At 41.4% G+C, this 288,358-nt stretch overlaps 2 protein-coding genes, 1 long non-coding RNA gene and 2 other non-coding genes across 23 annotated transcripts; 2 read left to right on the top strand and 3 right to left on the bottom strand.

Annotated features, from left to right (window-relative positions):
* Positions 1-14,773: 14,773 nt before the first annotated feature.
* Positions 14,774-52,582, top strand: zdhhc21 (zinc finger DHHC-type palmitoyltransferase 21). Of its 10 annotated transcripts, none has more exons than XM_060934466.1 (9): positions 14,774-14,854; positions 16,344-16,404; positions 17,600-17,841; positions 24,287-24,385; positions 31,849-31,960; positions 38,188-38,326; positions 47,778-47,894; positions 51,064-51,107; positions 51,283-52,582. In XM_060934466.1, the coding sequence occupies exons 3-9, from the start codon at positions 17,688-17,690 to the stop codon at positions 51,410-51,412; spliced, it is 795 nt and encodes a 264-aa protein (XP_060790449.1). In that variant the 5' UTR covers positions 14,774-14,854; positions 16,344-16,404; positions 17,600-17,687; the 3' UTR covers positions 51,413-52,582. The 10 variants fall into 10 exon arrangements, with proteins under 10 accessions (XP_060790449.1, XP_060790469.1, XP_060790459.1 ...); XM_060934486.1 differs by having other exon boundaries at positions 14,809-14,842; XM_060934476.1 differs by lacking the exon at positions 14,774-14,854 and adding an exon at positions 14,983-15,335.
* A 30,153-nt stretch (positions 52,583-82,735) lies between these two features.
* trnah-gug (transfer RNA histidin (anticodon GUG)) lies at positions 82,736-82,807 on the bottom strand. The gene has a single exon. It is a non-coding gene; the product is annotated as a tRNA-His (tRNA).
* A 3,500-nt stretch (positions 82,808-86,307) lies between these two features.
* On the bottom strand, positions 86,308-86,379 carry trnah-gug (transfer RNA histidin (anticodon GUG)). The gene has a single exon. It is a non-coding gene; the product is annotated as a tRNA-His (tRNA).
* Positions 86,380-91,599: 5,220 nt separating this feature from the next.
* Positions 91,600-226,354, top strand: LOC132894551 (nuclear factor 1 B-type-like). 10 transcript variants are annotated; one of them, XM_060934545.1, is made up of 13 exons: positions 91,600-92,022; positions 98,116-98,647; positions 150,065-150,118; positions 152,771-152,839; positions 157,337-157,454; positions 157,602-157,714; positions 167,086-167,223; positions 171,151-171,335; positions 174,482-174,620; positions 174,756-174,838; positions 184,526-184,605; positions 187,439-187,493; positions 225,874-226,354. In XM_060934545.1, the coding sequence occupies exons 1-13, from the start codon at positions 92,005-92,007 to the stop codon at positions 226,000-226,002; spliced, it is 1,713 nt and encodes a 570-aa protein (XP_060790528.1). In that variant the 5' UTR covers positions 91,600-92,004; the 3' UTR covers positions 226,003-226,354. The 10 variants fall into 10 exon arrangements, with proteins under 10 accessions (XP_060790528.1, XP_060790602.1, XP_060790591.1 ...); XM_060934535.1 differs by lacking the exon at positions 91,600-92,022 and adding an exon at positions 93,635-94,694; XM_060934553.1 differs by lacking the exons at positions 91,600-92,022; positions 225,874-226,354 and adding exons at positions 93,639-94,694; positions 193,500-200,333.
* LOC132894589 (uncharacterized) lies at positions 144,097-153,066 on the bottom strand. The gene is made up of 3 exons (XR_009655660.1): positions 152,939-153,066; positions 150,761-151,162; positions 144,097-144,454 (listed from the first exon to the last, which is right to left on the bottom strand). It is a non-coding gene; the product is annotated as an uncharacterized LOC132894589 (long non-coding RNA).
* Positions 226,355-288,358: the final 62,004 nt, after the last annotated feature.

Below are 288,358 nucleotides of genomic sequence, written 5' to 3' on the forward strand. Positions count from 1 at the left end.
CTGAGGCTGAATCTGTGTATGTTGAGGGCACCTCATTAGTTTTGAAACCAGTTATTAGCACCAGTATCATGTAGGCTAACCGAATATTTTACCTCACGTATTAGCCCAGTAGGCTAGTTTACTGCACAAATTTAGCTAGTTCCGTGCAGACCTTCTACATTACATTCATCTGATCTTCCATGGCAATAAACATGAAGTATTTAAATAAAATGACACTGCACTGGGGCGGCACGGTGGTGTAGTGGTTAGCGCTGTCGCCTCACAGCAAGAAGGTCCTGGGTTCAAGCCCCGGGGCCAGCAAGGGCCTTTCTGTGTGGAGTTTGCATGTTCTCCCCGTGTCCGCGTGGGTTTCCTCCGGGTGCTCCGGTTTCCCCCACAGTCCAAAGACATGCAGGTTAGGTTAACTGGTGACTCTAAATTGACCGTAGGTGTGAGTGTGAATGGTTGTCTGTGTCTATGTCTCAGCCCTGTGATGACCTGGTGACTTGTCCAGGGTGTACCCCGCCTTTTGCCCGTAGTCAGCTGGGATAGGCTCCAGCTTGCCTGCGACCCTGTAGAAGGATAAAGCAGCTAGAGATAATGAGATGAGACACTGCACTGCTTATTGAGAAGTGTTGTTTTGATATTCCAACTCGGTTAAAATGAAATCTGCTAGTCTATCATTAGCTAGCATGCTGTAATGGCATTGAGTGTCAGTGAATAATAGGCTAGCTTTCTCTGGGAAAAACTGAGTCACCAATTGTCGACCCTTTTTCTCCCTTTCAGCTTTCTGCTGCTTCTCCTTCCGTTTTTGATATCCGGACTTCATAATTTATCTCACCACCATCACACCTGCTCCTCCTTAGCAACTTCTAGAATGTTCACCTCTGCTGCGTGCGGAGAGAAACTGCCAGCTGCTGTGAGCTGCGCTAATAGAGGCGCTGTGCGCACACGGAGCTACACAGTTCACTGTCCCTGCCCACAATCACACTGTACCATTACTAAAAAGGGAGGAGGGGTGAAATGACAATATCATAAATAATTCAAGGAAATGTGATAGCAAATCATAACCATGTATAATTTGCATATTTTAACAGATGAAATGAAATATTTTATTTCAAAAACTTACACAAGGCAATACTATTAAAATAATATTAATATCCCTCACAGGCCCCCCTGTCAGTGCCAGGCCCTTAGAATCGTCCTAACTCCCCCCCCCCCCCCCCCCCCCCCCCCAGCGGCGCCCCTGGCTAGCTGTAAACAGGGGGTAGAAACATAGATATACATAGAAGACTAGATGCCTCGTCCCCGTTGCCCGTCAACGAAGTCGAACGTCCGCACATGGCGGCCATCTTACCTCAGACAGCTGGCGTACCCATTACATTGTGTTGGTAGCGATATGTACTTTTCAGATGACCGTAACTTCCTCAAATTTCAATCGATATTCAAACGGTTTGGTTTGTTATATAAAAAAACAAAACAAATGGAAGTATGTATTTATGATATTAATGATGAATAATGGGCGGCACGGTGGTGTAGTGGTTAGTGCTGTCGCCTCACAGCAAGAAGGTCCGGGTTCGAGCCCCGTGGCCGGCGAGGGCCTTTCTGTGTGGAGTTTGCATGTTCTCCCCGTGTCCGCGTGGGTTTCCTCCGGGTGCTCCGGTTTCCCCCACAGTCCAAAGACATGCAGGTTAGGTTAACTGGTGACTCTAAATTGACCGTAGGTGTGAATGTGAGTGTGAATGGTTGTCTGTGTCTATGTGTCAGCCCTGTGATGACCTGGCGACTTGTCCAGGGTGTACCCCGCCTTTCGCCCGTAGTCAGCTGGGATAGGCTCCAGCTTGCCTGCGACCCTGTAGAACAGGATAAAGCGGCTAGAGATAATGAGATGAGATGATGAATAATCATTTTATGTTTTAAAAAAAATACATGCTGAAATTCCTATGCTGTGAGAAGCCTAACACTGCATACTTATGGATAACTGCGGCCTTAGGACAAATAACCATACAATTTATTTCCAATTTTTAGTGAAAATATTTTTACATGTGATAGGGCCGTAGGGGAAGCTAAAGTTAAATAAACAGCTTACTCACTTCTGAAACTTCAGAAATAATTCATCCACCTCAAAAACCTAATGCACTCACAGCATAGCATAATAACAAATGTAAACTCACATCATAGCATAATAACAAATGCACTGCCCGAGTAAGCAATAGTATAAAACAGTGACAGCGACTCACGGTAGTTTGTGACAAAAAAAGCCCGGCTGCTCATATCAGGAACTGTATTGGACATTATTTCACTAAGTAAACCGGGGCGTGGCCACGGGGGGGCTGGGGTGGGCACTGCCCCCCCAGGGACAAGTCCTGCCCCCCTGAGAAATGCCCTGTCCATCCAAAGAAAACTGGCCAGAAAAAAGGCCACGATTTATGATCTCTGTCTTGTATTGGTAGAATAAATGCTGGTGTTGATTTAAAAACAGCATATATCTGCAAAGTTTATAGCTTTAATTATTTTTTTTTTATCTTGTTTCCCCCCCGTAACCTTAAGGGGCAGAACAATCGTCAAAACTGTTTTCCAGTTGGTTCGTTTGAATAGGGGGCGTGTCAGTCCTCCTCCATTCAACTAGCAAGCACAACGCTGTGTGGGAGTTTACTTTGCGCCCATACAGTTCCTATTTCGTTCTTCTCTGTCATCTTTTCACAAAGTAATGGTAGTAGTTTTTGTTGAGTTGAGCTTGTTCGTTTCATTTACTTGTTGATTTGTGTAGATAAGTCAGCTAGTTACAGCAGTCTGCCTGTGCTAGCCTGCTATTATTAAGACTAGGAGACTGTGCTAGCTAGTTGAATTGCCAGCCTAGGCAGGCAGCCAGCCACTAAGCATAACCCACACAGACGTTATTAAAACATTTTATTAACTAGTACGTAACACCAAAAGACATGCATAGGTGGCTCATTAAAAAGCAGACCTCGTCTGCCTCTGTCGCTGCGCAAGCTTCTGACTCCGCTGTTGAGCCCAGCACCGCTGCTGCCAACGCAGAGCAAAGCCCTTCACAGGATCTGAATAGGTCTGCGCCATCCTGCAGTTCTGTGGCCGCTTCAGGAACTCAAAACCCCTGCATTTCACAAAGTACGCAGTCCTCCCAAACCTCTGATGTGCACGTCCCTTCCGACTTAAATATGGATAGCCCGTCCCAGCCTATTTTAACTAATTACCCCAAGCGCCCATTTGGACAAACCCTTCGGTGCTTTAGTGCAAGCTGGTATCATTCTCGACCGTGGCTCGAGTATTCCGTTATCCGCGATGCCAGCTTTTGCTTTGCCTGCCGCAAATTTAACATTTCACATTCGGACCGCGAGGATATATTTACCAAACGTGGCTTCACAAATTGGAAAAAAAGCCCTTGAAAAAGACGCCGGCTTCCAAAAACATGCGTCGAGTCTCCCGCACGTCAGATCAATGTCTGCGTGGCAGGAACACCAGCGTCGGGCAGAGATGGGTGAAAGCATAGCTCACCTGCTGGGTCAAATGCAGATAGAAAAAAACAGGTACTATGTGAAGAGCATTGGGGAGGCCGTTCAGTTCCTGGCTGTCAATGAACTGGCTCTGCGTGGTCACAATCATGAGGGTGGGGAGGAGGGACTTTTCCTGAAGTTTTTTGAATATACAGTCAAAAAGGGGGCAGCACGGTGGTGTAGTGGTTAGCGCTGTCGCCTCACAGCAAGAAGGTCCTGGGTTCGAGCCCCGGGGCCGGCGAGGACCTTTCTGTGTGGAGTTTGCATGTTCTCCCCGTGTCCGCGTGGGTTTCCTCCGGGTACTCCGGTTTCCCCCACAGTCCAAAGACATGCAGGTTAGGTTAACTGGTGACTCTAAATTGACCGTAGGTGTGAATGTGAGTGTGAATGGTTGTCTATGTGTCAGCCCTGTGATGACCTGGCGACTTGTCCAGGGTGTACCCCGCCTTTCGCCCGTAGTCAGCTGGGATAGGCTCCAGCTTGCCTGCGACCCTGTAGAAAGATAAAGCGGCTAGAGATGATGAGATGAGATGAGATGAGTCAAAAAAGATGAGAAATTGGCAGAAATTGTAAAACATATCCCAGACAATGCAAAATACACATCAAACGTAATACAAAATGAAATAATTGAAACCCTCACCAAAATGGTGCTAAACAATATCCAAGCCAGATACGAGAAAGCAGACTCTCCTGGACTTTGCATTAAAAGTGATGGTACCAGAGATCGCTGTAACATAGAGAATTTGTCTGTAGTAATTAGATTTGTCCAAAACTCTGTCCCCAAGGAACACCTAATTGGATTAATTGGACTACATCAGCTTGATGCTGAGTACATTTCCGACCACATTCTTTCACATTTGACTGACCTGGGTTACAGACCAGACAATTTAGTGTGTCAGTGCTATGATGGTGCGTCTGTCATGTCTGGGGGAAGGGGTGGTGTCCAAGCTTTGTTGCAAAACAAAGTGGGGAAGTACATTCCATACGTGCACTGCTACAACCACCAGCTCCATTTGGCAGTGGTTCACGCAATGGAAGCAGAACCCCTGGCAAAGAAGTTCTTTGACTGGTCAAATTCTTTAAACACATTTTGTCACAGACATTATGTTGCACACACATACAACACACCTACACTGAAACGACTACTGGAAATACGGTGGACCAGTCATTATGAGGTCACGAAGTCCATTGTCACCAATGAGGACACAATCAGAGGGCTTCTCTCAGATCTAGCAGAGGATGACACTGCTCCTTTTGACATCAGCACAGAGGCATTGGGTCTTTCGACCCAATTAAAACGACAGTGTTTCTTTAACACAGGAAAGTTCCTCCTTCAGGTCCTTGGTGCACTGAAACCAGCTAATGCCATTCTGCAGGCCCAAGCAGTGGATATGTGCACTGCTGGGGAGGTGGTGACAGCTTCACTGGCTACTCTGAAGGAGATGAGGAGTGACTCATTCTGGCAGGAGCATTTCTCTCGGGGTGGAAGTAGGCCTACCAATTCGCCCCCACCTAAAAGAAAACGCAAAGTTAATTCACAGCTTGGTGATAGCGTTGTCTTGTCAACACTTGGGCATTCTGATGACCAAATAGCTCCTAATCAAACTTTTAAAAGGGCCATGTTAAACATTCTTGACAGAGCTATTGTAGAGATGGAGACAAGATTCTCTCAGAGAAATGTTGAACTGATGAGGTCCACATCATTTCTCCTGCCAAAATCAAAGTCCTTTCTTGAGCCCTCTCTCCTGAAACCACTTCAGGTGCTTGCAGGCACAGAGCTTAACAGCATAAGCTTGCAAAATGAAATTTCTGTGGCAAAAGCAATGTTGCTCAATAAATTGTCAACTGATGCTAACCTCTCTGAAGCATGCAAATGCATTCAGCAGTACAAAGAGGCCTTCCCCATATTGCATTCAATATATGTCACAGCACTTGTCATTGGCGTATCTTCAGCTGCATGCAAAAGCTCTTTCTCCACCTTGAACCGCATCCTCACTCCACTATGCAGAACAATGCTGCATTCAAGGAAGAAAAATTTAGTCATTCTGGCACATGAGAAGGAAATCACAGAAAATCTAGACATGAATGAATTTGTTTCAGAATTTGCTAAGTGTAACCGCAGACTTGTACTGTAGATAATGGTCCAGGTCAAAGGTCAGCTATTCATGAAGACCAGTAGATGGTGCATCCCAATATTTTCAATGTCAACATTTAAATTTCCATTCAGCATAGCCAGGCTTTTCAAAAAAAAGTTAGTTTAGTTTTTTTTTCTTTACAAAAAAAACCAAACAAAAAAACAAACAAACAAAAAAAAACTTCATAAAAAAAATTCCACACTGTTAACAAAATTGACGGTCATGATTTATGCTAGTGTGACCATATTTTGATTACCGAATTGAATTATTACTATTATTATTATTATTGGACTATTAGGCCTAGTAATTGTAGTAGTGGTTTTCCACTGATTTTTCAGGTATTGTTTTCTGCCCCCCCAGATGAGCTAACTGCCCACCCACACATGCCATTCTGGTCACACCTCTGGTGTGTTACCTCCCCTGTTCTCTGTGTGGGACCCATTCCCAAAGTCCGCCCGTCAGTCTGCTTTGCTGTACTCCTCACGGGGCCTCTGGCTGCTACTGTGGAGACAATTTCGAGCAATGTGTCCCTTCTGATTGCAGTTGTAGCAGGTTGCGCCTTTTATCCAGGACGAGTCACTCCAGGTCGTCCTGTCTCGGCCTTGACCTCTTCCTCTAGGTCCAGGCTGAGCAGTCTGGAGGAGAGTGAGAGTGGCGGCGTGTAGGTCTTGGTCTCTTTGTGTTGACTTTGTCTTCTCCTTTCCTTTCATCAGACTTTCTGCATGCACAGCGTACTGCTCGATCTTGGTGAGGCTCAGGAGTGCCCTCCACTGTAGCCAGGGTCACGGGCCTGGTCAGGCCACTGTGTTTTTTTCTCATGTGCAGCAGTGAGACGGACGAGAAACACTGACACACCTTCTCCATCTTCTTGCTTACACATACTGATCTTAGTAATGTCTATGTTCAAGGGAAAAGCACTGTCCAGACGAGCACAGAGAACAGTGATGGTATCTCTATACTCACCATTGCCAGCCGCACTCCAGTCTGGTGTAGTTGCTCGCTGGTCAGCTTCCGGCCACTCTTTGGAAACTTTGTTCCAATCTATACCCATCTTGGTCATGATTAGGCGGTGAAGTTCATGGGTGGTCGGTCGGAATTCTCTGCAAAACATCAACAGTTCATTACCAAATCTCTTTCCTCCTACCTCTCTCACGTTGGGAAGAGAAGCTATGCTTTCCTTGATATCAGCTGTCATCCAGGGTCTGTGGACTAAAAGCACGCCGTCAGCTCCAGCCACTTCCACCATTGGAAGATGAAGGACTTCAGACTGTAGATTATGGCCTTGTGGACCCACTGGTGAGCACATGGTCAGGTCCAGGAGAGTGTCTTTTCCATCGCCATATGTAAGACCGGATCTCATGTATGACGGAGAAACGCTGAGAGGCGCTGATGCTGGAGGCGGCTGGGAGAGATTCCAGAGGCTTAATTTTTTTTTTCTTTGTCTCGACTTCTCCCCTTCTCTGTGAGTGAGGGGCTTGTGGGAATGATGTTCCGCCTTGCTGAGGAGGCAGTGTGTGTCGGGGTGGTGGGGCAGACTCCAGGTCAGGGTCCATCTGAAATTTCAAACACTGAGAAGAGGGTGAGAGCCCTGCCTGTCGTTTTTCTCTTTTGTACTCTCTCTTAAGTGTTTCTTCTTTCCATGCAGAAAACGCCCTCCAGTCCCCTAAGAACTTAACATTATCTGCAGCCTCTTCTTTTTCCTTCTGTTTCAACTTTTCTTCTAACTGTCCTATCTGCCTGAGACTAAAACTGCCCTTCTCAGGAAATCCTGAGTCCTTTACCCATATATCAAACTGTGCTAAGCAATCCTCACCTTACGAGGTTTTCATAAACTGGATGTTTGAGCTGTCATAGGAACACCCACTTCTTCTTATAGCACATGTAGCTTCACACGTACTTGCTTTTTCTTTTCTTTCCCTAACTTACTGTTTCTGTTCCTCATTGTACACTGTTATATCAATAGGTTATGACAACAATGGCTGAGCTTTTTTCAGGATCACAAGAAGAGCAAGTTAGACTATGTCCAAAAATGCGACACAATAATCCTTTAGGTGTGTTCTTATTAGTAAACAATTTATCTGACATTTACCTTAAACTAAAGTAGGTATCATTTAGCACAACAACCTCAAAGACAACTCGCGCATGTGTACAAAATCTGTTTCTCTGTTTCAGAATTTGGAGGAGGACAGTACTCTGTTAATTCATCAATATTTTGCGTGCACACCGGTGTGTCTTTGCGACTTCGTGATCAAACCTCTTTATCCCATTCCTCCGACGGGCCAGTTGTTCACACAGAACAAAGGGAGCAAGATTCAATTCTTTCCAGTTACGAATCGCTGAACGTGAGTCCGTCGAGACACGCACCCGTACTTCCTTCGCTCAAGTAGGTGAGCTGTTACCCAGTCGTCACTTGGGCGGACAATTCTCTTACACAACCCAATAAACTACTCGCAGTTTATTGTCTCAAAATTGTGTTTTATCCGTTTTCTGCAAACATATTGATAGTACCACAGCTTAGCAGTCCTCCTGGGCTCGGACAAACTTCTGTCCGTCTCTTATATCAGTCTTCCTTGACTGGGACAATCTCTGTCCATCTCTTATATCAGTCTTCATTGACTAGGACAATCTCTGTCCATCTCTTATACCAGTCTTCACTGACTAGGACAATCTCTGTCCATTTCTTGTATCATTCTTTAAATACTGTTTCCACTAATTTCTTTACACAAGAATGCAAAGTTATCACTTACTGGTTCGGTGAGCCCTGATGGCCTGGTCTCTTGTCCGAGTTCTCAGCTCCTCACCGTAGCCTTGAGAGTGTTCCGTTGTCCGAGGATCAGACGCATAGGGCCCACCCAGGAGACGCCAAATTGTAATGGAAATTTCTAATAAACACTTCAGAACGCTTAACAGTCGTCTTTTCAGTTATTTATTATAGTAAATCATACAAAGGTATATAAGAAAGGAAAGAAAGAAATTAAAGCAGAACATCACCTCTAGTGATGTGAGAGTACGCGCGCGCTCTCTGAGTTGTGTTTTTTGGCTGCTATCTATTATACTCTAAAGGCATTCGCTTACTGCTTGCATCTTCACGTGATTGGCTCAAGATTTTCTATGAAGCTTTGTTAAAGCGTGCACCTGGCGTGCTCTGGTATGTGCAGGTGGATGCGTAGTTATGAGAACTCAGGCACCCTGCTTATCACCACCGAGGTCAGGAAAGGTGGTTACATCATGAGAAGATGCAAGCTAGGACGAACTCAAGCACCCTGCTCATTACCACCAAGGCCACAGAAAAGCGATTACAACATTGGAAAAAAAAACATCTTTCTCAGTATATTAGGTCACTTGAGCTCAACACACAGAAACACAGAGAATAGGAATGTTCATCCACTAAATTCCCTCACACTAGGTCATTTAAACTTGGTGGAGCCCATCCCTCTCCAAACTTGATCAATGGACAATTTAGATTAGCTAATTAACCTAATTGCATGACTTTGGACTGGGGGGGAAAACGGAGCACCCGGAGGAAACCCACGGACACACGGGGAGAACATGCAAACTCCACACAGAAAGGCCCTCGTCAGCTGCTGGGCTCAAACCCAGAACCATCTTGTTGCGAGGTGACAGTGCTGCCCCCCCCCCACACACACACACACACATTAAATAAATAAATAAACAACACACATTATTTATCTATTTATTTATTTATTAGTGGTGCTTGAAAGTTTGTGAGGCCTTTAGAATTTTCTGTATTTCTGCATAAATATGACCTAAAACATCATCAGATTTTCACACAAGTCCTAAAAGTAGATAAAGAGAACCCAGTTAAACAAATGAGACAAAAATATTATACTTGGTCATTTATTCATTGAGGAAAATGATCCAATATTACATATCTGTGAGTGGCAAAAGTATGTGAACCTCTAGGGTTAGCAGTTAATTTGAAGGTGAATTTAGAGTCAGGTGTTTTCAACCAATGGGACGACAATCAGGTGTGAGTGGGCACCCTGTTTTATTTAAAGAACAGGGATCTATCAAAGTCTGATCTTCACAACACATGTTTGTGGAAGTGTATCATGGCACGAACAAAGGAGATTTCTGAGGACCTTAGAAAAAGCGTTGTTGATGCTCATCAGGCTGGAAAAGGTTACAAAACCATCTCTAAAGAGTTTGGACTCCACCGATCGACAGTCAGACAGACTGTGTACAAATGGAGGAAATTCAAGACCATTGTTACCCTCCTCAGGAGTGGTTGACCAACAAAGATCACTCCAAGAGCAAGGCGTGTAATAGTCGGCGAGGTCACAAAGGACCCCAGGGTAACTTCTAAGCAACTGAAGGCCTCGCTCACATTGGCTAATGTTAATGTTCATGAGTCCATCATCAGGAGAACACTGAACAACAATGGTGTGCATGGCAGGGTTGCAAGGAGAAAGCCACTGCTCTCCAAAAAGAACATTGCTGCTCGTCTGCAGTTTGCTAAAGATCACATGGACAAGCCAGAAGGCTATTGGAAAAATGTTTTGTGAACGGATGAGACCAAAATAGAACTTTTTGGTTTAAATGAGAAGCGTTATGTTTGGAGAAAGGAAAACACTGCATTCCAGCATAAGAACCTTATCCCATCTGTGAAACATGGTGGTGGTAGTATCATGGTTTGGGCCTGTTTTGCTGCATCTGGGCCAGGATGGCTTGCCATCATTGATGGAACAATGAATTCTGAATTTTACCAACGAATTCTAAAGGAAAATGTCAGGATATCTGCCCATGAACTGAATCTCAAGAGAAGGTGGGTCATGCAGCAAGACAACGCCCCTAAGCACACAAGTCGTTCTACCAAAGAATGGTTAAAGAAGAATAAAGTTAATGTTTTGGAATGGACAAGTCAAAGTCCTGACCTTAATCCAATTGAAATGTTGTGGAAGGACCTGAAGTTCATGTGCAGTTCATGTGAGGAAACCCACCAACATCCCAGAGTTGAAGCTGTTCTGTACAGAGGAATGGGCTAAAATTCCTCCAAGCCGGTGTGCAGGACTGATCAACAGTTACCGGAAACATTTAGCTGCAGTTATTGCTGTACAAAGGGTTCACACCAGATACTGAAAGCAAAGGTTCGCATACTTTTGCCACTCACAGATATGTAATCTCATCTCATCTCATTATCTGTAGCCGCTTTATCCTTCTACAGGGTCGCAGGCAAGCTGGAGCCTATCCCAGCTGACTACGGGCGAAAGGCGGGGTACACCCTGGACAAGTCGTCAGGTCATCACAGGGCTGACACATAGACACAGACAACCATTCACACTCACATTCACACCTACGGTCAATTTAGAGTCACCAGTTAACCTAACCTGCATGTCTTTGGACTGTGGGGGAAACTGGAGCACCCGGAGGAAACCCACGCGGACAACATGCAAACTCCACACAGAAAGGCCCTCGCCGGCCACGGGGCTCTAACCCGGACCTTCTTGCTGTGAGGCGACAGCGCTAACCACTACACCACCGTGCCGCCCCCTGGTAAGATCTCATTAAAATTATTTAACAGAAAGACCAAGAAATGAAAAATGAATTCCTTGATTCAATTTAATTATTCTCATCAGAATAATTCCATCCATCCATCTATTATCTGTAACCGCTTATCCTGTTCTGCAGGATCGTGGGCGAGCTGGAGCCTATCCCAGCTGACTATGGGTGAGAGGCGGGGTACACCCTGGACAAGTTGCCAGGTCATTGCAGGGCTGACACACAGAATAATACCATTTCCTGATATGTTTTCAATGTGGACATGAACGTGATTCTTCATTTATAAATCAGTGATTACATATACCAACCAGGGACATTCATTTAATAAAACATGTATGAATGTGTTAGCATACAGGCCTGTAGAGAACTCTGCATTTTGTTATATATTTGGAAAGCAGAGAATGTTTATTGTCGAGATAATTAGCCATTCAAGGTGTTTAAAATCCTTTGTAAATAATTTATGGTGGGACAGTGAGCTTTGAAATTGGCATATGATGTGTGATTCTCATCTCATCTCATCTCATTATCTCTAGCCGCTTTATCCTTCTACAGGGTCGCAGGCAAGCTGGAGCCTATCCCGGCTGACTACGGGCGAAAGGCGGGGTACACCCTGGACAAGTCGCCAGGTCATCACAGGGCTGACACATAGACACAGACAACCATTCACACTCACATTCACACCTACGGTCAATTTAGAGTCACCCGTTAACCTAACCTGCATGTCTTTGGACTGTGGGGGAAACCGGAGCACCCGGAGGAAACCCACGCGGACACGGGGAGAACATGCAAACTCCACACAGAAAGGCCCTCGCCGGCCCCGGGGCTCGAACCCAGGACCTTCTTGCTGTGAGGCGACAGCGCTAACCACTACACCACCGTGCCGCCCATGTGTGATTATACTTTTTTTTAAAAAATATATATGTTACATTTTGGGTTGCACGGTGGTACAGTGGTTAACACTGTCGCCTCACAGCAAGAAGGTTCTGAGTTCAAACCTCCCAGTCAACCGGGAGCCTTTCTGTGTGGAGTTTGCATGTTCTCCTCATTCCTGTGTGGGTTTCCTCTGGGTGCTCTGGTTTTCTCCCACAGTACAAAGAGATGCAGATTTGGTCTACTGGCTACTCTAAAATTGCCCGTGAGTGTGAATGGCTGTCTGTTTCTCTGTGTTAGCCCCGTGATAGACTTGTGACCTATTGTATCCATGATGAACCCTGTCTCTCGCTGAATGTTATCTGGGATGTTCCAGCTCACCTGCAATCCACAATGGAATGGATGTTATATTTTCACTCAATAGAGCAATGCTTTTATGCAAAGCAATTGCGGATACAACTGTGCAGTTGAAGGATTAAGTTGTAACAATTGCAGCTTGGTGATTGTGGGATTTGAACTCATGATTTTTTTTTTTAACCACTGAGCCACCATTGTCCCCATCTGTTCACAGGGAAGAAAAAGAAAATAAGCTTCTCATTTTCCTGTGTTGCACAATTGTTGAATGCTCACAGAACCAATTGCAAATGAGAACTCTGTGTATTCTTACAATGACACCAGAACCAGTCAGAGCAAAGGGCTGTTCCTGTTCATGCACTGTCAGAAATAGGGGTACAGTAGGAGTCCATTTCTGTTCCCTAAGGTATGATCTACACTAATGTATCCCCTAGAACAGCCTTTCTCAACCGGGGTGCCGTCTGGCTTTGTTAGGGGTGCTGTCATTATCTGTAGCCGTTTATCCTGTCCTACAGGGTCGCAGGCAAGCTGGAGCCTTTCCCAGCTGACTATGGGCGAGAGGCGGGGTACACCCTGGACAAGTCGCCAGGTCATCACAGGGCTGACACATAGACACAGACAACCATTCACACTCACATTCACACCTACAGTCAATTTAGAGTCACCAGTTAACCTAACCTGCATGTCTTTGGACTGTGGGGGAAACCGGAGCACCCGGAGGAAACCCACACAGACACGGGGAAAACATGCAAACTCCACACAGAAAGGCCCTCGCCAGCCATGGGTCTCGAACCCAGGACCTTCTTGCTGTGAGGTGACAGTGCTAACCACTACACCACCGTGCTGCCCCATAAAGGGACAATAATGCACTTTATTTTCTGAGAGTGTGGAAACGCCCTCAAAACTGGAACATCCCTGACTGCAGCCTTGCAGACTCACATAGTGGGAACTGTCTAATCTTTTTGCATATCAAAACAGTTGTAAATGTGTAATGAACAAGTGCTGCAAAGGGAAATGCAAATTCACTAAGCCCTAAAGAAAACACATAACCACCGAACATGGACAAGTGTTGCCTTATTCAGTGTTGTTCTAAACTTTCTGTTAGATCAAATCAGACAAGATTGTATCCAACACCAAACATCTCAGATTGCATGAAATGGGGAAAGTCCTCAAAAATCATGCATCCCTTCATAAACTGATGCTAGAACAATTTTTCAAAAATCAATTGATACATATATATTTGTAAACTTTATTAAATATTAACATGTGCATCAATGAGAATTGGGATGAGAGTGTAGTGAAGATGCAAGGAGTAGATGTAAAGAAAGTTGGTGAATTCAAGTACCTGGGGTCAACTGTGCAGGAAAATGGGGGCTGCGATAGTGAGGTAAGAAAGAGAGTGCAGGCAGGGTGGAGCAGTTGGAGAAGGATTTCGGGAGTCATTTGTGATAGGAAAGTCCCAGCAAAAGTGAAAGGTAAGATGTATAAGACAGTAGTGAGACCAGCTGTGATGTCTGGATTGGAGACCGGACCCTTAACGAAGAGACAGGAGGCAAAGTTGGAGGTGGCGGAGTTGAGGATGTTAAGGTTTGCGATGGAAGGTTGGACAGGATAAGGAACGAGCAGATCAGAGGGACAGCACATGTGGAGAGCTTGGGAATTAAGCTAAGAGAGATGAGACTGAGATGGTGCGGGCACATCCTGAGAAGAGATGCAGAGCATGTGGGAAGGAGAATGTTGACGATGGAGCTGCCAGGCACATGAAAACGAGGAAGGCCAAAGAGGAGATCCATGGATGTGGTGAGAGAGGACATGAAAGTGGTAGAGAAGGATACGGAAGACAGGGAGCAATGGAGATGAAAGATCTGCTGTGGCGACCCCTAATCGGGAGCAGCCAGAAGAAGAAGAAGATTAAGCTCATATAAAAGGCTGTATGGTTTGAGCATGTTAGACACTTGTTATAATTTGGGATTACATGAATGTGTGTGTGAATGGTTGTCTGTGTCTATGTGTCAGCCCTGTGATGACCTGGCGACTTGTCCAGGGTGTACCCCGCCTTTCGCCCGTAGTCAGCTGGGATAGGCTCCAGCTTGCCTGCGACCCTGTAGAAGGATAAAGCGGCTAGAGATAATGAGATGAGATGAGATGAGATGAGATGAGATAATGAGATGAGATGAGATTATGCAATTACACTAATTCAAAAATGATTAATGCTTTGCTTAAAGGGAAGTGAATAGGGGAAAATATTTATTTATTATAATAGACTACTACAAAAACCCCAAACCCATTCAGTTCCTTTACAATCATTTTTCCTTTTCTATTCATAATGCAGAGGACCTGGAATTACTGATAATTTGCGGGATTGTTTTCCTGCTTCGCCTTTTCGGGCTTCGCGGCCACCGTAGAATCACAATCTGTCGGAAACGGTCTGAGCACTGCGGTTGCTTTCTGTCAGGTATTTTAGCAAGAGTATGTCAACCGGTAACTACTTCATCATCTTCTTCCCTGTTTTTAATGCGCTGCTGTGACTATAAGCGCTTGACTGCTTGCCGGATGTGATGGGTTTAATGCAGAATGAGAGATATATGATATGATATGATATGATATGATATGATATGATATGATATGATATGATATGGATGTGTTAGCTGATCTAATCCGCACGCGCAGCTAGCGCAGAGCCCGAGTGGACCTGCGGCCGGAAGTGGGGTTAAGGGGTAGAGGCGAGAGATCATTGCCATCTTTTCACTGTAAATGTGTGCTGTGAGATGTTGCCATGTTAGGCGCGGGGAGGAAGTGACCGCTTTACAAAACCGACATTTATCGCACAATAACTGACCAACTTTCCGTGAGGCGCGAGCTGTTCCCTGCGGGAGGGACTCTGTGTTGGGATCGCAGAGAGATTATTTGTTTGATGTGTATTAGTTCACTTACTTATCCGGGACTAAACTCGTTCCTGGTGGTGAGTCTTAGATACTTTAGTAATGTGTTGGAGAAGGAAGTCTTTTTACGGGTTCACTAAAAATTATATATTCTCTGTGCCTGTCTGTCTGTCTGTCTGTCACTCTGTGTCTCTCTGTCTCTCTCTCTGTGTCACTGTGTCTGTCTGTCACTCTGTGTCTGTCTGTCACTCTGTCACTCTGTGTCTGTCTGTCTCTCTGTCACTCTGTCTCTCTGTCTGTCTCTCTGTGTCACTGTGTCTGTCTGTCTGTCACTCTGTCTGTCACTCTGTGTCTGTCTGTCTGTCTGTCTCTCTGTGTCACTCTCTTTCTGTTTGTCTGTCACTCTGTCTCTCTGTGTCTCTCTGTCTCTGTCTCTCTGTCTGTCTCTCTCTCTCTGTGTCACTCTCTGTCTTTCTCTGTGTCACTCTGTCTCTCTATCACTCTCTGTGTCTCTCTCTGTGTCACTGTCTCTGTCTGTCACTCTGTCTCTCAGTCGCTATCTCTCTGTCTGTCACTCTGTCTCTCAGTCGCTATCTCTCTGTCTGTCACTCTGTCTCTCAGTCGCTATCTCTCTGTCTGTCACTCTGTCTCTCAGTCGCTATCTCTCTGTCTGTCACTCTGTCTCTCAGTCGCTATCTCTCTGTCTGTCACTCTGTCTCTCAGTCGCTATCTCTCTGTCTGTCACTCTGTCTCTCAGTCGCTATCTCTCTGTCTGTCACTCTGTCTCTCAGTCGCTATCTCTCTGTCTGTCACTCTGTCTCTCAGTCTATCTCTCTCTCTGTCACTCTGTCTCTCAGTCTTTATCTCTCTCTGTCACTCTGTCTCTCAGTCTCTCTGTCTTTCAGTCTTTCTCTGTCACTCACTCTCTGTCTCACTGTCTGTCTCTCTTTGTCACTCACTCTCTGTCTCACTGTCACTCTCTCTCTGTCACTTTCTGTCACTCTGTCTCAGTCTCGGTCACTCTCTGTGTCTCTGTCTCTCTCTCTAGAAGTGATCTATTTTACATGTTTATTATGCTTCCCTTTTAGTTCCCTATGGCTGGGACCAGTGAACTGCTGCTTCTCTCTTCACAATAGCGCACAGGAAAAGGTATTTAAGAGGCTAATAATTAAAATAGACCGACAGTTTATTGTGTCCTACTGAAGCTGACACGCTGTGGCCCAGCCTTAACTGTAAATGCTTCCTTATATATGATTGTTTGGAAGGATACATAGTTCTAAGTCTTTGATATGTATTTAATCAGCTCTGCTAGTTTGCATCATGGAATCTGTGTTGTTTCTTTTCCTCAATTAATACAGATAAAACCTATATTTCATACAATTTAGATCAGCATTTCTCAACCTTTTTTCAGTCACAGCACCCTTCAGAAGTATGCAAATTCTCAAGGCACTCCCATATAAAATACACGCAGTCACGCTGACCATACGCTGACCCCGGCAGTGACGTTGTGACATGGGAAAGGGGCCGTGAGACAAATTTTGATGATGCATGAGGCGGTGATGATCTGCATTAGTGTAACTATCTTTTTTTTTTTTTAATTTTAATTCATTTTATTTATTTCAATGTTAGAATAGGGCAGCACGGTGGTGTAGTGGTTAGCGCTGTCGCCTCACAGCAAGAAGGTTCTGGGTTCGAGCCCAGCGGCTGACGAGGGCCTCTCTGTGTGGAGTTTGCATGTTCTCCCCGTGTCCGTGTGGGTTTCCTCCAGGTGCTCCGGTTTCCCCCACAGTTCAAAGACATGCAGGTTAGGTTAACTGGTGACTCTAAATTGACCGTAGGTGTGAATGGGAGTGTGAATGGTTGTCTGTGTCTATGTGTCAGCCCTGTGATGACCTGGCGACTTGTCCAGGGTGTACCCCGCCTTTCGCCCGTAGTCAGCTGGGACAGGCTCCAGCTTGCCTGCGACCCTGTAGAACAGGATAAAGCGGCTAGAGATAATGAGATGAGATGAGAATGTTAGAATATATAATTTTTTGACGGCACCTCTAACAAAGCCAGATGGCACCCCGGTTGAGAAAGGCTGATTTTAGATAATAGCAACTCCAGCGTGCATTTCTGCAGAAGCAAATAGACTTGAACTTGAAATGACACTCAGCTGCGGTTTATTGCATCACTGTGCCTTATAGTGAAATGCCCTTTCTTTTTACTATTTGAGAATAAAAAGAAAGAGCATTATTAGGATTCCGATAAAGACTCTTCTCTTGTTACGTGATGCATTTTTTTTTTTTTAATATCCAGCTTCACCATGAATCACTATTTATGTTCCATTTAAATTGTACCCTAGTGTTCCCACCATTGATCTGAGTTCAAGCTGCTGTCAGGGAGCAGGAGTCTCTCATTGTGTCCTTGGGCCTGTTGTGTTATGAAGAAGGATGAAGCTGCGGGTGCACTGCGTGGTGGACCCCATGGGCTGGTTCTGTCTCAGCTCAGTGCTGTTCATCTGGTTGTACAACACCATCCTCATCCCCAAGCTTGTGCTACTGCCACACTATGCTGAAGGACATATACCTGGAGCACTAGTTGTCTGTGAGTTGCAGTGACTAATATGGCTTAAATGTCAAATCTGATAATAATACCTGTAATATGATACTGCTGTCAGAAATGGTGAATATGAATGACCAATTTGTGTGGTGGTTATTTGTGTGTTCCTCCATACACAGCTCTTTTTTTTTTCCATACATGCAGTTCATACATTCTGTTCACTCTACAGTTCCAAGTATTGGAATGGCAAGGCCAATTCTTTTGTTTTATGTGGAAGACATCTGGGCTTGAACTCAAAAGATGAACATGAGATGATTGATCAGAATTTCAGTTTTCTTTTCCTCATATTTATGTCTGTTGCTCTATAACAATGGCCCTGATTGATTTTCCTTCTTTTCTCAGCATCAGAACCGCAATTGCTTTTCTCCCGTAGACAGCTCTCTGGTCTTCATGTTGGTTTATTGTTTGTAACAATAAATGCATTCTTCACAGGTGAAACCCAGGGCTCAAACCAAGAGCAGAAACTCTGAGCTATTAATCATTTATACACTCAGCCTAACAGGGCAAACCTGGGCAACAGGAAACACCTGTCGGTTACTTGTTCCAATATTTTTGATCACTGGGGGGGATGGGTGAGGTCAAACAAAAGGTGCCATGTTCTAAGTTGTTTAACACATCTGGATGTAAATATCAGGAAATGAAAGCTGATATTCTGATCTATCGTCTCGTATTCATTTTTTGAACTTGGACCCAAATGTTTTCGGTGTATAACAAAAACAAAATCATTGGTTTTGTCATTCCAGTACTTTCTGAGGGGATTGTAAAGGTCATGCATAATATGATCTTGAACTTGAAGACTGGTTGGTATTTATCCTATTGGATATGATCAAATGCTGGGTCATGCTGTGGTCTGATCCGTATTTTTAGTTCCTGCTTGTTTCAGGGCCATTTTGCCTCCACTACCTGAGATTAGTACTCAGTGGGGTTAATTCTTTACCAGTTGTCAAAGTGGTTAGCGCTGTTGCCTCACAGCAAGAAGGTCCGGGTTCGAGCCCAGCGGCCGGCGAGGGCCTTTCTGTGTGGAGTTTGCATGTTCTCCCCGTGTCCGCGTGGGTTTCCTCCGGGTGCTCCGGTTTCCCCCACAGTCCAAAGACATGCAGGTTAGGTTAACTGGTGACTCTAAATTGACCGTAGGTGTGAATGTGAGTGTGAATGGTTGTCTGTGTCTATTGCCGCTTTTCCACTACAAACGCGGCTGAGTTGGGCTGAGCCGTGCCGTGCTGAGTTGGGCTGAGTGGGGCTGTTGGAGTTGCATTTCGACTACAACCGCGCTGAACCATGCTGGCTGGAAGTGGGTGGACACATTGGGTGGAGTTAGCGAAAGTGGGTGGAAGTCACGTGATGTCGTTAAGCGGCGCAAACAGTGACATCAGTGATCTTTTAAGCGGTAGTCTCACGACCCGGATAGTAAACAATAAACATGGAGGACATGGAGTCGTTAGTGTTGCTGGTCTTGGTTCTGTGGCTTGTTGTCACCGACAACGCCAACAGATACTGGCAAGAGCGTATAGATGAGGCGCATAAGGCTTCAGAAATTCTCGTAATTCGTAATTATTCTTCTTCCGGGTTTACGGTGTTTACAGATCCCAGCGTGCTCACGGGGCGTGTGTGGGCATGTGAGGACACTCCTCCTCACCAATCAGTGCACAGGGGAGTGTCTGCTCACGCCCCCAGCCTCACTCGGCTCGCTTTGGCTCGCTTCAGCCCCACTCCAAAACGGTGCGAGTTTTAGGGGCTAAGCAGGGCTGAAGCGAGCCGAGTCGTGCTGCTCTTTGGTAGTCAAAACGCGAGCCGTGTCGGGCTGAAGTGAGCTGAAGCGAGCTGAAGTGAGCTGAAAAAGGGTAGTGGAAAAGGGCCATTTGTGTCAGCCCTGTGATGACCTGGCGGCTTGTCTAGGGTGTACCCCGCCTTTTGCCCGTAGTCAGCTGGGATAGGCTCCAGCTTGCTTGCAGCCCTGTAGAACAGGATAAAGCGGCTAGAGATGATGAGATGAGATGAGAGGAGATGATGCTAAGCTGCTGCTTAGTAAACTTCAGAATTCATCCCCCGTCTGCTGCAGTCAGTAGTTACGTCATCAGTAAAGAGAAATGAGTCAGTTCCACTGGCAGCCATGCATACTCTTGTTGCCATGTTTCTTGGAAGAGGTGTTTTGCTTTGCACAACAAGCAATTCCTGTATTTCCATATCGTGTTGGTGCATCTTTGTTTCATCTCCACTTAGATTCACTTTAAGAAGTCAACTGCTTTTTGTACGTACTGATAGCTGGCCTTTTCTGTTCTTGAGGCTTGCCGTTGTTTTGCGTCCTGTAGTCAACAATCTGAGGTCATGCTGATGTATTCTTCTGCACATAGTCTATGGCTCATCTTTACGGTCATACAGTCGTCAACATTCGCAGTTTTATTTATAACTGATCCTGTTGTTTGGTCACTAAGCAATGTCCTGCTTTAATGGGATTTATACTTCTGTGGTCCTTGTGGCGAGAGACTGAAAGACGTACTGTACATCTAGAATCCAATCTAGATCTTCTTTTATTAGTTTTTGTCTGCACATGACTGTCTCAGAAATCCACCAGTTAGTCAAAAACAAAGGTACACTTAAAAATACTCCTGACAGCATTTAATGTTATTATTTGTTCTCTTTACATTCTAGCATGTGCATTTAAAATATACAGTATACGTTTGGCCTTGCCAGGTTCCGTAACAGGAAACGACTCAAATGATGTGGATCAAGAACATCTAACAACAAAAGAATGAAAACCTCCTTTCTCCCAATCTTGTGCTAACGTTCAGGAATTCTAGGCTGCGCAGCGTGTGTTTTTAGAGGTCTGAATTTGTAGGGTACACTAAAGTGCAGCTTTGTGTTTGTTTACATTTTGAATTTCAATACTTGTAGATGAAGCTAACGCCTACTAATATCTCTATCTTTAAACCTCGGTCACTGGTTGCGTTCGAAACAGAAGGTCGCTGCCTTGTTGCCTCACTGCTGGAATAGACGGGTGTCTCATAAGGCAGGACTTTTTGACTGAAGGCATCTTTTAAGGACAATAACCTTTTAGGATCACATTTACGATAACATGACATCAGCACGACGTGCAACTCAACCAAAGAGTTAGCTAGTTGGTGAACAGATGCCTCACAAATCGCATCAAACAAATGTATTCGGTTACAGTCACGGGGTTATAAGACAGTGCAATGTTTATTTCATGGTAACTTTTCAAAAATCTAAGCGATAAAAGCCCAAAACTTATATTTGTATGTGGAATCATTTTTCTGTGATGTTTGGTCAGCCATCTTTTTAAAAAAAATATTTTTACTGTTGCTTGAAGGAGCTGCTGCATGGATTTCTGAGTAATGGGCAACAGAAAAAGGAATAGAAAATGTAAAGTAAATACATGCATGGGTTGGTGGCTTGCAATATTGAGAGCCCGTAAGAAAAGTTTCAGGCATGTTTGACCATTTTTATAAGAAAGTTGTGAGTGTTTTTGTATCGCTACTCTAATGCCACCAGTACGCTGCCATGTTGCCTGTTGGAAGGGCGATGCGTGATGTCATTTGGGTGCAAGGCTGAGTGTAAGGCTGAGTGTCGCTCTTCAGTACTGAAGGGGCAAAGTGAAAGGTCTACAGTACTAAGGTGACAATGTCAAATTATTATTTATTGATTTATTTATTAAATTTTTTCCACTATACATCTGAAATAGTGTATTAATGAGCTGCAGCCCTGACTTATGGACAAACCTGAACTCTTTACCTGTAAAACGAGGCTGAAACTGTGTGTTATACTACTCGTTGGCATGCTCTCGACTCCTTCATGAAAAACTTCCTCACCAAGACGTCCCCAGGCTCGCCTACCGTAATTACCGTAGTATGCAGTCCAAACCCCATGGCAACGCAGAAAGAGGGCAAACAAGCACTGCTTTACTATACAGGATTCATGTGAATATTACAGGAGGATGCACTTGTACAGAAAAAGGCGGAAATATTGCCAGAAACACCGAAGCTGCTGGTATGATATGGATTTATTTGGTAAAATTCATACATGTACATCACATGCACACTTCAAGCACAGTGAAATTCATCCTCTGCATTTAACCCATCTGAAGCAGTGAACACACGCGTGTGCGCGCACACACCCAGAGCAGTGGGCAGCCACACCAGAGCGCCCGGGGAGCAGTCAGGGCTTCGGTACCTTGCTCAAGGGCACCTCAGCCCAAGGCCACCCCACGTCAACCTAACTGCATGTCTTTGGATTGTGGGGGAAACTGGAGCAAACCCACACAGACACGGGGAGAACATGCAAACTCCACACAGAAAGGCCCTTGCCGTCCACGGGGCTCGAACCCGGAAGCTTCTTGCTGTGAGGTGACCGTGCTAACCACTACACCACCGTGCCGCCCATGTAAAAAGAGTATAAATAGCACCGAGGACAACACAAAGTATAAAATACACTTATTTCCAATGTGGTCCTCTTGATGACAGCAGGAAACAATAAAATATAAGAGACAATAATAAATTGACAAAATTGTATAAACAATGGTGAAAGTCATAAATAAAAACTATATGCTAACTGTAATTATCACAGAGTACAGCTAGATTACAGAAATGGCACCAAAATGATTAGTTACTCTTTATTGCCCAAAGTATTTGCTCACCTGCCTTGACTCACATATGAGCTTAAGTGACATCCCATTCCTAATCCAGAGGGTTCAATATGACGTCGGTCCACCCTTTGCAGCTAGAACAGCTTCAACTCTTCTGGGAAGGCTGTCCACGAGGTTTAGGAGTGTGTTTATGGGAATTTTTGACCATTCTTCCAGAAGCGCATTTGTGAGGTCACACACTGATGTTGGACGAGAAGGCCTGGCTCTCAGTCTCCGCTCTAATTCATCCCAAAGGTGTTCTATCGGGTTGAGGTCAGGACTCTGTGCAGGCCGGTCAAGTTCATCCACACCAGACTCTGTCATCCATGTCTTTATGGACCTTGCTTTGTGCACTGGTGCACAGTCATGTTGGAAGAGGGGCCAGCTCCAAACTGTAAAAACAGTCTGCATGCCTAGGTGCTTGATTTTATACACCTGTGGCCATGGAAGTGATTGGAACACCTGATTCCGATAATTTGGATGGGTGAGCAAATACTTTTGGCAATATAGTGTATATACACATCATAAAACTGGGTTTGGAATTTACTCCATAAAAGCTGTTTCACCTGTTTCTTAAAATTATCACGTGTTTGGCTAGATTGCAGTGATTGAGGTCGGCTATTCCACAAACAAATTCCTGTATATACCTAAAAGAGCTCCGAATGGTTTCCGTAAACGTGACGTCACTTACAGTACAATACACGGCCGTATTCGACAAAATGGACCACAGCGCCAGTGATGTTTCTTCACTGATTTCCCCGAGTATTTCGGACAATAACACGAATAATGATGATCATGATAAACAATTATGACCATATCAATTGCAGGCTTTTGTCTAAACCAGGGAATTCACATGAATCGTTAGTTTATATCATAATGTATCTTCATAACTGAATTAAAAAATTTTTTTTCTTTTAAGGATATGTCGATGTTGCCGTCAACTGGTGACAGTTTGAAGGCATCTTAAAAATTGGAACTGAGAGTTCGATCAGTTTTGAATGGTCCTTGATGCCTCGCTGTCTTGTTAGACAGTTGTCCTCCTGAGGCAGCCTTTGCCCCAGTTCAAACACATCCTCGGTTTCATTTCAAATCCAGTTTGCTGTCACTTATATGTGAACTAAACTGTGTACCATGATGAATATCTTTAAGCATGCTAGCATGTGAGCATGGAATTAGCAAGATCTTTGTCATGTTACTGAACTACTTTGGACTACTTTCTGCTGATACAGAAGTGTTGGCTTTCTTCTGTTCTGCATTTCTATCGCCACTAATTTTTACGTTCAATATTTATAGATCTCAACTGCAGCGTTGTTCAAAAACACGTGTTCCTAATCGATACAATGAGAGACGTGACAAGGCTCAGTTTTTAAAGTGGTTCGTCCAGCCATACCAAGGAGACAGAATGAGAAATATGGTATCTTAGATGTTATCAGTCCTGGTTTTTCAGGCCTTTTTAAAATTTCAAAACTATGCAAATCCTTCACTCTGTAAAGTATTTAGAGCACACAATGTTCTGGAAGGTAGCAGAACTGCACAGATGTTTATCCTGATCTTCCACGCCCCAGTATATCTTATGAAAGGCTTGGTAATTAGCTGACTAGTTCAGATGTGTTAAAGGAAAACAGTAAACTGTGCATGAATGGAATTTCATAAAGAAGAATATTTTTGAGACTAGTATGCACACTGAAAGTTTTTTCCATATGTACAGTACTAATATTTTCTTTTAGTATATTACAAGTTAGATGCCAGAAGTAAACTTTCTGTCTGTCTGTCTGTCTGTCTGTCTGTTCCAAGGTTACTACCTAGCGTCACTCTTGTGTGTGTCTGCATTGTTAAGGGCTTCAACGGCAGATCCAGGACGACTTGCTCAAGACCCCAAAATCCCCTTAACAGGTGACTACCTAACTAATAATAACATCCCAAGTGCAACAACTGGAACAGTGTGTTTTGTTTGTCAAGCCCTGCCCTCCAGTTTTGGTGCTACTGCAGGGGACCGTGGAATTTTCTTGAAATATTCTTAGCCAAATTCATTAGTGCTGTCAAGCGATTAAAATATTTAATTGCGATTAATGTCACGACTGTCATAGTTAACTCGCGATTAATCGCAATTTAATCGCACATTTTTGTCACATAAAAAAAACATTGTAATTCTCTTATCAGCATAAAAAAGTGAATGGGCTTGCTTTGTACCAATGTTTTTTTTTTATTGCAAAGCATAACACGTCTTGACACAGCCACTGCAAAGTGAAACCTAAGCCGAGCACCGGCGCGGGGCTAGCAAGAGAACCATGAGTGAAATGATCTACTGTTTGAGTTAGTCTACAACTCCGAGAGATAGGTTACACAGTGACGGTAGGCTTGACATGCTTGATTATAATATAAAGTACACTATTATATTAAGTTTAAGTTGTTCGTTGATAAATATTGCATTGAATCTGATCTTTACTGTTTCAGCTCACTTAACACATTTTGTACTTTTACACTTTCTGTCTGTTGATGCATCGCGCTGTCCAATCAGAGGCGGCCAAATTTGCATATTAGAGGAAGGATTTCTGGGATAGCATTGAGTTTACAGTTCAGAGGGATCTGGCTTCTTTAGACGCTGTCTTTTTAAAACTGAATAAATATTTAAAAAGAGCCAAATGAGCCAGTCTTTTGAACGGCTCTTTTCAAAGAACGGATCACAAAGATGCGGATCCCATCAAAGAGCCATAAATCCCATCTCTACTAGCGCGCCCTCCCCGCGCTGGTTCTTGGGGGGGGCAGAGGACTCTGGCTGTGCGGGGCGTGGCATTACAGTCTAGCTGCTATCGGTTTTCTAACCAAAGTCTCTGTTCCAAGTTCCTGGCAGTTTCAAAAGCTTATGAAAAACCTACATCATGCCACAGAGCGTTAATCTCGCGATAAAAAAATTATCGCCGTTAAAATTGAGTCAAGTTAATGCGTTAATAACGTGACATTTTTCTCATCTCATCTCATTATCTCTAGCCGCTTTATCCTTCTACAGGGTCGCAGGCAAGCTGGAGCCTATCCCAGCTGACTACGGGCGAAAGGCGGGGTACACCCTGGACAAGTCGCCAGGTCATCACAGGGCTGACACATAGACACAGACAACCATTCACACTCACATTCACACCTACGGTCAATTTAGAGCCACCAGTTAACCTAACCTGCATGTCTTTGGACTGTGGGGGAAACCGGAGCACCCGGAGGAAACCCACGCGGACACGGGGAGAACATGCAAACTCCGCACAGAAAGGCCCTCGCCGGCCACGGGGCTCGAACCCGGACCTTCTTGCTGTGAGGCGACAGCGCTAACCACTACACCACCGTGCCGCCCCGTGACATTTTTGACAGCACTAAAATTCATATATCGCAATTTCTATATCATAGCATTTTTAACAATTCCACATACATGGTGTTTCTCTGAGTACATTAAAGCACTCTTTCTATACCGAGATGGTTTAAAAAGCTCCAGTCATTTTTACCCCTTTTCCACCCAATCAGTTCCAGGGCTGGTTCGGGGCCGGTGCTGGTTCACAACTCGTTCAACTTGCGAGCCAGCTGAGAACTAGTTTGCTTTTCCATAGCTCGCGGTGCTAAGGGAAGCCACGTCATTACGTCGCTGTATACGTCAGTTACGTCGCTACATTTGCATAAACCTTGGCGTGAATATCGAAGCAAAAACAACACGGAAGAAGCAGCAGCAGCAGCAACAACAATAATAATAATAATGGATGACTTCGCGTTTGTACAGCTGCTGCTTCTCGTCGCTTAAAAATGGCGATCTTTCGCGGTCTTGTTATTGTTGTTGGTCTTAACAACTCCGCCCCCCCCGCTGACGTAAGCGGTTCTTTCCTCTGGCCCAGCAGAGAGTTGGTGCTAGCCTGGAACCGGTTTTTCTGGCCCCAGAGCCAGTTCTTTGTCAGTGGAAACAGAAAACCCGGTTCCAAACTAAGCACTGACCCCGAACCAGCCCTGGAACTGATTTGGTGGAAGAGGGGCATTTGAGGTCTTTGTTGGGCTGTACCGTTGATGATGTACATTTTTTTTTTTTTTTAATTTGTTATTAAACTAAACTTGTCATACTTTTTAACTGTTTAATTACATTTAAAGTTATGTACGTCTGTAAGACAAGTTTTTTATCTTCCACTGGTCGAAAGGCCCGAAGGGGGATTATGTCATGTCGATGTCCGTCCATCCCGGGAAGGGTGCTCACCTTCTGAAATCAACTCCTCTCTCAATTTTTGGAGGAATTTCACGAAACTTGACAGGATTCTTTGGTTTATGTTGGTAATACGCATGTTGCAATTTCGTTCAATTCAGTGGCATTTTACCAGAGTTATGGCCCTTGATTACCGAACTTGTACTTTTGACAATTTCATGAAAGTGTGCTCGTCTTCTGAAATGAACTCCTCTCACAGTTCTTGGAGGAATTTCACAAAACTTTGCAAAAAGCTTTGCTATATGTCAGTAACGCGCATATTACAATTTCGTTCAATTCGGTCACATTTCACCAGAGTTATGGCCCTTCATTACCAAACTTGTACTTCGACAATTTCATGAGGGTGTATTAAGCACTTATAGCATGGATATAGTTGCCAGTGAGGGATATTGCGCTCTCAGAGCACTTTATCACTTATGTTATTGCTGGGTTTCACGTGACGTCACATCCGCCTCATTAGTTATTCAGAACTTTAGCTGGTGGTCTACCAAAGCTCAGTCGACAAAGCGTTTGTATGGAGAAGGTGCATTGCTCGCGTGAAAAACGCCTTACACTTGCGTTGTTTGAGGTTGTTCGAATCGATCAAACCGTGAAACTGATAAAAGTTTCTTCAAGGTTCCCCGTGAACTAATAAAAAAGGGTGAACGAGCACAGGATTTCACAAAAAGACGTCGAGAAAGGTGGCTTTCGAACCTCCTCAGTGAAATCGAAGGAAGCTGAGTCGAAGCATGCTTGAGTTTGCAGTGATCACTTGGTGAAAGGTTTGTATCCCTCTCGGCTATGTCCTTGGTGTTTTCCAAGTGCTTTTCTTGCTACGTGTTGTTATTTTACGGTACTTTTTTTTAGTCATGAAGTGCTAAAGTCCCCAGCTGTTTCTTTATTTACTCCTCACAAAGTCCATATGCATGAAGGTTGGAACAGAACTCTTCCCCAGCCATACAGTTACAATGCGCCGTGATCACTTCTCCGTCTTGTTTAACTAAGATCCAGGTCTTTAAAGGGGTTTCTGATGATCTTTGTGAATGATTTAGCTGAGAGATAGGAGCCGACACAAGTGAGAATCAAGCGAACTGTTGTTTGTTTACACTTCAACTTGCAGCGCTTCGTTGTAAAGACGCGAACAAAAAGCTTAAAAAAAACCCATACTTACACGGGCAAAAACAATACAGGATTCATTCGGCACAACTTGATACTGAGCTCCTTTACCCAGCCACATACAAAAAAGTTGTAAGCCTCCATACTCTTCCACGCTTTCATCTGTTTTGTGGTGTAGAAGGATGTCTGCAACACCAGATAGTTCGAGATGTCGGGGAACTCGACTGAAGGGTAGTTTTCGAGATCGTATGACAAATCCTTCTTTCCCAGACTGTAGGGGTCGATTCCGTTGCACATAGCAATCTTCTGAAGATACCTAAAGCGAGCAGCGGCTTCTAGATTATGAGCGTACTCTGATAAGTTATTGCTAGTTGTTTGCACTACGGCAGCCGTTTAGACCACCAGCTATTTCACTTCCGGTAAAACCGCTAAGAAAAGTCACGTGACTGAAACCCAGCAATAGCAGTTGTTACCTCAGCATTCTCTCGCTCTCTCTCGTTCTCAGACAAAACAATGCCACTTGTCACGCTACTGAGTAACTGAACTCTTTCCAGTGGTGGAAAACTTACTGAAAGTGTTGAGACTCATTTCAGAAATGTTCCGTACGGAAGACTCCACTATATCAATTATTTTTACGTTTTTACATTACATTAAAGGGCATATCTTGGACCAATTTCAGTTTTTTTTTATCTGAAAGTATGTCTGTTTACACACTCATCCAGAAGGGTAATTTTGCACAAGGCCATCTGTCTACAGCAGAAAAAAATAAAATAACAAAACACGTCTGGAAAAATCCCAAGGGAGTCTGGAGCCAGATTCGTGACGTCACCTGCGGAAGCGCCAGCAGGCTGCGAGAGTTTTGCACGGTTTCAGTGCACAGCCTGTGTAGACCAAGCGCTCCCATTTCTCTCTCATTGTCTGGGCTTTTGGGAAACGATGAGTACTAATCCCATCAAGATTGGTGTTGCTACACCCTCCTACCGGTACGATACATCTGTTAACCATTTTAATAATTACGCGATAACGTTGAAGAAATGTGCAGAAAACCACCAGGTCGTTTTCTCATAAACAAACCAGCGCTGACGTAGGATTCAGAAGGAGGCATCCCGCACGCGATGTCACGAAAATCAGTGTTTGCCGGGAAATCCAAACGCCAAGTTTTTTCAGAGGCGGACCAATTCTCCTCAAATGGCTCGATTTCAACTGAATTTTTCTGGTATTGCGCAAGGTAAAAAAAATTGCAGAGAATGCGGAATGTGACAGATATTTGACCAAAGTTTAATATAAAATAGGGGAATTACATTGATCTTGCTCCTGAATTTACCCGTGATATGCACTTTAAAGGCATTTAGCAGACACTGTTATCCAGAGTGGCGTACAACATACCCAGAGCAGCCTGGGGAGCAGTTGGGGATTAGGTGTCTTGCTCAAGGCACTTCAGCCATTCCTGTTGGTTCACTGAATCAAACCAGTGACCTTTTGGTCCAAACGCTGCTTCTCTAACCATTAGGCCATGGCTTTCCTCTTTTACTTTGTTAAATAACAAACTTTTAATCCATTTATTATTCACCTTTGCTGGCATCCGATTACAAAAATTCAGCTCAATTTTGGCACGATTTTGCCATCAAATTTCCAGTTGTTTCTGTTTCTAAAGTCAACGTTTTACCTTTTCTCTGACGCTGCACCCTGTTCAGTGCCTGTAGTCGATTATCGCACGGGGTCTGGTTTTTGATGTTTACAAAAGAAGTCATGCACAATTTGCGAATAAGTCGATTTCCAAAGTAATGCTTGAATATTTAGTTGATTTTGGCAGTATGAATGAGTGTCTGACAACATGGAAAGGATCCCTTGTGTAAACATCAGAAAACAGCCCCGGTGCAATAATCAGCTATAAGCACTGAATGGAGTGCTGCGTTGGAGACTGGAAGAAAGGAACAGGAGAACAATGAGCATTGAAACAGTTTCCTTTTTTTTTTAACAGTTATTAAACAGACACAAGAAAGAAAGAAAGCACAACTTTATTCATCACACACTTGTGAAATTTTCTCTCTGCATTTAACCCATCTGAAGCATTGAGCACACACGTGAGCAATGAGCACACACACATACCCAGAGCAGTGGGCAGTCATGCTAACAGCACCCGGGGAGCAGTCAGGAGTTCGGTGCCTCGCTCAAGGCCATCCCATATTAACCTAACCCCATGTCTTTGGACTGTGGGGGAAACCGGAGCACCCGGAGGAAACCCACGCAGACACGGGGAGAACATGCAAACTCCGCACAGAAAGGCCCTCGCCGGCCGCTGGGTTCGAACCCACTTACATCACCGTGCCGCCCGTATCTCTATAGGGATTCTTTCCATGTTGTCAGACACTTCTAATAACATTGAGTCTGTCATTGGCAAACTCAAACACTACTTTGACGCAGATGTTTGCTCCATGGAATTACGTTGGATAGCCGTTTTGCAGTTGCTGGTTATAGCGTTGTCACTCAATACTGGACAGATTTCAATTTTTTTTTCTTTTCTTTGTCTGTAATAAATATTTTGACCCAAAGAGATGGAGAAATGGGGCTCAGGTTAAAAAAAAAATCCCGGAGTTTTCCTTTAACTCAGTCCCGTCTTCATTTTTGGCGAAAACAAAATGCTTTACTTTGACGCGGATGTTCGCGCCATAGAATTACGTTCGATAGCCGTTTTGCATTTGCTAGTTATAGTGTCTGTTGACGGCGGCACGGTGGTGTAGTGGTTAGCGCTGTCGCCTCACAGCAAGAAGGTCCTGGGTTCGAGCCCTGGGGCCGGCGAGGGCCTTTCTGTGTGGAGTTTGCATGTTCTCCTCGTGTCCGCGTGGGTTTCCTCCGGGTGCTCCGGTTTCCCCCACAGTCCAAAGACATGCAGGTTAGGTTAACTGGTGACTCTAAATTGACCGTAGGTGTGAATGTGAGTGTGAATGGTTGTCTGTGTCTATGTGTCAGCCCTGTGATGACCTGGCGACTTGTCCAGGGTGTACCCCGCCTTTCGCCCGTAGTCAGCTGGGATAGGCTCCAGCTTGCCTGCGACCCTGTAGAAGGATAAAGCGGCTAGAGATAATGAGATGAGATGAAATACAAGGAGAGAGGGGTCTTGGCTTGACTTTTTATGAAGTTTCACATGCACACCAGCAGAGGACACTGCTGTTCCGGTTTTTACCTCATAAAGACTTGACTTGACCAGTCGGCATAACACATTGACCAGTGTAGTGACAAAAAGATCATCTTTACTTTTAAACCATTCTGTGCCTAGCATTTGTTCAAGATCTTACAATGCTTTGGGAAAACTTTGGCACTTGGAGACACAAGGGTTTACCATGCTAACTGGTCATATTAGGACAACAGGAATGTTTTCCATAGTTTCTGAAAAAAAAAAAGGTGTAAAGTTAAAAGGTATATAAAAACAGACACCCTACTGTTAATTCTCTGTGAGTTTCCAGGTCTGTTAAGGGAGAAGATTTGTGACGGCTCTAATAGAATCAGAGAGGAGATCACCTTATCTGCACAGTGCTAATTTAGTTAAGCCTCCGTCAGCCTTTCGGTGAATGTGTGTAAAAGTAGCACATGCCCGATGATTGTAATAGCATTAGCAATTATATTGACCAGATAAGGTCATATTAGGTCAAATGTGTCAGGGCAGTAAATAACATAGAGGTAATAACTCGATAATTTAAATATGGTAGTTGTGAGTGATGAGCATTAAAATGGCTCAGCACTGATCACCTCACATTGTGTCTGAGATAATATGGAAGAAAGTTAGTAGAAATTATTTGTTAGATGAACTATTAGATATCATGCATATGCATCTTGCTGGTGTATTCGGTTCATATTCGTATGCCGTAGTTATTAGGAATGATTAAATATTTACGCAGAACCAGAAAAAGAAGTGGTTAGTGATCTCTTCATGTTCGTTTTCTGTAAACGTAGAAACATTTTTGCTTCGACTAGATCATTTTTAATAAATATCTCGGTTTGTCATATTTGTGCGGTTTCTCTTTGTGATTCGTTATAGAACGTGAACACTGGGAGCTGTGCAATAAATGCAACCTTATGAGGCCAAAGAGGTCACACCACTGTAGCCGCTGTGGCCACTGTGTACGCCGCATGGACCACCATTGTCCCTGGTAAGAATGCGTCTCCATAAACGTCTTCATTGTTCGCTGGTTGTAAGCAATGTAAAATACACACAGTCTTGATTTTCCCAAGTGATGGTAAATTGTCTCGGGAAGAAATGTCAACCTCCGAGCCTTTCCTGGATGGTTCTGTTCTATAGAGCTTTGTTTGCCTTTTCTAACGCACCAAATTCTGACTATGAAGACCTTGGTAATCAGCTAATAAGTAGATCAGTTGTTAAATTATTATTATTTTTTTTAATCAATATTCTATTTCTCTCATTGTATAAAATGTAGGAATGCATTTCTGACAGCTGTTCTGTCACTGCTATAGCAGGTTATGAGTGTTTGAAATATGCTCTGTAATATATCAGTCCATATGTCAAAGCAATGGCCGTAAACGAGATTCGCTGAGACCTGTGTGAGACTTCGTAGGACGGAAATAAAATGTACAGCGAAAATCAAAATGACCAACAGCTGCCAACGTTGCCAAAAGACACGTGCGCCCTCCTTCGAATGCTGACGTAATCAAGCCGGAAGTTTCCCGTGTCCAAAATCGCTCCCAACTCACTATATAGTGGGGACGCCATTTTGTAGTGCTGTCCGAAACCTTAGTGAGGATTATTTACACCCTATATAGTGCACTCAAAGTATCCCACAATGCATCACGAAAAGTAGTGTACAACCGATGGTCACTAACCAAAGCAATATATCCCATCATGCATTGTGGTCGCGCTGAAAGAAATCAAATTAAAAGCCTAAAATTTGATTTAATAAAAGGCAGCGGCAAAGAAGAAAGTATTCAGCCTTGATTTAAAAGAACTGAAAGATGCAGGAACTTTGTATTGATTAATGTAGGAAATGCGCTCAGTATAATGTGGATTTATCACAAAAATACATGCATGCGTTTTATTATTTTGAAAACTCACCAGCCGACTGATCTGGCACGTTTTAATCATGCGACAGTAATGACGTAAATACCAGCATGATGGACTAGTGTCCGAAAGCGTTTTTTTTTTTTCATTTAACCAATGGTTCGAAGTCGTATGGAATAATCTCCATCACTGATGAAGCTGGCAAATCTCATCTCCTCTCATCTCATCTCATTATCTGTAGCCGCTTTATCCTGTTCTACAGGGTCGCAGGCGAGCTGGAGCCTATCCCAGCTGACTACGGGCGAAAGGCGGGGTACACCCTGGACAAGTCGCCAGGTCATCACAGGGCTGACACATAGACACAGACAACCATTCACACTCACATTCACACCTACGGTCAATTTAGAGCCACCAGTTAACCTAACCTGCATGTCTTTGGACTGTGGGGGAAACCGGAGCACCCGGAGGAAACCCACGCGGACACGGGGAGAACATGCAAACTCCACACAGAAAGGCCCTCGCCGGCCACGGGGCTCGAACCCAGAACCTTCTTGCTGTGAGGCGACAACGCTAACCACTACACCACCGTGCCGCCTGAAGCTGGCAAATCTCAAAATTAATCTAAATTGGAATGATGTGGCGATCTGGCTGCTGTGTAAACAGTTTTTGAAATGGCGGCGCTGACACTTCACGTTTGAAGTCTCGCACAAGTCTTGTGAAGATCGCGCGGATAAGCGACGCCTGCCGTGGACCATACGAACTACATTCAGCATGGCTAAAAACCGAAAAGGCCGATAAATGTAATATAATATGTCAATACGAGTCACGATATAAGGTTAATAAAACTGAAAACATAATGAATAACACGTTAATTAAGAAATAAAGCAAGTTTAAAAATGACTTCAGTTCCCCTTTAAGTAGAATGCTAAACTTTGCAGTATCACACACCTCATTTCCGAGATTTTGGACTGAGGAATAAGAACTTTGGGGAAATGTTTTGTGAAAATACAATTGAGTTTATGTTCTATTAGTGAAGCTGAAGTTGTAATAGAGCATCTGTTCATTGGCTTTTGATTTCCAGGCTTGTGAATTTGATAATATGGATTTAACATGTGCAAACAAAACTGACCACGATTCTTGGAGTACTTCAAAAATAAATTTGCACTTAATGTTCATTGCTAACAATTATTATTTAAACTATGAATGTAGAATTTTTTTTTTAATGACCCTAGTCTAACTATTTAGAGCTAGACGACCTTTCGATTTCATAAAATCGGTGACATTTAGTTCCCTCTGGAATTTGGTCATTGTGATGTATGATTATTTCTGTACTGTCTAAAAAAAAACAAAAAAAACAAAAACAGGCCATTCTGTGGCTGGGAAGTTATTTAATTTGAAGTGATTCCCTAACAAATAATGTGCATGAAATCGCTCGCTTTGCGCAGTCAAGCAGACAGAGGAAGTGTGTGTGTGTGTGTGTGTGTGTGTGTGCGCGCACATACACAGGTTTTACCTTCTACCTCTTTTGGGTTTTACGGCAGCTGGCATCCACAGTGTTGTATTACTGCCATCTGCAGGTTTACCTTGATCGTGCACTGACGGTTATTTTTTAGTTTGGTCCTGCATTTCCTTTCCGTCGCTGCATAACGTCTTTTCTTCTCGCTTTCCGTTGCTGTAGTCGATCTTTCACGTTTCATTCGCACACTCAAGTCCTCCGTTTTTCTCTCCTGTTTCAGATTTGTATCCCACAATGCCTTGTGTGAACGGGGAAAGCCCACCACGTAATGCATGACGTAGTATCTTGAATTGGGTCATGATGAAGCAGGAAAAAATAGCAGAGAATTTAGGGCCATGTGGCCCTGAATTCATTAATTGTTCTATTTAAAAAAAAAAAAAAAAACTAATAAAATTGGAAGTGGGGCAGCACGGTGGTGTAGTGGTTAGCGCTGTCGCCTCACAGCAAGAAGGTCCGGGTTCGAGCCCCGTGGCCGGCGAGGGCCTTTCTGTGTGGAGTTTGCATGTTCTCCCCGTGTCCGCGTGGGTTTCCTCCGGGTGCTCCGGTTTCCCCCACAGTCCAAAGACATGCAGGTTAGGTTAACTGGTGACTCTAAATTGACCGTAGGTGTGAATGTGAGTGTGAATGGTTGTCTGTGTCTATGTGTCAGCCCTGTGATGACCTGGCGACTTGTCCAGGGTGTACCCCGCCTTTCACCCGTAGTCAGCTGGGATAGGCTCCAGCTTGCCTGCGACCCTGTAGAACAGGATAAAGCGGCTACAGATAATGAGATGAGATGAGATTAAAATAAAAAAAAATCACTCCGAGCTATACAACCCCGATTCCAAAAAAGTTGGGACAAAGTACAAATTGTAAATAAAAACGGAATGCAATGATGTGGAAGTTTCAAAATTCCATATTTGATTCAGAATAGAACATAGATGACATATCAAATGTTTAAACTGAGAAAATGTATCATTTAAAGAGAAAAATTAGGTGATTTTAAATTTCATGACAACAACACATCTCAAAAAAGTTGGGACAAGGCTATGTTTACCACTGTGAGACATCCCCTTTTCTCTTTACAACAGTCTGTAAACGTCTGGGGACTGAGGAGACAAGTTGCTCAAGTTTAGGGATAGGAATGTTAACCCATTCTTGTCTAATGTAGGATTCTAGTTGCTCAACTGTCTTAGGTCTTTTTTGTCGTATCTTCCGTTTTATGATGCGCCAAATGTTTTCTATGGGTGAAAGATCTGGACTGCAGGCTGGCCAGTTCAGTACCCGGACCCTTCTTCTACGCAGCCATGATGCTGTAATTGATGCAGTATGTGGTTTGGCATTGTCATGTTGGAAAATGCAAGGTCTTCCCTGAAAGAGACGTCGTCTGGATGGGAGCATATGTTGCTCTAGAACCTGGATATACCTTTCAGCATTGATGGTGTCTTTCCAGATGTGTAAGCTGCCCATGCCACACGCACTAATGCAACCCCATACCATCAGAGATGCAGGCTTCTGAACTGAGCGCTGATAACAACTTGGGTCGTCCTTCTCCTCTTTAGTCCGAATGACACGGCGTCCCTGATTTCCATAAAGAACTTCAAATTTTGATTCGTCTGACCACAGAACAGTTTTCCACTTTGCCACAGTCCATTTTAAATGAGCCTTGGCCCAGAGAAGACGTCTGCGCTTCTGGATCATATTTAGATACGGCTTCTTCTTTGAACTATAGAGTTTTAGCTGGCAACGGCAGATGGCACGGTGAATTGTGTTCACAGATAATGTTCTCTGGAAATATTCCTGAGCCCATTTTGTGATTTCCAATACAGAAGCATGCCTGTATGTGATGCAGTGCCGTCTAAGGGCCCGAAGATCACAGGCACTCAGTATGGTTTTCTGGCCTTGACCCTTACGCACAGAGATTCTTCCAGATTCTCTGAATCTTTTGATGATATTATGCACTGTAGATGATGATATGTTCAAACTCTTTGCAATTTTACACTGTTGAACTCCTTTCGGATATTGCTCCACTATTTGTCGGTGCAGAATTAGGGGGATTGGTGATCCTCTTCCCATCTTTACTTCTGAGAACCGCTGCCACTCCAAGATGCTCTTTTTATACCCAGTCATGTTAATGACCTATTGCCAATTGACCTAATGAGTTGCAATTTGGTCCTCCAGCTGTTCCTTTTTTGTACCTTTAACTTTTCCAGCCTCTTATTGCCCCTGTCCCAACTTTTTTGAGATGTGTTGCTGTCATGAAATTTCAAATGAGCCAATATTTGGCATGAAATTTCAAAATGTCTCACTTTCAACATTTGATATGTTGTCTATGTTCTATTGTGAATACAATATCAGTTTTTGAGATTTGTAAATTATTGCATTCCGTTTTTATTTACAATTTGTACTTTGTCCCAACTTTTTTGGAATCGGGGTTGTACTTCACAGACCCTTGGGGTACTGGAACTCTATTTTGAGAATCGTGTGACTACAGATCAGTCTATATTTCAGTACTTGGCTTACTAACTATTGAACCTACCGACCTAAAATATAAATCGACGTTTTGACTTTGCCTTCAAGGCATGTCAGCTTAATCTGATTGCTCAGGAAGATTGACACTGGGACCATAAAACGATATTTCTTAATCCTGAACATCTTAACTTAAGACACGTTCTACCACTTGTCTTTCTGATAATGTCATGACCACCTTTTGTTTCTTATCTCATGACCTGACGTTTACTGTGACCATGAATCATTAACTTTAATGATCTGAGTACAGGGTGGCATGGTGGTGTAGTGGTTAGCACTGTTGCCTCACAGCAAGAAGGTCCGGGTTCGAGCCCCGTGGCCGGCGAGGGCCTTTCTGTGTGGAGTTTGCATGTTCTCCCCGTGCCCGCGTGGGTTTCCTCCGGGTGCTCCGGTTTCCCCCACAGTCCAAAGACATGCAGGTTAGGTTAACTGGTGACTCTAAATTGACCGTAGGTGTGAATGTGAGTGTGAATGGTTGTCTGTGTCTATGTGTCAGCCCTGTGATGACCTGGCGACTTGTCCAGGGTGTACCCCGCCTTTCACCTGGCTCCAGCCTGCCTGCGACCCTGTAGAACAGGATAAAGCGGCTAGAGATGAGATGAGATATGAGTACACATGGAAGACAGAATAAGCATGTAAAGCTTAACACAGTATAAAAATTAAAAAAAGGTGGTCTTATGAATTTGACCCTTTACCCCAGACTGAGTGTGTTACCTTAAAAGACCTCAGTTTTTATACAGGTGTGTGTGTGTGTGTGTGTGTGTGTGTGTGTGTGTGTAAAGTTAATAAGGCTCCTATAGAAAGGTAAAATGAAGGGAAGGAGATATCAGATGACCAGGGGAGCGTGTGACTGCTAGCCCAAAGCGGAGTGGTACAGTACGACTGAAGAAGGCCTCAGTCTGTCTGGACTCAGCAAATCGTGACTTGCTGTCATCGCCTTTAATGGCCCAGAGAGAGGAAGGGCAGAAAAAAGTGCCCATATCTTTTTACAACTATTTGAATTAAGCTTCGACTTGGCTTCTCTATCCAGAGCTGTCTCTTTCTTTCTTTCTTTCTTTCTTTCTTTCTTTCTTTCTTTCTTTCTTTCTTTCTTTCTTTCTTTCTTTCTTTCTTTCTTTCTTTCTTTCTTTCTTTCTTTCTTTCTTTCTTTCTTTCTTTCTTTCTTTCTTCAATTCCATTCTCTTTCATGCTTACTGTATCTCCCTCTTGTACAGAACAAAGTGTTTTGCTTCAGAATTTCCAATCAGTTTGTCTATAAGTGATTTTTCTTATGTGTGTTTTGTGTGTAAAGATGTAATATAATGCTTTGTGTCTGTCTGTCTGTCTGTCTGTCTTTGCAGGATTAATAACTGTGTTGGTGAAGATAACCACTGGCTCTTTCTTCAGCTGTGTTTCTACACTCAGGTCCTGAGTCTCTACACTCTTGTGTTGGACTTCTGCCAGTACTACTACTTTCAGCCTCTAGTCTCATTGGACAAGGTACAAGCAGGCTACACTTGTATGTTTTGTTTTAAAGATTGATTGATTGATTCCGAACAGTAAAGAAGAAAGATATTTAAAAATAAATAAATAAATAAATAAATAAATAAATAAAATTGTCATAAACAAACAGAATAGCGTAACCACAAGGCAGTAACATAATAATGTTCGGAAAGGATTAGGAAGAAGTAAATAACTTATCAAATCCTAACCCTCTATTCCACCGCTAATCAAACGTCACTTTCCGCCATAATGAACTCTCATCTCATCTCATTATCTGTAGCCGCTTTATCCTGTTCTACAGGGTCGCAGGCAAGCTGGAGCCTATCCCAGCTGACTACGGGCGAAAGGCGGGGTACACCCTGGACAAGTCGCCAGGTCATCACAGGGCGCCATAATAAACTATATACAGTGGTGCTTGAAAGTTTGTGAACCCTTTAGAATTTTCTATATTTCTGCATAAATATGACCTAAAACATCATCAGATTTTCACACAAGTCCTAAAAGTAGATAAAGAGAACCCAGTTAAACAAATGAGACAAAAATATTATACTTGGTCATTTATTTATTGAGGAAAATGATCCAATGTTACATATCTGTGAGTGGCAAAAGTATGTGAACCTCTAGGATTAGCAGTTCATTTGAAGGTGAAATTAGAGTCAGGTGTTTTCAATCAATGGGATGACAATCAGGTGTGAGTAGGCGCCCTGTTTTATTTAAAGAACAGGGATCTATCAAAGTCTGATCTTCACAACGCATGTTTGTGGAAGTGTATCATGGCACAAACAAAGGAGATTTCTGAGGACCTCAGAAAAAGCGTTGTTGATGCTCATCAGGCTTGAAAAGGTTACAAAACCATCTCTAAAGAGTTTGGACTCCACCAATCCACAGTCAGACAGATTGTGTACAAATGGAGGAAATTCAAGACCATTGTTACCCTCCCCAGGAGTGGTCGACCAACAAAGATCACTCCAAGAGCAAGGTGTGTAATAGTCAGCAAGATCACAAAGGACCCCAGGGGAACTTCTAAGCAACTGAAGGCCTCTCTCATATTGGCTAATGTTAATGATCATGAGTCCATCATCAGGAGAACACTGAACAACAATGGTGTGCATGGCAGGGTTGCAAGGGAAGCCACTGCTCTCCAAAAAGAACATTGCTGCTTGTCTGCAGTTTGCTAAAGATCACATGGACAAGCCAGAAGGCTATTGGAAAAATGTTTTGTGGACGGATGAGACCAAAATAAACCTTTTTGATTTAAATGAGAAGCGTTATGTTTGGAGAAAGGAAAACACTGCATTCCAGTACAAGAACCTTATCCCATTTGTAAAACATGGTGGTGGTAGTATCATGGTTTGGGCCCGTTTTGCTGCATCTGGGCCAGGACGGCTTGCCATCATTGATGGAACAATGAATTCTGAATTATACCAGCGAATTCTAAAGGAAAATGTCAGAACATCTGTCCATGAACTGAATCTCAAGATAAGGTGGATCATGCAGCAAGACAACGACCCTAAGCACACGTCGTTCTACCAAAGAATGGTTAAAGAAGAAGAAAGTTAATGTTTTGGAATGGCCAAGTCAAAGTCCTGACCTTAATCCAATCGAAATGTTGTGGAAGGACCTGAAGCGAGCAGTTCATGTGAGGAAACCCACCAACATCCCAGAGTTGAAGCTGTTCTGTACGGAGGAATGGGCTAAAATTCCTCCAAGCCGGTGTGCAGGACTGATCAACAGTTACCGGAAACGTTTAGTTGCAGTTATTGCTGCACAAGGGGGTCACACCAGATACTGAAAGCAAAGGTTCACATACTTTTGCCACTCCCAAATATGTAATATTAGATAATTTTCCTCAATAAATAAATGACCAAGTATAATATGTTTGTCTCATTTGTTTAACTGGGTTCTCTTTATCTACTTTTAGGACTTGTGTGAAAATCTGATGATGTTTTAGGTCATATTTATGCAGAAATATAGAAAATTCTAAAGGGTTCACAAACTTTCAAGCACCACTGTATACAAAAAAAAAAAACAAAGTAGGTGGCACGGTGGTGTAGTGGTTAGCCCTGTCACCTCACAGCAAGAAGGTCCGGATTCGAGCCCCGTGGCTGGCGAGGGCCTTTCTGTGTGGAATTTGCATGTTCTCCCCGTGTCCGCGTGGGTTTCCTCCGGGTGCTCCGGTTTCCCCCACAGTCCAAAGACATGCAGGTTAGGTTAACTGGTGACTCTAAATTGAGCGTAGGTGTGAATGTGAGTGTGAATGGTTGTCTGTGTCTATGTGTCAGCCCTGTGATGACCTGGCGACTTGTCCAGGGTGTACCCCGCCTTTCGCCCGTAGTCAGCTGGGATAGGCTCCAGCTTGCCTGCGACCCTGTAGAACAGGATAAAGCGGCTAGAGATAATGAGATGAGATGAGAATGAGATGAAAACCAAAGCAACAAACAAAAAGAAAACATACCAAGATGGTATAATATTGACCAAATCAAAACATATATACAGATACTTACAGTGGTCCTTGAAAGTTTGTGAACCCTTTAGAATTTTCTATATTTCTGCATAAATATGACCTAAAACATCATCAGATTTTCACACAAGTCCTAAAAGTAGATAAAGAGAACCCAGTTAAACAAATGAGACAAAAATGTTATACTTGGTCATTTATTTATTGAGGAAAAGGATCCAATATTACATATCTATGAGTGGCAAAAGTATGTGAACCTTTGCTTTCAGTATCTGGTGTGACCCCCTTGTGCAGCAATAACTGCAACTAAACGTTTGCGGTAACTGTTGATCAGTCCTGCACACCGGCTTGGAGGAATTTTAGCCCATTCCTACGTACAGAACAGCTTCAACTCTGAGATGTTGGTGGGTTTCCTCACATGAACTGCTCGCTTCAGGTCCTTCCACAACATTTCCATTGGATTAAGGTCAGGACTTTGACTTGGCCATTCCAAAACATTAACTTTATTCTTCTTTAACCATTCTTTGGTAGAACGACTTGTGTGCTTAGGGTCGTTGTCTTGCTGCATGACCCACCTTCTCTTGAGATTCAGTTCATGGACAGATGTCCTGACATTTTCCTTTAGAATTCGCTGGTGTAATTCAGAATTCATTGTTCCATCAATCATGGCAAGCCGTCCTGGCCCAGATGCAGCAAAACAGGCCCAAACCATGATACTACCACCACCATGTTTCACAGATGGGATAAGGTTCTTATGCTGGAATGCAGTGTTTTCCTTTCTCCAAACACAACGCTTCTCATTTAAACCAAAGAGTTCTATTTTGGTCTCATCCGTCCACAAAATTTTCCAATAGCCTTCTGGCTTGTCAACGTGATCTGTAGCAAACTGCAGATGAGCAGCAATGCTCTTTTTGGAGAGCAGTGGCTTTCTCCTTGCAACCCTGCCATGCACACCATTGTTGTTCAGTGTTCTCCTGATGGTGGACTTATGAACATTAACATCAGCCAATGTGAGAGAGGCCTTCAGTTGCTTAGAAGTTCCCCTGGGGTCCTTTGTGACCTCGCCGACTATGACACGCCTTGCTCTTGGAGTGATCTTTGTTGGTCGCCCACTCATGGGGAGGGTAACAATGGTCTGGAATTTCCTCCATTTGTACACAATCTGTCTGACTGTGGATTGGTGGAGTCCAAACTCTTTAGAGATGGTTTTGTAGCCTTTTCCAGCCTGATGAGCATCAACAATGCTTTTTCTGAGGTCCTCAGAAATCTCCTTTGTTCGTGCCATGATACACTTCCACAAACACGTGTTGTAAAGATCAGACTTTGATAGATCCCTGTTCTTTAAATAAAACAGGGTGCCCACTCACACCTGATTGTCATCCCATTGATTGAAAACACCTGACTCTAATTTCACCTTCAAATTAACTGCTAATCCTAGAGATTCACATACTTTTGCCACTCACAGATATGTAATATTGGATCATTTTCCTCAATAAATAAATGACCAAGTATAATGTTTTTGACTCATTTGTTTAACTGGGTTCTCTTTATCTACTTTTAGGACTTGTGTGAAAATCTGATGATGTTTTAGATCCTATTTATGCAGAAACATCGAAAATTCTAAAGGGTTCACAAACTTTCAAGCACCACTGTATGTTATACATATATACACACATATACAATACATATATACAGTACATACATATACACATACCTATAACTATACACATATCCATACATACACAGACACCCATAATATAATTATGCGTATATATTATATACAATTATGCATATGATCAAATTTAATTTAGTTTAAAAAGTGTTTACTTGGTTTCAGGTATCACTTCCTCAAGCCTTTAGCTCTGGTCAAATCTGCAAACTTTCAGAAAGGGATATTTGGGCAAAATCATCAGGCAGAATTTACATGCAACTTCTCTCCTGGATTTTTGACTTTCATTAAATATCTATAATAAAGAATTGTTTTCTCTGTAACTTCCATTGCATCGATCCTTTTTTTTTTTTTAAATATCATTTCTGGTCCAAGAGAAATTAAGTTTACATTTATGAAAAGTGAAAAAGATCACTTTAAAATTGTAATCTTTTTAAAAATTCCCTCAAAATGTGTTTCATGGTCAATCGTAATTAAATATTTCTACTGCATCACCAGGATGTAGGTTTAATCCACAATGATCCTCAAAGTTTGGGAATCTAAAGTATATGACATGTTTACAGAGGATGTCCTGTATATACAGTAAGGTATCATTTGGCTCTTTTCTTTTAGGACAGTCAGTTCAGTGTGAATGCTAGTGCAATTTACAAAATGATTCTTGATGCATCTTGATTCTCTACATGATGCTGGCTAGTTTTTCTTCTTTCTGACTGCTTTTTTACATTTAAAACACGGATTAAAAAGTCATACTTGCTTGAGGGTTCTCCGAAGCCAGTTTTCCTCCAGCTCCAGATGGAAATATGCGTTGTGGTTTTGCATTTCAATTTCTATAATCTACACGGACAGTCACTCCCCCCCCCCCCCCAATACACTGCAGCCCTGCTATGACAAGCTCCTTGGGGGCATCCAAATAGTTTGTAATACTGAAACGGACCCACTTGTCACATCAGACACTCACATTATATACAAAATTTTCGGCACATTCTCCTTGTCACGAATTTCTCCTTCCGAGTCAATAACACAGTTCATTAACCAAATTAAAGGCTCACAGAAGGTGGTGATGATTTCTTCATCTGTTATGGAAATGACAGAGGTTATCAGTGTCCACTCACTGACTCACTTTGTTTTCTAAATCTTCACCATTTAGTTCATTCATGTGTTTCAAATCCCTGATGATCCCATTTACGTTGTGCCGTGGGGCTGGCGGGGGGTATAAAAATGCCACCAGTAGGCTTTAACTAGGTATTAAGTTTGGCGGTATCAGCAGTCATTTCGTCCTTTTATCGATCCTTTTGATCACCGTTCTCAATAATTGTTAGTGATCGACACCCAAGCAAGGCTCGTTAAGCCTTTATTTTATGGTGTTAACATGTTAACTTGACTGCAGGCTTAATAACTTAAGCTGTGTTCACATGTATACCAGTACAATAGTGGTATAACTGTATCAATACAAAGTATACCGGTACAGTTTAGTGCATCTGTCCACACTAGCGAGAAATGTTTGCGGTTTTCTTTCACGGTAGTTGAAATGCGTGTGCGCGAAATGTTTTCGTGGTTACCGAGTAACTTCCTTCCGAGAATATGGTGGATGAAACAACGTGTGTGTGCTTTTTGTTGTCAATGTACAGTCTGTATTTCTGGTGGTCATTTATTCAGTCGAATCGTATAAAACGCGCGAGGCAGTTGAGAAAGAAACAAAGAAAACGAATCTCCGTTCTTCATTATTTTATTCAGCGAAGACATCAACAAACACATAACTTTGTCTTTGCTCCATGTAGCTCCACGGTCATTTTGAGCCATTTTGACGTTTTATTTACAGCTGGAAAGCACGTGCGTATTGTATTGTATGAATAACCCGGAAGAAGTAGGAATGGTTCATTGCGCATGCGCATTATATTTGTATCGATACAGAACCGCTTCATCTGTCCACACTACAGCGAAGCGCTACAGTACCGATACTGTACCGGTACGAAACCCATACATTTGTGGGTTTCGTACCGATACAGTTATAGCACTACAGTACCGGTATAGTTGCTAGTGTGGACAGGTGTTGCGGTACGAAAGTAGTATCGTATCGGTACAAAATCCTTAGTGTGGACAGGGTATATGTTTGTCTCTGGGGAGAAGAGGGGTGCATGGCTCAGTGTGTCATGTAAGCAGGTGAGTGATGAATATAATTGCAGGAAGAGTGTTTATTTACAAACAGGCAGGCAAACAGTTCAAAACCATAAGACAAAGGCGGGGGTCGTGAAACGAGCAATGGTCACGCAAGGAACAAACAGAAAGGCGGAGGCAAAGACGAAAGGCAGAGTCCAAATACACAAAACAAAAGCAATACACAGAGGTAAGGTTTGGTAATGTGAGACACCAAGTACTGTGCGCATACTTCAAGTCTGTGTTTAAAGAGTCCTTATAAATGCATGCTGTGATTGCGCTGTAATCTGAAACAGGTGCATGGTAATTGGTTCTAATGGTGCTGCATGCTCCGAGTGGCAACGCGCATGGAGATGAGTGAATATTTTTTTTGTTTGTTTGTTTTTGTTTTGTTTTATGGAAGACTCTGACTCATGACTAAAGGCAGGGAACACAAACTTAGTTTGTTATATGCAAAAGTTCGTAGTAAGAGTTCTGTGTATGTGAAGGTTCTCCGTCATCCAGGTCATAGTAAACCGTAAGTGCTAAAGAAGGCAACTGGACTTGCTTGAAATTCTGAATTCAAGAGAATTGAGAATTTCAAGCAAGTCCAGTTGCCTTCTTTTACTACCGTAGGTGCTAGAGTTTGTTATAGCAGGGTTGCAGTGTATAGTCTTGGTTAATTCCCACCCACCAGTTAGGTCTCCCCTATTATACGACAACTACCAAAACAGGAGGTGCTATCTGCCCCCTTAAGAATGCATGAGCTCCCAGACGCCTGTGATTGGCTAGTGTTCCTGTGGCTGATAGAATCATGTACTGTAAGGGAGAGAGAATGTTATCCCTCCCAATCAAAGAGCATGGCAAATTTTGCTCCTCGCCACAGATGGTTGTAGCATTGTCAGGATTCGAACCCATGATTTCTGGATGATGGGGTGCATACTTCTCTGTTGCACCACTCTGGACCGCACAGTCACTTTTAAGTCCACTTTTAAGGATACAGATCTTACTTAGTCCAGCTTCAAATCTGCTAGCTAGCTTCGTTAGCACACTTACTTGCTAGCCTACACCTTTACAGCCCTAACAAGTACATCTGGACTTGTGGGGAAGAGGAAAAAAAAAGGAATTTTTGTCATTTTGACTTGTTTCATATTGTCTTTGAACTGCTTTCTTTGTTTGAAAAGTAAATGTACAGAATTGTGTAACGAAAGAAAGACGTGTCCAAGGAGAAAAAACTTCTCACTCCTAGTGTCACTTTTAATGCATAAACGCACAGTGTTGGAGCAATGCTGAAATTTTAGATAGATCATACAAATATGCTACCGTTCAAAAGTTTGGGGTCACCCAGACAATTTTGTGTTTTCCATGAAAAGTCACACTTTTATTTCCCACCATAAGTCGTAAAATGAATAGAAAATATAGTCAAGACATTTTTCTGGCCATTCTGAGCATTTAATCGACCCCACAAATGTGATGCTCCAGAAACTCAATCTGCTCAAAGGAAGGTCAGTTTTATAGCTTCTCTAAAGAGCTCAACTGTTTTCAGCTGTGCTAACATGATTGTACAAGGGTTTTCTAATCCTCCATTAGCCTTCTGAGGCAATGACCAAACACATTGTACCATTAGAACACTGGAGTGAGAGTTGCTGGAAATGGGCCTCTATACACCTATGGAGATATTGCACCAAAAACCAGACATTTTGCAGCTAGAATAGTCATTTACCACATTAGCAATGTCTCATCTCATTATCTCTAGCCGCTTTATCCTTCTACAGGGTCGCAGGCAAGCTGGAGCCTATCCCAACTGACTACGGGCGAAAGGCGGGGTACACCCTGGACAAGTCACCAGGTCATCACAGGGCTGACACATAGACACAGACAACCATTCACACTCAAATTCACACCTACGGTCAATTTAGAGTCACCAGTTAACCTAACCTGCATGTCTTTGGACTGTGGGGGAAACCGGAGCACCCGGAGGAAACCCACACGGACACGGGGAGGACATGCAAACTCCACACAGAAAGGCCCTCGCCGGCCCCGGGGCTCGAACCCAGGACCTTCTTGCTGTGAGGCGACAGCGCTAACCACTACACCACCATGCCGCCCACATTAGCAATGTATAGAGTGGATTTCTGATTAGTTTAAAGTGATCTTCATTGAAAAGAACAGTGCTTTTCTTTCAAAAATAAGGACATTTCAAAGTGACCCCAAACTTTTGAACGGTAGTGTAGTTTGCACCTTGAGCATTTCTACTGGAAAAGGTATAAGGTTCTCATCATCTCTTATAAGCAAAAAGAGGTCAAGTTCAAGTCCAATGTAAATTCTATAGCATCTTAAACCTATACTGACGAGCAGCATTCTAGTGAAGTCGCCTTTTCCAGCTGCCTTGTGCATCGTTTCAAAAAAGGCAAAGAAGCTAATTTACCCTGCATCTCCAGGAAAAGATTGATTTTTGGATCAATAAATGCTCTTTTCGAACTAACAAGAAGCTGTACGCCCATGACATCTGGAAAAACTGTGAAAAACACACCGGACTGTCAAATGCAGAGCTGCGGAGGGAGATGCCGCATAAAGAAAGGTTCTTAGGCACCCAACCCGCTGCAGCAATGGAAGGGGAACGATGATTATGATGATGAATATGTAACAAAGTGTCTGTCCTCTGTGGTCACTCTGCATCAACACTTTAATTCAATTAACTTTCACTTCTTCTCATCCAGATTAATCAATGCATTCACAACGACAGCTGAACCAACTGAGCCATCTCCTTGGCAGCAGTCGCTGGCCTGTATCTCATTTCCTGTTTTTGTTTTGCCACATTGTGTGTAGGTAAACGAACCAAGCTGAGAAGTGTGAGGCGGGGTGTATACACACAGAAGTGCCTGTGCAGGAGAGATAGAGGCGTTATCTCTGGGAAGGCTCGACTTTTTTTGGTGGTGTGTGGAATATGCTGAACTGGGATGCATGTTTGGAGTGATACAGGCTCAGAGAGCCTCAAGCCAGACAAATGAACATTGAAGCGTCGAATCACTGTTAGGAACAACAACTGCTACTAATGAGCCCTGCGGAAATGGCATTTTTGTTTCGGTGTATGTGTGTGAATTGACGTATTGGAACAGAAAGTAGGGATGGTTGCATGCATGTGATATTTTGTTCATGCTGATACGTTCTCTTTCTTTGTTTCTCAGGAGTTCTTTACAGTGCGTCATGAGTTGGCGCTCTTGCGCGTGTCCTGCTTCATGGGATTGATTATGTTCGGAGGAATGAGCAGTCTCTTCTACTCACAGATCACAGGAATCCTTTCTGTGAGTCAGTCTTGATCTCCTCTCTCTCTCTCTCTCTCTCTCTCTCTCTCTCTCTCTCTCTCTCTTTTTTTCTTCCCATTTATACTCACAACTATTCACTGTACATCTGTCAGTGACTCAGTAATGATTGGCGTTTGAGTTCATTCGGTGAACACTTTATCCTGGGAAGGGTCATGGCGGATCCAAAGTTGGGAACACAGGAACGCTGAGCACGAGGCAGGATTACACCCTGAATGGGATGCCAGTCCATTGCAGCGCACCATGCGCGTGCGCACACACACACACACACACACAGCTACACTGCCTGTAGTTGCCAGACTTGCACACATCCTAATGACTCTGGTTGTTTGTGTGCAGATTCTCATCTATAAACTTACCAGGAGTTGGCTTGGACAGAACACTGAAGAAAACGCAGAAAAACCTGCTTTCTCACTTGATTGAACATGAATTGAGACCTGTGATTTGGCAGTATGCTAATCACGTTTGACCCGGATCCTTTGATTGACAACTTCATGTGAGAAAAGAGGATTAGGGTGTGGCCTGGCTAAATTCAGGAAAAAAAAGGCCTTTGCCAAAGAGCAGTTTTTATCTGGCCTTATCTAGTTTTGCCTGGTCATGTCCACTTCAATCTGGAGCTCCATCAATTGTGGTATTGTTTGTCTTTTCAGTTTACTCTGGTCCTTGATGAACCCTTGAACCCTTATACGTACATTGGGATGTCATTCTTGCATTTTATCCCCGCATATCCTTTACATACAACAATTAGGGGAAAAAAATGGTCAGTGATGCCTGTTTTGAGAAGAAGAGAAATATTCTGCCTTCAGAGAATGATATCAAACATGACGATGGTGGAACAGTCCCCCCCCCAAATATTTTCTTTTGATCGTACCAAGATCGATCAAATACTTACAGGCAAATACAGGACTGACTTGTATGTCAATACTCCATTCTGTGTTCTTTTCAGTGTAGATACTTATATAATTATAGTATCCAAGAAAGTAAATGAACTTGAAATTGATCAGTAGTAACTGCTCCGAATTTACCTTCTGAGTTCTTAAAAAAAACATCCCTGCCAAGATCCTGTTTAATGGAATTAAATGGCTTGAATTGTACCATGCAGCCTTTTCAAAATAGGCTTTTGCTGCTGTTTGTCCTTACAATGGCTTTACAGTTAAAAAGGATCTGGGCAGTTAAGTGGCGAAGAGGCTGTGCTTCAGGTGGGGTTTACATTAGACAGGATCATCAGATTAACGTTTTTAAAAACGATTAGCGTGCACACAGCAACGCCAATACACGATTCGCGTGTACACAGCAACGCCAATACACGGATACGCTAATCACATGACTAATTCGGCACGTAAGTTGAAATGTGTCAGTGCGGCTCATCACTTCCTCCTCAGCGGCTGCGCTCCAAATCACTCCGCCCTCAACAGCGAGTGCCCTCTGGAGGGTGCGCACTCCGGCCCTGCGCAGCTCACAGCGCGCACGAGTGTAGTGCACGAGCAGTGATTCGGGACTGAGCCGCTGTGCGCAAGTCACTTACCACTTGCAAGTGGAAGGATGGCAAGCCTAAAGACCATCATAACTACACAATGGGCAGTATTTGCATCAGTATTTGCAGTATTTTCATACTTTTATACTCTTTAATGAAAGGTGATACAAGGTGGAAGTCCGCGCCGTTTTTCAGCAGTCGCGTCACATGACCAACGCCAGCGAATCAGGAAGGTGGATGTCACAGTGACGTTGTCCAATGACGACGCCAGCTAGAGCTCAGCACAGCGTATCCGCGTATTCTCAATGTTTACCCAGCACCGGACCAGACACGATCTGGATTGAATACGTGGACTCTGGCAGATTCCTGTTTCCCGGCGTTTCCAGGCGTTTTAATGTAAACGGACAGTGCATCCGTGAAGAAAACGAGACAGATACGGTCTAATGTAAACTTGGCCTAAATCTTTGCTCGTTTCATGGAGCAGAACGTCCCAAAGACAGTCATATGAGGCTTTTCCCATTAGTGATATGTCATTTGTTTTTGTTTTAGAACAGTATAGGTATTGCTTTCCGGATGCCACACCTCTAACTATCCATATTACACCCCTCACAGAGCATTACATATTACATCTGTGGCCAGGATGGATTGAGAGATGAGGTATGATGAGGTACAAGCAGGGCCTCCAGGAGAAGTAGCTGTTTAACACCGTTATTATCACATTAACACGTCAAGTAGTTTCCTGCCTGCCTGGATATCCTTGAGTACACTTCTTGGCAACAGATGAGCTGTCTTCAGCCTGATTTGGATTTTCTAATATAATCAGTGTTTTCCTACAGAGGCGCGCTGTACCATAGAAGGCCTCATGAAGATAGGCACACGCCAACCACGAATACATTCCAACCTCTGACCACAACATTGTCTAATAAGGAGTATTATTAGACTTGGCTGGCCAGATGATATGCCACTTGCTTGTGTCAGTGATTTGACTTTTGACCACTGATCCCTGGTAAGATCCTCTCACATGTCCATACAGAGGTCCGCACTGGATAACATTTGTTAGCGTTAATGTCTTGACCCAGGCCTGTATGCACCGGTTTTTTAGATTGTTAAGAATCGATGTTTGTAGCAGTCTTAAAGGTTATGATTTATTAATGCACACGGATCAGTGTGAATTATCTTTTTCTTTCTTTCTTTCTTTTTTTGTGGATTAGCCATCAGTCACACTTCACCCCTCCGTAAATGGGTCCCTCAGTGGTAGAGCTAGGCTCACCTCATTTACATAATCGTCTGCACTGTCTCTTTTTTTGGTCCCTTATTCGGGTCGTCTCGCCCCCTCACCTGGTGTGCAGGGGGTGAGTTTAGTAGGCTGACGCATGCAGCGCATTGTCCACATGCAGATGCCCCTCTTGGCCCTGCCAACTTGGCAAGGTGAAGAGGGCACCAGGGGCTTCTCATTGCTGACAGCTTCACTGTCTCTCTTTTGTCTTTGTGCACGCTGTAGAGTCTTTCATTCCTAGCGTGGGAACGATGAGAGAAGGGTCTGCTACATAAACTTGCATCTAGTCATAGAAAGTTCTCCATGTCAGTGATTTGCAATATCTGCTGTCTTTCATATGTCTGAGGGATTAAATATGGTTGTGTGGTATTTATATCCATCCTCTTCCTTTTGTGTTTCAGGACACAACCACTATAGAGAAAATGTCTCACTCTTCAGAAGGGATGTAAGTGTTCCTGTTTTAACTTCTCAAGGTGATCTTTGGATAATGATAAGCAAATCATCCCAGGCCAGGATTTTCAATTGAAAAATCCTCTTCAGTTCTAAGATGATCTCTTAGAAGATATTCTAGTTTTAAGATATTCCTCTTTTAATGAAGTGCATTTATGCCTGGCTCGCAGCAGTGCTCATCGGTTGTGGCAGCAGTCGTTGGCCGAGGTGTTTGGCACGCGCTGGAAGCTCCTGTGGTTCCTGCCGTTCCGAAGCAGACGGCCACTGTACCCAAATTCCTCCTCCCACTTGCACGTGTAGCAAAGCAGAGGCTGGTGCTGAGGACGTGAACCTTCTACTTTACACTCCTTTCTCTTCTCCACTCTGTCGCTTCACTGTGGCCTAACACTTCTGAGGTACCAAAAGTGCAGTCTTCAGGTTTTACTCCGTTAATGAAGTTGAACACATTGGATATGATTCCTCGTACTCCACGGCCAAGCTCTTGTTCCTTGGTATTATTAGAGTCGACTTTTGAGCTTTGTAGAGTGGTGTTTTTTTTTTTTTTTTTTAATTTATACTGAAAGCTTTGTAAACACCATGCGAATGTGTGTATTTATGATGTTAGGGAACATCAGGGTACGACTGAATTAAAGGGTTTGTTGTTTCCAGGGTAACACTCCGTGACTCAGTGATTGGCAGGGTGCAGCTTAGTCTGAGAGGTTTTATCTCTGGCTTATTGGGGTGGGTGGCTGATGGCTCTAGAGGTGAGCCATGACCTCTGGCAAGAGCTAAAGACAAACTCAACACTAACTCTGCTCACAAATGCTTCGCCAAGCATCCTGTACCACAATACTGAATCCTCAACTTGAATACTGATCAAGTGGCAGCACAAATATGCATTCCGTTCAATCACAGTTTTGCCTCTTGCTTCTTTTACCACATGATTTGTGCCTTTTAGAATATGTCTGAGAGTTTGGGTAATTTTATATACATGTTTTGCCAAATTATTTAAAATCGTACGTTGATGATATGGTCAACCTTTATCCTAATATCCTTAGATTTATTTTTCTTTTGTTAAGAATCTTAAGCTTTTTTTTTTTTCATATTAAACCTATGACTCAAATTGACCAAAAATAGACCAAATGCACAATTTTTATTAATAATACTCGAAAATAAATTAACTATATTACAGATATATAAACACTCGACACCTAAGGTTTTAAGAAGTTAATATTTGTATTTGTTTGTTTTGTAGTTGTCGTATGTGAAGTGCCTCCTTAACTCTGTTTCATTCTGTTGCCATGATATTCCATTTTTATTTTTTATGAAAGCTTTCTTTGGGGAAAGCTGGTATGGAAAAAATGCCCACTTCGTAATATCGTCAAAACAGATGCAGTCAACTCCAGAGAAAATTATTGGCAACCTTCAAGATAACGGGCAAACAGTATTGTATAAAATAAAAATTATGCACAAAGATTATGGAATCAATTTTGTGCCAAAATGTTCATACAATACTTTTGAAATATCAAACAAAAACGATAAATCAACATTAAAAAAAAAAAATTAAAAAAGTCAATTTTTTTCAGACTGGCAAACGAATTATTCGTGTAATCGTGCAAAATATCAGTCTATTACTCTTCAGAAACCTTTTATTTTTGTTCCGCGTCTTTCTCAGTTTTGTTTGACGTAATTTATTTTGGTTGCGATTCCAGCTTTCTCGTTTGCGCTCCCTGACTTTTTGCTTGCAGTTTTGGCACAAACTTGACGTGTGGGTGGGCTGTCCAGGAATGCATTCCCATTGGCTAACTTGTGTTTGACTGACAGCTACACTCAGCCATTCCCCTGGAGGCTGTTGCGGCCATTTCCTACTCGGATTTTGGTGGACTGTTTGACGAGTGACCGATCCATTGACGGTAAACAAGGATCGAGTGGACTTGTGTACTACTGCAACACATACAACACATTTGTCCCGTACTTACACTTTGTTGAATTAATTCAGTATCATAGTCGCCACTGAAGTCCACTCGATCCTTGTTTACCGTCAATGGATCGGTCACTTGTCAAACGGTCCGCCAAAATCCGAGTAGGAAATGGCCGCAACAGCCTCCGGGGGAATGGCTGAGTGTAGCTGTCAGTCAAACACAAGTTAGCCAATGGGAATGCATTCCTGGACAGCCCACCCACACGTGAAGTTTGTGCCAAAACTGCAAGCAAAAAGTCAGGGAGCGCAAACGAGAAAGCTGGAATCGCAACCAAAATAAATTACGTCAAACAAAACTGAGAAAGACGCGGAACAAAAATAAAAGGTTTCTGAAGAGTAATAGACTGATATTTTGCACGATTACACGAATAATTTGTTTGCCAGTCTAAAAAAAATTGACATTTTTTAAATTTTATTATTTTTTTAATTTTGATTTATCGTTTTTGTTTGATATTTCAAAAGTATTGTATGAACATTTTGGCACAAAATTGATTCCATAAAAGATTGCACACAACTTTTCCATTTAAACTATTGAAGGAACTACTTGCCTTTCCTTTAAAGGCATTCTCATAAGAACACAACACTATGGATCAAAATGATTGACACATGTAAAGAATATTCAAAATGAACGCAAACTATTCGCCTTACTTAGGGAATTTCTTTCATAGATTTTCATGCTGAAAATCTACTTTTGAAAATCATCCATTTCCTGTTTTCCTGGAGGATTAAAATATTTGGGGAAGGCTAAGAACTTTTAACACGAAGGACAGATGGTTGTTGGACCTTTCACAAGTATTGTATATGAAATATAACAGTTAAGCATAATCAAGGCCAGTTTGAGTAAATGTACCCATACCCACTGAAAGTACAGTGATGGGTCATTTGATCTGTGTTTTGTGGCTGATGGTTTAGGGGCTCTTGTGAAACTTGATGGCATCATGGATTCCAGGCGGTTCAGAGTTGGCCATCAAAAGTGATGTCAAAAGTATGATTACAAATACACACCCGAATCGATACAGAAAAAAAACAAAACATGTGAACTGAATTGAATAGATCTGAAAAAGTTTGAAACATCCAGCATCCCTGTACGTGTGTCTCCAGCATTGTTCGACATTCTCTACAGGAGAGGTTTCACTAGGTATTAATTTTACGGGGGATATTAATCTACACAGGGTGCCAATAATTATGAAGTTGACTCTGTAGGCTTACCTCTTTGTTTTGTTTTTATTTTAATGAGGGTTTTTGTTTTATAGCCATCCATTATTTTATCTCAAAATAATCTTAGTGCCAGTTTCTATTGCCTTGATTTGGGAGTCACACTGGCCCATTAAAGTAGAACATTTTCGGTGTAAAATTTGATTCTGGGTTTTGCTGGTTTCTGATCAAAATCTCAGCTTTTAATGCTCTCTCAAAATTATACAATTCAAGTAAATACACATGGTGTGATTGGAAGCTCTCCATCACTGGATGATGTTCCCACTTTTGGATGCCTTATGATGAATAAATGTCTTAATTTGTTTCAATATTGCCTAAAAACGTAAAGCACAGTCTTGATGATAGTCACCACTGAAAGGAAACATCCATCTCTCCTCATGTTTCAAATAGATCAACAACATGGGTAACTCCAGAAAGCCTTACAGAAAAGTATAGCACTTAAAGTGGGTCTGGTTCAGAGTGACTCAAAATGGTGGAGCGGAGCAGGTCACAAATATATCAAATGCAATATTAAAATTGTTTATGGAACGTTAGAGCTTGTACGACAGTCTGCAAGATTAAGATAAGAATTGTACTTGTGTTGTGTTTATTGTGCATCTCTCAATGTCGTGTGGGGGCGTTTTGAATCCTGTTTTTCCATTTACTTACTGTGGCTACATGGCAAATGAACACTTTTTTTGTTTATGTACACAAGAAGGGATCTTATGGCTTTGTTTAAATCCGAACTATTTAGTAAGATTGATTTTGAGTATTGATTGTTTACCTCACATTTTTAGGATGAATATTTATTGATCAAGTTGCCTCCTTTAGGAATAATGAAAGTGCCAGTTTCACTAGTATGCTGTAAGATGTATGAAAAGGTGGCAAGTTGAACAAACCAGATCAAAAAGTCAGTTCCTGAAATGTCCTGACTGAGCACTGACTTATTATTATTATTATTATTATTATTATTAATTTTTTTGTTTTTTTGTTGTAATGTACTGCACTACTTTTATCAGGCATTTTTTGCTAAGTTTGCAGTAATATTTCATAATGTAATATTACAGGATATAGTAATAATATAACATGGAGTTTTTTTTCCGTGCTCACATCACATGATCGTTTAGAAGTAGTGGGTTTATCCGTTGTCAGCCGTTCATTTAAGCAATTATTTGAGTTTGATGCTACCTGAATTGGCCTATAAAATTCGTTCTCTTCAGACTACATTCAAATGCACAGCATAGTTTTTGTGCATTTTCAGTGTCATGACATCATTACAAATATGACACACAATAGAGTAAAACGGAGGTGTGCATCAGGACTGGGACCCAACAAAACGGTCCACGTTGCTCTGGTTTAAATTCCAAATTTGTTTATATTTTGTAAAACGGAGCCAACGAGGTCCTTGAGAAATTGTTAAAGCAGGGATAAACAAAAATAGTCCCGTGCACACCTCTAGCTTAAATCAAACCACACTGTGGTTTAGTCAGAGCTGTTTGCTAATTGTACACGGCACTGTTTTAACAACGCTATGGCATGTCTACAATATTTGTACATTTGCATCCATATTCTCATTATATTGTGTAAAATAAGTGAAGTATTTAGTCGATGGCAAACAGTAAACTCTGCTTAAATTTACTCAAAATACTCATATAAACTTATAGGTGTGTACCTGTACCCTAGAAAGCAATAAGACCTGCTCAAATCTTCACTGTGCTCTAGCATATATATATGAATATATAGATGCTACATACTATTACTACTACAACTACACACGTGCTGACATTCTTATCAAGAGTTAGCCATGTGCAGGTAGTACTGTCTGTGCTACTTGGCTTATGTCTACTGTTGCTATCAGTAGAAACTGCATACTGGAAATGTACACTCCTCTCTGCACTATCATGAGCTCCTAATTCAGGTCTAAGACTACGTAATCACACTTGGGCTCCTTTATTGACTCTCTTGTATTGATTCTTTTCATGTGGTGTGAATCAAATACAGTCCAAATTCCAAAAGGTTGGGACGCTGTGTAAAACATAAATAAAATCAGACCGTATTGATATGAAAATTGTAGAAACCTTATATTTCATTGAAAATAATACAGAGACAACATATCAAACGTAGAAACTGAGAAATCTTATTGATTTTGAACAATACATGCTCATTTTAAATTTGATGTCAGCAGCACATTTCAAAAAAGTTGGGATGGTGCAACAAAAGACTGGAAAAGTTGTGTAATTTTTTTATTATTTTTTTTAAAGGGAAAAAAACCCTAATTTGGTAAATTGGCAACAGGTCAGTAACATGATTGGGTATAAAAAGAGCATCCCAGAGAGGCAGAGTCTCTCAGAAGTAAAGATGGGGATGGGTTCAATGCTTTATGAAAGGCTGTGAGGGCAAACAGTGCAACAGTTTAAGAATAAAAAAAAAAAAAAAGTCAAAGTCCTTCCCACACCTTACAGTACCTGGTATTCCTAGGCAGTCTCCCACTCAAGTACTAACCAGGCCCAACCTGTATGGTGGCGCATCGGGCAGCGCCGATCTCCGTTTCCATAGCCCTTGGCCTCTCGTCTATTACATAGCTAGGGTTACAGTCGGGGGCTAGTCCTCTGGTAACCACGAGAGTTTAACTCCCCATGCACATCTGTATTGCAGCGTGCCTTGCCAGATGGTAGTAGGTACCATTTTTATGACGGTCTTTGGTATGACCCGACCGTGACTAGAACTCACGATCTCCCGATCGAGAGGCGGACACTCTACCACTAGGCCACTAGTCGGTCTACAGTTTAAGAATAACGTTCCTCAATGTAAAATTATGAAGAATTCGGGGATCATGTCATCTATGGTACATTATATCATTAAAAATTAAGAGAATCCAGAGAAAACTATGCAAGAGACAAGGCTGAAAACTGACATTGGATGCCTGTGATCTTCAGGCCCTTAGGTGACACTGCATTAAAAGCAGACACGTGTCTGTAGTGGAAATCACTGTACGGGCTCAGGAACACTTCAGAAAACAGTCGTCTATGAAAACAGTTCATTACTGCATCCACAAATGCAAGTTAAAACCAGATATAAACAATATCCAGAAACACCGCCACCTTCTCTGGGCCCGAGCTCTTTTACGATGGACTGAGGCGAAGTGGAAACTTGTCCTGTGATTTTTTTTTTTTTTTAATGATTCAAAATCTGAAATTCTTTTTCGAAATCATGGACACCACGTCTTCCAGGCTAAAGAGGAGAGGGACCATCCGGCTTGTTATCAGTGCAGAGTTCAAAAGCCAGCATCTGTGATGGTATGGGGTGCATTAGTGCACATGACATGGGTAGCTTGTACATCTGGGAAGGCTTCTGCAATGCTGAATTATATATATATATATATATATATATATATATATATATATATATATATATATATATATATATATACACACACACGTTTCAGAGCAATATGCTGCCATCCAGACAAAATCTTTTTTGGGGAAGGCCTTCTTTCTTTCAGCAAGACAATGCCAAACTGCTTTCTGCACATATTAAAACTGCATGGGTCTGTAGTAAGAGTCCAGGTGCTAAACTGGCCTGCCTGCAATCCAGACCTGTGTCCTATTTAAAACTTTTGGTGCATTATGAAGCGCAAAATACAACAAAGGAGACCCCAAACTGTTGAGCAACTGAAATTGTATATCAGGAAAGAATGGGACAATGTTTCTTTTTCAAAACTACAGCAATTGGTCTCCTCAGTTCCCAAATGTTTACAGAGTGTTGTTAAAAGTAGAGGTGATGCAACCCAGTGGTAAACACGCCCCTGTCCCAACTTTTCTGAAATGTGTTGCTGGCATCAAATTTCAAAATGAGCATATTTTTCGAAAAACAATAAAATTTCTTAGTTTCACCGTTTGCCATGTTGTCTTTGTACTATTTTCAATGAAATATCGGGTTTCCATGATTTTGCAAATCATCACATTCTGTTTTTATTTGTTTTACACAGCATCCCAACATTTTTGGAATTGGTGCTGTAGTTTATTTACCTTTATTTTGTGATTGAGACTATATGGTATATAATATGTGAACTGTTAATTATGTTTTTTTAAATAAATAGTCTTTTGAAATCTAGAATATTGACTCCTATTTCATTTTCGTGTGTTTACTGCATGTGCACAGCTTGCCTGTTAGTTTAAAACATGCTCTTAATGTTCATAATGTTCTTGTTATTAAGTGCTGTCATCTGCCTTGCGTTGTCCTCATGGATCAGAACAGAGGTACGAAGGTCCTCGCTCCATTTGTTTCTCTTTAATAGAGTTTCCCCATGACCTCAAAGCGGACCATCTGTGAGGGAATCTCGGCTGTCAATCAGTGCACGCAGGTTATTTTTCTAATCTTACACAAATAAAGCTTTGCTCTTTGCTTCAGGCTGAGGCTCCCTACATTCCCATCTGTGTTGCTCTGAGAACCTACGGTACAGGATCCTCACGGCTTGCTTTATATCTCTGTTCAATCTTACACTCATTCACTTATCCCATCTGCTATCTGGTCAGAAAGGATGTCCCACTCTGTTATGTTTTCCCCCAGTGCACCTGCAGCTAATTCACGATCAGCAGTCAATTAACTGCAGTAAGAGTGATTTTCTATTTTGTTTTCTGGAAGAAAAAAAAAAAGAGAAGCCAAATGTTTATGAATAAATAAACTGAGGCGTCTACATTCTCCACTTTGTCACATGACTTGTCAGTGTTCAGCTGAGTGTTAGTAAAACAAATCACCTTAACGACATTTAAACATGGCATGATAGTTAGGGCTAGATATCCTGGTTCTAGCATTTTCTAAATGGTCGGTATGTACAGTACTGTGCAAGAGTCTTAGGTACCCTATTTTTTTCATACAAACTTTGTTATAGAGTTTAGGGCGGCCGACTGGAGGGCCTTTCTGTGTGGAGTTTGCATGTTCTCCCTGTGTCTGCGTGGGTTTCCTCCGGGTGCTCCGGTTTCCCCCACAGTCCAAAGACATGCAGATAGGTTAACATGGGGCGGTCTTGGGATAGTGCTGTGCTGTATTCGGGATGACCCTGAATTGGGCAGGGTGTGCAGTCTGTTGCCACGTGCCTCTCCATGCTTGTAGGATGTTGAAAGGTGTGTCAAGGAGGGTGGCCTCATGGCAGGAAAATGGGTGGTGTGAGCATACCGTAGGTGCTGTCGACCTATGTGTCGCAATCCTTCTACTGTATTGTGTAGTAGACGTGTCTTATCCTTTTGGGCCTTATTGACCAGCTTGTTTGTGTGTTGTTTCCGACGGAGAGCTGGAGGTGCTATGCCTGAGAGGACTGGCAGAAACTCAGTTGGCGTGGGCCGGATGCATCCAGTGATGATTCTCATGGTATCATTTAGGGCTTTGTCCAGCTTTTTCGTGTGAGCACTCCTACCGTACTCCATGCTGGTGCTGCGTACTCTGCAGCCCTGTAGACCAGGGCAAGGGCACTGGTTCGTAGGGTAGATGTTCTTGCACCCCATAAGGAACCCACCAGGCGACGTAGGAGGTTGTTTCTTGAGGTGACCTTTGCATGCAGTGGCTCCAAGTGTTGTCTGTAAGTGAGCTGCCAGTCGAGTTTCACCCCTAGGTAGGTTGGAGTCAGGTTGTACGGGAGGAGTGAGGCATTAAGGTTGATCTGGAGCTGGCGGTTGACCTCCTTGGTGTTGAGATGGAAGGCAGTTGAAGTGGTTTTGGCAGCGCTCAGCTTCAGTCTCCATCTCTTGAGATATGTTGCAAGTTGGACCATATCTGTCGAGAGTGTCTCCTCTACCTTGGGCCAGTTGCTGTCAGCATAAAGTAAAGCTAGGTCATCTGCGTAGCCATATTGTTGAGAAGTTGTGCAGGGTACATGTGCGCTCATTGCTCACTTGTGTGTATGTGTGCATGCGTGTGTTCACTGCTTCAGATAGGTTAAATGCAGAGGACGAATTTCACTGTGCTTAAGTGTGCATGTGACAAATAAAGGCTGCTTCTTCTTCTTTATTTCTGCATTATCGAGTCGGGACCAAAACATTTTAGAGTCCAAACGTTCGTTTTCCAGCACAAAATTAAATGTTACAGAAAAAAAAAGTTTGTATCTGAGAAGCATATTACATAAGAGACTGCTTTTCAAATTAAAAAAAAAAAAAAAACATAATGAAGGCAAAATGAAGAAGCAAGTGTGACAAAGTGTCCAGAAGAACTGTGGCTGCTTCTGTAAGATGCTCAGTAAAACCTACAGCTCACTTCCTTATAAAACTGCATTCATTGTACCTGAGACTACTTTTTTTTTTTAAAGCAAAGGGTCGTCTCAGGGCGGCACGGTGGTGTAGTGGTTAGCGCTGTCGCCTCACAGCAAGAAGGTCCTGGGTTCGAGCCCCGGGGCCGGCGAGGGCCTTTCTGTGTGGAGTTTGCATGTTCTCCCCGTGTCCGCGTGGGTTTCCTCCGGGTGCTCCGGTTTCCCCCACAGTCCAAAGACATGCAGGTTAGGTTAACTGGTGACTCTAAATTGACCGTAGGTGTGAGTGTGAATGGTTGTCTGTGTGTCGGCCCTGTGATGACCTGGCGACTTGTCCAGGGTGTACCCCGCCTTTCGCCCGTAGTCAGCTGGGATAGGCTCTGGCTTGCCTGCGACCCTGTAGAAGGATAAAGCGGCTAGAGATAATGAGATGAATGGGTCATCTCATACCAAAATTGATTTTTGTTTCTTTTATTCTGGCTTACTGCTGTTTATAGTATTTTTTTTAAAGGGGTACCAAATATAATATATACAGTTGCTGATGTGACAAAGTAACGTATTCTTAAGTATTCTATCAAATTTATATACTAGAAAACAACGAAATATCTTGGTAATTGTAAATATAATAGTCGGTACGCTAAACGGCACAAGAGTCGCCATTTTTAAAAGACCGTGACGTCAGCCCTACCCACTGCACTAGGAGAGAAGCGTGTAATCATGGCGTCGGGCGCATCAAGTGAAAGCGACAGCTCTGTCGAATCATACGAAGAGATCCCGCAAGACACACTGCAAGCAGGCTATGGCTTAGAAGGGTACCAGTTTGAACCTAGGAGAGGTACTCTCGACTCCGGTGATGACGAAAGAAGAGAAGAAAGCTCGAACTCGCTTGGTGTTTTTCAGCGGAAACGAGTGAAAAGACGCGTCTGGAGGATCGTTATGCTTTCCATCGGTCCTGTTATTACACCCGAAAGCAACACACTGTGGCATTGTGTAGCCGATCACTTACAATTCATCCTACTTTCCGATTCACACGTGCTATTCCCAACCTCAATGAGCCAACACAACTGGGCACATACATACGTCATGAGTGTTACGCAGAGAAAATGAACGTGCATTCTGATTGGATAAAATTAATATCATGGCGGGCTGTTCAAACTGCGGAAATAGTTTGCTCGAGCTACTTTCAAAACACTATAACTTTCCAACCTTAGAACAAAAAACTTTTGTAAGTCTTGAATAAGGTTCGTTAATGTGTGTTTTATTGTTATATTTACTCTATATATTGCCCTCTGTTCCCCTTTAAATGTTGAAACATTTCATTTCATTATTTAAATCATTTTTGGTCCACAGCGTTTCTTTACATGTGCCTCAGACTTTTGCACAGTCCTGTACATCCGTTTCCAGTTTACTAGGAATGTTGGAAAGAGAAAAAGTATCTACCAGCGATCAGGCTTACACTCATATGGGCTGGAAAGTAGGAAGAGCTTTCCATGAGTGTCTAATTTCCAACAACTGGGCAAAGCATTACTACATGGTACAACATTGTTTCCTGTATTCTGTCCAAGGTGTATTCCTGCCTAGCACTCCGTGTTCCTGGGATAGGCTCCGGATCCCCTGACTGGGACAAAGTGATTACTGGGCATGATTTTTTTTTTCTTCTTCTTTTTTTTTCACAGGTTATCAAACACCTTGTAAAAACCAAGCTTGGACGAATTCATGTTTTCAGTGCCAAAGGAGGCATAGCACACTTTTAGATAGATTCGCCTAATAAATTGGCAGCTTGTTGTACATTTCTTAGAAACCAACTATTTGTAAGAAGAGCCTTTCTTTTTAAGTCTAGAGTTTAGCTTTTAGTTTTTACAGCTAAGCCCTTATCTATTAAGCTTATATACAGTACTTCAAAACACTCCTGTTCTCCTCTATCACGCTGCTATTTTACTTACTGCGGAACTGCAAGCCATGTTTTTAATAATGTTGATATTATTTTGATTCACTTGCATTAGCTCAGCAAGAAGGGCATAGTGGTGCAGGTTTTTTTTTTCCTGTGCCGTGATGGGTTTAAATTCATACACACTTATGTGTTTCCATGATAAAAGGCTCATGATTTATATGAAGCATGTATCTAGCTATCAGACTAATATGCCTTTCTGTATCTGTCTGTCTGTGTGTCTACTGCTGGCTTGATTCCAATCTAAGCATAAGTCACACATCTGTGATTTTCCAGTGTTTACATTAACTCAGTATGCACAGCCATGTATTGTTTCCTGCACTCCAGAAATGTTAAAGCACTCCCAATTGGATTTCCAATTGTTTGATTTTGATAATTTATGCCAGATGTAACCTTTTATTTGGACGTGTGAGGATTTGGCACGGAGTGTTTTTGTGGAGTGTTGTGTCTCTCTGTGGCTCTGGCCCGATGCCCCACGCCTGCTCTGTCTGGCTCTCTCAGGCTCATGCCCTGCTGTTTGCCACCGTCTCTCTGGTGATGGGCACTGTGCCACACATGGCTGATGTGACAGTTAAGTGCTGCTTTGAGTTGCCAGTTGGAGTCCCTGGCGTCTCCAATGCCCTGATGCCTTATATCTGTTTAATCAGTGCTCGGAAAGCACACAAGGCCTGTTGGTATGTCCCCAGGACCGTAAACACGTAGGCCATGACCATGGCTTGGCTTTTGGCACCTGTGCTTGTGAACTTGTGTGGAGTTTTGGTAGACACATGCAATCATCTTCCTTCAAGTCGGTGAAAATAAACTTCGGTAACAATGTAGTCAGTATATCATTAGCTCATATTATAGTCTTGTTATAGCACCGTGGAAGCACTTTGATATTAGAAAGTCATATCTTTTATTGATATCCTTTCCAGTATATCAGATTATACACATAACACACACCAAAAAATGTAAATCTCCTCATGAACCGGCAGTGTATATTATTATGTATTATGAGAGTCCTATCTAAGCACCTTTCCTCTTGTCCTTTTGTTTCTGAAGCAAGAAACATGGAACAGCTGTGGAGTCAGCTGCGGATAATAACCTATGAGGCGAGTTAAAATCTCTCCAGCTGAACAGTTGCTGTTCCTGTTTTCAACTCCAGAATAAACGAACACATTTCAAATGATCCAGTACAAGTTAGTTCTATTTACGAATTTGCTAAAAGTCTGCCAGATGCTCGTGAAGGTGTTTCAAACTGAAGCCGTATACTGCATAGCTTTCCTTACTCAGCTCATTGTTATAAAGGAAGTTCTGCTACCTGAGTCTTGAACTGGGTGACTTCTGGTCTAAACTGCTCTCTGAGGACCACCTGAGAGCCGGGTACTCAGAATCAAGTTGCCTGGCTTTAATCCTGCAAAGAATGTGCCTGTGATTCCCTCAGTAGTGGCGCTGAGTGAAACTCAGAAAGAAAAAAAAAAACCCTCCTTGAATAGATTTTATAGTTCTCTAACAGAGGAAAAGCATCTGCTCAGTCTTGTGAACATTTTAAAAACACTGATTATGTAGTCTAAATATGATTTTGAGGTAAAGGTGCACCAGGATCTTCATTAATCCTCTAAATTTTACTTAAGAGCAGTGAAGTATGACACGTTTTCACATTGCTGGATCTAAATGGCTTCAAGTGATGGACATTTTGATAAGTGAAAGTGCTCTACGACTGAAGCCATCCCTTTGTCGGCCGAGCAGAAAGGGGAGACTTTGGGGAGGATAAACTTTGCTTAGATGAGAGGAAAGGCAAGCCTTTTATCTTGGGCAGGCACTGTATTCTACACAATGTCTCTCCAGTATAGCCTAACAAAGAGCTCCTTATGTACTTCCTCTGGGCTGGCAGGCCTAATAGCACAGTGCCGGGGACGGTTGCGAGGAGACGTCTTTTAGATACTGAGCTTTGGATGGTGTGGTGGATAAAGAACAATTCATTGGTTCGGTAAAGTGTGTGCGTGTATGCTGGTGTATGTTCGTTGTGCCCTGTTGAAAGGTAGTGTCTAAACCCAAAAAGAGCTAGTTCTACTGTGAAACCTATCTCTGCCCCATGTCTACCTTATTTGAACTTCCTTGCTAGGCTTGCTCACTATTCACATCCTTTATCCTAAAAAGGGTCATTTGGAATGTAATGTAGCTTTTTATTGAATGAAAGCCACTAGCTAGCTGCCTACTTCGGCAATTCGATACGTAAATTGTAACCAATGCACACATTTCCAGTTGTCCTTAAAGCATAGTATGGAATTAGACCTTCTACTTCATTCCATACCGACCAAATCCTGAATTCATGAAAATCTATCTCTCTACATTGAAGAAGTCTGTCTTGTCATTAACTCTTTGCTGAACCTTCAAAAGCCCCAAAAACCACCCGCCCTCCATCGTCATGGTTGGATGCCTCCCGTCCTGATGCTGTCTGTCCTCAGCAGGGTCTCTGTTGATTGGCTCGGTGTGTGTCCTCCTCAGTGCCGTGGCGTGAATGACGGCCCCTGTCAGCGCTGACGGGCTTCCCCGCTGCTCCATATTCTTCCTCTGACTGACAGTTGTTCGTACCTCCTCTGAGCCACCCCAAAGGATTGCCTGTGTCATGGCAGGGCCACCTCGCCCTCTAAAGGAGAAAAAAGACTTGGCAAAAAGTCTTTAATGTTGCTCCCAGGACACTGAGAGTGTGAGTGCTGACCTCGAAACAAACACAAGGCTCTCTCACTCGCCTCAGACAGACTTTATTGAAAAGACTGGATTGCCATGGGTTACACCAGTGCAAGTGAACAGAGGTGGTTTCTTTTAATTATTTATGCCCACTACATTGTCTTCATGAGGCAATAATCAAACTTGATTTAATTTTAACATGACCCAAAGGACATTGCTCTTACTGAACACATAATTGTGGTTATAAGTAATGCTGACACTAATGAAACTTTTAGGAATAATTGGAAATAATTATCAAGCTTAATAGTAAATAATGAGCAGTGGGTATTGTATGGCCAGTGATTGCAGTCTGCCATGCATCATCACTGGCTTCAGAGACAATCTGTTCATATAAAGTTGGCTTCATCATTTGGTGGTTTGTTCCATCTTGTGTGTGATTTAGTCTGTGGAGAGTCATGTCTGGTTTGTGTGGTCTCTGACTGTGATTCTCTGATTGACATGTTCCTGGGACATAAAAACGCGTATGTTATGACTGGAGTCAATTAATTCCTATTGTCGCCCTCTTATTGTCCTAAAGCAGATGTCTTCTTTTTCTGTGGGGTGACAGGTGGTCATTTGCATTAGCCTATAGGAACCATATGTATAGTAGAAATACTTCTTTACTGCACTTATGTATATTCTGGAATATGGCTACTTTACTCCATTGTAAATGTTTGTGTCGAGTTTAAATTTTGACTTCACAACTTCTAAGTTTTCTTTACTTTTTACATTTTAAAAGCAAGGCTTAAAAACCTATTCCGACCAACTTCTCCCAACACTCTTCTAATAAATTGTGTGTAGAAATCAGTAAATGCATTTATTCATTTGCATAGGATTTTATCTAAAGTGACCTACTATTAAAAGAGGATACAAATGAGGGTTAAGGGCTTTACTCAAGGGCCCAATAGTGGATCTCAGGCTGTTCTGGGATTCGAGTTTACAACCTTCCTGTCACTAGCATGGAGCTTTATCCACTGATCTACTACTGCCCCAAAATACACAGAGCACATATCATGCTTAATTCTGTAAATCTAGTGGGCCGCGATTTTTTTTTTCCAAGTTGAAACTAAGTTTTAGTAGGGTACAATTGCTGGGGTGCATCTGATGTCACATCCACCTCATTAGATATGCAAGACATGAAGAAGTGGTCAGGTGAAATCGCTGTTCACAAAGCGTTACTATCGCTGGGGCACCTTGCTAATCATTAAAGTGCCCTACGCTTGCTTTGTTTTGGGCTGCTTGAATCGAACAAACCATGAAACTGATAAAAGTTTCTTCCGGGTGCCCCATGAAGTGATAAGAAATGAAGTAGCAAAGGATTTTACCAAAAGACGCCGAGAAAGGTGGGTCTTGAACCTTTCGCTGCGATGGAGGGGAGCCGAGTCAAAGAATGCTCGAGTTTGCAGTGATCACTTCGTGAAAGGTTTGTAAATTCCTCCGATTTATTTCGTTTGGATTCACAAATCACTCTTCTCACCATTTTCCATTATTTTGTGATGTTTTGAAGTTCAGAAGACACTCAAGTCCTCAGACGTGTTTTTGTTTACTGTTTGATCATGGTTGCCATATTGTAAACTAATGCGTATGTAATACACCATAATACCCAGGTCTTTGAATGGGTTTCTGTGGACCTTCGCAAATGATTTACCTGGAAGAAAAGAGCAGGGAGGATTGAAAATCAAGCAGTGGTGGTTTGTTTACACCTGCTACTAAAACTTGTTGTGTCCTAGCAAACATTGCGAAGACACGTACAAAAAGCCCAGAAATTCCTACTTACCCAGACATAAACAACACAGGATTTATCTTGTAGTGTCCTGATCCCGAGATCTTTAACCCTGCTACATATAAAAAGTTGTACTCCTCCATGCTCTTCCAGGTTTTCATCTGTGTGTCCATGTAGAACGATGTCTACAGCACCAGGTAGTTTGAGATGTCGGGGAACTCAACGGATGGATAATTTTCCAACTCGCAGGAAAAAAATCCTTCTTTGATAATGTGTAAGGATCTGTCTTATTGAGTGGTTTTGATAGTCACTTATTTTGAATGAACTTCTTGGGTTTAATAAATTGCTTGTTTTCTGTACACAAACATAAGTTCTTGTGTTAATGGACCAGACTCCACTTTTGGATCATTAATCCCTTTTGAGTGAGAATGCCCTGCATGCACGGCTTTATGTTGGCTTCTGGAACATCCATACAGTTTTAAATACAATACCTACAATTAAAACAGTTTGTATTTATCGCATTTATTTAATTCCTGGGCTCCCATCTGTGACAGGGAGTGATGTTGCATCCCATTAATACAGTTTACAATAGATTATTAGGTTCTAATAGAATAGATGAGCCAAAATAATTAGGGATCTTTTTTAATGGGCCCCGACTCGGTACAATTATGAATAGGTGGGCCTTAAAACAGAAAAGGTTGAGAACCCCTGCTGTAAATCATTCAGCTGTATGTGGGTGATGCGTTAAAAGAAAGAAAGAAAAGCCTGAATGACTCATTTATATTATGGGAGAAATTTTTGGGTCCACTTGTCCCCTTAAAGTGAAGAGTCACTGTAAATCAATGTAATGTTATACTGACTGATCACCTTTATCCTTAAGAAAACACTTCTATTCTGATGGGAGTGCTCTCTTCCAGGATGACAGTTTCCCCATCCACAGGGTATGAAATCTCAGTGTGTTTGATGATGATGAAAGCTATGTTAATGAGTGTGAGAGAGAGAGAGAGAGAGAGAGAGAGAGTATAACAGACATAACACATGATGTTACAGACACCAAATACTAACAAGACGCATTATTCTGTAAATGCTTTGACCTTCACAGTCAGCAGACCTCAACCCAACTGAACTCCTATGGGAGATTTTGGAATGATGCACTCTCCACAATATCAAAACACCAACTGAGGGAATATCTTTTGGAAGAAATGTGTTCATGACTCCAGTACAGTTCCAGAGACTTGTAGATTATGTGCTAAGAGCCATTGAATGTGTTCTGTTGGCTCTTGGTGGTCCAACACCATACTCCTACACTTTATGATGATTTTTTTCTTTAATTTGTCACCCGTCTGATCTGGCGACTTGTCCAGGGTGTACCCCGCCTCTCGCACATAGTCAGCTGGGATAGGCTCCAGCTTGCCTGCAACCCTGTAGAACAGGATAAAGCGGCTACAGATAATGGATGGATGGATTGTCACCCATCCTTAGCTGATAGCCATTTGCACCCACTTAATGTAGTTAGCCATCATCATGACATTGCATGGATAGAATCAGTATGCCTCGCAACATTTCAGCTGTTTGTCAAGTAATGTTGTAATTATTTTGTCTGGACTTGGGTGACTGTAATAGGTCTAGTAATTAATACATTTGAAAGTCTGTAAAAGAATGAACCATAGGATCCCTATTTGATACTAAGCTCGGGTATATCTGTGTATGGAGTTTTGCATGTTCTCCGAATGTCCATGTGAATTTACTCCAGATTTCCAATTTCCTTTCATGTCCACAAATCACTACATGCAGGTATGCTATGCTAAAGGAGTGTGTGAATGTGAGTGTATATGGTTCACTGCAATGGACTGGCATCCCATCAAGGGTGTTTTCCCACCTCACACCCTGTGTCCCTGGGAAAGGCTCTGGATCCTCCATCACCCTGAACAGGATACAGCAGTTCCTGAATATGAATGAATTAATGAATATAGAGATGCGTTGTTTGGCAGATTCACCTTTTCTCTTATCAACTTATAAGAAAGCAGTTTCACCATACATCAATCATCCATCACATTAAAGCCACTGGTGGGTGAAGTGAATAATATTGATTATCTCGTTACAATGGCACCTGTCAAGGGGTTGGATATACAGTATTAGGAAGCAATTGAACAGTTAGTTCTTGAAGTTGATGTGTTGAAAGCAGGAAAAATGGGCAAGCATGAGCGACTTTGGCAAAGATCAAATTGCGATGGCTAGACGACAGGGCCAGAGCATCATCAAAGCAACAGGTCTTGTGAAGTGTTCATGGTATGTAGTGGTTAGTACCCACTAAAAGTGGTCCAAGGAAGCAGCCCATGAACCACCATCAAGGTCAAAGGGTGTCCAAGGCTCACTGATGTTTGTGGGGCGCGAAGGCTAGCTTGTCTGGTCCGATCCCACAGAAGAGTTCTGTAGCACAAATTTCTGAAGAAGTTAATGCTGGCTATGATAAATGGTGTCAGAACACACAGTGCATCACAGCCTGCGGTGGTTAAAGGCCGGTCACAGTTCCCATGCTGACCCCTGTCTACAGCCAAAAGCACCAACAAGGGGGACCTACACAACATTTAGCTGGTGGTTTTAATGTTATGGCTGAACAGTGTATATAAACCATATAAAACAATGCTGAAATATCATTGGGTACTTTCTACCCAAACATTCTGCAGCTACGGTATAGAGACCCTTATACTGTTAAAAAAATTGTTTTAAAAACATAATCCGACTATTCAAACATTAAGCAAACTGACACTGGGGTTATAAGATTTTATGTCTTCTTTTGAAACATAACTGCATTTTATAAATGTGTTATTTATAAAATGAGAAGTTGAAAATTGATCAAATTTCCTTTGATTTTACTGAGAGTCAAAACTTGACTCAATATCGGTTTTGAAATTTGACCAATTATATTAATTCGCTGGAGCCGAAAGCTTATTATTTCTGAACCTACACAGAACCCAATCCAGTTATACTGTGTTAAAATGTAGAGTTGAGATATTTTTTGCTTCATTCTGTTATTAAATCTGTGAATTGATTTACATTTATTTTTAAATTAAAAAATATATATATATTTTTTAGGATACTGAGTTTTAGATAATAGACTGAACAACTATAAGATACCAGTACGATTGCATAATTTTAAAGCCATTTAATTAAAATGACTTGCAACCACAATATCACCTGCAGTATAACTGTAGTAGATAGTAGCTGATAATGATCTCTACCATCATGTTATAAAAAAAAAAAAGATTAAAAAATAATAAATTACTAACTCTTTGGCTATACTTCATGGAACCTGAGCCAACTATCCAAAGTTGAACCATTCAATAATTTGAATAGAATATGTAAACATACTGTCAGAATTTATTTACCTACATTAAACCTGATTGATGCTGGCGTAATTATCAAATTACCACCTGTTGTTGACATCTGCTTACACAAAGTAGTAGGATTATAGGAATAAAACACAAACCATCATTCTTTTCTTGTAATTGCCAAACAGACTGTTCCATACGGACCTAAATTTGGTTACAGGATTTAAGCCCAGATTGCAAACCCAGATGTCTATCAAAAGTCCATCGAAATGGATTCTGGTTTTTCTTTACAATCTTTGAACAGTGCCTTCTTTACAAAATGCACCAGAAAAAACAAAAAATCAGTAAGTAATTGCTATCCATAACTTGTGCTTCCCAATCCAGCAGCTGTATGATTATAGCACTGTGGATTACACTACATTCTTATTACGGTAAGTTTATAGTCTTTATTCAGTGAACCTAAGTTTTTTCATTTCATTTGTTTATTATACAGGAAAAGATTAAAAGTAACGTTTCAGTTACGGTTAAACGGCCCTGACTCAGTTAAAACTGGTTTACAGCAGGTTCCTGTTCTGCAGCACATAAAAGACAAATCACGTTGACAGTACAAACAAAACGAAATTAAGGACGTCAACAAAAATACAAACAATATGGACAGCTACATACCTAGACATTGAAAAGGGCGAGGATTGAAGCAATATATTTTTTTAAAAAGTTCTTTTGGAAGATAATATACTTTAAAATAAACACTATCAATTATTAATTCAGCATGTGTCCCAATCATTATCGTAGCAAAGGAATAATGTTGTTGTAACATATGACACTTAAACTATGGGTTTTGATGAACAGTCTCCTCGTTTGCACAGCTACAGAAATGTGGGAAAGGTTACGGAAATATAAAGAACACCACTGCACTGAGGGGGTAGTGAGGGGGTATTCTTCAAGGCTGTGCTGCTTTGTGAAATGCCTCCTCGACCTTCGGATGCCAGTCGCACTGCGCCCCTGACTTAAAGGCATGGTCTCATACAAACCAACAATTCACTCAGAGGGAAGCAGCCACTGGCGGGAACATTCTGCGAGGAGGCGGAGGCTGGGAATTCGCAGCCGAGGAAAAAAGGTCTGGATAGGTTACAAAGAGAGTCCCAAACATGGCACAAAGCTGGCATTCACTCCCCAAAGCCCACCACGCATGCTTGGGAGGCAGGTTGACGCTCACTCTAAATGTCAAAAGTGAGAATGTTGTTCATTTGCTAGCATGTCTGAGAATCAAATTCAATGCAGCAAGTGTGGGATGAAAAGCACATGTTCAGATTTAAATCGCCATGTCATGAGAGCAACTCTCAGAAGACAAGCTTTTGCGTGTTGGTATAACCTGACTGCAGCCATTTGAGGGAAACCTGGTGGTTAAATAAATATCGGAAAAAGTAGGAAAACTGCTACTTTGAATTACTGTAAGCAACAGCATGAAAGTTGCTATTAACAAAAGCCACCTGTAATAGTCTGAAGGTTTGGACACTCATGAGAAAGAGTAACATGACGTATATAAGATGACGTTATTAGATGTGTCCTGGAGTGGTTTGTTTGTGTGCGTTTGCGTGTGTTTTTTCCTGAGTTTGTCAGAGAATTTTGTATTAACACTCGCCAAGGAAAGATTAAGTAAACAGACTGTTGCAGTAAGGAATAAAACACAACCAGACATGCAGTTGTAGGAAAATAATCAATATATGTGTAATGCTGTTACCACCTCAAAGCCGATTATTTTTCGACAGCATATCTCAAAGTGTTTTATTCCCCTTATAGCACAGCAGTTTGCCAGTGAAGACAAATTTTAATAATGAACAATATGTCACAATTGGTTACAGTTTTTGGTTATTATATTTAATCTTGCAGAATGTCTGTGAGACAATTTATTTCACTTACGTTATAGCAGCTTTAAACTGTCATTCTATTTCCAGCCTCTCTCCCTCTCTCCTTTTTTCTTTTATTTTTGTATGTCACAATTAATAAGACAAAAAAAAAAACACTGGAGGCTCTTTCCATAAACATTACATAAACATCTCAGAAATCTTCAATATATCATCAATTATTTTATCCACATTCACTGGATATGAGCAACCGCATGCTACTCGACTACTAGGCTGTCAGCTCATATACCGTGAGTAGACAAAAACAAAATGGCAGAGCGTATTGCTTAACCAACCGAGGATGAAATAAAAACTCTACTCGAAAACAACCCCCCCAAAAAAATACAAAAAAGTATTTCATGATAAGAACATATCTTTTTTTTATTTTTCAAGAATTATTATTATCGCATTTTTCACAAATTGCTCCTGTCGTTTCACTGGTTTGTTTTCATTCTAAGCGGAAATGATTTTGTATGAAGTTTTTATTTATCGAATTTGCAAAAAATAAAAATAAAAATGCTCCGTTTCTTAAAATCCAGTGATGTGGATAGAATAAAACAGTTATTCCACTCAATCTTGTCGTACATGGATTCGGTGCTACGCGCCTCATCAGCTATCAGCTCATGCACGACTCGATTTCGTGGAATAACTGTTAATTATACATTTAAAAAAAATTGATGTTAAGTTACTGAAAGCTTGCTTACATGCAACTCAATTACTTAAAATTCCTTATTTGACTAAAATGCAAAACTATAAATAAATGAATCCATCAGTTGGCTTTAGTGGATGTTAATGTAATATTCTGAACTTCATCAAAGTTCTAACTAGAGATTAATATGTTAAAAAAAGCAACCTCTTGAGTCTGATGTGTCTGCAGTTAATATTTAATATTAATATTTTACAAATATTCCCTCTTACTCTCAGGAATCTCCCTTCATTTAGTGTGTAACATCCAGCTACTGTGATCATTTTTAAATATAGATTTCAAATACCTGAATTCACATGGTGTTATGTCCATTAGTGTAGTAATAGTGTTGTAGACAATATAAACAGACCTGTTAATGGCCTAAAACCCCACATTTTAATATGGATGCAAACAAATAAGATTTCTAATCACTTCATGAGTCTTTAATTATATGATTTTGTCATTTTTTAATTTTTATTTGATATTTTTAAAACAGCGCAGAAACTCAGTATATACGAATTCCCTTTACCTGCTTATTAAACACTGAAAATAAATGAAAAAAAATTACAAATCCAAACAAGATGTTACCACATACAATAGCTTTGAAAATTTCAGAAATGTGCAATGCACCTTTTTTCCATGTGTGACACTGATGCTGCCTCACAGGCCGATATTTGGTTTTGCGTAAAGCATTCAAGCCTTACGAATGTGAAATGTCCCTTGTGACTAAAATGCAGAAAAATAATGAAGTAAATAGAAAAAAATCCTGGTTGTAGAAGAAAAAGGCTGAGAATACTGCATCATGGTCTGCATCGGTCTTCTCAGTATCTCGCTTGTGCCCCATGTAAGCGGTGTGTGATATCTGAACCGTGCCTCGCTCTCATGTCTATGAAACTCCCTGCTTTTGTATGGGGAAATTAATTCCTATTTGGGCCTCCCCTCATTGACTGGAGGGGTGTCAGGGAAAGGGGGCTGAAGCGCGCGCGCGTGCGTGTGTGTGTGTGTGTGTGTGTGTGTGTGTGTAGAAGATATGGGGAGGGTTGTCCAAACTACAAGTCAAACAATATACAATAGACAAGAATGCAAATAAAGTTTAGACCGTATTTTCTCACAAAAGCCCCTGACTGACGTTCCACTTGCTGCACTCCTCAGGATGCTACAAAAAAGTTGTGCTCCTAATGTACACTGCTTAAAAAATTAAAGCCCTGCCTGAAGAGTGTGTGTGTGTGTGTGTGTGTGTGTGTGTGTGTGTGTGTGTGAGAGAGAGAGAGAGAGAGAGAGAGAGAGAGGATTCCAGATCCTGATCCTGTCATTATAGGCAGCTGCGGAGGCTGGAGTCATTGCTTATGCACAGGGCCGTGTGTGTGTGTGTGTGTGTGTGTGCCTGTGGTTTCCCATAATGCAGTGTGATAAGGATTGGCCTACATGAGGCTGAGTGTGTGGCATCTGATGAAGGCTTGATTAGGTGTGTTATCTGCTGCTGAGCTGCTCCTGATGAAAGCTCCTGAAAAGGCGATGGCTGGGAAAACAGCAGACGGCTCCATCAAATGGCAGTTATGCTATGACATGACAGCCAGGACCTGGTGGATGGTAAGTCTGGCTTTTTTTCCTCTACATACTTTCCCCATACCTAATGACTAAGACATATGACCAGGTAACTCCTCCTTCAGAGCTCATCGCTGCATTGTTGATGAGGTTAGCATTACAAATGTTTCTAAAAGCTCAGCGTTTTTTCGCCAACACTCAAAAACTACGGTATATTGTCTTTCAAGGAGCAGCAATGGTGTGTGTATGTATATATGTGTCATCCTACATTTAAAGTAGCACATGCATTTGTGAATATTGGGCAGAACTTATACTTGACATGAATTTACGCTCACCTCTCATTGCGAGCCCTCTTCAGATGTTGGTGTGTTGTGTGTTGTTGTTCAGCGAAGTGTGTGCAGGGGCCACGCGTGTCGTCAGGGTCAAGCAGGTTGAGCGGGTTGCGTAACCCTGCGCTTGGCTTGATGTCAGAGGGTTAAGGCTGTGTCAGGGAGTCCAATCTCTTCTCGTCAGGGGGAAAAGCAGTCTGTCACGCTGTGATAGGTTACAGATCATATCGTAATCAGCCGTGTGTTATTGTAGTCCATGTTTTGTGATGTGGTGAAAGCAGCAAGTGGTAACTCTGAGTAGTAGCTGTTGACTCATGAGATCTCCATTTAGGAACTGGAAAAGAAGTGAAATCCAAGTCTTCACCTTATTTCTGTGTCCAACAGAGCCTTCGTCCAACACCGATTTGCCACAGAAATGATTTTGCCGGATATTTCTCCTGCTGCCACTGAGTCTGCTTCAAAATTGGGTCTTGTTTCAGCCTTTTATGAATACGGCGGTATTTAAGATATGGTCGTGTCCTGCACTTGCTGACATTTTTCTCTCTGTTTGTCCATTTTGCGCTGCTGCTGAACAATGGGCTTTTGTCTGGCCCCTGCACTAAATGAAACTACTGCTGGATCTTAGTCTACTAGGAATATTAATTTCTTCTCCGTCTTCTCAGAGGCTAACTTTTCCACTATCAGTCAACTTAAGTCTTTAATGCTTCCATCTGTATATCGTTGCACAAGTGCATGTGCTGGGCTGGAACTGGAACTTAATTTTAACTACTTTTATTTTTGGTCGCTGACTGCATCTGATAATTATAATAGTCAAGTTTTGTTAATTTAAAGAACTATGGAAATAATTATTCCAAGTCTGGAAAAATCTTTCTTTCTTTCTTTCTTTCTTTCTTTCTTTCTTTCTTTCTTTCTTTCTTTCTTTCTTTCTAATAAAGAAGTGATTTCTCTTAAACTTTTTTGCTTTTGGAAGAAATTATGTTAAAGTCATTTGTTGCATGATGTGCAATGTGCAGGACATGCAAGATAAAATGAGTTTTAAGAAAGCAAAACTTTCCTAGACTCTCTAGAGAGCAGAATTTGATTACAAAAACAATAAAACGCCTTTCAGTTAAGGCATTAATATAGTTACTTTTATTTGATCTGAAAGCCATTTCATTTCAATATTATTATTATTTTTTTAGATATGCAAAATGGAAAACAAAAACCTGTGGTGTTTAATAGAATTTACAACAAAATGTTGTTTAGGCTTTACCTTTACCTCCTGAGTGTGGACCTTGAGAGACATTTGGGACTTAACAGCGTTGGTATGTTGTAAATATCAGGTTTTGCAATAATATGGTTGAAAATTCATTTTAATCCGACTATCAAACCATAGACTAGTTTTAAGTGTAACAAAGGAACGGTAGATGCCTTTATTTTTGTAGCTATGTTCAGTTAGTAGCTTGCTTAATGGAATTTGTTTTAGGTAAGGCTTCAGAATTATTTATTTCATTTGGGACATCCAAATTACTTTTATTATATGTGTTTACCTCAAGTATTTGAACAAAATGCAGAGATATAATTACTGCATGCTCTGTGTAAAGCTTGGTGAAACTCTGGGTTTGTGGTTTGGATGTGCACTGAAGGTACAAGAGAAAGATATCAGGTCACACGAGGACTCACCTGCTGAATACTGAACTCCATTTAAACTTACAAGTTCATTTACAGGTGACGAAGCCTATTTTACTTAGTCACTGGTTCATAAAGGGGGTCTAAGCATAGCCGGGGCTCCATTATTTCTTTACAGTCAATTACAGTGCAAGGAAATCACAACCTGCCATTATCCAAGTTATTATATTTATTATTGTGTTCTTATAATTATTATCCGGTTTGACTGGTCCCTTGAAGTGAATGGGTTCCATTCAAACCTTAGTGACACAAAAACAAATAAGGCTATAAATGATGGCAACTTAATGTGTTCTGCTGCTGGAAAGTTCAGGAACAGAAAGCTCTATGAATCAAATAAATGAACAAAGTATTCTTGTGCATTTAAATGTTTAAATAATGTTTGTGAAATAAATCTGCGCTGATGAGGGCTGTGGTATTTATGTTAAAGGTAACGGGGTCTCTGTATGAAAAGTTTGAGAACTGCTGGAAGGGATAGAAAGAATAACTAACACATACAGGAAGCTGAATTGAGCAGATGCTGGGGTGGCCTGTGTAGTGTGAAAACCTGCATTTATCACTAATCCTTGTTGCCAACAGTCGTTCATTAAGGTAAACGATTATGACACCCCCCCTTTCCATTTTCTTAGGCATTTTCTCACCATTATTTCTCAGGAAGCTCCTGGCTGGCTCGCTCTGTACAACTAGGAGACTGATGTTAGCTTGTGTGCAGCCTCCGAGCAATCTGGCCTTCAGACGATGCTCCTGCTTCCTCGGCCGAATGTGGGTCAGAGATTAGCATAATACCAACTAATCATGAATGGCATTAGCATTTACTAAGGCAGTAATTAAAAGGATTAGTGGAAGGGTAGAAATAAATGAGGAATCCCTCCAGTGGACGTGTTTATGATATGCTCTGAAGGCTACCGGGTTATCATGCTCAGGAACATGGAGCCTCAAGAACACAGGTGTCTTTATATACAGTACCAGTCAAAAGTTTGTACACCCCATACTCATTCATAGGTTTTTCTGTGTTTTGACTCTTTTCTACATTGTAGAAGACACCAAAAATATGAACTAACATATAGAACATATATGGAATTATGCGGTAAACAAAAAAAGCTTTCATATTTTAGATTCTTCAAAGTTGCCAGCGTTTACCTTGATGACGCTTTGCACACTATTGGCGTTATCTTAACCAGCTTCATGAGGTAGTCACCTGGAACGCTTTTCAATTAACAGATGTGCCTCGTCAAAAGTTAATTTGTGCAATTTCTTGCCTTCTGGATGCATTTGAGAGCAAACAGTAAATAGTGAATAATAACAATACAGTAAATAGCCCTATTCCACAACTGTAGTAATCCATATTATGTCAAGAAGCGCTCAACTAAGTAAAGAGAAACGACATCCATCATTACTTTAAGACATGAAGTGTATTTTAATTCATAAAAATAAAGAAAAACCATTGAATTAGAATGTGTGTCCAGATATTTGACTGGCACTATATGTTTTTTTTGTTGTTGTTATACTTATGTCTGACCAAATGACCACATGTAACTTGGGTTTAGGATTTTAAATGCAAGATGAAAAACTGGCAAATTTTAATGAAACGGTCAGCCAAAGGGGATTTTAATCTGATCCCCGAGTCAATTAAAATTTGGGAAGGCGTGCCAGGTGATTTCCTGCTCAGACTTGTTAACTGAATATCTCTTGCTTTAAGCGGTTCTTAACATGAAGGATGACTATTTTGAGGAAGTCAGTATTGAGAGCTGATTTTCAAATTTCCTGCACATTTCTTGAAACTTTATAACACAATTATACAACGTTTCCGTTTGTAGTAATGTGCTTTCATTTCTTTTTTTTTTTTTAAAAACATCAGCCTGCCCAGGGACAGCAGATGAAAATGAACCATTTGGTTAAATCTGACACAATTACATCATAAATGCTACCAGCAAACAAATAAATATAAACTAGTATGATTACTACAAAAAAAAAAAACTTACAAAAAACATGAAAAGTGTTACAGAATAATAGGCTTTATAATGAATAACTGAGTAATAGGCTGGTGTTTAAAAGGTTAAATATGAGTGCATATTGAGTTGATTGTATTTATTATTACTATAGTCTATTTTTATACAACTCTTTAATTTTACTCAGACTCACATTTTTTTACCCACTTTCTATTTTTAATCACTGTAAACAGGCACTATATCAGATAGATATGTGTCTGAATTCACACTCACTATCTCTTCACATTCCACTCATAACACCATCACAGGAAATGAGAACAGATGGCAAAAAGAAAAACAATAAATAGTCTGTTTTTGACCATAGTAGATAGTTAAGAGGTTGACGGAATCTCTTAGCATCCTGCAGCACGTTTTAGAATGCTGAAAGTGCCACATGCCATATGTAAAGCTGAAACCTATTTGTGTAATTAGTGCTAAAATGAGGACCTTTTCAAGTAGCATGTTAGGTCTATGTCCCTCGGTGGTACAGCCCTGTGCAGCAGCGCCTGACCAAAGATCTGCCCTGTGTAATTACAGAAAAATGGGTCTCTTTGTTGCCAAAAGGGTCAGTGGGAGAGGGAAGGAGATGCAAGATGAGGACAAATACAAGGGGACGAGAAAGGAGAAAAGAGGCCCTGGAACACAGCACCCAGTTTATATAAGGATGGAATGGCAGGTTTGAAATGCCTGCAGCACCAGGACACTCGAACACCAGACAAATCTTCCACCTAGTCCACTACTGGAAAGCTTGTTCTTTTTATTCTCAGTTAAGTCTTACATAGGTGCAAAAAGCATTAATAAAGTAAAATAAAATAAAACACAGTACCAATGTAGTGTAATAATATTGTCCAATCTTTTCTTCACAGAAACAGTCCTTCCCAGATCCTGCACTTATGAATTGCATTTCTGTAAAATTAGGGTTAGGGTTAGGGTTAGGATCAGACCTGGAGCATTTGTTTCGCACTTTTGTTTTGCATGTTTTATATATTCCGGTTGTTGAATTCCAGAGAGAACCCATGTGATCACAATATGAATATCATCCATAGAAAATACATTGTTTTTAGTTGGATCTGCCATGTCCTGTGCTTTTTTTTTTTAATTCAAGGCTAAAATTTCAAAGAAAGTGAAATAAAATAACAATAGTCATGTCTGCATTACTGCATACATCCTAACAGGAGAACTTTATGAAGTGACGTGTTTAATGAAGACATAATAAGAGAGGCCAGCAGAAATGCACATGTCATGCGACAGAGGTACATGCTTGTCATGTCAATCAAGACCTATTGAAGTAGGGAAAGCGACATATACACACACAGAAAAAGAAAAGAAGTACATAGTTTGTTTTGCAACACTCTGGAGGCCTGCTGTTCTTTTCTTTCTGCTGTGCGTGTGTGTGTGTGTGTGTGTGTGTGTGTGTGTACTGCTTTAAAATCAGTAAAGTCAAATGGAAGAAGAACAATGAAGTAATTATCTCTGTATACAGACATATAGAGTGAAGGCGTAAACAAGGAATACTGCTAGAGCCTATGTACCTGTGTGTGCATGCGCGCCCACACACACACACTTACTTACAGCTAACCCAAAACCCAACCTCAGTAACCAAAAGGAAATCTTTTGGTTCTTCTACTTTTGGGTTTTTGTTTAAAAAAAAAAAAGAATTTTCTTTACCTTCCCTCCCTTCACCTGAAGCAGATACCGAGTGTCATTGGCTATATCAGGAGCTCTTAGAAAGAATATCTGTAATACCAATGCATCATGGTATGCCAAAATTGTACACTAAGCATTGGTTACCTGTTACTGTAAAGGAATATATATTACCTTATTATCTAAGATGGTATAATAGGCTATAAGTGGTTTGGGACACAGCCTCTTAATCACCAGCTGTTGATGAAAATGAATTATTTTGGTATGGGTGATTCCACAGTCGGGGTGCCATTTGTTTCCCACTGATATTACATTTACAAATACATGTAAAGAAACGGTAAAAGACATTTTAAACATGAGTATAATGTCATTCATAACATCTTATGAGCATTTCTGACAGGTAACAAAGAATTACGAAAATGAATATGTAGCACTGAGAAAATAGCAAGTATTTTAATGAAATATAATCATTATTTTTGCAATAATATGTGAATTCATTTAACATTCTAACATCCCGTGCTTTAAACTTGTTTTTCCATGAACATTTTAAATGTAGTCTCCATCAATTCAGCCTTGTTATGAATATATTCACCTCAATGAAATATTTACAATATTCCACAAGTCACATGTTCAACAGGAAGCTGCATCATTTGAACTTCCTGAAGCTTTTTTTCCCCCTGAAATTTCAGTCAGTATTGTGATATTACCTGGTGAGGTCACTTTGAACATCCAACAAATTTTTACAGCAAATATTATTTTTAAATAGAAAATAAAGAGTAAATCCTAAGATGGTTCTTAATGTCCTCATGCCATTAGCTAGCTGATCACAATGTTTGCTAACTCTACAGTACCAGTCATAAGTTTGGACACATCTTCTAATTCAGTGGTTTTTCTTGATTTTTATTAATTAAAAGACACTTCATGTCTTACAGTAATGATGGATGTCGTTTCTCTTTACTTACTGTAGTTGAGTGCTTCTTGACATAATATGGATTACTACAGTTGTGGAATTTACTGTATTTTTATTGTTATTTACTGTTTGATCTCAAGCACATTAAAAAGGCAAGAAATTGCACTAATTAACTTTTGATGAGGCACCTGTTAATTAAAAAGCATTCCAGGTGACTACCTCATGAAGCTGTTTAAGATAACGCCAATAGTGTACAAAGCATCATCAAGGTAAACACGAGCTACTTTGAAGAATCTAAAATATCAAACATGTTTTTTGAACACTTTTTTTGTTTACCACATAATTCCATAGATGTTCCAGATGTTATTTCATAGTTTTGATGTGTTCAGTATTGTTCGACAATGTAGAAAAGAGTCAAAATACAGAAAAACCTATGAATGAATAGGGGTGTCCAAACTTTTGACTGGTACTGTATGCTAAACAGAAATTTCATATTATTTTCAGCCATTGCTTAAAAAAATGTAAAATAAATACATTTATGTGAAGACTGATAAGCAATCAAAAGTCAACTTTTTAGGAGTCACAAATGCCAAATGTTAGACATGGAATCATCTACAAAGGTTCCTTTATTATTGAACAGAATTTATTCATTCAGTTTGCTCATGTAAAGTTCTCTCATCAAACAAACAGAAGCATGTCAAAGTCTGAATTTATTTCTGAGCATGTTTATTATTTTCTTTCTCTCTCCAGTAATTGCAGTTGTCGTTGTCTGTGAGGTGTTCTGACGCCCTCTGGTGCTACATTTCTGAAATCCTCGAGAGTGCTTTAGTCATTGGTCATCAGGATGCTTCATTATATTCATACTCAAGATAAACCCTTATACTATATCATGTCTTTCTGACAAAGCCACCAGTCTGTAGTTTTTGTAAACTGTATATAAAGTCCAGGGGCGGCACGGCGGTCAGCACTGTCGCCTCACAGCAAGAAGGTTCTGGGTTTGAGCCCAGCGGCTGGTGAGGGCCTTCCTGTATGGAGTTTGCATGTTCTCCTCATGTCTGTGTGGGTTTCCTCCACAGTCCAAAGACAGGCAGGGCAGGTTAAGCTAATTGGTGGCTCTAAATTGACTGTGAGTGTGAATGGTTGTGTGTCTATGTGTCAGCCCTGCGATAACCTGGCGACTTGTCCAGGGTGTACCCCGCCTCTCACCCGTAGTCAGCTGGGATAGGCTCCAGCTTGCCTGCGACCCTGTAGAACAGAATAAGTGGCTATAGATGATGGATGGATGGATGGATGGATGGATATAAAGTCCAGATTCGAGTCAGGGATGCTGAGCTATAACATACATGATATACAATCACTGTGAGCTGGGAAAGTGGGGGTGTGCAGCTGCAAATATATGACATTTTTTAAAGCACAATTAGCACTGGACGATCTGCACAGTACAGGCTGCTGCAATGCCATTTTATGGAAACATATGAGGCGATGCGCCTTGCCAATCTTAAATGCCATCCTATTAAAAACACATTGGCGAACCCTTAATGTACCACGCATTATTTTCTTCACGTATTAATTATATTTGGTGGTTCGTGTGAACGATGCGATTCATCAAAACAACAATAGTGTTTTGCAGTGTGATTTGTTTTCACATTCCAGGACCATTATTGCAAAATTGACGAGTGACATATTGCTTGTTAGCTGTGCTGGTATCAATTAGCAAGCAGTATATTTTGCAGCCCTTTGTACGATTCTGAATTATGTATTTTAGGGGGTTTTACTTAGAAATAGTTTAGTTAACTTTGAATGAATAACAGAAAAATTATGCCTACTCTGGTAGATTTTTTTTTTTTTTTGCCGTGACCCGGATTCGAACCGGGGTTGCTGCGGCCACAACGCAGAGTACTAACCACTATACGATCACGGCGAACCACTCAGAGATGAGAAAGAAAATGACAGCCTGTGCATCAATCAATGCGAGTTCATTACTCAGATGTTTATTTTATGGTAGCAGAATGCCTGATAAAAGGAATATATATATTCCTTTTATCAGGCATTCTGCTACCATAAAATAAACATCTGGATTAAAATTAAAGCTATTTTTGGCAGTAGAATTTTTGATTAGAACTGTTAGAGCATGACTTGTGGATTCTCAGTCAGCACGTGGTATATGCACTATGAGGAGTGCGAATATACTACAGTGCAAAAGTCTTAGACACATGCAAAGAAATGCTGTAGAGCAAAGATGCCTTCAAACATAATGAAATTAAATGTTTCTATATTAAAAAAAAACATGCAGGGTGAGGGGAAAACACCCAAGGGATATGAGATGAAGTGTAAACCAAGTCTGGAGGAAAGAAAAAATAAACAAACATATGTACAAAACACACTCCAATGTGGGGTAAAATTAACTGCAAAATCACAAGGTTAGCAGTTTAGTAATTATTATTTAATTTATAATTATGGACTACTACAGCATTTAGATCAGTAGATTACTGGTAGCCAACTTTCCTAGCCACAGTGGTGCTTGAAAGTTTGTGAACCCTTTAGAATTTTCTACATTTCTGCACAAATATGACCTAAAACATCATCAGATTTTCACACAAGCCCTAAAAGTAGATAAAGAGAACCCAGTTAAACAAATGAGACAAAAATATTATACTTGGTCATTTATTTATTGAGAAAAATGAGCCAATATTACATATCTGTGAGTGGCAAAAGTATGTGAACCTCTAGGATTAGCCGTTCATTTGAAGGTGAAATTAGAGTCAGGTGTTTTCAATCAATGGGATGACAATCAGGTGTGAGTGGGCACCCTGTTTTATTTAAAGAACAGGGATCTATCAAAGTCTGATCTTCACAACACATGTTTGTGGAAGTGTATCATGGCATGGACAAAGGAGATTTCTGAGGACCTCAGAAAAAGCGTTGTTGATGCTCATCAGGCTGGAAAAGGTTACAAAACCATCTCTAAAGAGTTTGGACTCCACCAATCCACAGCCAGACAGATTGTGTACAAATGGAGGAAATTCAAGACCATTGTTACATTCCCTAAGAGTGGTCGACCAGCAAAGAACACTCCAAGAGCAAGGTGTGCAATAGTTGGCGAGGTCACAAAGGACCCCAGGGTAACTTCTAAACAACTGAAGGCCTCTCTCACATTGGCTAATGTTAATGTTCATGAGTCCACCATCAGGAGAACACTGAACAACAATGGTGTGCATAGCAGGGTTGCAAGGAGAAAGCCACTGCTCTCCAAAAAGAACATTGCTGCTCATCTGCAGTTTGCTAAAGAGCACGTGGACAAGCCAGAAGGCTATTGGAAAAATGTTTTGTGGATGGATGAGACCAACATAGAACTTTTTGGTTTAAATGAAAAGCATTATGTTTGGAGAAAGGAAAACACTGCGTTCCAGCATAAGAACCTTATCCCATCTGTGAAACATGGTGGTGGTAGTATCATGGTTTGGGCCTGTTTTGCTGCATCTGGGCCAGGACGGCTTGCCATCATTGATGAAACAATAAATTATGAATTATACCAGTGAATTCTAAAGGAAAATATCAGGACATCTGTCCATGAACTGAATCTCAAGAGACGGCAGGTCATGCAGCAAGACAACGACCCTAAGCACACAAGTCGTTCTACCAAAGAATGGTTAAAGAAGAATAAAGTCAATGTTTTGGAATGGCCAAGTCAAAGTCCTGACCTTAATCCAATCGAAATGTTGTGGAAGGACCTGAAGCGAGCCGTTCATGTGAGGAAACCCACCAACATCCCAGAGTTGAAGCTGTTCTGTACGGAGGAATGGGCTAAAATTCCTCCAAGCCGGTGTGCAGGACTGATCAACAGTTACCGGAAACGTTTAGTTGCAGTTATTGCTGCACAAGGGGGTCACACCAGATACTGAAAGCAAAGGTTCACATACTTTTGCCACTCACAGATATGTAATATTGGGTCATTTTCCTCAATAAATAAATGACCAAGTATAATATTTTTGTCTCATTTGTTTAACTGGGTTCTCTTTATCTACTTTTAGGACTTGTGTGAAAATCTGATGATGTTTTAGGTCATATTTAAGCAGAAATATCGAAAATTCTGAAGAGTTCACAAACTTTCAAGCACCACTGTAGCCTATAACAGCTAACTAGCAAACTAACTTTAGCTACCTGAGGCTAACTTGAGGTAATTTTTTACGTTAAGTTCAAATATTTGACTCAACCACCTAGTTAGTCTGCATTTAGTGAAAAACTATGTGTTTGATAGTCAGAACATGTTAACAACAGTAATTATGAAAGTAAAGAATGATGCCCCCCCCAGGGGTGTTTTACCCCACAGGCTACTGCTCCAAAAAAGTTACTGTATATCATTCTTAAGATATAATTATGTTTTCTGTTAATAACTCATTATGGGTATCTCACTATCCACTAGCCTAACTATTCACATATCATAGATAACTATGATGTCCTGCAAAAGAATAAAACTTTAAATGTTGTTTTTCTGACTGCTGAAAATACATGTATTACACTGTGCCCAACGTATTACACTGTTCCCAAAGTAGTCCATAGCAACAATAAAACCGTAAACTGACTCCATCTATTAGCTATTTTGGGGGAAAAAAGGTGGGGGCATTTTACCCCAGAGGGGCAATCCAACCCCCCCCCCCCCCACACACACACACACACACGCTACTATATTATAAAGAACAGTGAACAGTAATAAATGAAACAAAGTCAATGCTCAGTGTGAGACGACCCTTTGCTTAAGAAAAAAATAGTTGTCTCAGGTACAATAAGTGCAGTTTTATAAGGAAGTGAGCTGTAGGTTTTACTGAGCATCTTACAGAACCAGTCACAGTTCTTCTGGACACTTTGTCACACTTGCTTCTTAATTTTGTAGCAAACCCCAGCACCGTTCATTATGGTTTTTGCCTGAAAAGTGTCTCTTATGTAGGTGGTGTAGTGGTTAGCACTGTCGCCTCACAGCAAGAAGGTCCTGGGTTCGAGTCCAGTGGCTGGCGAGGGCCTTTCTGTGTGGAGTTTGCATTGTCTGCGTGGGTTTCCTCCGGGTGCTCTGGTTTCCCCCACAGTCCAAAGACATGCAGGTTAGGTTAACTGGTGACTCTAAATTGACCGTAGGTGTGAATGTGAGTGTGAATGGTTGTCTGTGTCTATGTGTCAGCCCTGTGATGACCTGGCGACTTGTCCAGGGTGTACCCCGCCTTTCACCCGTAGTCAGCTGGGATAAGCTCCAGCTCGCCTGCGATCCTGTCGGACAGGATAAGCAGCTAAAGATGATAGATGGATTTAATTTTATGTATAAATATTCTGTTGTGTGTAACATAACGACTTTAATTCAGCATTATTAAGTTTAATTTAATATAAATTTTTTTTTAGTAAAAAAAAAAAAAAACATTATTGCCACTTTCTTGCCGTGACCCGGATTCGAACCGGGGTTGCTGCGGCCACAACGCAGAGTACTAACCACTATACGATCACGGCGAGCTAACTGGCAGCTGAGCAATAAGCTCTCTTTCACTGCTTTTGTACATGCATGAGGTATCACGATCCTGTACTCCGGTATGGTGTTTCAAACTGTTAAAACCGTGTCGATATATCATCCGGAGGATATTAAAGCGGTCGATATTGATTCAAATCAACATTTTCGGTTACATTTGAACCCCACCTCATCACAAATGCTCGCCTTTCCACTAGAGCTCGGATTCTAATGTAGCCTGCTCACAGTTAAAGTCGAAAACCACATCTAAGTTTTCAGTAATTTTAACCACATTCACTTATGTGCTTTCTGAGACTTTGTGACACGTTGACATTTATGAAAATGGACAGGAAAAAAAGTGTTCTATCACACTGCACAAGTGCCAGTGGTGTAGCTGTAGCATATCCAAGGTCTTAACTCTGGAAAAGTTTTGAATGATAATATATTCAGTGGATTATTTGGGATATTCTTGTGTGGTCAAGGATGGCTATGGCATTAGCAGGATTCATAATCACAATTTCCTGCCAATTAGGCAAACATTATGACAGTGTACAGAATAACTAAGGACTCATTCTGTTATTTTATGAAGCTGTTTGTGGTGTTATTCTCAAAACCATTGTGTGATTCAGGAGTAAGCAGGAAAAAGCTTTACCTGTTAGCATCAGTGTAAAACTAAAGTAAACTTCAAACATCAACAGTGTCTTGGCTGTATTAAAGGGCAGGGGTAAATTGTACAAAATTCACTTTTTTTCTTGCCAAACCATGAAAAGATTTTCTCATCATCCATCTTTATTTCACCATTAAACTATATAGGCCATTATAGACTGTTTAATGTTATTTCAAAACATGTAGGCCAGCCCGGAGGCCATTGTAAAGTATGTACAAAACAACATACAAGCTATAATATATTTATAGCACCTCTTTGAAAGCCTAGACTTGAAACATGATAGCAGTAATGCTTTTATCTATTTATAGGACAAAAAAAAAAGCAAAATGTCCTCTAATGACTAACTCATGTTGTGCCAAATCAAGTCAGTACATGTTTGAAACAGGAATATGAATACGCAATGAGGGCTACATACAAATCAGCATAAAACGAGGCTGCTGCGTTACTAAATAGTCAACTATATTTGTGCCTTTGAAAGTAATCTAGGCCGCTGTTTGACATTTAGCATGACAGTATGAAGAAGTTTTATATATGGCCTGATTCTTAAAGAGGAAATCTTAACATGGTGCACAGAGGCCTGCACCCTTCTCATATGGTCAGCTGTGACCTACCTGAATGCAAAATAATCCTGTGGCCATCTCCACATTGTGTTTAAGAGCCAAGCATTGTGCCTCCTGTTACTGGAACTCCTGAATCCTGCATCAGTATTTCAGCATCAGCAACTGCTGATCTGATTTCTAACATTCTGAAACATTCATCCAACCAATATAATTGATTTCAGGCAGGAACGATAAGCTCTTAGTCAATCAAAAAAAAAAAAATCAGTGTGCACTTAATTAAAAGCTTAATAGATAAGAATCTGTACTCTAAATACCCAATTCATTTCTTAACCTTTTAATATGTTCATTTCCTTTTCTATTTAAACACTTTCACCCACCCTCCCATTTTAAAAAGCACACAAATACCAGACATGTATCACGTGTCAGATATCTATAGCAGATGGTATATATCAGACAGTTACTTAAAATGTGTCTCCTGAAATGAGGAAGAGACAAAAATGTCCAAAAATGTTATATTTACTCTTGTGCTTTTCACATCTTGTAACAAATCCACCTCAAAAGGAATCTATTTGATTTTAACATTTGTACTAAGACTAGTTAGATTAAACATTAAGAAACAATGACCCGATTATAGCCTGTGATGTTAAGATTCAAAAATGAATATTTTATCATGAAAATCTGTGAATGAAAACGTTGATACAGTTGTAGGACATTGCTTTAATACAACGATTATAAAGAATTCAGGCAAATGCAAACCTAAAAGCAAGAGAAGATGCAATATATGCAGAAATGATATATTTGTTTTTAGATCAGTAAAGAAAAGCAAAGTAGTTGATATATGATTTGTTCAATAAAAACAATATTATGAAACTCAACTTGTCAAAATGCCATGGTGTGAGCAGATGAACATGTTAATGTGCTGGTTAGTTTGTCATCAAGATACACTATATACAGTATATCATTACAAATATATTAAATATATATAAAGCCTGATTTATTCTGCCATGTTTAGCAATATTTATATATATCTTAAGTCATGTTTCACAGCATGTAAGTAAATAAATACTACTTACTGCTTTAAATTCCTTTTCTTTATTCGACTCAAAGTAAGTTACAGTGGGCTGTGGTGCACTTTGAAATTATTTCACACAACTATTATTATTATTATTATTATTATTATTATTATTATTAATCACCCAGTTATTACATGTAAGAGCAGGTTAAATATAATTTTGGAACAGTTTTCCAGAACGAATGCTCATAGAGCATAGATATAAATAAATAAAAAATAAATAACAATAAGGCATTAAAGTAAAAGGATTTTTTTTTTTAAATGAGCAAAAAGATGACCACCCTTTGACTACTATATAGAGTTATAGGCAATAACCAATATAGGCAAAGACAAAACAGAAGCAAAAACAAACGTTTCATACATAATAATAATAATAATAATAATAATAATAATAATAATAATAACTCAATTTTATGTTTATTTACCACCTTATTTTTGAACATTGCTTTATTTGCAAATTGAGCTACATATTCTTAATTCCTTCTGACAGCTATTCTACAAGCTTACCCCTTTGATAGATATATAGTACATTTATTTATCTTTTTTTTTTTTAAATATTGGTCCTTACCCTTGTTTTGTTTTAAAACATACTGTACCTATTCCAAAAGTTAATACTGGTTCTCTCTAATCCTACACAACATCTTCGTACAGTGACGAGTTAAAGTATTAATTTGCTTTGTGTGCACTATCAAGATCAATCAGATGGCAAAATTGTGTCAAGTGTGTAAGTGAGTAAGTAATTCGTGCACTGCGTATATATTTTCTACTGTACAAAACATGAAGGCTGCAGTAATTCGTTTCTCTTACATAACGGAGCTGAGGGCTTCCTGAGCTGCCACGTGTGGAGGATTTCCCCTGAGTTTGGGAGAAAACTACTGTGAAACACTCACTTGCGGTTTCCGAGTGCATGCATCAGTGGCGGGGTGAAACGTGCACGTGCACCGTGGCTCCGGATTGAATCTCGTGTGGCGGAAAAGATCACAGGTCTCTGGCTCAGACAGCTTTCAGGGTCGGAAACCCTCAGTCTGACACACTGGCACAGCGCGGCGCAGTGGGGAGAAGCAGGAACCGGAGCGCGCTCTCTCTCTCTCTCTCTGCGCTCGCGCTACGCACGCTCTGGGAAAAAGTCACGTGTTGAAAAACAAAACAAAACCAGGATTATAATTATGAGGAAAAAATAATCCTAAACAGCTGCTTCGCTTATTTCCTCAGGTTGTGGATGAGTGGGGAAAGTTGTGGGCAGTTTGGAGGAGCAGCACTTCACTATTCCTCCTTCTCCTCCCACAGCACCTACTGCAGCCAAGCCAAGTCAACTCTCACACCACACCACACCAACTCCTGTTCCCTTTCTCAAGTCTGATTATTTGCACTAACTCAGAGAAATCTGACACAATGCACTGTATGCGAAAGCGTTTAGGTTGACTTTTCTCCTAGCCTACTTGTTTGTCCCCCCTCCCCTTTTCTTTATTTTTAAGTGAAAACAAAATGTCTGCAACGCCTCGGCACAAAAATAACACCCATAAGAGAGAGAGAGAGAGAGAGAGAGAATGAATGAATGAATGAATGACGGGCTCTTTCCTGTGCATGTTACTTAATCTGTGTGGTCAGTTAAAGAAAAAAGAAAAAGATTTCTCACCATGCACTAGCACTACAGACTGTGCACTCTGTTCCTCTATTATAACTGATTCTGGAGGTCAGATGACGTAACTGACATAAATAGCAATTATAATGGACTGTCAAAGGATTTTTGGTCCAAACGCTGTTTTATTTTATTTTATTTTATTTTATTTCCCTCACAGACCCCCGAGGATTTTCCATAGACATGATTCTGAAATAAAATGTGATTAAAAAAAAATCTACACTTCAAATATTCAAAGCTTTCAAATTTGGTGAGATAACTGGCTTATTAAGAGCTGGCACGTTTGAATGTTTGTTTATTTATTAATACATTTTGATTCAATAAAAATATTCAATATTTATGTGGACACAGTTTCTGCATATACCTATCCACAAGGACAAGGACAGCTCCTCCCCCGCCCCCCCCCCCCTTTTTTTTTTTTTTTTTACACACACCCACCCACACCCACCAGCGTGTTCTGGGTACTGGAAGGTCTGCCATGCATCTATAGCACTAAAATATCCAGCGTTATATTTTTTAAAACACCATGTATACGTTCAACTGTTTTCAAATGACTGTTTTGGTTTATTTTCTCATAAGCAGTCTGGCCTATAAATTATTTAAATTCGAAATGAGCTAATTGAGAGTTTATTGTGTCCTACTCTCATTATCAGCAGGTTTTAACATCAGCTTATGGATATTTGCAGTCTAAGGATTGGTGTGTTTAGGTTGAATATATGATACAGTATGTGCGGCTGTTGGAGAGACGAGTTTGATTCCTTTGCCGGAACAGAACGTGTGGCTGTGGAATGGTGGTTGCTGAGGTCTGGATCAATGCCATCATTGTGCTCATGCAATCTTTCTGCCAACAGTGTGTACATAGCACTTATTCTGTATTATTATTACAAAACCCACAGCATTTTCACAATGGTATTAAACCTGAACAAAACTGTCAATAACAGTAATTGTTTTAAAATAGATATAGTAGTGGAGTTACTTTTAAAACATTATTATTATTATTATTATTATTATTATTATTATTATTATTGTCTTTCTTTTCCCCCCTCCCTCAGATTTAGGCAGTGTTTAGGCAGGAAAATTTAGCAGATTCTTAAATCCCACTCGCCTGTCATAACAACACTGAGTCTTTATAATGTTATTAAAATAAACTGGAATCCGACGGAATGCGCTGAGTGCTGCGCGTTCTGACGCAAACGGCGCGAGCGCGGCGGTGAGGCGGAAGTGAAGTGAGCGGCGCAGGGCGAGGAGCGGCGCGCGCGGAGGGCCAGCAGCGCCTCAGCCAATCAGAGACGAGAACACCGATTCCAAAGCGTCGCGAGCAGCAGCGACGACACTCCGGCAGACAGAGAAAGTAAAGGCGCAGACGCGCCCAGTTCCAAAAACTCTGCCTCTTCTGGACCGCGTTCAACTCAGCCACTAAAAACCTATCCAAAAGTCTGACTCGCAGAGGAAGGAAGATTAAGAAAGGAAAAAAAAAAAAAGAAAAGAAAAACCCGAAGTGTTCGCTGACTTGATTTTGCCTCCTGTCTGCCAAGAATTCTCTTCCGGTGTGCATTTTCAGAGCGTAAAAAGAAAAAGAAAAAAATCTTAAAAAAAAAAAAAAAAGTAGGCTGCTTTGTTTTGTTTCAATCTGAGACATGTGAAGGTACCGGCTTGAGTTTCACACCGCCTCCTGGACACCCTGTTAAATCCATGCAATACAGTGCAATGGTACGTTACCATGGAATATAATATCTTGCAATCATTCTGTGAATACTTTTGAAGTTAATGTGCAAATGTAGGCTTATCCTCTGCCTTGTGCATAGTCAATATAGCCCATGTTGTGAGCGAGTGAGTGAGTGAGTGAGTCGGATGGGAAAGCTGATGGAGAATGGCGGTAGTGCTGTACTGTATGCTGGATTGTTTATTTTGCGCACTGGCAGCCTTCCTATGTGGGTCAAGTCATATCGTCGTGTGTCAGAAGTCGGTGGCAGGGTTTTGCGCCTAAAGAGATCAGTCAACTCTTGGCATGTCTCCTGCTTTTAGCTAACTCACCCCCTTGTAGCACTGAACTTTTGGCACGTCAGAGAGAGAGAGAGAGAGAGAGAGAGAGAGAGAGTATGAATATGAATATGCAGGCAAGTTGTGTTTTCGCCAAGTGGCTGAATTTTACAGCACCACTTGCTTTCAACTCGCCAAGTTCAAGTTTGGTTTGCGTGCAAACTTATTCACACTCCTGCATTGTGACTAACTTAATTTTGAATTTTTAAATGCTTTAAAAAAAAAACCTCTCATGGTGGAAAACTTTCATGACATGAATCTGTTTGACCTTGATGAGTGAAACACTGCACTGGGACTAAAAGCTCGAACCCGGTTACAGGAGACAGTGTCCGCGCGAGCGTTTCTGCGGTGTGACGGTGCGCGTTAAGCTCGTGCACGGACACCAGGGTGGAGTGGAGTGGAGTGGGGTGCGCAAAGATTTGACACGAGATTGCGAATAAAGATCAGTGGCGCAAACCGAAGAGCTCGGCCATTCTTCTTCTCCCGGGTCCGTGCGCGCGCACACGTGTACGTACGTGTCCAGCTCCCAAACGTTTTCATTTCCCTCTTGTTAAAGAAGCTCGTAAAAAGGTTGTAGTGACAACCAGTCTAAAGGAGCCTAATTCACTAATATCTGCAAAACAGGATTCCGTCACTCTGCTTTGTGTCACTGTAATAGTAGCTTCACTTGTGGAAAAGAATGATCTCTTCATTATGGTTCATATAGGCATACATAAACACATTATGCGCTATAGAACCTCCCATACTTACCAAAAAACACCCTGGAGAAAAACTCATCTACACGTAACCACACAAATAACCGGTTCTGTAGGAATTACACACAGGCCTTAATGCTTTGAGTCAGTACTGACAGGGTTGACATGGACTTATCATTTGAACACTGCATGGAAAACCCATGCTTACACACACACACACACACACACACACACACACACACACACACACACACATATACACTACCGTTCAAAAGTTTGGGGTCACTTTGAAATGTCCTTATTTTTGAAAGAAAAGCACTGTTCTTTTCAATGAAGATCACTTTAAACTAATCAGAAATCCACTCTATGCATTGCTAATGTGCTAAATGACTATTCTAGCTGCTGGTTTTTGGTGCAATATCTCCATAGGTGTATAGAGGCCCATTTCCAGCAACTCTCACTCCAGTGTTCTAATGGTACAATGTGTTTGGTCATTGCCTCAGAAGGCTAATGGAGGATTAGAAAACCCTTGTACAATCATGTTAGCACAGCTGAAAACAGTTGAGCTCTTTAGAGAAGCTATAAAACTGACCTTCCTTTGAGCAGATTGAGTTTCTGGAGCATCACATTTGTGGGGTCGATTAAATGCTCAAAATGGCCAGAAAAATGTCTTGACTATATTTTCTATTCATTTTACAACTTATGGTGGGAAATAAAAGTGTGACTTTTCATGGAAAACACAAAATTGTCTGGGCGACCCCAAACTTTTGAACGGTAGCAAAGTTGAGAAAACAAACAAACAAGTCTGCACTGAAATCTCGAACAATGACTATTCCTCTTGTCATCACCCATGATGTAGGTTCTGCATATATTAGATATTGTTCTTAGAGTTACTACTTCACCTGCAGATGTAGCATACTGCATTAATGTTATTTAAAATATCTCAGTACACAGAGGCTTAAACCGAAAGCATCAGATATTTATGGGAATAAATATCCTGTAACACAAAGTGGGAAAATGCCCGTGAGCACTGAGGTGGGCTGTATAAGGCCTGTGGAACGCGTTTGCTGGAAGAGGAGGAGTACAGACTTTGTAATGAAATGAAAAAAAAGGGAAAAAAACCATGAGACTGATTTGTTAGGATCCAGCAGGCTAGAGGGTGTTACCGTTCGATATAATATCAAGTTTGAAAACCGGATCAGAAATTTGGCGCCTTCTAGTTTTCGACCTGCACTTGCGACATTCTTGAAGATTTCCCCTTTAAAGCAGCATCAGAGAGAGAGAGAGAGAGAGAGAGGGAGAGAGAGAGGAGTTTTTTTTTTTCTTGACTTCTTCTCGCCGGCTGCATGGAGCTCGGTGTGTGTGGATGAGTGCAGGGCTCCTGAAGGCTTCTCTGCTTCAGTCTTTTGTGCTCCTGAGCTCTCGTGGGAATCTTTAAATGCTCGAGTTGGGATCTGCGAAGTTCACCGCCGCTTTCTGATGAATCTTTTCTCTCGCTTTTGAATGAGGACAAGTTCCAGTCGGCCGTGCCCGGTGCAGCACGGGCTCAGGAGAATGAACCGATAATAAGCGGACTTTGGTGACCGATCGATCTTTTCTGCACTGGCGGCCGAGGTCATGATGTATTCACCGATTTGTCTAACGCAGGTAGAGCTTTATAATCTCTTATTGATCACGGATTAATTATTTGGTGAAATGCAAATTGCTGTTTCCAGTCTATATGCACGTTTGGGTCATACAGTGGAGAGATGGAATAGTCTGTCCTACTGCGCATTAATGAAACCATCCAGTTCTTTGACGCTCTTAGGATGAAAAAAAAAAATATATATATATATCTACTTTGCTTTGAATCAGGACATTGTTTTACTTTAAAAAAAAAAAAAGTTGCCCAGAGTGTAGTGAATGTGAATATGTCTGATTGCATTACATTATTTTAGCCTTGGACATGCAGACATCGTGCGTAAAAGCACCTTTAGTTTCGCCATAAATCACACATCCGCGGCGAGCGCGTGTGCGTGTGCGTGTGTGGATCTGCAAAAGATTTGTGGTGTAAAGCCAGTGAACAGCCACAAACCGAGCTCAAAGCGATCATTCCGGACAGTGAAAAGGCGCTTTAGCTTTGACTCGGTGCTTTTTTTTGACGCCTCTGTGTTTTTGCGGACTTGGCCAGAAGCGCGCACAGTTGAAACAGAGAGCCACTAGAAGAGTGAATTAAGATGAAAACAGCGATAAGGCCGATTGAGCGCTTGGATCGAGTCCTCCGGATTTGGCTGACACAATTTTACTGTTTATATTTTGCTTGGCACCACCGAGCGATTGACTGAGATATAGTTTAGTAGCTACAAAGGAGGGCTGAACCTGGCGCAAAGACCAACTTCACACAACGACACACCTAAAGTAGTCTACTGTAGCCTTGGACTTTACATTATAAAAGACATTCCATATGGCAAAAAACTATAACCATACAAAAAACTATGATCAGCTGCAGAATTTCTACAGCCTACATGCATGCTTCATGTATAACTGCTTCGGTTTATTACTCCCAAGGAAAAAAAGTCCTCTAACCATAAGCCAAATAAAGTCATTACCCTTATAATCATGCGATAATGATATGATACAGTGGGTCTTTATATCATATTATATCTGATTTCTAGAGGTATCATTAAGTCAAGCGTCGAAGTCGATAAGACCACATTTTACAGTGGATTTGAGATCTTGGTAAACTTTCCCAACTTTGTCTTCAAATCATATCACTTTGGACAGATTATTTAAGCTGTATGAAAAGTAAATATTATATTATTAATTATTATCAGTTATTACATGTATAAACTGTAGTGTGCATATTTCCTTTCTTTAAAATCCATAAGACAAATATTTGTCTTTTGCATACATCTCGCACATCCATAACGAAAGGCATTTTGCATAATTTAAAAGCATGTGACGTGCGGATATATGATACAGAATTTAGGGACAAGGAAATTTTAAGGCCGAAGTAGTTGGTGTGATACAGCGGGATGCATGTAGCTCAAGGATTGATGTAAACTGTAATATTCAAACAGATCGTAACATGCTTATATTAAAACTAATTGCAATGCAGTCTACAAAATAATTCAAACTTTTTAACAATGGTCTTATAATTTTTTTTTAATAAACATAAATTTATATACCACTTCCAGACTATCACCTACACTGAACTTCCCCATGTTTAACAGTAGTAGAGTGCAGTAGAGTATAATGTGTATAATACTTAGTTGTGCAGTTTTGTTACGGAGTTGTGTCGTTTCTGAGCGGTGGTTAACTGTTGGTGTGGTGTGTGTGTGTGTGTGAGGGATACATTGCAAGAACGAGAGATAAGGGAGTGCGGTGCTGGTTGCGGCTTCCCAAAGAGCAGTAAGCCGCTTGCATAAATGACAAATAATCTGTGATTTAACTCTTCCAGCACACATTGAGCGTTTAGTGGAGTTTAGGAGCAAGAAAAGAAACGCGTACTCACTTTCCTCCAGAAAAAATACTGTCCATTTCCCTTTGCTGGGATTCTTGAGATTCCCGTATGTTGTATTTCAATTAATTCCACTTCTTAAAGAAACGATCGGACATCTTATCTTACATATAATGTTATTTAATTCAATACATGTGAAGATCAGTAACAGTGTAGTTTCATTCAGTTTCGAAACTGTTATGTAAATTTATTAGAGGTAAGATAGGTAGGTATCGATGTTATGATATTGACGATTTTATTGATTTTGGTAAAAATGTGAAACGCTGCCCATACGTTACTAAACTGCCTTTAAAACTGGCAGCTGATTTGGCGTAGCGCATTGCACAGTAAAACTAACATGTTGCAGTAGAGAAAGCCGAACAGGCCTGTAGTGTGTAAGACGCTTGTGAATTGAGCCTGTAGGTGTTACTGCTTACTTGGCAGCAGACTTTTTTTTTTAATGGCACTCTTACAGAGCTTTGGAGCAGAAGGAATGTCAGGATTGAGCCAAGATGCCATTTTCATTGTCCATCTTGGTTTGATTTTAAGAGGGGCTGGGAATAATTGCTGCTCATTTCAGCTAACAACTTAAGTGACCCCCTCCAGACCTCAAAACATCCCAACGGTAAAGCAGCCCTATTGCTGGAAATGTAAAACTTTCCCGACATAAAAAATAATTTCTTTTTTCAGAGTCTTACTGTCTTTGCATATATGTCTTTTTTGCATATAGATAGCAATTTTTTTTTTTTTTTAAATCAGCTTCAATAGGTAATAGACTCTGTCTGTACCACTTTCTTTGCAGGCTTTGTTAGAGAGGGTCGTGTGGGCTGCTGCAGGGCCGTGAGGCAGTACTGCTGCAGGAATGCAGGACTGTTTGATAAGAGAGCTGTACGTGTGAGGGACACATGCCTTGGTGCGCGAGCACATACAGCACCGATAGTAGAGAGAGAGAGAGAGAGAGAGAGGGGCAGGGGAAAGCGTGAGTGCTGCTCATCTAACTGTCTGCTATATGTTGGCTCGGCGTGAGTCAACGTGGTAAACAGTGCTATCCTCGTCCTGTGTGCCTGCAACACCTGCAGCCCCATACAGGCCAGCGTCGCTGTAAACTCAGCAGAAATGGTAGATGAACCCTTCTTTCATTGCGGTGTCAGGTTTTTTTTTTAAATTATTTTTATTGTTTAAAAAAGGTATTAAGTTTTTCAAAATTGCTCAGTTAAAAAGGAATAGATTATATCCATTTTAAAACATAATATATAAGACCTTGTTCAAAGTGTATGTAATGCATCCTTGTGTGTTCTATTTGTACTTAGTGTGCGTAATTGTTTTATTGGCTTTTGTGGGTTTGAGTCGTTAACGGCCGTCAAGTGGCTAATTTCAACTCCCTTTTGTATGCTTTCTAAATAATCACTTTTGTTTGTTTTTGTTTTCTGAGAGGTACGCTTTTTCTGTTTTGTTTTTGGCAAAAAAATACACTGTTGGCTGCTTGATCAGGAATCCTATGCCAAAAAGGTCACGTCTACTCCTGTTCACTGACTTTCTTGCATTTTTCCGTCTTTCTCTTTTTTTTTCTCTCTTTTGCTCTTCTCCCAGGACGAGTTCCATCCATTTATCGAGGCACTCCTTCCTCATGTGCGCTCCATCGCCTACACTTGGTTCAACCTACAGGCCCGTAAGCGCAAGTACTTCAAGAAGCACGAGAAGCGCATGTCCAAGGACGAGGAACGCGCCGTAAAGGACGAGCTGCTGAGCGAGAAACCCGAGATCAAGCAGAAGTGGGCATCACGCCTGCTGGCCAAGCTGCGCAAGGACATCCGGCAGGAGTACCGTGAGGACTTTGTGCTCAGTGTGACAGGCAAGAAGCACCCGTGCTGCGTGCTTTCTAACCCTGACCAGAAGGGCAAAATCCGACGCATCGACTGTCTCCGCCAGGCGGATAAAGTGTGGCGCCTGGACCTGGTGATGGTGATCCTGTTTAAAGGCATCCCGCTGGAGAGCACGGACGGAGAGCGCTTAGTCAAATCACCCCACTGCACCAATCAGGCGCTCTGCGTCCAGCCGCACCACATCACCGTGTCAGTGAAGGAGCTTGACCTCTTCCTGGCCTACTATGTCCAGGATCAAGGTAAGTGCACTGAAAGAGTAGAAAAGGGACTGGTGGGAGGGAGATGTTACTGTCAGTGTTTCAGGCTGTGCACTTTCTCTCTGAGTTACAGAGGCCTGAGTAACTCATGCCTGTTAAACATAACTTCATTAACAATTTATTGTGATTGTACTCACATCATCCAAAGAAGTAGTGATATTTCGACTCTTTATCTTCTCTTGTTTCTTCTATCCATTATTTTTACCAGTACTCCATCCATTAAATCTGCCAGTATTTTTCTCTGATTATAATGTAATAGCCAAACAGCAAATGTAAGAAGCTAAAGAGGTTTGCATGAAATTCGTTTTAGTGTACTTTTAAGGCAGTAATTACAGTGTTATAACACGTTTAATGAGCCGGCGCTAGAATAAAGAGTTAATTAGTGGAATAAATGAACTGTAAGACATTACAATTTTTTTTTTTATTTTATTTTCCAATTTTTTTTCCTGAAATATTTTTTCATCTTTTGCCTAAATTTTAGGGATTAAAATTAGACTGAGTTACTTAATTACAATAAAAGCGATATACAATTAAATATCATAGAGTGCCTAAATCACAGACAGAAGACTTTTTATATTACACATAAAATCTTCAACATCATATATATATATATATATATATATATATATAGAGAGAGAGAGAGAGAGAGAGAGAGAGAGACACACACACACACACATGCACGCGCACGAATGCTGTCAAAATGGGGGAAAAAAATCCAACCTATCTGCTAAGGAAAGTACATAGCTTTTTTTAATAGTGTACTTTTTTGTTTAGTATATTTCTCATATACAACATCTTCCTTCTCTAAAATTATAAACCTCATTTAACTTGCCTGAAAAAGTCTTCATCTCTCCCTATCTAAAATCTGCAATTTGAATTCAAGTTGCTGTAATCCAATCCTTTAAACAAGTCTTTCCTTATTGCATTAGCTGCCCAAATAATATTTGTGCTTTATTGTAGAATACATGTGAGCCTGTGTGTGTTTGAATGGTCGTGCGAGGAGGAGGTGGGTTATCGCCAGCCTTAGCGCCTCCATTTTGTATGAGTGAAGTGCCAGGCTAAGCAGAAGGCATAGCGGAGGGACAATAATGGTTGCCACTGGCACCAGGGTTGGCATCATCCTCTCTTTTGTGTCTTTCTAGGACGACATGCATTCGACCGTTGACACTCAGCCGTGGCCTAAATCTCTGATATTGGCTTTAAGCTGCTAGATACACGCTAACAGATTTTGTGCCATCAAAAAATACAAACAGTTTCATATTATGGTGTTAAAATGAGTGTTTTTGCACAGTTTTAACACCATCCAGCATGATACGGAGAATTTAAATTCTGTAAATAATCAGAAAGCGTGGTTTGAATTTCTTGATAAAGTTTTCTGACATAGACGTAAGCCAAAATGTGACTTTTATTAAAAAAACCCTTTTAATTAATATTTTTTCTATATTGTTTGCTCTTTTATTTTTTTATTTTTTGTAATGTGATGTTAAGAGACTTTAAACTATAAACTAAAAGTGTTGAGTAAATAACGATCTCTGTTTCGTGGTTTAATACATAACAGGAGCAGGTTTTGTCCCTGGATCCTGTGCCCGTTTCCAAATAATGTCCCCACATCGTAGCAGCCTATCCAGAGCAGCCATTTTGTTTGTGTTGTGCTAGGAGAGTGGCATGAAGAGTGCCAATGATGGAGGAATGGCGGTTGGCATCAAACCCTCTTTGTCTGCTTGCATGCCTTTGATTCGTTAGCTGGCATCTGCAATGCAGTGGGCATGGAGGAAGTTTTTGACACCGGCAGAATCGCAACCGTCGTGATTTCTTTTGTAAAATTCACACGACACATTTTAAATTCACAGTATGACAAAAATGTAAACTGCATCTCTAATAGAATTTGATGTTTGTGTTCTTAAATAGTGAGCTTAAGTGAATGTCACTTTTTTTTTTAGCATAGCAGCTGTGGATTTTGGTTTTGTCATATTGTTTGAAAACAAACTGAGTCATTAAATGGCACATGGTCAACCGCATAACACAAACTTGTTACCACGGCTTGTTTTGCCTGGCATTTTGTGCCACTATTGTGCCCAGTACTGTTGCTAGTCAGTACACAGCAGTAGTTTTAACATTAGGTTGAGCCACATGGCACAGGAGGGAACACCGGGCACTCTGCCCTTGTTTTTTGTGAATCACGCTAAGCTAACTGGACTGTGTTGCAGTACCATGGTGAATGGGCAGTTCACTGTAGGGGTAGGGAGAATAGCAGGAAGGACTGGTACGCTAGGCGGCAGGCATCATGCCATGTCCAGCCTCTGTGCCTCACTGAGCCCAGTGTTGCCATTGTGGCAGTCTCAGTACCCAGCATGTGTGCTGTTCATTCTCCTTCCTTCCTTCCTTCCTTCCTTCCTTCCTTCCTTCCTTCCTTCCTTCCTTCCAAAAATTACTTCCTTATCACGATCAGCCTTAATCTGTCTTGAAACTTTTTTGCAAAAAAAAAAAAAATCTATGCCTTGCTTCATTATTTACTGATCTGAACCCCCGTAAAATAACAAGGTTTAAAGAAAGTGACATGGAGTCTAACTGTAAGCTTCATGGTTTTGGCTCAGGTCCATTATTACAGATGTACGATTTATTCATGGATGTATGGCCATTAAAGAAAGTGATCATCTTTCAGAAATTTGAACAAGCTGTTCCTTTACTTGTCCTACAAGTCAAGTCAGGACGTGTGAAGGAACATTTCACACTGCTTTCATTTCATGACTCATAACAACACTGCGGGTGAAAGGGAAGTGCACCAATATTTAGCTTTTGGTTAATGATCACATTCCAAGAAATACACTAATATGGTTATTTTCATTTTATTGTCCATATTTTAAGGTATGAAAATGGATGATGGTAAAAAATTGCACAGAAAATGCATAAAATACCCAGTAGGACCAGGGAGTTTATATTAATACAAACATTTGGATAACTGCATAAAATAAACAGTTTTGAGTTATTCAAGCCTTTTATTTTGTGTCTGTAGGAGTTTGGGTCTGGTATATCATTTTTTTTTTCTTGACTGATTACCTTTTTTTTTTTAAATCAGATAAACACCGAATTCCAAAATTTCCAGTTACTTTATATGAATTAATTGCTGGTTTTTACTTTTCATAAATATTTACAGTATCCTAGCACTGTTTGTTATAGATATCTGGCCAGCTTCATTTATATCTTGAAGACATGATGGTATAAAATTCAGTGAGCCGTTATACAAATGCGTTTCATCAACTGGGACTGATCTATGACTATGCTTATATTTTGATGGCATTCATCCATTTCTTTTAAAACAGAGCCATTTGAAATACAGTATGTTTTTCTTTTAGGGCTATTAGCTTAGGAACAGTAAATTCCTATGCTTTTTTTCCCCCTTTGCTGTCAAGACCATATAAAATCTGTTTACTGTGCTTCTTTTATTTTTCTGGAACTGATCATTGATAATCAGCATCAAAACATTACTTCGTTTGCTATACTTTCAGGATAACAATTTCCATATTTTTCTTTTTTCTTTGAAGATGTAAGCGTTCTATCAGCGCGCTTTCCAGGTGGCAGATTAGTTATTATTTGACCATGTTGTTGTAGACGCCCGCTTTACGAATGCGTGACTTTGCTTTTGGCCTCTGTGTCAGGACCTCGGCTATAAGATGCGGTGGGTATGCCGTGAAATTCAATTGAGCACAACGGTTGTGTGAAAACACAGAGGTGGCCGGGTCATATGGGAGTGGTGGTTTGAAGAGGGTTGCGTGGAAGGATTGAGGGTGCACCTAGAGCCCCTACACCTCCCGTGACCCCTACGTGTGTGGGTCAGCGAAGCGGCGGCCACCTCCTCGCCTAGAGCCAGTCGTTTGTAACACTTCCGTTGTATATCTTGTATGTGTGATGATGGTGGTGTTGAGCGTGTATTTCATTCTTTGAGGGAAGTGTTACAGCTGGCCTAGTTTTCCAGTTGGCTGAGTCTGTGGTTGAGTCAGATCTAGCCACACTGACCTCCAGGTCACCACCCCTGCCAGTGACTAAGTACTTCATCTCATCTCCTTTGCTCCCACTCTCACTTTCTCTCTCACTTTCTCTCTCTCTCGCTCTCATTTCCACTTGTAGCAGTAGTTTACTTGGGACTGTTCCAGACCTATAATGCCAATTGTACACCACACTCAGAATCTGGTCCAAAGGGACAGCTGCCCAGATACACACACACACACACACTCCGATCCGCAGAGGCAGAGGCGGTTTGGACTTTGGAGCACTGACAGCAGCATGTGTCGAAAACCGTTACGAGCGCACAAGCATAAGGACATTTGTTTTTGTTTAGCTATTTATTTGTTCGCTATCTAATTGTTTCCAGTGAGCCGTTGTGGCTGTGGTGGTCGTACGGCTATCCGTTTGGAGAGTGTGTGGTCGATCCATTTGTAGGCCTGCAGCTACTGACTTGGTCCTAAAACCAGTACAGATGGTTCCCTGCTTTTCACCCACTCTGTGTGTCCCACCACTGAGTTTGGAGCAACGACACACGACTTGGTTTCAGTTGTGTAAATGAAAGGCAATAGCTTCTGTTTGATGTTTTAGTACACTGGTGTACCGCCACATTAAACATAAAGGGAGAAAGGGAGGAGGGATTTGCTGCTACAACTTCAGTCCAAATGGTAATCTCAGCAGCCCGCAGGTGTACGTGTGTGTGTGTGCGTGTTTTGTTGAGGTTCCACTATTTAAAAAAAAAAAAAAACCTTGTTTCAGCAAACACATAAATTTCTTGCTTTGCTCTAGATCTGCCCAAGTCTCACTCTCAGAAAGGGATTGCTATCAAAAGAAAGTTTTACTATAGACCTGAGCTTTTTTTTTTTTTTTTTTGCCAGTGCTTGTCTAAGCACGAGAGAAAAAATGTTATAGCCACATAATACGCCTTTACTTTATCTCAAGGGCAAAAAAGGAAGCAAGCTAATGCTTGAGTGTATTGACAGTTCACTCATTTAGGTCAGCAATTTAGTAATTTCTTGCCCATTTTGCTAATTTTAGAGGTAAAACAAAACAAGAACTGAACATGTAAAATACAGGCACGTTAGGATATGTTACTACATCAAGCATAGTATTTACAAACTTGGCAAACATGCGTTTTTTGGAGGGTTCAGGTTGAAATGTGAATATTTCTTGCATACAACATTTTGGTTCGATCGCTCTACTGATCCTTCTGATCCTGCACCGTCCCAGTCTGGAACGAATGCTGCTGAGAAGCTGAAGGTCATTTGGGGGAAGATTTGTGTTTGTGCTGAGCAGGCAGTAAGGCCTTTGCCTCAAACGGGGCTGGTGAGCTGATTAGTATTCTGCACGGCCTGCGGTGACTACCTCACGTAAAGCCATAACCTATCGAACACATTCCCTTAGTCTAATCCATTTAGAGCTCCCTCCAGCTCTCTGGCCTTCTTTATTGATTTCCCCCCTTCTCCATGTAAGCCCCCCTTTTCTCTTCTCCCTCCCTCGCTTGCTGGCTCTCTGCTTCGCTGTTGCTTCAATTCCATGGTATACTGTTACTCCACATACTGCCATAGAGAACTGTTCATTCCTTTGCTTCTCTTGCCTGTCTGGTGTATCTTGGTTTTTTTTTCCCTTTGGTCTTTCCTTGCTTAACGTAGCTTTTTTTCTTCAAGTGTGTCTGCTTGTGTTGTATGTCTTGTATGACTTTTCTGCATGCCTTTTGCCTATAGTACACTTTAACCTGAACCCTAGTTCTTGGTACTTGTCGTTTGCTTTCTGTTCTTTGTCTCTGTTTTCACTCAGCACCCCTCCCCATGGTCAGTACGCAGAGCTGGATGTTGTAAGCAGGTTTCTTGATGGTGTGTGTGTGATGTATCATTTTGCAGATCTTTGTACTGTACTTCTACTGTAAGTTCTCTGTAACCCCCAGTTCACTTTCACTCAAACACTCTTCATGGCAACACCGCCTTTTACTTATACATGTCGTTTTAATACTTGGGCATATATACAAGTGCTGTCGAGAGACAGAAATTTATTTTGAAATGATTCGTCAAACGAGCTTCAAGCTCTTCATCACTGTTGACCCTCAGTCTGTGCCAGAATTAGCGAGAATGGGAAAATATGTCTGAAAATGTACTTGCATTTCAGGGGTCATGTAGAAGCATCTCCTCTTTGCCTCTAAACTTTTTTTTTTTTTTCCAAGCACTTAGCTTGTATTTTCAGCATTCACTTTCCTGGAGTCCCACGTCATCGGTGCAGAACCCGCAACGCTCTGCTGCTCTCCAGGGCCCTGTTGAGCAAAGAGCATCACCAGAGCCCCTCTCTCATTCCCTTGCCTCCCACGCCTCCCTCAGAGGAAGACTGATGGGTTCATCGTCCTTTTCTATAGCTCTCTGTACGGGGTGTCTGGGTCTTGTCCCACCAGCACCACTGCCACATGTACTGTCTCCAGCTGCCTTCACATGGCTTTGCTCTCCATCCTCTATCAACCAGACATCCTTATCATGCAGTTATGATCATGGCCACAAATGAAAGCGTGCAGGGAGTGAAAGGAGAAGAGATACCAGAAAGGGGGGGGGGTGTTTCCCAGAAGTTATAAAGTCTTCAGAGTTTGAGAAAGAAAAAAGCTGACGCTGACCGAGCGTGAAAGAGAGATATGTCGAATGCAGGTAAACTCAGACAGAGAGACAGAGAGAAAAGGTCTGAATTCCTCCATTGTGGGATGACTGGTGTCTTGCACGTCTCCACGCCAACCGGCATTCTTCATGAGGGGGACAGCAAATGAATGGCTGCCAGTGAGGTCCAGAGACAATCGAGGAGGTTGCTAAGGGAGACAGTGACTTCTCCCCCCTCCGCCCACAGCAAAAGTCTTTTCATGGCAGACAGGCCTCAGAGTGATGGCCGCCTCCTCTTTTGTCTGGTCTGGTACAGTACCTCCTACTGCTGAGACAGACGGCTCAGAGTTAAACGCACAGATGAAGGGAGGGCAGCCGTGACTGGGATGGTCCAAAGTCTGTCTGAAGGGGGACAAGTAATGCAAAGCTATAAAACGCAAAGTTATAGGTGACTAAGAGACAGGCACTTTATGTGGCACACATTTGTTTAGAACATGGCCAGGGATGCCCAATGCTTTTTTAAAGCCTTAGGAGAGCTGTGTTGTTACAACATTGAGTATGTTCTCAACAATATGAAAGTATCATCATGTATAATCTTGTACAGTAATGAAGGTATATCAGATCTAACAATGCCTCATTTGTGTGGTCCTTTGAGAACTTAGTAGTGAATGTAAAGTGTAATGAACCTTCTTCCAGAACAGCTTCCTAGAGGATATAGGAAATAATCATATTTCACTCAAGAACTTCTGTGCATTGGCCATTGTGAAAGTGCATTAGACCTTCTGAAGCGGTTCCTCAGTTGGGTTGCAGCCCACTAGCTGGCCTGCGTCTCCTGTTGATGTCCTGCATGATGGAACAACACAAATCCCAACCTTCTGTAATCTCAAGGATGACAGATTTAAAACACTTTCCGCCATGATAATCACATCCTGTTTTCATTGTGTAAAGGCAGATTTTCCATGAATTTGGGGAAAACAGAGAAAAGAAAGAGTATGTGAGAAAAGAAATGGAGAGGAACAGAAACTGCAGTACCTTGGACTATAGAGTTGGCTAGCAGTCCAGTCGTTTCCAGAGCACACTCACTTAATCCACTATAGAGCCTTCTCTCTGTTTATGCTGCGTTCTCAGTGGTAACTGAGGGTTAGCATTTATTTTCACACCTCTTTTCAGTTTAGCCCATGTGTGTGATTAGATATTAAATGTGGGCTGAACACTGGAACAGAACAGTAGTTAGTGCTCCTGACCTTACCGCTCTATGTTTTATGCTGTTTGAGAAGTCTGTAAGGGAGAATGAGGAGACTTGGGCTGGAGGAGACTTGGGACAGTTTGTATTCCCATGAATTAATTTCAACCAATCAGGTTTTAGCTTACATCAGAAGTTAGATGTTGCCCCTTAGAGTAACCCACTTTCTTTGGCGCCACGAAGCTGGACACTGCAGTAAGGTTTGTTCAGTTCAATATTTTTGTCAACCAAAACGTGTATTTTCTACTTCGCAGTTCACCTCCATTCTATGGTGTAATGTCTGCTGGTGAATTTGGGGTTTGTTAGGAATTAAAGTATGTAGCCTTGAGTTACCATATATAGTATTATTTATTAAACTTAAATTCTGGGGGGGATTTAAGGATCTTTATTTATTTATTTATTTCTAAATGGCCAGATGGGGAGAGTTGGGACAGTTCATCATGTTACAGGAGTTTTCTTGTGGTTTACAAATATAAAATTGTTGAAACATGTTTGTTAAAAACGTGGCCGTGTACCTGCATGAGGATTAAACTTATTTCATTCCTTCTTGAGAATGGAAGTGTTTAGTCGAGTCAGGTTTTGGGTCAACTGACATTTATCTATCGCTGTACCAGCATTGTGTTTTCATACAGTTTATATGTTACAAGTTTTGATAATCAATAAAAATTAAACATGTAGGCCTAGGTATTTTTTTTTTGTTCCATGTCTCCCCACTACGTCTCAAGTCTCCCAACATAATGTTCCATATCTTCCCTCAGTGTCCCATGTCTCCTATCAAAAAAAAAAAAAAATGACAGAAACAGTGAAGCCTGAAGGCCAGTATACACTACTGTTCAAAAGTTTGGGGTCACTTTGAAATGTCCTTATTTTTGAAAGAAAAGCACTGTTCTTTTCAATGACGATCACTTTAAACTAATCAGAAATGCACTCTATACATTGCTAATGTGCTAAATGACTATTCTAGCTGCAAATGTGTGGTTTTTGGTGCAATATCTCCATAGGTGTATAGAGGCCCATTTCCAGCAACTCTCACTCCAGTGTTCTAATGGTACAATGTGTTTGCTCATTGCCTCAGAAGGCTAATGGATGATTAGAAAACCCTTGTACAATCATGTTAGCACAGCTGAAAACAGTTGAGCTCTTTAGAGAAGCTATAAAACTGACCTTCCTTTCAGCAGATTGAGTTTCTGGAGCATCACATTTGTGGGGTCGATTAAATGCTCAAAATGGCCAGAAAAATGTCTCGACTATATTTTCTATTCATTTTACAACTTGTGGTGGGAAATAAAAGTGTGACTTTTCATGGAAGACACAAAATTGTCTGGGTGACCCCAAACTTTTGAATGGTCGTTTATGTGACAAGCTGAGAGACCAATGTTGTGGTAAGAGGGTATAGTAAATACTCTGTAATGCAATATGAATATGACGCTACTTGCAAAGAATTTCACACAATCTACAAAAGCTGAAAACTCGTCTCAAGTCTCCCCGTTCTCCCCTAACTATAATTCTGGTGATAGTGCACTGTTGAAGGTTCTGAGCAGTTGGTGTGTTAAACACAGAGCGCTTGATTGGCTGTGATTAAAGTCAGCTCTCTGGTAACAGTGCCCTGTAACGGAGCTGCTAATGAAAGCTGGCCTTGGCGGCTGCACAGGGGCCTTGTTACGAGTGCCCATGTTGAAAGGATATACATGTTGTTTCCAGATTACTGGAATTCTTCTCAAATTGGCCTGCCTTTCTGCTTGGCATAGGAATTTAACTTCGATTCCCCCCTCCTGTCCTCCCTCCATGTGCCTCTCTGTCTTTTACAGAGCATAAACCCACCCATATGAACAACCACACCCACACAAATACACACTCACTTGCCTCGCACTCAGGCCCCCAAAGCCTGCATTTAGACAAAATCATGCATGCACTCTGGGTAACCACAGCATCTGTCTGTAGTGTGAGTTTATTTTTGAGTATACACATTTAAAGCCAGGTCCCTTAATCCATGAAAGATTGTAATTAGGATGGTTACATGCGCACAGACCTTAAACCTGCAATTACATTGTGCGTCTTTCCCAAAATAATAACCTAACAACATGGAATAATTCAAGTAGCATTTCTAGGGAAAGTGGTGTTACCGCAACATGACTGCTGGTCAAGTGATTAAAGGCTGTCTTTCATTTTGTTTCTGCATTGGTGAGGCAGTGTAATCAGTATTTTACAGCTAAATCCTTGATTAGTAGGGTTGGTTAACTCTGGTTGTCAAGAGGGTATCATCTGTAAAGAAAGGTGGATAGAAAAAGGATGAACTGGGCTTTGAAGAGGATTGGAAATGGATGCTGGGCCCTGGATGTCCACTTTCTCTCAGAGCGCCCTGACACCGTTTAACCCCATTCATCCTCAATCATAACACACCCCAAACTGCTACATGGCACTTCCTAGAATTCACCAATATATTAGAAGTAATCTGCATCATTGTGTATATTGTAGTATCAGTGCAGTGCTCTAGAACAATGCCACCTTAATGTCGAAACAGACTGTGAACCTTTGATCCTGGGTGAAGAGGGATTAGAGGAAAGTTCACCATTGTTTTACCAAACAGCGATTGTGTAGAGTTACCCTTTCCCTTATATTCACATATCATGTACACTGTTGCTAGACCTTAAACCCAAAATGTGTGTGTGTGTGTGTGTGCGTGTATGCTCCTGGGAGAGCTGGAGAAAGGGTAGCTGTTGTGAACAAGATTGTCTTTTTCCGAACAGAGGTGTGAAACCTGGAAACACGCAACTATTGTATTTGGTGAGAAAGGAGGCATACGCAGATAGCTTTATCGAGAGAAAACTAAGAAAAATAGAAGTCTAGACTGAAGTCTAGACTAGTCTAGAGGGAGTCGTCCTGTGTTCTTCCTGTATAGCAGATAGCTGAGAGGCTGTAGATTGGGATCAGGCCCCTTGACTAAAAGCCGCCTGGCAGATTAGCCTTTATCACTAACCCTAGAGTGCCGTCACATTTTAATGCACTTAGGCCTAATTGGAAGAGATGTGGCCTGAAAATGCTGATTGTGGCTCAAGTTAAGGTCAAGGCAGCGTTATCTGTCTGGCTAGACTCAGATATTCACTTAGAGAGTGAGGGAAATTTATTGCAAATTACTGGCTCGGCTGTTACATTGTGTGTGCTAGCACAGAACCCTGATTTAGTGTGTTAAAATGTGTATATATTTAACAGTTATTCCACGAAATCGAGTCGTACATGAGCTGATAGCTGATGAGGTGTGTAGTGCCAAGTTGGCTATAAGTCATGTACGATGAGATTGAGTGGAATAACTGTTTTATTCTATCCCCATTCACTGGATTTTGAGAACCAGAGCATTTATATTTTTTGCAAATTTGATAAATAAAAACATTATACAAAACGTCCGACAAAATAATTTCCGCTTAGAATGTAAACAAACCTGTGAAATGACAATAGCAATTTTTGAAAAATGCGATAATAATAATTCTTGGAAGATAAAAAAAGATACATTCTTACCATCAAATGCTTTCATTCCATATTTTGTTGCTTTCTATTTGTATTTTTGGGGGTTTTGTTTTCCAGTAGTTTTTATTTCATCCTCAGTTGGTTAAGTAACACGGTCCGCCATTTTCTTTTCTTCTTTTTTTGGCAGTTGGCAAACCAACTTAAAGGTGCATTACCGCCACCAACTGGCCTGGAATGTGGAACAGGAGCTACTGGGGGGGGGGTTTGAATGACGACTATATTCTTTTCCATCCATCCATTATCTCTAGCCGCTTATCCTGTTCTACAGGGTCGCAGGCAAGCTGGAGCCTATCCCAGCTGACTACGGGCGAGAGGCGGGGTACACCCTGGACAAGTCGCCAGGTCATCGCAGGGCTGACACACAGAGACAAACAACCATTCACACTCACATTCACACCTACGGTCAACTTAGAGCCACCAGTTAACCTAACCTGCATGTCTTTGGACTGTGGGGGAGACCGGAGCATCCGGACGAAACCCATGCAGACACGGGGAGAACATGCAAACTCCGCACAGAAAGGCCCTCGCCGGCCGCTGGGCTCAAACCCAGGACCTTCTTGCTGTGAGGCGACAGTGCTAACCACTACACCACCGTGCCGCCCACTATATTCTTTTATTTTAGCTATTTCTGTTTCTTTTAAATACTTGATAACAAAGTGATATATCTGACTTGATGCGCTCTGCCATTTTGTTTTTCTCTACTCATGGTATATGAGCTGATATCCTAGTAGTAGAGTAGCCAATCTTTTATATGCATGCATTATCTGTAGCTGCTTACCCTGTACAGGGTCGCAGGCAAGCTGGAGCCTATCCCAGCTGACTATGGGCGAGAGGCGGGGTACACCCTGGACAAGATCATCGCAGGGCTGACACATAGAGACAAACAACCATTCACACTCACACCTACGGTTAATTTAGAGTCACCAGTTAGCCTAACCTGCATGTCTTTGGACTGTGGGGGAAACCGGAGCACCCGGAAGAAACCCGCACAGACACGGAGAGAACATGCGAACTCCGCACAGAAAGGCCCTCGTTGGCCACTGGGCTCAAACCCAGGACCTTCTTGTTGTGAGGCGACAGCGCTAACCACTACACCACCGTGCCGCCCCTTTATATCATTATTTTTGTAAACTTTATGTTATATATTATAAATATCCTTATGGTCTGATAAAACATTTTCTTTTTAAATAATTTATAATGCATCCAGGAAAAAACAACCAAAAAAAAACCCCTTCAGACATTTTATATTGCAGAAAAAAAAATATTTTCAGACTCCATGTGTAAGTTGCCATAGAGTAGCACATGTTTGTTTAGAAAATTTGCCATGTGAACTTGTCTGCCCTTGATTACACAGCGTGTGCGCAGCGGCCTTTAGCCTTACAGTCTTTAAACACTGAACAAATGAAACACAGAGGGTGCTTGGTGTTTTGGGATGAGGGGATTGAGGGTAGGAAGAGGAATCAGAGTAGTTTGTTTTTATTAAAACATCTTCATCTGCTTATGCTAAAGTATCTGGCAGTGTGAAAGCAGGAGCCTGACGCTGGAGAGGCTCAAACCAGGCTCACCATGTGTGTCTTGTTAAGGGCAGTTATGACAAATGGCAGCAGCTGTACAAACTAATCTCTCTGTTCTTTCACACATGGCGCCCAATTAACAATGGGCCACTGTCGGACTGTAATCCACAACCAGCCAACCTGCTCCTACTCCCGCTGGCCGAGCGACAGAGAGGCAGTGCTTTACAGCAAATACAGTATAAATATGTTCATGTGTGTGCATGTACACACACACACACAAACACAAACACATTGCAGTGGCTGGCTGGGATGTATGTGTAGAGGGAAGTGGCCTGTCAGGGGCTACATTCCCACTGGGTTTGTAATGATGAAGTGCATGTTGCAGTGGTCACTGTCAGCTGGACTCCACTCAAATGAATACACACTCTTCATGAGACTAATGGCCTCCCATTTCTTGGACCGTATGCTTCACTTATCTACGCCTCGACTCCATTAGTATTGCAGATTTGCATAACGTCACTTTGAAAAAAAAAAGTGTAAATATATGGCCCAGAGAAGCCAGAGAAAACTTAAAGTACAACCCGAACAAAAAAAGAGCAGGAGCAGGATAAGGTTTGCAATTTGGACAAGTCTGCATAAGCCTAGTACAATCATCACTACATATGAGAAAGTGAAGATGTAATAAAGCGTATGTGTAAAGGAAAGTGGTGTTATGTGCCAGGCATGAGGTGGCAGGGGTGTGCCAACGAGCATGAATGAATGGAAGCTTCTGAATGGGAAAAAAAGCGCTAGGATTTGTTTCCATTGCATCCGAGAATGATTAAGCTTAACCCCGCTGGCTGTGAATCTCAGCTCGTGGACAAAGCCACAGAGTTCCTGCCCAGAATGTCAGAGAGCGAGAGAGAGAGAGAACCGCACAAGACTTGGAAAGAGTGTGGGGTAGTCCTAACCAGCACTGGCAAGAGTAATGATTACCCGGTCAATTTACAACACAGACTCACACACTAGGCCAGATTAGTCCGTTACCTACTGTATGAGTGTTTTTTTTTTTTTTAAATACATTTCTCCGTAAATAAATGTGAACCTTTTTCTAAATAGCAAAAGCAGTATAAAATGTAATACATCATTTAATTTTACACTTTTTTATTTGGATTCTTACTGTTTTTTTTTTTTTGTGTGTGTGTGCTAGTTTGTTTTAAAAATGTACACTTTGGAAGAAACCCCTACTTGGATCAGGTGATAGACTATCAGTAAGATACTGTGACAGAGAAGAGAATAGAGGACCTGTATTATGACCACAGTTTTTTTTTCCCCCTTTTAATAAGGATTAATCAAATAATGAAATAAAATCCAGCTAGAAGAAGGGAAGTAGGGGTAAGAGGATCTGGCGTGCCCTTAAGAAAGTTTAGGTAATGTGAGGACTACTTGGCATGCCTCTTAGCCTCTTTTCTCTCATTTTTTTCATGGCATTTCTTTTGGTATACTTAAAAAATGCTTAAAAAAAAGATACATTCTTTTCAATACACATCCATTTTGTTTATGTGGGTTCCAATTTTGCCAGCGAAGGAAAAGGATTGTTTTTCTTTGTTGTAGGGTTTCAGACAGAAACCAAGTTGGGGCTGGTGGTCATTAAGGCTAGTACTTAAAGGAAGTTGCAGGTCTTCGATCAGCTATAGATGATTTGCAACCACGTGATTAAAATGTGCTACGTCATGAGCGTCCGTCATGACGGTGGATATACAAAGCAACTAGGATGGCAGCCGCTGAAAGCGTGTCTGTAAACAAGGCTGAATTTTCTCAGTAATGCCACGATTTGAACGGTCGAGCGAAGATTCGATACAAAGAGAAGATAGAAGTGTGTGGTTTTGACCCATATTATTGAAAAAAGTCAGACTTTTCTGAAGATAAGACACTTCCACCGGCCATCGAGTACCCAGATATCGCGTTCTATCTGGGTTGGCTGCCGAAGAATCAAGTCTGACCTTGGACGAAACATAGCCCATGTTCTGAGTGGGTGCCCAGTCTGGATTGTTTCTATTCTATAATTTTGCTGGCGCTCCTAGAAGCGAAATGGTAATACACGTGTTAAAATTCTAACAACGACCGAGTGAACCACGACAAGAGAACGCTCATTTTATAGCAAAATTCTAGCAACACAAAATAAAATTCTTCCATAATATTATCCGAGAAAGCTTTTGAATCTCACCCGAGAGAAAATGATTACCGCAAACACGAGCTGTTTTGGTTTTAGCCTCTTAGATCAGCCCTGCCGATGTTGTTCAGCCGTGCTCGTCTCCTCTCCGTACCAAGCCTCAGAGTTTCCTCGCCCTCTTTACAAATCATGGATGGAATTCAAAAAAATTGGAACATGCCATGGTCACGAGTACTGTTGTGACCACGACCATATATAGCACAAAGATATGGCATAGCTAAAAGAACGCTTAAAGCAGTGGAAAAACAAAGAGAGTCGCACATGCGTGAGTATGTTTTGTATGGAATATGTCTCTTGACCCCGCATTTGTATCTCCACCAACCTGGCCGACATCCGGGTTTCTATTTTGCTTTGACGTCACTTGCAAGTCAAGGATTGCGGTGGCTCAGTAAGGTCTTCAATATGGACCCCCCCAAACAGTAGGATCCTCTCCAACTGCATAATCACACAGACCAGCAGCAATCACACTGCAACGTTGCTCGTCCAGATCACTGTGAGAGATCTGATCACTGTGAGTGTTTAGTAAAAGAAGGGGTCATATCAAGACAAATCACTGGAGAGAATTTTACTGGTATTTTATTGGTACGGTATTATTTTCTATGTTACATCTGGAAAAAAGTCTTTAATGTGCAGTGTTAGTTTATATATACTTTATATAGAGACACTTTATATATACTTTATATAGAGAGAGACTTTGAGTTCATAGCAACTGCTACGTTCCAAACACATTTTCGAGTAGTCATGCGCGCTCAATACCAGACGAATGAGTGGATGAATGGAATTTTGACACAACCTTTACAGAGCTGCACACTAGAGACACATGATATATTGTCTGTTGATTGTTATTACAATATCCACGTTTGAAAATGTCAAAATACCAATAATACCTGTTAAAATATTACTGAAAATAAATGATGTTCTATAAAGCTTTTCTCAGCACTTTTTTGTGGCTGTGGTGATAAATAATGCTCTTACATGATGAATAATTAATGGAGACTAATGTTCAGTATGACACATCACAAATTCAGCAAGTTTTTTTTTCAGAAACCTAAAACCTAAAAAAAAAAAATGTAGTCTCCAGTAAAATATGTGTGGGTTTTATAAGGAAATGAGCTGTAAGTTTTGCTGAGCATCTTTCAGAACCAGTCACAGGTTCACTGCAAAAAATGATCTCTTGTTGAGAGAAAATATCTTTAATATGGGTGAATTTATCTATTATTTCTTATTAGAAGTTTACTAGAACTCAAATATAAGATTATTTAGCTGACTTTGAGACGCTTTTACTAATTTCAAGCCTTAAATTTTCTTATTCTATTGGCAGATAATTTTGCTCATTTTAAGCTTTCAATTCTAGAAAGAAACAAAATTATCTGCCAATAGAATAAGAAAATGTAAGGCTTGAAATTAGTAAAAGCGTCTCAAAGTAAGCTAAATAATCTTATATTTGAGTTCTAGTAAACTTCTAATAAGAAATAATAGATAAATTCATCCATATTAAAGATATTTTCTCTCAACAAGAGATCATTTTTTGCAGTGTTGTCTGGAGACATTGACTGTCACGCTTGCTTCTTATTTTTGCAGCAAAACCCAGCAGCCTTCATTATGTTGTTGTTTTTTTTGTATGAAAAGTGTCTCTTATGTAATCTGCTGCTTTTTTTACTGATATACAACCAGTTTTCTGTAACATTTAATTTTTTTGCTGAAAAACTAATGTTTGGAAATGTTTTCGTACCGACTTGATAAAGTAGAAGTCGCATCTCATTATCTCTAGCCGCTTTATCCTGTTCTACAGGGTCGCAGGCAAGCTGGAGCCTATCCCAGCTGACTATGAGCGAGAGGCGGGGTACACCCTGGACAAGTTGCCAGGTCATCACAGGGCTGACACATAGACACAGACAACCATTCACACCTACGGTCAATTTAGAGTCACCAGTTAACCTAACCTGCATGTCTTTGGACTGTGGGGGAAACCGGAGCACCCGGAGGAAACCCACGCAGACACGGTAGGAACATGCAAACTCCATACAGAAAGGCCCTCGCCGGCCACGGGGCTCGAACCCGGACCTTCTTGCTGTGAGGCGACAGCGCTAACCACTACACCACCGTGCCGCCCCTAAAGTAGAAGTCATAAAATAAAAATCTATAGCAATTTTTGTCCTAAAAAACAGCGTGCCTAAGACTTGTACAGTACTCTATGCATATAAAACTCACTAACTTCACTATTAATTGTTTTACAGCAATTAATTCTGTTATTATAGCAAACTGTTTGCAAAGCTAGTGCTCTCTATCAATTAGTCGACTCATAAATTCACTTGTGAACACTTTCGAGTGCTTCGCCAGCCTAAATCAATAATTTTGTAATAGAATCTCTTATGCATTACTGTGGGAGTTTCCTGGTGTAAAGTGCACGTCCCCTCTTATTTCTTCAGAGAATCAGGAATCATGTTGTCACCCTTCAGTTGTCCTGAAACTCACTGCTTCAGACAGTATCTTATTCCCCCCCACAAAAAGGCTTTAAAACCTTCAAGAATGGTCCAGTGTTTGTGAAGGCACTCCCGAAGGACCCCCACCTTCATTGTCTGCGTCTTCATTGCTGCTCTTGGTCGGGCCGCAAAGCTCCTCTGCACTGAAAGAACTCCGCCGTCACCTGCCAGACTGCAGGAATGTTAATGCCGTGGCCTTGATAATTGGATTTTACACACACCGCCTGTGAGGAACACATACTCACACACACACACGTCTGCAGATGGACACTTAGGCTTGCTATTGTTTGGTGCCTGGCTCAAAGACCTCAATAGAACCTGACTGTGTTTGCATAAGGCCTTACGTCTTCATAAAGAGTGTTTATAGTGCATGCGGGTGTGTGTGTGTGTTTGTGTGCGAGTATGTGAGAGAGAGAGAGACAGTTGAAAAACAGGGCACTTGTCTGTTTGGCGGTTGTTATGGGTACCCCTGTAAAGCTAGGAAACTGGTTGTGAAGGTAGGAAACGAGGTGGGAGAGATAAAGGACAGGCCGAGCTACCGCGAAGAAAAAGATCCAGACAGCAGTGAGACAGAGGCATAGACGCATCAATCTCTGAGTTCAAATAAACCGTAAAGCATTTCAGTTAAAACTAAAACCAAGTATCAATCCTACTTGATTTTTTTTTCTCTCCAGGATTTTACTCAAGGTTGTTCTTCAGCTGTGAAAGTGTCATTCATTTCATAAATGAAGAAATACTGTAGGCGGCTTCCTGAGTCGACAGCGAGTGAACTTCTACACAATGAGTCAGTAATAAGTGACTTACTACCAGATGTCACATATTATTCATTATACCTTCACAGCTTGAGTGTATGGCGATCAGAGGAAGTGTTTTACCTGTATTTCTCACCATGTGTTGAGGTGTTAAAGCCCTCTGCATTAAGTGTGGATCATTAGGGCTGTAACAGTCATATTTATGGCGTGTGTGATCAAGAAGCAATGGAGGTGTTAGCTGTGCGAGCGTGTGAGTGTGTGTGCTCAGCGCGGTTCAGGATATATACAGGACATGGTAGCCTCCCCTGCTCAGGGCCTCCTGCTCTGTTTCCCTCTGGCTGTAGCTCACTCGGTTCTAACGTCGCAGCTCTAATGACCTAAATACTTTTAATTCACCTCAGAAGACCCTGCCAGCCAGCAAGCGGCTGCCTCCTCCCATCACACGTATACTGTATACACACATATGCATCCTTTGATAGTTAAGACTGTAGCTAATGTATGGTTTGTTTGTATAGAAATCCTGTTTCCTGTCTACAGAGCAAGGGAACAGTGGAGTGTTTGTTCCTCCTGACATTCTTTCCAGAGACTGGTTGAACAAACGCTATCGAAGTTTGAAGTCCTTCTCTTTTTCAGGCAGCCTCTCTCTCTCTCTCTCTCTCTCTCTCTCTCTCGTACACAAAGACACTGAATTTCGTTCACACAAACTGCAACTAACGTCGAAATGATGTGTTGTGTTTGGCATGTACGCTTTATTTTCCTGTAATCTGTGTCAGAGTGAAGTATTTGCAACAATTACCTCAGCATGCTTGACTCACAGCTGTAGTTTTGGCTGCTCGCTCAGTGGACGAGAGGCGAGAGCTTTGTGGCTGATCTCTGCCAGACCTGCACCTCACTTCATCCCCGTCTCAATCCCTCCAAGTCGAGAAGCCCAGTCGATGGCTCGCCACTCCTTTCAACTTGTAGAAAGTTTGGCACTTCAAACACTTTCACTTTGTAAGCTGTGGAGGATCTTACTGGCCTCTCTTCCTCATCTGAATGTTTTCCATAGAAATTCTTCAGAAGATGGGAAATGCCTGTGAACCCGTGTTTAGTTTCTGCGGCATATTTTTTTTCCTACACTACCGTTCAAACGTTTGGGGTCACCCAGACAATTTTGTGTTTTCCATGAAAAGTCACACTTCTATTTCCCACCATAAGTTGTAAAATGAATAGAAAATATAGTCAAGACATTTTTCTGGCCATTTTGAGCATTTAATCGACCCCACAAATGTGATGCTCCAGAAACTCAATCTGCTCAAAGGAAGGTCAGTTTTATAGCTTCTCTAAAGAGCTCAACTGTTTTCAGCTGCGCTAACATGATTGTACAAGGGTTTTCTAATCATCCATTAGCCTTCTGAGGCAATGAGCAAACACATTGTACCATTAGAACACTGGAGTGAGAGTTGCTGGAAATGGGCCTCTATACACCTATGGAGATATTGCACCAAAAACCACACATTTGCAGCTAGAATAGTCATTTACCACATTAGCAATGTATAGAGTGGATTTCTGATTAGTTTAAAGTGATCTTCATTGAAAAGAACAGTGCTTTTCTTTCAAAAATAAGGACATTTCAAAGTGACCCCAAACTTTTGAACGGTAGTGTATGTCGCTGCTTTTTGTGTCAGAATGCTAATGATCTCATCTCATCTCATTATCTCTAGCCGCTTTATCCTGTCCTACAGGGTCGTAGGCAAGCTGGAGCCTATCCCAGCTGACTACGGGCGAAAGGCGGGGTACACCCTGGACAAGTCGCCAGGTCATCACAGGGCTGACACATAGACACAGACAACCATTCACACCTACGGTCAATTTAAAGTCACCAGTTAACCTAACCTGCATGTCTTTGGACTGTGGGGGAAACCGGAGCACCCGGAGGAAACCCACATGGACACGGGGAGAACATGCAAACTCCGCACAGAAAGGCCCTCGTCGGCCACGGGGCTCGAACCCAGACCTTCTTGCTGTGAGGCGACAGCGCTAACCACTACACCACCGTGCCGCCCCAGAATGCTAATGATGATATGACTAATTTCACACTCTCCCCAAGCCAGAGGCTTGTTGTTAAAAGATGAGGTTCCTATAGGGAGCCACCAGTTGAGGTATCTGATTGAACAATTTTCACTCGACCTCCTCAGAGCCCAGTGAATTCCGAGCTTAGTGTGATCAGCAAGATGGTCTGCTTGTCAGCGTTTGCCAGAAGTGACTAATGTCAAATATCTCTTCCTCATGCCTTCTCAATAATGTATCTGGTTAGAAATTTACTCTGAGATAATCATTGATAGCGAGTTTGTACGCTTGAAGCTTCGACACTGGATAAAACTGTGCCAAAGGTGTCACGGTAAGAAGGTGTACAAAGGCCAGGTGGGTAACGAGTTGTGATTTATTGTATGTAATGCTTTGAAAAATGTTGAATAATTTGTGTTCCAAACCTAACACAAACTGTACCTGTACCAAAACTGTAACTGAGAACATGGAGAAGCTGGACAACATAGAAATGAGCTAATAAGTAATATAAAGTGTCCCGCTGCATTATCACCTTCATCCTGTTAGCACACTTCCATTTACAGCCCTAGTAATGAAGATAAGTTGTTAAATGTTATCACATAGCTTTATACAGGAACTACAGGATTATTTCCTGGAAAGCAGCAGTGATTTTTTTTTCCTCGCAAAGGTCAGTGTTTCAACATAATGGTATGCATTAAGTTGTGGGGTTTGTGCCTTGTGCGGTTTGGCTTTATAACTGCATCTGTACAGTACGTGTCTGTGTGATGGAGTATTTATAGTGCGATGTTGCGGAACACGCGACCCAATCGGCTGAGCTCGTAAAACACCTGTGTAAACACTGAGTATATCGCTCGAGTTGGAGGAAAGAATCCTGTCAGCTCTCTCTCTCTCTCACACACACACACACTCAGACTTGCTCGCTTGCTCACTCCTGCACAGTACATGAGGAGCACTCTGCTCTGCCCGTCCCTTTCCTGCAAATGAGAAAAAAATCTCCCTCCCTCATTTTCCCCCCTTTTTCCCTGAAAAGAACAATGAGGACACGCGTGGTGGGGAGGACCCCCTCAGTGTGGCCCCTACAGTGCTTATATCCCTCTGTCCAGGAAGAGTGTGTGCGCCTGTGTGCGAGATGCACGTGGGCCACTAGGGACCTCTAAATATTGTCTGTAAAGAGGCCTGCCAGAGCGGAACCCATTCCCACATCTCACACACACACACGCACAAACAAGTGTCCTGCCTCACCACCTTTTTTTTTTTGTAGGGGAACTCCAAACCCTTGCTCTGTTCCTTATCGAAAGTGACAGACAACACGGATCATATCTTTATGCCACAGTACTTTCATGTAAATACCTCCAGGCTTCTTGACAATGTCTCACAAGTCCTCACTGGCAAAGACAAAAGCATGCATTCATGAGAACCTTTCAAGATGATGAGCTAAAAGTCATGATTATCTTAACAAGCGAGCAGCTATAAAAGCAGCAACAATGACCTTGAATATGAGTCGAGTAATTATTTGTAATAATTATCGGACAGTCCAGAAGATTAGAACTGTATACGCATGATATGGAATCCACTCCACATGCTAGCACTTATACAGTCACCAAGTCATTGGATTGCCCAATTTACAAATTGTATGACATCATCAAGCCTCACCATCGAACCGTCGATTGGTAGAGCTGCACATTGGAGAGAGGAAGTGTGCTAATCATCACCGGCTTTCTGGACAGCCCTCTGGCCCCGCGAGTTTTGTCTGTACACCATGTAACACTATCTGCAGAAAGGAACACAAAATGGAGGGCCTTTTGAGGGGAGATTAACCTAGCAGCTCCTGATAAGGGATAAACCAAACAAAGACAGCTTGAATATGGTACAAGAAGGCAAGCACAATTAGGACGTGTCATGTTATAAGTGATATAGGTGTGTGTAGAAGGGGAATATGTTCTATAGTTATGGATGTACTGGAAAATGTTATGAAAATTGGTATTATTTTGAGACTACACAAATAGGTTAGAAATATCCTGCCTCTTCCATTGAATCACTGATAAAGTATCATCATCAGCAGCAGCAGCAGCATTTTAGAAAAAAATATGATTGGGTGAAATTTCCAACTTTATCTTAGGGTTTGCTATTTGTTCATGGTGTTTCCCAGAACCTTTCCAAAGAGCTTTTTGTTCCAGGACATCACTAGTTAGCCTTATAATACATCAGTATAGTACAGTGTATGCTCTGAATGAATGTTTGAAGTGATAGAAACTGGGAAATTTTTATTAGTAAATGTTATTTTAGTGAAATTGATGGTGTACAAACAGCAAAACAAATGGTTTTGTCAATGAAATTAATTCAGTAAATTTAGTTTTTTATCATAGTGCATTATTGAGTGGTAGTGCGCCATTCTTAACACATTGTTGGCAATATTTTGCTGAAGCATTGTTTTTCTGTCGCCCATAAATAAGGATAGGAACTAAATGTAGAGGATACAGCCATAAATTTGAATCGTAATGTAATTTGAAATTAAACAAAACAGACACCAGATTTACTGCAAAAAGAAGTCTTCTGAGTTGGCGTTTCTGCTCAACATGACTTTTTAAAATGAAAGCCAGAACATAACTGTGTGTGCACTTCCATACTAAAGTCTTTATTTTGTTCTTCACCTAGTTTTGAAGGGATCACAGCTGCTCCATGATCTTCTTGCATTTCCCATCAGCTTTACTACACGGTGACAAAATGTGATCCACAGCCGTATCTAGCTAGTTAGGTAGATGTCAGCTAGCGAACATTAAAGGTTTCACTAACACTCAGTAGTGCCATTTTGCCACAAGCAGAAAAAACATTCCTTTGATGAGACACTAATTTTTTTAAATTTCTTTTCTTTTCTTTTTTTTTTTTGGCAAAGTAACTGCCACAGAGCAGAGGTGGACAGTAACGAAGTACATTTACTTGAGTACTGTGCTTAAGTACACTTTTTGAGTATCTGTACTTTACTTGAGTATTAATTTTTTGTAAACTTATGACTTTAACTTCACTACATTTGAAAGGCAAATATCGTACTTTTCACTCCGCTACATTTCTGTCAAGGTCCTCGTTACTCGTTACTATGAAGCAGCTTTGAAAGTGGATGTTTTTTTCTTTTTTTCTCTAAAACGTGATTGGTTTTTTCGCAGGTGACACTGAGACAGCCTGTCAGTAATCACTAGGGTCACGTCACGTCCATAGACTGGATAAAATCAAGTTCAATGATTTTCAGCAGCATTATTTGAACACGATCAGTTGATGATACGCTACCGTTCAAAAGTTTGGGGTCACTTTGAAATTTCCTTATTTTTGAAAGAAAAGCACTGTTCTTTTCAATGAAGATCACTTTAAACTAATCAGAAATCCACTCTATACATTGCTAATGTGCTAAATGACTATTCTAGCTGCAAATGTGTGGTTTTTGGTGCAATATCTCCATAGGTGTATAGAGGCCCATTTCCAGCAACTCTCACTCCAGTGTTCTAATGGTACAATGTGTTTGCTCATTGCCTCAGAAGGCTAATGGATGATTAGAAAACCCTTGTACAATCATGTTAGCGCAGCTGAAAACAGTTGAGCTCTTTAGAGAAGCTATAAAACTGACCTTCCTTTGAGCAGATTGAGTTTCTGGAGCATCACATTTGTGGGGTCGATTAAATGCTCAAAATGGCCAGAAAAATGTCTTGACTATATTTTCTATTCATTTTACAACTTATGGTAGTAAATAAAAGTGTGACTTTTCATGGAAAACACAAAATTGTCTGGGTGACCCCAAACTTTTGAACGGTAGTGTATAATGGTTATTCTGGGGAATGCACACACTCATGGCTATAGCTAGAACCCATGTTTCAGTTTTCTGAAAGGAATAAAGATTTGTTTTGTTTTAAATGTTTGCTTTGTTTGCCTAAAACGGAGCACATCACGGCCTACAAAAACTCGCTGTCCAACCTGCGGAAGCATATTGAGGGATGTAAACGTTTTATTCCAAGAGAAAGCTTGCAAAAAAGTTGTCTGTGCTTTTAGCGCGAGCGATAACGTTGCAATAGCTATGCGGTCTGGTTAGTCAAAGGACTTTCTATGGATTTGCCCGCCAAGTTGCTACAGCCTTGTCCATGGCTAATGTCAACACATAGCTAGTTAACTTGGACGCTATTAGTTAGCATGTAAAAACGGAGTTACGCTAACATGAATAACGTTAACTTATCTGAAGTTCTTTCAGAAATATGTTTTAGCATAATCTTGCCAAATAAACAGAATGTAGAAATCTTTCTTTTCTAGTAGCATTAGCTACTCAATATGATTTCGAGTTTGAAAAGAGTTTGCTAGCATGCCAGGTGGAGCTTCACTGACTAGCTAGCTTAACGTTAAATCACCATGACGGCACGGCATGCGTTCATTTCGTGAATTCACATTTCTGTCTTTGGTAACGGCATTAGGTTTTGTAAGCGTTGTGGCAATAATACAATAATGCGTTGACAGAAAATGTACTTTTAATACTTACACATTTTTAAAAGCAAGTACTTCAGTACTTTAACTTAAGTAACAATTTGACTGGACAACTTTCACTTGTATCGGAGTAACATTTGACCAGTGGGATCTGTACTTTGACTTAAGGCATGAAGTTGGGTACTTTGTCCACTTCTGCCACAGAGCCTAGTCAAGCAAGACCAAAGATTGAGAAACATCAACATAATATGGAGATGTGTCCACTTATAAATCAAAGATGTGTATGGTCAAATCTGATCCTAAAATGAGACAAATTCCACAGACAATTTGACAATTTCCATATTTATTAATTTCCTCTGCGGTGGTGTGCCTGTGAAGGTTCTCGGTCATCCAGGTCATCGTAAACCATAGGTGTGAAAGAAGACAGAACTGAAGTGCTTTAGTCAGACAGAACTGAAGAAGCCTTTCGGATGAGAGGTGAAACGTCTTCAAGAATTTCAAGCAAGTCCAGTTGCCTTCTTTAGCGCCTACAGTTCATCTGTGGTGTGTCTCCCCCCCCCAATGATCAAACTCACACAGTGCATGTACATTTGAACTTGAAACCTTAGCAAATATTACAATAGCAAATAACATTAATAATAATTCTTATGTACACATAATAATAATAATAATAATTAGGCACAAGGGAACGTTGGGTTGTGTCAACATACAGTAGGAATCAGAATTCTCATAAACGGCTCTTTATCAGCTGATTAGTGCTTTAGTTGAGTAATTTGCATACCACAAAGTTCAGACCTGAATATAGACTCTTTTTTGGCAGATAGGCTGTTAAACAAACTTGGATATCATTTCACATTTTTGAGGCTATTACATAATTTTATAACAACACCAAACAGGGAAGAGGACTACATGCATAGTCGACCACCAGATAATCTCCTTAGGACTGTGTATGCATTGATGTGAGTGTGAAATGCAGCGTTGACTGTGTGTTTAAGAGGAATAAAAGGAAGCTCATTCTTCAAACTTCTTTACTGCAGTTTGATCCTTCTTCCCTCCTTCCTCACATTTCCACGATGGTCATTCATTTTGATATCTGTGACTAATTGGTTTGAAGCACTGACCTCTCAAATGAATACGGTACATCACTGAGTATTTAGAGTGGGGGTAATGAAGAATAATATGCTGACTGTGTATGTTACACGATAGAAACACTCCTTTTCTAGAACTTTCTGTCCTCTCCGGGGCAGTACAGTAAGAGTGATTAGGCACGCAGAGCAGTATGTATTGAACACATTAGTTCAGCTTATAGCATTACATAGGACCTAAGGCAAGGTTGTGATTACTGGCTGTAACCATTCTGCTGCTTATATGAGTGGTTGAGAATGCAGGGACATGTCTGGTCCATGCAAAAATACACAACATTGTTCAGGTGAATGTGAAGGAGTGAGTGCTGTGTTGAGAGTTGGCATGTTTATGCTGGCATTAATGAGACGTATTGGGGGTTTAAGAAGGCAGTGATGTCATGTACACCCTCTTGGGGGGATCCTGATGTTTATATTCTGTATAAGTGAAATATGTGAATGTGTTCCACAAACTGTAAGGCCACACTAATCGTTTCCAGCAGTGAATTCGAGATGTTAAACTTACGCGCATGAACATACTCTTTTGTAAAGCAGGTACACTACCGTTCAAACGTTTGGGGCCACCCAGACAATTTTATGTTTTCCATGAAAAGTCACACTTTTATTTACTACCATAAGTTGTAAAATGAATAGAAAATATAGTCGAGACATGTTTCTGGCCATTTTGAGCATTTAATCGACCCCACAAATGTGATGCTCCAGAAACTCAATCTGCTCAAAGGAAGGTCAGTTTTATAGCTTCTCTAAAGAGCTCAACTGTTTTCAGCGGTGCTAACATGATTGTACAAGGGTTTTCTAATCATCCATTAGCCTTCTGAAGCAATGAGCAAACACATTGTACCATTAGAACACTGGAGTGAGAGTTGCTGGAAATGGGCCTCTATACACCTATGGAGATATTGCACCAAAAACCACACATTTGCAGCTAGAATAGTCATTTAGCACATTAGCAATGTATAGAGTGGATTTCTGATTAGTTTAAAGTGATCTTCATTGAAAAGAACAGTGCTTTTCTTTCAAAAATAAGGACATTTCAAAGTGACCCCAAACTTTTGAACGGTAGTGTATTTCCACTAAACTAACTAGCGCACGAGATACACTATGAGCACAGAGTCAGAGATGGCTGGAGAGGACTTATCTCACGACTGGACGTCTGTCATTTGTTCAGCCTAACAGAGCACTCATTCATTCAGCCTTCCATGAAAGTGGCTCATGGAGATGTAAGGGCCAGCATTGTTTGTGCTCTGCGATGCTTAATCAGTTTGGATTGGACAACATATTAAAACTTTGGCTACAGCTTGAAGACTTTGTCTGAGGAGGAGATGGTAGTGAGGGATGTATTCTTTTGGTCATGACTGCAGTAAGAGGCTTAAAGGGAATCGAAAGGATCTTGGTCATACAATTTGGCGTCCAGCAACAAATAATAGTTCTTATTGTCCTGCTTTACACTCCATTCTTCAGGGGAGGACTGCCTTGTTTTTACAGACCATGGACATATAATGGAGTGTTAGATCCCCACTACTCTCCTACCTCTGTCTCCAGACTAGGCCTTTAAGAACTGATTACACAAACGTTTACGTCTTCCACAGAGTGCCGCAGGAGAGATAAGGGGCGACTGATGCTTATCCCCTTCCACACACAGTAGAAGCCACTAAGACAGAATGTAAACCAAGCATCGCAGGCAGACTTTCATGTTCTCCATTACATACGCGGTTGCTCAGCTCACACCTTAATTGATAGTCTCCAGATCGGGCTTCCACTGTCAGCTAACCTGCTAACCACACCCAGTTGTCCTAAGGATCACAGTGAAGTGAAGGTTGGAAGCCACAACACCTTGGTCTGATTATTGACACAGGTTTAGAGTCCTCATGTAAATGTGCCATTTATTCCTGTTAAATATTTGATGCTGCAGAGCTGTTCGAGGATAAACCCAGTATAAAGTGCTCGCTTGTTTCAGGTTAGCTATGCAGAATCAGAGAACAAAACGATAGCTCACAGAGGGATGGTTGGAGGCCAAGCACAGGGGTAGCAAAGAGGCTAAATTTAGCCTGGTGTCCGGCACAGTGCACTACGTGCATGGACTCACAACTCTTCATACAGGGTGCATGATAATCATTTCACTTTTCAACACTGGACAACGCAGTCCCTATGTCCCAGATCCAACAACACAAGACTAAAAATACAGATGGACATAATGTGTATGTTTTGTTGTTGTTGTTGTTGTTGTTTTTGCTTAGCCATGCCTATTTCAGAGCTGCTCTCTTCTCTAGGAGAATGTGATTCAGCTAAAAACAAACAAACAAACAAACAAACAAACAAACAAACAAACAAACAAACAAACAAACAGTATCTTGTAGGGGGAAAGAACCCCCCAAAACAAACAAACAAACAAACAAACAAACAAACAAACAAACAAAGGTTTCTGTGGTTTTATAATGTATTGACCAAAACAGATACAAAATGAGTCGGATACTTTGGACATACTAGGTTTCTTTCTTTCTTTCCTTCTTCTTCTCCTTCTTTTTCTTCTTCTTTTTTAACCAGCATTTAAAAATACTTAGAAACACATTTAATACCATTCCTTTCCATAATTCATCACCACTAGACACCAGCCTATGTCATTTATCTTTGTTTTATTTATTTAAATACACAGCAACTCTGGGAACTTTGTCTCATGAGCACGAAGGGTTAAAGCTACAAACGTCTTTCATAGAACTGCAGCTGCCAAGGTTAAATGAGGTGATAGCAAATTGTTTACTTACTGAAATGTTCTATCAAGTTTGGCTGGTTTGTCATTAAGTCAGCCTTCTCAGGCTGTTGGGACGGTTGTGTAAGTTGTATTAGTGGCCTGTTATCTCACTGCATGGCTGTCAATGGCAGTGTCTGCCTTGTAAAGATAGAATTATTTCTTTTCAAAACCACCTTTCTTGGTGAAAAGACACGGGACCTTTAGATAATAGACATTTCATTGAAGAGCAGTATGTTAAAGAACAAGCTTATGGAACTAAAGCTAATCCTTTTGCCCTTAGCATTCTCAGCTTTTGATTTGTTTGCTACTTGATTTTCTTTGGGTGGGGAACCCACAGTGACACGGAGCAAGTTATGTCAATAGCCCCAAGTCACATCTAATCCCCCAACCCTGTTTCTGCTTGCCCACCAAGGGTCTTTTAACCAGAGAGGCTTATGACCCAGTTTATGTTCCTGTAAATTGTCTTGATAAGCTTCTCATCTCAAACTGGTGTGCTTCTGCAGGCTGTTTGCTCTCGCTGGATTTCCCAGAGCTCATCTGGGTTTGTCTTCCCTGAGCTCTGGAGTCGCACTCTTTCAGCTCACACAGCACAAGAATCTATGGCCTGGAGAAAAGGCATGAACCACAGCTTAGTGATGATGGATGATCCTTGTTCAGCTCGCTGGAGTCTGCAAGGCTGCTGAGACCTAAGAACATTTGTACAGGTCTTAATTCCTACTGCGAAATTCTCACTGTGCTACATATCTGCAGGAAATGTGTTGTTTTGCTGGATTTGATCAAGATGGTGGTTAATCAGCTGTATACCAGTGGAACAGTGACACAACCACCATCTCTTCCTATGATGTCAGCGTATAATAGTAGGTCACATCTCCCATAACCCAGTACGGAACAGAACGGGACGGAACAGTACAGTCACGTATTTTAATGTGGTGTCACGTATTTTTTTATATTTGCCTTCCGGGTTTTTATATGCTGTTCCATCCCATGTATAACAAGTGTTCCGTCCCGCAATACAATTTTTGTGACATTTACTTACATAATGTATAATCTTACCGTTTTTGTTCCGGTTTCACAGAGACATCCGTCACGTCCACCATTTTATTAATCGGTACTTACATTAGTCATCCCGCCTTTATAGATGAACCCGTCCCATCACGAATGATAAATAAAGTTAGAAGAAAAACAAAATATATTGTTTAGTTGTTTTATTGTCAAAACATATAACTTAACTACTATTTATTCATCTATTTTACAATTTCTTGCCTCTTCCCCTACCTCTACCTTTTCGTTTCTTCAGCTGACATTGTATACATTTCAAGTTCTTATCTTTTTTGATTGTGAATATAACGTTAATACAATGTGACGGGATATAATAACACTGGATAATCAAAGAATACATGACAGTGATACGTGTGAGTACAAAATGTTAAGTATGAAACCCCTGAATATTTAGAAAACGTAACGTTATTGTAATGTACCGTCCCGTTTTGGTTCATACTTTCTGTACCGGGTTATGGGAGACACCTAGTAGGTACATATAATAGGCAGATCAGACGCTTGCTGGCCGTGGTGTGAAAATTGTGCATGCAGACGCTCATCTGAGTTTCCAAATCTGTCATTGCTTAACTCTTGAATATTTTCTATCGTGAATATGATCATTAAAAAGCTTATAATCTCTGCTTTCCAAAGAAATTTATCTCGTTAAGATCTGTTCAGTACTTTGGGAGTAACGGCAGGTTGAAGTTGGTACAACAGAGTACACTCTCTATTCGCGGAACGTCGGGAAACTGCTGGTGCTTTCTGAGTCCGGGAAAACGGTCAGGCTCTCTCTCTCTTCTGATCGGTTTCTGACTGGATTACTCGTGAATATCAATCAGATAACTTTTATAGGGATGTTCTCTAGCTCTTATTGTTTCTGATGAAGAATTCAGCAAAATTTTCCGTCAGCTAGTTTTGATGTTATGCTTCACGGGAGACTTTTAAGTGAGTTTTCATAGCTTTACCTACTTATTTTTTCAAACCAGACTGATTCATGTAAATAACTAGCTATTTTAGAATATAACTGGAGTTGTTTTGATGAAAAATATTGAGATCTTAGCAGTCGGAACGAGATTAAAAAAAAAACGGAAGTCAGAATTTCAGAATTTCAATTTCAGTTCAATTAATTCGAATTGTTTACTGGATGTGGCTCACACAGTTTTTTCGAGGTTAGCCTTGAAAGCTGTGAATATTAATCGAAATAATCATTTATATTCTTTCATATAAACACTAGTAGTCCCTACTTAGAAATCCAAAGGTCTCCAGAGCACAAAGAGGGTATTAGAAATTCTTTTATTACTTTTTTTTTTAATTTTGATGGAGAATGGTAGATGTGAATGACATTCAGTGCTTATTTATGCATATTTTATAATTGTATTTGCAATTGTAATTAACATTGATTTCTCCTTCATTGTGTCGTATAAATGAGAGTTAAGATCAGCTTTATATTGCACAAATAAAGCCATTTGGTGAAACTTTGAAGAAGAGAGTGTACCGATTTAACATTTTTACCTTATTAGCATAATTAATACTAATTAAATATTAATTTGCATAATTGTTTTTTTAAATAATTTTTAAACTTTGTATTCAGTATACAACCATCCATGTGCCTGCCAATTTCCATGTAAATATCTTAAAAAATATGAAAGTTATTAAGAAAAAACATTTGATCTCATTGGTTAATGAGGCCCATTTTAGACCATGTTATCCTCAGACATAATATTACGGCGGTTTTCTAAAAATTAAGCTGTTTTTTCAGTCTTTGATTTGTAATATTTCAAGAATGGATAAACACATTTTAATTCTGTAAAAAGTATGTTGTTTAGCATTCAATTCTGAATTCAGTGAGAGCAGTTTCAAGCAATTTGTTTTGAATTTTCACCTGATATGCCTATCTATAAGTATTACGGTTTGAAAAAGTGTTTACACAAGTCTGATTGGTAAAACACACACACATTAGATCAATTTATTTAATTAGTGAACATGATGATTTAAAATGTATGATGTTTTTGATATCACGGACTACCTGCACCCTGTTTTTAATAGTATCTTGGTATCCCTGTATCTTGATCTGATAGTATCTGCTTACTTTGCACAGGAACTTTTGTCTGCAGATGTACAGGTTTGGTTTACTCTGTAACCTAATGCGAGTTCATCGAGGCAGCAGTGTTACTCAATTAGCTATCACTGTTCTAAGCGCTTGGGTAGCTGTGGCTGATGTATTTACGTGCTGTTGTTGTGTTTATCATTTCCTCTGCCGAAACCTCTTATGAAGAGCGGCGGATGAAATGAGACGTGATTTAGAGAGGTCTGTCACAATGCGAGTGGCCACGGCTGCAGCTTCCTACTTTTGTGTGGATGAGAACTTGGGGGTGGAGCAGCGGATGCACAGCCCTGGCGCTTGGCCCAGGCAGAGGGAAGGAAACTTGGTGTCAAAGGCTGCCCTGTTATCTGAGGCAAAGGCGTACGCTCTACCTCAGCGGTTGTGTCATTGTCACAACAGGAGGGATCAGATACAGCAGACCTACTGAAGGTTTTCTTGATTAGACCAAAGCGTTTTCGCAGCTCCTAAAATTCTTCCTGGGCCTCACACATGAGAGAACTGTGGCAGAACTCGAGCCTTCATCTAGTTCTACTTTTGAGTATTTGTTTTTTTCAGACTCCACACAGGGTGTGCAGGGTTTTCTAATAACCTTGAGAGAAGCCCTGCAGGCCCCAGTTCACTGAGTGCATATGGCATATTTCTGCTCAGTGTGCCGAGGCTGCCCCCGACAGAGGCCCCCCACCCCATGCCTGCTTGCGCACACACACACACACACACACACACACACACACACACACACACACACACACACACACACCGAAGTTTTTCCCCCCTGTCCCAAAGAGTGCTCCCAGTAGATATGCTCTATGGCTTCTCACAGACTCCATGAAGGAAATGCATTATGTGTAAAAGGAATTCCATATGGTGACATATGATCTGTGTAATTCCTTCAATTGATAAAAAAAGCCCTACCTTTGTGTCTCCTTGGCATGAATAGCTTATAAGAAGCCTCCTCCCGGTGTTTTTTTTTTTCTGCTTGTTCTTCCTGGGGCCAGGCTAAGGCCTGAGCATTACTGCACAATGTCTGCACTGGGAAGTGTGTGGGCTCCAGAGTTTGCCATAGTGAATGTTTACAGATGGAAGTCTGAGCTGTTCCAGGTAAGGTGTGCCAAGCTCAAGTGGCTTGGACAGGGTGAAAAGGAAGTATTGCAACACCTCTGCCAACCACCTGGGACTCCAGCTGAAACCCTTGTGCCCTCTACCTGGACCTGGGATCACCTCTGGGACCGGGTTTTGACTTCACTTCCAGTGCATGTCTATGTAAAAAAAAAAAAAATCCCTCGGCGTGAAGGCTTTCAGAATATGCACATGTGAACACTTGCCAAGAATACAGATTATTGAGTGTGGTCCAGTTGTGGCCCTTTGATATCTTTGCTAGTTCCCATGATGCAATGTCGTGTCCAGCTACATGCATGAAGATAACGTTTTATAGCCTTTGGATCAAAGCCTATTCAAGCACCATGGGGCTGTTATTTTGCATCAACATTTAATGTTAGAAATCAAAAAGATTTATTAAAGTGGAAAAACATTTGTGGGGCTGTTGAGGCTTATAGTGTTTGCAGTGTAGTAACAAGTTGCACAAGCAGTCTTAATTGGATTGGTGAGATATAAACCCATAGTGTTTTCCTTACATACCATTCTAGCAAGGGGAAAGATTTATAATACTTCTGAGTTTAGGCAAAAATTTTAAAATACACATATGATGCTGAATTCCATGTAGGATTACAAATCCCAAAAAAGCCTTACAAATACCAGGCAACATCTCAATACCTAAACTCACTGTAATTTTCACTTGCTCTTGCTAACAACATGAAACAAAGCATTTATCAGCTGTGTACACATTTACGGCAGTACCACACGGGGCTGAGAGGTAAAAAGGCAGTGAAGTTTAGCAGGGTTTTTCACTGCCCAAATGCCCAAATGAGGATGGGTTCCCTTTTGAGTCTGGTTCCTCTCGAGGTTTCTTCCTCATGTCGTCTGAGGGAGTTTTTCCTTGCCACCGTCGCCACAGGCTTGCTCATTGGGGATAGATTAGGGATAAAATTAGCTCATGTTTTAAGTCGTTCAAATTCTGTAAAGCTGCTTTGCGACAATGTTTATTGTTAAAAGCGCTATACAAATAAACTTGACTTGACTTGACTTTTTCCTAAGATGATGGAAAATGGCTGCAGGCAATAATAATTAATGCAAAGATGGTAGCATACCTGCACTGGAAAAATGACCGTCAAAGTGCTCAGCCCTTCAACATTCTTATAAAAGTGAAAAGAACACAAAAATCATAGACTCTGCAAGAGAAAACACTTGAATGCACCGTGTCTGCGTGGGTTTCCTCCGGGTGCTCCGGTTTTCCCCACAGTCTAAAGACATGCAGGTTAGGTTAATATGGGACGGCCTTGGGCTGAGGTGTCCTTGAGCGAGGCACCTAACTCCCGACTGCTCCCCAGGCGCTGTTAGCATGGCTGCCCACTGCTCTGGGTATGTGTGTGTGCTCATTGCTCACGTGTGTGCTCACTGCTTCAGATGGGTTAAATGCAGAGAGAAAATTTCACAAGTGTGTGATGAATAAAGTTGTGCTTTCTTTCTTTTTTCTTTTAAAGTGTCAGGGTGATGACAACTTAAGTCCATACAGTATGTATGACTAAGAAGAGGCTTGTGATTTCCTTCCATTCTCCTCCCATCTCTTCCGTCTTCCCTTTTTTCCTCACTGCCCCGTCTGTTACTGAGAAACATGTTCCATACAGCATAAGGACAGGAAGGACCGATTCTCTCCAGAGTAGTTTACCTTTCTGCTACCTGGCTTCAACCTCTCACTCGTCATTTCTGACAAACTCAAAACAGCATGCTCAGATGAATGCAGAGCCAGGCGTGAGATTGTGTAGAGAGCAAGAAAGACCCCTGCCAAGAGGTAGAGCTGACAATCTCAAAGAATTGAAGACGTGGCAGAAAGAAGAAGAAGAGGAGAGGGCTATGGATGGAGAATTCCTGAGTTGTCTCATGAAAAGGCTTACAGACTGCAAATCTCAGTCAAAGTAAAAAAAAAAAATTAACATGGCGCTTTATATAACTTTCGAGGGCTTTTCCTTTCTTAACCTCCTCTCTTGCCATTCTCTTATGCAGCTGTAGTGTGATTGGTTAGAAAGGCACCTTTTGAGGAACATGAACACCTCTCCTCTGAATCCGTCTGTCTGACAGCTGAACATCGTTCTTATCATTCTAGTGCGCGGACACTCCACCAGAAAACTGAAGTGCACACAAAGGCCTTTTGCATTCCCAGCCCCTATGGCATGGGAGGGCGACTGCAGCCACACTATGCAGGGAAGCTTGCTATAATTCTCGTGCTGCATAACAGAGATTACAAAAAGAGCAACAGTGTTTGCACTCCACTACAGTCTTTTTCTCCTTCGACAAGGCTTTCTCTTGTCCTTACTTGATATGCGGCTTTTGTTGAGTCAGCCTCGAAAGGCAATATTTATATATTCAAAGCAAATCTTAAGGGTGGCACGGTGGTGTAGTGGTTAGTGCTGTCGCCTCACAGCAAGAAGGTCCTGGGTTCGAGCCCTGGGGCCGGCGAGGGCCTTTCTGCGTGGAGTTTGCATGTTCTCCCCGTGTCCGCATGGGTTTCCTCCGGGTGCTCCGGTTTCCCCCACAGTCCAAAGACATGCAGGTTAGGTTAACTGGTGACTCTTAATTGACCGTGAGTGTGAATGGTTGTCTGTGTGTCAGCCCTGTGATGACCTGGCGACTTGTCCAGGGTGTACCCCGCCTTTCGCCTGTAGTCAGCTGGGATAGGCTCCAGCTTGCCTGCGACCCTGTAGGACAGGATAAAGCGGCTAGAGATGATGAGAAAGCAAATCTTATATTAAATGTGTGGCTAAATCTAAAGTTAATCTATATGTATTTCAAATGGTGATGTAAAAGGATGAATAAATGGCAAAATTTAATGCACAGCTTCAAATAAACACGCTGAAAATGAGCAAGTAGCAGCCTCACATAATGGAACTAAATTGTGTTGTTTTGTAGACTTCTAAATTTGTCTTTCATTCAACCACCAAGGGTATTTTTTTTATCTTAAATTTGCTTTAAGATATTTACATTTTATACTGGAAAAGAAAAAAAGCAGAGTGTCTGATGAAGAAAGACACGCAGCTGCTAACGTAAGAGATTCTGTTAATAGCAGCATTCCTTAACATCTGCTGAATGCCAGAGTTTGTGTAACATTGTTTATGGTGTTGGAACAACAGAATCTGAAATTCATTTAGCGGTTCCTCCTCTCACTGTCGCACGTATAAACTGAACACTGGAGCCAAACCACATGTTGTTACTGCTGCAGCCCAGGGCCGCCCTAGCAAGCCTCAAGAACACATGGCAGATTTGCCTTTCTGAGTATCTTCCAGGGAGGAGGGACCCTGCAACTAACAGAACGTGAATTATGGCATAGCATCTGCCCATTATAATGGACTACCCAATATGTGCTGAGATCACCGGTCTGCTTCTGCAGATCACTGGCCCACTGCCTGTCTTCTGACCTTGCAGCAGGCACCGTGGGCTCTCCGGTGCTGAATGAGAGTTTATGCTCGTGTTAATCATCAGCCACTGGCCTGCCGACACTTTCCACCTGAGAGGTTTTATCAGGAGGAGCTGCTTCATGCTCTTGCAGTGTCCCTTTCAAGGGTGTCTGATTCACTGCTGTAGCCGATGTTCCTTAAATTGAATTTAAAAGCTTCTGGAGGCCTTATATCAATTAATAATTAAAGATTCATGTAAGGGAATGTTGAGCTCTGAATTTTGAACTTGTAAGTCTTTACCCGGGGATCATGAATATAACCACAGAAAGCTACCAGGTACCTGGTGAAGTTATCGTATCCACCGTGTTAATCCTACTCCGCACTGCAGCATTCCACATGGCTGCTTTGAGTTAACGTGTGTCTGGTATGCGTTTCACAAGGTCCACTGTACGCCATGCTCATTACCTAGATCAAGCTTTTAACAGAGGTGCAGGGGCCCAGGAGTCCTTCAGTCTATGGAAATGTTAGTTAAGACCTTGTGAAGTTTTTAGACTTTGTTTCAGTATGAAAGTTTACCATTCGGTAAAACAGGTGATCCGTGTGATTATGACGATGAACATACACCAGGGATGAAATAAATACTGCTTAGGCTAGTGGGTTTGGGTAGTAGAGGTAGTGATGAAGGCGTACATAGACTTGTGTTGCTTCTCTGCACTTTGTAGATATATTTTATATTCTAAATACTGTGTGAATTGCATTGAAAAGGCTCTTCCAGTTTGAAATAATCTGTTCCCACCATTCTGTTGAAGCTCCTACCACAGATAGAGGCTACCTAATTTTGCCTTTTCTGAATGAGAGACTCAACATTTGTGAGGACGTTTCTGGTAATTGAATGTTGTGGCAGAAATAGACCACGAGGGACTTCTGCAGTATCTATTTTCACTTGGTGAGTGTTTTTCAGTCCGAAATTAGTGGTGTTGTAGCACTATAAAAGTGCTCAGACAGCCGTTGGTTATGTTGGGAGTTTTTTTTTTTTTTTTAATGTTTGCAGTGACACATTAAATTAAGTGCTTTCCTCCCATGTCTTGTTCTGAGCATGGGTTTTTGGCAGAGCAGGTCAAATGAGTGCATATTTGTTTCTTTGTCAGTTTTGTGCCAAGTTCTTGCTTTAGATGTTTCATTATAAGTCCAATAAATCATTTAGCATTCTAAGTGAGTGAGTGTGTGTGTAACTGGTTGCTCTGCCCTTGGGTCGAACTGGACTTAGGTCATACACTGATACTCCGCCCCTGCCACCTTGGCACTTTGCCCCACCTCCTCATGCAGGAGTTTGGCACTATACTAACCATCTTCCTCTCAAGACACTCGAGCCTGATCAGCATTTGAGCCTGGCATGGTCACAACCTGCAGCATAAAGAATCCTTGTTGCCTTATAATAATTTCGAGGGATTTTCGAGATGAAAACACTGAAATGCTGAATAATATGATTTCAGATAAATGGCTAAATAATCAAACATGATTAATAATAACCCTTAGGAGTTCTAGATTCTTAGGTTTAAAATGGACACGTAGCCATAACCACATTATAGCAGTTGAATCAGTGCCCTTTAATTATAGGATTTGTTAGGAATCAGTATTTTACTCGTTATTTATCGAGAACCATTATTTTCCCATTTGCTTGGCAACTAGCATTTTCACAGCTCAGTTTTAGTCGCATTTCTTACATCTAAGTGGGTCGAGACCCATTTAGGCAGCAAACACAGTGGATATAACATATTCAAAGAAACACAAAGCAGTATAATACGACCAGGAGAATTAAAAGATTATATGCATTCTGCTCCTAATCTGGTTGGAAATAAGATGAAAATAATAGCCTAACAAAGATGTTTTTGAGGAAACACTTGTTGTTTTTCAAATATGAGTACAACTATAATATACAGTCAGTTTCCGAAGTATTGGAATTCTTGATAAATGCACTTCTCTCGTATTTCAATGTGAAATGAAGCTAATTAACCACAAAGATATTTTTTCATAACCTTTTCTTTAATCCATCTTTACTAAGGGTGGCAGTAATTTTGGAACTGACCATAGCAACACACATTTGCCTTAAGTGATCTTAATCCACATGAAAGAAAAGTTATTTTCCTGTTTTAATCATCGTGACACTCACCAAATATACAGTACATAAAACATACTGTTGAGGCTTGAATGTTTATAAAGCTTTATCCATCCATCGTCTGTAGCCGCTTTATCCTGTCCTACAGGGTCGCAGGCAAGCTGGAGCCTATCCCAGCTGACTACGGGCGAAAGGCGGGGTACACCCTGGACAAGTCGCCAGGTCATCACAGGGCTGACACATAGACACAGACAACCATTCACACTCACATTCACACCTACGCTCAATTTAGAGTCACCAGTTAACCTAACCTGCATGTCTTTGGACTGTGGGGGAAACCGGAGCACCCGGAGGAAACCCATGCGGACACGGGGAGAACATGCAAAGTCCACACAGAAAGGCCCTCGCCGGCCGCTGGGCTCGAACCCGGACCTTCTTGCTGTGAGGCGACAGTGCTAACCACTACACCACCCTGCCGCCTATAAAGCTTTATTTACCTTTAAATTATTTTTTGATGTAGATGTCAGTGCAAATGTTTTGAGTATGAAGAGTTTTGTGTGAATTTTGCTGGAGATACAGTTTACACAGCATGTTCTGGCAGTGTAAACATAACTATGTGGTGAGGCAACATTTTACAGCGTGCCTCTCATGTGAATGTGTTTGTTTGCTTGTGTGTCCCTGAAATGTCCTCATCCACATTTTCTTTGCATTCAAATGTAATTTGTGTGACGTGTTTGAATATTGTACTCAAATTGTATGTGTGCATGCGTGTGCGTGTGTGTGTGTGGGGGGGGGGTGGGGGTGGGGTGGGGGGGGGAGTGGGCATGTGCGTTGAGTTAACTGGGTTTATGAGAAAGGACTCAGAAGTGGCAGCACATTCAGTAGGTGTAATTTAAGCAGGACAGAGAATCAAATATAATTTGTAAAAATGATCATTCTTTTCCGTTCTGGCTGATTAACATTAAAGATGCGAAAGCCTCGAGAACTGCGATTACGATATTAGGAAACGGCTGCCATTATCCTGCGCTACTCTGACTTAGAACGTGAGAGATGAAAGAAAGGAGGCAGACTGTTAAAGGCCTGTCTGAGTCTGGGGCTCCGACTGCATGAGACTCTAGTAGCCTTACTGACCTCCCATACACACTTAGACACACACGCTCGCCGTCACCCCTCCGCCATGACCCCCCCCCCCCCCCCTTCACCATGGGCCCCCTGTTGTGTCATTCACAACTCTCCTCTCTCACTCCCTCTCTGTCTTTCTGCCTCTCTCTTGAACTTTTCCTTTACTCCTTCTCCCTGTCTGCCCCCTCCCAGTCTTTCCTCCTTTTAACTACTTGTGTGGAGTTAATGGACTGTTTTGGCTGGGCTCCAGCCGCTGAGTGTCACCTCATTAGTGTTCTTCCAGACAGGAGCTCTGTACGGTGGAATGTCATTGGTTGTCACCCAACCCCTCGCCCTCTTTTGCACTCACCTCCATGAATGGGGAAATGTGCATGCATAATTAAATCTATAGTCTCACTCTCTCTCTCTCTCTCTCTCTCTCTCTCTGCACTGTTCTCTCTTTCTGTGCCCACCTCCCTGCACGGCTTGCGACGGCTACAAAAGGACTGTTGGCCAGTTGCCACAGCCAAGGCCAAATCGGCCCGAACCTCCCCCCACTGTCCCACGACACCGCGCACACTCATGCAAATGGGCCGCTCACTCAGCCAATCAAGTAACAATACACATCCAAGTGGCATGCTGTCACTGCGAAGGGGAGATACCCTGATGAGATGTCATACAATTTCAGTCAATGTAGTCTTTACTACCACTATAAATACCCTGCAGACAAACACAAGAGGGTAGGAGCTGTGTGCTAATCTCCCTACATAATATTCATGCTGTTGCAGGCATATCAGTGTTAAAAAGAAATTGAAATTCAAAGTGGCACTTGGGAATTATCGAATTGTTTATTGATAATGCATTTTCTCAACGTATTAAACAAGTTCAGGAGTCATCTACTGGGATTTTCAATAAAATAATAATATTAGGGCTTGGTGTATCTATCAACCAATCCATGATACTTTGATGATTCAAAGGATCTGTTGCTGAGTTATACAGAACATCATGGCAACATGCTTTAAGAAAAGTTGTGTCCTATATTCAAAGGCCTGTCTTGAGTCAGTCAGCATCATATGCGTTTGATGCACTAAAAATTTGGGGGGATTTAGTTTAAAATTAGAAATTCGTTTACTAGCACATTATCTTCTTCACTGAGCTTGGTTTTCTTTTTCAGTCCAGAGCTTATTGACAGCTGTTCACCATTTCCAACACGTCACGGTCCCAGGAGCAGATTGCATAATGTAATGAGGTACAGCCATAGAAAATTCAACATTAATTTTCCATACACAAGTTGCTCTGAACCTCCTCAAACACATACTCTATATCAGATCGGTGCATCTATGCTTAGCCGCACAGTCAACTATAACACTTTTGCATAAGTGTTATTAGTATACATACACAGGTGATTATAGAAAATCGCGCACGCTGATTGATCGAAAAATTCGGACTAATTCTCGATAATCACCTCGAGCGACTCGGCAAAATGGCAGCCCGTCGCTTCGTCACCGTAAGTGAGGAAGGATTACTCATCTCATCTCATTATCTCTAGCCGCTTTATCCTGTCCTACAGTGTCTCAGGCAAGCTGGAGCCTATCCCAGCTGACTACGGGCGAAAGGCGGGGTACACCCTGGACAAGTCGCCAGGTCATCACAGGGCTGACACATAGACACAGACAACCATTCACACTCACATTCACACCTACGGTCAATTTAGAGTCACCAGTTAACCTAACCTGCATGTCTTTGGACTGTGGGGGAAACCGGAGCACCCGGAGGAAACCCACGCGGACACGGGGAGAACATGCAAACTCCACACAGAAAGGCCCTCGCCGGCCCCGGGGCTCGAACCCGGACCTTCTTGCTGTGAGGCGACAGTGCTAACCACTACACCACCGTGCTGCCCAGGAAGGATTACGAATTATGAAAATAAATACTGTTCCTAAAAGCACTAAAGATGCTACGAAGTTTGGTCTAAAACTATTCAAAGGTAAGGTGGAATTGCGATTTATTTTATTGATTTCAAAGCAAAGTATTTTATGTGACTCGGTGTAGATAAGTGACATAGGTCTGCGCCAATTACATTTGTATGCTGCTTTTGAAGTTTGAAATAAATGATTTTTTAAAAATACAATTTAATTTTTTTTTTAAATAATCACATGCATTTATACTAAAACAATTATCCGCCTCAGGCTCAGTGAATATCGGTGAATAATTGTTAATTAGTAAGTATACTAAAGTGATATTGTGAAATACCTTATTTTAATGAATAGAGAAACATCTTTTTTCAAGGTTATACAAATCTAGTCACTTAGACATACTACTAGCAGATATTTCAAAATGACCTGCATGATTGAAACCCCCCGTATACTCATTTCCATAAGCTGTCCATGATTTGACCTTTGGCTGTGGTGATCTGTGCCCGCTCTGTTCTGCTTTTGTCACTGAGATGTGAAGGCACACGGTGTGCGCCACTGTGACACCATGGTTTGACATGTGACTGATGAGTCTCTGTGGCCTCAGTGCTGGCCCGCCAAAGCAGACATATGTAAGGCAACAATCACTGCATGACGCTGTGTGTCAGACTGTGGTGGCCTTTGTTAACATACAGACAGATCAATAATGCGACTTTGTCCCTGTCAGAGTGTTCACCTATACTTACATGTGAGAGAGTTTTCTTTCCCTGACACTTCTCTTTTCATCGTTGAGAGACATCATGGAGGAGCATACATGTAAACATATGCACACACTTGTCTCTTTGTGTGCTTTTTCTTTCTCTTGTTAACACGCTCCGTCTATTGGTTTATATTTTAGATGCTTGTCTTGTCTATACTGTTCTCTTAACACTGTTTTCAGCTTTCCTGCTAATCCACTTCTACCCCCACTACACACTTTCTTATATCCTTTCACCTCCTCATACTGATTGTAGTCTCTCTTTTCAAAATCACAATTTTTTTAGCTTTTACCTTTTGCGTAATTGCTTATTTTAGGCTTTTGTCTCATCTCATCTCATTATCTCTAGCCGCTTTATCCTGTTCTACAGTGTCGCAGGCAAGCTGGAGCCTATCCCAGCTGACTACGGGCAAAAGGCGGGGTACACCCTGGACAAGTCGCCAGGTCATCACGGGGCTGACACATAGACACAGACAACCATTCACACTCACATTCACACCTACGGTCAATTTAGAGTCACCAGTTAACCTAACCTGCATGTCTTTGGACTGTGAGGGAAACCGGAGCACCCGGAGGAAACCCACGCAGACACGGGGAGAACATGCAAACTCCACACAGAAAGGCCCTCACCGGCCGCTGGGATCGAACCCAGGACCTTCTTGCTGTGAGGCAACAGTGCTAACCACTACACCACCGTGCCACCCAATTTTAGGCTTTTGTGTTGAACGAAAATCCAAAGCTGGATGAGTTAGAAATGTGTGACTGGATCTGCCAACTTGGTGCTCAGGTTTTTGTCATGAATACACACACTGTTAGAAACAGGGGTACAGTAAGAGTCCATTTCTGTCCCCCCAGGTATATTCTACACTAATGTACCGCCTATGGCTCATTATTAGACCTCAAGGTAACCATGTGTACTTTTTCAGAGCCAAAAAGGTACATATATGTTCCAAAGCAGCATATACAGTGGTCCTTGAAAGTTTGTGAACCCTTTAGAATTTTCTATATTTCTGCATAAATATGACCGTAGATAAAGAAAACACAGTTAAACAAATGAGACAAAAATATTATACTTGGTCATTTATTTATTGAGGAAAATGATTCAATATTACATATCTGTGAGTGGCAAAAGTATGTGACCCTTTGCTTTCAGTATCTGGTGTGACCCCCTTGTGCAGCAATAACTGCAACTAAACGTTTACGGTAACTGTTGATCAGTCCTGCACACTGGCTTGGAGGAATTTTAGCCCATTCCTCCGTACAGAACAGCTTCAACTCTGGGATGTTGGTGGGTTTCCTCACATGAACTGCTCGCTTCAGGTCCTTCCACAACATTTCCATTGGATTAAGGTCAGGACTTTGACTTGGCCATTCCAAAACATTCACTTTATTCTTCTTTAACCATTCTTTGGTCGAACGGCTTGTGTGCTTAGGTTTGTTGTCTTGCTGCATGACCCACCTTCTCTTGAGATTCAGTTCATGGACAGATGTCCTGACATTTTCCTTTAGAATTCGCTGGTATAATTCAGAATTCATTGTTCCATCAGTGATGGCAAGCCGTCCTGGCCCAGATGCAGCAAAACAGGCCCAAACCATGATACTACCACCACCATGTTGCACAGATGGGATAAGGTTCTTATGCTGGAATGCCGTGTTTTCCTTTCTCCAAACATAACGCTTCTCATTTAAACCAAAAAGTTCTATTTTGGTCTCATCCATCCACAAAACATTTTCCAATAGCCTTCTGGCTTGTCCACGTGATCTTTATCAAACTGCAGACGAGCAGCAATGTTCTTTTTGGAGAGCAGTGGCTTTCTCCTTGCAACCCTGCCATGCACGCCATTGTTGTTCAGTGTTCTCCTGATGGTGGACTCATGAACATTAACATTAGCCAATGTGAGCGAGGCCTTCAGTTGCTTAGAAGTTACCCTGGGGTCCTTTGTGACCTCGCTGACTATTACACACCTTGCTCTTGGAGTGATCTTTGTTGGTCGACCACTCCTGGGGAGGGTAACAATGGTCTGGAATTTCCTTCATTTGTACACAATCTGTCTGACTGTGGATTGGTGGAGTCCAAACTCTTTAGAGATGGTTTTGTAACCTTTTCCAGCCTGATGAGCATCAACAACGCTTTTTCTGAGGTCCTCAGAAATCTCCTTTGTTCGTGCCATGATACACTTCCACAAACATGCGTTGTGAAGATCAGCCTTTGATAGATCCCTGTTCTTTAAATAAAACAGGGTGCCCACTCACACCTGATTGTCATCCCATTGATTGAAAACACCTGACTCTAATTTCACCTATCAAATTAACTGCTAATCCTAGAGGTTCACATACTTTTGCCGCTCACAGATATGTAATATTGGATCATTTTCCTCAATAAATAAATGACCAAGTATAATATTTTTGTCTCATTTGTTTGACTGGGTTCTCTTTATCTACTTTTAGGACTTGTGTGAAAATCTGATGATGTTTTAGGTCATATTTATGCAGAAATATAGAAAATTCTAAAGGGTTCACAAACTTTCAAGCACCATTGTAAAGGTAAAAATAAGTACCTTAGAGGGTACTGCCCCAGTGACAAGCCGCTGTACCCCTAAAGGTACAATAATGTACTTTATTTTCTGAGAGTACATGATGAAAACAGCTTTTCCCAAGTGTAGTGATATATAGCAAGAATTTTAAATGAAGTTTTTAAAAATGCAAGTAATGTGTTCTGTGTGATGCATCATGGCAGGTTAGGGGTTTTTAGCTAGAATGTGCTTTGACATCTATGAAATCCTGTAAATAGCTGGAAAACAGGCAGTTAAACTCATTGACTTCCATTGTGGCTAGAAATTACATCGTATAGGGGCATTACTGGATAAAAAACAATTACACATCCTTGTAACATAAATACAAAGTCTGGCCTGTGTGGCTGGATAAAACGCTTTATTTTAAGGACACGTCATGAAAACACACAATGTGAACATCTTGAAATGTGTAAACACCAAAAATGCAAGTCGTATGTTATGTTTGATGCTAAAATATACCATGGATAGAATATACTATATCAATATCTACAGTAGAATAAGAAAAACCAGAAAACAAGCATTTATGAAAAAAAAACTCTGCTTTTTTGGTTTAAATTGTGTTGTGTAGAGACATTACAGGGATAAAGACATTAAGAATAAAATATAATTACAAAGGTATTAGAAAAAACTATTAATCTTTAAACCGCTCGTGTTCACTGAGTCTTCCATTTGCATTTATCTGAGACACACGTGAGATAGCACGACTTCATCACAAGATGGCCGCCAGTCTGTCTTTGTGTCAGCTTTCAGAACAGATGCCCGTTGGCTTTGGTGTGCCCACTATTCACACCCCGCGCAGACAATGCGGCTTTGGCACCCAAAACTCCACAGCAGGCTTCCTCTCTCACTGTCTCGCTCTCCTCAAGTGCCAGGATGCTTTCCTCCGTCTATCTCTGTTGAGGTTATGGCTCATTCTGATAAAGAGCCTGGTGTTTTATCAACAAGAGCTGGGTCTAAGACAAAAGAAAATGACAGAGGGAGCATGGAAGAAGAGAAAGAGAGCGCAGGGGGAAGAAAGCAAAATGATAAGGGTGGTGTGAGAGATTTATCAAAGGGCCGATATGGAGCAGTAATTGCAGAATGAAAGACTGATTGTGAAATATGCACACACTGATGGGAATGTAAATACATTACAGGCTGATTGAGATAGACAAAAGAGAGATGGCGAGAAAAAGAAAGTTATACAATCGTTTGCCAAGATCCGCCTCAGCTGGTTTGTGAATGTCTGTTGAAGTCATAGCCGTGTGCTGTGAGGTAATAAGTGCTTGGCCTAGCCAGCACCAAAATACTGATGACTGAATACATACACACACACACCAAAATACACAGAAAACACACACACACACACACACACACACACACACACACACACACACACACACACATTCAGCCACAGGCAGTATTTACACTAGTGCAGCTGCATTGCTCAAAACATTTCAACCAGGACAGCCCACGATTAGGAGATATTTCTGCCTCTCTCTCTCTCTCTCTCTCTCTCGTTGGCCCACAAACCATGAGAGAGAGAGAGAGTAGAAGGAACAAGGGAAAGAGAGAATTCTTGGCTAAAGCCTGGTTTCCTTGGCAAGCGGAGCAGTACGTGTGCAGCCCTGCTCACTTTCTAAAATGGCTGCCAGACGCCTCCTCCTGAAATGTCGACAGTATGCATGTGCCTTGTCGTTCAATGTGTGTGTAAGCGCACTTGTACGTGCGTGCGTGTGTGTGTGTGTGTGTGTGTGTGTGTGAGAGAGAGAGAGAGAACCCAGTCTTCAGCCAGCAAAGAAAAGTTGCTAAAGTACGGTATGTGATAGCTCTAAACAAAACACAAAGCAGAGACGAGAGGCCGGATGGGTTGCACAGGGATCGTGCCAAGTATAGGAGTGTGAGTGTGTGTTTATGTTTAGGTGAGGTACAGTGGGAGGTGTGTTTCCAGAGAAAGATTGCTAGAGAAAGAAAAGGAAAGGAATGATCGTTATAAAATTAGATGACTTGTATGAAAAGAATGCTGAGCTGGGTTTGCACATCAGAACCTGATAGATGGAGTCAGAAAGGAAGAGGAAAGAGGTTTGTCCTGTAAGCGTGTGACTCAACACCTTCTGTATTACACTTACAAGAGTGAAGATTGGGAGTTTGGACATGGCAGTGAGTCCTGAGATTTTAAGGGGTTAATCTAAAAATGTAGACACAGTTGAGAAGGGCAAGAGTCTCAGCCGATAGTGCACGCATTTGATCTCATCGCGATAAACAGCTAATTGGAATGGATGATGATGCACTGATTTTATTTTCTCTCCTTTCTTGTGTTAAATAAATGACTTCAACTTTAAATAAATCACTGTTTACCAAATAGAAGTAGAATATTTCAAAGTCCAGTTTTCTAAAGGCTTTCTAAGCATTTTATATTCTTGCACGACTGTTTTTCTGACTACTGATATCTTCAGGTCATGTGATCGGATAGTTCTGCTATATTGCCCACCATGATAATTTATTATATAATAAAGCTTTTGATACACTGTAATATAGATACACTACCGTTCAAAAGTTTGGGGTCACCCAGACAATTTTGTGTTTTCCATGAAAAGTCACACTTTTATTTCCCACCATAAGTTGTAAAATGAATAGAAAATATAGTCAAGACATTTTTCTGGCCATTTTGAGCATTTATTCGACCCCACAAATGTGATGCTCCAGAAACTCAATCTGCTCAAAGGAAGGTCAGTTTTATAGCTTCTCTAAAGAGCTCAACTGTTTTCAGCTGTGCTAACATGATTGTACAAGGGTTTTCTAATCATCCATTAGCCTTCTGAGGCAATGAGCAAACACATTGTACCATTAGAACACTGGAGTGAGAGTTGCTGGAAATGGGCCTCTATACACCTATGGAGATATTGCACCAAAAACCACACATTTGCAGCTAGAATAGTCATTTACCACATTAGCAATGTATAGAGTGGATTTCTGATTAGTTTAAAGCGATCTTCTTTCAAAAATAAGGACATTTCAAAGTGACCCCAAACTTTTGAACGGTAGTATATATATATATATATATATATATATATATATATATATATATATATATATATATATGCGGCACGGTGGTGTAGTGGTTAGCGCTGTCGCCTCACAGCAAGAAGGTCTGGGTTTGAGCCCCGTGGCCGGCGAGGGCCTTTCTGTGCGGAGTTTGCATGTTCTCCCCGTGTCCGCGTGGGTTTCCTCCGGGTGCTCCGGTTTCCCCCACAGTCCAAAGACATGCAGGTTAGGTTAACTGGTGACTCTAAATTGACCGTAAGTGTGAATGGTTGTCTGTGTCTATGTGTCAGCCCTGTGATGACCTGGCGACTTGTCCAGGGTGTACCCCGCCTTTCGCCCATAGTCAGCTGGGATAGGCTCCAGCTTGCCTGCGACCCTGTAGAAGGATAAAGCGGCTACAGATAATGAGATGAGATGAGATATATATATATATATATATATATATATGAAAGCAACAATAAACCACCCTTGCATGGTGATAGTTCATTATATGATTGTGTAATAGTATTTTCTGTGCAGTGCTTGACAATTGATGCTAATTAACGCATTAAAGTTCTTATTTATTATAATCCAGGTATTCACCTTAAGGCTTATAACAGAATCGGTGCTACGAAAAATTGGTAACTAGAGTGAAGCTAATTATATTGTGTGTTTACTAAAGTGAAGAACTTTAGAAGAAGTGCAGGGATATTAAAGGAGTAAGACTTGCTGGAGCTCGCCAAGTTCAGATTGATATAGAGAATAAGAAATAATCAGTTAAATAAATACTGGAATTTCATTTAATAATAAGAATAAGAATAATGTTATAAGTAAATGTTAAATATTGTCTTGGAAATAGACATTAAGATATGTATAAAATGATAAACTAAATAAAATAAAATAATACACACATTAATTCTAGTATATCTTCACTGTATAGAATAGAATAGAATTGGACTGGATTATTTTGCTCTTTAGTCTCTCACACTCTCCGTTTGTTTCTTTAAACATTGACATGGTCGTTGGGTGCCAAGAAGTGTGCTTGGAAAGGTTCTGTGTGTTTCAGGTATCTGTGTCTCACTCTCACAAGTACACACACGTACAACACACACACACACACACACACACACACACACACACACACACACACACACACACACACACACACAGACTCAGCAGCACTCTGGCTAAACTGTGTGTGGCTTATAGACATTTTATTTTTAAAGTGCTCCATATGTCTGTTCCATTTCAAACACTACATTTCAACGATATATGTACCTCTGCGTGACTCTGCATAGAAACACACACACACACACACACACATCTAGACACACAGGCATGACCTTATAATAATTATATCACAGTTATGTGAAATTATGAATTAAATATGTCACGTTAGAAATAGTGGGTTTTTTTATTATGAAGGCATATATTTGTAGTTTACCTCTGACATACAGTTAGCATGTATGTGTGACGACAGCTGTGGGGTGTGTTTCTACAGTATCGGTGTGTGTCCATGGCCGTAATGAAAAATGAGTCCGGAGCATTTGATGTCAAAATACCAGAGCCAGCTGCTCTATTGTTTCGACTTTAATCACAGTAAACAACGTTATGCTAGAATGCACCTATAGATTCGAGCCATTCTATTTTCTTTCCCCTCTTTCTCTCTGTCACCATCTTTCTCTTTTTCGGACGCAGTAGGAGGTGTCTTTATCCAGACTGATGGATGGCGTATAGTGCATATGTGAAGGCTGATCGGCAAGGAAGGGGGATGGGAAGTTGGCATAGGAACTGGCACTGTCACACAGCCAGCTTGCACCAGTCCCACTAATCAAAGACCGAATAATCCAGTCAAGCCTGAAACTATTAAATGCTACATAACATAGATTTTTAAAAAAATATTATCCAGAACATTCACACAACTTTGATATGAGCAACAGTATAAACCTTGAGAAGTTATTACGAAATGCGCTATACAAAATGTATTATTAGCATTATGTTGTAGTGGTGTCCCTTCTTTTGCTCAGAAAAGAATGTTTCGTTTTCCGGCTTGGTTTTTTTTTTTTTCCCATAACATATAGTGCTCCCTCCTTGTCTTTGTCATTGTTGAGCTGAAGCCAAGAACATTCCATTTGTGCAGTGCTGTTGAATGGTCAATTTTTGCTTTGGGGGTGGGGGTAATAAAAGTTAAACTTAGTACACAAAGAAAAGGCCTTCATCAGCTGTGCAATCAAAACGTTACGCTCCTGAGACTTTGTATTCGAAACCTCTTTTTATATGTACAGTATGTATATCTCTTCTCCATGCTTTTTTCTGTTTTTTTTTTCCACCTTCATATCTCCCACTGCGACAAACCCTATTGAAGAAGGAGCGAGAGCAATTTTCCCGAGCAAGGCTATCCGAGTTCAATGTCGTTCTTACTCTCCATGTAAGAGATCATATCGTCTTGGTCTTTCTTGCAGGGCCCCTCAAACATGTGTGGCTCTTTGTGTTGTGTGAGTGCATGTGCGAAGAGTGTGTGTAAATCACAAGGGCGGGCGACACACGCTTGGCTGAAGCAGTATGGAACTCAAGGCTCTGTTTTTCTGATGTCTTTAGTGCTGTTTTGGTTTCATCCAATCGATGACAAATCCGATTGAATCTACCGGGCAATAATTGTAGCGTTTAATCAGAAGTGGAAGCTCCTACCGCTTTAATAAAAACAGTGGAATTCTGCACACCTGCCTCCTGAAGGTCGTGTAAGGTAACATCATCAGTCAGGATTCTGTATATTGAAAGCACTCCCTAACGACATGCTGGATTCTTCTCATTTTTTTCACCCCGCCTCCTCTATACTATCTCTCTCTGTACTGTGTCTACAGTATGTGATGTATGGTTAAGCACTGGACCTCCAAAAGGGAATTTGGGCATGTGTGTGGCTCTTCAAGAAGAAAGACACTCCTTTGATTTGTTTTGCGCAGAGCACGTTTTGTGCATATCATCTCTCTTCTTTCTTACTTTCTTTCTCCATCTTCAATTCTAGGGGAAAAAAAAAACCAAACCATGTTTCTGCACACATCTGGCTTGGCCTGTCAGGACTGAGCTCCTGCAGTCTTTCCCAGCAAGGATGAAGTGGGGGTTGGGTGGGAACCATACAATAACTGCCATCATGTACAAAATAGATTAGGATTTGCAAGTAAATTTCGTACTTTTACTTAAAATGTATAATGTTAAAACGGTTGCTTGTTTTTGCCTGATAAATTTGTTTGCGGATAGGTTGTTGTTGTTGTCGTTTTTACGCTGACTGCTTTTCCTCGTAGACAAGCGAGCTTTTTATTACCAAATGTCAAAGCCTTCGTCCTTCGTCCTAATAGTCAGCTTTGGGTGATGATAATCAAGGCTTTCACTAATTTTCCTTTGCCAGAGAAACAAATAAAAAGCGTTAAGAGCTTCACAAATAAAGCTGAAGGGAATGGAAGTGGATGATAAATGAGGGTAATGTAATCTGTGCTGCCACTGCTCTTTGAGTCACTCAGTCTGCGTTTTGTGTACTAATCCATGTTCTTTATATTTGTTTACAGACTCACAGCAGTCAGGAAGTCCCAGTAACAATGAGCCTGGCAAGAATCCTCCAGGTATCACACACACACACACACACACACACCACAGGCTACATCGATTTTGGCCACATAAGTCGGTTGTCAGATTTTTTTTTTTTTTGATCACTTGCATCTATAACATGTCTTCTACGCTGGGGTAAAGGAAATTTAAAAAAGCTCAGCAGAAAAGTGTTTTATTTCACTGGTTTTGCCCACTCATGACAGCTCCACCCACTTGGAAAAATCTCATGTCATATCCCTGAAAATATCCCTTGTTTCCTGACACATACATCATCAAATACATGTCAGTTTCCTTTAGGAACATTACTTATAAACTGCACTTACTCGAGCATTTTTTTTTGTCTGTGAACGTTTGTTCTCAAATAATAAAGAACAATAAACGATAAAGAAACGTTCATCCAAAACTTTCCTGGAAGTCTTTCTATTAAGAATGTTTTCACACTCAAATAAATACTTTAATTCTAACAGCATCCAAAGACTAGATTCACGGTTTTAGGAAGCATGCAAATTCATGCACGTTTAAAAGACACAAAGCCTCATGCACATCAGTAAATTTTTGAAAAATTTCCAATACAAAAAAAAAAATTACTTGAATCAGCAATCAAGTAGTGACAGAGCGATTGTAGTATTTATTATTTTTAAAAATACTTAATTCACCTGAAGTGTTTTGCATTAAACAACGAAGCCACAGCGCTGACAAATTCCACGTGATCTCCCAGCCGCTGGGAACAGGAGACTCTCCGAACTCAGCCGGAAAGAACCATTGATGAGATTTGCAGGTTTTCGAGTGAGAAGCTCCAATTGTTCTGCGTAGCTATGTCCTGGAGAAACCTAATGGAGCTGAAACTGTGTAACGGAACATCTCACATGTATCAGTCAAGAGCGTGTGTTAGTGTATGTTTCACATCCTGACATTTAATTCATGATCCAGTGTGGGAATCTTTGAGATCTCTGACTTCTTCACTGACCTAGCAAGACCCACACTGAAGCAGCTGTTTTGGTGACAGTTTCACAGCTGGCAGTCTTCTCTTGACTCCTCTGCATTGAAAGGAATCAAGCCTAAGAAAGAGGACAAGAAAAAAAAATGTGAATTGCGAATATACACTGCTTAGTTTCACTCAGTAAATTGCGTCAGGACATTTATTTGGCTTGGAACTGCAGTCAGTTTTCTAAATAAACTGAAGTCACTCTCAAAGCCAACTATGTTACATTTCTAATTTTAAAAGACAAATAGAAATGTCATTACTTCAATGACAGAAAGCCTGACAGATTGCAGTTTATGTCGCTGGGTGTATGCTGTCATCGGGGTGTAGGCAAGGAGAGGAAACATACCACACACATCAGCACACCAAATAGCTTTTATTTTACCCCTCACTTTTTTCCCCTCTCAGTTTTTTTTTTTTTTTTGTACTCAGATGACGCTTGGCATATAATGTGCAAAGAATGAGATCAGCGATGCATAATTAGCTATTTACCGCAAGAGCAGGTTTTCATCTTCCCTTGCTTAGTGAAGAACAGCAGTGTGGTCATGACTCATGCCTCCCAGTGCTACTACTGCTGGTGGTGCAAATTCAGCTGGCCTACGTATCCCATCATCCATGTGCTGAGCCGTGGAATATAGTTTGCACTCAACGGGCTGTATTTAGTCTTTGCGACTTTGAAGTTCAAAAGTTACATCAATATTTATGCAAGGAAAAGTTTCCCCATTTTCTCCCAATTTGGTCATTTGCCAGTTCCCACTCACTCACCACCAATCCCCTATCATACAACAGCAACCAACCAGGGAGGGTATTGATAAGAGCAGGTATGTGTCACATCCTTGTCAGGACGACCATACCCATTGACATTTTCTGAGTGAATCTGCATTGTTTTAAATTCATTTCAGCATGACGTTTTGTGATTCCATCAAACTGATAAGCGGTGATGTTGGACTTACTCAATACTGCTCCTTACTCAAAGCAAACATCCACTTAAGATGTAACTGATGTATCTGTAGTTACATCTAAGGTCTGAATGCTGAGCAATACTGGTATCATCTCCTCACTCTGTCTGTGCACAGACCTCAACCCTGAACACAGCGTTCAGATCGACGTCTTCTCCAGGCTTAATGCTAGGACTGGGAAATATGATGATATTATGATAAATATTGCATGCCTGCATAATTGGCATGATAAAAGCTGGACAACTTCCACCCATCCATCCATTATCCGTAACCACTTATCCTGTACAGGGTCACGGGCAAGCTGGAGCCTATCCCAGCTGACTACGGGCGAAAGGCGGGGTACACCCTGGACAAGTCGCCAGGTCATCACAGGGCTGACACATAGACACAGACAACCATTCACACACACATTCACACCTACGGTCAATTTAGAGCCACCAGTTAACCTAACCTGCATGTCTTTGGACTGTGGGGGAAACCAGAGCACCTGGAGGAAACCCACGTGGACACGGGGAGAACATGCAAACTCCACACAGAAAGGCCCCCATTGGGCACTGGGCTCGAACCCAGAACCTTCTTGCTGTGAGGCAACAGTGCTAACCACTACACCACCGTGTCGCCTGGACAACTTTCAGTATGAATTTAATGCAGACAATGTGATCTAGTGTGATGGTCAAACATGAAAAAAAAAAAAAACTAATGTGTGTTTGTTCTTCTGTCCACAGTTTACTTGGAAGACAGTTTCGTTAAATCAGGAGTGTTCAGCGTTTCAGAGCTGGTCAGAGTATCCAGAAGTAAGTTGAGCTTGTCATACATGGACACACACACACACAAAGAGTCATCATGCCTTCCTTTATGTTCAGCCTTTCTGACTTAGTGAGAGAGTTACTTACCCAGAACACATGGGGAATCCAGTCTGGCAGGTCCTGGGAGCAGTGTGTGTGTGTGTGTGTGAGCAGTGTGTGTAAGCATGTGTGTATGTCAGCGTGTGTGTAAATGACTGTACAGGAGTGTGTGTCGACATGCCTGCCTTCATCAAAGATGATGACAGATGTTCCAAAAGGAATCTTTTTTCTGTGTTGGTTGAGGACAATGCCTCCCTCAGGCAGGATCTGTGCATACTGCTGAGGGGTTGCGAAGCCGCCCTTTCCAAACACACACACACACACACACACACACACACACACACACACACACTTGATGACACTGTAACTGATACATGTTACACCTTTTACATGTAACAAAATGCCCAGTGTCACACTGACACACACACACACACACACACACACACACACACACACACACACACACACACACTCACCTTGTGAGGCTGCCACGCTGTCAGCTTGACCTCTTTGAACTGCTGATCTTTTCATGGACCTTCAGAAATCTGGGTCTCCAATCATCCAGCCTTTCAGCACCAAAAGAGGAGCAGAACTCACACCCAGGCCTAATGCACTTGGAGAGGCGAAGCAGGGGGGAGAAAAAGGAGAGAGATGAACGGATTTGTCACTCCTAATAGTCTGGCATTAGAGATGTTAGGAAAGAGCAGGCACCTTAAGCACTAACCCTAATTAGGGTTAGTCCAGTTAATCCTAATACTGGAATGGGAGCTTTAAAGGAATACACAGAGTTTTTCTAACTAATCTCTATCCACCGCATCTGTGTTCTGTGGGTGATTATCACAGACAATAATTTCAGCACATTTCCCTGTAGGAAGAAACAAAACACAGGAAAAACAGAAAACCTTCCTTCCTCTCTAAACTCACTTCTAACAGACGTCTAAGAGCAACTGGTGAATTCTGTAAGTGAAATACAGTACTGTGTAAAAGTCTTAGGCACCCTATTTTTTTTCATACAAACTTTGTTATAGATTTCTATTTTATGACTTCTACATTATCGAGTCGGTACAAAAACATTTTAGAGTCCAAACGTTCATTTTCCAGCACAAAATTAAACGTTACCAGAAAAAAAAAGTTTGTATCTGAGCAGCATATTACATAAGCGGGCACTTTTCAGATTAAAAAAGAAAACATAATGAAGGCTGCTGGGTTTTGGTGCAAAATGAAGAAGCGAGTGAGACAGTCAAAGTGTCCAGAAGAACTGTGGCTGCTTCTGTAAGATGCTCAGTAAAACCTACAGCTCACTTCCTTATAAAACTGCACTCACTGTACCTGAGACTACTATTTTTTATTAAAGCAAAGGGTCGTCGCACACCAAATATTGACTTTGTTTCATTTATTATGGCTTACTGCTGTTTATAGTATTTTTTAATGTTGAAACATTTCATTTAATTTAATTATTTTTAAGCCATTTTTTGCTACAGCATTTCTTTACATGTGCCTAAGACTTTTGCGAAATGTATTTGAAATATATAGCAAACACAAAATACGACTAATACACAGTGACAATAAGTCTTAGAATGAAACAGGAAATGATTTACCATTACAATTTTTGTGTCATTTTATCCAATTTTAAAGCACAAGGAAAATTAGTTTATTTTGAGTTACATTGACTACGTATATTAACCACAAATTTTCCTATAAAAAGTATGAATTACAGGCAATTATTATAATTTCAAATACAGTACCAGTCAAAAGTTTGGACACACCTTGTAATTCAATGTTGTTGTTTTTTTCATTCATTCATTTTCTATACCGCTTATCCATTGCGGGTCATGGGGAAGCTGGAGCCATTCCCAGCTGATATCAGGCGAGAGGCGGGGTACACCTTGGATGGGTCGTCAGTCCATCACCAGGCCAAAACAGAGAGACAGACAGCCACTCACACTCACATTCATACCTATGGGCAATTTAGAATAACAAATTGAACTAATCTGTATGTCTTTGGACTGTGGAAGGAAACCGGATAACACAGAGGAAACCCACACAGGCACGAGGAGAACATGCAAACTCCTGGTTTTTCTTTATTTTTATTAATTAAAACACACTTCAGGGGCGGCACGGTGGTGTAGTGGTTAGCGCTGTCGCCTCACAGCAAGAAGGTCTGGGTTCGAGCCCCGTGGCCGGCGAGGGCCTTTCTGTGCGGAGTTTGCATGTTCTCCCTGTGTCCGTGTGGGTTTCCTCCGGGTGCTCCGGTTTCCCCCACAGTCCAAAGACATGCAGGTTAGGTTAACTGGTCACTCTAAATTGACTGTAGGTGTGAATGTGAGTGTGAATGGTTGTCTGTGTCTATGTGTCAGCCCTGCGATGACCTGGCGACTTGTCCAGGGTGTACCCCGCCTTTCGCCCGTAGTCAGCTGGGATAGGCTCCAGCTTGCCTGCGACCCTGTAGAACAGGATAAAGCGGCTACAGATAATGAGATGAGATGAAAAGACACTTCATGTCTTAAAGTAATGATGGATGCCATTTCTCTTTACTTAGTTGAGCGGTTCTTGACATAATATAGATTACTACAGTTGCGGAATAGAGTTATTTACTGTATTGTTATTATTTAATATTTACTGTTTAATCTCAAACACATTAAGAAGGCAAGAAATTGCATTAATTAACTTTTGACGAGACACACCTATTAATTGAAAAGCATTCCAGGTGACTACCTCATGATGGTAGTTAAGATCATGTCAATAGTGTATAAAGCGTCATCGAGGTAAACGCTGGCTACTTTGAAGAATCTAAAGTATCAAACATATTTGGGTTTTTTTAGCACTTTTTTGTTTACCACATAATTCCATATATGTTCCAGATATTATTTCACAGTTGTGATGTCTTCAGTATTGTTCTATGATGTAGAAAAGAGTCAAAATACAGACAAAGCTATGAATGAGTAGGGGTGTACAAACTTTTGACTGGTACTGTATGCTAATATTACACTGAACTGAATATTTTTTTATTCTACAAAAATATAATGTTCACATCCAGTTATTGTGGCCTTAAACTCTGAAAATAATGTAAGCTAAAAAAATAATAATAATAAAATAAAAATTGTCAACTAGTTGCAGGCAATTTTTTAGTTTTGCTCAAATGAAAAAACATGATACAACATATAAAAACTTAGTTTTGGGGGAAAACATATTTTTTAAAAAATAATTAAAACATTCCTGCAAAACGTTGACAGTTTTATTTGTTTGATCCAAGCTTCACTTTTTTTTTCTTTCAGTGCACTTCCATTATAAGTGAGCTCTGAATAAAACAGATTCTTTTTTTTTTCGTTTTCTCTCAGTGCTGGGAAATATGTCACCATTGTTATCTGTGGTAATGGCACACACACACTCAAAAAGAACAAATAACTAGTTTGTAAAAATGCTTCATATTTGTAAGCTGATGTGTAAGTAGCTTTGAAGGGTGACATAATGAACAGAGTAAAGGAAATTTTATTGTCGTATTGTATTGTAGCAAATACAGCGGTGTCATCAAATAACGAGTCATTGTCTTAAGAATCAAAATTGTTTCATATCATAGCAGATTCATTAGCATTGCCGAATATCAATTGAATTCATATTACACCCTGACTAAAGGTGCAGTAGAAATTAGCTCGAATATTCCTTTTGCGCTCCTATTTTAGTATTAGGGTTAAAGCAGACAGTGTGGTTCCTTCATTGGAGTGCACTAGGCTTGTGAAATTGGTTTATAAACACATGAAGTGCATGAATAATAACAACCTTTATGCGCATGTTAATATTCTTCTCTGCTTATTCCATTCATTTAGCCAAGACAACAGTGTCACTGTTTATAACACGATTAACTGTTGACATTACAGCATTTATTAGCCTACATATAAATGACAATAGCTTACTGGACTGCATTAAAGCCAGGATTTAAACAGGACACATTTTATACGATGTTTCAGCAACCAGTCGTGTCCCAGTATAGATTTTTCAGTCCATAAAAGAGTGAACCAACTGGGATGTACTTTTGTGTGTAAATAAAGGGGACATGGGGTTAGCCTGCTGAACAACTCTCTGGGGGTTGGGATTATTCTGTAGATCTAATATCTGTGATAGACAGATTGCACCTCTCCGACCGTGAAGCCGGCCCTTCTCAGAGATCAAGTTACTTCCTCGATTATGTTTGAGTTTGTCTGCATGAAAAACTAATTCTGAGCAACTGTGTCAAATTGAGAACTGTTTTGAAAGTGTGTGTGTGTGTGTGTGTGTGTGTGTGAGAGAGATAGAGATGAGATTTAGCTAATGTACTGCAAATGTTGAAATGTTAGATAAATTTAATTTTTAAAAATGTAACATTCCTATCCTTCTTTATTTTGTTATATCCTTACTTCCTCTCTCTCTCTCTCTCTCTCTCTCTCTCTCTCTCTCTCTCCCTCTCACTAGCTCCTATCACGCAGGGAGCAGGGGTGAACTTCACCATGGCAGACATGCCCAGCCAGCCATATTACCATGACCTGAACTCAGTGAGCTTACACCGCTCCCTCTCCTCCCCTCCTGGCAGGTGAGCGCATATACACACACACACACACACACACTACAACTAATCCCCACATAAATCATTTAACTCTTTTATATTTACACACGTCCTTCTCAAAACACACAGAATTGATCGAGTGCTCCCTCACTCACGTCTGTATCATGTGTGCAGTAAACGACCTAAGACTGTTCCAGAGGACAGCATGGAGACGAGTCCCACAGGCCCGGACTTCTACTCTTCCCCTAGCTCACCAGTTAGCCGACCATGGCATGAGAGAGACCAAGGTGAGAAAGAGCTCAAGAGCTCAGAGTTTTAAAAATACAGATAATGAATTTGACTGGTTAGCTCATACAGATAAAACGGAATAAATTAATAGTTTTCATGCATTACTCTGTGTGTGTGTGTGTGTGTGTGTGTGTGTGTGTGTGTGTGTGTGTGTGTGTGTGTGTGTGTTCTCCCTGTGCCTGTGTGGGTTTCCTCTGGGTTCCAAAATGCATGAGTATATGCATTAGATCCTCTAAATTAAAATAAGTTGTAAATGTGTGAATGTGTGTGTGTGTGTGTGTGCGTGTGTGCATGGCGCTCTGTGTCCTATCCAGGGTGTATTCCCACCTCAAGCCCAGTGTCCCCTGACGGGAATAAATCAGATACTGAAAATGAATGAAATCAGGAGTCTTAAAAGCAACAAAAAGCATACTAAGAAAAAAAAAGCTTTATAATAAATAAAAGTATGTGTGTGTGCGCTTGTGTGTGCGTGTTATTTTGACATATTAACTACAGTATTTCTCTCTGAATGTATTTCAGCATTTTACTTTTATCCTTTTGTTCCTTTAAAAGATTTACAGTATTCCTCAGGCTAAGCACCTGCTTTTGCACTTACACGCATTATTTAATACTGAACTCTTGGCACTCTTGGCAGAAAACTCAACCACAATACTGCAGAAATATCTCAGAGTAAAACAAAACATCATCTACCCAGGGTACCTTTGTCAACCAATCACAACCAGCAGCTAGTGTTACACTGTTTAGTGTATAGTACAGCTCCGAGGTAGTTAATATTTTCCTCTAGTTAGTTTTGTAGAACTTAAAGGTCTAATATTGTAGTATAGCAAGTTATGGTAATTTACTGAAACTCATATTGAATGTAAGCAAATTGTTTCATAAGACCATTTCTCTTCCTCTATTCCTATGCAAGAAAAAAAAATGCATGCGTAATAAATCCGAGTAAACCGTCAAGAATTGGACTCCATCATCCAGGAGACATTTGATCATGTGACATCTCAATAAACATCTCAGCTCTTCCTTGGTTCAGGAATCATGTAGGAGGAAAAATTACGCGATCTTTGGATGAACTACAAATCAGCGTGTGACTACACGCAGATCATAAATACCATGTAGTGCCAGCAAGTCAAAAATATGCACGTTTGGCCTGTGTTCTTCCCACACAGAGGTCATCCAAAAAATTTAATTAAATTAAGCAATGGGCCGATTCATGATTTATGTTACAGCAATCTATGAGAAGATAAAGTGATGTTGCACTCTCTAACGCACCTTCTCATGCAGAACATTACTATTGCCTTTTTAAAAATAAATCTTATAGGCTACTTTTTTAAAATACAAAAATAACGGTTGGTTTTAGATTGGATTTTTATTGTAGTTTAGTATAGAATTTATGCAAAAGGTTTTAAATTCAAACTATTTTTATTTACTTTTGACATTTTAAAAATAGAGTTTTCCAGGTGATAGAGCTCAGCTAAGAAATTTGGAAAGAAGATGGAAAAAAATGTGTCTTCTAAATCCATTTTGTTTTAAAGCACTGAACAATCATTCAGATTTTGACAACTACATTTTTTCTGCAAAACTCATCTGTAAACCGTAAACTCACAGGTGGTCCTGAGGGGACTGTGGTGCCGTTTTGGCAGTTCCTGGGCTCTTTAACCTTCCCTTGGCCTGTCTCTGTTTGTCTGCTACATGAGGATATGAGGCAGTGTTATTTTCCTTCCCGAATCACAGTGAAGTGCAATGTTGATAAACTAGTTTTATCACCTTCCTTCGCAGCTCATTGAACCTGGTGAACTCCCAAATGCTCACTCGCACAGGTCGAAAACAAATCCTTCACCGTCAGCCTGTCTCAAAAGCATCGTACCCTCTGTGCTCCTTATAAATGCTGCTTTTGAAATGTTTCATACATCAGCCGTGCTTTGCAGCGCTCTGCTCTCCCAACGTTTCTCCCCTACTGAGGACTTGTTTGTTTTTGTTAGCAGTGATTTAAAACTCAGATAAGCCCACTGCTCTTGTGTTTTCACTTTCTCATAGCTACAAAAGGAAGACTAAGCCAAGCTGTACTATCGGACAGCTTGTAATTGAAAATGGATTCGATAGTGTGCGTATGTGTTTACTTACGGTGCTAAAAGTGCTCAAAAGTACAGCTAAATTAAGAAGCATGTTTTAAGGTTTGCACTTTCCTACTTTGCATGTGTTCATCTTCAAGGTCCTTGTCCAAGCAGATCAAGTGTTAAGATCGGGGTAGATTAAGATAAAGCCATGAGGGTCGGGGTTGTTTTGTCATAGTACCACTCGAATAAATGTGGTTTTACGTGTATGTGTGTGTGCATATTAGCAACAGAAATCAAAGTGCAAAAAGCTCCAGTTGTCTGATTTTTGGTAACAGTTCAAGATGGTTCTATTAATGGGGTTCTATTAATCTATTCCTTTTTTTTCATTGTTTTTCACTGATACAGTATATGGTCAAAGGTATGTGGACACCTGACAATTACACCAACATATTGTTTGTGCTTGTTGAACATGCCATTCCACCCCATTTGCCGTTATAATAACTTCCGCGCTTCTGGAAAGGTTTTCCACGAGATTTTGGAGTGTTGGTGCTTTGGAGCATTTGCCCATTATTGAGGTCAGACACTTATGTTGGGTGAGGAAGTCTGGGGTTCAGTCAGCATTCCAATTCATCCTAAAGGTGTTAAGTGGGGTTGAGGTCAGGGCCACTCATGTTCTTCATTCCAACATTGACAAACCATGCCTTCATGGAGCTTGCTTTGTGCACAGGGGCATTATCATGCTGGAACATGTTTGGGCCTCTTATTTACAGTGAAGGGAAACTGTAAAGCTATAGCATACAAAGAGATTCTCTATAATTGTGTGCTTCCAACTTTGAGGCAGCAGTTTGGGGAAGAGCCACATATTGGTGTGATGGTCCACAAACATTTGGCCATATAGCATGATGTTCTTCAAATATTGATTTTGTAATATTTTCCTTAGTAATGGTTTGAAATCAGTTAATTAATTACTTAAATCGGATTTTTGTTGAAATTTAAAACCTCATGGACATTGTAACTTTTGATCAGTAACATTCAGCTATTCCAGTCAACTCTTAAATTAACACAAAATTTTACTATAACTGCAAGTTTCATTGGCTCCTGTCTGGACATGGTTTTGAATGTGCAGTGAAAAAGCAGTTTCTCAAAGCATGGTGAACTCATGAGTGCTCATGAAGTTCTCTTTAGTAATGTTGTCCTGAGTTGAGGAAGCTGACCTCTAACCCCTTTGTGTTCAGTTTGCTTTTTGCATGGCTTGGTAATTGATTGGCCATTCAGAAGTGGGAGGTGGGGCTGACTGACTTCACTGTGGCGTGTGGCAGCAGTTAAACTTGACCCAACCTCTTAGTGACTGTGTTAGGGGTCAAAGCCAGGCTGTGACCTCAGGGGTTAGGTGTGACACATGACCCGGGCACTCAGGGGGATCAGTGAGAGGTGGATGGGTGTGGGGCTCACAGAGAGAGAGAGAGAAACTATGTGATAGGATCAGATGCAAGAATGGCAGGTGTGTGTGTGTGTGTGTGTGTGTGTGTGTGTGTGTGTGTGTGTGTGTGTGTGTGTGTGTGTAAGAGAACAAGATGCAAGAAGAGACAGGAAAAGAGAGGCAGACAGGTGCAGCAGCGTCTGTTTGAACTTGTCCCTTGACGACTGACAGGTGGCCAGCATGTGGGAGAGAAAAACTGACAGAGAGACAAGGAAAGAAAGAGTATTGCAAGCCCCAAAAATGAAAGTGTGTGTGTGTCTGTGCGTGCATGCGTGCGTGCATGTGTGTGTGTGTGTGTGTGTGTGTGTGTGTTAGCCTGCAGCTCTTCTCTGACAGATTAGCTACTCATCTATGTTTCCTTTGTTTTTAAATAGGTTTGTTTCCTTCATTGAGTTAGCATCCTACTGACGTGAACTTGCTTAGTGGTAGACAGTGAGAGGGGGATAGTGGAGGGGTGGAGAGAGGAATTATGGAGTGGAGAGGGGGATAATGGAGGAATGGAGAGGGGGATAATGGAGGAGTGGAAGGGGGATAGTAGAGGGATGGAGAGAGGGGAAGAGTGGAGGAGTGGAAGACTGGAGGGGGGATACTGGAGAGGGTGATAGTGGAGGACTGGAGGGGGGATACTGGAGGAGTGGGGTATAGTGGAGAAGGGGATAGTGGAGGACTGGAGAGGGGATATTGGAGGAGTGGGGATAGTGGAGAAGGGGATAGTGGAGGATTGGAAGGGGGAATAGTGGGGAGGGGGATAGTGGAGGACTGGAGGGGGGATAGTGGAGGACTGGAGGGGGGATAGTGGAGGACTGGAAGGGGGAATAGTGGAGGACTGGAGAGGGGAATAGTGCAGAGGGGGATAGTGGAGGACTGGAGGAGGGTAGTGAAGGACTGGAGGGGGGATATTGGAGGAGTGGGGATTGTGGAGAAGGGGATAGTGGAGGACTAGAGGGGGAAATAGTGTGGAGTGGGATAGTGGAGGTCTGGAGGGGGGAATAGTGGGGAGGGGGATAGTGGAGGACTGGAGGGGGAAATAATGGGGAGGGGAATAGTGGAGGACTGGAGAGGGGAATAGTGCGGAGGGGGATAGTGGAGGACTGGAGGGTTAATAGTGGAGGACTGGAGGGGGGAATAGTGGGGAGGGGGATAGTGGAGGACTGGAGGGGGGATAGTGGAGGACTGGAAGGGGGAATAGTGGGGAGGGGGATAGTAGAGGACTGGAGGGGGATAGTGGAGGACTGGAAGGGGGAATAGTAGAGGACTGGAGAGGGGAATAGTGCAGAGGGGGATAGTGAAGGACTGGAGAGGGTAATAGTGGAGGACTGGAGAAGGGGATAATGGAGGACTGGAGGGGGGATAGTGGAGGACTGGAGAGGGGAATAGTGCGGAGGGGGATAGTGGAGGACTGGAGGGGGTAATAGTGGAGGACTGGAGAAGGGGATAATGGAGGCCTGGAGGGGGGAATAGTGGAGGACTGGAGAGGGGAATAGTGCGGAGGGGGATAGTGGAGGACTGGAGAAGGGGATAGTGGAGGACTGGAGAGGAGGATACTGGAGGGAGAATAGTGGAGGACTGGAGGGGGGAGGGGGGAATAGTGGGGAGGGGGATAGTGGAGGACTGGAGAGGGGGATAGGAGAGGACTTGAGGGGGGATAGTGGAGAATATGGAGGGGGATAGTGGAGGACTGGAGGGGAGGATACTAGAGGGGGGTAGTGGAGGACTGGAGAGAGGGAGAGTGGAGAACATGGACGGGGATAGTGGAGGACTTGAGGGGAGGATACTGGAGGGGGATAGTGGAGGACTGGAGAGGCAGTAGTGGGGAACATGAACAGGGGATAGTGGACAGGGTGATAGTGGAGAACTGGAGGGGGGATAGTGGAGAAGGGGACAGTGGAGAACTGGAGAGGATGGTAGTGGAGGACTGGAGGGTGGATACTGGAGGGGGATAGTGGAGAGGGGGATAGTGGAGGACTGGAGGGGGATAGTGGAGGAGGAGTATAGTGGAGGACTGGAGGGAGTTGTGGGTAGGGGGATAGTGGAGGAGGACTGGAGGGAATTATGGGGAAGGGGATAGTGGAGGAGGACTGGAGGGGAGATAGTAGAGGACTGGAAGGGGTAGTGGAGAAGGGGATAGTCGAGGACTGGAGGGGGATAGTGGAGAGGATGATAGTGGAGGACTGCAGGGAGGATAGTGGAGAGGATGATAGTGGAGGACTGGAGGAGGGATAGTGGAGGACTGGAGGGGGAATAGTGGAGGACTGGAGGGGAGGTTGTGGAGAGGGGGATAGTGGAGAATGGGATAGTGGAGGACTGGAGGGGGGATAGTGGAGAGGGGGATAGTGGAGGACTGGAGGGGGGATAGTGGAGAGGGGATAGTGGAGGACTGGAGGGGGGATAGTGGAGAGGGGGATAGTGGAGGACTGGAGGGGAGATAGTGGAGAGGGGATGGAGGACTGGAGGGGGGATAGTGGAGAGGGGGATAGTGGAGGACTGGAGGGGGGATAGTGGAGAGGGGATAGTGGAGGACTGGATGGGGTGATAGTGGAGAGGGGATAGTGGAGAAGGCAATAGTGGAGGACTGGAGGTGGGATAGTGGAGAGGGGGATAGTGGAGGACTGGAGGGAAGATAGTGGAGAGGGGATAGTGGAGGACTGGAGGGGGGATAGTGGAGAGGGGATAATGGAAGAATGGAGGGGGGATAGTGGAGAAGGGGATAGTGGAGGACTGGAGGGGATAGTGGAGAGGGGGACAGTGGAGGACTGGAGGGGGTTGTGAGGAGGGGATAGTGGAGGAGGACTGAAGGGGAGATAGTAGAGGACTGGAGAGAGTAGTGGAGAAAGGGACAGTGGAGGACTGGAGAGGGGGATAGCGGAGAGGGGGATAATGGAAGAAGGAAAGCATGTTTAGTACAGAGCTCATGAGAAAGAGAGAATTTAGTGCCTTCATAAGACAGGAAGGTTTGATATTAAAGCCATATGAGGCCATGACAGAAGCAGAACAGCTCAGCCAAGACTGTACACACACACACACACACACACTTCATTTGCTTCTCCGAATGTAAACTTTGTGAAATGACTTTGACGTTGTTTGGCCTCCTCCCTGACAATTCACAATCCCCTCCATCCTCTCTCTCTCTCTGTCTCTCTCTCTCTCTCTCTCTCTCATATGAAGTTAACACTCAGGGAAAAGTTTGATAACAAACAGCTGTTTTCAATGTGGGGAAAATGTTTTCCAATAAAGTTTTCTGTCCCCACATACATGTAGACAGTTACACTATTTGGTCAAAAGTATATGGACACCTAATCATGAGGCTCCTCTTTTTGAACATCATATTCAAGTTGCAGCCAGAAGAGCACTAGTGACGTCAGATGCTGATGGTGTATGCGAGGAGGACTGGTGTGCAGTCAGTGTTCTAGTTCATCCTAAAGATTTTCAGTGGGGTTGAGGTCAGGGCTCTATACAGTTCACTCGAATTCTTCCACACCATTCTTGGCAAACCATATTGGCATGGAATTTGCTTTGTGCACAGGGGCATTGTCATACTAGAACGTGTTTGGGCCTCTCAGTTCCAGTGAAGGAAATTCTTACTAAAGCTACAGCATGCAAAGACATTCCATATAGTTGTGTGGTTCCAACTTTGTGGCAAAAGTTTTGGGAACAACCACATATGGATTCTGATGGTCAGTTGTCCACAAACTTTTGGTCATATAGTGCAGTTGTGGGCAACATGGCAGAAAATATCATATCAAGATACTTACATTTACCGTACATTTATTTTTATATTTACAGCATTTAGCAGATGGCCTTGTCCAGAGTGACTTACAATTCATGTTATAATTCACATCTTCATACTGAAGATCTTTCTATGATATGATCTGACAAGCAGCATAATATAGCAGTTTGCTAATAACAGTGACCAAATATTCCTCACAACTGCTATGTGCTGAATTCTACCATGTTCAGGAAGTGTAAGACCAAAACTCCAATGTCTCTCTCTCTCACACACACACACACACACACACACACACACACACACACACACACACACGTGTCCTGAGGGTTGAAGCAGAGATGTTATAAGGGAGGAGACGTCCCACGTAAAGAATCCTGAATAGAAATCTATGGAAAAGTCCATGACGCCAAAGATGGTAGTTGTATGCGCATATCCCGCCCCTTCCCCCAATCGTCTGCCAAACTGGGAAACATATTAAGCCAATCGTGTTGTTGCACTGACGCAAGTGCATAGTTGTGCATGTGTAGTAGAAGTATAGCGACCTTGTGGCAACCTTGTGCATGCATGGTAAAAGTATAAGCTTTGGAGAAAAAAGCTTTTTAAACCTTATTTTAGGGAAAAGTCACCAAACTTTTTAAGTGGTTTTTATCAGATTTGACTGGTGATTGTATACATGCAGTTTTTATGTCCCGGTATCCATTGAAAGTGCGGTTATGGCTCTGTCCCCATTCATTTAGACAGCGGCCTGATCTTGTTATCCAAAAATAACTGCCTGGGCGCATTACCAAGATGGCTGCCGGGTGGCGAGACTTGCCTTTAAGGATTTTGGATGAAGTTATTCTACAGTTGAGAGTGTGATTACATAATTAAATGAAATACAAGGTCAATCTATCCTTGCAAAATTCTAATACAGTCATCTTTCCGTTTACTGTGGAAGTCTATTGAAAGAAAACCTGCTTTGTCTGTAGAGTTCACACACACACACACACACACACACACACACACACACACACACACACACACACACACTCTCTCTCTCTCTCTCTCTCTCTCTCTAGAGAGAGAGAGAGAGAGGAATTTCCCCACATTCCACTGCCTTTTGTCTTCATATAGCCAAGATCATTTGCCTAGACACTAAAAAGAAGGAAAAGCATGGTGTGTGTGTCTTGAAACCTTTACTGCCACTTTATGCAAGAGAACCTACCCCAAAGTTATGTCTTCTTAACACACACACACACACACACACACACACACACACACACACACACACACACAGTTAACAAACAACAGTGAACCACAAATTTACATGCATCATTAGTTTCCTACTCTTTTCTCTCTTTCATTTTTTTCCATCACCTCGTCTCTTCACTTCACTTTTCCAAAGATCCACCCAGAGACATTTTCATGAGCAAAAGCAGCATCTTCTGCACAAACACAGACTTAGACAGGAAATTTTCCATAATCTCTAGAGCCTATATGCAAAGATTTTTTTTTTGTTCCTGCTGGAACAAAGTGACCCAGATGAATTGCTGTCATGGTGATGAGCAAAGATAAAGAGCAAAGAAAGAGAATGTGATTGCTGAAAGTTCAGTCTGGTTCACGAGTTATACCTTCTGTAAAACGAGCTTGCTCGCTCTTTATTAAAGGTTCACGAAGGGCACATTCAGGGCTGTAGTAAAGCCTGGATTTATAGCTGCTTCTAAATGTGATTGGTCCAGTGGATTTGTGCCAGAATCACATTCCATTCACTTCTGTCCTGATTAGGATTGCAAGCATGAGTCGGCAAAATCAATGACGTCAATTATAAAAAATCGCCAATGTACGTTTTCATTGCCAAAACGTCACCCAAGTTAAAAAATGCTCTGGAATGCAAAAGTGCACAGGCTGTTAAATTTAGAGGAAGTGGACGAGACGATGCACACACACACACACACACACACACACACCAGAAGTGTCATTTTATTGGCTACATCTAACAAAAGATAGAAAACAATAGAAAAATATGATCAATTTAAAGATAATATTTAGCTGCAGTCCTACATTTTGTTTGGATTGAACTGACTTTTTTAAATTCACCTCCTAACCCTTCATAACTATGTGTCTCTTCCATAGCTGAGATTTCCTCTCCCACTATGAAGAAGGCGGAGAAACCGCTGTTTAGCCCCACCTCTCCACAAGACTCCTCCCCCCGCCTGACTACATTTCCCCAGCATCATCACCCAAGCCTGACTAGTAGCGTGGGTCACAGTGGTAGGTTTCCACCTAAGCACATTACACACCACAACATACACTCTTACATGCTTAATCAAGAACATCCATCCATCCATTATCTGTAGCCGCTTATCCTGTCCTACAGGGTCACAGGCAAGCTGGAGCCTATCCCAGCTAACTACGGGTGAAAGGCGGGGTACACCCTGGACAAGTCGCCAGGTCATCGCAGGGCTGACACATAGACACAGACAACCATTCACACTCACACCTATGGTCAATTTAGAGTCACCAGTTAACCTAACCTGCATGTCTTTGGACTGTGGGGGAAACCGGAGCACCCAGAGGAAACCCACGTGGACACGGGGAGAACATGCAAACACCGCACAGAAAGGCCCTCGTTGGCTGCTGGGCTTGAACCCAGGACCTTCTTGCTGTGAGGCGACAGTGCTAACCACTACACCACCGTGCCGCCCCCAGTCAAGAACATATTCTTGATAAAGCTATTAAAAAAGAATGTTGTCTCATCATTGGACATCATACTGAGTGGTACATGCACTGAAATGTCCCAGTGTGGTTATAGGAAATATAAGCAGACTTTGAATGCATCTCGACGAATCAGATTAGTGGAGCGGAACGAATTGTTATATAAATCACAATATATCGGTTTTTAGTAAAGTGCCAAACTGTGATGGCAAAAAGAATAATTAATATATTTTTAAATAGCTTCTGGAAGTGTGCATAACTTGACAAGAAAAAGGAGGAAGAATGAAAGGAATGGTACAATAACAACAACAATAATAATAATAAAGGATGCACTAGAAGTACATAAGCCATGACTGATTAACAGTCACTCTGTATACACTACCAGTCAAAAGGTTGGACATGTACTTTTAACTAGGGCTGTCAAACGATTAAAAAATTTAATCGCGATTAATCTCAGAATTTCATATAGTTAATCGCGATTAATCGCATTTTTTAAAATCTATGTAAATGAGTAAGGCTTTTAAAGTGAAATGTTACAATTAAAATGGTGAACACATTTTATGCTAAAAGTACTTGTTAAAAACTGCTGGGACAAGAGAAATGGTAAGGGAGTTTATTCACTCACATACTAGGCAGTACTGAACATACAAAACACAAAATTGGATTTTGTGATGGATTAGGGAGCTGTAGTCTCAAATATAAAACATGTAGTCACATACTACTGTGTCTCAGTTCAGACATGTGTGACAAAAAAATAAATAAAAATGAAATAAAACTTCAATTGTGCTGGAGTTGTATTCAGTCACAGTCTATAGGACTTCACAGTACTGTGCAAACAAAAATAAATTGCATTTGGACTTCAATAAAGACATTTAGTGTCATATCACAGTGCTACAGCATACTGAAATCTCACTTTACAAAAGTATTTTAGAACTGTAAAGTGCATACCAAAACCAACTCAATCATACTCTTCTTTTGAAATGAAACTTCCCGTTTAACAGACCTTTCTCCATCACTCACACTTACTCTTACTGATCAGTCCCCCCAGGATTTCTCGGGCCTATTTTGTGATTGTTGCGGGCTAAAATGTCTGATGTTGCGGGGGTTTTTCCAAAAAATTGCGATGAAAGTTGCGGTGTTTTTTAGGTTTTTGTTGCGATTACATTGCGGGAGGAAGTGAAAGTTGCGAGAAATTGTTGCGATTTTCTCTTTTTGTGATTAAAATTGAGTGATATGTTAAATATTAAGTTATTACTGAAAAACTATTGATTAAAAAAACAGACACTGAGAAATGGTCCTATAAACAACTTTACCAATATAAAAGATTACCAGGACTACAAAAATGCAGAAAAATAGGCTTTACTTATCCAAATGCACCTGTTGGTTCAAAAGTTAAAGTGCAGAGAACCTCACAGCACAACATGAAGTTACCTTAAAATATAATATAAATGCCTCAGCTTTCATGCAAGAAAAAAAACTATTAATACTAGTACTGTGTGCAGGCAGTCTCTCCTGAAGACTAAATTAAACAATAATTATAAACTAATAAAATAAATGGCTCAGGCTTCATAGAAGAAAAAAAACAATTTGAATAGAATCTCACAGTATGATGCTGAAGCTGCCTAAACAATGGAAAATAAAATACCATTTTGGCAAAAATGTTGGCATCCATTAATTTCTTGTATTAAGTAAAAAAATATGTAAAGTGCACACAGTCCTTCACTGTAAACACAACACACTTTCAGTAACAGAATTTAAGCCTACATAAACACTGACTCGCACATGCAGTGTTGCCAGATACTGCTGACGTTTTCCAGCCCAAAATATGTTCAAAATGCATTTGAAACCGCCCAATCTGGCAACACTGCGCACATACTGCTTCTCTTGAACGTATACACGGAAGTAAGGCGGAAGGTAGTTTGTCGACGTCACCTCAAGACGACGCCAACGATTGGTCAAATTTGCAGGAAAGTTGCGGTGATTGGATATAATTGCAACACCGCCCTGAATTCGCGGGGATTGGTTGAATTTGCGTTGAAGTTGCAAATCGCAACATCGCGAAGTCCTGGAGGGTCTGATTGAAGCAGCGCACGACAAGCCTCAACATGAACTACGGGTGACTCGCAGGGCCAAATTAGAATTTGAGTTAACGCCACTATTTTTTTTAATCGCGATAAATTGAGATCGCGTTAATGCGTTATTATCGCGTTAACTTCGACAGCCCTACTTTTAACAGAATGTTTTTACTTCAAGTATTTTTACTTAAAATTTCATTTTCTCCTCAAACAAGAAATATTTTAGAACTTAGGAGAAGCACTGAGGAGCTCGTCTTATTCGGAAACGTTAAGAAAAGGCTCCTGGGTGAACCTCCTCATCAAGCTGGTTGAGAAAATGCTAAAATCAAACAAAGGGAATACTGTTAAGAATTTATAATATAAAATAGTTTTAATTTGTTTGGCACTTTTCTTGGTCACGTGCATTGTTCCTTGTGTTACTTCATATTATTACAAAGCTTATTTGAATACTCGATTCTGATTGGTCAATTACAGCATTCTACAGTCTGTTATTTCTGTATAACAGACCGATGCTGTGGATCACATCATTAGCAGAAGCAATGTAATCATTTTTAAAAATATATTTTAATATCAAATTATTGATATCTTTATTAAGTAATCATGTAATAAGTGGGAAACTGTACAGTGAGCCGGTCATAATCACAAAATAACCCCCTTCAGGGACTTTCTAGATCCGTCCTCTGCATGTCGGAGTCCTACATCACCTTACTGGGGTTTATTTTGCAATAATGACTGGCTCACTCTATATGATCCCTTATGTGTTAATAACTTCATTATAATTCTTAAATAGTAGAAAATAGTTTTTAAAAAAAGAAGAAAGCCTTTATTTTACTATGAGTAGGTGTGTCCAAACTGTTAACTGCTCATGCAGAGTTTACAAAATATGACATACAGTTATGAGTAATAAACATATCAAAAATTTTGGATCCAAACTTTGAACCAACTATGAAGAACAGGCTTTATTTGATTGTAAAAATGAAATCAAATTTTGAGACATTATTAAAGGGAAAAAAAATCCACACAGGATTACATCATTCTTCACTCACATAAAAACGACAGATTTTTTTTCTTGTTTTTCTTTACCGAACGCATTAGCCATGATATCAAATAACGCAGAAAATCCTGCTAATTAATTAAATACCAGATGTTCAAATCTGACAACCCTGTGTGTACACTGGCATAAAAAATTACCTTTGAAATTAATATGGCATCACAACAAATAACACAATTAGACAAAACAGGATTCATATCATTTTTATTTTATATCAGGAGTTCTCGGTTTTAAATATTCTACAGCAAATAAAATGAACTAAAACTTTATCAAACTTGATCACAGTTTCACACCGAACTAGATGAGTATAGAGAAAGTCTGGTAGTAATGTGTGTGTGTGTGTGTGTGTGTGTACAGTGATCTCGACGAGGAGTCCTCCCCCTCACTCTCCACTACAGTTTTCAGCTCCTGCCATTCTTCCTCCTGCTCCATCGCCCTACTTCTCCCATCCCACCATCCGTTACCCTCCGCACCTCAACCCAGCCGACTCGCTCAAGAACTACGTTCAGCCTTACGATCCATCCAGCCCTCAGAGCAGCCAGGTGAGCGCGACTTGCCAACACACACAACCAACATGCCATTGTGTGGAAGGTTTAGGAACTCTGATCATATCCATGACTGTGTGTAGGTGTACAGAAGAATGTCTACTTTCCTTCCACACATCAAGGCACAAAAACAGTAACAGAATAACACGCATTAACAAGTTTAGTTCACACAAGTCCAAAATTGCGCAAACTTCTTACTTCACATCACGTAGTAGCATGTGTGTGACACATTTACAAGTTAAGGCTGGTTCATTTCTTCCAGCTAGTCTTTAAAACGAAACGAGCTGGTCATTATTCAACTGTCAAAACTTTGTTCAGGATTTATCAAGTTGTTCCCTTGCTTTCTGCCTTTTCTCCAACTTGCTCTTTCATCCTGCGTCTGTTTTTCTCCTCGTGTGTATTTCTTTCTCCCCCTCAGTATTACTCCCTCTGAGTCGGGCTTGAGTTTGATTAACGGGACGCATTATTTTGGTACAGTAATTGACCCAGTTTAGCTAAAATCATTAGAGCTTTGCTCTGTTGGCTCCTCTCACCCAGCTCGAAAGCAGAGAGCCAGGCAGAGCGGCGACCCCAGGAATGCCACAGTAACAGCATTTACTGGGATAGATGAAGAGAGGAGGGGAGGAGGGCATCAACAAAAGCCAGTCAATAAACGCTTGAACCAAGAAAGCCAGTGCTCATTGATTTAATTCACATAAGAGCACTCGGCTTTGCAAGTTTACCCTTTGAAGTTAGTACTGTGGTACCTTTAGAGTTTTAACACTTTATTTATAAAATGAAACTCAATACATAGTTAAAAGGTTCAAAACTTAAACATTTATTAACGATTTTTGAAATTGTATTCAATATGAGGTTAGTACAACAAAATTCTTAAAGTGCCATTCCACCATTGGATGTATTCTTTGGCATAAAATACAATATATTTTATGACAACATGACTAGACAGAGAAATCTTTTAGCTTCAAAACGATATATCAAACATAATTTTTTGACAACAACAAGTATATTAATTTTGCGACCAAAGTCACCTACCCTTTTAATTTCCGTGCGGTAGTGAAACGTGATGTCATCGGCAGGTTCCCCTTCTTGTGTACCACGTGTCGGTCTATTTTTAGACCAGGAAACCCCCAAAGTGAGAGAGTCATTTCTCCTCGTATATGGGGGCCAAAAAAATTGCGAAAAATTTTGAGTTAATCTTTCAGTTAGCTAGATTTATTGGTATTAGCTAGATTTATTGGTATTATTTTTATCGCGTTCTATCCGCCATTGCTGATAATCTGTGCCACGTCACACGTCACGTGGTACACAAGAAGGGGAACCTGCCGATGACATCACGCGCGGAAATTAAAAGGGTAGGTGACTTTGGTCGCAAAATTAATATACTTGTCGTTGTCAAAAAATTATGTTTGATATATCATTTTGAAGCTAAAAGATTTCTCTATCTAGTGATATCATTTATATATGTTGTCAAAATATATTGTATTTTATGCCAAAGAATACATCCAATGGTGGAATGGCACTTTAACTTCTTTAACTCCTGGACCTTTTATACCTTACAGTATATCTTAAACCACATTGTTTAGTAAATACCATCAATTATTTCATAAATACATTAAATATGATATGAAAGTCCTGTAGTAGTTACAAGAGTGAGGAATGTACCTGTTTCTGCAGCCATGTCTTGGGAGATTATAAGTTGAACGAATTTATATAAAATGAGTTATTGTTTTTCTGTTATTGTGGGTTGTTTAGACAATGCCATAGTGAAGCTCTGGCCTGCGTCCTGCCTGCTGCTGCACTTACCCTAACTCCCCTCTGACGACTGACGGACTGACTGACTCTCGCTGAATCTCATCCGAAACCACTTTTTATGTTGCCAAGCAACTCAGCCAGCCTCAGTCAATCTTAATTATATTCACAAAATCCCATAAAAAAGTCGATTTGTCCAAACATTTTCTTAAGGGAAATTTATACTCCCTCGCTTTCAATGTGACACTGTTGGGATTTGACAGTTACCTTCTTTCCCCCTGTGTGTAAATTAATTTTGATAGCACCGTTTTATGATTCTTGAAACTGGAGTAGGTGTGGAAAGTCCAAAAAAAGGATCTGATTCATTTAGCGTCGTAAATCTGTTCAAAGCATCCATTTTGGTCAGGGTAGAATGAACAGGACTGTGGCACCTTGCTCACTACTTGGCCAAAGTCCAGCAAAATCACAGCTTATAACAGTTTCGGGTCACAGGAGTATCCAGGCCACCATGTATCCACGAACCTCCTTCGAAAACTTTAACTTTAGTATTAATTGCCGTCTGATAGACACTCCAAAATTCTTCTTGCGTGAACAGAAATACAGCATTACTAACAGTTAAACAAATGCAGATACGTATGAGACCATAACACATTGAGATGCTCATTCAGAACTCAAGAAAAATCAAATGAAATGAAATACTTGATGCTTCTATTTCTAGTTTGGGTAATGGGGTTTCTCTGGTTTCTACCCTGTGATGTCAGAGTTATATATCCACATCGAGTGAACTGTAGACAAATGGTTGTGAGGCTGGGCGAGGTAGAGCACATGGGGGCTGTTACTAGGGAGAAAACGGCGGGAAACGATAAAGGTCATAAATATTTGGCGTTGCCGGGGTCCGGCGCTCGGCGGGGGGAGCTCACTCTGCAAATAATAAATGGTGAATATAATTGGGTGGACGGGGGCCAGGATGTTTTTATGCTTGCTTTAACGCAGATTATATTACACCCTAATTAAACATTCTATTCACACGGGGGAACCCCACCGTCCCCATTCTCTTTCATAAAGGCCCGGTTGAGGTTTGAACTTAGAGCCCCGCAAAGTGAGTTCTGTAGCGTCTGTCTCCAGCAGTCGAGTCTCCTCCTGCCTCTTACTCTCTGTTGCCTGTGTTCTCTCTCTCTCTTTCTGTTCTGTCTGCACTATTAATAATTGAGATTGTTGCTTAGAAAACCTGCACAAAACAAACTTTTATGTATTTTTTTTCTTTCTGGAAAATGGATGGAGTTTTATATTGTTGTGAAATAGGGTTGGGTTTTTTTTTGTGAAACATAAGTCTCTGATGTACCCCGTGATTAATTTTTTTTGTGTGTGATGTGTGTGTGTGTGTGGTGTGGCAGCCGAACAGCAGTGGTCAGGTAGTGGGGAAAGTTCCAGGCCACTTCACCCCGGTGCTAACACCATCTCCCCACCATGGAGCAGTTAGACCCGTCTCTCTCTCCATGCCTGACACCAAGCCAATCACCACATCCTCGGAGGGTGAGTGCACCCACACACACACCCACACACTACTGTAATTTGTTTTCAGATGGATCACATTGAAGCATTTGTTTTGCTTGAACATGTCTGCATCATTGTTAATGTGTTTGTGTTTATGCGTGTTTGTGTTTTTAGGTTATTCAGCCCCTGGCACCCCTACCGCTAACCGTTTTGTAGGACTGAGCCCTAGAGACCCAGCCTTCCTCCACCAGCAACAGGTGAGATGCTACTCATCCCTCTCTCCTTTCCCTCCCTCTGTTTCCCCTCTCCCTGTGCTTTTCTCTCAGCTCTTTCCAAATCCCCACCCAGCTGTTCAAGTCTCACTACAGGTATCAGAACAGACAGACAGACCAGTAATGCTGCAAATCAGACATGTCTCCTGTCTCTCGTTCTCTCTTCTCCCTGTTTCTCTTTCACCCACATACGCAGGAAGTGTTCCTGCGATTGAGTGTGCTGGAGCACCCTGACTTCTGGATTGCAAATAATAATAATAATAATAATAATAATAATAATAATAATAATAATAATAATAATGTTTTGTTTATTTTTTTCCAAATTGGCACTAATCTAATCACATTTGATGTCTGCATTTGTGGTTGCCATGCAGTCACGCAATGTCAAAGTCAACTAGGTACAGTACGCGGTAATTGCCTGAGCGAATCACAACCATAATGTCAGAAAAGAAAATCTCTGATTTTTTTTCAAGAGCTCCATCCAAGTTAAATTACAGAAGACATAGCACGTAATGTTCTACCACACATTACGTGTGCTTCTGAAGCTACCATTTCCCCCGATATAAAACGTCTCCCTGCTTTTTCTTTTCGCACTCTTATTTCAAATTATTATTTGATGGAATATCTGAAGGGGGCGGCATGGTGGTGTAGTGGTTAGCACTGTCACCTCACAGCAGGAAGGTCCGGGTTCGAGCCCAGTGGGCGGCGAGCGCCTTTCTGTGTGGAGTTTGCATGTTCTCCCCGTGTCCACGTGGGTTTCCTCCGGGTGCTCCAGTTTCCCCCACAGTCCAAAGACATGCAGGTTAGGTTAACTGGTGGCTCTAAATTGACCGTAGGTGTGAATGTGAGTGTGAATGGTTGTCTGTGTCGATGTGTCAGCCCTGTGATGACCTGGCGACTTGTCCCCGCCTTTCGCCCGTAGTCAGCTGGGATAGGCTCCAGCTTGCCTGCAACCCTGTAGAACGGGATAAGCAGCTACAGACAATGGATGGATGGATGGATGGATGGAATATCTGAAGGCTTCCTTAGTTTAGCCCAGTAGAGTTCTCATTGATACACATTTTCTAGGAAATTATTTCATGTTGCTTCCTGAGTGTTTTACTCTTTGTCACAAGTTTGCTCCCAAATTTCCTGTTTAGTTTTCCCCGGTTACCACACGCCTTGCTTCTAGTGATCTTGTAATCATGGTGACATTCTCAGTGTAGGCCGGAGTCGGAGACAGATACGCATCCATTTTCTGTGAGAAGCAATTTAAATTCTCACTTAAACTTCAAGTAACCACCAGAGATAGATTTAATCGGTCCAACATTATCATAATACAACATGGTGTAGTGCAGCGTTTCTCAACCTTTTTTCAGTCACGACACCCTTCAGAAGTATGCAAATTCTCAAGGCACCCCCATATAAAATATACGCAGTCACGCTGACCATACGCTGACCCCGGCAGTGACGTTGTGACATGGGAAAGGGGGCCGTGAGACAAATTTTGATGATGCATGAGGCGGCGATGATCTGCATTAGTGTAACTATCGTTTTTTGGAATTTTAATTTATTTCAATGTTAGAATATATAATTTTTTGATGGCACCCCAACGAAGCCAGACGGCACCCCAGGGTGCCGCGGCAGCCCGGTTGAGAAAGGCTGGTGTAGTGTGTATCTCAGATTCAGAACACAAAAAACAAAAAAAACCCCATAATTTTAGCATCTTTTTGGAGTGCTGTATGGAAATGCTGGTGTTCGAACTTCACGTATGATTTTCAAGTCATGGCAATTTTTAAAAATTGTTTTGGTTTAGTTTTCTCCCACAATGAATTTATTCACATTAATAGATTTTTCTTATGGATTTAAAATGTTACTGCAGTAATGTTTACTCTTTTTTAACCATTGAACAGAAAAGTGGTGTATTTAATGTCAACTGGTTTGGCTTATATGACGTTAAGCAAAGTGGTCGTATAGTGTTATAAAAGTAGAAACAGTTCTGTGTGTGTGTATGTGTGTGTGGGTGGGTGTGTGTGGCAGTTCTGTTCAGCGGGAAAGGCCCGGTTCGAGGCTAGAGTTTTCCACTCTCCTCTAATTGAATTCATCTGCACGCGGCTTCATAATAATTAGTGGTTTTCTCCTGCCTTGCTCCTGAGTTAGAGTAATGGCAAGCCTTTGCTTTTATTGCTCTCTGGTTTGGCAGAGCTGGACAAAGACTGAGACATGTGCTGCTCCGCACCACAGATGTACCGTAAAGCTTAGAGCTTTTTAAAAGACGGAGAAAGTTTTGCTCATTGATAGATTTTTCATATCCCAGGGTATAGCCCATGAAACCTCTCTTCTCTTGTCATGCCACAATTATCGTAAGTGTTAACATGTTTTAATTCTGCCAAAGCTTGGACCATTATAGATAATTACATGTGGATGAAAAGAATGTTGAAGTAGAGGTCACACTTTTATGGTTAAAAGATAGATGGCTAGATTAAACGACAGAGACAGACCCATAGAGAAAGAAGGATTGAGGTATGTACGCATGGTTGGAAGAATGTGTCATTTTTTAGTGCTAGGATCTCATGCATGCCAATGTGCAGTGGTTCTGCTAGTGTTTACATGTTTTACCGCCTGAGCCACACACTTAATGTCTTTTGTTTCAACCACAATACACTGAATAAGGATAAGTGCCACAAAAAGACAAGGTAATATATCAGCCATTCATTGTGTTTATGTAGACCGGAGCTTTTATGTGCTCCTGCATAGTGATTTGTATCGTGCAGGCCTGACCCATGTCGGACCTGTGGCTTTTGAGGCACCTAGCAGGGTAAATAACATCTCCAGTATACTCTAGCCTTTATGCAGGGTGATTTATCATAGGTTATAATGAGTTGTATTGACACCTGCATTCCCCTGCCGGGCCTTTGTTGGCCGTGTGGTGTAACACGGGGGCCGTATGCATTACAGTCGTCACCGGGGAGTCACCTTACAGCCGTACAGCCGGCCCTTCCCAGCATGCCGTGGGGCTTGGCACTCCCTGTAGCCCTGTCTGCAACCTGAGAATGAGTGTCTAGACTCCAGACGCTCGGCAGGGCCCACTCACTGTGCTGATGCTCGTTCCTCTCTGTTTTCTCTTTATCTCTCACGCCGGTGCTCCTGTTTATGCTTTCTTTCCATTCTTTGTCCTTTGTCTTTCCGCTTCTCACTCTTTCTCTCATTCGCTTTTAGTATCTTTTTTCCCATGTCTCAGTTTCCGCATTCTGTTGTTTTTTTTCTTCTCCATCTCCCTACCCTTGACTTGTTAACCCCCAATTAGCCATTAAATAGACTGCAGATGGAGGTGTTAGTGTTCAGATTCTTATCCGTAAAAAAAAAAAAAACGACTAGAGAGTAGATACATGTGTAGATACAGGGTGAGCGTGCATGCACATATTGTCTTTCCTGTTGCTGATGTGACAACTGTTTGAGCAGCGCTCATTTGCAATAATTATCTGCATACACAAGGGTCTTATAGTAGCAGTAGGGTATTCTAGCTTTTCTTCCCAGCGTACATGAGCTTTACTCCGTGGACAGTCCCGACTCACAATTTACATGACTTTTCAAAAAAAACAAAACACTGTTTCTTAAAATATAAATTTGAATCTTGGTTGTGAAAACTACAGAGTTGTTCAATTAGATCCAGTTTTCAAAACCATATAGTCATATTTTTTTCATTATGCTAACAAAACATTCGTGCCGGAATTACATTTTTTATTTTAAACTCTTTTTTAAGTACCAGCACTTTCAAATCACTGTGGTTGGAATTATCAGTAGTTAGTAACTGGCAATTAGACACTTTATTGAACTGTTGTATAAAAGCAATATTACACTCGCAATCTCATCTCATCTCATCTCATCTCATTATCTCTAGCCGCTTTATCCTGTCCTACAGGGTCGCAGGCAAGCTGGAGCCTATCCCAGCTGACTACAGGCGAGAGGCGGGGTACACCCTGGACAAGTCGCCAGGTCATCACAGGGCTGACACATAGACACAGACAACCATTCACACTCACATTCACACCTACGGTCAATTTAGAGTCACCAGTTAACCTAACCTGCATGTCTTTGGACTGTGCAGCACCCGAAGGAAACCCACGCGGACATGGGGAGAACATGCAAACTCCGCACAGAAAGGCCCTCGCCGGCCACGGGGCTCGAACCCAGACCTTCTTGCTGTGAGGCGACAGCGCTAACCACTACACCACCGTGCCCCCCTTACACTCGCAATCATGTGGCAAATAATTACCTGTGGCACTCGCGGCCGTGTGATACTGCACAACAGCAATCTTTCTCCTGTGATATTGCTTTTATACAACAGTTCTCTAAACAATGAATTATTATCACGTAACTGATATTTTGGACGCAATATGGCCAAATATTTTGTTTATTTTTGTCCCATCAATGAAAATATTTTCCAAAGAATCCAACGATGGATTGTGTTTTGCCATGCAACGTACAGACTGACTGACGTGCATAGTAAGTGTAGTAACAGTTTCAGTGTAATGATCCGTTGCTGGAATTGGAATTTTCTGTCACGCAGACAAGCAGAGTGATACACGCAGTGAAATGTACCAGTCCTATTGTATTAAATATCAGCACTCTTGGAATGCTACTTGTCCAATCAAATTAGTGGACCTGAGCTAACTGTTGTATAATCTGTATTATTGTACATACAGGATACTTTTTAGATGGAATAAAAACATGTATTCTATTCCCTTCAAGTGGGTTTCATTGATTTGGTTTGACAGCATCCAATATTGTTAGCATATCACTTATCCTACGTGTATTACATCACTCTACCCAACGGAGAATGAGCGTTGAATATGGTTTACGATATCGTATGGTTGTCAAGACAACATGACGTCACACGTTAGAGACGTAAAACTTCCGCACAAGCAAGCGACTGTGACAATTTGTAAACAAACATGGCCACTGGGTTTGTTTAATTAAATATGGAAGATTTTGAGAGAATTTTGAAAGAAAAAGGCGCATTGAATACCTGAAAGGAATGTATAATAATAATAATAATAATAATAATAATAATAATAATATTGGCTGGCTTTTTTCGTGGTCTATCAGATATATTCCATTCAGCTAGCATGATATTGAACGAGTCTTCATGCTAGCTGAATGGAATATATCTGATAGACCACGAAAAAAGCCAGCCAGTATTATTTAAATATTTGACCAGTCTCAGTTGTGAATATGATATAAACGTGGCAGTGTCTTATTTTATTAAAGTATCAAGCATCTTTAATGACATTTTTTGCATACTTCCTTTTTATAGTCCTCCAACACAGTCATACACAGTCTTTTTTAAGTTTGCACAACTCTGGCCATGTGGCCAATTACACTACCTCTATAAAATTGTTCAGATTAAATCAAAACTGTCTACAGTATAATTATAATGTCCATTCCATAAAAACAGCTCTTTTAATGTTTTACAAACTCAAAACAACAATAGGTTAATCCATGTATATGATGCCTCAAGCATCTCATCCTCTCATCTCATTATCTCTAGCCGCTTTATCCTGTTCTACAGGGTCGCAGGCAAGCTGGAGTCTATCCCAGCTGACTACGGGTGAAAGGCGGGGTACACCCTGGACAAGTCACCAGGTCATCACAGGGCTGACACATAGACACAGACAACCATTCACACTCACACCTACGGTTAATTTAGAATCACCAGTTAACCTAACCTGCATGTCTTTGGACTGTGGGGGAAACCGGAGCACCCGGAGGAAACCCACGCGGACACGGGGAGAACATGCAAACTCCACACAGAAAGGCCCTCGCTGGCCACGGGGCTCGAACCCGGACCTTCTTGCTGTGAGGCGACAGTGCTAACCACTACACCACCGTGCCCTGCCTCAAGCATATTATAAGATATAGGTCAGGGATGCTGTATTTGTCTAAAATTTGACATATGATATAGATCTAGAGGATTAAACACAGATTTTAAATGGATGTGCGGTTGGAAGTGCAGCTATTAGGGCTAATGGCCACTTTCTCGTGATAAGCCCTTAAACACTGCTTGTGTAATCCATCCAGAGTGAAGAGCAAGGGTCATGACCTTAATACCATGATACCACAAGCGGAATTTGTGTTTCCTTGGACAGATCTGACTTTCATGCTGTGATTAATAAACTGAAATAGATGCTCTTACAGAGATTCAGGACTGGATTCGAGTTTGTGTGGACAATTAACTATATGCACACAGACAAAATAGGTTGAGTGAATACACTGACAGACATGCAGGCAGATGGTGATAGTGTGCGAGTGTTACAATGGCATCGTTGTTCCACTAGGCCCATTTGGAGCTCGCTTCTCACCCATGTACACTTGGGGAAAATAACAGGTGAATTCACATATGTAAGTAGCAGCGCACATACACACAGAGAAACCCAAACACCTGCTCCTGACTGAGGCCCCTGTGTAAAGCGCTCATCAAAACACCAGCGAGGAAAAGATTTCATTATCCGCTCTCCCTAAGGGCATCTAACCCTTCTTTTTCTCGCACTCGCTCTCTTTTCAATCCCAGGAGAAAGCCGTAGTCTCACTTCTGGGACTGATCGCTGATCAAAATTGTTTGGTTTTATCAAATGTTAGCACGCTTATCCAGTCCCCACACACAGCTGTTCATTAGCGCTAACTTGGCTGAGATGCACCTCTATGATCTGGCGCTGCTATGGACAGATGGCACCTACAACTCCAGAAGCATCTACGAGAAGCTTACTAGCTCCTAATTGATGACCCGACGCTGCATGTTTGGTCCGTGCTGTTGTTATTTACTTGACGCTGACATATCAGGTGAAATTTGATCAAGCTGCACCTCTGTGAGTAAGATAAGCTTCGGTGTCAGTTCAGCATGAGTACTTTTGCAGGCATATAATTACATTTTGGAAGAATAAGCCTTGAAAAAATAAGGTTTTTCCTGTTTCAGGTGTCCAGTGGAAACTTCTGCATTGTCAGTATAGATCATATGAGTTGTTTTGATGACAGTAACAGGCTCCCTGTTCTTTTCCTCTATTTATTTTTGTTTAGTTGTTGAGGTGCAGTTTAGAGAAAAGTCCTCATGTGAACTCTTTTCTAGGACAGACGTCCTTGAACTTCAGTTTATGTATCCACACTAATTACTGCACTTGTGGTTCCTTTTCAGCACATATTGTGTGTGTGTGTTTTTTAATGTGTGTGTGTGTGTGTGTGTGTGTGTGTGTGTGTGTGTGTGTGTGTGTTGGGGGGGGTCTTGCCAAAACAGGACGAAGGAATGCCTGCCACTGTAACTGTCTGATAGCTGACCTCGACTTCGCCCAAAGCCATTGTTTTCTGGCTTTAACACAAATACACACACACACACACACACACACACACACACACACACACACACACACACAAACTTGTGCGGGGAAGTAAATTTGGCAGCTCTACTGATGGAGGTGGATATCCGCACACTAACAGTGTGAAACTGAGTCACTCGAGTTCTGGAGGGGGAAAAAAAAAAAAAAACTTCCTCTGTCCCATCATACACTATGCTCTATTTATTACAAGCTCAACTAAATACATGTAATTCAGTACAGTTTCAGGGCAAACGAACATTTCTACTTCAGCCTTAATATGCCTGAAACCCTTTTCTCTGGATTTTTTTTTTCATTTCTAATACAGTACCAGACCAAAGTTTGGACACACATTCTAATTCAATTGTTTTTTAAAATGAATAAAGACACTTCATGTCTTAAAGTAATGATGGATGTCGTTTCTCTTTACTTAGTTGAGCGCTTCTTGACATATTATGGATTACTACAGCTGTGTAATAGAGCTATTCACAGTATGTTTATTATTTACTATTTACCGTTTGATCTCAGACACATGAAGAAGGCAAGAAATTGCACTAATTAACTTTTGACGAGACACATCTGTTAATTGAAAAGCATTCCAGGTGACTACCTCATGAAGCTGGTTAAGATAATGCCAATAGTGTGCAAAGCGTCATCAAGGTAAACGCTGGATACTTTGACGAATCTAAAATACGAAACATGTTTTGTTTTTTTAACACTTTTTTTTTTGTTTACCACATAATTTCAGATAGCCCTGTGATGACCTGGCGACTTGTCCAGGGTGTACCCCGCCTCTCGCCCATAGCCAGCTGGGATAGGCTCCAGCTTGCCCGCGACCCTGTAGAACAGGATAAAGCGGCTACAGATAATGGATGGATGGATGGATGGACATAATTCCAGATATGTTCCATGTGTTATTTCATAGTTCTGGTATCTTCAGTATTGTTCTACAGTGTAGAAAATAGTCAAAATACAGAAAAACCTACGTATGAGTAGGGGTGTCTTAACTTTTGACTGGTACTGTAGTTATATTTTTTCAACTAGCTATTTAGTGTAAATTGTATTTATCATTTATAATGGCAACTGCCATAACTGGGCTTCTGTATGAGCTGTGAAATTCAAATAATTTCCTGTTCAGCGTGCTCAATCTGCTAATTCATGCGGTTTTCACTCTGGGAAATGGATATTTTATCCAGCCAAGCCTCTCTGGGTCAACACTAAAGCATCTGTGGAGTAAATATAGAAAATCAATTATTTGCCTTCCTAGATTTATTGCAGTAGTAATGGATTTATGTTGGGAATGGGAGAGGCGCTGTTCCAGAAATGGCTCGCATTATTGACTGAGAATAAGTGCCACTGAATATTCAAAGAACGAAGGCACCTGATTAACGCTTGTAAAGAGCTTGTGCATCTGATAACCAACTGTACTGCAGGTGGGCAGAAAGGGTGGCAATATATTCCGCCAGGCATTAGGGAAATGGATAGATTGATGAATTGATGAGTTCTGCCTTTGTTGTTTTTATCGCACAGAGCTCTCTACATTTTGTCGTTTATTAGACTGTACGTTTGCGCTTGTCGCAATCTCATTCTTACATTGTCAGTCCATGTGTGTATGAGTGTCTCTAAGAATGCATTTGTGTGTGCTCTTCTCCTCCATCCACATTCATATTTGTAAGATTTGTACAGGTCAGCATAAAAATGCCCAAAAGTAACATATTTGACATCACACAGCATGGCCATACTTCAGTCAACCCATCTGCTTGAATGTGTCTAACAGCACCTTACATGACGAAGTGCATGCACCAGATGGAACGCACGCCCCTGTTCCCAAACAGAAGCATTTTGGCACAGATGAATGATATCCATGTAACCCAGCCCTTAGTTTTGTAAACTAACCTCTTCTTTTGCTTCCAGGAAAGTTAATGGTTACCCCATTAATGTTGCATGCTACATATAACATTTGCTGTTTGTACATTTTAGATTTTTCAGATACATTTTTTTTCCAGGACCCTGACGAAATATAATGTTTGAATCAAAGTAGCTGAAATAGAAGCTTAGGCTAATTTCATTCTAACCTGTGGTCCGGGAACTGAGTCTAAAAGGTTAATGAAAATATTATAATTTAGAGATATAATAAGATGTGAGAAGACCAATATAATATAAAATAATTTAATATAATAATAACATAATATTTTGAAAAAAGAGCAAGTTAATCATATGTGTGTAGTTTTGGCACAGAGTGCTCCTGGCCTTGTTGCATGCTACATGTGTGTGTGTTAGTACCGTTGTGCTGGCCCCGTTGTCTGACTGAGAGGTGTTTGATTGACAGCTGAGGATTTGTGACTGGCCCGTGAATCAAAACATCAGGTCTTATGGCTCAGAGGAGGCTTTGGGGATTTCTTGGCAAAGGTAAACGTTTCCTTTATTTTCAACCCACCTCTCCATCAAGTTTCTCCTGTGTTCTTGTTTTGTTTTCTTTTATCGCAACCATTCATCTTTATTATTATTTTTTTTGCAACTGCACACTTTTTAAATTTCACCCTGTTGATTTTAAGATTTTTTTTTCAAACCTGCATTCTACTATAAACAGTTTCACTAAACAGATCTTCAATAAATATTCACAATTACAAGAAATGCATTTACTATCCACTTTATTAGGAAGACTTCTACACCTGCTCCTTCATGCTGTTATCCAATCAGCCATGCAGTGCATAAAATCATGCAGATACAGGTTCGTTATCTGTTTACATCAAACATCAGAATAAGGAAAATGCGGTAATCTGAGGCTACAGCAGGCACAGACTTCTTGAAAATGTTTATCTCATCTTCAAGTGTCCAGTTTCAGTAAACTATACCTCCAGGTTCCTGTTCTTGGGAACTTGATGTGGTTCTCTAGCCCATCTTTCGACGTGTTGTGCATTCTGAGATGCTTTTCTGCTCACCGCGGATGCAAAGAGTGATTAAGTTGCCATAGCCTTCCTGTCAGCTTGAACCAGTCTGGCAATTTTCCTTTGACCTTTCTCATCAGCAAGGTGTTCCGACCCACAGAACTGCTTGTTGTGTGTGAAAATCCCAGGAGATCAACAGTTTCTGAAATACTCAAACCAGCCCATCTGGCACCAACAGCCATGCCATGGTCAAGTCACTGAGGTCACATTATGCCCCATTCTGATGTTTGATGTGAACATTAACTGAAGCTCTTGACCTGTATCTGTACGATTATATGCATTGTGCTGCTGCCACACGATTGACTGATAACGGTGTGAAAAAGCAGACGTACAGGTGTTCCTAATAAAGTGATTACTCAGTGTATAATACGACAGACGATTACATGTAGAGCAGGATCAATAAGACTTTGAGACCTGGATAAATATTTAACATTGCTGTTGACATTCGCTTCTTCGTAGTTTTTATTTTGGGAATGAGAAGGGGGAAAGAAGGCAGCATGATTCAGCAACTCTGTTGAAGTTATAGTAGGTCATGTCAGTACATGGTGTGGAACAGAGTCCATTTTAAATTCCAAGAAGTGCATATCAGTCATGACTTGAAAATTTACACCTTCACTGGAACTTCAGATTACATCCTTATGAACGTTTGCCCAATCTAACACACGAGAATGTGCCAAAAGTGTCAAAGAAGTCTTTGAACCCTTTTGAAGATTGTGATTGTCCGTGTGTGTAACAGGTTTTTCCTGAGTGTGCTTTCAGTTCAACTTCAACTCTTGCCGTAGTTTTTTTTTGTCTGTTTTTGTTTTTGTTTTCTTTCCGCCATGGAACCAGGCTTCGGAAAAGCAAATTTAAAAAAAAAAAAGAAAAAGAAAAAAAAAAGCTTTTAGTGAAATTCCTGTGTCACTCATACGCCTTAAAAACAGCAGGAGTAGCCAGGATCATATTTCTTACTCCTCTTTTTCTTTATCACATACCGCTACAGTATAAAATTAGATCTTCTCAGCATACAGCATGATACATATTATAATATACTTACAAATAAACATTCTCAGGGTATTAGCTATAAAATATCAGTACTAATGACACTGTACTGTTATACTGTTCATATTTTTTCCTCAAAAATATGCTTTTAGATACCAAATTCTCAGGTCAATAATAGAAAGCTAGTGTATTTCGGTGTTAGCTAGACAGAATGTTTCCGGATTAGCTCAATTAACATTAACTGACATTTAAAAAAAAAATTAATATCTCTTGTTAATGTGGGGGGGGCGGGCATGTGTGTGCACATGTGTATAGTTGTTTGTGTATTGGCAATATGTCTAACTTTACATTCGTCACATTTGCCACTAAGTAAATGTGTGCATGTACACTACCGTTCAAAAGTTTGGGGTCACTTTGAAATTTGCTTATTTTTGAAAGAAAAGCACTGTTCTTTTCAATGAAGATCACTTTAAACTAATCATAAATGCACTCTATACATTGCTAATGTGGTAAATGACTATTCTAGCTGCAAATGTGTGGTTTTTGGTGCAATATCTCCATAGGTGTATAGAGGCCCATTTCCAGCAACTCTCACTCCAGTGTTCTAATGGTACAATGTGTTTGCTCATTGCCTCAGAAGGCTAATGGATGATTAGAAAACCCTTGTACAATCATGTTAGCACAGCTGAAAACAGTTGAGCTCTTTAGAGAAGCTATAAAACTGACCTTCCTTTGAGCACATTGAGTTTCTGGAGCATCACATTTGTGGGGTCGATTAAATGCTCAAAATGGCCAGAAACATGTCTCGACTATATTTTCTATTCATTTTACAACTTATGGTGGGAAATAAAAGTGTGACTTTTCATGGAAAACACAAAATTGTCTGGGTGACCCCAAACTTTTGAACGGTAGTGTAAAAATAGAAAAATTTACAGTGTCAAATAAAATAATGTAATATACTAATTGTAACACTAATTATAATAAAAAGGGACATGTTGTATTGAACCTTTCCCATGTAGAGACACCAATTTTTATTTATTTTTTTTCCAATAACACATGCTGTTTTGAATCAGTGAAGCCATGTATTAATAAATATCGAGAATGGCGCTCCAATATAAATTAGTGTTTTCTTTATATCTGTAGTGGACGCTCTGTAAGGTTTTGGGAGTTGGCCTATCATGAATCTTCTTCTGTCTCTTTCATTTTCATGTCATCATACCATATTCATAAATATCATGTGACAGATAAAATTGTTACTTTGAATTACAATTTATATGCTTACAAGACCGAGAAATAATTTCTACCCTCTATAGGTCTATAGAAACAGACAAGAGGAGAGATTGTAATGAGCAGGACCTACCATACAGGGTAGGTTATAAATTCTGGGCCTTTCTGTAAATATAGAAAGCTGGATTTTGCCCTTGGAAATGACAGACAAAAATCTTTCTCTCTGAGAACATCTGTGACTGGCTGTTTCTTTAGAAAACGTACATTCCTCAGCCTTTCTCTTTTTTTCTTTTTTGGAGTCTCTCTCTCTCTCTCTCTCTCTCTCTCTCTCTCTCTCTCTCAACCACTGGACAAAGCCTTGCTCAGCACTTCTTCTCCGCACTTCTTCTGCAGTCAGGTAGAGAGGCACCATGCTCAGACTTCCTCTGCAGTCAGTGGGGTTGCAGGGCCACTTTCTGCAGATTTTCCCATTTATGCAGCCGAATAAAAGAGAAACCACTTGCCTGCTTAGATTCAGCATATAATAGTAATAATGCCCAATTTTGCACTTGGATTGGTTATGACCAAAGATTTTCAAGACACAGGATATGTCAAATCAGTGTTTTATACAACTAAGTTACAGTACCACACAAAAGTTTGGACACACCTTCTAATTCAGCGTTTTTTTTTTCTTGATTTTTATTAATTAAAAGTCACTTCATGTCTTAAAGTAATGATGGATGTCGTTTCTCTTTACTTAGTTGAGCGCTTCTTGACATAACGTGGATTACTACAGTTGTGGAATAGGGCTGTTTACTGTATTGTTATTATTTACTATTTACTGTTTGATCTCAAACGCATTAAGAAAGAATGAAATTGCGCTAATTAACTTTTGATGAGACACACCTGTTAACTAAAAAGTATTCCAGGTGACTACCTCGTGAAGCTGGTTAAGGCCTCTGTTACACTTATTCGGAATTAGCAGGAATCAAGCAGAACCAGCCGGAATGAAAAATTTTTCAAAATTCGTGCCAGAATTTCAAACTGATCAACATTCTTACAGCTTTGTAAGAATGCCGTTCAAATACTTAGAATGTGCTTCGAACCCGCCTCGAATGATTCTTGCATATTCCGGGTGTATTATAGGGTAGTCACACTAGAGGCGGAATGAGCCGGAATGCCGTCGGAATGAAAATTCTTTGTATATTCCAGGATATTCAAAGTGCATTCTGAAAATTCTGAGTGCATTCGAAACATTCGGGCCCATTCTTGTGGCTGGCCCGAATGTTTTGCTCATGCTCAAAACATTCGAGGTGCATTCGAAGAGGAGAAATATCAAACGGCATTCGAAGTGTATTCTAACTGCATTCTGACTGCATTCTAAATATTCCAACAGCATTCGAAACATTCTGATCGCGCTTGAGGGAAAAATTGAAATGGCAAGCTACTTCAAATCTTGCCAGAAGGTCCCGAATGTGCCTCGAATGAGCCGGAATGCCGTCAGAATGAAAATGCTTCGTATATTCCGGGATATTCGAAGTAAATTCTGAAAATTCTGAGTGCATTCGAAACATTCGGGCCCATTCTTATGGCCGGCCCAAATGTTTTGCTCATGCTCAAAACATTCGAGGTGCATTCGAAGAGGAGAAATATCGAACGGCATTCGAAGTGTATTCTAACTGCATTCTAAATATTCCAACAGCATTCGAAACATTCTGATCGCGTTTGAGGGAAAAATCGAAATGGCAAGCCACTTCAAATCCTGCCAGAAGGTCCCGAATGTGCCTCGAATGAGCCAGAATTCCGTCAGAATGAAAATTCTTCGCATATTCCGGGATATTTGAAGTACATTCTAAGTATTCGAGCTGCATTCTCTTTGAATTCTTAGACGTTCGAAACATATTCGGCGGCTATTCCGGGAGCGTTCTGACTGTATTTGAGGTGAATTCGTACAGCTTTCGAGGCACCTTCCAACCAGACTTCGGGTGGTTTTCGGGCAGCAATCGAACCGCACTCGTACGGCACTCGAAGTGCATTCTTAATATTCTTACTGCATTCTAACAGCATTCTAGGTATTCCTACTGTGTTCCAACTACATTTGAACTGCATTCGAAAGCTAATACACCCGGAATGTGCAAGAAAAATTCGAGGCAGGTTCAAAGCACATTCTAAATATTCGAACGGCATTCTTACAAAACTGTAAGAATCTTGGTCAGTTTGAAATTCCCGCCCGAATGTGGCACGAATTTAGAACAATTTTTCATTCCGGCTGGTTCTGCTTGATTCCTGCTAATTCTGAATAAGTGTGACGGCGCCTTTAGCTTTCGCATGCAGTTCAAATGTAGTTGGAACACAGTAGGAATACCTAGAATGCTGTTAGAATACAGTAAGAATATTAAAAATGCACTTCGAATGCCGTACGAGTGCGGTTTGATTGCTGCCCGAATACCACCCAAAGTCTGGTCGGAAGGTGCCTCGAATGCTGTACGAATTCACCTCAAATACAGTCAGAACGCTCCTGGAAAAGCCGCTGAATAGGTTTCGAACGTCTAAGAATTCAAAGAGAATGCAGCTCAAATACTTAGAATGTACTTAGAATATCCCGGAATATACGAAGAATTTTCATTCCGACGGCATTCCAGCTCATTCGAGGCATATCTGGGACATTCTGGCAGGATTTGAAGTGGCTTGCCATTTTGATTTTTCCCTCAAACGCGATCAGAATGTTTCAAATGCTGTTGGAATGCCGTAAGAATATTTAGACTGCAGTTAGAATACACTTCGAATGCCGTTTGATATTTCTTCTCTTCGAATGCACCTCGAATGTTTTGAGCATGAGCAAAACATTCGGGCTGGCCACAAGGATGGGCCGGAATGTTTGGAATGCACCCAGAATGCAGTCAGAATTTTTAGAATGCACTTTGAATATCTCGGAATATACGAAGAATTTTCATTCCGACGGCATTCCGGCTCATTCCGCCTCTAGTGCGACTACCCTATTAGATAATGCCAATAGTGTGTCAAGTGTCATCAAGGTAAACACTGGCTACTTTGAAGAATCTAAAATACGAAATATGTTTTTTTTTAAACACTTTTTTTGTTTACCACATAATTCCAGATATGTTCCATGTGTTATTTCATAGTTTTGATGTCTTCAGTTTTGTTCTACAATGTCAGAAATAGTCAAAATCCAGAAAAACCTATGAATGAGTAGGGGTGTACAAACTTTTGACTGGTACTGTATATTGATAGAAAGGTTTTTTTAGAGGGAGCTTAGCTGTAGTTGACAGTCCCACTGTACACTCACTGTACAGCCTTTTCGAAAACATACCTAAACACACACCTCAAAGCTGAGGAAGTGATGCATGAAGAAAAAGGAGGCCGAGCTGTCTAGGACAAAACGGACTCTACATTCACTTGATTTTAACCCAATCAAGATGCTCTGGAAGGAGTTGAATAAAAAACAGAGAGAGACACATGTCCAAGCAGCTCCATAAACCACATGAAAGTCCTTCAAGACGCACATGAGCATCTTTGAGGAATATCTGAAGTGACTCTTCGTTTGAAGAACGTGTTTGCAGCAGTTACGTCTGCTAAGTGAGGTTTTTTTTTTCTGAGCATGTACAGTAGTGTGATTGATTTTGTCATTGTTACAGATATACCAGTGTTACACATGATTTCCCCAACTGTGGTTAATTGTTAATAGAATGGTTTATTGCAACCAGACAAGAAAAATGCTAATTTATTACTAATATCTTGAAAAACCGAGTGTCTCCAAACGTTTGATGGGTAATGTATGTAAATGTAATTTGTTGCTCACGTGTGGATGGGGCTGCATTGGCAGAGACTCACGCATGGTGCTTTATGGTTCAAGGCAAATTGAATTGGACCCAGCCTTGAGCATTGCCATCCTGCAGGAAATGGGGTCAGCTATCCATTAAGATGCCATTAGATAATCTAATTTAGGGCCTGATCCCCAAGCGAAGCTTGCTGTATGCCTACTACTACAGCCAGGAGGATTTTGGTGGGACAAAAAGATGTGGATGGGCAAGCCATGAGCGTGGAGGGTGATTCAACAGAGTAAAATCTGATCAAGTCAACCATGCGTAAGGAAAAGTTGTTTGTTCCCTTCTCCCCCCTCCTCGGGTTTCCGTGGATGGGGAGCTGTCATGTATTAAGCCATCTGGTATCCAGGGGAAACCAGACATTAGGTAATGCCAAGCTGAAGTTGAAATTGTTAAATAAGGGGGTGGCACCCCATGAGCCACAGCGATCAATTGGCCGGGCATTCTGCAAAAACTAAGGCTGGGGTCGGAGCAAGGAATACGGGAGGACAGAAGGGTTGAGGACCATGTGCACTGAGCTTACAAAGTAATCCCCTGCTGCTCAGGTCTCCTGTGTTCCTGTGGAGTGAGTAGTATGTTACAAAGACAGAGAGAGACATAGAAAGAAAGGGATAAAAAGCTATCTTAAAAAAAAAAATAACAAAGCCAAATCGCTGCCGAGTGTTTCCCTCCTCTGTGCTCTCTTTGTTCAGCAAGGTAGGAAAAACTTAATCTCTCATTTCCTGTCAGATGATTTCTAGCAGACCAGAAAGAGGAGAGTGAGGGGGGAGGGGGTGGTAGCAGAAGGAGGAGAAAGAAGCTATGGAGGAGGGAAAAAAAATGTCGAGATACTTTTGTTCACAAAAACTTGCACTACATTTCCTTCCTTTTTCTTTTTCTTCCTTCATATCCCATGCTTTGTAAATTCTGACCATGTTTCTGGCTATTGAATCATGAACTTTGTCTCTATTGTTTTAAGTGACGTCTAGGCTTCTAGCTGCGGGGGATTTGTATAAAACGCAGACTAAGTCATTAGCCACATTCATGGCCACAGTCAGCCATATCACTGCAGGCAGCCATGGGAAGAATAAAGCCAGTGTTCTAGGTCTGCCAAGACCCTGTTGTCTTCCCCAGGCATCAGCCTGAGCCCTCGTGTCCCCTTTGGAAAACAAACAAACTGCCAAAGAAAACCCCCTAAAACTCCCTCACTGCCCCCCTTCTCACAAGCAAAGCCGATCCACTGAAGCTATGCACCTGCAGCCGGAGATCCCAGGGAAAAGTCGCTCACTTTCTTCTCTTTACTGTTGCCTTCCGTCAAACACCCCTGTCCGCCCTCGCCCACCCCCGGCCTGCCCTGTCCTCCTTTCTTTTTTTGAAGGAGGGAAAAAGTAAAAGGGAGAAAATAACAAAGCGGTGGCTGTGTGTGCCGGGTGGTGTTGAAAGAGCAGGAGCACGCTCTGTAATCTGCAAACAGAAAGCAGCGATTGTGTGAGACAGGTATTTAAGAAGGAGACGGGATAGGAGGAGGGTGGACTGGTTTCTGGCCTGCCTAATTATTCGACACATGTACATACCATTCAGACCCCCGCTGTCCTCCCTCCAGGGAACAACATGCTGTTTGTGCATCGCGGCGTCTCTCGCATTCAAGGCCTGTGCCGTGGCTCGCAATTAACAGTCTTGTGTTGTTGTGTGGCTAGCATGTGCTGAATATGGATGGGAAAGTGCGGTACACAATCAGCCTCTGACTTAACCCTATTGATCAGAGGGAGGGTGTCAGCTCTCTGTGGGACCCCTCTTTTGCAATATCCACTTACTGAGGCGCCTTTGTTCCTTTGAGTTTCCTGTGCTGTCAGTGCTAAAGGAGGGATCAAGGCCTTCAGACTGTGGGAAATAATTGAGACCTGTACCATTAGCAGACATTGATATGTCTCACTGACTCGATTTAAAATCGTTTCATATTGTCCTTTATTAAACATGATGATTGCATGCTCAGTACATTGTTGTTGTTGTTTTTGCTGAGCAATCATTCAATTTTTATGAAATATTTAATTGTAAACAATAATACTGATTATATGATATGCAACACATAACTAGCTTTACTTAATTTAACAAAAAAAAAAATTAACCAAATATCATCTTGGCCGATTGCAAGGTCATTCAGGCAAAATGCAAAATCCAAGAAAATATTCTTGGCTCTGAGTTTGACTGTTAAAGAATTTACTTAAATTATTATTATTATTATTATTACAGTTTTTAGGCAAGACGATTCTATTTGTCTGCTTTATGTGTGTCCCACTGCTCCTGACACTCTCTCTCTCTCTCTCTCTCTCTCCTCTGTGCACAGTCCTGGTACCTGGGCGAGCTTAATTCCATTCCAAATGTCGAACGGGACTCAGATTCTGCCAACAAATGTCCAGAATTACAGCATAAACATCATTGGTGAGCCCCTTCTTCAGGCGGAGACAAGCAACTGAGGGGTGTAAGCGGGGGGCCAAGCCTTGACTCTGGAGTGACAGGTCCGTGGACAAACCAGCAAGCGGCACTTACACAATCTCCACTGACTTTTGTCCCTCCCACTGAAGGACTTTGCCCTAGAAAAAGAGAGTGGGTTTGGGTCAAAGCTGGCACGAGCCTCTCCATGCCAGTCAGTCATTGTGTGAGAAGGCCCCTCAACTGATATACTGTGATATTTACCATTAAAAAAAAATTAGATGCCTTAATGTTTTGCATGATAGGCTAGTCTCTTGTAGTGTTTTTTTTTTTTTAATGTCACAATTTCTAGGCTTGGTTTTTGAACAGGTGCAGGTGTAGAAGGAGAGGCACACAAGGGCTGGCTGGCTGGACTTTCTTTTTTTTTTTTTTCTCCTTTCCTTTGGGGAATGCAGGCTCCAATTCTGACCTATCAAAGAAGGCTCAACCCACATCATTACATGTCCATAAGAACAAAATTCAGCAATTCAGACGTTTGTTTGTTTGTTTGTTTGCCTTCTAAATTTTTTTTTTTCCATGATGAAAAGGCACCTTTTGGTATCTGTAATCTTGTCAATCTTGGATTTGTATTTCCTTTAGACCTAAAGGTTAATATCTACGTTTAAGAGTTAAGAACTCTGGATTTTTATAGTGAAAAAAGACCTGTATTACTAGGTTAGAAAACAACCCCAGTGAATTTTCTTGATGTATCCTTTACAAAGGATTTTCAAAAAAAGAAAAAAAAAATGGTAAAGAAGAAAATATCTCATATGAGGCAAGTGCAATTCAAAAGATTTTTCTTTCTTTTCTTTTTTTTTTTTACTGAAGGGAAGCTATCATAGTCTGTCTGCCCTAGGACTCTAAAAAGGAAGGGGGAGTAACTGTTTTAAAAGTTCACTTTTAAATGAGAAAAGAATTAATTGCATCCTCAGATATGAACATGGTGGAAAGTTGAGAGTGGAGACGTGTGATTCATTGACAGTAAACGTTTACCTGAGCAGAACTGAACACGAACAAAAGAGCACTTATCTTGAGCCGTACCCAAGCACTCGGGTAGTTTTTTTTTTCCTCATTAATTTATTATGTAAAATGACAAACAGAAAGTTAAAAAGGTGAAAAGACACAAACACACGGCGTGTATAAAATTGCTTGTTTTTTATGTAATCCCTACCTATCTAGTGTGCATTTTCATTTGGGCCATTAGCTTATAAAGCTACTGTTTACATACATTGTGATATGACAAGAAACATGAGGATCGCAGGCTGGTGAAGTAATTTAAGAGAAAATGTGTGCGCACGCGTGTGTGTGTGTGTGTGTGTGTGTGTGTGCGTTTGTTATGTGTTAAATCTGCACTCAGTTAAACACTAACCTGCAGGGTGAGGCTAGGTCTCATGGTGCTTCTTTTATGCCCGGTTTGGTGAATCTCTACAGTCGTAGTCCCGTAAATCTCCAATTGTTCACGGCAGTCCCAATGCCATCGCCTCTCCAATCAGATATATTTATATAACTAATCTTTCCAATAATCTTAATTTGCACGAATATATATAGTCCACATTACGTGCCTTGCCTTTGAATATAGAAAACATCACTACACTTGTTTTTACTGCATTTATTACCGTTTTAGAAAAAAAAAATAACATTTTTATGATAAGAAATATTTTGTACTCTGGATGAAATTGTGTCATTGTTGATTTTTAGCTTCATTTACTACTTTATCTCACATTTACAGTGCATATCAAGGCTGTGTATAGTTGCTGTTCTAAAGTTTATAATCAAACAGCGTTATTTTTCAGTATTTTGGTGTTTTTTTTTTTCCATCTTCCAGTCATTATTGGGGAGGGAGGGGTCCAGAATTATAAGAATTATGCAATACCAAGTTTTGCCTATGTAGGTAGTGCTTTTAGCTATGTCAATTAGAAGCTAGTATGGAGATACAAATAGTGTAAACATTTATTTTGTTGATGTTGTCATTGTTAACATTGTCGTTGATGTTGTTGTTATTTTCTTTTTTTTTTCTTTTTTTTTTTTTAATTGACCAAAGTGGGAACTGCTTTCTATGCAGTGTGTGACAAGGTCTTTTCTTTGTTTCCTTGAGTGTACTGAAAGATGGAGAAGCGCATGCAAGGATAGTTTTGTTTCGTTTTCTCCGTGAGGGGAGTCATTTTTTTTCCCCTACGCTTTGTAGCATGCATCGTTTGGTCTAACATGGCTGCAAAGTCACTGGTCTGCCTACTGTGACTAACCGATTTTTTTTTTTTTTTTTTTTAATTCACACTGGGGTGCTAGCATGACTCCTGGAAATGGCTCATTTTCAGAGGAGAGAAAGCTTGACTTGAGACTGACAATCAGTGTTGAAATTTAGAGAATTAGAGTTAAAACGTAGACGTTTCCGTGTACAACATGACGGTATGGACCGTTGAGCGGAATCAAATTCATCCCAAGCTCAGATTTTTCATATAACGAGGACTATGGATGCAATCCAACACTACTCTGCATATTGCCTGTTAACTCACTCTGTCCACACACAGCATCTTTTAAAACACAGTGAACTGTCGGTACTGTATCTTGAAAGCTGTGAAGACGAATCTTCAGCATTGGTTCTGCATATTATCAGTAGCAATATGCAAGTACAAAAGTAGATGCCTTAAATTTTTATGAAAAAAGTGACTTGTTATGAAATGCATTACAATCACCACGCGAGAGTTGCGTGTTAAAACTCCTTACAATCAGAAAAGAAATTGTATCCTTTATTGTTTCTTATGTTGGAAATATATTCAGGTTCAGCCTTATGAGGATGTCAGTCAGGTTCGGGGACACAGTATGAACTCATGATCTGTTTTATATTCTACTTGTGATAAACTACAGACTTCAGAGGAAGGGCCTTATGCAGTCTCCAAAAGTCCTGGAGGACCACTGCGATTTAAACGCTCAGCACTTATACAGCATATAGGCAATCATCCACCTCCAGTGCCCTTTCAAACGAACAATTCCATGAACTGTAAAACAGTTACTCAGGCATAATGCGTCATGGAGCATTATATCAATATTAGTCTATTAGTCATTGGATCTACTCTTTGTATTATACAAAGAGGTTCAACATATCTTTCAACATTTCTGCTGCTTGCACTTGGTCCATTTAATGGCCGTGTTCTTCTACAGCAGACCTGAAATCATTATAGATCTTTGTCTAACCATGTCCTCAAAAAAAAAAAAAGTCTGGATAGAAAAAACTCAAGTCAAGCTCAATCTTTCCTCCTTCACAAACGTGCTTGTTCTTATTGTGCAAAAAAAAGTAAAAGAATGAACAAAATGAAGCCACCCCATTTTATGTGCACTGCTGTCCCTGTTATTTTATTTTATTTTAATTTTTTTTAAATGTTATTGGATTTGATAAATTCAAAGTGCTTTGCAGCCGTTTGGCCGTTAGCCGTGCCACTGAAGTGCATTTCCCCCAGACTGATGGCAGTGTCAGGGTCAGAGGATCGGTGCCGTGTTAGTGAAGATGGCTGTAGGTATGGGTCACTGTGCTGGCCATACTGATGGGATTAGTCTCTGGTAGTCCGTAGGGGATAGATTCTGTTCTGGCAGCTCTGTAAAAACCTGTTTATCAGTGCAAGCGTGTGGTACAGTGTGTGAAACACTGACGCTACAAGAGATGAGCAAATGAGCGTATTTTTATTCAACTGCCTGCCTTCTGGACAAAAGTTTGTACACTGTAGTTTTTTCTTTGCCCTTGCTTGGAAAGAGCAAACCTTTTAAACACAGAAATGAATTTGCTGCCCCTTCTTGTAAAATTGTAAAAAAAAAAAAAAAAAAAACTACAACAAAAAAAAAAAAATTCTGAATCCGAAATGAACTTTTTACGACTTATAAAGTTGAATCGTTGAAATGTAAATGTAAAGTAAATTTTTTTTGCTTGTTTGTTTGTTTGTTTGTTTGTTTTTCCTTTGGTTGGTGTGAGACCTAAAGTTTGTGATGTGAATATGTATGTCATAAAAAATAGGAAAAGAATTGATGATTAAATTCATGTTGTGAAGGGTAACATTTTGTTCTCTCAGTATAATTTTAAAAGGCACCTGATTTCAGTTCATCATCAGTGAGTCCTAGCGCTAGTCATAGCAATAGTCTCGTAGTCCATAGTGGTTCAGTTTTGCTCTGTTAGCTGGGTGGTTTGTTTTGGTGCGAGTGTGTGCCAGAGTGTGTGTCTGGCTGACTCTGACGCCACACGGTAAGGAAAAATGAGGGTCTTTGTATTCAAATGCCTGCCTTGTAGACAAAAGTTTGTACACTGTATTTTTTTTTTTTTTTACTTTACCCTTATTTGTAAAAAGCTAAATTTATAAACTCAAGGAATTTGCTTAATATGAATTTTTATTGTAATGCAAATGAAATAGGCTACAACAAAACTGTTTAGGATCTGGACTCGAGGTACAACTCTAGCTGCCCATACAAATCAGAATGAGTTTTATTTTTAATTTGTTATATTTTGTTGTGGAGGCAAAGTCCTACGTTGGTGTGTAAATGTTTAAAAGTAAATGATGAAGGTCATTTGTTGTGCTTCATGTAGATTAATCGGGCGTGTTGTTTCTGTTAGCGTGGACCTCGACTGTGTGACTTGATAATGCGATAGCAGAAATGGGGAAAAGGAAATAACAGTTTTGCTGATTCGGGCCAAACGGGGGAGGGAAACCTGTGTGTCCCTTTGAAAAGGCACCTGATTCAAGTCTGTTGTCAGTGATTACCAGGGTAATGTTGTTAGTGACATATTATTCTGCTGTCTCCTGGAAAAGATAATTAATTTACCAACAATACAGTGAATCATTTGGTTTCTGATGAGATCTTATAGCTTTTCGATCACATACCGAGCTGAAGCTGACAGGTATGCATGTTCATTTCACAGTATTTCTGTACGTGTTCACTGTGGGCTGTGATTGCCATGTAAAGTAACGTTAATCACCTTCATCGTGGAATTGGGATAAGGTTATTACTGGGAGAACCCGAACTCTCATGAGCCTTTGCACAGCCCTGCAGATATCCGTTCATGTCATTAGCACAGATGAAAGTTTGGCAGACAGCTGAGCATTTGCACTTTCCGCAGTTCCCACTCGCCCTCTCATTGGCACGTCGTTGTTTGGAGTATGGTTTGCGTATATTATCGGATTTTAAGCCTGAATACTTCCATCTAATTTCACTGATTGTGATCATGTAACAGTCTCGCTCACCACAGCACACAGTGTTATGAGGCTTATGAGAGGAGTTCTGGTCAATTTCTACTTTTATGTGTCTCAGTAGTGATTTGTAGATTTGTTTTTCATTCCTTTTCAAAGGGCTGATTATTAATACGTTTTAATCGGTTTGTTGTCAAGAAATTAGATTTTCATAGCATTACATGTATTACATTATATGAGACGATGGCCTGGTTAAAGTTAAGTATTACATGTAGAGTTAGTAATGAAAGCCATGCTCATGGACACTGAGAAGGCCACAAGTATTCTCCTTATGCAAGGAGGTGCTAGTGGCACTCACGCAATATCTTTATTTAGTTCACCTGAATATGGATTTATCACAGCGAAAGGCAGGAGAACCTTTCAGTCCATTTCTTCAGTTCTGTTTTCCAGGGGCATTTCCAATGGCATGAATGAACATCAGGAACATATTAAAAACCAGCATATTTTGAGATGTTTACCAAAAAAAAAAAAAGACAAAAAATATATACAGTATATATATGTTAAGCAGTGCCTGTTCCAGCTCACAGTCTCAGTGGACTTCACATTGTACATAACAAACAACACTGAAATTTCTTTGGGAAAAAAACAATTAGAAATGTAGAGAGAGAAAAAACAGTCAAAACAGAATGTGTGGGTTGCTTCTTCCTGTATTTTGATCTTATTATGGTTTATTTCCCCCCAGGTTTTATGTGATGTGTCCTTTTTAAGTGTTTTTTGTGCTCTGTTCATTTTTGAATATTTTAGTCCTATTGAATGGAGTGCCCTGGTCTCGCGATATTTCTTTGATGAGATTAAGTAAATAGTCGGGCAGTGTGTTTCTTTAGATTGTCAATGCTACACTTAGAACTACAGTAGATGAAAAAAAATGTCAGCTAAAAAAAAAAAGAAAAAAAAAGATGCTTGCCAGCTCCACAGCAGGGTTGATCTCTTTCAGGTCTTGTGGCACTTTTACACCCTTTTCAAAATGGCTTTTTTTTTCTTTTTGAGCCATGCATTTGTAACATGACATGAACAACACTAACATGTTTTAAGGTTGTATCAGCCTTTAGTGAATGTAGTAACACCACAGATGTATGCAAAAGGCTATGTAAATCCCTGAATGTACATCATAGAAGACTTTAAAGACTTGTTTTATTCACCGTTCGGGAAATGCAGGTATCCTTCAAGAGACTGTACAGTGAAGGTCTTGGTTTTTTTTTCCAGCTGTTTTTACTTTTCTTCATTTGGTTTGGTTTTTTTTTTTCACTTTTCACGACTAAACAGTAGGCATCGCCTTTGAGCTAGCTTGCATTTGATGTAGGGGATAAAATTGCCACAAGATTACAAATGAGTGTAAATAATGCTTGACTTTTTGTGATTGTTACTGTTATATCCAGCCTATACTGCTAGCAGCTGTTTTTACTGCAGTCAATTACTGGAAGTGGATATATTTCCTATGCAAAACTGTTTAAACAATAAAACGAGCTATGCTACAAAACAAATTGTGTTTTGTTTTTTGTCTGTGATGTTTGAATTTTTTTTTTTTTTAAATGATCACAATTTCAATATTAAGTAATCACTTTTGCAGAAAATAGAAGAAATTATCCAGCTGGCATTCACTTGTGTAATTTTGCACACTGGCTGCCCCAAGCATAACCTACTTTGAGTAACTAATACATCAATCATGGCTGCAATGTGCCTGAAACAGTCTTTCAAACGATGGGAAAAGGTTACATGCAAAGCATTACAGATAGTTAATGAAGCATGATAGAGCCGCTGGGTATGCAGCTGAAATGGCGAGAAAAAAAATTCTGCAGTTGGGAGGTCATTAATATACATTTTATTGAGCATTTTAGTCATAAAATAAGAAGAAAGAACTACAACACCAAGTTTGAATGGCTGTAAATATAAACCTCTGTGTATATGTGTGTGTGGTGGGAATGGGGCAGATGTTCTCTATCATGGTGGGGACCAAATGTCCATATAAGGACATGAATATATGACAGGTTTGACCTTATATATCAGTTCAATTTATATAGCGCCTTTCTCACACCCAAGGTCGCTTTACAATTAAGGAAAAAAAAAAGAAGAGTCCACCAAGAGAGGGTCAGGATGTACTGTAATTCCAATAGCGTAGCTACCACAGTCCCATGAGGCGCACGAAGATAAATCCCACACCACCTGCACAGCCGCTGCGATGCCACTGGGCAACATCGCTCGGAACACTGTGCCAAGCACAAAAGCACTGCCACACAGAGTGCTAGACAACCCTAGTGTTAAAAAGAGCAACAAGCTCACTGCAGTCCATAGCAAGGAGCACCAAGGCCTGGAGGGAACTGACACCAAAAACTGGATCCAGAGCTACGCCACAACCGATGGACAAAACACTCAAACAAAAAGCAAACATCAAACTACACAGACACAAAAAGAAAAACAAGGGAAGAAAAGAAAAATGAAAAGCTCCGGTGAGAAGCGGTAGCCAAAACATGAATATCATATTTTATATATGAGAGAGAGAGGATATTACACATTTGTGCGAAAATATGAAGTTTATCTTCGAGTGGTGAATGTATATTTCACAAGTGAGTGAAGCAAACAAATGGAAATATTTTCAATGCGAGAAGATAAACTTCAAATCTTCGCACCACCGTGTAATGTTCTTTATATTATGGACACAGCCATAAAAATATACAAGCTAATCAAAAGAATTTTAATTTTGAACCAGTTTGCCATTTTAACAACGTGCATCCAATCGGCAGGAAAACACTGGGAGTGATGGCATCGGAGTGAAATATCAGGAATTATTATACATACAGGACACTTTTCGATGGAATAATTATAATGTTATTTACCAGCTGGGAGGTCTGTATTGTGAAATAGCGCGACTGAGGTCTTGAAAGTACTGAGCGAGGCCCTCTGGGCCGAGGTCAGTATTCAAGGCCGAGGTCACGGTATTTCACCATACGGACCGACCTTAAGCTGTTAGGACTAGGACTGTTTTGGCCTCTAGAGGCCGCTGTTATTTCCTTTTCATGTCGTGTTTATTTTGGCCTCTAGAGGCCGCCACTGTTCCTGTGTCTTGTGTTTGTGTTAATTGCCTAATTATCTTCACCTGTGTCCTTAATTAGTTTGTCTATTTATACCCCTGAGTTCAGTCCTCTTGTCACGGAGTCTTTGTGCTGTTATGTTTATCTCCAGTTTCCTTTGTACTGTGTTTTTTGATCTTCTTAGCTTTTGTATTTTTGTACTTTGCTTTTCTTTTGGATTATACTCTTTGGTTTTTTTTTTGTCTTTTGTTTTGCCCTGTATATAGTGTATATAGTTTAAATAAACCTTTTGATTCTTTTTCTACTTCCGCCTCACGCCTCTGCATTTGAGTCATCCCCCTGGTGGCCTAGTGGGGGTTTGCTGGATTATCACACCAACGAACCAGGTTCGAATCCCAGCAAAACCCTAACAGAAAGACTCCGTCATGACCGACTCAGCAGAGGCTGCTTCAACTGTCTACCCGGCCAACCTTCAGGGAATTATGGCAGCTTTGACACGCTTCGGAGCAACCATGGATGCTCATGGACGTACGCTCACCAGCCAACGTGAGGCCCTCGCTCGCCACGAGGAACTGCTTCAGCAAATTGGGAAAACCCTGGCACAGCTGACATCTCTGCCTGCATCTCCTGCTCCTGATCCAGTTCCTGCTCCTGATCCAGCTCCCACTCCTGCTCCAGTGCCTCCTGCAATGCTGCCTTCTTCACCTCGCGAACCCAGCCTTCCTGCACCACAGAGGTATGACGGCAAGCACAGTGAGTGCCGAGAGTTCCTTACCCAGTGTCAACTCACCTTTGAGCTTCAGCCTACCACCTACACTACGGATCGCCGCAAGATTGCCTTTGTGATCACCTTATTAGCTGGTAAGGCGCGAGCCTGGGCTACTGCTATCTGGCAAAGACAGGGACCTGAGTGCTTTGATTTCCAGCTGTTTTCTGAAGAGATGCTTCGGGTCTTCGATCAGGCAGACATCAGTACCGACGCAGCCCGAAAGCTCATGTCCATCCGGCAAGGAGGAAGCGTCGCAGATTACGCCATCTCGTTCCGAACACTCGCAGCAGTAAGTGGATGGAACGAGACTGCCCTGGTGTCAGCCTTCCACCATGGTCTGTCTGACCCCATCAAGGACGGTCTGGCCTCTATTGGATGCCCAAGTGACCTCGAAACCCTCATCTCACATGCTATTCGTCTGGACAACAGGATGAGAGAACGCCACCAAGCCTTGAGCCCCCCCAGCCTCCCTACCTCTACCTGGAGACCGTCTACCTCCTTCAGTGACTGTCCAGAACCCATGCAAGTGGGTCGTACTCGCCTCTCCGCATCTGAGAGGGAGCGCAGAAGGAGGGACAAGTGCTGCATCTACTGTGGCAAGCCTGGTCACTTCCGAGCATCATGTCCTGAACTCTTGGGAAAAGGACCGCCCCGTCCAGCCGAGGGAGGGTTGTGACGGGGCCTACCCTCTCTCCCGGACTCCCTGGCCAAGGAATCTACATCCCGGTCTCCATCTCCTGGGGTGAGTCTGTCCACTCTTGTCAAGCTTTGATAGACTCAGGGGCGGCTGGGAACTTTATGGATATTCACTTCGCCCAAAGCATCAATATTCCGACTGCACCTCTTGAAGTCCCACTGTCTGTGTCTGCCCTCGATGGCCAAGCATTAGGTGATGGAAGAGTCACCCAAGTTACTTCTCCAGTTTTCCTCCAGTCTCAAGGTCACAAGGAAGAAATATCCCTGCACCTGATTCCTTCACCTGAGTTCCCAGTTATTCTAGGCCTTCCTTGGCTTACTCGCCACAACCCTCGCATAGACTGGGTAACAAGCCAGGTTGTGGAATGGGGCCCTGCATGCCATGCCTCTTGTCTGCTCTCTAGCTCTCCTGTGTCTCCTGCCGAGCCCCCTGATCTCACCGAGTTATCTCAAGTTCCCACAGAGTACTGGGATCTCAAGGAGGTATTCAGCAAGAGCAGGGCCGCCGTTCTTCCTCCGCACCGGGCCTACGACTGTGCCATCGACTTGCTCCCTGGGACTACCCCTCCTCGTGGCAGACTGTTTTCACTCTCTCAGCCAGAACGCAAGGCCATGGAGGAATACCTCAAAGATGCCCTGGTCTCTGGGTTTATTCGACCCTCCACTTCACCTGCTGGAGCCGGCTTCTTCTTTGTCGGCAAGAAGGATGGGGGGCTCCGACCATGTATTGATTACAGGGGCCTGAATAAGATCACTGTGCGCAACCGATATCCCCTTCCGCTGATGTCCACAGCTTTCGACCTGCTCCAAGGCGCCACCGTCTTCACCAAGTTGGACCTACGGAACGCATACCACCTCATCCGTATCCGACAGGGAGACGAGTGGAAGACTGCCTTTAACACCCCGTCTGGGCACTACGAATACCAGGTGATGCCCTTTGGACTCACCAACGCACCAGCTGTTTTTCAGGCCCTAATCAACGACGTCTTAAGGGACATGATTAACCTATACGTTTTTGTCTACCTCGACGACATCCTTATCTTTTCCAAGACCGTGCAGGAGCACCGCCACCATGTCCGCCAGGTTCTCCAGAGGCTGCTACAGAACAATCTGTTCGCCAAGGCCCAGAAATGCGAATTTCATGTTCCCGAGGTCTCCTTTCTGGGATTTATTGTACGGACAGGCCAACTCCAAATGGACCCTGCCAAGACCCTGGCCGTCCGGGATTGGCCTACTCCCAAGTCCGTTAAGGAGGTTCAGCGGTTCTTAGGATTCGCTAACTTCTACCGCAAGTTCATCAGGAACTTCAGTTCTGTGGCAGCACCCATGTCAGACCTCACCAAAGGGACAGGTGGATCTTATGGCTGGTCTCCTCAGGCAGAAAAGGCGTTCAAAGACCTCAAGGACCGCTTCTGCACGGCACCCATTCTGGTTCTCCCGGACACCTCCCAACCATTCATCGTGGAGGTGGACGCCTCGGACAGTGGTGTCGGCGCGGTGCTCTCTCAACGTTCGGAAGGAAAGCTGCACCCCTGCGCTTACTTCTCCCACCGCCTGAGTCCTGCTGAGTCCCGGTACGATGTGGGGGATCGAGAACTGCTAGCGGTCAAACTGGCCCTTGAGGAGTGGAGGCACTGGCTGGAGGGAGCACAACATCCATTCCTGGTTTGGACTGACCACAAGAACCTGGAGTACCTCCAGCAAGCCAAGAGACTGAACCCTCGACAGGCTAGGTGGGCCCTGTTTTTCAGTCGATTTGACTTCACCCTCTCATACCGCCCCGGCTCCAAGAACACCAAACCTGACGCACTGTCCAGACTGTTCTCTGCCACTAACAGGGAGAATGAAGTCGGGCCTATTATCCCTGTGTCCCGGATTGTGGCCCCTGTCCGCTGGGGTATTGAGGAGGCTGTCCGACGAGCCCAACGCCAGGACCCCGGTCCTGGGACGGGGCCACCAGGCCTCTTGTACGTCCCACATCAAGCCCGGGCCAAGGTTCTCCAGTGGGGTCACTCTTCCCCTCTCACCGCCCACCCGGGAGCTCGGAGGACCCTGGACTTCCTGAAAAGACGCTTCTGGTGGCCTAACATGGAGCAGGAAGTAAGGTCATTTGTCCTGTCCTGTGAGGTTTGCACCAGAACCAAGAACCCACGACAGCGTCCCCAGGGTCTCCTGCATCCTCTGACCATTCCCCGGCGTCCCTGGTCCCACGTGGCAGTCGACTTTATCACGGGTCTCCCTGAGTCACAAGGTAACACGGTCATTTTGGTCTTAGTTGACAGATTCTCCAAGGCCTGCCGCTTCATACCACTGTGCAAACTCCCCTCTGCTCTTGAAACTGCGAAACTTTTGTTTAATCATGTCTTCCGAGTCTTTGGTCTTCCACAGGACATCGTCTCAGACCGAGGGCCCCAGTTCTCCTCCCGAGTGTGGCACGGGTTCTGCAAGGTCATCGGAGCCACTGCCAGCCTCTCCTCTGGGTTTCACCCACAGTCCAATGGTCAGACGGAGAGGCTCAACCAGGACCTGGAAACCACCCTGCGAGGCCTGGCTATGGATAACCCGACATCGTGGAGCACCTGGCTGCCATGGGCGGAGTACGCCCACAACACCCTGCAGTCATCGGCCACCAAGCTGTCGCCATTCCAGTGCCAATTCGGGTTCCAGCCACCTCTGTTCCCGGACCAGGAGGAGGACGCGGGGGTGCCCTCGGTCAACCAATATGTGAGACGGTGTCGCAAGACCTGGAGCAAGGTCAGGAAGACCCTCATACAGACCTCCAGAACCAACCAGACTCAGGCCAACCGCCATAGAAGACCTGCACACGCTTTCCGCCCTGGGCAGCGTGTTTGGCTGTCCACTAAGGACCTTCCACTGCGGGTGGAGAACCGCAAGCTTGCTCCTCGCTACATTGGCCCCTTCAAGGTGGTGCGCAGGGTGAACCCTGTCTCCTACCGGCTCCAGTTGCCCCGGACTCTGAGGATCAACCCCACTTTCCATGTTTCCCTGTTACGGCCCGTACTGACGTCTACGTATGCCCCTGCCCCTAGGAACCCCCCACCCCCCCGCATCTTCCAGGGGCAGACTGTGTTCACTGTGAATCGCCTGCTTGACTCCCGCCGGGTCCACGGCGGGTTGCAATATCTGGTGGACTGGGAGGGCTATGGTCCTGAGGAGCGCTGCTGGGTTCCTGCTCGGGATGTCCTTGATAAAGAACTATGTCGGGACTTCCATTCGGCCCATCCGGATCGCCCTGGGAATGTCAGGAGACGCTCCTAGAGGGGGGGGTCCTGTTAGGACTAGGACTGTTTTGGCCTCTAGAGGCCGCTGTTATTTCCTTTTCATGTCGTGTTTATTTTGGCCTCTAGAGGCCGCCACTGTTCCTGTGTCTTGTGTTTGTGTTAATTGCCTAATTATCTTCACCTGTGTCCTTAATTAGTTTGTCTATTTATACCCCTGAGTTCAGTCCTCTTGTCACGGAGTCTTTGTGCTGTTATGTTTATCTCCAGTTTCCTTTGTACTGTGTTTTTTGATCTTCTTAGCTTTTGTATTTTTGCACTTTGCTTTTCTTTTGGATTATACTCTTTGGTTTTTTTTTTGTCTTTTGTTTTGCCCTGTATATAGTGTATATAGTTTAAATAAACCTTTTGATTCTTTTTCTACTTCCGCCTCACGCCTCTGCATTTGAGTCATCCCCCTGGTGGCCTAGTGGGGGTTTGCTGGATTATCACACCAACGAACCAGGTTCAAATCCCAGCAAAACCCTAACATAAGCTGGTAAATAATATATTTATTTTTTTCTTTACCAAATTCTAACAGAAAACGAGAGCGCCCGAAAGGGAAAACCGAGCCGAGCCACCATTTTGAATCCTCATTCACGGCTGTAATGCAAATGGCTTCCTCCTCGGTATACAAGTGCACTTCCATGGCAGGAAAACAACTACATTTTGCCGCCTATGTAGTCCCCTATTTATACAAATAGGAGTCATTCAGGATTCAGCCATGTTTTTGCTCGGCGTTAGCAAGTTAGGTTTTTAGCTTTCTCCTGAAATGTTTTCTTTTATTTCTTCTTCCTCAGGGTGGTAAAACTCGTTTTCGCTGTGAACACTGTCGTTATCGCTATCCATGCTGTAAAATTAATGCTATTCTCCTGAGAAATGCGAAAACAAATGTTGACAAAAAAATGCTACTATGTTTGTTATTGTTGTGAATGAGCGAGTGGCCAGAGGTCCGTAACCGGGGTCCGTATCGTAGGATACGGACCCGCTCGCCAGCCAATCAGAGCACAGAATTTGGACCGGAAAAAAAATGCTATTAAAATTTTTATTTTTTTCACGGTCCAAATCATGCGCTCTGATTGGCTGACGAGCGGGTCCGTATCCTACGATACGGACCCCGGTTACAGACCTCTGGCCACTCGCTCATTCACAACAACAACAAACATAGTAGCATTTTTTTGTCAACATTTATTTTTGCATTTCTCAGGAGAATAGCATTAATTTTACAGCATGGATAGCGATAACGACAGTGTTCACAGCGAAAGTGAGTTTTACCACCCTGAGGAAGAAGAAATAAAATAAAACATTTCAGGAGAAAGCTAAAAACCTCTAACTGTTGCTAACGCCGAGCAAAAACATGGCTGAATCCTGAATGACTCCTATTTGTATAAATAGGGGACTACATAGGTGGCAAAATGTAGTTGTTTCCCTGCCATGGAAGTGCACTTGTATACCGAGGAGGAAGACATTTGCATTACAGCCATGAATGAGGATTCAAAATGGTGGCTCGGCTCGGTTTTCCCTTTCGGGCGCTCTCGTTTTCTGTTAGAATTTGGTAAAGAAAAAAATAAATATATTATTTACCAGCTTAAGGTCGGTCCGTATGGTGAAATACCGTGACCTCGGCCTTGAATACTGACCTCGGCCCAGAGGGCCTCGATCAGTACTTTCGAGACCTCGGTCACGGTATTTCACCATACGGACCTCCCAGCTGGTAAATAACATATATTCTATTCCCTTCTAACAGGTTTCATTCATTTGGTTTGATTGCATGCAATATTGTTATCATATTGCTTATCCTACGTGTATTGTGCCACTCTATCCAATGGAGAATGAGAGTTGAATATGGTTTATGATATTGCATGGTTGTCAAGACAACATGACATCACATGTCAGAGACATAAAACTCATCTTTGACTTGTTCATTATCGTGCTAGTAAAACACTCATGTCCATATATATATATATATATATATATATATATATATATATATATATATATATATATATATATATTTGAAGCAAGCTCTATATGAAGCCCAGTATCACAGTATATCGCCAAGTTCTGAACTCCATTGACAAGTTTACATACTTGGGCAGCACCATGACAAGGCAGGCTAATATAGATGAGGAAGTGAACTGCAGAATCGCCAAGGCCAGCAAAGTCTTTAGGAGACTCCGACGGACTGTCTGGGAGCGAAGGGGCATCAATCTCAGCACAAAGCTCAAGGTGTATCAGGCTGTAGTTGTCACCACACTTCTATGCCTGTGAGTCCTGGACGGTATACAGCAGGCACGCCTGACAGCTGAACCACTTCCACACATCATGTCTACGCAGACTGATGAAAATCTGATGGCAGGATCACATCCCTGACACAGAGGTCCTTGCCCGTGCAAATATTCCCAGCATACATGCCCTCCTGGAGAAGGCCCAAGCTAGATGGGCAGGACACGTCCGTCGCATGCATGATCAACGCATACCCAAAATCCTGCTGTATGGGGAAGTAGCAGAGGGCAAAAGGCACATTGGATGTCCCAAGCTGTGCTACAAGGACAACCTTAAGGCTACACTGAAGAGCCTCAGTATTCCTGTGGACAGCTGGGAAGAAGCTGCCTCCGACCAAATCCTGTGGTGCGGACTGGTTCACCAGGGTGCCGGGCTTGCCAAGCGTCACCACAGTACCCTGGCTGTCAGCAGGCAGGAGGCACGAAAGGCGAGGGAGGAAAATTCATCTGCACGATCACCACCCGGCCTTAAGTGCATCTTCTACGGCCGATGTTTCCACGCCAGGATTGGTCTCATTAGCCACGCCCCGAACTCATAAGGGCGACTGAAGTCAGGGTCATCATTGACTATGATGGATATATATATATATATATAAATTATGTTTATTAAGGTGTTATAGGTTAGTGTTAAGTGCATTAATAATTATATCAGTGGAAGGTCCTCAAAACAACAGTAAGGTGTGTGTGATAAGCCAGCAGCACTGCAGGCTATACTTGCTGCAATAGGACATCCATTCCATCCATCCATCCCTTATCTGTAGCTGCTTATCCTGTGCAGGGTCACAGGCAAGCTGGAGCCTATCCCAGCTGACTACGGGCGAAAGGCAGGGTACACCCTGGACAAGTCACCAGGTCATCACAGGGCTGACACATAGACACAGACAACCATTCACACTCACATTCACACCTACGGTCAATTTAGAGTCACCAGTTAACCTAACCTGCATGTCTTTGGACTGTGGGGGAAACCGGAGCACCCGGAGGAAACCCACGCGGACACGGGGAGAACATGCAAACTCCGCACAGAAAGGCCCTTGCCGGCCGCTGGGCTCAAACCCAGAACCTTCTTGCTGTGAGGCGACAGCGCTAACCACTCAGGGCTGAGAATAACATCCAGGCCTCGATACGTGCCATGTTGGATAAGCACATAGCCGAAGTCCTCCTGAACTCTTGCAATCACCACCTGGCTATGAACACTTTCCTTGGCTATAAAACCAAACAATATGGTGCTATGCTGATATAAAATTATATCAAATATATAATGGTTATCATTATGACATTTATAAAAAAAATGGCTAGTTAAATAAACATCTGTCTTCAATAAGAAGGGTTTTGGCTCTTAATGCAGCCTACATATTTCCCATGGACGTTTTATTTTCTATCAAGGCCCACTCTTGGTGATTTGACGAAGTTAAGTGCTGTTTGGGCCGATTATGTTTTGCAGGGCAGCAGGAGAGGCTGAGATGTGCATGCGTGCGTGCGTGTGTGTGTGTGTGTGTGTCTGCGCTTTTGTTTTAAATAGGGAATGCTGGAAGCTGGGTCTGCTTGTGAAACCTGAGTCTCTACACCGAGCTCAGTGCAGAACTGCCTGCCCTTGGAGAAATCAGGAAAAAAAGCGAGTGAGACAAGGCCTGAACCTACACGCATCGCTGTTAGGAACCAATTCCCGGACTTACTACATCTGAATGATGTTTCAGTCATCAAGTCATGGATTAATTTGTTCAATTCCAAATACAGAAAATGAAAGGAACCACAAGAGGTTTGATCATATTCAACCACATAGTATGATTTCCCAGTCCTGATTTATTGGTTTATGTGATGCATGTGATAAGCATTTTGTGATTATCCATAAAGAAGCTCTTTGTGTGGCCCCCAGTAGACGGGAGCGTGGGATGTCTGCGCATCACTGGGGTGTGTGTGTGCAGAAACAGGTGTTCAGCATTAAAGTGTTTGTGTGTGTACGCAGGGGGTGGGGTGACTTCAACACAAAGAGAAAACACCATGTCCTTGTCTTGCGAAGTGGCGTGCAGTGAGTTGTAGTGGTGGGGGGTGAGGGGGAGGTTACTGATTGAATGGTCTTCTCCACCCTGATGAAACTCTCAGGATTAGCTCCCTCACTTTCCCACAGACCCCCCCACTCCCACCCCTTCAAAAACACACACACGGCCAATTTGCATACTCCACAGACAAGGAGGGATGCAACAAACAAACTTGATATTGAATGCTGCCTGGCTATTCAAAGGGACTTGCAGACACACACCCCTACGAGGTTCTATTCTCATACACCCCGTCTCTTGTACACAATCTAGGATGCCTCCAGCCGTGGGACTGTGTGTGTGTGTGTGTGTGTGTGTGTGTGTGTGTGTGTGTGTGTGTGTGTGTGTGTGTGTGTGTGTCCTCAGACAACAGAAGAGGAGATATATGAATGCAAGGCGAAATGGACACCAATGAACTTGTGCATCCTTGCGATGATCACAGAGCTTATCAAGGCTACAGGCATATGTACGCAATCCACATCTTTTCCTTTCTTTGCAAGAATTCAGGAAATTAAAACCAAAATGTCTCCTTACATCTTTTTTTTTCATTGAGCTATACTTTTTAATCCCCCTCTCATAGCAGTAACGCTCACCTTAAAACATCTTTGTATCGTTCTAGCTGTTCCACTTTGACTGCCAAAGTCCCTTCACAGTGTTGATTTATGCTTCATACATTCTGCAGCTCCAGTAAGTAAAATTAAACTGTAGTAAAAAAAAAAAAAAAAGCCAAGAAAGATCATCTCAATACCAGGAACAAATTATATATATATATATATATATATATATATATATATATATATATATATATATATATATATATATATATATATATACACAACCCCAATTCCAAAAAAGTTGGGACAAAGTACAAATTGTAAATAAAAATGGAATGCAATGATGTGGAAGTTTCAAAATTCCATATTTTATTCAGAATAGAATAGAACATAGATGACATATCAAATGTTTAAACTGAGAAAATGTATCATTTAAAGAGGAAAAATTAGGTGATTTTAAATTTCATGACAACAACACATCTCAAAAAAGTTGGGATAAGGCCATGTTTACCACTGTGAGACATCCCCTTTTCTCTTTACAACAGTCTGTAAACGTCTGGGGACTGAGGAGACAAGTTGCTCAAGTTTAGGGATAGGAATGTTAACCCATTCTTGTCTAATGTAGGATTCTAGTTGCTCAACTGTCTTAGGTCTTTTTTGTCGTATCTTCCGTTTTATGATGCGCCAAATGTTTTCTATGAGTGAAAGATCTGGACTGCAGGCTGGCCAGTTCAGTACCCGGACCCTTCTTCTACGCAGCCATGATGCTGTAATTGATGCAGTATGTGGTTTGGCATTGTCATGTTGGAAAATGCAAGGTCTTCCCTGAAATAGACATTGTCTGGATGGGAGCATATGTTGCTCTAGAACCTGGATATACCTTTCAGCATTGATGGTGTCTTTCCAGATGTGTAAGCTGCCCATGCCACATGGACTAATGCAACCCCATACCATCAGAGATGCAGGCTTCTGAACTGAGCGCTGATAACAACTTGGGTCGTCCTTCTCCTCTTTAGTCCGAATGACACGGCGTCCCTGATTTCCATAAAGAACTTCAAATTTTGATTCGTCTGACAACAGAACAGTTTTCCACTTTGCCACAGTCAATTTTAAATGAGCCTTGGCCCAGAGAAGACGTCTGCGCTTCTGGATCATGTTTAGATACGGCTTCTTCTTTGAACTATAGAGTTTTAGCTGGCAACGGCGGATGGCATGGTGAATTGTGTTCACAGATAATGTTCTCTGGAAATATTCCTGAGCCCATTTTGTGATTTCCAATACAGAAGCACGCCTGTATGTGATGCAGTGCCGTCTAAGGGCCCGAAGATCACGGGCACCCAGTATGGTTTTCTGGCCTTGACCCTTACGCACAGAGATTCTTCCAGATTCTCTGAATCTTTTGATATTATGCACTGTAGATGATGATATGTTCAAACCCTTTGCAATTTTACACTGTCGAACTCCTTTCTGATATTGCACCACTATTTGTCGGCGCAGAATTAGGGGGATTGGTGATCCTCTTCCCATCTTTACTTCTGAGAGCCGCTGCCACTCCAAGATGCTTTTTTTATACCCAGTCATGTTAATGACCTATTGCCAATTGGCCTAATGAGTTGCAATTTGGTCCTCCAGCTGTTCCTTTTTTGTACCTTTAACTTTTCCAGCCTCTTATTGCCCCTGTCCCAACTTTTTTGAGATGTGTTGCTGTCATGAAATTTCAAATGAGCCAATATTTGGCATGCAATTTCAAAATGTCTCACTTTCGACATTTGATAGGTTGTCTGTGTTCTATTGTGAATACAATATCAGTTTTTGAGATTTGTAAATTATTGCATTCCATTTTTATTTACAATTTGTACTTTGTCCCAACTTTTTTGGAATCGGGGTTGTGTATATATATATATATATATATATATATATATATATATATATACTAGGATAAGAGTCTGTTTAGGGATTTCATGCATCCCATTGTAACAAGAAAAGAAAAAGACATAAGTAATCATGTCTCGAACTTTTTGCATGGTAATTATTCAGCATTAAGAGGGGAAAAGTGAAATAAGTGAATTTTAAGAATGGTATCAGATTGCTTTTTATCCCGGGGAAAACATTTCAGCTATGCATGGACTGACTACCTTGTCGTAAACTGTCAGATAACAACCCAAAAAAATGCAGTAGACTGTAATCTGGCTGTCAAGAAAGTTCTCACTGGGCCACGACCCCCCCCCCCCCCCCCCCCCCCCCCCGTTTTTGTCCCACTGACATGCTGTTTTTATCCTGTGAAAAATTGCACCAGGATTGAACATGTTAGCCAAGCTTTCTGCTCTGTTCCGCAAAAATTCAGCAAGATTGCTTGCAGGTGCATTAAGCAGAGGAAAACCTCCTTAATATGCTGACTTGTAAACATGGAGGAATCAGGAGTGAACCTTGCAAAACTACATGGTACCAATGCGAAACCTCTTGGTTCATTTCAAATGTTGATTTTAGATGTTTCCATCTCTGGAAGTACTATAGATCAGATTGTGGATTGCAATCCAAGGCTATATTGGTTTGTAACTCATACTCGCACTCTAAACGGATCGTGATTGTGCTCAGCACTGTGGTGATGGGGAGAACAGGCACAGGGGATGTGCTGGGAAATGACTGTAGATCATGTTCCTGGGGTGGGAGTCAGAATGAAGACTTAAATAAAGAGTAAAGGGGAGCTTTTCAGGCTTCATCTTTCAGCACAGCAGGATTAAAACTCTCACAGCTAGGAAAAAAAAACCTTGAGATTAAAAAAAAAACGTGACTGGTGTTGCTGTACCTGTGTTTACTCTTTATGCATATTGGAAACTTGTTTTTTTTTCTTTCCACACGAAGTATTGATAAGATTTGTCTATATTGCAGAAACTACATAACAAATATAGCTCAAAAATGGTGACAGGGTGGCACAGTGGGTAGCATTGCTGCCTTACCGCTCCAGGGTCCCTGGTTTGATCCTGAGCTCTTATGTTTTCCCTGCATCTGAATGGGTTTCTTCCTTGTTCGCAAGTTTCCTCTCACCTCCCAAAAACATGCGTATGTTAATTGGCTAAGCTAAATTCCCCCTAGGTGTGAATTAGCGTGTGAACATGTATGCATCATATCCAGGCTGTATTCCTACCTAATGTTCAGTATTTTTGACCAGCATAACGTCATACTGAAGATGCTCAAGAATGATATAGATACCCACGTTTCAATGCGTAATGCATACATGCTGACAAAACTTAGCCTCCTGGATGTGATGAGCAGAGCACAGTGCCTTGCAAAAGTATTCATCCCCCTTGGTGTTTGTCCTGTTTTGTTGCATTACAAACTGGAATTAAAATGGATTTTTGGAGGGTTAGCACCATTTGATTTACACAATATGCCGACCACTTTAAAGGTGCACATTGTTTTTTTTTTATTGTGACACAAACAATAATTAAGATGGAAAAAAAACAGAAATCTGGAGTGTGCATAAGTATTCACTCCCTTTTGTATGAAACCCCTAAATAAGAGCTGATCCAATCAATTCACTTCATAAGTCAAATAATTAGTTGATTAAGATCCATCTGTGTACAATCAAAGTGTCACATGATGTCTGTATAAATCAACCTGTTCTGGAAGGACCCTGACTCTGCAACACTACTAAGCAAGCAACATGAGAACCAAGGAGCCTCCAAACAGGTCAGAGACAAAGTTGTGGAGAAGTATAGATCAGGGTTGGGTCATAAAAAAATATCCCAAACTTTTAATATCCCAGGGAGCACCATTAAATCCATTATAGCAAAATGGAAAAAAAAATGGCACCACTACAAACCTGACAAGAGAAGGCCACCCACCAAAACTCACAGACCGGGCAAAGAGGGCATTAATCAGAGATGCAACAAAGACACCAAAGATAACACTGAAGGAGCTGCAAAGATCCACAGCGGAGATGGGAGTATCTATCCATAGGATCATTTTAAGCCATATACACACCACAAAGTGGGGTTTTATGGAAGAGTGGCCAGAAAAAAAGTCATTGCTTCAGAAAACACGTTTGGAGTTTGCCCAACAGCATGTGGCAGACTCCCCAAACACATGGAAGAAGATTCTCTGGTCAAATGAGACAAAAATGGAACTTTTTGGCCATCATGGGAAATGTTATGTGTGGCACAAACCCAACACCCTGAGAACACTATTCCTACAGTGAAGCATGGTGGTGGCAGCATCATGCTGTGGGGATGTTTTTCATCCGCAGGGACAGGAAAGCTGGTCAGGACTGAAGGAAAGATGGATGGCACTAAATACAGGGCAATTCTGGAGGAAAACCTGTTTGAGTCAGCCAGAGGTTTGAGACTGGGACGAAGGTTCACGTTCCAGCAGGACAATGACCCTAAACATACTGCTGAAGCTACACTGGAGTGGTTTAAAGGGAAATATTTAAATGTCTTTGTCAAAGCCCAGACCTCAATCCAATTGAGAATCTGTGACATAACTTGAAGATTGCTGTACACCAACGCAACCCATCTAACTTGAAGGAGTTGGAGCAGTTTTGCCTTGAGGAATGTGCAAAAATCCCAGTGGCTAGATGTGCTAAGCTAATAGAGACATACCCCAAGAGACTAGCATCTGTAATTGCAGCAAAAGGTGGCTCTACAAATATTAACTTTTGGGGTGGGGTGGGGTGGGGGGCGAATACTTATGCACACTCCAGATTTCTGTTTTTTCATCTTAATTATTGTTTGTGTCACAATAAAAAAACAATGTGCACCTTTAAAGTGGTAGGCATGTTGTGTAAATCAAATGGTGTTAACCCCCCAAAAATCCATTTTAATTCCATCTTGTAATGCGACAAAACATGAAAAACACCAAGGGGATGAATACTTAAGGCACTGTAAGTGAACTGACGTATCATAGAAACAATAAGGAGTAAACCAAATTAGGCCATGCCATGCTATAAGTGTAGATGTTCTTACCCAGTCAATGGTCTGTTCACTGGAGTATTACGGTAACTCTGATTCCTGTCTCAACTCTTAAACAATTTGTATGCGATCATACATGCATAAAACTGAGCCCATTGCAACCACTGATAGACAGGGAGCCATAATGATGCATAAAAACGTTGAGACTGAAATAAGTTAGAGTGCAAAAGACAAAATGCTTGATGGTGTCTCGTATGTTATGGGGGAGGGTGTGATGTTTGAGTTTCTCATCCGTTGATGCACAACGTCTTTGCACAACGCTTAAGGAAAAGGTCTGAAGAATAGCATTCTCAGGGTAAAGCGAGACGGTATTTGGGAATTCTTTTCCAAACTTCCTTCCACCAGACATTTGTTCACTTGTCTTGAATACAGCAGTTTGATTATATGCTTTATTAAGTGCCAGAGTGTTTGGGCTAAGTCAAAACAGATGTCACCACAAAGACTGTTATTATAGTGTTTAAGAGCAGTGTGTCTAGCGGGTCTGTTCTGCGCCTGGACCACTTTGTGTTCTCTTCTGCCTATAGAACGCAATACTTGAAGAGATGCGACATGAAGCACACAGGAAGCACATGGTGATCTCTTTTGCTCTGACATGTACTGTGCATTTATAACATTTTAATTTCACCATCTCACCCTGTCCATATTTCAGTGTTCTATCCATACTCTTTCGAAGTCAAGTCAAGTTTATTTGTATAGCGCTTTTAACAATAAACATTGTCGCAAAGCAGCTTTACAGAATTTGAACGACTTAAAACATGAGCTAATTTTATCCCTAATCTATCCCCAATGAGCAAGCCTGTGGTGACGGTGGCAAGGAAAAACTCCCTCAGACGACATGAGGAAGAAACCTTGAGAGGAACCAGACTCAAAAGGGAACCCATCCTCATTTGGGCAACAACAGACAGCCTGACTATAACATTAACAGTCCTAACATAAAGTCAGCTTCATTGATGCTATAAACCCCCCACCGACGGAAACCTGAGCGCAAAACCGTTTACGACAACCGTAGTCCCAAAGTCAGCAAGTCAACTGCAGTCCTAAAGTCAGCAAGTCAACTGCAGTCCCCAGCCTTTTTCACCTCTCCCAGTTCTTTCCTGGATTGTTTTTTCTTCTTTTTTTTCTTGCTGTGCTTGCAGGATCCATGCACCCATGTTTCTCTCTCTCTCTCTCTCCTTGGTTTAGCCCTATTTTATTTATTGTTGCCAAGCGTTTTGCCTACCCCAAACACTGAACACCAAAATGCCATGCTTACACCAAGTTTTCATTCTGTAGTACATTAAACACCAAAGAACCATATCATTAGATAATGGGGTGGAAAAATTTGTAACAGAAAGCCAGTCACAAGCTGGTAAATATTTACATTTACATTATCTTTGGCAGATGTTCATATTCAACATGACGTGTTTTACAGAAATGTTTTGTAGTCTCCCTCAAAAAATATCCTCAGCTATTAGGTGATCCAAGCTAAAACCCCATGACACAGCAACAAAACTCTTTAAATATCTACAGACAAGTATGATCACATTCAGAAAGATACTGCGCACATTATTGTCTTTATGAATATGTAAAATATCTACTCCATGCTGCACGCACAGCTTTATTCTGAAGATATCAGCAATTTTTTCATAGCTCCTGTGCTGACATGCCCTTAAAATTAAAGATGCATTGTTGTGGTCACTGATCTGTCGACTAAAAAAAAAAAATACATGTTTTGTAACAGGGTGCTATTTTCATTTGAAATGCAGACCAATATGCAAAGAAGATAACAATGAATATGATTAGTTAGGGGTGGCATGGTGGTGCAGTGGTTAGCACTGTCGCCTCACAGCAAGAAGGTTCTGGGTTCGAGTCCCGTGGCCGGCGAGGGCCTTTCTGTGCGGAGTTTGCATGTTCTCCCCGTGTCCGCGTGGGTTTCCTCCGGGTGCTCCGGTTTCCCCCACAGTCCAAAGACATGTAGGTTAGGTTAACTGGTGACTCTAAATTGACCGTAGGTGTGAATGGTTGTCTGTGTCTATGTGTCAGCCCTGTGATGATCTGGCGACTTGTCCAGGGTGTACCCCGCCTCTCACCCATAGTCAGCTGAGATAGGCTCCAGCTTGCCTGCGATCCTGCACAAGATAAGCGACTATGGATGGATGGATGATAGTTAGGCATTCATTCATTCATTTAAGAAATAAATATATGGGTGTAACACAATGCCACAATATCTGTATGTATTTAGTGATATAATAGTCATCCAAATATTCATACCTGCATCTGTATTTGGCTTTAAAATGGAAGTGAACGTGTTATTATTGTTGTTGTGTAATTAAATACGAACCCTACCACTATGCCCCTGGAAACACTGGAATAACCCCAGAGGTAAAAATGCCAGCACAGTCAGCATGGTTGACCCTCAACCTCATATCACTCGGGAGATGTGCACAGGAGTGTTTCTTACACCCACTATTTTTTTTTTTACCTGCGATAAATTCTAATAAATTTAGTTGGTTCTGTTTGCCAAAATTTAAACAAACTAGTCACCTCATTTAAACCACCATGACCCTGATCAGGCTGTTACTTAGGACGTTTGTGTTTATTTGAGCTTCATATCTGACCACTCGCTTGCACCCATGTGACTATTTTTTTGCATTCTGCAGGATCCCAATCCCAATGCACACCTCGAGGCTCATCCAGATGCCCTGTGGGCCTTTCTGGGAAGCTTTAAAAAAGAAGAAGAAGAAGAAGAAAAAAATAAGAACAGTGCACTTATAGGTATCTCTATTTGTATGTAATGTGTTAAGATCACATAATCTATTCCTTCTGAATAATGTATTCATATTCAATTACATCCCTAGAGTATTAATACAGCAAATTTGTACTTTCTCTACAAATAAATATAATTTTTTTTTTGCGGTCTGGTTTCCATCAAATACTGCGCTCTGATTGGCTGGTGAGCGGGTCCGTATCCTACGGTACGGACCCCAGTTAGGGACCCCGGTTATGGACCTCTGGCGACTCGCTCGTTCACAACAACAACAAACATAGTAGCAATTTTTGTCAACATTTATTTTCGCATTTCTCAGGAGAATATCATTAATTTTACAGCATGGATAGTGATAATGACAGTGTTCACAGCGAAAGCGAGTTTTACTACCCTGAGGAGGAAGAAATAAAAGAAAACATTTCAGGAGAAAGCTAAAAACCTCTAACTGTTGCTTACGCCGAGCAAAAACATGGCTGAATCCTGAATAATAATTTTTATTTAAAATAGATGTAAAAAGTTGATCATGTAAAATATTCAAAAGATATAATGTTGCACATTTAAGATAAAAACAACACAAATTATTCCTCAATTAGTTTAAAACAATTTTTTTTTTACAAAACCTCGGCTCTGGCAGAAAGTAATCTAAAATCGTCCACTGTTTCATTGGTTGTTTTCCAAAAACATTTCAGGAGAAAGCTATAAAAACCTCTAACTTGCTAACGCCGAGCAAAAACATGGCTGAATCCTGAATGACTCCTATTTGTATAAATAGGGGACTACAAAGGCGGCAAAATGTGTTTTTTTCCTGCTATGGAAGTGCACTTGTATACCGATGAGGAAGACATTTGCATTACAGCCGTGAATGAGGATTCAAAATGGTGGCTTGGCTCGGTTTTCCTTTTCGGGCGCCCTCGTTTTCTGTTAGAATTTGGTAAAGAAAAAATTAATATATTATTTACCAGCTTAAAGTGCCATTCCACCATTGGATGTATTTTTTTGGCATAAAATACAATATATTTTATGACAACATGACTAGACAGAGAAATCTTTTAGCTTCAAAATGATATATCAAACATAATTTTTTGACAATGACAAGTATATTAATTTTGCGACCAAAGTCACCTACCCTTTTAATTTCCGCGCGGTAGTGAAACGTGATGTCATCGGCAGGTTCCCCTTCTTGTGTACCACGTCACATGTGACGTGGCACAGATTATCAGCAATGGCGGATAGAACGCGATTGTCAGCTTCGGAAAAGAAGCGAAGGAAAATAGCAAGTGATACCCAAAGGAGACGGTCGATGGTGAATATCGGCACAGCAATCGACAAGTGGAAATCGCGTTCTATCCGCCATTGCTAATAATCTGTGCCATGTCACACGTGACGTGGTACACAAGAAGGGGAACCTGCCGATGACATCACGTTTCACTACCGCGCGGAAATTAAAAGGGTAGGTGACTTTGGTCGCAAAATTAATATACTTGTCGTTGTCAAAAATTATGTTTGATATATCATTTTGAAGCTAAAAGATTTCTCTGTCTAGTCATGTTGTCATAAAATATATTGTATTTTATGTCAAAGAATACATCCAATGGTGGAATGGCACTTTAAGGTCAGTCCGTATCATGAAATACTGTGACATCGGCCTTGAATACTGACCTCGGCCCAGAGGGCCTCGGTCAGTACTTTCAAGGCGGCACGGTGGTTAGCACTGTTGCCTCACAGCAAGAAGGTCCGGGTTCGAGCTCAGTGGCCGATGAGGGCCTTTCCGTGTGGAGTTTGCATGTTCTCCCTGTGTCTGCATGGGTTTCCTCCGGGTGCTCCGATTTCCCCCACAGTCCAAAGACATACAGGTTAGGTTAACTGGTGACTCTAAATTGACCGTAGGTGTGAATGTGAGTGTGAATAGTTGTCTGTCTCTATGTGTCAGCCCCGCGATGATCTGGCGACTTGTCCAGGGTGTACCCCACGTCTTGCCCATAGTCAGCTGGGATAGGCTCCGGCTTGCCTGCTGTCAGAGTGCAGGCACTTAAGAATGTATGTGCAGAAGAAGGTGTGAAGCAAACTGTAAACAAATTCAAATCGAGAGACAGGAATTGTGGTCAGTAGCAAGCAAGGGTCTGGCGATCGACGAACAACGTGGTAGAGAAAAGATAAAGGGTGAAAACAGGAGAGAGTAAGCAGTCAGAATAAACACGGCTTGGTATGTACTGAATAGAGGAGAACGATACTTCGCAGTGAAGTGGTGTGTGTGTGAGGCTTAAATGGGGAGAGCGGTGATTAGGGAAATGAGTGTCAGCTGAAATCAGTAATCGGGAGACAGAAGGTACTGTGAAACTTGGGGATTGTAGTTCGAGGTGTCCACGTTTGTAGTCAAAGTGTTCTCAGCCGATTTACTGACACCTGCGACCCTGCACAGGATAAGCGGTTACGGATAATGGATGGATGGATGGATTACAGTATAGGTCTGTTTACAGCACAGTAAAAAATGAAGTCTCCCTGATATGAAGACAACCATGTGCAACTTGTCTGTCCTCAATTATTACAGAAAATAAAAACTCTGTACATACAGTATGTTTATTGTCCCTGAACAACAATATGAGTTTTGATATCTCTAGTTGTTGCGTGGTAGTGCAAAAACTGTAACTAGACTACCCAACAAATATCATCCACAATAGACTAGAACAGCCTTTCTCAACCGGGGTGCCATCTGGCTTTGTTGGGGTGCCGTCAAAAAATTATATATTCTAACATTGAAATAAATAAAATGAATTAAAATTTCAAAAAACAATAGTTTCACTAATGCAGATCATCGCCGCCTCATGCATCATCAAAATTTGTCTCAACTTTTTTGGAATCGGGGTTGTAGTCGGCGAAGTCACAAAGGACCCCAGGGTAACTTCTAAGCAACTGAAGGCCTCTCTCACATTGGCTAATGTTAATGTTCATGAGTCCAACATCAGGAGAACACTGAACAACAATGGTGTGCATGGCAGGGTTGCAAGGAGAAAGCCACTGCTCTCCAAAGGGAACATTGCTGCTCTTCTGCAGTTTGCTAAAGATCACATGGACAAGCCAGAAGGCTATTGGAAAAATGTTTTGTGGATGGATGAGACCAAAATAGAACTTTTTGGTTTAAATGAGAAGCGTTATGTTTGGAGAAAGGAAAACACTGTATTCCAGCATAAGAACCTTATCCCATTTGTGAAACATGATGGTGTTAATATCATAGTTTGGGCCTGTTTTGCTGCATCTGGGCCAGGACGGCTTGCCATCATTGATGGAACAATGAATTCTGAATTATACCAGCAAATTCTAAAGGAAAATGTCAGGACATCTGTCCATGAACTGAATCTCAAGAGCAGGTGGGTCATGCAGTAAGACAACGACCCTAAGCACACAAGTTGTTCTACCAAAGAATGGTTAAAGAAGAATAAAGTTAATGTTTTGGAATGGCTAAGTCAAAGTCCTAACCTTAATCCAATCGAAATGTTATGGAAGGACCTGACGCGAGCAGTTCATGTGAGGAAACCCACCAACATCCCAGAGTTGAAGCTGTTCTGTACGGAGGAATGAACTAAAATTCCTCCAAGCCGGTGTGCAGGACTGATCAACAGTTACCGGAAACGTTTAGTTGCAGTTATTGCTGCACAAGGGGGTCACACCAGATACTGAAAGCAAAGGTTCACATACTTTTGCCACTCACAGATATGTAATATTGGATCATTTTCCTCAATAAATAAACGACCAAGTATAATATTTTTGTCTCATTTGTTTAACTGGGTTCTCTTTATCTACTTTTAGGACTTGTGTGAAAATCTGATGATGTTTTAGGTCATATTTATGCAGAAATATAGAAAATTCTAAAGGGTTCACAAACTTTCAAGCACCACTGTACTTCTGAAGGGTGCCGTGACTGAAAAAAGGTTGAGAAACGCTGGACTAGAAACACAAACGGGCATTCAGCTTCCAGTCTCAGAAGTTGTGCTTTATTTGTTTAACATTACACTAAATTTAACATTAACTAAGTTTAACATTATCATTTTGTCACTCACTTTCTCTGAGCGTCCATCAAACACATTCTTTGGAAAAGCCTTAACTGTTTATGTTATAGTAGAGTAATGGTTGGCCAGTCTATCTACACTGATGTTTATGCTGAGCGTAGCCTGACACAGTACCCACCTAACCTTTGCCTAACTGACGAGCGAGAAAAAGGCCAAACATCCCAGTACTGTTTGATGAGTGATTGTATCTTTGCCAGAAAGCATTTGGCTAATGTTAAGAGGATGCGTGATTTGTCATCATTTGCTAAGAGGACCACTCTGGCCCAACATTAATTAAAAACAAGTGCTGCATAGCTCAGAGAGCATAAAAAGGTGAAGTATGTGTAGGAGTAGGATGTTTTGAAATCGTGTTATATCTGTGATGTATAGTTCTCTAGCTAGGTTTCTTTCTCTCACACCATATATGGTGTAAATAATCACATTTAAATGTGTATATAGAGTTTTGAAGAGGTTAACCATCGGCCCGTCTGTCTGTTTTATTTCCTTTCGTTTTAGTTAATATGTGTGCATAGACAAGTGTGTTTTGTGCAAATTTAGTTGTGCGTGTTCAGACTCTCTGCACCTGCTCTGTGTTAAGGAGCTCACGTGTTGGAATAATGAGCTGCAGGTGCCTTTGGGTTATCTGCTGTTTGTTTGTTTGTTTGCTTGCTTGCTTGCTTGCTTGCTTGTTTATTTCTTTGTTTGTATCAGCTACAGCAGACACGCTCCATTTTAATGCGCCTTTTCAGCAGCTAGCCCACTTTTGGCTCCAAACCTGCCCTAACATGACATTTCAGAGTGCAAAATAGTGCTTCATGAAATTACTTCACAAAATGCTGTTTTCTCCCCTCTCAATTATACACTTTTTTTCCCTTCCCATCTCTGAACACTAACCTAATTATTATTAATTATTGTTAAGTTTTAGTCACAACACTGGCATCCCAATGGGGCTGAAATGAAGGTTGTGCCAAAAATGTAGAGTTTATCATTTTAAAATGATTAAGTTTCTTTGTTTTCAGGTTTCTGTTCTTTTTTTTTTTTTTTTCTGGCCCAGAATTTAGCTCCACCCCCAGCTGGAATAGAGCTACTCATCTGTAGTTTGGTTTGAGGAAAGCTGAAAGCTTGTCAGTGTTTAGTTAGAGGGCTGTAAATATTAAAAATAGCTCATTTAAGAGCTTCTTTATCAGTTTGTTAAAGATGAAATGTGTCACTCCTAGATGTCTAATGGTTTAATTAATAACTCAGTCTATGTAACTGTACACCACTTATACTATACACTACTATATAGAGAGGATATTGCATGGTTTCACGAAGATATGAAGTTTATCTTCGAGTAGTCAATGAATATATTATTATCATCTGTAGCCGCTTATCCTGTTCTACAGGGTCGCAGGCAAGCTGGAGCCTATCCCAGCTGACTACGGGCGAAAGGCGGGGTACACCCTGGACAAGTCGCCAGGTCATCACAGGGCTGACACATAGACACAGACAACCATTCACACTCACATTCACACCTACGGTCAATTTAGAGCCACCAGTTAACCTAACCTGCATGTCTTTGGACTGTGGGGGAAACCGGAGCACCCGGAGGAAACCCACGCGGACACGGGGAGAACATGTAAACTCCGCACAGAAAGGCCCTCGCCGGCCACGGGGCTCGAACCCAGGACCTTCTTGCTGTGAGGCGACAGCGCTAACCACTACACCACCGTGTCGCCCTTATATACACACATCTACACAAAAAATATGCAAGTTAATGAAAAGAATTTTAGTTTTGTACCTGTTCACCATTTTCACAATGTGTGTCAAGTCAGCAGGAACACACTAGGAGTGACATCATCGGAGTGAAAGATCAGGAAATATGTCACTCAGATTCGCGATGTGTTTTTTTATAAAAAAATACGAGTTTTTCAACACGAGAAGATAAACTTCATATCTTCAAGCCAACCTGTGATTTTCTTTTTATTATATAGACACAATCACAAACAAAAAGTACCCAAATTTATCAAAAACAATTCATCGAGTGGGGTGGCATGGTGGTGTAGTGGTTAGCACTGTTGCCTCACAGCAAGAAGGTCTGGGTTCGAGCCCCGTGGCCAGCGAGGGCCTTTTTGTGTGGAGTTTGCATGTTCTCCCTGTGTCCGCGTGGGTTTCCTCCAGGTGCTCCGGTTTCCCCCACAGTCCAAAGACATGCAGGTTAGGTTAACTGGTGACTCTAAATTGACCGTGAGTGTGAATGGTTGTGTGTCTACGGTATGTGTCAGCCCTGTAATGACCCGGTGACTTGTCCAGGGTGTACCCCGCCTTTCGCCCGTAGTCAGCTGGGATAGGCTCCAGCTTGCCTGCGACCCTGTAGAACAGGATAAAGCGGCTAGAGATAATGAGATGAGAATTCATCGAGTGACATATTGAGGAACAGGTCATGGTTGCCATCCGGATATAGTTTGTTTGAAAAATACAAGTGGCGTATTTCCCAGTAAAACACTTTATGTCTATATAATATTATATTATACCTGATATATTATTTTTTTTTATGTATATGGCACAATGAATGGAATTATGTGTTAATAATGTATTAAAACTATGTGTGTGTGTGTGTGTGTGTGTGTTTACCATAGAAAACATTTCTCAATCTAATCTTCAATTACTTAAAGAGGAAATTCAGTGGAGACCCGGAGGAGATTGTCCACAGTGAAGTTGATCCACACAGAAGCCCATGTGGAAGCATTTGCCATTTCCCCTATTAATCTATAAATCTCTTTCTGATGAGAAGTCGGCACACGATAGCGGCTCCTGTGTCCCTGACGTGTGCAGACACCCCTCTGGCTCTAATAACACAACACAGTGCCAGATGTCAGGTCCATTGATTTGCACATGTGCTTACACCACACACACAAACATACTGTATACACACACTCACTCACTCTCTCTCTCTCTCTCTCTCATATACACACACACACACACACACACACACACACACACACACACATGCGCACACACCTATAATCAATCTCTATCTGTCGACTAACATTGTCATGGTGGGGTCTGATATAATGGGAAGCAATAAGTGCTGGTCTTGCCACATATTTGGCTAATAAAATGATTAATTACCCATACTAATGCCTTTTTTTCTAGAGGGGGTCTGGGATGTTCTCACATTACTAAAACTCAATTGGATTGATTACCTTCAACTAAAGCTTCAACAGCTGGCCATAGCCAATTGTACTGAGCAATTTGTTAGTGTCTCAACCTGATTTTTAATATTTCAATTAGGCGCTTCCAATAACAATGCACACAATAAATCAAAACGTATACGGCTAAATAAATGCAGCTGGCTATAAAAAAATACAATCTGACACAAGTAAAGATGGCACATGCATCGCAAAATCAAATCAATCATGCACCACTTAATATGGCTAACAGTGCTGTGATACAGTATGTGAGTGAATACCTCCTTTAAAGTCAGCACACATGTTTTAGCATGTGTCACATTTATAATGGGGCAATTTCATGGCAGGTTGCAAAATGCTAGATTACATCTGTGGTCAGATCAGAGGCACTGATACACCGTGTGTGTGTGTGTGTGTGTGTGTGTGTGTGTGTGTGTGTACATGCTCATCTGGTCATGCCTGTACTCAAGAAGATGAAAGGAGTGAATTGATGATAATGGTGGTCAACAATGATCACACATCTGAACACCTAATTTGACATGGTCATAATAACATCTTTGGCAATGTCATTAACATCAGTAGGTAACCATCTCTACCCCTTAGTTTTCATCAAAACGTAGGGGCATTACTGCAGGTCTTGTGTTGTAAAGGATTTGAAACCCACAATCAATCATGCCATTTTTATTCTTATTTCTTTATTATTATTATTATTATTATTATTATTATTATTATTATTATTATTATTATTATTATTATTATGTCTTTACAAATAAATAGTTTATTAAAAATATTAATACATGCAATCACTAAAATCCAAACGAATTCAGATGTCTGCAGATGCGACTTATTAATAATAATAATAATAATAATAATAATAATAATAATAATAATAATAATAATAATAATATAGCACCCGTATGTATAGGGCTGTACATGTTTTTTTTTTTTTTATTTACCAAATGTCTAAAACCTACACATTTTTCTTTCCACATGTTTTATTTACTGGTATGTCTACTTATCATACGGATCACTCCAGAAATGTGCAATGTGACACAAGTATATTTCAGGTCCAGCACAAGTATTCTTACTACACACAGGGATAGATTATGAAATTAAGAGCCCATGGCCATGAAAGCCTCCAGACAGGCTAACTCCTCCTGCCCCTGCCCCAATTTCCTTAGATTCACTATTCAGATGTACTGTACTGTATCCACAATACAACCAAGTAGGCTATAAAATGTTCATTAGTCAAAGTCCCTCCCATACCAGCACCTGGTCATCCCAGGCAGTCTCCCATCCCAGTACTAACCAGTCTTTCAAGGTGCACTGGGCAGCACCGATCTCTATTCCTATAGCCCTCGGCCTCTCATATAGCTAGGGTTACAGTATGAGGCTCGTCCTCTGATAACTGTGAGAGTTTGACTCCCTACTCACATCTGTATTGTATCGTGCCTTGCCAGATGGCTGTAGATACCATTTTTATAATGGTCTTTGGTATGACCCAATCACAAGTAGAACTCGCAATCTCATGGTTGAGAGGCGGACACCCTAACCACTAGGCCAGCTCGCAGTAAAGTGTTCATTAACTAGACTTTTATAGGGGAAAAGGGTATCACAGATCTGAAGAAGGTCCTCCTGATCACTGCTTGAGACCCTCAGAAATCTTTATAATAATAACTCCTTCAATCTCCAAGCACAAGACATACAAACCTACATGGAATCTGACGTATTACAATTGCTTACACACATTAACATGTAAAATTGTGATACACAGTACTCACTGACCATGGGTGAAAATTCTAACTGAAAACTCTGTCAGGGACCCAGAATTCCTAGAAGGGCCCCTGAAACTGAGACACACATGCTAGACATTCATAGGCCCTCACAAATTTTATATATAGATGTGCATGTGAGTGTGTGTGTGTTGTAGTCGAGTCACTAAACCTTGAGTCTGAGTCCAGTCTCGAGTCCCCAGTGTTCAAGTCCAAGTCATTAAAAAAATTTGAGTCGAGTCCGAGTCGAGTCCAACACTCCAACTGCACCATTTGGCGATGGCTGTTTCAGCACCATTAACATTAGTTTGCTCCTGAACATGACATATGAACAGGTGAATGTGGTTCTCTTTGTCAGGGAGTGTGAAGTATTCTGTCAGAGATGGTTGGGAGATGGATGTGAGTGCAGAAGGTTTGTTTATTAATACAAGTGAAGACAGGTAAACAATCCAGAACGGCAGGCAAAATCGTGAAACAGGCAATAGGTTGCTCGAGACACAAACAGGCAGAATCAAAGATAAGAAACAGGAAATCAGGGATCAGGAAACCAAACAAGGAAATAAGGCTCAGTAATGTGTCAGCAACGCAACTCAATACTTTTCAAAGTAAGTGTGTTTTCACAGTTTTTATATTGGTGCACTGATTGTGCCTTAAGGAGCAAGTCCAGCCAGCTCATAAATCACAAGTGCTCTAATAAGCCTACAACATGAGTCATCCAGTCATGCATATTACCTTCCTGGACTCCAAACATATGATAACCTGATGAGGACAACATGAATAGTTACACAAATTGAAGTCTGCTTGTGAATGGTATCATCAAGTGTTTATTCACTCATTGTTTAAAAGACTGGACGCTGTCACTCTTAATTTTTCCTACGAATGTGTCTGGAAGGTTGTTCCATATCCTTATCACAAAGTGAAGGAAACTTCTGTTCAGTGTTGGTATTTTTGCATTTGGCATAGCCAGGCCATGATCAGGCATAGATGTGCTGGCACAAGTAATTCTGCGGGATGTGTACAAGTTTGGTAAGATTGCCTGGAGGTCTCTGGGACAGTGGCTCGGATGCATTTTGTAGAGCACTGTGACAGCAGCAAAGTCCCTTCTGTGCCGGAGACTAGTGATGGCCAATTCCCTGCAAGTAGTGACTTGATCGACTCCAGTGATTCGGAAAGCTTTCTGCTGAATTGAGTCAAGTTGGTTTAGGATAGTTGGTGAGGCACTATTCCATACATGTCAACCTTTGGTCAATCAAACCTGTATAACCAACCTCCAAAATCCCTATTTCCCTTATAAAATCCGTATAAGATGCAAATTAAAATAATTTACCTAAAATTTGAATGATAATTAACAATGATATATCCCAGTTACTTTTTATTCAATATTAATAACAATAAACCTTCAGAATGAATACAAAGCTCCAATGTTTGACAAAAACACAAAGTGTTATCAGCGTAGTTACGAAGGAAATACTTCGTTGTTTGGAGACAGATTTCACCGAGCGGCTATTATGCGCAAGACTTCATATTAGCCACAAAGTCAGGAAAATCTGTTCGTAAAATTACGTTATAATGACCAAATACAATGAAAAGTATTTTTCCAGTCTCACCTATGAAAGGTAATCCCATGTGATCTCGTTTGGACGGTAAACCTGTTGGTACAGTTAAACGCAGCACATGAATGAGGCATCTTTATTCTCGGCTACTGTCTAGACGCTATACCAGAGACGGCTGAAGAATCTCCACTTTGCCACATCCAATATGGCAGCGAGGATGACGTATGATTCTACGCAGAAGGCGGCGTCTATGTTTATATGTATATGACTTCACGGTTGGCTGGATTCTCGCAATGCAGTGTGCGCATGATCAAAAGTGGAACGAAGTCTCGCTACCACAAGATAACGCGCGATTTCATAAGACTCTTTACTGGCTGTCTGTGGTGTACAGTACGTTTGTAAATGTTATGCGCTCTTTTATCATCGTGGGAATTGATTATAGCTCTAAATAAATATTGAAGGTTTTTTAAAGAATCCATATAACTTTATTTATACGCCCGTATACTACGTTTATTGAATCAAATCCATATAAAATACGGACATTCCATATAGGTTGACATGTATGCTATTCCATGACAGACACAGTAAACAGTTGCTCTTCCTGCAGTATCAAGTTTGTTGGCAATTTTCTGTAGTGCTCCAAGTCTCTGCCCGGTCCTCTTCAAGGTATCAGAGATGTGCCTGGTCCACAGAAGCGTACTGTCAATTGTGATGCCGAAGATATTAAGTTCCTTTTCTACTACCAGTTTGATATTTCCAAAGTACAGATCAGGAGTTGTTGTCATCCTTTTCTTAGACAGTATCATGGGCTTACATTTTGCAAGCTGAAAGGTAACTTTCCATTTGGCAGCCCACACTCTCATCTTCTCAAGGTCTCAATTACCCCTTTTCCACCAAATCAGTTCCAGGGCTGGTTCGGGGCCAGTGCTGGTGCTGGTTCACAACTCGTTCAACTTGCGAACCAGTTGAGAACCAGTTTGCTTTTCCATAGCTCGATGTGCTAAGGGGAGCCATGTCATCACGTCACTGCATACGTCAGTTACGTCGCTGTGTTTGCATAAACCTTGGCGCGAACATTGAAGCAACAACAACACGGAGAAGAAGAAGAAGCACCACCACCAACAACAACAATAATGGATGACTGCTGCTTTACTGCATCCATGATATCTCGTCGCTAATTTAAAAATGTCGCCCTCTCGCGGTCTTGCTATTGTTGTTGGTCTTAACAACTCCGGCCCCCCGCTGACATAAGCGGTTCTTTCCTCTAGCCCAGCAAAGAGCTGGTGCTACCCTGGAACCGTTTTTTCTGGCCCAGAGCCAGTTCTTTGTCAGTGGAAACAGAAAACCTGGTTCCAAACTAAGCACTGGCCCCGAACCAGCCCTGGAACTGATTTGGTGGAAAAGGGGTATGTTTAGACTAGCTACTACACTTGCCCTCTCATTTTCAGATCTTATTGGTGCAAATAGCGTAGAGTCATCAGCATACAGGTACAGCTGGTTTTCACAAGTGTCCACAGTACATGTCTAGAATGATCAGACTAGCTCTAGACCACTTGCATTCAGGTTGGGGGCTCAAGAAGCCCTTTATATATTGCTACAGGCCTTTTAGGGCCTTTCAAGGGTCAGCTCTGGAGCAGTGGAGCTTACTTGGTGCAGGTTTTTAGGGCCCCTGTGACCTCTGGGCAAGATGTATTATTTTATATAAAATTTCATGGTAGTAAATGGTAGTAAACTTGGTAGTAAACTTCATGGTAGTAAGTACTCTCTTTTTTAACTTTTCATAAGGAACAGAATACATATACTGTGTTAGCTTTTATTTACTTACTTACTTATTAGGGGGGTGACAAGTATTATTCACTACCAAATCTATAAAACCCTGCTGATTTTTTTTCCCTATGTGTGAACGAGAAAGCTTTGTCAATCAGAGCACAAGATCAAAAGCAGTGCTGTCAAGTCTTTCCAGGGAAAAATACCCAATGCATTCTGAGAAAGTCCAGGACCACACTGTTTAAGTTGCCAGATGATGGCATAGGATGTCATACAGTAATGTCCATATGATGCCATATACTGGCATAGACTGCATATCAAAAGGTGTTACATGAAGAATAGACTACACCAGACCTGAATATAATAGCATAGAATAGAATAGAATAAAGGTTGTCAGAAAATAATAGTAATTAATTGATTGATTGATTGATTGATTGATTGATTGATTGATTGATTGATTATTTAATTTAAAATACAACCCTGATTCCAAAAAAGTTGGGACAAAGTACAAATTGTAAATAAAAATGGAATGCAATGATGCGGAAGTTTCAAAATTCCATATTTTATTCAGAATAGAACATAGATGACATATCAAATGTTTAAACTGAGAAAATGTATCATTTAAAGAGAAAAATTAGGTGATTTTAAATTTCATGACAACAACACATCTCAAAAAAGTTGCGACAAGGCCATGTTTACCACTGTGAGACATCCCCTTTTCTCTTTACAACAGTCTGTAAACGTCTGGGGACTGAGGAGACAAGTTGCTCAAGTTTAGGGATAGGAATGTTAACCCATTCTTGTCTAATGTAGGATTCTAGTTGCTCAACTGTCTTAGGTCTTTTTTGTCGTATCTTCCGTTTTATGACGCGCCAAATGTTTTCTATGGGTGAAAGATCTGGACTGCAGGCTGGCCAGTTCAGTACCCGGACCCTTCTTCTACGCAGCCATGATGCTGTAATTGATGCAGTATGTGGTTTGGCATTGTCATGTTGGAAAATTCAAGGTCTTCCCTGAAAGAGACGTCGTCTGGATGGGAGCATATGTTGCTCTAGAACCTGGATATACCTTTCAGCATTGATGGTGTCTTTCCAGATGTGTAAGCTGCCCATGCCACATGCACTAATGCAACCCCATACCATCAGAGATGCAGGCTTCTGAACTGAGCGCTGATAACAACTTGGGTCGTCCTTCTCCTCTTTAGTCCGAATGACACGGCATCCCTGATTTCCATAAAGAATTTCAAATTTTGATTCGTCTGACCACAGAACAGTTTTCCGGTTTGCCACAGTCCATTTTAAATGAGCCTTGGCCCAGAGAAGACGTCTGCGCTTCTGGATCATGTTTAGATACGGCTTCTTCTTTGAACTATAGAGTTTTAGCTGGCAACGGCGGATGGCACGGTGAATTGTGTTCACAGATAATGTTCTCTGGAAATATTCCTGAGCCCATTTTGTAATTTCCAATACAGAAGCATGCCTGTATGTGATGCAGTGCCGTCTAAGGGCCCGAAGATCACGGGCACCCAGTATGGTTTTCCGGCCTTGACCCTTACGCACAGAGATTCTTCCAGATTCTCTGAATCTTTTGATGATATTATGCACTGTAGATGATGATATGTTCAAACCCTTTGCAATTTTACACTGTCGAACTCCTTTCTGATATTGCTCCACTATTTGTCGGCGCAGAATTAGGGGGATTGGTGATCCTCTTCCCATCTTTACTTCTGAGAGCTGCTGCCACTCCAAGATGCTCTTTTTATACCCAGTCATGTTAATGACCTATTGCCAATTGACCTAATGAGTTGCAATTTGGTCCTCCAGCTGTTCCTTTTTTGCAGAGGTGGAAAGTAACGAATTACATTACTCGCGTTACTGTACTTGAGTAGCTTTTTTGTGTACTTATACTTTTTCAAGTAATTTTTAAAGAGTGTACTTTTACTTTTACTTAAGTATGTTTTCTTTTAAGTAGTGTACTTCAGTACATTTTACATCACAACCGTTACTGAGTTAAAAAAAAATAAATAAATAAATAAAAAGGCTAAAACGGAGAAGGGGAAATGCGTTCTGGAAATGAATCATGGGAAGGACAGTTGTCGCGCGCACGAGTCTCACACAGACGATGGCGGACATGCACCGGCGCTTTAAGGGGGGGCTTCGGGGGGCTCAAGCCCCTGGGCCACAGCCAATCAGGGGCCTTGTAATATTAATAAAATAATAAACTTTCGGAATCGTGGGCCTACATTAATGTACGGATAGAAATAAGGTTAGAAATAAATGAGCGCACAGTAGCCTGCTGTAAGAGACATGGGGGATGCGGTTCGCGAAACGAACACCCACAACTGGACCAGAATAAAATGGAACAAAATGTAACGTCACGCACGAAAGCGCGCCAAAGACTGCAGACTACAGAGACACAAATTTAGAGGCTTTGAAAGATGAAGCGTTCACATGTTAGCGGGGTGCATAAAAGGAAAAAAAGAGAGAGATGCAGGTAATGATAGAATCGCTGCCTAAAGTCACAGACTTTTTAAGGTAAGGATCACCAATCTGTTCAGAATATCAGCTACTTATCAGTTATCAGCCTACCAGCAGCTAGGCTCTGTGCAGCTAGGCTAGATATGCTATGATCTGTCCAACAGTAAAATAAATCAGTTGTGATTTGAATACGTGTCGTGTGATTTGAGTTATAATCCTGTTAGTATAATAGCATATTTCGATGAGGATAATAAAATGTCTAAAACGGCATCTACTGAAGAAATTGATGAAAAGATTGTAGCCTATAATTGTCACAGTTCGGGCAGCAGACAGAGTAAGCATACTGAGGGGAATAGCAATACAAAGCTAGCACAGATCCACATTTCTCGCTAGCTGTGTTGGGTGTGTTGTTAACCCGTGTGGATTTAAGTGAAATACTTGAGAAGTTCTGTGGTCAAGACAACGTTTTAAGGTAAGGACACTTGATTATTAATGTTTGCCCGCCGTGGCTTGTTGTTGACAAAAGGCCCACATGATTTTGCCTTATGCAGCTACTGCTAGCGTCATGCTTTGAACTAGGTTAAGCTCATTTGTGCTAAAGGATGGGTTTATTGAAGGAGTTTGATGTAGCTAGTTTCTTTTTAAAAAATCGTATGCTCAAAACAGTATGCCCGTGTTCATCATGTTTAACTTTTTTCTTGATGGAGTGCGTGAAATATTGTTGAGTGGTATTTCGATGCAGTCATGTCAAAAAGGCAGTTGAATGCACGGTCTTATTCAAGGAGAAGGAAGACTTGCATGATGCTTGAACATAGATCGGTAAAATAGACCCTAGTAGGACTTGGTTTCGTGTATTTCGGTCTGTAGAGTTATGAGTTTGGCCGCTGTCCATGGTGTTTACGTTTCATGTGGCCGCCGAGCCAAGTACCTTCATCATCATCATCATGTTCCCCTGTCAAAAGTTAAACTCTCTAGGGGTGCTTCTGCTGTAGCAGTTGCAGCAGTTGCTCAAAGTTTGATTTGTCCATCATCATACGTCTTATCTGTTGGGTGTCTATGCCCAGCAGATGTTCCCATTTCGTCCATTTGTAACCATTTTTGTCAAACAGGAGCTGCTTTTGCACTTGGTTATTGCCCATCCGGCAAACGTGAGCAATATATTTTAGTTGTTGTACGTAGCAGGATAGTTTTATATCCTGGGTTCCTGTCAGTTTCCGGAGGTCAGCATTGGACATCTTGTAGCTCCAGTCTATATCTTCATTTGTAGTGTTCTTTTGGTCAGGGGCATTCTTTCGTTTATATCCACCTTTAATCATTTTCCTTAGGAAGCCGTGCCACACTACCTCAATTTTGTGAATTTCACTGGATGATAATTGCCATGCCTGTGTGCTGTACAGGAGACGAGATCGAATGCATGCCACTAGGAACTTTATACGGGTTTTTAGTAGTATTCGGTGGTCAGTTAGAACGTGTTTCAGTTCATTCCATTTCATGAATGCAGCACTTATCCTAGCATGCAGGAAGTGTGAGGATTCATCACAGTTGCTGACATGATATTTAAAGGTGCGGACGTTTTTAATATTAGTGCCGCCAAGGGAAATGATACTTGGTTTACATTTGATATCCTCATTGACGTTAAAAGCCATTGTTTCTGTTTTGACATATGATATTTGTAAACCAAAGCGGGTGTAGGTCTTATCATACAACTGAAGAATATTCTGAAGCTCCTCGATGGATCCAGCGAGTATGGCCTGATCATCTGCGTATAGAATCTCTGTTATGCAACCCTCTCCTGATGCTCGTGCTTTCGTACGCATTTCTCTTGTGGATATCTCATTTGGAATGCAATATCTGAACTTGAAGCCTGTATCTGGGTACAGTTTTGATATCTCATGCTGTGCAATCCTGACAACAAAGTCCATATAGATATTAAAAACTGATGGCGATTCTAGGGCACCTTGTCTTGCAGTGAATGTTTGTTTTCATGCCGCCGAGCTATTTTTATGTATTTTATTTTTTAAAAGGACTTGTCTGTAGGTGTGTGTGTTTTATGTTTACAACACATAGGTCTACATTAGTGCACGTGCGCTTGTGTGGTTATCTCTGGCCATGCCCCTGCGTGAAAGTTACGCAGTATCACTGTCCTGTCCGTGGTAATAATCAGAACCGGCTCTGTAATGATAATGCGCGCGTTCTTCTCTCCCTCTGTGGTCGGATGTGTTGAGCGATGTGAGCGTGGGCCTTGCACAGCTACACTGAGCCAAACGTAACCTATCGTAGGCTTCTAGGCTCATTACGCGCTTACACTGTAAATGCTTGACACGTATTGCAAATAAAATAAGAGTGTTTTCCTGGCCAACGGTAAGGGTAGGGTTGACAGGTAGCCTATGAGGGGCCTAGCCCCTGGGCCACGGGTGTTGATAAAGCGCCCCTGCGGACATGGAGGAGACCGAGGAACCTGTGGTGGACGACCCTGCAGAAAATGCAATTTCTTCCAGTAATGAAGTGCACCCCTGGCCCTACATACGTGATCACTTCAGCTTCGTAGAGAAAAGGGGTGACAGTTTCATTATGCAATGCAGATTATGTGTGCCCAAGAAGACAACCATTGCGGCATACAAAAATTCGACGTCTAATCTGCGCAAGCATGTTGAGGTAAGTATTGTCATTGGCATCATAATCACGGGCGCAGATAGAGGGTGGGACGGGTGGGATTCGTCCCACCCAGATTTAAATTCACCTCGTTCGGTCCCCCCCACTTATAGGGAGGAAAAAACGTCGATGCTGTCTTTCTTTGCATAAGGCAAACCTCATGGAAAAATCAAAAGACTAATTACCATTCGGTTTATTGAGGTGCACAGCAGTATATACATAGTTGCAACAACTCACATAAAACAAAGCAAAAACTGATATTCGGTTGGTTGAGCTGCGCAGACTGCACAGGTTGCGAGCTCGAGCTTGGTTGCTATGGTTACCCACAACAAGTTTGACAGGCATATCGGGGTTGGGGTTGGTTTGCTGGCAGCTTTGTCCCCCCCAGTTTTTTGTCCCCCCCAGTTTTTTGTCCCCCCCAGTTCAAAAAACATATCTGCGCCCCTGATCATAATGTTTCCTTTCCATAGTAAAACCGACAATAAGCTGGTTATATTCCAAAAATAGTGGATGGCATTGCTAATGTTGAAGTAGCAACCTGTTGGTACTGTAACATAACGGTAACTAGTCTGTTATTCGGTTGGCTAATCATGCAAGCAAGTTAGCTCGCCAACCTGACGTGATCAGTCCTCCTACCATTCTACATCCAACAGGCCAGAAAGGAATACTAAGCAAAACAAATAATGTTTGAATTGAATTGTTCAATAACACACAGTGCACACAGGCAAGCTACGAGATTTCGGTGCAACATTTCACTTTCATATTTCGTGTACAATGCTTTGTGTGTGGTCAGGGCGATGTAAACGACATGACTGTGTGTATTGACCTTTTTTGTTTGTCTCAGTTTTAATGCAGCATTATCCTAAGCATTCAATTTGATACACTTCCTTTAAATAAAACATCTGGGTTGAGATGTACATATATCCTTGTTTCCTCTTCCTTTTCATTTTTGCACAACACAATGGAGGCAGAAAACACCCATTGTTAAAAGTAACGTTTTACTTTTACTCAAAGTACATTTTAAATGATCTACTTTTTACTTTTACTTGAGTAGATTTTTTGTCTGGTAACTTTACTTGTACTTAAGTAAAATTTCATCAGAGTAACAGTACTTGTACTTGAGTATAATATTTTAGTACTCTTTCCACCTCTGCTTTTTTGTACCTTTAACTTTTCCAGCCTCTTATTGTCCCTGTCCCAACTTTTTTGAGATGTGTTGCTGTCATGAAATTTCAAATGAGCCAATATTTGGCATGAAATTTCAAAATGTCTCATTTTCGACATTTGATATGTTGTCTATGTTCTATTGTGAATACAATATCAGTTTTTGAGATTTGTAAATTATTGCATTCCGTTTTTATTTACAATTTGTACTTTGTCCCAACTTTTTTGGAATCGGGGTTGTATTATTAATTGTTAGGTCACTTATTAAGTCACCTTTGGTAAAAGCACCACAAACTAACCTTTTATGTATTTACAAAATAGAGCCAAACCAGTTATTTATGTACTTAAATCTAAAATTTCTATCAACAACACAGGCAAAGCAGTGACAGTAAGCAGTTGAGAAATACATATAAAGGAAATGGTTATGGATGGATGAGCTCACTTATAACTTATAAATTCAGCCAAGAAAAGATTTTAAAACAAAGAACAAAATGTGGATGCGTGGGACATGCAATGGGTGGTGAGTCAACCAAACCTGCTGTCTCAACTCATAATAGTTGGGTTAATAGTGGATAGTTGTAATCACATCACAACTATCAACTATTATGAGTTGAGACAGCAGGTTTGGTCGACTCACCACCCATTGCATGTCCCACGCATCCACATTTTGTTCTTTCATATTAGTTGATAGTTGTGATGTGATCTGGAGATTTGCATCAAGTGCAGGGGTCTAAAAAGTCACCAAATCAAACAACAAAGTCACTATTGGCAATGTTGGTCAAAACATGGATAGCTCATATTATAGTAGAACGCACAATGAGGCTTTTTTTTTGTAGTTAATTTAGGTTAAAAAAATTAGGTTAAAATTCTTTCAGAAAGATTGATTCCACAGAATATACCACATATAGCAAGTGAAAACAGTTACAAATGAAAACAACAAACAAACAAACAAACAAACAAAGGAGTTTGCATGCTCTTCCCGTATCTGCGTGGGTTTCCTCCGGGTGCTCCGGTTTCTCCCACAGTTCAAAGACACGCATTTAGGTTAACATGGGGCGGCCTTGGGCTGACGTGCCCTTGAGCAAGGTATCTAACCCCTGACTGCTTCCCGGGCACTGTAGTATGGCTGCCCACTGCTCTGTGTGTGTGTGTGTGTGTGTGTGTGTTCACTGCTTCAAATGGGTTAAATGTAGAGGATGAATCTCACTGTGCTTGAAGTGTGTATGTGACAAATAAAGGTTTCTTCTTCTGTAATGTTTTTTTAATAAGAATTTAACACCCAAACTCTTATCCACTTAATTTTGACGATGAGTACAAGTTTTTAAATAGAGTATGCAAACATTTGGAAATTGAGCTGAGGTATTAGAAGGTTACATACTGTATGTAACCATAGTTCAGTGACAAAGAGGAGGCCTGCCAGTGCAGGTTCCTTCATTTTCCTGCTGAGTACAAATAACCAAGCCATTATCTCATGACCTTGATCTCACATAAGTAGCCTATAAAAGATCCCTGCTAAGCCACATTCATCCTCGGGCCATTCCAGTCAACCAAGGTGTCCTGACATAGTCATGGAACCATGGTTATATACAGTAGGTAACCATCTGTTCTATTGTTTTACATTCTGGACCTCAAATCAATCAGTAAAAGTGGAAAATACCAATGTCATTCCAAGGGTTTTTAACAGTCCCTGACAGTGCACTCCAGACAGTAAAAGACAGTACTCATAAATTGTGTTAATACTGTACTTTATTGAGGAGGAGAATCACTCAGTATGCTGAACTTGGCCTCTACTGAAGATGAGAACTGAATCACTCAATCTCACAGCAGAACATGTATGGCGCAACTAAGCAATATATAAATAATAGAGGTCAATGTTGCTGAAAATTTCTGATAGTGAATCTCCTTGGGTTTGCCCATAGTGTGTCACGTTTGAGCTCCAGTTCCTCAAACCGCATAGTGACTTATAAGGCATGCAATTAGCTAAACTCATCTGGCGGTAGTGGTGGCTAGCGAAAAAGCTGCCTTAAATTAAAGCCACTTTATATCTGGATCTTCCACTTGCACAGATAGCAAGTTTCACATACTGCTTAACACAAAGTGCAGATCATATTGTTTTTCACAAAGGCAGTGCCCAGATAATGCTGCCAGGTAAGCCTTTAGGGTGGACCCAGAAAGAGATGCCAAAATATAACTTTTTTTTTTTACCTTGGTGCTTCTGCATCTCTGCCAATTTCTCTATTCTACAGCTGTATTTTAATTCAAACAATAACTTGTATGCTGTTATGGTGCATAAGTGTATGTTATGTCTGTTATTCCAGCCATTCGCTGAATGGTTTGTTTTAAAGCCCATGAGTTGTTGCCTATTTGACATTCCTCCTCTAATCATTAACATGCAAGATTGTAATAATGATCATGGAAAAAGAAAATCCAAACAAACTCAGAGCATATGAGTGAACGAGAAAGCATAGTACCAAGTATAATGGCTTTCAATCTACTATGAGAAATGACATTTGTTCCATGTTTGTTTTGTCTGTGTTGTAATTGGAAGCAGGGCTGAGAGCTGAAGGAGGAAACACATGGCAGAGACAGTAAGTGTGTTAGCCCAGTGGTTGGCCCTTACTGCCTGCCTCCAGTGTTTTCTGTCCGCTTGCATCACACCATGGGCCTGCTGCCACACAGACTACAGGCCTATAGTTCTGTCACAAGTGGATTTTTAGCTGTCCTTCTTCTATGTGAAGAGAACCACATGTAAACCACACACACACACATACAGCATATACAGACAGGTGACAAATTAAAAGAAAAACAAAACAAATTATCTTAGTAAGGTGTTGGGCCACCACAAGCCTCCAGAACAGCTTCAGTGTGCCTTGGATTAGATTCAACAAGCTTCTGGATCTTTACTGGAGAGATGTACATCATTCTTCCAAAAATTACGTCAGTCCAAAATCTCCACGAGGTGTTACCAGAGTCGCTCTAATTAGGCTGAGATCTGCGGACTGTGAAAGTCAGACCATATGATTTGCATCATTTTCATACTCATGCAGTGAGCTCTGATACCCTAAGGATGGGTTATCCTAGAAGACACCACTCCCATCAGGATAGAACTAAAAGGCGATCAGTCCGTTGTACTTATTTGCTGTATCCGTCCCATCTGAAGGGAAAGTGGACACAATCCATGCCAAGTGCCTTACAAAACAACAGAGCCACCATAATTTCATTTAATTTGTCCAGCATCTGTAGATATCTGAATGTCGTGTCTGTGTTTTGTGATTCTACTCTGCAAGACATTTATGTATAATCATCTATTTCTCAGAATTTTCTAAGGCATGTACATTTTTCCACCCACTGCAATTTACTCAAACAAAGGTAGTCCCGGGTTCACAATTTAATCCAATTGCACCATTAACATTGTAAACAGTGCAATTATGAAACACAAAAACAAATCTTTTCCTCTCAGATTGTTTGTAACATTAGACTAAAAAAATAACAGAGTATCTCATTTTTCATCCAAAAGCAGCTAATGATTGTGCAAGACTATTTGATTGTTTGATGATATCATGTGACCACTGGTCAGTCTGAGAATAGAGGAGCCAAAGTTCTTTCAACTGCTGTTCTTCAGTTTGAACCCTGTATGAAACTCTTGAGTGTCCTTGGCTGCAGATCCTTGGAACACATAATGAGACTGACATAAACCAGCATTTTTTTTTAAAATAAGATTGTACAGACTTAGCATGATGATCAATACAAAGCACAAAAACATTAATGAACATATTAGCATATTTATCTATTTTTATATAAAATTGTTTCATTAATGTGTTTATACTGTAATTTGTGTAAATGTAATTGAGGTAATAAACAGCTTGGTTTATTTGGTTAAGCCTCTTTCTCCACTGTGAATATTGAAAGGAAATAAAAAACAAAACCTAATCTAGCGGCTAGTAAATGACTCTTGTTATGCTAGGGGTGTAACCCGATGACCCTATCTCTGTCTGTATCTCTTTAGTGTTCCAAATATTCAGATCTGTATTTACATTCAGCTTTAAAGTTGTGGCATAAACTGGAAGTTTCTTTTTTTTCCAATAAAAATTAAATAGGGGCGGCACGGTGGTGTAGTGGTTAGCGCTGTCACCTCACAGCAAGAAGGTCCGGGTTCGAGCCCCGTGGCCGGCGAGGGTCTTTCTGTGTGGAGTTTGCATGTTTTCCCCGTGTCTGCGTGGGTTTCCTCCGGGTGCTCCGGTTTCCCCCACAGTCCAAAGACATGCAGGTTAGGTTAACTGGTGACTCTAAATTGACCGTAGGTGTGAATGTGAGTGTGAATGGTTGTCTGTGTCTATGTGTCAGCCCTGTGATGACCTGGCGACTTGTCCAGGGTGTACCCCGCCTTTCGCCCGTAGTCAGCTGGGATAGGCTCCAGCTTGCCTGCGACCCTGTAGAACAGGATAAAGCGGCTACAGATAATGAGATGAGAGATGAGATGAAAAATTAAATAGAACCTTGAAAAGTTTATAATTGGTCTCAACTTTTGTATATATGTGAACTTTTTTAATCGCACTCCACTCGTACAGTTATTATTTTTGTTTATTTCTGCCTGCAATATTTGCTGACAAAAACCTTGAACAGGAAGTTACGAAGTATGAATGAATGAGCCTTGTAAATGTATCATGCACCAACTCATGTTCACATTAATTAATGTGGTCTTTCTTTATCTCACACACTTCATATCTGACTAATTACTCGTACTCTTGAGCATCATACCTGACATGTTTACTCGCAAACAAAAACCTCCTGTTTGCACAACTTTATGTTGTGTCTTTTTTGTTACAAATCGTGTGCCTCTTATGCATATCTATATTTGTATCTGTTTGGAACTTATATGCTCATTTGAAATAATGTCTTCATCTCATCTCATCTCATTATCTGTAGCCACTTTATCCTGTTCTACAGGGTCGCAGGCAAGCTGGAGCCTATCCCAGCTGACTACGGGCGAAAGGCGGGGTACACCCTGGACAAGTCGCCAGGTCATCACAGGGCTGACACATAGACACAGACAACCATTCACACTCACATTCACACCTACGGTCAATTTAGAGTCACCAGTTAACTTAACCTGCATGTCTTTGGACTGTGGGGGAAACTGGAGCACCCGGAGGAAACCCACGCGGACACAGGGAGAACATGCAAACTCCGCACAGAAAGGCCCTCGCCGGCCACGGGGCTCGAACCCGGACCTTCTTGCTGTGAGGTGACAGCGCTAACCACTACACCACCGTGCCGCCATAATGTATTCATATTCACTTATATTCCTGTCTTAGACAATACATCCATCCATTATCTGTAACCACTTATCCTGTGCAGGATTGTGGGCAAGCTGGAGCCTATCCCAGCTGACTATGGGCGAGAGGTGGGGTACACCCTGGACAAGTCTACCAGATCATCACAGGGCTGACACATAGACACAGACAACCATTCACACCTACGGTCAATTTAGAGCCACCAATTAGCCTAACCTGCATGTCTTTGGACTGTGGGGGAAACCCACGCAGACACAGAGAGAACATGCAAACTCCACACAGAAAGTCCCCTGCCGGCCGCTGGGCTCGAACCCAGAACCTTCTTGCTGTGAGGCGACAGTGCTAACCACTACACCACCGTGCCACTTTAGACAATACAGATATTTCCTATTTGTTTACTTTCACAAGTGTCTATATGGTAGACATGGACTGATGCTAACATTTTGGGTGCTGTTTTCTGAACAGCATGTAGAGGCCACTACATCGTGTTACACTTTTTTATCTTCTACATTCAAAATACTGAAATTTTAATCTTTAAAATATTAGCTCATACATTATCCTTTATACAGTACATCATACATTATAATTCCACATGGATAAATGATGGTGGCCATGATACGACATACATTCTTACCTCGAAACCCCATAACTAAGAAAGTTTCAGAGACATTAGCATACCAGAAAACAGACCCAAAGTTTCTACATTCTTGATAAGATGTAGGTTATGTCTAGCATGATGAAGACCCCACTTCTGTAATTGCCTGTAATACCTGATTACCCCTCTGAGTCCACCTATTTACAATTTATCCCAGTCATTATGGTTATACACATCTCCCCACTTCCCCAATTTTCATTCAGGATATCCCAACAAATCCCATACAGCCTTGCTCCTTGTCGGTAATATCATACGCAGCCACATGTTGGATTATCCCCTGGAGGCCTCCATGTTGAGGCTGTCAGGTTGTAGGGTTCATAGGATGGTCTACATTTCCACGTAGTGAGTAAGAGAGAGAGAATAGAGGTTGAGGTTCAATATGGTCTCGGCCCATGTGGTATTAATATTATAGCATGAGACGTGGAGGTATGAGGCTCACTACACAGCCATACTTTGAGGTCAGCTAATTCAAAATCTCCATTTATGTGTGTTTCTGTGTTTCCAAGATTTAATTTACTGAGGATCATATACTCGTTTCAAGCATTTGTGAACTTCCTCTTCCTTTCTCTATTAAGCAAACTTTCTTGTGTTTCCTGTGGAATTTCTCATATTTCTACACACTTCAATCCTGTTTTCAACAGTTAACCAATCAGAGAACAGAGGCGTTGCCTCCTCAACTCTAATGGGGCATAATATGACTCCACTCATCTTTTCTGCCTTCCAACCCTTCCCATCCATTACAGTTTACCTTAGACCAACTCTCTCCTGTTAAACCTAATCCACCTCCCCTTTCCTTGGCCGGTAATTGGTTCCAGATTGCTGGCACACTCTCCACATAGCTGCTCTGCATCACAGTGATTGAAGGAGAACGGGTCCTCCCTTCATTTGGATGACTCCTTCCTATATATCGCTCTTTACAGTCAAAAAAAGGGTACTCCTAGGTGAAGAAGGTGACACTAGAGATTCTTTGCAAATGCACATAAGAAATGACATGGTGCCACATGAAAAGGCTTACTGTACTTACATAAGCTTTCATCACTTTCCCGTACAATACAGGAGAAAATCCAGAAAATCCATAAGAAAATCCATAAGTTCCCCACTTATTGGGAGTGGAAGAAGTAGTTATGTTATGTCTGTACTGAAATATAACTACAGTAATATCTCAGTACACAAAGAACATAACTACTTCTCTCAAAGCCAAGAATTTTTGCCATGTTGAACAGTACTCTAGATTAAAAACGTTTAATAACATACTGTTATGAAACATCGTGAGCATGCGTTTCCTTTTCCTTGGTGGGAATTGAGAATGTACGGCTCCCCGGAGAGTCAGTCTCCAAAATAAAAACATGAAACACGATTGAGGTGCTTTGAGGCAGTAGTTTAATGTAACCTCGGTTTTCATGAGCTGGCGGTAGAACTAGAGCCGAGAGAGAGAGAGAGAGAGAGAGAGAGCCTGGTGAGAACTTGGCTCGCTTGTGAAGTTCTTGGATGAAGAGTCGAACATACATTAGGAGCTTCCACACTCTCACCCACTCCCATATGGTGTGTGAATGTGGCCTCAGCTTGCAATTGGGAGCTTAAAAAACCATCCCATATGTGTGCTTGTTTCTTTTCATTAGGTCCCAAACCTAACAGAAGCCCATCCTCAGCAGATTTAATGACATTTTACATCTTGTATGTGATGTCCAGAAATGTGCACCATTTGCAATAAGGATTAGAGGAAATGAGAAAAGCACAAACATATTCAAGCTTTGCCCTATCACTGGATCTCTCAGGTGAATTAAAGTATACTTCAGCAATCACATGAAAAAATATATTGTCCAAGGAATCTGATAAATTATATATATATATATATATATATATATATATATATATATATATATATATATATATATATATATATATGCATGCACACACAGGACTGTGCAAAAGTCTTAGGCACATGAAATGAAATGCTGTAGATTAAAACTGGCTTAAAAAATAATAAAATGAAATGTTTCAACATTAAAAAAATACTATAAACAGCAGTAAGCCATGATAAATGAAACAAAGTCAATATTTGGTGTGAGACGACCCTTTGCTTTAATAAAAAATAGTAGTCTCAGGTACAGTGAGTGCAGTTTGATAAGGAAGTGAGCTGTAGGTTTTACTGAGCATCTTACAGAAGCAGCCACAGTTCTTCTGGACACTTTGACTGTCTCACTCATTTCTTCATTTTGCACCAAAACCCAGCAGCCTTCATTATGTTTTCTTCTTTAAAGTGCTGATGACACGAACATGACTCTATGCAATTTCTTAAATAAACTATACAATATGGCAAACATGTTAGATTTCTGTTATAATTACGTGAAAAGAAGCTGTTGTTACGCAAATATCCAACTTTTAATTGCACAGCGCAAGAAAACTGGGTCCATGGCTCGCGGCCATGTTGTGATGTCAGCGGGAGAACACGCTGCGGTTCACTGGCTGTTCTACTCTGGTTCTACTCAATGGAAATGGCGCATGAAAACGCCAGTGAACTCTCTAGTGCTAGCTCTTCCTCTTCTGGGAGTCTAGAATTGTGTTGATCTCTTCCGAATAGAATCTATGATAGCCTACCCTCTTTACCCTTTGCCTCTCGTTGCTAGGCGGCAGTTACATGAAAGCCGCAAGCTTTCACAAGCAAATACATGACTGATATCACACCGACTTTATGATTACATTTATGATTATCATGTAGAATCTATAGCTCTACGTACCTTTATCTTATGTCGTTTCACAACACATGTTCTGACAGGAGGACTGTCTTTGGATCCGGCATAGCTACTAGTAGACCCCCTCCGGAATACTGGAAGTGTTGCCAGATTGGAAGGTTTACCGCTCAGTTGAGCGGTTTCAAGTGCATTTTGGTGGGTTTTGAACATATTTTGGGCTGGAAAACTTCAGCAGTATCTGGCAACAGATACTGCTGACGTTTTCCAGCCCAAAATATGTTCAAAACCCACCAAAATGCACTTGAAACCGCTCAACTGAGCGGTAAACCTTCCAATCTGGCAACACTGTGTAGGCACTGCTGATGGTAGTAACACACGTTTGTGCTGAACTGAACACCCAAGAGATTCTTTTAAGCTGGGAAGGGTGTCAAAACAATCCAAATCGAAGTGTTCAGAGCACAGGACGGATGTTGGTGAGGGCTCCCACTTGTCACGAGTGCGCCTGACTTGCTTCACCCACTTCGCATGCAGCTCGGGATCTCTGGGAAACTTGAATAAACTTACCCCATCCTTGTAGGTTTTGGAGCAAAAGCCGGCAACACAACGGCATAATAACATATATATATATATATATATATATATATATATATATATATATACACACACATATATATATATATATATATATCATCTCATCTCATTATCTCTAGCTGCTTTATCATGTTCCACAGGGTCGCAGGCAAGCTGGAGCCTATCCCTGCTGACTACGGACGAAAGGCGGGATACACCCTGGACAAGTCGCCAGGTCATCACAGGGCTGACACAGACAACCATTCACACTCACACCTACGGTCAATTTAGAGTCACCAGTTAACCTAACCTGCATGTCTTTGGACTGTGGGGGAAACCAGAGCACCCGGAGAAAACCCACACGGACACAGGGAGAACATGCAAACTCCACACAGAAAGGCCCTCACCAGCCACGGGGCTCGAACCCAGGACCTTCTTGCTGTGAGGCGACAGCGCTAACCACTACACCACCGTGCCCCCCCCTCTCTCTCTCTCTCTCTCTCTATATATATATATATATATATATATTATTATATATATTATTATATATATATATATATATATATATATATATATATATATATATATATATAATGTATAATAATAATAATGATAAACTGAACACCTGTCACATCAACAACAAACTGGTAAGTTAGGAGGAAGGTTCTTTCGCTGGCGTCATATAGCTCCTCCTCCTCTTTCGTCTCCTGGGTGCTGCAGCCCCGTCAAATTTCCCCAAATAGCCGCGTTTTTTATCATAACTTGTAAAATAGGCGCCTTCGTGAATTAATATATGGATCATCGGGAATTACTTTTTATGTTATAAAACATCGCCAAAGATGTCAAAAATGTGTCATCAGCACTTTAATCTGAAAAGTGCTCACTTATGTATTATGCTGCTCAGATACAGGGTTTTTTTCTGTAACATTTAATTTTGTGCTGGAAAACGAACGTTTGGACTCTAAAATGTTTTTGTACCGACTCGATAATGTAGAAGTCATAAAATAGAAATCTGTAACAAAGTTTGTATAAAAAAAATAGGGTGCCTTAGATTTTTGCACAGTACTGTGTGTGTGTGTGTATATATATATATATATATATATTTATTTATTTATTTATTTATTTATTTATATATCACCGTAACATTTTATTTTTTAAGACTTTTGCACGGTATATATATATAAAGTTATATGAGTATTTGTGGATAATATATATATATATATATATATATGGATAATATAATATATATGTGGATAATATAATATTTGTGGATAATATAATATATATGTGGATAATACTCTGTTCATCCTGACTATAAAATGGAAATGTTGTACAACCCAAGTAGACAGAACTGTATCATGAAATGCTTGCATATTTTATTGAACACATTGGACATTTTGCACCTTAATATTCTATCATAAACCAAAATGGCGTGGATTTACAGCAAATTACTTGCAGTTACAGAAAAAAACTTATCCTACTTTAGATATTTGCATGCTTATAAACAGTACAAGAAGTCATCTTATGACTTATAACTCACTGTGTCACTGATGTTTTATCTTTTTTTTACCTGCTTGGGAGCCATTGAACATTTCTAAGCCATATCCTCTCTCCCCCTTTTCAAGAAAAGGCAGCGTGTTTTACGAGGCTTCAAACTTGGCGAGAAACCCAAACTGCATAACCACTGGCAATGGTGTCAGATCTTATAACAGTGAAGAATTTGCCACACAGAACTAAAGTCTTTAACGTCCATGCTCATGTGAAACGAATAGATATGAGATCTTATATATCCAAAGATGAACACACTCATGTGTGTTCTCTTGGAAGAAAAGATTGCCAGCATAATGGCAAAAATAATAAAGATAAAAGAGGGATGGGGTGTGCAGCATACTTTATTAGCTTCACAAGGATGTAACAAGGTTTGGTCATGCTGTACTAGTTTGTTATGTGGCATCATATAGCCAAAGCTCTTAGTGAACCATGGCAAAATTCCCAAGAAAGAAATTATGTATTTGTATCAAGGCTGTGTACAGCTTGAACACATTATAGACTAATTTTAAGTTTGCCAAATTATATCTGCTGATTCAGGAACTGGAAAACAGGAACTCTTCATCAGTAAGCCCAGTGATAATGATAAATATCTTGTTTCACCTAAAAATATTACAAAAACATGGTTATCTTTTAGCAAATTTAATGTATTAAAACATATAAACATAACTGATGTTTCAAATCTATGATAATAATACACAATTATCATGCTTTTCAAAAGGAATAATTAATACCTTGTTCTGTTCCCCCCGTTTTCTTTTACTTTACTAGACAGTTTTAGCTGGCCTGGTTCTTCATTTCAACATCAAATACTAATGGCTCTAATAATGGTTCTAATTTACATGATGTAACTTAAGTGAAAAATGTGATCTGATCTATTATAAATACTCATCTCATCTCATTATCTCTAGCCGCTTTATCCTTCTACAGGGTCGCAGGCAAGCTGGAGCCTATCCCAGCTGACTACGGGTGAAAGGCGGGGTACACCCTGGACAAGTCACCAGGTCATCACAGGGCTGACACATAGACACAGACAACCATTCACACTCACATTCACACCTACGGTCAATTTAGAGTCACCAGTTAACCTAACCTGCATGTCTTTGGACTGTGGGGGAAACCGGAGCACCCGGAGGAAACCCATGTGGACACGGGGAGAACATGCAAACTCCGCACAGAAAGGCCCTTCGCCGGCCACCAGGCTCGAACCCGGACCTTCTTGCTGTGAGGCGACAGCGCTAACCACTACACCACCATGCCGCCCTATTATAAATACCGTAAAATTAAAACAAGAAGACAGTCATCTATATCTCCCGCCTTATATACCAGCTATATACCAAGTTTCACGATATTATTTGTCACATTTTTCAAGTTCTGCTGCAGCAAACCAACCCTACCTCTTTACACTGACCTCAGCAGCCCATGGCATAAACCCACTGGACCTTTGGTCCAGGTGAGCTAAAAATTTACATTTCTCACATTTCTTAGGATCAAAAATCAAGTCAAGTTTGTTTGTATAGCGCTTTTAACAATAGACATTGTCCCATAGCAGCTTTACAGAATTTGAATGACTTAAGACATGAGCTAATTTTATCCCTAATCTATCCCCAATGAGCAAGGCACATATACATTACTTAATCAACACATATACCAACTTTCAAGACCATACCACTCATAGTTTTCAAGTTCTGCTCTGGAAACAAAACCTACCCCTAAGACTAACCTGAGAGACTATGTCTAAAATTGTTTCCATGGAAACATGAAAAATTTAAATTTCTCAAATTTCTTAGTATGAAAAGGCACATCTGCATCACCTTGTTAACATGTATACCAAGTTTCAAATTCATATCATGAATACTTTTGGATGTATGCTCCAGAAACGAACATTGCTCTTAGAAACTAAGTCAAAATCTATTTTTTATGTAAAATTTTGAAAAATACTTTTTTCAAAAATCCAAAATACCAAAAGGCACCAGTTCACATGTTGCTTGATATGTATACAAAGTTTCATGAAGATATCTTCAGTAGTTTTAAAGATGTGGCCCAGTCACAAAAACATGACCAGACAGACAGACGGAATCCGTTTCTATATCCCCCACCAAACTTCATTTGGGCAGAGGATAATAACTGAGTCACTTAACTTTTCTCCTGTAGGACAGGATAAGCGGCTACAGATAATGGATGGATGGACTTAACTTTCTTTGCACCTTCCTGTCAATATCAAAAATACTTTTTTAAAATTCTGGAGCAAAGTTGACTTTGTTCCAGATTGTAATGTGATTACATTCAGATACAATAGATAATTCAAATTAATTGCATATATACAGTGGTACTTGAAAGTTTGTGAACCCTTTAGAGTTTTCTATATTTCTGAATAAATATGACCTGGAACATCATCAGATTTTCACACAAGTCCTAAAAGTAGATAAAGAGAACCCAGTTAAACAAATGAGACAAAAATATTATACTTGGTCATTTATTTATTCAAGAAAATGATCCAATATTACATATCTGTGAGTGGCAAAAGTATGTGAACCTCTAGGATTAGCAGTTAATTTGAAGGTGAAATTAGAGTCAGGTGTTTTCAATCAATGGGATGACAATCAGGTGTGAGTGGGCACCCTGTTTTATTTAAAGAACAGGGATCTATCAAAGTCTGATCTTCGTTGTGAAAGTCAAAGTCTGATCTCCTTTGTTCATGCCATGATACACTTCCGCAAACATGTGTTGTACATATTTGCGGAAGTGTATCATGGCATGAACAAAGGAGATTTCTGAGAACCTCAGAAAAAGTGTTGTTGATGCTTATCAGGCTGGAAAAGGTTACAAAACCATCTCTAAAGAGTTTGGACTCCACCAATCCACAGTCAGACAGATTGTCTACAAATGGAGGAAATTCAAGACCATTGTTACCCTCCCCAGGAGTGGTCGACCAACAAAGATCACTCCAAGAGCAAGGTGTGTAATAGTCGGTGAGGTCACAAAGGACCCCAGAGTAACTTTTAAGCAACTGAAGGCCTCTCTCACATTGGCTAATGTTAATGTTCATGAGTCCACCATCAGGAGAACACTGAACACCTGTGTGCATGGCAGGGTTGCAAGGAGAAAGCCACTGCTCTCCAAAAAGAACACAGCTGCTCATCTGCAGTTTGCTAAAGATCATGTGGACAAGCCAGAAGGCTATTGGAAAAATGTTTTGTGGACGAATGAGATTAAAGTAGAACATTTTAGTTTAAATGAGAAGCGTTATGTTTGGAGAAAGGAAAACACTGCATTCCAGTATAAGAACCTTATCCTATCTGTGAAACATGGTGGTGGTAGTATCATGGTTTGGGCCTGTTTTGCTGCATCTGGGCCAGGACGGCTTGCCATCATTGATGGAACAATGAATTCTGAATTATACCAGCAAATTCTAAAGGAAAATGTCAGGACATCTGTCCATGAACTGAATCTCAAGAGAAGGTGGGTCATGCAGCAAGACAACGACCCTAAGCACACAAGTCATTCTACCAAAGAATGGTTAAAGAAGAATAAATTTAATGTTTTGGAATGGCCAAATCAAAGTCCTGACCTTAATCCAATCGAAATGTTGTAGAAGGACCTGAAGTGAGCAGTTCATGTGAGGAAACCCACCAACATCCCAGAGTTGAAGCTGTTCTGTACGGAGGAATGGGCTAAAATTCCTCCAAGCCGGTGTGCAGGACTGATCAACAGTTACCGCAAACGTTTAGTTGCAGTTATTGCTGCACAAGGGGGTCACACCAGATACTGAAAGCAAAGGTTCACATACTTTTGCCACTCACAGATATGTAATATTGGATCATTTTCCTCAATAAATAAATGACCAAGTATAATATTTTTGTCTCATTTGTTTAACTGGGTTCTCTTTATCTACTTTTAGGACTTGTGTGAAAATCTGATGATGTTTTAGGTCATATTTATGCAGGAATATAGAAAATTCTAAAGGGTTCACAAACTTTCAAGCACCACTGTAACACAATTCTTGTGCACATACAAAGCTCAGAAATGAGGATTATGCTGCCTGGTCTTTCAGTCTGTCTGAACCTATTACGCATGGTACTCCTGTTCGCCTAATAACTGAAATATTACTGGTTTAAACTATTCCACACTAACCTGGGCCATACATCCACAAATTGAATGTAATATGTGAGCAAATCTTTAAACCACACTGAGAGAATTCTACAGGGACCATTTAAAAACCACACAGCAGATGCTGAGGACAAAAGCCGCTGTTCAATCTGTCACCGCACACTTAGGTAAAGGACTCTGTGGTCGGGTTAGTCATAAATCTGCTCCAAAGGTGTCAAAACTCAAGTAGAACCACTGAAGTGCCCATGGCCATTTTGTCTTGTATATCCTCTTTAACTAATCTCAGGTAAAAGCTGTTAGTCATGAGCTGGAACACAGACTTTAAACAACAGTAGTTGTACATTTGTAAGACTTGTTGGTTCCATGCTGCTCATTTAAGATCAGCCCTTCTTGGCTATATTCACAGAAACGAAAACGGGAGAACGGAAAGAAAACGAATGCACTCACTTTCTTTTGTACTCACTGTTGCAATTGAATTGCTTTTGCTTTCTAGTATTAGCCTGTGGACGAACCTCCCTATAATGCAACAACCAAATTAGACTGGAGTGGTGCCTGGTTGTGGTGTGCCAGTGAAAAGCAGTAAATGGATAAAACATGGCAGGAGTTGAGTTCACTGGGTACTGGCTTGTCAAGAAACCCAGGGATGATGAGAGAGAGTACATAACATGTCTACTCTAGCCATTATGAACAAATTTCTCAGACTCAAGTTCAATTTGTTTCAGAGTTTTTCTCTTCTTTTTAAGATGAGGACATGGTTTAATCCTTGTTCAAGAACTAACCACATCGGTCTAATTCAATTGCGCGCCTATGAATATATTGTGATATTGAAAGAGAATTGAGCAACAAAACAATATTCAAGCTCCTGCCAGAATTGCAGGCTTGACTCACTGTAATTGTGACTGAAGGAAGGCTGATTTAGGAACAGTCAGTTGGCTTTGATTAAAGGGAACCCCCAGGCTCGTCACTTACACACAAACTCCTTCATACTAACATCGTCTCGTCTCACCCTGGCCGAGGTCCGCATTCAACCAAGGATGGCTCCCTCCAGCCAAGAACTGGGAGAGCATCAGTGCCAAAATAAATTATTTGAGCCAAGGAGAGCTAATCCATTAAAGAGCGATTCCATGGCACTGAGTCTCACACAGACACATCTGAGCTCAGAGCAAGGCGATATTAAAAGCAGAACCCAGACCACATCTGCAGAGTAGTGATTAAAAATAGATTAACTTCTAATGTGTCATAAGATTGGTGTAACTAGCCATGATAGAGCTTCACTGGGTTGTAAGTTACGTCCATTGCCGTTGAATTAGGCTGAGCTGAAGGGTGTTTCCCATGACTCATCGAATGTGCCATTTTATCTGTCAACTATGCATAGCTTGCTGGCACACTGTGTCACATTGATGCCTCAGGAGAGTTGTGGCTCAATACCCAGAGGTTTATTAAGGGGTTTTCCAGAGTTATTGTCAGTGTCCTTAGCAGGGGTCAAAAGAAATGCAGCCAGTGAGAAAGAAAGCAAATCTATGATCACATATCACCACATCAGTCTGAGGCTAAAGCCTGAACAAGACTGATCGCAGCACCAGGAACTCAGGTGAAAACCCAACGAAGGCTGCAATATAAAAAAAAAAAAAAACTTTAATAGACACAGTAAACAGCTGGCACTAACTATTTAACAGCAGCAACAACAATAACAGCAGGAAACAACACCAGAATAAGAAAAATAAGCAAAAATGTATGCAGAGTATAGAACTAAGGTGAACATGACACAAAGTGTTTTCCATAAATGAATTGGTGCCATTTCATATCTGACAAAGACAAACGTGAACATTTGTAAAGAGCCCTGTTAGAATTGAAATGTACTTTTACATTTCAGTAAAGTGAAATGCTTCATTATTATACAGGATGTTTTAAAAAAAATTGATATTCGTTGAGATGTAAATATCCCAGAAACTACGTAGTTTAGGCAAATAAAACCGAACAGGCTTAATGTTGAGCAGTATAAGATTTATTCCTCAAAATTTAATTAAGAAATTCAAAGGTATGTGGATTCCACATACATGAACGATTTCACAAATTTTCAATATGTGCGCCACCTGAGACACAGACACACACACAGACAGCCTTCCTCTTTGAACTTCTTGTGCCGTGTCCAAATCTGCATTGCAGTTGGTGCATTTTTAGAGAATTATCTCATATATGCACGCTGCACAGTCTTGTTTGACTGTGTTCGAGCGTACTCTAACACACAAAACACCTTTTCTCTTCCAGTGAATGGCATTTCTATACCTAAAAACAGACATTTAAACATAAAATTTTGACCTTTTTCCACACATGCTGTTAAAATTTGAGGTCAACTGAACTAGAATTGGCAAAGTTACTAGACTGTGAAATATCAAATTTTTTGAAACACCCTGTATTATTATATTTCTTTTATTTGACTTGGACATCACAATTACATTGGACAAACCAAATGCATTGCTTAAGATTGTTAGCATACACACTAATTTTCAACACTTGTCCATGGGAAGCTTTAAAAAAAAGATAATAACAGTAACAGTAATGGCTCATTTGCAAGCAGTTGGCCATTTTGGAGGCATGACACTTCAGTGAAAGAAGTTTAGCTGTCCAGAGCAGAGAGCATGAAGTGTTGTAGGCTAGTTCTCAAGCAAAATGCAAGTTTGCAAGGTTGGTTATACTGAAGTTTAGTGTACATTCTAGTTGAATATTGTTAACTAAGATACATTCGTGTATACTACCAACCAAATGTTTGGACAAAACTGCTCATGGAAGGGTATGTTTCATTTTGACTACTCATTTTATTTGTTTGTTTTCAAATTATTTTATTATTTATTTTTATTACTATTTTTAACACTGTAAACTAACACATTTTAATTCTGAACAGTCCTCCCAATGATGCTTTGCAAACTCAGCATTTTCTTAACCTGCTTCATGAAGGAGGTTCAAGCACTCAGTTTGCGGCTTGACCAAAACAGTGAACATGATTTATGATGACATCCACACCACCAACTGATTGATTGCTTCCTGGTGATACTCACTTCTCATCAACGTCTCGACTATTTTTGCTCTTGTTGCCTGTTTCACACGAGTCTTACTCAGAGTTCAGCATCAGATTTCTACCTGTGCTTTACAGTGTGAACTGCCCCTTTTGAAGCAACTGTAAATAAAGATCAAGCTACATTTGTGCATATCCATCCATCATCTGTAGCCACTTATCCTGTCCTACAGGGTCGCAGGCAAGCTGGAGCCTATCCCAGCTGACTACGGGCGAAAGGCGGGGTACACCCTGGACAAGTCGCCAGGTCATCGCAGGGCTGACACATAGACACAGACAACCATTCACACTCACATTCACACCTACGGTCAATTTAGAGTCACCAGTTAACCTAACCTGCATGTCTTTGGACTGTGGGGGAAACCGGAGCACCCGGAGGAAACCCACGCGGACACGGGGAGAACATGCAAACTCCACACAGAAAGGCCCTCGTCGGCCACGGGGCTCGAACCCAGGACCTTCTTGCTGTGAGGCGACAGTGCTAACCACTACACCACCATGCCACCCTCATTTGCGCATTTTATATATACCCCGCCTTTCGCCCACAGTCAGCTGGGATAGGCTCCAGCTTGCCTGTGACCCTGCACAGAATAAGCAGTTATAGATAATGGAAGGATGGACTATACAGCTACAGTAGTATCCAATCTATCTCGGTCACAAATGAACTTTTCCTGCCACAGAATTCTAGTTGTTGTGTTATACAGTACGCTCCGGGAAAAAAACAGCGGCAATTTATTTCCCGTAATTTTGCAAATGAAGTGTTAGGAAAATGTGAGAGAGAGCTGTATTTCAGGAAATATGCTATTGAGAATAGGTGTTAACTATGTTAATCTAACATAGGTTCATGAAGTCTGTAGCTACAAAATGCCACATGCGTGGGCATGAAGGGAGCCATGAATCGTGTTAGCATGTGGGGGTGGCTACATCGTGATGCCAGTCAGCAGCCCATTATATCCAAACACACATTCTCAGATGCATGCATGCATACAGAGAGAGAGAGAGAGAGAGAGAGAGAGAGAGAGAGAGAGAGAGAGACAGGGACACACTCACATCACCCCTTTTGGGATCCATGAGTTTTCCACACAAAGTGTTCATTGTCCGAGTGCCGTCATTCATGTTTCACATGCATCCATCGGTAATCAAGTGGACTATTTTCCCAAAGGAATGCCCACCACACCCACACCCACACTAGGACAGGTGGGTGTTTTCTGACAACAGTGTAATGTAAGCATTTAATGTACTTACCATATTTCAGATTCAGGTTAATCAGATGTTGTGTGATTCTGTATGTGAATGTCATGTCTTAATCAGCTCTAATGTTCCTTTTCTCGCTTCCTGTTAAAGCATTATGCTCAAATGCCATAGCAGTGACACACAAGCCCAAAACCTCTTCGAATCTTTACCACAAGCTGAAATGTTCTCTCACTTGACAGGCTCCCATTGTGCCCACTCACTCACTCACACACACAGTATATAAATATATACTGTATATACATGCATGCATGCACTATGCCATATGCGGTGAGGTAACGTATGAGGGCGGAACCTCCATCTGCCGTTGGCCGGTAGTGGCAGAAGGTGCTGCTAATGAGGCTTGATCTGCTGCTGCACCTGCCACTGACACACACACACAGTCCATACCCTTCAGGTGTAATCACTGCTTAGCTTAACAGGAAAGCCCATGATCCTGACCTGGGGAATTCATTACCACATGAGGGAGGCTGCCAGCAGTACATCAAACTGACCTAAACCCTGTTTTTTTGCACATGGGAGGCTGAAACAGTGACATAGAGACTGTTCAGTCATCTCCTTGGAACTCGCAGTGAAGGAAATCAGTGCGTTCATCTTAATATAACATGTTAATTGCCTACATTTCATTTCGGTTCTGGCTTTTTACAGAAAGCACTGGAATTTTTAAGGCTACAACTGACTTCAAATCTAATTCCAAAAATATTCTTTATAACCGCAGTATTAAAGATGGATTGTTTTGTTTTTCTGACCAGCCACCCAGCACTCCCAGACCTGTATATGCTCTGAGAAAGATGATTGCAGAGGATTCATATACCGGTAGACTTGAATACCAGAGATCCCAAGGAAACGTGGCAGAAATATTTTATTGAGGTCTGGGAGGACAAAATCTGTCCTGGGAGGCAGCACATTGGGTGCATTGTTCAAACTTAACAGAGTGCAGCTGTAGGAACATGTGTGTTCAGGTGATTTTAGTCCACAACTCGTGCCTGAGTGGCTCATGATCAAGAGCACGTTTTAACTCGAGCTCCTTCGTTCAGTGCGGAGGAGAAGTGAGTCTAGAAACTTGCCAAAATATCACACACACATAAATAGCTATAACCAAAAGCAGTTACCTCTGAGGAAAGCAGTTTGGTCAGAATATGGTACATTAAGATTGTTGCAGGAGATTTGTTTCAGTTTCGACAGAAAAAAAGTGATGAGACATAATCTAACTACGTGAAAAAGTTTCCAAGTTTCCATCCCTCATGGATTCTTGAAGAAAGGACCTCTGTTGTAGAAATGTAAGCGAAATACATGAAGAAAGGTTGCCTGCAACAATTCAAAACATAAATCAGCATCATTTAAAATTATTTTAAAAAGTACTAAAATAAAGAAAATGTGTATGTGAATGATGCTCTGAATGACGTCCCAACCAGGGTGTATTCCTGCCTCGTGTTGAGTGTTCTTGGGTTTTCTCTGCTGTTACTGAAAATGAAGCGAAACAAAGAAATCTTATCACAACCCTCCAGAGCTGATCTGAAGGAGTGTGTTACATCTTATGTCTTAACAGATATGTAAGGCAAAAAAAATTGGCCAAGTAATCTCGCAGAATTACAACAGAGATATCAGGAAGAATGTGAAGGGGAATATTACAACTGAATTGGTTGCTCAAATGATTCAAAAGAAGCTAACGGCAGTTAAGGCTAGGTTCATCTGTGCTTCACCCTGACTCTAGCCAATTGTTATAATAAGACTATTTTCAGAAGGTTAATAAACCAGTTTATCTCATCTCATCTCATTATCTCTAGCCGCTTTATCCTGTTCTACAGGGTCGCAGGCAAGCTGGAGCCTATCCCAGCTGACTACGGGCGAAAGGCGGGGTACACCCTGGACAAGTCGCCAGGTCATCACAGGGCTGACACATAGACACAGACAACCATTCACACTCACATTCACACCTACGGTCAATTTAGAGCCACCAGTTAACCTAACCTGCATGTCTTTGGACTGTGGGGGAAACCGGAGCACCCGGAGGAAACCCACGCGGACACGGGGAGAACATGCAAACTCCACACAGAAAGGCCCTCGCTGGCCACAGGGCTCGAACCCGGACCTTCTTGTTGTGAGGCGACAGCGCTAACCACTACACCACCGTGCCGCCCCAAGCTAAAGTATTAAAAAACTAAAATCAATTCCTAGCTCAGGTATTCAGGCAAAAGTTGGGCGGTCTGCTTTGAACACTCTAATTTTTTCAAAATAAATGCTCCAGGCCCCGTCGCAAGGTTACCAGACACCCAGCCAAGGGCATCCGGGGGGGACCAATAAGGCAGGGTCTGGAACAGGTGGTGGCTTGCTTCGTGGCAGACTGCTAGCCCACTCCAGAGATCCAACTACAAGCTTTTTAACTGCAGCAACTTTAATATACGTTATTGGAGCTGGAATTACCGTGGCTGCTGGCACCAGACTTGCCCTCCAATGGGTCCTCGCCCATGGGTTTAGGATACGCTCATTCCGATTACAGGGCCTCGAAAGAGACCTGTATCATTATTTTTCATCACTACCTCTCGGTGTTATGTCTAATATTATTACTAAAGATGCCACCGAGCCTATACTCAGTAACAATATCAGGCCAATACCAGAAAAAAAAAATGAGTGGATCAGATATCGGAGACGCATAATGGACATCAGATCCTGTAACAAATAGCAAAGATTTGAATTGGATTTGGAAATGTATTTTTTGGAATAGGAAATGTTTACATATAAAGAGACTTGACTGTTTTTCTTTTGTTAGGATTGACTCGATTATAATTATACTATGTTATTCTATTTATTACATTTTTAACTGAACATGATTTTTCTGGAAAAGAGTTTAAATATTAAGTGCTTCAGTTAAAAACATGTTTTAAAGCTTAGTAGTTTTGAAAGAAAACACTGGATGGGTATCAGTATTTGCTGGTACTCAAGGTTTCAGCATAAGTATCAATATCAGAAAAGAAAACATGCCATCATGCCATCTGTAATTATTACTATACATTATCAGAGGTGAAATAACTTCTCTTGGCAATGATTATTGATAACTGAAGTTGGAAAGTCCAGAGTAAGCTCTCTCATGGGCAGGCGGTGCAGAGAAACTGCAGAGCCTGAATCTGAAAATGACGTGCTTTGCTTACGTAAGATTAACACACCATACCTTATCATCAGTGTGTTGCTGGCACCAATGCAAGTTAGGAAAAAAAATCTACCTATAAGAATTTAGTCTACCAAGCCAGGAGATGATTGAGGTGCACAGGCCTGAGGTCAGTTTCCTCATGTCTAACAAAGAAATTTAATTTATTTTGAGTCACACTCATATATAAAATAGCTTATTCTGTACACTGCTATCTCACAGATATATTTTACAGTGCAGTTTAAAAAGCTTTACAAATGATTGTTTAAAAATGTTTCAGAACTGGTGGTGCAGTGGTTATCACGGTCACCTGACAGCATGCAGGTTCTCGGTTCGAACCTATTGGTCGACAGGAGCATTTCTCTGTGGCGTTTGTATGTTCTCCTCATGCCTGTGTGGGTTTCCTCCGGGTGCTCTGGTTTCCTCCTACAGTCCAAAGACGTGCGGATTCGGTCAACTGGTTACTCTAAATTGCCCATAAGTGTGAATGTGAGTGTAAATAATTGCCTGTCTCTCTGTGTTAGCCGTGCGATAGATTGGTGACCTGTCCAGGGTGTACCCTGCCTCTCACCTGATGTCAGCTGGGACTGGCTCACCCGTGAGCCGCAATGGATAAGCGGTATAGAAAATGAATGAATGCTTCAGAACTGATTCGACACTTGTGTTAAGAATGAAGTGCACAGGAATCTGGATGTCAAATTCATAGCAGATAGCCAAGTAACAATCTAGATATTGAGTTAGAATTAAAACCCTATAAATATAATCGAGACAAACAGAAAAGGGCCAGAGTGACTGTTCTGGGTCAGAGGCACATCAACAGCTGCATGTGGGCAGGAATATCATCCAGTAGACTCCTGAATCAGCCCATACATTACAGAGTGCCTAGTTTATTTTTTATTTTCGGATGTCTTCTCTAGAATGAAACAGGAAATTAAAGCCACTTCATTCTGCTGACTGTTGTGGTGAATCCAGACCCTAAACTGGGAATACTGAGCATGAGGCTGGAATACAGCCTGGATAGGATTCACACCTAGTGGTAATTTAGCTTAGCCTTAGTTTAGATTAGTTTTCTGATGGGCATGCTTTGCTGAGAGGCCAGCAGAAACTGGAGAGGAAATCGACATGAGTATGGACAGGATATGTGAAACTACACCTGAGCTCAGGATCGAACCGTAGACCATGGAGCTGTGAGGTGATAATGCTACCTGCTGAACCGCCATGATGTTAGTTGGTTTATTTTTGGCCAATTTACTCTGATTGGCAAGCTATTGCTGCTGGAAGATAAGTAATGCTGGTGTCTTGATAACAGAGTGTATTTTGAAAGGAGTTTGTAGTGGTTTTTTTGGAAGTTGTAGTTGATTTTATTCATGAAGTTGAACTGATGACAAGCTGCTTGGTGTTTTTTTTTCAGTGATAGGTGAAAAGTTTTGGTTGCATTTGTATAAATAAATAAATAAATAAATAAATAAATAAATAAAAGTGAAACCATTTAGGCATATCATCCATATTATTGCCCTCCTCACTATTTACTTGTTCTGATATGAGAGGAATTTATTTTTCTTCCTAAACTTGTATATCTTTTTTACTCCTGAACTTTGTGACGGCTCTGTGGGTGAATGTATCCAACACTTCGTAGTGGCTTTTAAATCACAATTTGTGCCTCACACGGAGAGTGTGTAGTAGGCGGTCTCTGGCGCAGACTGATGATGAGCTTCAGCCAAAATTGAATGTTAAATTTAGTCGAGTGCATTTCACAGCCGCTTCAAGTTATGTTTTGCACTGCACCTCCTGTTATACGTACATCTAGCCTAAATGTCTTCATCTCATCTCATTATCTCTAGCCGCTTTATCCTTCTACAGGGTCGCAGGCAAGCTGGAGCCTATCCCAGCTGACTACGGGCGAAAGGCGGGGTACACCCTGGACAAGTCGCCAGGTCATCACAGGGCTGACACACAGACAACCATTCACACTCACATTCACACCTACGGTCAATTTAGAGTCACCAGTTAACCTAACCTGCATGTCTTTGGACTGTGGGGGAAACCGGAGCACCCGGAGGAAACCCACGCGGACACGGGGAGAACATGCAAACTCCGCACAGAAAGGCCCTCACCAGCCACGAATCCGGACCTTCTTGCTGTGAGGCGACAGCACTAACCACTACACCACTGTGCAGCCTATTATTATCTCATCTCATCTCATTATCTCTAGCCGCTTTATCCTTCCACAGGGTCGCAGGCAAGCTGGAGCCTATCCCAGCTGACTACGGGCGAAAGGCGGGGTACACCCTGGACAAGTCGCCAGGTCATCACAGGGCTGACATAGACACAGACAACCATTCACACTCACATTCACACCTACGGTCAATTTAGAGTCACCAGTTAACCTAACCTGCATGTCTTTGGACTGTGGGGGAAACCGGAGCACCCGGAGGAAACCCACGCGGACACGGGGAGAACATGCAAACTCCACACAGAAAGGCCCTCGCCGGCCCCGGGGCTTGAACCCAGGACCTTCTTGCTGTGAGGCGACAGCGCTAACCACTACACCACCGTGCCGCCCCCTATTATTATTATTATGAAACAAAGCACAAAAAAACTACCAAATCTAAAACTTTTCTGATTAGAAAGAGTGTTTTTAATCAAATTTGTTTCAAACTTTTCTTTAAACAGAATTCCTGTGAGATCATTTTTCAGTGTAAAATGAATCTAAAATCAAACTGTGAAGGTTACATTGCCTTTAGGCTCAGATAAAAGATAGAACAACTGACCTTTAAAAGAGATTAATTTTAAAAAAAAATTCTCCTGCAAATCTCCAAAATGCACATACTTGCCAATTACGTTCCTATAGATAATGGTGGAACATAAATTATAAAATATTAAATGGCATGAAATGTTGAGTTGAAACTGACATCACTGAACACTCAGACACATTCACTGTAGCACCCTTCAACATGTGACTATTGCACTTTATTCTCGAACCATCACTGGTTTCAATAAATACCATCTTTGTGGGGGTGTCGGTGCTGTAATATTATCACCAAATAAATCAAGAGTCTCGAACGGTTGCTTAAACAAGTTCTGCTGAAATCATGGGGACCTGGTTTTAAAATGAAGGGCGGGAAGACAGCAGGCTATCAGCTCTATTTGTCTGCAGTGAAATCCTGTCTGTGTCTCACAGTAAAGGCCTGACTAACTGGAGTGCTGATAAATCATGGGCAAGTGTGTGAGATTGTAGAGATGGGCACTGCCCTCTTCTGGACTGCTCTTGATATCGCTTGTTATTGAGTATTGCATCAGGTCAGAGGTTTTTAAAGAGCAGGGTGCCAATACTAATATATATCTATATCACTTACACTTCCAACAACACAGGTGCTTTTTTTTCACATTGGATTAAAAAAAGAAAAGAAAAGCTGATTCTGATCCGGTTTTAGTCATTCATTTATTTAAAAGTTAGTAGTGTCATTTCGTGTCCATTTCCGATGAGGCTTTTGAGATTCATTGCTCATGTTTGTTTATAAACTATTAACTCTGCTCGATACAGACATCATTCAATCTGATAGTTATTATTTAGTCACACGTTCATGATACCTTGATAAGCTGTTGAAGACAACTGACATTAAATAATCATTTCAAATGGTGTATCTAAATAAGCATCTAGTAGTTATAAAGTCTGCTTTTGTCATTAAAGCGAGACGGCCTTTCGATTTCATAAAATCGGTGAAATTTAGTTCCTTCTGAAACTTGGCCATTGTGATCTATGTTTATTTCTGCAATATCTAAAAAAAAAAAAGGCCATTACGTGGCTGGGAAGTTATTTAATTTGAAGGGATTCCCGAGCAAATAATGTGCATGAAATCTCTCGCTTTGTGCAGTCAAGCAGACAGAGGAAATCCGTGTGCGCATGCGCAGGTTTACCACCTTCTTCTTTTGGGTTTTACAGCAGCTGGGATTCAGTGTTGCATTACTGCCATCTACAGGTTTACCTTGACCGTGCACTGACAGTTCCATCATTCTGTCGCTAAACATCACGTCGAGGTGCTCGCTGACTGCCGATATTTATTAGTTTGGTCCTGCGTTTCCTTCCCTTCGCAACATAATGCCTTTTCTTCTCGCTTTCCGTTACTGTAGTCGGCCTTTCACGTTTCATTCTCTCCTGTTTCAAATTTGTATCCCACAATGCCTTGCACGAACAAGGAAAGCCCACCACGTGATGCCTGACGTGGTATGTTTTATTGGGTCATGGTGAAGCAGGAAAAAATAGCAGAGAATTTAAGGCCACGTGGTCCTAAGTTAATTAATTGTTCTATTTTTAAAAAAAAAACTTATAAAATTGGAAGTCTGTGATTTGAATTCAGTAGCTTTCAGTCCGCTAAACAAAAATAATTGGGCGTCAGGGAAAATTCTTTTTATGACCTACACTTGAAAAATCCGAAAGGCCTTTAAGTGATATTACCTGTGTCATGTGACATAGATTTGTCAAGTTTATTTGTATAGCGCTTTTAACAACAGACATTGTCACAAAGCAGCTTTACAGAAAATTAAAGACTTGAAACATGAGCTAATTTTATTCCTTTGCTTTGGCATATGGTTGTGTTGTTACTTGTGATAATGAGCTTAAAACTCAACATACAATAAAATCATTAATTTGTGGCTGATGGAAGTGTATTTCATGTTTATGTTCTTATGGCTAATGAATGTCATTTTTGTTATACGTCATATTAGGAAGATGTAGCTAATAAGCAAAATGTTACCCATTACATTAAGATGTCTTACTTTGGGTCAAAAATTATTTCATTACTTATTTACTGATTTTAAATTCATTGTATCTGACCTACTAGTCACCATTTTACATTATGTGAAGTTTTTGTCTTTCCCCCACACATGTTTTTACGGATCCCTTGAAGTCCCAAAAGGTGATTTTTTTATCTTGTGTGCACAAGTTAATTATTTTGTGGGAACAAGTTATGGACAATTTATTTGTCTTGTGGGAACAAGTTAATACCTGTTTTATAGGCGAATGCTTTGAAGACCATGTGGGTCAGCTGTGTTTATAGCTTTTCAGATTTTGCTGATTTCTCAAGTATGTTTGTATGCATATGTGCATCTGAAGTCATTAGAGATGCGTATGAATTTATAGTAAATTATCTCGTGCGCACAAGATTAAAAAAAAAATCACCATATGGGGCTTTATGGGCTCTGTAGGTTTTATTGCTTTCTGTCACTTTATATTGTTCAACCTACACCGAGATGGTGATATTGACAATATGAGCTCATATTCTGGCACACTGACACCTGAATATTGGACAGCACAGTGTGAGACGTCTCAAGAACAGTAGGACAACCCAGTCATGGCATAAATCTGTCCACCTCTCTCTCTCTCTCTCTCTCTCTCTCTCCACACAGTAGTGTGATCCCCTTACAGAGATAGAGATCATTGCACATTTCCATTCCTGCATTTATGCATGTTTGTGATGGGATACAGATGGTCTCCCTTGAACCAAATATGCTAATATAGTGCATTTCTGGACCATTTCACTTAACACGTTGAACAATATCCTGGTGCTTTATACCAGTTTACATGTTATGCAGTTTAGCATGTGTTGCCAGGCCACAGCAGATGCTCTCAGCTTTGGAAACACTACAACAGCGAACTCACCACATCTCCAAAGCCTCCTGTACCATGTCTCTTCTCCAAGCATCTCTTGAATTACTGCTCCAGCTCCCCCCCATTCATAATCAGCTGCCACTTCGTAAAGAGGTAAAATGCGGGGGGGACCACATCAGCTAACAAGGTCTTTGTAGAAGCCTGATGTCCTCACAATGAAAGGAGAGAAAACGTATGACTTCTGAGGGCCTGGCACCTATGTTCAGTGCTAACATGCCTTCAGGCGAGTGCTTGAAAAATAATCTGGCCTGATTTCCAATTCTACACTCATTAAGATGAGAGTGCGTTCACACAGAGGGGAGGGTTGAGTGGATGTGCGTGTGTGTGTGGATGTGTGTGCGTGCGTGTGTGTGTGTGTGCGTGTGTGTGTGTGTAATGAGGATGCATTAAGTAATGTAGCTATGGTAATTTAAGAACTGTGATTTTTTTTATGGAAAAGGTGTGAAGTTACACTTTAAACAAAGTTACACTGCATGTAATGTGGAATGTGTTCCAGAACGTGTTTAACATCTAAAAATGTATATTAAATATCTATCATATAAGAAGAAGAAGCCTTTATTTGTCACATGCACAGTGAAATTCATCCTATGCATTTAACCCATCTGAAGCAGTGAACACATGTATGCACACACACATGGTTTACTTTTACTGGTTTAAAAGAGCTTTACTGATCTCATATTTAAAAATGTTCTATATGAATACCAGCTTAATTACGAAGAGTCCCAACTTTTACAGCACGAAACATCCATCCATCCATCCATCATCTGTAGCTGCTTATCCTGTGCATGATTGCAGGCAAGCTGGAGCCTATCCCAGCTGACTATGTCCGAGAGGCGGGGTACACCCTGGACAAGTCACCAAATCATCACAGGGCTGACACACAGAGACAAACAACCATTCACACTCACATTCACACCTACGGTCAATTTAGAGTCACCAGTTAACCTAACCTGCATGTCTTGGGACTGTGGGGGAAACCGGAGCACCTGGAGGAAACCCAGGCAGACACGGGGAGAACATGCAAACTCCACACAGAAAGGCCCTCGCCGGCCACTGGGCTCAAACCCAGAACCTTCTTGCTGTGAGGCGACAGTGTTAACCTCTACACCACCGTGCTGCCCCCAGCATGAAACATATACAGCTAGATCAGCTGCTGAAGATTGTGATGATCTAATTCACTCTGTTAAATAAATAAATAAATAAATTAATTAATAAGCCACCTTTCTCATTAATAAACTACTATGCAAAAAAAACTGTGTACATACACACACAACACTAAAATGCTGGCTGTCTTTTTGGTTATGGCCTCTGATGGAGAAAAGAGGCTGACGGAAAGAGGTCACGTTTGTTTGTGTGTTTGGGATGGATAGTGAACAATAAATTCCACTGCAGCTATAACTAGTAAAACGCTAATCATGAAAATAAGGGTTTTAATATGCTGGCAAAGGTCACAGTCGTTATGAATAATATGGTCTCCTGGTCATAAGAGCAAACTGGTCCAGCAGACTCTCATTTATATTCGGCTTCAGCTGTTGGCAGAACATTTCACATGATGAACATGCAGGTTTGTTGGTCTCTTACAGTTATGTAATTATTTAGGGATGGCAAACGTGCTTGCCCAGAAAAGTCCATTTAAAAGCAGTTAGCGGTACAACTTTGCTAACATCCAACTTTCATTTTCCGTCAAGAATTCCAGCCAGTTTTAGTCTGTATGAAGAAAGCCATTTTCATAACTTATATCAGACAAGTCATAAAATTTTGGGTTAAACCCCCCCACTACAATCTTTGAATCAAAAACAGCCAGGAAAAAGGAACGTGCCTTGGAAAAAACAATCAGAGATGCAGGTTAGAACCTTATTCTTTCTCAAGACAGAGTTTACGAAGCTGTTCTAGCAGGTATATTGAAACAATAAACTAACAAGTGTTCATAACAACTAACAGCTCGAACCAGGTTGGTCAAAGTATTTGGACACCTAGCCATTACATCCATTTAGAAGTGGTTCTTCTCCAAACTGTTGCCACAAAGTTAGGGTCTATAATGTCTTTGTATGCTGTAGCGTCACTGGAACTAAGAGGCCCAAACATGTTATAGCATTTCCGTTTCCGGTTGAGAGTACTGTATGTCGTGCGCATTCTGGCTGCCGCGTCTCATTGGAGCTTTTTTTATTTTATTTTCTCTCCTTTTTTATTTTTACTTTTTATTTTTTTATTTTTTCTGTGTGTTTCTGTAGTTTGATGTTTATTTGAGTGTTTTGTCCACTGGTTGTGGTGTAGCTCCGAACCCAGTTTTGGGCGTCAGTTCCCTCCAGGCCTTGGTTCGCCGTGGGTGATGCCTGTGCTCCCAGCTGTGGACTGCAGTGAGCTCGTTGCTCATTTTGACATCATGGTTGTCCAGTGCTCTGTGCTTTAATGCTTGGCGTGATGTTCCGGGCGATGTTGCTCGGTGGCGTCGCGGCAGCTGTGCAGGCGGTTTGGGACATACCAGCGCTCAGCATGGCGGTACTTCTGTGCTCGCTTTGTGGATCCATGGCGTGGTGTTCGAGCGATGTTGCTGGCGGCGTCACAGTGGCTGTGCTGGTGGTGTGGGATTTGTTTTCATGCGCCTTTTGGTGGGACTGTGGCTGCTACACCACTGGAATTACATCCTGACCCCTATTTGGTGGACTTTTTTTTTCTTCTTTTCCCTGTCTATAATTGTAAAGCGTCCTTGGGTTTAAGAAAGGTGCTATATAAATTGAACCTACAACCCTGATTCCAAAAAAGTTGGGACAAAGTACAAATTGTAAATAAAAACAGAATGCAATAATTTACAAATCTCAAAAACTGATATTGTATTCACAATAGAACATAGACAACATATCAAATGTCGAAAGTGAGACGTTTTGAAATTTCATGCCAAATATTGGCTCATTTGAAATTTCATGACAGCAACACAGGGCGGCACGGTGGTGTCATGGTTAGCGCTGTCACCTCACAGCAAGAAGGTCCGGGTTCGAGCTCCGTGGCCAGCGAAGAGCCTTTCTGTGTGGAGTTTGCATGTTCTCCCCGTGTCCGCGTGGGTTTCCTCCGGGTGCTCCGGTTTCCCCCACAGTCCAAAGACACGCAGGTTAGGTTAACTGGTGACTCTAAATTGACCGTAGGTGTGAATGTGTGTGTGAATGGTTGTCTGTGTCCATGTGTCAGCCCTGTGATGACCTGGCGACTTGTCCAGGGTGTACGCCGCCTTTCGCCCGTAGTCAGCTGGGATAGGCTCCAGCTTGCCTGCGACCCTGTAGAACAGGATAAAGCGGCTAGAGATAATGAGATGAGATGAGATGAGATGACAGCAACACATCTCAAAAAAGTTGGGACAGGGACAATAAGAGGCTGGAAAAGTTAAAGGTACAAAAAAGGAACAGCTGGAGGACCAAATTGCAACTCATTAGGTCAATTGGCAATAGGTCATTAACATGACTGGGTATAAAAAGAGCATCTTGGAGTGGCAGCGGCTCTCAGAAGTAAAGATGGGAAGAGGATCACCAATCCCCCTAATTCTGCGCTGACAAATAGTGGAGCAATATCAGAAAGGAGTTCGACAGTGTAAAATTGCAAAGAGTTTGAACATATCATCATCTACAGTGCATAATATCATCAAAAGATTCAGAGAATCTGGAAGAATCTCTGTGCATAAGGGTCAAGGCTGGAAAACCATACTGGGCGCCCGTGATCTTCGGGCCCTTAGACGGCACTGCATCACATACAGGCATGCTTCTGTATTGGAAATCACAAAATGGGCTCAGGAATATTTCCAGAGAACACTATCTGTGAACACAATTCGCCGTGCCATCTGCCATTGCCAGCTAAAACTCTATAGTTCAAAGAAGAAGCCGTATCTAAACATGATCCAGAAGCGCAGACGTCTTCTCTGGGCCAAGGCTCATTTAAAATGGACTGTGGCAAAGTGGAAAACTGTTCTGTGGTCAGACAAATCAAAATTTGAAGTTCTTTATGGAAATCAGGGACGCCGTGTCATTCGGACTAAAGAGGAGAAGGACGACCCGAGTTGTTATCAGCGCTCAGTTCAGAAGCCTGCATCTCTGATAGTATGGGGTTGCATTAGTGCGTGTGGCATGGGCAGCTTACACATCTGGAAAGACACCATCAATGCTGAAAGGTATATCCAGGTTCTAGAGCAACATATGCTCCCATCCAGACGACGTCTCTTTCAGGGAAGACCTTGCATTTTCCAACATGACAATGCCAAACCACATACTGCATCAATTACAGCATCATGGCTGCGTAGAAGAAGGGTCCGGGTACTGAACTGGCCAGGCTGCAGTCCAGATCTTTCACCCATAGAAAACATTTGGCGCATCATAAAATAGAAGATACGAGAAAAAAGACCTAAGACAGTTGAGCAACTAGAATCCTACATTAGACAAGAATGGGTTAACATTCCTATCCCTAAACTTGAGCAACTTGTCTCCTCAGTCCCCAGACGTTTACAGACTGTTGTAAAGAGAAAAGGGGATGTCTCACAGTGGTAAACATGGCCTTGTCCCAACTTTTTTGAGATGTGTTGTTGTCATGAAATTTAAAATCACCTAGTTTTTCTCTTTAAATGATACATTTTCTCAGTTTAAACATTTGATATGTCATCTATGTTCTATTCTGAATAAAATATGGAATTTTGAAACTTCCACATCATTGCATTCCGTTTTTATTTACAATTTGTACTTTGTCCCAACTTTTTTGGAATCGGGGTTGTATTATCTCATTCATCTCATTATCTCTAGCCGCTTTATCCTGTTCTACAGGGTCGCAGGCAAGCTGGAGCCTATCCCAGCTGACTACGGGCGAGAAGCGGGGTACACCCTGGACAAGTCGCCAGGTCATCACAGGGCTGACACATAGACACAGACAACCATTCACACTCACATTCACACCTACGGTCAATTTAGAGTCACCAGTTAACCTAACCTGCATGTCTTTGGACTGTGGGGGAAACCGGAGCACCCGGAGGAAACCCACGCGGTCACAGGGAGAACATGCAAACTCCGCACAGAAAGGCCCTCGCCGGCCACGGGGCTCGAACCCGGACCTTCTTACTGTGAGGCGACAGCGCTAACCACTACACCACCGCGCCACCCCGGGTTGTATTATTATTATTATGACAATGCCCTTGTCCACAAAGGGAGCGATATAAAGACAAGCTTTGCCAAGATCGATGTGGAAAAACATGACTGTCCTGTACAGAGTCCTGACCCCAACCTCACTGAACTGGAACACAGACTACACCCCTTACCTCGTCACTTAACATCAGTGTCTGATCTCACTAACGCACTTCTGGCTGAACGAGAATGAATCCCCACAGTCATGTTCCAAAATCTAATGGAAAGTCTTCCCAGAAGAGTGGAAGCAAAGGAGGACTACACCTGTGTTAATGGCCATGGTTTTGGAACAGGCATTTATGGGTGTGATGGCAAGGTGTCCACATATACAATACTTTTGGCAATATCATGCCAAAAGTGTGGCATGGTGGTGTAGTGGTTAGCACTGTCGCCTCACAGCAAGAAGCCTCTGGGTTTGAGCCCAGCGGCTGACAGGGGCCTTTCTGTGTGGAGTTTGTGTGTTCTCCCCCTGTCTGTGTGGGTTTCCTGCGGGTGTTCTGGTTTCCCCCACAGTTCAAAGACATGTGGTTAGGTTAACATGGGCTGAAGTGCCCTTGAGCAAGGTACCGAACCCCTGACTGCTCCCCGGGCGCTGTAGTATGGCTTCCCACTGCTCTGGGTGTGTGTGTGTGTGTGTTCACTGCTTCAGATGGGTTAAATGTAGAGGATGAATCTCACTGTGCTTGAAGTGTGCATGTGACAAATAAAGGTTTCTTCTTCTTATCGTGTATCCAAGTTACTCTTCTAAAATGTGTGTCATATCACGCTGAAGATTTTATGAAGATATGCCTATGAGATTTCAAAATTTCAGATAAACATTTATCTTGTTCTGCTAATAGAAATAATACAACTAACATAACCTCAGGGGGCGGCGCGGTGGTGTAGTGGTTAGCACTGTCGCCTCACAGCAAGGAGGTTCTGGGTTTGAGCCCAGCAGCCAATGGGGGCCTTTCTGTGTGGAGTTTGCATGTTATCCCCATGTCCACGTGGGTTTCCTCTGGGTGCTCCGGTTTCCCCCACAGTCCAAAGACATGCAGGTTAGGTTAACTGGTGACTCTAAATTGACCGTAGGTGTGAATGTGAGTGTGAATGGTTGTCTGTGTCTATGTGTCAGCCCTGTGATGACCTGGCGACTTGTCCAGGGTGTCCCCCGCCTTTCGCCTGTAGTCAGCTGGGATAGGCTCCAGCTTGCCTGCGACCCTGCATAGGATAAGCGGCTACAGATAATGGATGGATGGATATAACCTCAACACAAACCTTTATTCCTTGGCAATTCTGAATCTGTAGTTTTTAGTGAGCTCATCAGCCTTGTGGTAGATATCTAAACATACATTTTAATTTAAATAGATATTAATAATTAATCTGTGTTGGGGCGGCACGGTGGTGTAGTGGTTAGCGCTGTCGCCTCACAGCAAGAAGGTCCAGGTTCGAGCCCCGTGGCCAGCGAGGGCCTTTCTGTGTGGAGTTTGCATATTCTTCCTGTGTCCGCGTGGGTTTCCTCCGGGTGTTCCGGTTTCCTCCACAGTCCAAAGACATGCAGGTTAGGTTAACTGGTGACTCTAAATTGACTGTAGGTGTGAATGTGAGTGTGAATGGTTGTCTGAGTCTATGTGTCAGCCCTGTGATGACCTGGCGACTTGTCCAGAGTGTACCCCACCTTTCGCCCATAGTCAGCTGAGATAGGCTCCAGCTTGCCTGCGACCCTGTAGAAGGATAAAGCGGCTAGAGATAATGAGATGAGATGAGTAATACAATTATGCTTGGGCGGCACGGTGGTGTAGTGGTTAGCGCTGTCACCTCACAGCAAGAAGGTCCGGGTTTGAGCCCCGTGGCCGGCGAGGGCCTTTCTGTGCGGAGTTTGCATGTTCTCCCCGTGTCCGTATGGGTTTCCTCCGGGTGCTCCGGTTTCCCCCACAGTCCAAAGACATGCAGGTTAGGTTAACTGGTGGCTCTAAATTGACCGTAGGTGTGAATGTGAGTGTGAATGGTTGTCTGTGTCTATGTGTCAGCCCTGTGATGACCTGGCGACTTGTCCAGGGTGTGCCCTGCCTTTCGCCCGTAGTCAGCTGGGATAGGCTCCAGCTTGCCTGCTACCCTGTAGAACAGGATAAAGCGGCTAGAGATAATGAGATGAGATGAGACCATTATGCTTTTAAAATATCTGCAAGATACAACACGGATGTGGCAAATTAGAATCCATGATGTTAGAAAATAATCATTCAAAAACATTTGAATTTCAAGCTTACATTCAAAATGCAACGTTAAGCAGCACTCTCCACTACCATCATCAAAACACCATTTGAGGAAATATCTTTTGGACAAGTGGTGTTGCATGTGAGGCTACAGTGCACACAGGCTCACCATAACTGGTTTAATTTTTATAATATTTTACTGAGCGTCCATCCACTGTAGCCTGTTCTTGGCTGACAGAAATGGTGGTCTTCTGCTGTTGTAACTCGTCCACCTCAAATTTTGGTTTGCCATACATTCTGACATGCTTTTCTGCTCAGCATGGCTATAAAGAGTGTGATTTTTGTTTGTTTGTTGTTTAGTTATTGTGGACTTCCTGTCAGCTTGAACAAGTCTGGCCATTCTCTTCTGGCCTCTCTCATTAACAAGGCGTTTCTGCCAGCAGAACTGGCACGTCCTGGATGTTTTTTTAGTTTTTGCACCACCCTGTGTAAACTCCACAGATGGTTGTGCGTGAAAATCCCAGGACATTAGCAGCTTCTGAAATACTCGTACCTGAAAGTATGGCACCAATAGCCATGCCACAGTCAAAGCCATTTTGTGAACATTAACTTGAAGTTCTTATTAACTAAAGTTCTACTTAAAAAATGTGTTGCATGGCACTATGGTGTTAGTTGAACTGGGTAACTTGCCACCACTGACACCAGCACCACAATCAAAATACAGACGTTATTTCACATAATGAATATCGAAGTCAAAGTCCCTCTCACGCCAGAATCTGGTCTTCCCAGGCAGTCTCCCGTCCCAGTACTAACCAACTCTTTAAGGCGTATGGGTGCAGCACCAATCTCCGTTTCCATAGCCCTCGGCCTCTCGCCTCTACAGCTAGAGTTACAGTGGGGGGCTAGTCCTCTGGTAACCGTGAGAGTTTGACTTCCCCACTCGCATCTGTATTGCAGCGTGCCTTGCCAGATGACAGTAGGTACCTTTTTTATGATGGTTTTTGGTATGACCCGACTGCAAGTAGAACTCACGGTCTCTTGATCAATAGGCAGACATGCTAACCACTAGGCCAACTCGCAGTTAATGAATTTCGAAAGCCTCCTTTATTTGTGTGTTTATTTATTTATTCATTCATTCATTTATATATTTTATTTTGAGCACCTGCGTCTGAGAAAGAAAATCTGCATGTTACCGATTCCCACCACTCTGGCTGGCATAAGCTCTCTGTTGTATGTTGCTTTCATCTCAGCACAGCTGCTGGCCTCTCTCTCTCTCTTTCTCTCTCTCTCTCTCTCTCTCTCTTTCTCTCTCTCTCACATATGCACGCACATGAGCAGAAGGTGGCATGGTGTGCCCATATGGATGACCTGGTGCAGGGGGCTAGATGAAACACTTACACTTGATTGGTTATTTTCCACTCCACCAGTGTCCCTGTCGGTTTTGATTGGCCATTCATTACACACTGATTTCTCTCAAGTGAGAGCCAGGGGGACAGATAGAAGGGGGAATGGATGGGATTGAGTGATAGAAAAGGGAAGAAATGAATAGCAGGACCGTTCACCTTTGCACTCTGGTCCATTCATAGCAGCTCCCCAGCACACTGACGCTCTCATTCACTGACACTGCTCAGGTCAGTCTGTGCCTGACTGTGACGGCATTTAATGAGACTTTGGATTTGGGTTTGAATAATGAGAGACGATTTGGCTAGGAATACGACTGACCTGAAGTGTTACCACAACAGTGTGTAAGAGAAAATTTTTTTTTAAAATCTGTTTAATGATTCAAAAATGGCTGTCGTGTATCAAAAACTGCTCAGAAGGTCAACACTCACTCCTGGCAAGCCTTAATCCCCAAATCAAATCAATTTTAAACATCTCAGCTGTAATGAGCAACTGAGGATTGGAGAGGCCACTTGCGTGGACAAAGGTCAAGCTAATTGACAAGAAAACCAAGGCTATACCCCCCACCTCACACACACACACACACACACACACACACACCTCTGAGCATTTTATGACATCTTAGAACACCTTACACACATTTTGAACACAGGAGGTGATTCATCAGCAGGATGTACTATTGAGACTCACCCCAACTCCCTGCACACCTCAGTCATCTTTTATCTTTCACCTGTCAGATTTGCAGATCTTTGGGATTAAAGATGGGAAAGGACAACTGGGAGCATGTACTGTAATGGCGTGCTGGTGTGACGTGGCACTCTATCTGTCTTACTGTCTCTCACACATATACACAAGCACATTCATGCCCGGCTGGCATAGGTGGGGACAGATTGGCAAGAGTAGAGTGGGATGGGGGAGGATGGAACAACAATATGTTGATTGGGAATAAGAGAGAGAGAAAGAGACAGAGAGAGAGACAGATGGCTCCAACAGAGAATCACACACAGCAAGGAGCAAGTGGAGAGACTGAGTCCCAGGGTCGGGACTTGATGTTCCTCATTCCCCCGAGCCATTTTCCTCTTCCTTCACTTTGAACAGCTAAGTCCATAGGTCTCGTTTGTCTTCCCCCCCCCCCAGTTCTTCTCTCCAAACGTGGCCAAATCTTCAAAAGCATCAACATCCCTCTCCCATCGTCCCCCATCCTCAATTCCGGACATATGTTATCAGATATGATAAAACGCACTGATGCAAAACAGACAAGGACATGTGTCCAACATGCAACACAAGCTTTTTTCAGAATTTCCTAATTCAAGGTCAGCCCTTCAGTGAAATGAGGTATGCAGAGGGAGGGAAGCAATTTTTGGGGGTGTTTTTTTTTTTTTTCCTTCATCTTCCACTGTGGTGTTTTTTTCCCCCGCAGTGGACATGTGGGATGATAGGAGCTTGTCAGAAAGTGTAGGCCACTCTGTAAAAAAAAGGAAAAGAAATGTGCACCTGTCTTTGCAATGTGTTAGGCTGTAACTCACACCAGATTCATAGCCAATTATATTAGAAAGAGACTTAGACCATCTGGATGGCAAGATTAGGGTTTGGAAAAATAACTAGAATATGGAGTGAAAATATGCTTTGAAATTTCTGTTTAACAGCAGGGCAAGTGAGAATAATCCTTTTGTCAAATCCAAAGAACAAATCACTAATTAGCAAAAAAAAACTTGCGAGAAATTGGGAGAGATGGAACACAAACACCTGCATTTACTGTTTTACATTTATTTAATCCCTGTACCAATCAATAATAGTCTGCAATGTTTATTTGAAATGTTTATATACACACACAACAGTTATGGATTTTTTTTTATGTTTTCATGTGAAATGTTCCAGTAATTAGGTTTAAGGTGTGCAAACGGACAGAACTGAAGCACTGTAATACTGTCATAAAATTGTCTGTCTTCATTGTATATACAATTAAAGCCACATTTGTAAGGATGCTAATTTGTACATTTTCCTGTAAACGAGTGACAGTCAGATAAACAATCTCAGTTGTGTAGTTACCAGTAATTTGGCATCCGCCCCCTTGTGGCTGGGTGCATAACGGAGTCAAATGTACACAGGTATTCCTGCATATATTGCACTTTAGCATAGCCATATTACCTTTAATTCTATCCATATTCACTGGATATGAGCAATCGCACACTCTGATTGACTACTCTACTATTAGGCTATCAGTTCATATACCATGAGTAGAGAAAAACAAAATGGCGGCGCGTGTTGCTGAACCAACCAAGGATGAAATAAAAGAATCTACTTGAAAACAAAACCCCCCAAAATACAAAAAAAGCAACAAAATATAGAATGAGGGGGCGGCACGGTGGTGTAGTGGTTAGCGCTGTCACCTCACAGCAAGAAGGTCCGGGTTCGAGCCCCGTGGCCGGCAAGGGCCTTTCTGTGCGGAGTTTGCATGTTCTCCCCGTGTCCGCGTGGGTTTCCTCCGGGTGCTCCGGTTTCCCCCGCAGTCCAAAGACATGCAGGTTAGGTTAACTGGTGACTCTAAATTGAGCGTAGGTGTGAATGTGAGTGTGAATGGTTGTCTGTGTCTATGTGTCAGCCCTGTGATGACCTGGCGACTTGTCCAGGGTGTACCCTGCCTCTCGCCCGTAGTCAGCTGGGATAGGCTCCAGCTTGCCTGCGACCCTGTAGAACAGGATAAAGCGGCTACAGATAATGAGATGAGACTATAGGTAATCATATGGGGCCGAGTAAAATTAAGGATTTTTCACAAGTGATTTCGAAGTTTTGAAATCACGAGTGAAATTGATCCTTAATTTTACGAGGAACCATACGATTACTTATTTATAATATATAGGGCCAAATTCATACTTCGGAAGCCATTCAAGTTCACAACATTTGTCATTCACGTTTTCTGAACCAATCAGGGCGCAAGACTACTGTATCTGGCACGTTTGAATCAGTTTCTAAAGCATTCCTTGTTTTCGCAAATCTCTCGCTTTTCCTTCGAGGACTTTGTGATTCTTGAAAAGTAACATCTTTCAGGATTGATTCTGGATATTTCTCTTGTCTCAGATGCCTATCCAATGCTGCCTGCATTACTTTAAGAGAGTCTGGTTCGTAGTTTTCCCCATTTTCTTTCCTCACTTCTGCATAAAACTGCGATAGCACCTTGTCTAACTCACAGCATTCATATGCCACTAGAGAGTCGTTTATTTGTCTTTCTGCAGCCCATTTCTTAAATACAGAAAGCCAAAAATTCGTACTTTTTTGGTATTTTCATTTTCGCTTGCAGCTTTCAATTGGTTTATCATTTCTTCGTCAAATATAGCGAAACGCGGCATTGCTGAGTCAGCAGAGTCAGCCATTTTGTTGACAAAATTTGCTAATATTTGTAACCGTAACCAAGCAACAAACTAGCCAATAGCATTTCAGAAATACGGCCCCGTGTTAAGAAAAAAAGCCCTCCTTGATTGACCAGTCAGAATTGAGTAATTTGGCCCTATGTATTATAATTATTATTATAGCATTTTCCACAAATTGCTACTGTCATTTCGCTGATTTGTTTACATTCTAAGCAGAAATGATTTTGCCGGACGTTTTGTATAAAGTTTTTATTTATCAAATTTGCAAAAAATAAAAATGCTCCGGTTCTCAAAATCCAGTGAATGTGGATAGAATAAAACGGTTATTCCACTCAATCTTGTCATACATGGCTTATAGCTCATGTACAACTCAGTTTCATAACTGAGTAACTGTTAATTATTCTGTGATTCAACAAAATCACGAAATAGTAGCTTTGTTTTTTACCGTAGTGATAATCAAGGAGAGCAATTTATAGTAACATTAACACTGAAAACCTTTAGAAATACATTTGGCACCAAAGCTAAGACTAGATGAGATTTATTTGTGCCTTAAGGCATTGTGTATTATGGCTATGATAAATCATAACTGAACATAAACAGGCTAATTAGGCAGGAGCCTTCATAACTAGCAATACACTCAGAGAACACCTGTGGAGAAGAGTACATACGAGTACATGTGGCACAGCGAGGACATACGAGTGGTCGATAAGAGATACTCAAACATTTGTAGCACTTTATTCCGGACGAGCCATTCAAATGTCCCTTTGACTTTGGCAATTTTGCAGCAGGATCCATCTCATGCACTTTCATCTGAAAGCTATATTTGTTACAGCATTCTCCAGTATCCACTTTCCCCAAAGGCATTGCACTGATCATTTTCATTCTTTTGAAAAAGTGTAGAAGATCCTCCTAGTTTCAGCATTTTACATAAATGTTAATACGCTGCTTGCGCTTAGAAATTTCTTTTGAATGATTAGTAGGAATTACAGGTATAGCTTGCATCATTTCTTCATCTAAATGAAGGTTTTTAGTATTACTGAAATGAAGTGCACTGGATAAATGCAGATATTTTCAACTTCTAAAGCATTTGCCAAGTTACTACACCACTTTATTTGGTGCAACCCTTTGTGCAATCTTTTTTCATTTAAGCCTGAAAATAGTCAAATTTAGTGAAAGATTTAATAGTTCAACTAAGTGAGAAGGCCACTGTTGGTTGGTTATTTATTTAGTTATGCAATGTTTCAAACCCAAACAAAGTTTATGATTTTTTTTTTCCATTCGGTCTCGGTCCCATTCATCTATAAATGCCTCTAATGCATATATAAATCTTCAAGTAATATTGGACAGTAGGACACAAATGGACTAAACAAGTTGGTTTTTTTTACCATGATTTGATAATAATGTGAATTTAATGCACTTCCTATTCCAAGTAATGATTGAGGTTAGCCATATAGATGAACAGTCATGGCCTCCCATCACTCTGATTCATTTTGTGGAAGCTGGGCCACATTACAGCGAGAAAAATGATTGTTCGTCCTCTTCAGGTCCAGCTCTGTATTCTGCGATTCGTATTCAGGCCAAGATGCCATCTTAGCTCATATTAATTGTCCATCTGTCAAATTGGCAGCAATACCACTCTCTGTCTCTCATCTTGCATATTCAGATTAGTGCCAAACCCCAAGTGGTGTCTTCCGTTGGCTGCACCACCCGCCCACAACACACACACACACACACACACACACACCACCCCCACCCCCCATTGCTGATCTTCATTGTAATGTCAGTCTGGTTTGGTTCTGGCAGGTGGATTGTGAGGTGAATGTGTTTGTGAATTCAGATCATTTTTAAGATATTGTCTCAAAAAGGTGGATTTTCCCCTTTGAGGATACAGTATATGATGCGAAATATGGTACAGTAGTGTGCAAAAGTCTTAGGCACATGTAAAGAAATGCTGTAGACCAAAAATGGCTTAAAAATAATGAAATGAAATGTTTCAATATTAAAAATACTATAAACAGCAGTAAAGCATAATAAATGAAACAAAGTCAATATTCGGTGTGAGACGACCCTTTGCTTTAATAAAAAAAATAGTAGTCTCGGGTACACTGAGTGCAGTTTTATAAGGAAGTGAGCTGTAGGTTTTACTGAGCATCTTACAGAAGCAGCCACAGTTCTTCTGGACACTTTGACTGTCTCACTCGTGTCTTCATTTTGCACCAAAACCCAGCAGCCTTCATTATGTTTTCTTTTTTTAATCTGAAAAGTGGCATCTTATGTAATATGCTGCTCAGATACAAACTTTTTTTTCCGGTAACATTTAATTTTGTGCTGGAAAACAAACATTTGGACTCTAAAATGTTTTTGTACCGACTCAATAATGTAGAAGTCATAAAATAGAAATCTATAACAAAGCTTGTACGAAAAAAAAGAGTGCCTAAGATTTTTGCACAGTACTGTATATATAGTAGAATGTGGTGGGCTAGTTAATTTATTTCCCAGTCCTGTTTAATGTTGGGTTACTAACAGTTTGAATATTTCTATTGTCGAGATCTCATCTCATCTCATTATCTGTAGCCGCTTTATCCTGTTCTACAGGGTCGCAGGCAAGCTGGAGCCTATCCCAGCTGACTACGGGCGAAAGGCGGGGTACACCCTGGACAAGTCGCCAGGTCATCACAGGGCTGACACATAGACACAGACAACCATTCACACTCACATTCACACCTACGCTCAATTTAGAGTCACCAGTTAACCTAACCTGCATGTCTTTGGACTGTGGGGGAAACCGGAGCACCCGGAGGAAACCCACGCGGACACGGGGAGAACATGCAAACTCCGCACAGAAAGGCCCTCATCGGCCACGGGGCTCGAACCTGGACATTCTTGCTGTGAGGCGACAGCGCTAACCACTACACCACCATGCCGCCTATTGTAGAGATGTCAGTGTAAAATATCCAAGTCCATGACAAAATTCTTTGAATCATGGCAAGAAAAACATAATCAGAGGTTAATCAGAGTTCTCCATCTTGGAGATTCATAGCAGTTCACAGAAAAAGATATTTTTAGTCCAAAGGGTTTGAAATGGGTAGAAGTTTGGATATCAAAGTGATAGCAGTTTGCTAAAAAGCAAATAATATATTGAAATAAATCAAAACTAAAAAAAAAATCATAATAGAGACAAAGAGAAAACAGCCATTCACCAGGTTTCTATTGCACCACTCCACAAAACAGAAGTGATTAAAAAAAAAGTTGACAAGCACAACTGCGAATGGTCTGTGTTTCCATTAATTATGTTATGTGATTAAAGCTGGGTTTTCTTCTCTCACTGTAGTTTCTTGTCTCGCGGCAGCTCTTATACAGCACTCTAGAAAGATGAAAGGTAGCATTTCCATTTGCCCCTCATGTTATGCATATAACCTAAATGCGAAAAAGTGAATTTACATTTCAATTTTGTGAAATGTTGCTTTGGGCGGCACGGTGGTGTAGTGGTTAGCACTGTCGCCTCACAGCAAGAAGGTCCGGGTTCGAGCCCAGTGGCTGACGAGGGCCTTTCTGTGCGGAGTTTGCATGTTCTCCCCGTGTCCGCGTGGGTTTCCTCCGGGTGCTCCGGTTTCCCCCACAGTCCAAAGACATGCAGGTTAGGTTAACTGGTGACTCTAAATTGACCGTAGGTGTGAATGTGAGTGTGAATGGTTGTCTATGTGTCAGCCCTGTGATGACCTGGCGACTTGTCCAGGGTGTACCCCGCCTTTCGCCCGTAGTCAGCTGGGATAGGCTCCAGCTTGCCTGCGACCCTGTAGAACAGGATAAAGCGGCTACAGATAATGGATGGATGGATGGACGGAAATGTTGCTTTGTTGGATCATCTGAAAAACCACTTCATGTGAGCATAATTTTTTCACAATATTTGAGAGTTTTTTAGTTCATAATTTCAAATTGTACATTAAGCAGGTTAATAAAAATACGGCTATTGTGAATGTTCTGGGTCAAGTTTATTACCTCGCCCGCGATGGAGTAAGCGGGGCGAGGTATTGTAATCAGTTTGTTTGTTTGTTTGTTTGTTTGTTTGTTTGTTTGTTACTTGTGAAAATTGGAGATTTTTGCAAGTATGTTGATCTGTCCGTTTGTCCATTTGTTTGTTGATGATCTAGCATCATCATTTCTTGACCAATCTTCACCAAAATGCACAGGACAACTCACTAGGTCACACAAAGACATCATTAGTTTTTGGTGGGTCAAGGTCAAAGGTCAAGGTCACCAAGGTCAAATCTTGTAAAAACACCTAATGAGACATAACTTCTGCTTCTTTGTGATTTTCGCAAGTATCATGCTCTGCACAACTTTTCATTTTTGTTTGTTTTTGTGTGTGTATGTGTGTGTGTGTGTGTGTGTGTGTGTGTGTGTGTGTGTGTGTGTCTGTCAATAATCTAGCGTCTAGACGGTTGCACTGATTGACTTCAAATTTTCAGGGTAGGTGGGCAATGGTCTATAGATTACCTGATTAAATTTTGGGGGTAATCAGTTCAAGGTGAAGGTCAAGGTCACTGGAAAAGTCAACCTTTCGGTCAAAATAACATTTTCCATTATAACTCAAAAATGGTTGCTGATAGACAAATGTTTACTATTATGAGCATATAGGAACTCCCATATGGCCTTTCATTTGGCACCATGATATTTGACCTTGAGTGACCTTGAAAGGTCAAACTCAGTTCACGGATTTTTAGAGGGCTGTAACTTGAAATCGGTTGATGGAAGACTGATATTTACCATTATCAACTTATAGGAAGTGCCAAATGGGCTTTCATTTGGCACCATGACCTTTGACCTTGAATGACTTTGAAATGTCAAACTCAAGGTCATGGATTTTCCTAAGACTATAACCTGACAGCTGATGATTGAGAAATATTACCATTATCAACATATAGGTATAAAATAAGTGCTGCCGAGCGAGGTTTGTTTTGCCTGGCAACACTTGTTTGTATAGTGCGTTCAACAACAGACACTGTCACAAAATCATGTGAAAATCACATTTCCGTTACTTGTTTTTTAGTTGATAATATCAAATTGTACATTATGCAGGTTAATGAAAATACAGCTGTGCATGCAGGAATATCATACCACAGATAACCTCTGTACAAGGCTTTAGTCTGTTAAAAACAAACAAACGGGGGAAAAATGAAAAGCAGTGAAGGAAACAGGAAGACATTTGCATGGAACGGTATGACAATTCTTAAAGCTTAACAGTCACACAGTGATTCTCAGGCCATTCAGAAATGGATTCACTTTTCTGCCTTTATTATTTACTACTGTGCTCTGACTGTGAAAGTGTTCATATTATAAGAGAAATAGTGCTGAAGATTTGCTGATGATGCAGAGGTTTTGTTTTTCGATGCATTTGTGATGTTTGTTGTGCATTTTGGTTATGAAATGAAATATAATGTAAGCTGTGTATTTGTACAGATTTGTAAAAGAGAACTCGGTAGTGCAATTACAACTGGTAACAACTGTAAAATAAATAAATAAATAAATAAATAAATAAAATACTCCTCGGAGCTCAGAAAGTCGGAAAGTCATGTTTGGAGTCGGTGATGTCACGATTTGTACTCAGAGCATGATATTTGAACCTCAGAGAAAATAAGATGGCAGTGCCCAGGGACATTGTTTTTTCTTTTAAAATAAAATCTGTACACAGTATAAAGGTGCAAATATGAGCAGGTGAACACTCAAACATGTCTTGTATGGATATTATCTGTCAGTATAAAGGAGTTTACTTTTTGGGTTTTGTTTGGCTTTAAATTTAAAAGTTCTAATGACTTTTAAGTAGGAATGGACAACGCCATTGATCTTCTTTCTGGTTTAATATCAGAACTGGTATCCTGATACTTTGAAAAGTCTTCTTGTGTAAAAAAAAAAAAAAGAATTTCTTCAGTGAGAATTTGCAAATATGTGTATCAAGAACTATATGTGAAATATCATGATGTGGCTTACACTAAATCTTTATATTTAACCCATTAAACTGAGGAGGATCATACTTAATGGATGTTAAAAAAAAAGTCTACAAACCCCTGTTAAAATTGCAGGGTTTTTGTGATGTAAAAAAAAAAATCAACCAAGATATATCTGTCACATCAGCACTGTAATCTACCTGAAGCTCCACTTCCCAAAACACACCATGGCCTACAAACATGGCCGCCACAGACTACAGTCCCCTGCATCGCACTACACCAGGCACGTTCACACTCACCTGAATGTTAATCACAACTCATGCTACATAAACCGACTTTGGAAATTGCCGCACTTGCGAAGTAATGCTCTGTGTGTATCTACCTGCCTACCAAGCCATGCATCCTTGTTTAGGTATTCTGGTGTTGATCTTGTCTTGCTGATTCACATGTTTGGATTTTTGCCTTTGTCCACATTGTTCTGTTTGCTGATCACCTGACCTTCAACCTGTACTTGATTCTCAAGTCTGCTTCATATTTTGGATCTGTTTACCTGTGTTTTTTTAATAAAAAGCTCAAACCTTCATTTGCAACCAACTCTGCAAAAAAAAGAAGAGCAAAAGAGCAATCCTTAACAAACATACTGTGTAAATTATACTTTGTTAAAGCACCTTTTGCTTGTAACACAGGACTCAGTCTTTTTGGGTGAGCGTCTACGAGCTTTTATTCCACTCTTCCTTGCAAAAAAGCTCCAGATCTCTCAAATTTCAAGGGCATCTCCTGTGTACAGCCCTCTTCAAGCCATTCCTTTGTTGACTGGGACTTGTTTTTTGGGTTGACATCATGCTGGAGGATGAAATTTTTCTTCATCATCAGCTGACTAACAGAGGCCTGCAGGTTTTTTGCCAAAATACATCGGTAATTAGAGTTGTCTGTGATTCACTCTAACTTGACCAGAGCCACGGGTAAAAAGAAGTAGATCCATAGCACAATGCTGCCACCAGCATGCTTCACCATGGGGAATAAACTGTCTTGTTTTTGAATATCTTTTAGAATTGCACCCAAAAATTCTACATTTGGTTTCATCAGACTATAATACATTTTTACTGACATTTTGGAGTGATTTAGGCAAGCTTGGTCATTCTTGCTGCATCAAGAATCAAATTCAAAACTCTTGTCTTTGCCCTCCAGGCCTCAAAGGACTCCACATTATTTCCATACCTTAATTTAGCACTACACACCTGCACATCAATTTCAGAGCATTTGGCATGTCTTTCTCTGAGGTCTGAACACGCTTGTAACACAAGACCTTGCAACGTTGCTTTCTGTTGATTTTCCATGCATATTTCTAAATATTGTTTCTGCACATAAGTTTGAAATGGTCATTTTCCTTGATTGCCTTCTGTATTACTTCATGGATTTCTGAAATTATTTGTGTTATTGTATATAATACTAAAGCGTCCTAGTAATCACTTTACCTTCAGCTGTTTTTAAGTAACTCTGGATAAGAGTATCTTTTACGGTAAACGGTGGTCAATTTTTCCATTGTATACCTGCTACGTTCTCAACCTCAAAAGTTGTTGCCGTAAAAATTCTTGATGTTTTAGATTAAGGCAGTTGCAGTGGCTCTACAAATCAGATGTAATCAGAAAATGAAAACTTTGTAAATGCTGGCAGTGATTTTCAAAAGTGTTTAAAAAAATTACAAATGATTGTCATCATCAACATCATCATTGAATACATCTGCAGAATATCAGGCTAATTATGAACAATCAAGTCCAGTGCATTGTGGGAAACAATTTGGACTAGCTTGAGTGAGGTGTCAATTATATGAATGGACCCACTGGCATTAGTTCAGTCATAGATAATAGAGTCTAATAGTGTGTGTGTGTGTGTGTGTGTGTGTGTGTGTGTGTGTGTGTGTGTGTGTGTGTGTGTGTGTTGCTGTTTTCTAAGATGTGAATAGGTTGTCCTCCAAAATTTAGAGCAAATTGACCAAACTACTGATGATGTAGATATTAGAAACAAGCATTTTTATATAGGATATAAAAAGTGTACACACCCTGTTAAAATGATAGGTTTTTTTGATGTAAAAAAAAATGAGACTACGGTAAATATTTTCAAAACTTTTCCCACCTTTAATGTGACCTATAACCTCTACAATCTCATCTCATCTCATTACCTCTAGCCGCTTTATCCCGTTCTACAGGGTCGCAGGCAAGCTGGAGCCTATCCCAGCTGACTACAGGCGAAAGGCGGGGTACACCCTGGACAAGTCGCCAGGTCATCACAGGACTGACACATAGACACAGACAACCATTCACACTCACATTCACACCTACGGTCAATTTAGAGTCACCAGTTAACCTAACCTGCATGTCTTTGGACTGTGGGGGAAACCGGAGCACCCGGAGGAAACCCACGCGGACACGGGGAGAACATGCAAACTCTGCACAGAAAGGCCCTCGCCGGCCACGGGGCTTGAACCCGGACCTTCTTGCTGTGAAGCGAAAGTACTAACCACTACACCACCGTGCTGCCCCCCTCTACAATTCAATTGAAAAACAAACAATTCTGTTAGGGGGAAAAACATTAAAAATAAAAAAACGTACAATAAGCTGGTTGCGTAAGTGTGCACACCCTTAAACTAATAGTTTGTTGAAGCACCTTTTGATTGAATTACAGCATTCAGTCTTTTTGGGTCGGAGTCTATCAGCCTGCCACATCTAGACTTGGCAATATTTGCCCACTCTTCCTTGCAAAAGCGCTCCAAATCTGCAGAGGCAATTCTAGAGTCTGTTGTGGCCCCAAGCAAAAATTTCCAGGGGGCCCTTCTGACCAGTGTTCATCACCAATATGTTATAAATAATCTGACACCAACGAAAAATGTATGAAAACAAAGTTTTTTAAGTTCCAAATGTGAAAATACAATGGTAAAGAACAATAAAAACAATAAAAACAATAAAAAACAAAATAAATAAGCCCTCGGGCCCTGACTCTCAGGGGGCCCCTGGGCCAGGGGGCTCCAAGCAGTTGCCCGCCTTGCCTGTTCACAAGCTGCGTTTGCGAGGGCATCTGTTGTGCACAGCCCTCTTCAGGTCCCCCCACAGATTTTCAATTGGATTTAGGTCTGGGCTCTGGCTGGATCATTCCAAAACTTTTTGGGGTCATTGTCATGCTGAAAGAGGAAATTCCTCTTCATCTTCAGCTTTCTAGCAGACACCTGAAGGTTTTGGGCCAAAATTGACTGGTATTTAGAATTGTTCATAATTCCCTCCACCTTGACTAAAGCCCCTGTTCCAGCTGAAGAAAAACAACCCCAAAACATGATGCTACCACCACCATGCTTCACCGTGGGTATGGTGTTCTTTTGGTGATGTGCAGTGTTGTTTTTACACCAAACATACATTTTGGAATTGTGGCCAAAAAGGTCAACCTTGGTTTCATCAGACCATAACACATTTTCCCACATGCTTTTGGGAGAGTTGATGGGTTTTTTTTTTTTTTTTGCAAAATTTAGCGGCACGGTGGTGTAGTGGTTAGCGCTGTCGCCTCACAGCAAGAAGGTCCGGGTTCGAGCCCCGTGGCCGGCGAGGGCCTTTCTGTGCGGAGTTTGCATGTTCTCCCCGTGTCCGCGTGGGTTTCCTCCGGGTGCTCCGGTTTCCCCTACAGTCCAAAGACATGCAGGTTAGGTTAACTGGTGACTCTAAATTGACCGTGAGTGTGAATGGTTGTCTGTGTCTATGTGTCAGCCCTGTGATGACCTGGCGACTTGTCCAGGGTGTACCCCGCCTTTCGCCCGTAGTCAGCTGGGATAGGCTCCAGCTTGCCTGCGACCCTGTAGGACAGGATAAAGCGGCTAGAGATAATGAGATAATGAAATTTAGCCGGGCCTGGATGTTTTTCTTTGACCCTACCTCATAGTCCAGACATATAGAGAATACGGGAGGTTGTTGTCACATGCAGTACACAACCACTACTTGCCAGAAATTCCTGCAGCTCCTTCAGTGTTGCTGTCGGCCTCTCGGCAGCCTCCCTGACCAGTTCTCGTCTCGTCTTTTCATCAATTTTTGAGGGACGTCCAGTTCTCGGTAATGTCACTGTTGTCCCATATTTTCTCCACTTCTTGATGACGGTCTTCACTGTGCTCCATGGTATATCTAATGCCGTGGAAATGTTTTTGTCCCCTTCTCCTGACTGATACCTTTCAACAATGAGATCCCTGTGATGCTTTGTAAGCTCTCTGCGAACCCTGGCTTTTGCTGGAGGATGCAACTGAGTAAATGTCTGAACTTTATCTGGGGTTAATCAGAGTCATTTTAATTGATGGCAGGTGTGAACCCAAAAAGACTGAATGCTGTAATGAAATCAAAAGGTGCTTCAACAAAGTATTAGTTTAAGGGTGTGCACACTTACGCAACCAGCTTATTGTACGTTTTTTATTTTTGATGTTTTCCCCCCAATAGATTTGTTTGTTTTTCAATTGAA

This window comes from Neoarius graeffei, chromosome 1 (genome assembly GCF_027579695.1).
Source record: "Neoarius graeffei isolate fNeoGra1 chromosome 1, fNeoGra1.pri, whole genome shotgun sequence".
In the NCBI taxonomy this organism is placed as follows: domain Eukaryota; kingdom Metazoa; phylum Chordata; class Actinopteri; order Siluriformes; family Ariidae; genus Neoarius; species Neoarius graeffei.

What these genes read in the sequence shown, in the direction of transcription:
- zdhhc21 (XM_060934438.1), top strand. Translation starts at nt 15,358, where the DNA reads ATGTGTTGGAGAAGGAAGTCTTTTTACGGGTTCACTAAAAATTATATA. An exon ending in ACAATAGCGCACAGGAAAAG is followed by an intron (nt 16,405 to 16,666) that starts GTATTTAAGAGG and finishes ACCTTTTTTCAG; the next exon opens with TCACAGCACCCTTCAGAAGT.
- LOC132894551 (XM_060934535.1), top strand. Translation starts at nt 94,665, where the DNA reads ATGATGTATTCACCGATTTGTCTAACGCAG. An exon ending in CCTTCCTCCACCAGCAACAG is followed by an intron (nt 174,839 to 184,525) that starts GTGAGATGCTAC and finishes TTTGATTGACAG; the next exon opens with CTGAGGATTTGTGACTGGCC. An exon ending in TTGGGGATTTCTTGGCAAAG is followed by an intron (nt 184,606 to 187,438) that starts GTAAACGTTTCC and finishes TACCCTCTATAG; the next exon opens with GTCTATAGAAACAGACAAGA.